Source organism: Haemaphysalis longicornis, unplaced genomic scaffold (assembly GCF_048455015.1).
Source record: "Haemaphysalis longicornis isolate Haplotype H1 unplaced genomic scaffold, Haemaphysalis longicornis Haplotype H1 scaffold_12, whole genome shotgun sequence".
Lineage (NCBI taxonomy): Eukaryota > Metazoa > Arthropoda > Arachnida > Ixodida > Ixodidae > Haemaphysalis > Haemaphysalis longicornis.
This window is the reverse complement of record NW_027526225.1, coordinates 22,561,497-22,820,541: the sequence shown is the minus strand read 5'-3', so window position 1 is coordinate 22,820,541 and position 259,045 is coordinate 22,561,497. Positions and strand designations below refer to the sequence as shown.

The window sequence follows — 259,045 nt, the reverse complement described above, 5'->3', positions numbered from 1 at the left end:
GGTTCCTCACTGCTGACGACAGCTTCTTTCTTTCGGGCGAGTAGCGTGGGCACTCGCATAAAACGTGGCGTATAGTCTCCGGCGTGCCGCACGTTTCGCCCTCCTCACTTGCTGCCATTAGCCAGAATCAAATGCACGGTTGTGACAGGCCAGTTCTTTCGCCCCTTTTCAGTCCTGCAGCATCGCGTATATTCCGCAACAGATGCCGTAAAGCGTACGACCTAGAGGAAGCTATCTACTGCTCTCGGATTTTCGAAGAGTACCTTCAGCTGTTCGCCTGCTGCACGGCAAGGGGCCGATGTAAAGCGGCTCTGTTAGCATTCTTGATACTGGTAATGAACTCGCCAGTTCGTAGTTCTATGCAGTGCTTGTCATGATTGTCACTTCTTTACGCCCCCAAGCGCCGGCACGCTCCTTCACACACGCGTGAGCGCATCTGCTCAAATTAAAGCTACTCTTCTTCGACCTGCTCATTACCACGTGACGTTGACCAGAACTAACACCTTCAATATTACTCAAAGCTTTTGCTCATGCTCGGTAATTCCATGTGCAGAATTTGTTATTGCTTTTTAAGCTTTTTTAACAATGTGTTTTATTGCCGGATACACGAAGATTTCGCTGACGCCATATCCGTCACGGAAGTGACGCCAGTACAACGAAGCAAGCGGCCTGTAAAGGGCGCACCCCTGCAAACAGGGTCTTCTTGCGGGGAGGCAACTTTTAGTACTAAAAAGACCGTTATACTTAGTGTTGTTCGTTCTCGGATTTTATAATTTAACACGAAAGTGTTTTATGCCGGGATACAGCAAGATTTCACTGACGTCATATCCTTCACGGAAATGACGCCAGTACACCTTTGCCGAAGCAACCCCCCAGCAGGACGTCGCTCGCCAAGCAAACGCGCACGACAGCCACCGACCCGCAAATCATGCTCAGCTGCAGATTTCGCTGCACATTTCACTTTCGTGTTTTATTGATTCCCATGACAGAGGAATCAACCAAAGTTTTTAGTTCCTTTCGACGCTACTATACCGGCTTGCGCTGCATTTGATCCCCGTTCCTCCACTGGATACGTATTTTTCTTGCCTGCCCTCGTTGTTATCTCTTTTTTTTTTTTTTTCTTGGTCCGTTGTGCCCAGTCTTTGCCGGTTAACCCTAGGGCTAGTGCACACCGTCTGTGGGTGCGACAGTGTGTTACGTAAGGGTTTGTTTAAAGACGCTAGTCTTTCTTGGGCTACTTAAACCCAGAAATTTTGGTCTGTCTGTCTCTCCGTCCGTCTGTCTGTCTGTAATTTGATTCAGCCACGCGGCCAAAGTAAAACGCTTACTACGCAATAGTCTGATATACTCACACCCAAATGTAAACGTCTAAGCCCGGTTTATATGTTCATACTTGTCAACTTTGTTGAACAAGAACAAGACATTACCCGAATATAAGACAGGAAATTAGTACACAAGGGATATTTACAGTGTTCCTTTAATAAAAAATTCATGGATGCTTGGTTTTTTCGATAGCAAATGATATTCTACATCGACTGCAGAAAAGCGCCGCCTCCTGGCGGCATACGAAAAATCACGCGGCAACAGCAACGAAAGGTTCCACTAGCTGGGTTCCACGTTCTGCTTTGAACGCACGTGGAGCACGGCCACGCGGTTCTATAAACCTTGCAGTGGGCCGCCTCCATTCACGCGCGTCTCCGCCGTACTGCCGCGCTGGCATCGAGGAACCTGGCATGTAGCAGTGGAACGCGGTAAATTCAAATCCCTTGAGCAAACCTTCAGTGTGTTTACCTTGAGATGAGCGCGACGGTGCAGGAACAGCATGAGAGGTGAGCGGGAAAGCGAAGAGGGGCATTTCCTTGGCAAATGTCAACAAAGACTATCGTCTTTTGACGACATTTGCAAAGAAAGGAGCAGATACGCGGCCAATTTTTTTTAAATTCGAATTCGTTACTTGGATGGCTGATGAAAGCATGCGCCCGAATGGCGTTCATTCAACGTGTACCCACCATGATAGCGTTCAAGAATAGCTTCCACAGCTGCTAACCCTCTACTAACGCGTTCCGCTGCGTTACACGCGTCTCATTGCGGGCGTACATCACAACGAATAAAATACAAAAAATATTCAGTGCTTTTTGTTCCCTGTAATAGATCAGAAAAAATAAACACGAATAAGCACTTGGCACGCACTGTTTCAAATAGTGCATCAGAAAAAAAAAAGACAGAAACACTTGGTGTGCGGTCAATTCCCATTGGCTTACGACAAGTTTCATAGCACGAGCATCAGCACTTCAGCTGCATGGATAGTGATTCTGTAAAAAAAATTTCTCACGTGTCTTTTCACTCTTCTGCAAATGTCGTCGAAAGACGATAGTCTTCTACCGGCCCCGCCACGTAAATGCCGATTTTCTCTTTCCCACCCACCCTTACGCCCTTCTCCTCCCGTATCGCTCCTCCCAGGATAAACACGGTGGAGGATGGCTCGAGCCGATTTATTTTTGCTGCGTTCCGCTGCTCGCGCCATCTAGTGGAACCTTGTATTACTCTTGAACTTGGAACACTACCAGAAGGGGGGGGGGGGGGGGGGGGGGCGTGAGCGCTTTTTCTATTTTGATGTCAAACCATTTTTTAGGGGCGAAGCCGATTAGGGTCTCAGGCTGTCGGCGTCTCATGTCGTCGTCGTAACCGCCATCTCATGTGGTAACGGTACTAAAACCTCGCGCTAGAACGTAACGCGTGCTAAAAAAACACCGGGACACTCGTTTACGCCTCGTGCTAGAACGCTTCGTACTTCAGACACGAGACTTTTACAGCAAAGCTGTATACCTCCACCCTCCAATGGTTTCATCTCGTCGGCAAAAACGCCAAGGCCTAAGAATACACTTATACACTGCATGTTTCGCCCCTCCCCAGGTTTCACGTTAGCGCTGATGGCCCAGGATTTTGTTTTTTCATGGCATGTTTTATTTTGCTATCGCTAAAATCCAGAAGCCTTTCATTTTTGAATAAAAGTACAAATGTTACTTACTTATTCATGTCTCGCTTCAAATATGCTTTATGCTTTATTTTTGCCCTACAGTATCGACAATATGAACATTGCAACTATAATTAGTAATCTATAAATGTTTTGCCCATATAAACGTCGCATTCAATATTTCCTTTACCTTTTTGCCGGAAGGCTTAATCGACGTACAGACAGACAAACTTACAGACAGACCAAAATTTTGGCGTGTAAGTAACGCAGGCCAAGCTATCGCTTTTAAAACTAGGTCCAGGGAGTCTGATGTTGAGGTTGTAGGCTACAGTCGACATCGGCAGAAGGCTCGGGGACAAACCTATCTAAAAGAAACCCCTTCGGAAGAGAATATGCCGAAAAACCCTGCGCCACTCTATTCTGCATCGTAATCTCAGTGAACATATCGTACGCGTTGATTTTTGTTGCGCACAGCTGAGCAAGACGGGCAGCCGCACGATAAAGGCAATTTCTTTTCATCAAGGTTCCCACCGCTTCGGTACGGCAGCCGTGGCTCAAAAAGATACCCTGAAGATAGCAGCAGCTCTCACCACAGGCGGTTATCAGCAAAATTTGCCTTTTGGCATGTAAGCCACCCCGGGAGAGCTATGGTGAAAGCACCGTGGACGTTGAAGAGGTTGACGTCAATTAGGGCTCCTTTACTGGAAAAACATTGTTTTTGAGCAAGAATGACGGTGCTTTCACGCACAGAATAACCCTGGCAAATCTGCTGTGTAGAAATTATTGCCTTCTCTGTGATCATTGGCACGTGCATAGACAAACTTCACAAAAAAGGAATCGTCTCGACGTAAACTAACAAACGGAAATGCTCGAAAACAGACAATGATAGTCGAGCCAGCTGATATGGAGCAGTGTGATTTACTTGTGCACTTCGAAGTTTGCATAGCAAAGAAGCGGGACTAGAGTTAAGCGTAAATTGTAGGTGCTGGCCGGCATTATAGTCACTGATCGATAAAATCGGCATTGACTGGTACGACCGCCACGTTTGATGCCAGCAGTCGCAGGTCGCACTGCAAGCGAAGTGAGGATGGTGAGGTAGGGGATTAAATTTAGCATCACCTTACGGAACGACCCGCCGCGGTGGCTCAGTGGCTAAGGTGTTGCGCTGCTGAGCACGAGGTCGCGGGTTCGATTCCCGGCCGCGGCGGCCGCTTTTCTGATGGAGGCGAAAAGCAAAAACGCCCGTGTGTACGAGATTTCGGCGCACGTTAAAGATCCCCAGGTGGTCAAAATTAATCCGGAGCCCTCCACTACGGCGCGCCTCATCGCCTGCGTTGCGTCGGCGCGTTAAACCCCACAATCAATCAAATCTTACGGAACGCGCCGACCCCACACAGAAATTTTACGGAGCCCAACCTTCCATGGTCGCCGGCTGATATATGGGCAGATCGCTATCAATAAGGGCGGTCGTGCTCCTTGCAAAACCCTGATACATCCAAAATTAAAATACGCATGCGGCATCCTCTAAAAACCACTACCATCCTCGACCCCGAATCGATTTGAAACCGCGCAGCTCGTTTTGTATTATATAACTGATCCCGTCATTGTAGTGCAACTGCCGCGAAGGAGACATTTAACTTACCCCGCCTGTCATTGCGGCGCAAATGTTCACGGCTTTCACTCTTTCACAAAATCTTTCACCGCAACCCGATTTTAAAACAACAGCTTTCCACAACGCCTCCCATATTTCGTTCTGTGTAGACCATGGCGTAAGAGCTGGCGTACAGTATATAGTCGAACTAATCTTTACCCTCACTCTTTCATTTCCCGAACAGGCAGAGACTGGAACCACCTTCCCTTCGCCATCGTCTCCATCACGGACATGAGAAACTTCGAGGCCATCACCCATCAAGAACCGCTTTAACTCTTTCGCTTGTCATTTTGTTGTTGTCAAACCTCGCTCCTTTTTGTAACCCCATCAAGGCCTTCAAGTAAATAAATGAAATGAAACATGCGTTCTGCGATATTTTTGTCTGTGGTTGTCGACGCTCCGCCGCCCTAATTCTGCTGCCTCCAGACGTCTAATTAAACTGCTTCGTGAGCTATCTACCTAGCTGTCCGTGAACTGGAACGCATCCTTAGGAAAAGCGCTAGTATGTGCGTCTCTATGGATATGTAACAATGGGTGCGTTCCAATTTCCCCTTTAGACTGCTTCGTTGCCGTCTTCACGGTCATTCCGCCATGTTAAGCCCTGTTCCAATCCGAACGAAGCAGTCAACGAGGACCGCTTCAAGGAGACGACATCGAAGTCAGCAACGATGCAGGCTACCTTCCTGTCTAAACTAAAAAGTGACGCCAGCGCCACATTTTTGCTTATTAATGTTGCAGCAAAAGCACTTCTTCTTTTATTAAAATATCTAGTATAATTCACTAGGGTTTAAGATGATTGTGTTTAATTTTTGAATCACGTAGTGTTTGCAATAATAACGGTAATGTTATTTACGAAACTTGCGGCTTGCGTTTTTCTTAACATGTCTTCTACGAGGTTATCGTCTGCGTTGGTGGTGCGTTCGGGACGGCTGCGCCATTCCAATTCTTATTCCTTTAGACGTCTAGTTAGACTGCTTCGTAAGCTGTCTACGAAGCTGTCCGCGAATTGGAACGCAGCCATTGTGTTAGATCTGACGGTGGTACGTTTGACAAACCTGGCCGCCTAGACACGCCCCCAGTGGCGGCATCTACCGGTTCGATTGGTGTACTCCTTCCATTCGTTTAAAGCGAAAGCTGTTTTAGTGAGACAGATGGCGTACTGTAAAAAAAAAAAAAACTACTGCATCTTTACATTGACCGGTTAATCGCCCGAAAAGCTCCGATAAGATCTCTGGCCACACGGGGCATGCGTGAAACCGGGCTTGTGTCAGAACGGTTACTTGAAAATCGCGAAGAAGGAATGGTTCTAGATAAGATAGTGGGCCTCCTCGATTTACCAGTCCTGGACGGTCCGCGGGCAGTCCGAGGACTGCTTTCGGCCGGGAGGTCCCATAGGAATACACGGGAAAATCGAGTGCCGGATCGCGTCTCGGGCAGTCCGCGGACGATCCGGGACTGATAGTCGAGGAGGCCCACTATTACACGCATCGATCGTAAAGCAGTAGTTCAAAGGTATACCTCTACATCATAAACTACGTATAGGTAGGTATTCGTTTATATCTTTTGTAGCTGCGTTTACTTATGCGCAAAGAATCGTCGATAGGGTTCGTTCGATTGGACGCGCTTTTATCTTTCGCGCTTATCTTACCTTTCTTTGGGAAGGGATGGTACAATTTTGAGCAACTGCTAATGTGGTCGTACGCCGTTCCGCCACGGAGAAGGATCCATAAGGACCTACTACTGCATCCATTTGACATACGGTTTGTCTGTAGAAAATGAGGAAGAGGTACCCTTTGTTGTGGCAATGTTGATTCACCAGTGCAATATGCGGAGTGTGCACATGGCCTGTCTCCACTACGGTGTAGACGCGAAGCCGACGCGACATTGCTTCCGAAAGAGCGTATCCAAATTTGTCGGAATGCAGAAAGCAAAGGTACCCGTCCCTGAGTGCCTCCCAAGGGCTGAACTTCAAACCACACTTAAACATTTTCAACGAAAAAGCCGTCCCACTAGAGGGTTGGTGGCATAGAAACAAGTTTCATCTGTACGTAGTGTTTGGCTCTGTGATGTTGAGTGCTAAGTGAGAAACGGGTAATAGAAATAAAATAAGATCGGGAATATTGATGCTAACGTCCTGGGTTCGAGCCCCAGTAGTCCTAATGTTTTTAAGACGATTGTCGTTCTTGAGCTACTTAAAACTGAAAATTTTGGTCTGTAGGTCTTCCTGCCTGTCTGCCCCAGGTTTCGGCCCCCCGACCAAGATAGAGAGAGAGAGAAAACTTTGATTGATTGATTGATTTGATTTGATTGTTGGGTTTAACTCGATGAGGCGCGCCGTAGTGAAGAGCTCCGGATTAATTTTGACCACCTCGGGATCTTCAACGTGCGGCGAAATCTCGAACACACGGGGGTTTTTGCTCTTCGCCTCCATCAGAAAAGCGGCCGCCGCGGCCGGGAATCGAACCCGCGACCTCGTGCTCAGCAGCGCAACGCCTTAGCCACTGAGCCACCGCAGCGGGTGAGAGAAACCTTTATTGGTCATCTTTGCTGAGCGCAACCACCCGAGAGGGAGGTGGCGGGCAGGCGCTTCGTCAGACGACAACCAGGATCCTCTGGTCTTTGGCGGCGTCTTTCGCCAGGTCGACGAAAAATAAAATAACTCTGGACCGAGAGGTTTACGTAGGCAAAACCTTTCCGAACCCCTACATTTGGTACCACACCTCCTACTATTCAACATTGGTGACCAAAAAAAAAAAAAAAAACCTTAGGCATATTCGGGGCAAAACATCAATACGTAATTCGTACTAGGCAGGAAGGAAGGAAGGAAGGAAGGAAGAATGTAGAAGAAAGGCAGGAAAGTTAACCTGGCTAGAGCCTAGTTTGCTATCCTGCACGTGGGAAAGGGGAAATGGGCAAAAAAGAGAGAGCAAAAAAAAGAGGAAGAGAGAGAGAGAGAGAAAAAAAATTTATTTCTCCAGCAGAGGCTGATGTGTGGGCGTCGCCCCGTGGAAGGCGTCCCTAGTCCGGGATGCCTTGACTTCGGCTGGCCGTCCGTGCTCGGGTCACCAACTTAAGCTGGATATCCGGGTCCGGGCTGGCCAGGGAAGCCCTCCACTGCTCGAAGGTTGGGTTGGAAAGGGGGGCAAGTCTGGAGTTCGTTGGCACTCCCATATGATGTGGTAGAGGGTGCCAGGCTGGGGACAGTAAGCGCAGAGGGAAGGTTGTTGGGTGGGGAAGGTGAGGTAGAGGCGGGTGGGATGTGGATACGTATTCGTTTGGAGCCGCCGCCAAGTTGTAGCGTCCTCTCTGGAGAGGCGCCAGTGTGGTGGTGGGAGACGACGGCGAGTTTGCCGGTAATGCGCGAGAATCTCCGTGTAGCCACTGAGTGGGTGGAGGAAAAGTTGGACCAGACACGTATGCCCAGCACTGAGGCACTGACAGTGATTGACACTGGAGGCTCTCAGTCTATAGCCTAGTGTTCAAGTTCGTCGCCCGTAGAAAACGTAACAGTTCCTTAGTCGCCTTCTGAGCGGATGACTGAGAAGACCAGTGGCACAGAATCTTTCCCTCCGAAAATGGCCGCCGAGAGTCCAGGTTCCTCAGCGCTGACGACAGCTTTTTTCTTTCAGCCGAGTAGCGTGGGCACTCGCATAAAACGTGGCGTATCGTCTCCGATGTGCCGCACGTTTCGCACTCCGCCCTTGCTGCCATTCCTATTAAGTACGAGTAAGCATTTGTGAATGCCACCTCCAGCCAGAGACGGCAAAGAAGAGTTGCGTCAGACCGTGGGAGGCCTAGTGGAAGGGGACGTTGCAGGTGCGGGTCAAAGGCACCAATGCGTGCGCATGTGGAATCTTCTGGAGACCATTGGGAGATAGCTGCTTCCCGGGCAAGAATGCGGAGGACCCTAGCTGCGTCCGTCCTAGACAATGGGATGAGTACAGTTGTCGCTGTTTGATGCGCCAGCCGGGCGGCAGCGTCCGAACTTTCGTTGCCGACAATGCCGCAGTGGCTAGGAAGCCACTGTAGGGTGACATCATGACCCGCCTGGGCAGCACGGTCGTATACCATTCTTATTTCTGTCAGGAGCTGTTCGTGAGGTCCCCGGCACAGCGCTGACTGGAGTGACTGAAGTGCAGGCTTCGAATCACAGAAGATAGCCCATCTGCGGCACGAACTTTGCTCGATGGTGTGAAGAGCGCTACGGATGGCCGTAAGTTCTGTAGCCGTGGATGTCGTAAGATTGGCTATCTTGAATTTGCTGCACAGTGACAGTCGTGGTATAACAACAGCTCCGGCAGTGTTGTTCTAATAACAAAAGACGCGCGGTTCATATTTGCAATAGGAAATAGAAAATACTCGTTGAAGAATATTTTTTGACTGAAAAATCCAAACAGAGCTCGCTTCCAAGCTTAGACCTCGAGGCGGCATCCCAAGTCCAACCGCGACGAGAGGTTTCAATATATGGCGCGCGATCAGTGTAACGCGGGAAAATTTAATCGACTTGAGAAAACCTCCACCGTGCTTTTCGGAAGGGGGGGGGGGGGGGGGGGTTGAGACGGGAGGAGAACAGCGTTAGAGGTGGGCGGGAGATCGAAGAGAAGCATTGACGTGGCAGAAGTGGCATACGAAATCTTTAGAGGACATTTGCAGCGAAGTAAGCGAATACGCTGCCGTTTTTCTCAAAAAAAAAAAAAAAACAGCGATTTTTTTTGTTTCGAAATGTTCTCTCGGGAAAATTAAACGCATTATTTAAAAATAAACAATAAGAGTGGTTTGGTATCGTTTGGGAATGTTCAGCCTACTTACATGCTTAATTAGTTGTGCGATTAGAAGCGCACGTCAGCTGCGTCTAGGCGGCTATGGGTTTGTCAAACACACTTGCGCGGGTGGGCGTTGTACCATATACCTATGCGGGCGCGCAGAATGTCCCTTGCGAAGTGCGTTACCACTGCGCGATCTCGGCGCCCTCTTTTAAAGGGAACAAAAACTGGCCTGGTGCGTACCACGTGACAGGGGAACGTGACGACGCAGGAGTAGAACGGGTGCAGGCGGAGGAGAGCCTTAACTTTGGAGAGGCTGCCTCGAGAATTCCGGCCGATCGGCCTGCAGACGGAGTAATTTGCGCCGAAATACGAAGAAACGGAAACGAAGAAAGAGATGTTTGCGCGATTTAGCAGGAAAGAAGTCAGTGATAACCACTAAGCTTTCGCCTTCAGAGAACTTAAGCGGACTCCCCCGAGAATTTTTTATTACCAGCACCGCCTTTTAATCTTGTTTTGATAACAAAAAAACAACTTGTGTTTTAATTAAGAAAACGCCAATTTAGGATCACTTACGTTCTTGTGTTTTGCCTTAAGTGTGCCAAAGGTTCCCTCAGTGCAAAGCAGATTTGACGTGTATGAACCATTTCAAGCCGTGTTAGCACCTGGTAAATGTTTAATGCGTATCCATGCTTTGTATTCATACACATTCAGAGATTTCCGTAATTTAAAGCGCAGTTCTTATTCAGTTAAATGACCGAAATTTTACATAAGTAAAGGGCGCTATGAAGCACCGAAATACGGTGCTGACTGATGTATAATACAGAGGAAGCAACGAGAGGCATTCGCATTTAAGCAAAAAGGCAATTTCGGAAAATATTTGCGGACAAAGACCAGCCACAAGTGTTTCCTGTGTTCAGAGGCTTCCCTACATGATTTTTAAACCAAGCGAATGCGCTACGAAATTTTGACTGTAAGGGGTTAATGCGTGCGAATAGAACAGAATATTGCTGAATACGAGTATTTTTACCCTCAAATGCGGAAGCTTTAAAAAATGAAATATTAATTGTTTTCTAGTTTAAATTTTCACAAAAAGCGAAAATTTACTTGGTCCGGTCTCTATTTACTTGAAGTTGTGCTCCTCCCTCACAACGTTCTCACTAATGCAATAAAGTTGTAAATCAGCAACCGTTTTTATGAAGGAACATCAATTCCCAAGCGCCTCCTGGAAGCAAAAATGCTCTCAGGCGTATGTCTCTATCGCTTTTGGCACTGAAAACAGTATTTTACTGAAAACACTCTCTTGTAGCCTATGCCGCAACGTCCCCCCTCGCAGGTTGCAAGGTATCAATAAATTCTTTGCGCCGCCCTTTCCAAGCTCTGAATTAAGAAAATATGCTATGATAGAGTTTAAACAACACTGTAATTTCTTATATTAATTCAAGTAAAACCAAGGACATTTTTATTTATGCGCATTAAAAATTATTGTTTATATATTTTTTTCCAACCTCAAAACATTTTCTCTACTGTGGCTGGCTTTCTTCCGCAGCTTGAAAGCCTAGTAAGAAAGCTAAAAAATGAACGCTTGTTCTGCAGTGAAGCCAATAACGCATATCTATCTTACGGCTCAAATTGTAAAGTTTAGGGAAAATGAGGGTCAGTTATTTGGAATTGCAAAAACCTGCCGCCGTTAGAACGAGTAGAAAACACTAGAGTAAAATATCACTCGTGTGGCAATGTTCGGCCTACCTATCGTTTTGTTCCATGGTCTAGTTGTGGTGGCTGAATCATATTAATTATTAATTAGCGCACAGTACCCTACGTCGAACTATAGAAATTTTGAACAAATTTTGAACACACGCCTTAACCAGACCATGCTGTGAAATTTCTTCTGAAGGGAGCGACAATGCTGAAAACATGGACTCTAGGCGCCATCTACGCGCCCATGCGAAAACGAAGTCTCTATATGGCAGCGCCATCTCTCCACCATCACCTCCACCTGCTGTTTCAAAACTACGGTTAAAAGCTGCTAGGGACATCTAGCGGCTCCTGAGGTAAGTGTAGCCAAACGCGGCTACTTCGTTTCGGATAAGTGAGGGAGCGCAATATGAGAACAGTAATGGCAGAATTGCTTTTTTTTTGTTGTTAAACACTGCCGCATTTTTATCACTAATGTTAGACATCCAATAGCCAGCTTGTGTAATTTATAATCTTAAAAATAAACACCACGCACGCTCTTCAAATACTTTTTAATCACCTCTGCATATGGCACGAAATTACAGAGATCGCCATCAAGAAACCGCGCCGCATTCGAATCGTAATTGAGTACTAACTCTTGTTGTAATTGAGAGATTTATAAGATATGCGCAAGAGCGCGACGCTGCTGTGCATCCATTTAGGCTGACCACGTAATTCTGTATTCTACTCTCTGGGAACAAATTCGACGCCCGATAAACTCACAAGTAAAACAAACATTGTAAACTGGAACAAATGGCAGTATTAAAGCAGCTGCACGATACTGCAAATGCGCTTTGGTGCCACGAAAGCAAGTTCCCGTAAAAAAATCTAGTGTGACGGAATTATATATATCTAGACGAATATTCAGCGCGAAATCGTTAAACACAGCGCCCTCATATTTTTATGCGCATTTCGTTCATTTTTCTCAGTCACCTGAATTTATGCTTCAGTGAAATTTGCCGGGCGTCAACAGAAATTTTCTTAAAAGGCGGTAAACCTCGTCTGGGATGCCTAGCAAGGCGAAGAAAGAACAAATAATTTTTTTCAAAGGAAAAAAAATATAGGCTAGAACAAAAATCAATGGTTTCAAGATTTTCTCAACAATGCGACAATCAATCAGCCTCTACACTCATTTCAACTGTGAAGCATAAGTTCTTGCAGGTCTCAACCTCATATACAAGGGAGAGAAGGGCGAACTTCCCTTTTCCTTTGCCACCCCTCTCCTCTTACGAACGAACATGAGAATAGGGTATGGAACGAGCAATCTAGGGCGTCCTGGATACATTTGGAACCCAATAGCACATCTCTTAACCCGCCAGCTCGTTTTTTCTTGAACATGGCTTCTGTCTGCAAACCCAGAAACATGTTTAGTTTGTCTGTAAAGAAAAAAAAGATGGGCTGCTGGAAACAAAACTACATAGCTCAAGCTTAACTAATACGGCCTTAACTGAACTGAACTGAACGACCCTTAGTCTGGCTGTACTTGCACTTGAAATGCCGAGAACCGTACGTACGAATGCATGCTAAGGTCCCCACTGGGAATTCCACGGGAGCAATCTTTGTTCTTGTTGCAAAATCTATTGGAAATACGGTGACAAGAGAGAGAGAGAGAGAGAGCAACATGGGCCTGCCCTACGGTGACAAAAGATCTCTTGTGTTCGGAATGTGAAAATGAAATGGGGATTTCATGCGTAGCCCCTACGGAAACTTCGCATTTTTCAGTCATTCTCTACCGCAGTCTCGCGTTCTTGGCGATTTTTAGATGTGTAACCTAGCTATTGAAAATACCGATTGCAATTGAGACTAACGTGCAACGCCGCCTCGGGTTCAATCTCGCGGCCGTTTGTTTTTTTTTTGCGTTTTTTTTTTTTTTTGGGGGGGGGGGGGCGGAGGCGAAAAACAGCAACGCCCGTGAGTCGACATTTTAAGCAAAACTTAATGACCTCAGGTGGTCTAAATTAACCTGTCGGCCTCCCCTACGATGTGCCTTACGATGTCCACACAGGTGCAGCTTCAGCGAATAAAACAGCCCCCCCCCCCCTCCCCCGCAAGAAAAAGAAAATTGTCTTGAACGATTAACACGGTTAACGTGATAAGGTCATTAAAATAAATGTTTCCAGGCGCTGCATTGCTGCGATAGGGGGAGCCTGCTTACAGGAGCGTATTTTACGTGGTGCGCTGTCACCGAGCCACAGCGCGACAATAATCCTTAGGTACGTATTTTCGATAGTGTTGAAGATCAGGTTTGTGCACTTTTAACAATGGATGCAGTGCAGATGCCTGTATTTGCACATTGACAACGTCAGAGGCGTGGCATAGAGTTCAACTGATTACAAAAAAGCGTATCCACCGATTGCGCGAGGTACTCCATCAGTGTATGATAAACAATAAACTGTGAAACGGAAAAGAAAATATGCCGGCACACACGCGCACACATGCATTCACGCACGCACGCACACAACACACATGTACACACCATTCAGAACCCCTGCAGTGACTAATGTCCCCTTTGATTTATCACAGGTTGAAAAGTACCTTCACCGTACAGAAACTCCATCGCTGATTACAATGCATTATTTCTCGGCTGTTCGCTCTATGGCCGATGGGTATTCGTTATAGCATCAGGTCACCAGCCAACTGATATTGGTAGCCAAAAGTATGCACTGCCAAGACTTTCCTATGAAGTGCCTGAGATTTTATTTATGCGAATGACTTAAATCGCCCATCGAGCGAAAAAACGGGGCGTATACGGCACGCTAAGTCTGCATCGGCGAAATGGCAGGCTAAGTGCAACAAGGTCGAGAACTGGGCTAGTTGGTATACATTCATGATTTACCAGCGCAAATTAAACGGGACGAGAGAGGAGTACACAACCCGAGCGCTCGTGTTGTGTACTCCTCTCTCGTCCCGTTTAATTTGCGCTGGTAAATCATGGCAGGCTAAGTCTGTATCGGCGAAATGGCAGGATAAGCCTTAAATGGGCTGCAACGCGTTCCACAGCCGGTGCTTTGCGTTACCAAAATACAGAGGAGCGCGTCGCTAGGCAACGCCTGGGCATGCGCAAAGTCCTGACTTCTGTGGATACCGTATTTGCACGGTTCTAACGCCCCCATGATTGTAAGGCACAGTAGAATTCATCACCCGGAAACCACAAAAATACCTTGGCACCGATTCTACCGCGCACACGAGAGAATGACGTTAACAGATGCCTCAAAATTGCACAAAACATTTTATTGAACACAAATATCCACATGCTGTGGGCAGCTAACGCCCTTCCAGAAAGCTCGCACTTAAAAATGTGGCCCCTTTATTTTGGTGAATCGCCCACACACGACTCCGGTTCGCCGTATGCACGGGATGCTCCCCGGTTCCCTAACGTTCCCGCCAAGAGGATTACTTTGCGTTTGAACGAAGCCTCCATCGAGCCGCTTCGTTTCGGTTTTGAGGTTTAGAGTTTTTTGTCCGGTTGTAAAGCGCAGGTATTTTTGAAAGCCTGTTTTCATGAAAATGAAGGAAGTTCACACTAACGCGCAAGACTTGAAGGGCGCGAAGCTGTACGCAACCTTCACGACCATCACGACGTTTTAAGTCCACGATTGCAGCCTATTCGCTACTTCTTCGCTGCCGCAACGACCATCACTGTTGCTATAACGGCGAAGAAGCAAATCGAAGAAGCAGAACGAACGAACGAAACGCGCACACTTAAAGGAGCCATGAAGACAAGAGGAGAGGAGGAGAAAAGCGAAAGGAAAGGCCGAGAGGTTATCCACGCTTAGAGCCCGGATTGCTAGACAAAATGCAAGTTGGGTTTATTAGAAAGACTGCTTAGTCCCGATAACAATGATACCAATATCATCGCAATCTTCGAACAAATAACGGAGATATTAAAGAAAACGTGTGAAGCAGTCGCGACCCCCTGCCAATTTCTCGCAACTTTTCTATGACGTCACGGAACCTTGTTTGTGCGATTGGCGACCGCCTAACTGACTTCTCGCGACGACACATGACTGGACGTCTGTAATGGGACCTCTAGTTCTATTTGACCGCATCACTTGAAAGCTAACGTGCAGTTAACGCACTGAAAATTATGTTTTATTGTTGGCCCGTATGACGTCATTCTTGCTCACAACACGTCACTGTGGCGCAAAATTTGAAAGTTTTTAAATACTTCTTGCTTTTTTTTCGTTAAAAAACATCTTTTGTGGCTGTAATGGAGCTTAATGATATACTGAATCCTATAGTTCTTTCAAATTAATCGAAGTTGTATTTTCTCTTCATGGCTCCCGCATGAGAGGCGCCCGCAGGTGCGACGGCTATCCTATCACGTGTTCTGTGTCGAGCAGGTGGAGTGATTCCTCTCCCCACCGTCACAGCCGAAGGAGTAAGCCGTTCGCGCCCCTCTGTACGAGATTTCGGTGCACGTTAAAAATCCCCAGGTGGTCAAAATTAGTTCGGAGCCCTCCACTACGGCGCGCCTCATCGCCTGCGTTGCGCCGCCGCGTTAAACCCTACAATCCATCAGTAAGCCGTTTGACCCCCGGGAACTAACTCACGGTCACAATATTTCCGCGAAAGCGTTTCCCAGTTTATTGAAGTGCAGAGCCCAAAGTCTTCTGTTCCTGAGTGGCTGCCAATGGTGGAACCCCTCGCCACGCTTACGAAATTTTAAAAACAACGCCAGCCCACCATGGCATGGCGGCCTTATTGTTGATTGTGTTTTTTTTTTTTTCATTGTACCTATGTGTTGTGTTGTAATGTCGAAGACTGGCAATAAAGAAGAAAAAACGGTCGTAGCCGAGTGGGTAAGACGACTGTCTCTAATTCCGTTGATCCACCCGATACAGGTTCGAATCGTGCCGCTACCAGGGATTTGTTTTCTTTTTCTGACACGCCGGAATCTACGAACTGCGAAACAGCTTCGTTGTTACAAGAAAGTGCGCATTATTATCATGCAAATGCGGTATTTGTGGAGAGTACGGCTTCAACGGAGGCGGCGTCGCGTAAACCGCAACACAGCGCTGCCCACACCCACGGCGCAGCAGTCACCAGTCAGCCAGGCCACTCACCTAGCGCGTACTAAGTACCACGCGCTATGCAGTCTGAAGTTGCAGACACATGTGCGACCGAGCGATCCGGTTTCTGACGCGGCGCGGCAAGATATCTCGCGCGGGAGCGGCCCATGCGGAGGTGTTCCGGCAGCCAAACCGGTTCCCGAAACTCCTGGGAGACACGTGCGCAGACGCGCCCTTTTCCGCTCGTGTGCTTCGCCTTTCAAGCATCTACATCGATTTCGGCCGACACCTAGGCAGTACATAAAAGTGTACATCCACGCCGATCAACGTCTGCAGGTATGTCGAAGTAAAAAATTCCCTCGCACTTCCCCGAGGGGGAGAGTGTGTAAGTGCGAATGCACGGTTGTTGATTGCGCGATTACGGTGGATATCGTGATCTTGGAGTGGAGAGGAGGCGCCCAACACCCGCAGTCACTGAGCGGAGGGAGGAGGAGGAGAGTAGCGCCCGCCGTCACGGCGAGGGCTACACGAGCGCCCTCACGCGTCGGAATGCGGAGCGCCCGCTACGCGAGCGAGAGCCAAGGAGGTTGTATAGAGGAGGCGCCCAACACCCGCAGTCACTGAGCGGAGAGAGGAGGAGGAGAGTAGCGCGCGCCCATCTCCCCCCGTTGCTAGGGAAGACGAGGAGGAAGACGAGGAGCGCGCGCACCCGCAGCTGTTGCTATGCGGACGACGGCGGCGGACGATTCAGGCTCGCTTAAGAAGTGCATTCGCACTTAAAACGCGAACACCGTGTTTGCAAAATTGCGACGCGCCCCCAATTGTAATGCGCAGGTTAATTTACGTAGGAAAATTTGAAAAGAAAACGTTCATTCACGCTGATTCTACCACGCAGATTTAGATTTAGAATTGAATTTTGGGTGGGGTTCGCGTTCATAATAATGGTGCCGGGCTCTTTGAAGCTGACTTAAACTTGGAGCCCAGTTGCAACACGCGCACAAATTCCAAGGCTTCCATTAGGGGAACAAAGGTGCGCGTTTGAATGGTGCAAATACGGTACATACTCTCGCATCGTAAACGTGAAACGCAAAAACTCGGCGGCGTTCAACTGGACATTCCGAAGCTCTTAGGTGTCCTTTGAACTTCAACCCGCTAAAATAGCCATTGCGACGAACACCTGGTTATAGACGGCCAAGCAACGTGAGCAGCATTTGCGCTATAAAGCAGAATCCAGGATCTCGGACCATCTTCGAATCCCGGGAGTCCCCCAGGACTCACCTCCGCCCCCCCCCCTTCCCCCGCTTTGTTCAAATGTACCGTAAACACTCGTTACAGTAGAACCCCGATAATACGAATTTCAAGGGAACGCGAGAAAGCGTCGTATGACAGGGGTGTCGTACAACCCGGGTACGGGTAAATGCCGGCCCAGTAGAGGTGGGCTAAGAACTTATGTAAACTGCTATATTTAGCGCGTTCTCACGAGATTTGCGAACCTTTAGCTGAAATCCCAAGTTTAAAAACTGCAAGGCCTAAGTTTTGCCCCCTCCCCTTTATGGCTTCCAGCTAGCCCGCCAAACAAGCGCCGCGTGCTACGCGATATAAGGCTGACGTGGTCAAGCGAATTGAGAAGGGAAAAGGTGAGTGTGAAACTGCTAAGGCCAAGCGAAACGAACTATAGTAAAAGGCGGAGATGAACAAAAAACGGCATTGCCGTACATGGCGGATACACCCTTTGTACGGTACCATGCCGTCGCTATCGGTCATAGGGCTCAACACATAGCTGTTTTCGTTTCCCACAAGACCGAGCTACGCGAAACAGATAATTCAACCTCCGCGTGTAAACCGTGTTGCGGCGAAAGTTATAGAGCGGTTTTGCTACACTGACTTGCTGTGACAGCCAGCGCATGACCCAAAATGGCGGTGCCAACGGGTACGTGTCTCCACCCATCGCCTCCGTAAGAATTTTATTTCATGTTCTTTATCGTGTTCGTCGACGGCTCAACGGGAGCTTCGAATTCACGGTCCACCTGCCACCGGAACTTCGACTTCTCGCGGTTGGTGCGCTGGCGTACTGCTGCCCCGTGGGGCCGTCGCACGTTAACTCCCGCTCACTAGTACCCGCCTGCTTGCTTGCATCTGTTCAGTAAGTGGTCTGGCCCGCCTGCGGACCTTTGAACATCAGGCAGCGTCAACGGTGGTTAAGAATAAAGAAGGTCAGGACGAAGTGGAGAAGCGGTGTAAAATATGGGAAAAGCGCCAGTTTACCCCCACCAATATCCGTCCTATGAAAGGGACCGGGTGCACAGAGCGTCGTATAATCAGGATTTTTAAGGCATTGTTTCTATGGCGAGTTTGCCGGGACCGAGGTGATCCGCCGTTAGAAGCGGGTCGTCGTAAGTACGGGGAATGTATCAGCGGGGGTTCCATTGTATAAGGAAATTCCTTTCTTCGAGACCCCGCCTAATTCGTAGTCCCCCCTGCAGTTCATAAAGAGCAAATAATCCCAGTTGTTAACGCCCTATCGCTTTTAACGAAGCCAATTTCCTGTTCCTCCGACTTCGCTATAAGGAGAATTTACTGCAACTTCCCTCGGTGAACCCTTCTGTACTTTGCCACAAGCATCAGCGTATCATACGCGTGGGCCCAATATGCCTCCGAGATGTTGCAGGTGGTCGGCGAGGATTATCATGAGAGCGGCGATAGAAGATTACCGCACTGAATCCACCCCCTTCCCTTTTCTAATCTAGAGCCATCCTATTCACGGTCCATTTATTCAGTCAATACGCCACAAGTACAGGAGGACGAGTACGAAGACATTGCATCGAAACCAAAGGGCTCAAGGAGGTAACGGGTGGCTCGGGTGGTCGCAATTTTCTGGGCGGCTAGATCCGAGCTCCCCAGGGCCTGCTCCCAGTGGAAATGGGTAGGGTGGGGGGGAAGAGGGCATTTGGACATTCACGTAAAGAGTGATAGTATCTAGTGCGTCGTATGAGGAGTAGCAGGAGGAGGGGAATTGATCTTGGTGGTAGTGCACGAGTTGTCTATAGGGAAAAGTGCGTGCATGCAGCAGGCGCCAAATGTACGCAACCTGCGGTGTCAGTGACGGATGAGGAGGCTGTAGTGTTGTGAAGGAAGGATGTAGAAGAAAGGCAGGAACGTTAACCTGGCTAGAGCCTAGTTTGCTATCCTTCACGTGGGAAAGAGAAAATGGCCAAAAAGAGATAGCAGAGAAGGGGGTAAAGTTGGAGGAGCCAGGTGCGCCCAGCGCTAAAGCACTAAACGTCAAAATTCAGTTATCGTCCCTGGAGCCTTTCAGTCTGTAGTCTGGCGTTTATGTTCGTCGCCCGCAGGACGCGCAAGAGTCCCTTAGTTGCCTTCTGAGCTGGTGACAGAGACGGTCAGTGACATAGAATCTTCTCCTTCGCAAATGGTAATCCAGGTTGCCTAGTGCTGACGACAGCTTCTTTCTTTCAGACGAGTAGCGTGGGCACTCGCACAAAACGTGGCGTATCGTCTATGGCCTCTGCCGCACCTTTCACACTCCTCACTTGCTGGCATTCTTATCGAGTGGGAGTAGCATTTGTGAATGTCACCCCCAGCCGGAGACGGCAAAGAATCCATGAATAAAAACAGCGCAAAGGAGGGCACACGAGTGGAAACAGACAGGGACGGGCGACTCGCCCAGCTTCGCACTCTCGCACGGCAAAGAAGACGGCGTCAGGCCGTGGGAGGCTTCGTGGAATGGGACGTTGCAGGTGCGGGTAAAGGGCACAGGAGACTTCTGTATACCATTGAGAGAGTGTTGCGCAATGTCTCGATAAGTAAGAAAGGCTGATCGGGTCAGCTCAGGGACGCCGTGCATAGGCGTAAAAGAAGGGGGAGCCTGGAGAACTAGAGGTCATGCATGTTGACGTGCCTCCTCGTTAGCGCCTGACCGGGTACGGGCCGGAGTCCATACTAGGGACACGGGTTGGTCGTTGGGGGATATGTTGAGAGAATTTTGAAGGCGGGTTTGGAATAATGCCTTTGGATAAGTTCGGCATCGCCGTCTGGGAATCTGATAGCACGAAGAAGGGGAGTTGTTCGCGGCGCGAGGACGACGACCGCCTCTTCAGCAGTGGTTTGTGATGGGGTGTGCACGGTGTCGGATGCCATTGGTAGCGTAGCGGACGAACCGGTGACGATGAAACCGAAAGCGAAACGGTTTGGATGCTCTGCCGCGTCGACGTACACTGTGTATTTAATGGGGGTATTCCTATTAGGGGCGAACGCGAGCGCGGGCAGGCGACGGCTCCGATGGGAGGTGGGGAAGACGCGACGAAATACGCGCAGCTGTTGAGTTTGAGGGTACGGGTTGGTCGTGAATTGGATGCATATGAGAGTGTTAGGGGTGGAAGGAGGGTGGAGGGTGGATCGCGGTGGAAGGAGGGTGACAAGCTGGGATATGTGGTGGAGCAAGTGGGGCCGGATAACCGCGCCAATTGTGAAACTGTCGAAGTTCCTTCTATGAGTGTGTTCTCATTGAATAAGTGCGTGGAAGCATGTGCACAGTTCGCCTTATATACAGCTGAAAAAACTACCACGCCTTGCGGCCGCTTTTCTGATGGAGGCGAAAAGCAAAAAACGCCCGTGCGGTCTATATTTGGGCGCACGTTAAAGATCTCCAGGTGGTCAAAATTAATCCGGAGCCCTCCACTACGGCGCGCCTCATCGCCTGCGTTGCGTCGGCGCGTTAAACCCCGCAATCAATTAATTTACCACAGCCGTCGTAAACCCAGCCATGCAGTTTTGTCAAACCTGCCATTACTACGCCCCTCAGAGGCCCCCGTCAACACTTGCTGAGCTCAAAGCGATTTTCGACGCCTTGACGGCTATAGAGCTGCTGAAGCCAGACCAATCACAACCTGTCAACATCTTTACAGATTCAATTCAAGCAGTCCGAGACCTCCTGAAAGTACTTCATGAAGTTCCCATGTCCCAAACCATCCATGCGAAGGCTGCGGCCCTTAGTTTCAGAGTGAAGATTACTTGGGCTCAGATGACGTCGACCCCTGGACAGCAACAGGCGGATGCGGCGACTCGTATACCTCCAACTACGCATCCACTGTCCTTATTTCCAGTTGACGCAATGTCAAATTTGGCCACCGACAAAGAAGTCCTATCGGCGCTCCACGCACGCACTTATTCCACCGTGTGGATCAAACCTCCCTGGTGGGCTCACCCGCCGTGAGGAGGTGGCGCTACGAAGGGTTCGCGTCGGGGCTGCTCTTACACCAGCTGTCACCCACACCTGGCCCCCGGATCTACGGGCTCCGTTTGGCCGGACATGTCCATTTTGCACCACGTCGGCATCGACCGCAGACATTCACCATCTACTGTGAACTTGTCGTGGCCGCCAACGTTCCCGACAGCAAGTACTACATAGTGTTAGACTCAACCCAGGCCGGCCTCCCGACTACAGACGCTGGCTCTTTGGACCATATCCCAGGAGCCTTTTAGACTTTCTTAGTGAAAACTTTCTGTTTACGTACATTTAAACACACTCACCTCCACCGTTTTATGCTGCAGAGCAAACGTTTGCAATTAAAAAAAATTAATCAACTACCACGCCTTCTTCTCCCCGCAGTGTTGAAGCGTTAGCCCCTCATTCACGCAGCCGTTTTTCACCCCGTCACATCACCATCTTCCGTCATGGGCGACGGTTTCTCGGGCGATTTCTCGCCGAAAACCGTGCGACGGTTACGGGAAGCCGAGCTGTACGTTTCCGTTCGGTCAGTGCGACGGGACCACGCCCTGTGCTAAACAAGCCAATCAGAAAATAAACGTTTACGGCTAAATTTAGCGAAAAGTGAGCACACGTAAAAATCTAAGCCATTTTCTTTACTTTTCAGATTAATCCCGCTCAATTCTAGGCTAACTGATCACTAAGCAAACGAATCTGTACACGGATGGAGAGCTCCAGTATGAACGCTACTCCGTTTACGTCTCTGTATCGGTTTCTTGACGTGACGGTGCCGTGACGGAGAAGGTGACGGCTGTGTGAATGAGGGCTAACACTGTTCTTTGGTGAGGGAGGAGTGATGTCTGCAAGAGCGGGACGGCGAGGGAATTATGTCGCTTGTCATGGCAAGCAATGTCCTTCCTAAGCGTAAGGAAAGGAACGGGAAGTGGGTATCGTGACTCCTCGGAAAGCTAATCGGCGCGTTTGACTACAGCAGCACTGAAACTACTTCGCCAAAAAAAGATCGCGACAGCAACTTGAAAAAAGCAGCGCAGCCTTTCGGCAGCTTTTCCAAGCAGTCGAAATTGCGGGGTCGTAACCTGCAGGCTTGCTCCACCGGTGCCGCGCTACTCGCGTTTTCGTCAGAACGTTCGGCCAAGCGCACGAAACCTCCGCGGCTCCGGAAATGACCGTACGGCTGTTTCTTTGTGTATTCCTCATTAGTAAGTTGCGTTTAACAGGTTTAACCTGTCCGGATTTCCAGCAGCCGGACATTGCAACACTTAATTTCTTCGCGACGTCGCCAGGTGGCGGCGCTAATCCGTCTCGGTCGAGCTCCTCCGGAACAACACACGCACAGCCAAAATGCGCTCGCACCGGCGAGCTTCAATGGCTACCCTTTCCACCCACTTCAAAAAGGCCTCCTCTCCCGCGTATCGATCGACGAAAGTGAGCCCGAAGAGCGCGCGCGCGCTCCCAGAGGAAAAAGCGCGTAGCTCCAAGCCACGCCGAATCAAAAGAGAACCGGCGCACGCCAGGCCCGACGTGGAACAGAACCGCGCGCGGAAGCGAAAAAGTGAACGAAGGGAAGGAAGAGGAGGAAAAGGGGGAGGGGGAGAGGCGAAGCGGGAGGATAGTGTCGTGACCAGGAGATTCCCCTCTCCCCCCTACTCCACCGCGTCTCATCATCCGAGCGCGCTGCGAACATCGGGAGGAGTCGACGCCGGGCACAACGTAGGCCGCCGCGCTGGCTCCCGGAGCCCCGTGGGCGCTCGAGTCGTCGCCGTCGGTCACACTCCGTCACCCTGTTCGCTATTCAATCAAAGCCACTTCAGCGGTGTTCTTCACAGAACCGAGCCTCCTTTCCACCTCATCCGTTCCTCCTCGCAAGCGACTCCTCTCGCGGAAGACTCGGCTTGACAGCGCCGCGGCGCCAGCGTGTGTAGCCGTCGCCCTCTCCCTCCTTTGTCAAAAGCCAGAGGTGTGGCGCACAAACATCGCGAGGAAGAGGTGATGGGAATGGGGAAGGTGTGGTCACTCGTATAGCCTCCAAAACGGAGTCTTGTAGAGGCCCGGGTGGAACGCGGGCTCCACGAAACGCACGGAGGACTCGGCGACGCTACTCGCGCGAGAGCGGAACCAACCCGAATCTTACGAAGCGCGGTTGGAGGAAAGAGAGAAGATGAAGCTTGGGAAACGTAGAGGGAAGAAGATTAATCAAAGGCCCGTGCGCGGGGGAGCAACAGGCTGACCCGTTTGGAGTTGGAGCCTTCGTATGGCTGTCGTGGTTCGTTTTGTGATTTAAAAAACACAGCCGTGGGGGAGTGAGGGACATTGAGGGAGTGGGACGTGCCCGATGTGTCGTCCGTCGAAGCCGGCTCTTTCGACGCTGACTCCGTCGGTGTCACCCGAGCGGCGGAGAGATGTCGTGAATTGGGAACTTGGCGCTTCGAGACGGTAAGGTGCGTCACTTTCGCCGGTTGAGTGAAATCGCGTGTAGTTAATTGATTGGTTGATTGATCGTGGGGTTTAACGCGCCGACGCAACGCAGGTGGTGAGGCGCGCCGTAGTGGAGGGCTCCGGATTAATTTTGACCGCCTGGGGACCTTTAACGTTGACATTCGTTTTTCATCGCCGTCTATTCTTGCACAGCTTAGCGGATATCTAGTTCAAAACTTCGAAGTCGTCCAAAGCATGCAAAATGTCATAATAATGAATTTCGGTGAATTGTTTCTGCATGCAGGACGGGGGTGTGATGTGTTTCGCATGAATGGTTCTACTCCATTTTGTCTGTAGTATTCACGACGGCCGGGTGTGTCGGCGAATAAATTGCGAATCTGAATACGGAAATTTCGGTTTTATTTCCAGAGTCTTCTTTCCGGGGAGTTTTGTGCATCCAGGAAAATTGATGGTGGTTTTGTATTTACCTGAAGCTCACGACCAAAATTGTCCTCAATAACAAGTGATCGGTCGTGCACGTTGGGCTCCCCTTTTTAAAAGCATTAAGACACCAGAGCACGCTCTTAACTGAGCTACATCCAAGAAAAATGCAAAATATTTTGCTTCACCACAACTAACGGAATAATGTGTTACCCTGGCTTATAAAATGTTGGGACGCAGTTTGAATAATGCGGCGACTACATGACTGCTGAACGGTGTTGAAATTTTTTTATTATAACTTGCTTTCGGGTGATATTCAGAATCTTTGCCGATTCCCCTCTATTGGTGTCCGCCAGCAGTTAGTTGAATTTATGACGAGCGACGCTGACGGGTATTTGCGTTAACTTTATTGCAGACAACGTTGTTTTATTCAGGTTCATCTTCACGAAGTTGGCTTTCTCTCAGTCACATGCATTTTACAGTGAAGCAAGCTTTACAGAAAGCTTTCTGATTGGCCGACGGGTGGGTTGATAGCATGGCAGAATCCTGATACAGCTTCCGCCCCACAAAGAGTACAAGCGTAAAATGTTTAAAGTAAAGGATCATTGTTTCTAACTGCGACCCACAGAAGTTAGGAACGCGTATCGGTGTATAAGATGTTTTAAAAATTCCTCGTGAACCTAAATCTGCTTACGTGCTCTGAAGGCGAAAGCATAGCGTTTATCAGACTTTTTTTTACTTTTACTTCGTGTGCGCGTCTCTTTCTTCGCCTTCGATTCTTCGTCTTTTCCAAAATGTCGAACCGGAACCAAACCGAACCAAAACCGAACCGGTATTTTTGTCGGAACTGACTCCGGACCAGAACCGTTACTTTTGAGCCAGCTCAACCCGACCAGAAAAACGAAATAACGGTTACGCTTCACGACGATGTCGACCATAGACTTTTTGTAACGGGAGGTCTGTGCCGTTCGCGCTCCACGCACCATCAACCTCGCAATGTCTTGAGCACTGTTCTCCTGCTGATGGATCAAAACGTTAAGCACGCTCTCTTTGTGGTCACAACATGGCGAAAGGCTTCAGCACCAACATCGGAATGGTCGATCAATCTTGGTGCAAGGCTGGGCAAAAGAGATCTCACACTCTAGGCAGCCTTCAAGAGGTTTGAAGCACCTAATTTACCGTTATTTCGCTGGGACTGTGCAGGGACAATCAGGCCGCGATATTGCTGCACTACACACCGGACAAAGTTCAAACCCCAAATATGTCTGCTTGTAGCGCCATGCCTAAAAATTGTTGAATTTTTGGCTGGTTGGTACATAACCGTAAGAATGAAAATAACAGCTCGACGCACGGGACACAGGAATAAATAGGCGCACGCTTGCGTTCACTATAGAAACCATGTTTTTTATTGGTTCGGGGCATCGGGTTTATGAAGCGAGGTGAAACCAATGCAACAAGAAAAGAAAAAAAAGGATGCAGGGTGGTCGCAGGAATAACTTTTTTAAAACACCCGACAGGGAGATAACAAAAGACACCTGCCAATACCAAACTTCGGGTTTCAGTTCTATATTCAAAAGATTGTATTCTTTCGAATTGATAGGTGTGCACATCGTTAGTCACTATAGACGTTCGAGTTGAGTGATTGTCACTAGAGCCTTTCCTACTATAGTATCTTGTGCAGGAAAAGCTACTCTTTACAGGCAGATGGCACGCCCTGTTGTGTGTGCGTGAATGCGCTTTACGTGGACGTTTTTTTCGTGGATTGTTATGATATTCTCTCAGCATTCCCTCTTGGTTGACATGATAGCAAACCCGATACCACAGTTTTTGGAGCCCGTGGTCGGCGCTGTTTCACTGCTGCGTCTCCTTACTCGCTTTGTTTGAGACAATCGATGTACGAGGAAAACAAAGGCCAACCTTCCCTTGATTCACAACCCAACCCACTCTACCACTAAGGACACCGGACCGGTCGCACTGGGTTGTTTGACGGCCACGTTTAAACCTCACGCCAACACAACGGACATGTCGTCAGTAAGGACATCAAACCTATAGCTGCGTGGGCCACCGCGTCCATGCATAAACCGGCCATCAGTCATGAGCGGGTGCTTAGAAGAGAAAGACATTGTCGAACATGTAGCTTTGAAAGCCCTTTAAGCTGAACAAGGGATTCTGGCCCACGTGAGTGTTCCAAGCAGGCCAGTTGCTGTTCATCAGGGAGGGATTCGCAACTACTCGACCAATTGGATGTTGAGGAGGCAACGTTGGCGGCAGCGGCTTTCCATTGTTTTCGCGCTCATTCACGCTTGTGTTCGGGCTGACGCTTCTTCAGTTTCCGCTCTTCTTCCTTCAAGCGAACGACATGCGTCCGTCCCATAGCGAGTTAACACCTCGAAAGCTTTGCCGTGTATTCTAGCGGACACACACATGGGTGTTCCTTTCGCTGCACAGTCCTAGTCATCTTACTGTCTGTAGAACACCCAGACCCAAACCGCTCGATTGCGGAGGACAGCTTACAGTGCGCATTGAGCCATGAGAGTCCCATGTTTAAATCTCCCACCACCACAACGGGTATGTCATCGGTAGTGGCATTAAACCCTGCTGTGCGTGCATGTCCTCTCCCTCCACCCCTAACCCGTGCACGCCTAAACCGGCAATCGAGAATGGGCGCATAATTAGGCGTGAAAAAACACCGGCGAAGGGAAAGAGAAAGACGTTATGTGCGGCCAGACTAAGATCTATTATTATTCTTGTGCCAGAAGAAATGAGACCAGCTGGTCAACGGGGCTGCCGACGCGACAACGTCGCGGGGAATGGCTTTCACGCCGGAGTTCCAAGGGGGCAAGTTGCTTTCAACCATGCAGGGACCCGCAGCTTGCGAGCGAGGTGCAATTTGAGGCGGCAATGGCCGCCGCTACATCTCGGCGGTGGCGGTGGCTTTCGGGTGTTTTTACACCCATTCGCGCTGCTGTTGATTCTCCGCAATAATGTGATAGCGGCGCTACGTCCACTGTCAGCCGACTGCGCAACTTGTGAGAAAGGCATCGGTGGTGGCGAGGAGAGTAACCGCCCTGATAACCGTTATAAAAGAGTGACCGGCGATGGCGAGGAGAAGCCCCGGAGCGGCGCCGAGTAAATCCGCTTCACCGGAATGAAAACATGGGGGTTGAGACATATACTGCTTCGCAGTAAGTAACTCAACCCTGAACCGGTTCGCGAACCGGTTCAGTGCATGATCTAGTCGAACAGGAACTGAACCGGAATGACTCCAACAGGCAGAATGGCCGCAATTCGCACGGCAACTTCCTACACAGTGAGAGCTCTCACCTGAGTGAACGGGCCGTCAGACACAGCTTTCACAGTTCACGCTTCAGACAAATTTTTCTTCTTTTCTGTGAGGTGCCGGGACATCGCTGTGGTTAGCGCAATCGGTCCCTCCTGTAACGAACCGTGTTCGAACCCCACACGAATCCACATGTGTTTTTATTTATTTCCTTTCTACAGCGGCGTCCATTTCGGTGCCATTCGTGTTGACGGGCAGCAACGACAACTACGGTCACCGTTCGCTTTTGATGGGGCATCTAAGACTTTCGCCTTAAAACCCAACATCCTTGCACAATCATAGGTGCCGGCAGTTGTGCTTGTAGGGAATGCGAAAATAAGAGGGCAAGATTAACGCGCCGAAGGTACACCAGTGTAGACAGCGTATCATGTTGAAGTGCGCCGGATTGGTGCGGAGTTATCGAGATAGCAAGAGCAAGAGTCGAAGTCACAAAAGAGGTGATTCAGGGCAATTTCTTTCCTAGTCGCGTGACTCTAGAGGATAATGAAGAAATATGGCTTGCTGGAAGAGTTGGTGCTCCAGTCTAGAAAAAATCCCGGGCCGTCTACACTAACGTGAAACCCGGGAAAGCGAGAAGCATGCAGAGTATAAGTGTTCTCTTGTCGCCTTGGCGTTTTTGCCAACGGAGATGAAATTGTTGGGGGGTAGGGGTATACAGCTTTGCTGTAAAAGTCTCCTGTCTTTGAAGCACGAAGCTCTCTAGCGCGCGGCGTAAACGAGTGTCCCGGTGTTTTTTTTAGTACATGTTACGTTCTAGCGCGCGGCGTAAACGAGTTTACCTGTGTTTCGGAACAGTGACTACATGAGACGACGATTACGACGATGACAGAAGACGCCAACAGCCCCAGCCTCAGGAGCTTCGCCCATAAAATTTGTGCCGCACACAGACAAGCGCGGAAAATAGAAGGGAGAGGAACGAATAATACAGGTGTGTTCAGTAGGATTCTAACTTTCACGGAGAAGGAAAAGTAGTCGTTCCCTTTCCGACGAAACACAATCGAACAAAGGAATTGAGGCTCGGCTGTTTAAATGCAGGAAACATTACTAGGTGCCTATAAAACTATTTCAGCTACCTATCTGCGCGTGCACGAAAAGGAAAGCTTTGCCTTATAAGGAGAAGGACCCTTATTTTACTCATAATTACGCTCCCCAAGTTGGTGCACAGCGTAGAGTCCCATCCACTGCATATTATGATCGCCCTTTTTATTAAGGCGAAATTCTTATCTGATAATGAGAGACGAGGCTCAGGAACGGCGTTTATTGAAACGTTCTAGCCGACGCTCTTCATGAATACTCTCCAGTGTTACCAAAACCCTCTCTCTCTCTCTCTCTCTCTCACTCTCTCTCTCTCTCTCTCTCTCTCTCTCTCTCTCTCTCTCTCTCTCTCTCTCTCTCTCTCTCTCTCTGCTATACCAACGAACTGTGAGTCAGCGTACTTCTCATTCACTCCTCGTGTCTTGTACTGTCTTTTGTGGCGAACGTATTTACTATGTCGTACCAACCAACTCCACAATAGAAACTACGCGGCTGAGAACCGCTACTCTGTGGATTGTAGCGGAGGCACTTAGAACCCTAGACAACCGCGGCTATTACAGGCCGATCAGCTTGCTGTCAGTCGTCTACAAGGTACTTACCAAGGTAATCGCTAACAAAATTTCTGCCACCTTAGATATCAGTCAACCTAAAGAAAAAGAAGAGTTTCGTAAAGGCTATTCAACAATGGACCATATTCAGACGATCAATCAGGTGATAGAGAAGTGCGCTGAGTATACTGAACCGCTATATATAGCCTTCATAGATCATGAGAAAGCATTTGACTCGGTCGAAACATCAGCAGTCATTTAGTAATTACGGAACCAGGGTGTAGACGAGCATTATGTAAGAATACTAGAGGATATCTACGATGGGTCCACAGCTACCATCATTCTCCATAAGGAGAGCAGTAAAATACTTATAAGGAACGGCGTCAGACAAGGAGACACAATCTCTCCAATGTTATTCACAGCATGTTTACAAGAAGTATTCAGAACATTTTGGGAACAGGTGGGAGTAAGGGTTATTGGAGAATACCTCAGCAACCTCAGATCTGTGATGACGTTGCCTGGCTAAGTAACTCGGTGGACGAATAGCAAAGCCTGCTTACCGCACTGGACAAACAGAGTAAAACCGTGGGCCTGAAAATTAATATGCAGAAAACTAAAGTAATGATCAATAACCTCGGGACAGCACAGCTGTTTGAGATAGGTGGCGAGGCAGTGGAAGTGGTAAGCGAATATATCCACTTAGGCCAAGTTGGGACCCCGGATCCCAACCATGAGGCAGAGATAATTATGAGGATAAGAATAGGGGGGGGGGGGGGGAGTGCATACGGCAGGCATTCTCAGATAATGAATGGCAGCCTACCATTGTCCCTGAAGAGGAAAGTGTATGACAGCTGCATATTACCGGTACTCACCTACGGGGCAGAAACTTGGAGGCTCACTAAGAGGGTTCAACTTAAACTGAGGACGACTCAGCGAGCAATGGAACAGAAGATGATAGGTGTAACATTAAGGGACAAGAAGAGAACGGAGTGGTTCAGGGAACAAACGCGTGTTAAGGACATATTAGTAGAAATTAAGAAGAAGAAATGTACGTGGGCAGGGCATGTAATGCGGAGGCAAGATAACCGTTGGTCATTAAGGGTAACAGAGTGGATCCTTAGAGAAGGCAAGCAGTGCAAGGGGTGGCAGAACGTTAGATGGGCAGATGAGATCAAGAAGTTTGTGGGGATAAGTTCGTCGCAGTTAGCACAGGACGGGGATAATTAGAGATCTACGGGAGAGGCCCTTGCGCTGCAGTGGGCGTAGATAGGCTGCTAGAAGTGGTGGTGGTGGTGGTGACAAACAGCAGGCCAACTAGGGTACTTAAAAATTCATATCAAACTCAACAGGGGCGTCAAATATGTGAAGCGAAAGCAAGAGATCAAACGATGCCAGCAGAATTCAAAGAAAGCGACACGCTTTCGATTGTCAGGTAAATGAGGCAGTTGCACGGATGATCTTTAATGCAAAAGATGGAAGATGTACGGGTGTTTTGTGCAGTTTCTGGCAGCAGCAGTCCCATCGACACTTTAAATGACCCTGGCACATTTAGGCGTTCCGACGGGCCGAAAAAGAAGAAGCAGGGAATATCGAGACAGCAAATATAGAAGGCTACCAGATAAGGAACCACAAAATAATCGTGCAAATGGAGAACGAAACTGACGGTGATAGGTATAACAGACGCAAAGGTGACCTGGACGCTGTTTTTCCCGAATAAGCAAAAACTGCAGAAGTCTCAGAGTAAGATTGCACCGGCTTTCGCCTTTTGGCTGAAATAAATGCGTTTAAATATAAGAGTTTGACGTTGTCCTGGACCCTTTAAATAAGCGCTAAAGTCGCTCAAAATACTCATTGTGTTACCCTTCCATAGCCGGTAGGTACAGAGGGAAAATATTTACTGGAGTAGCGTTGAAGACCGGGCGAGTCGGTACATGTTAAACTTCGCAGCGTTCTAAGAGCAGGAATACGGAAACTTTTATTGTAGCAACATAAAATATAAAGACAAGATGGTTACAAACTTTATGTCGCTTCAATAACATTGTTGTTAAAGTTCGGCGTTCGTCCTGTCGTTCCTTTTCCTCAGCCTTGTTCCGTACAGTTCTGCAAAGATGGAGAAAAAAAAAAAACTAACCAACCCCTTCCCTAAAACAAACAGAGGTGGGCATGAAGCTGGTCCCCAGTCTGCATAAACCAATCCAAAACTATATACCCCAAAATAACCTTTAACCAAACACAAGCCCATCCCTAATCAACCCAAACTCAACCGAATCAACCCCAACTCACCCCTAAGCCAACCCAAGCCAAACCCCACCAAACCGACTGGATGAGCTTGACCCCATCTTAAAGGGACCCTGAAACACTTTCGATAAACGCTTTCACTCTTTCCTTCGCGTCTGGAAGCACTGCGAAAGCTATAGTTATCGCGAGAACGGAGCGGCACTGCGTGATTTGCTCGTCGCACCAGATACGCCTTCCATTTCTGTTTTGTTTTTGTGGTTTTTTTAAGGTGCTATTGAAAAACGTTCATTGCTGCAACTGAAGGAAAACCGGCCAACAGCCGCTACATGGCCTTAGTGGCGTAATTCCAGCGGTCGAAGAACGTCAAGACAGGAAAAGAGAGAAAAACCTTTTGAGCGAGTTTACAAGTTACCTGATGGGCATAGAGCAGTAATTTTAGGCTGAAGTACTTTGCGACCCCGTCATCTAAGTACTGGTTGTGTTGGGTGACTACGTTCGTCAAGCATTTAAGATTTCAAAAAAAAGTTGAAAAGATGGCTGCAGGGTCTTTTTAAAAGAAAACCGTATTACACACACAAAAAAAAGAATCACCCCTAATCACATAAAGAATCACCTCATCACATACAGATTCACTTCTGCTGGCGTGTCTGCTGTCATGCTGCAGTTCTCGGCAACTTTCAAATCAGCCGCCCATTCCCCGGCATGCATCGCGGCCTATCAACACCAACGACCGTGCCAACGGCGCTGCGGTAAACAGGGAAACGAGTCATCAGCGTGCCCATTTCAAATGAGCCGCTCATCTCCCGGCGTGCAGCGCGGCCTAGCAACGGCGGCGTCCGTGGCAACTTCGCGGCGAAAGGATCACCTACAACGCTTTGCTCATGAATACAGCGTCGGAGGGCCGCAATCGGGTAGCCGTCGGCTTCATATATACGCGAGGGAGCGAAGTTCGATTCCGATCACGGGAAGTTTTTCTCTTCTTGAGGTGCTTGCTTTTTTCAAAGTAATCACGAGTTCCACGACACAAGTCAGACAATACAAGCTTCGCTTGAATGTGAGCCAGACTCGACTGCTGCTCCCGTCTGCTGCCAGGGGCGTGGCGATAAGGTGACAGAGTACAGGCCATGCGCATGCGTGGGCAGTATTTCTCGATGCCAGGTGCGTGTGAGAAGACTGCGCACTAATTTCCTTGCGTATTCCAGTCCCCACCTGCAAAACACTTAAAACGTGTCTGCCTCCGACTGTGTGATAACCTCGTTCCTTTCAGTCATCAGGTGGTCGTGACTGTGGAACACAGCGCGGGTCTTGTATGGCGAAGCAAGCCTACCCCTGCGTGGTTAACGCAACAATAATGGGACCTCGTTGTAAGAGCGGGTACATTTATCATCGACTACCTTCGCCATTTGCCATCACTTAGACACGCCGTCGCGCTCCTTGTCTTTCCGAAACAAGAGTGCCCTATAGATGAAATATTATGCCATCTAACAATTACTCACACCAACTATATGGTAAGAACAAACCCTAAAGGGCAATAAATACTTCTCCTTCACTTTTGAAGCAGCTACTATTCATCTCGAGTGCATGTCGAATCACTCAGATTATTCTGGTCGTCCATCAAAGCCAAAATCCTGTTATGCTTGATCCCGTTGTTTATTGAGACTGTTTCGTCTTTCTTTTAAATGCGGAGCATTTCTTAGGCTCGCCTGGTCCTCCGTCGTTGATGGCGGCGCCGTACACACGCTCACTGCGCATGCGCAACTCTCCTCCTTACACCCACAGCTCCGCGATACTACACTATAAAAAAAGAAATAGTTAGCGGCGCCCGGTTTCGATCCCACGACTCTCTGGCCACAACGGGAGGTACGCGGTGCTCTTCTCACTACGCTACAAATCCGGGACAGGAGCAAGTGCTACGAACGCGCCTTATGTCCTTGACTCATTCAAACTACGTCAAGGAGCTACTGATACAACGAAGGCACGCGAAGCTGAACGTCAACAGAAACGACGAACTGAAAACGTTAGAGGGGGATGCTGAATTTCCCGTGGGAAAGCTGTGGCGGGAAGCGCCACGCGCCTTGCAGCTCAACCAGCCCCGTCCGCAGCGCCTCTGATGCTGATTGTGGCAGGATGGCCCTAGGGATTGGCCAACCAAAGAATCCATCACGAGATAGGTTCGCGTTCAACCACCGTCGTCATCTTCCCGTAGGGGAACCGCCGAAGAAGAAGAAGAACGAGAAGACAAAGCTGCGAAGAGGAGGGCGTGTACATTGCTCTCAGCCGGTGCACCAATTTCAACAACCTTTACCTCACCAAAGCTGACGGAGACTACCGATTCTACCACAGAGACAACATCGACAAGAACATGATGGACGAGTTTCGGCGCCTCGAGAACCACCGCCTACTCACCGTAACACAACAGCACTTGCGTGCCTTTGCCAGCGGTGTGGACCCGGACGCGGAATTCCCTCTGGCGCTAGTAAAAACCAGATCACTTAACATAACGGCAACACAATGGAACCACACGGAACCGCCACGATGCTTCGCATCGTCATCAGGGTTCCCCACGGGAAGATGGTGTAATTTTTGTTCATCTAAATACTTCCGGCCACTACTTAGGCAAAGCTTTCAGCCTGTCTATCCACCCATATAGCTGACTATTTTCTGTTCCAACTGCTGATATAATGCTCTATGCGTTTTATGCGGACTGGAGACATTCTGAAACATTTCCTCCGTTCAACCCGGATTGTTGATTTGATTGATTGTGAGGTTTAACGCACCGAAGCTACACCTGGGCCATGAGGGGCGTTAATTTTCACCACCTGGAGATCTTTAAAGTGCGTTGAAATGTGGACACACGGCGTTTTCACATTTCGCCTCCAACAGAAAAGCAATCACCGTGACCGGGATCAAACCCGCGTCCTTGGGCTTAGCAGCACAACGCCTTAGGCTCTGTGCCCCCGCGGCGGGATGACCCGGAGTGTGCCGAGCCCTTAATCAGCACCGATATCATGTATACTTCGTCAGCTTAGCTCTCTCCCAGTCCTTGTAAACACTATTTTCTACCCTTCAACCTTTATCGTTCTGAGGGCTGGATCTCAAGATTTCTTAAACAAAACCTCATAATGAAGAACTACGTCGCTGGCTACGCATTACGGCCTTGTTTGCTGACCACGTCTCGTGCACGTTTGGCCAACTTTCCTGTCCCAGTGGAGAGTTATCTTTACTCTACCAATGTTGCGACTATGCATGAAACTTGCTGCACAGCCCAAGGCTGATTTTTCATTGACAGTCAGAGAGTGTGAAAGCTTCAATCGTGAACGGCTATTTGCCCGGCAAGCAAGCTTCGCTGCAAACATTACTGGCTTGTAAGAAAGCATACTTCAGTGAGGGCTGTACACGGGCTGACTTATTGGAGGGCGCAACTTTGCCTGGAGTATTGTAAGCAGGCGGAAAGAACCTGCTGCATAATAGGGAGGCTAATCTTCCAATGATGGAGTGACCGTAATCATGACCGCAGTCGCGTTGATGTGACTGCGGGCGCGCAGTGCTTCCGGCTTCGGTCACGGTCGCAATAACGTGGTCTGTCATGTCAAAACTCCCTGGAATTTGTTTATTTGTTTCTCTATCTCTACCGCATTATATGTAGCACCGGGATTTACAATAGATTCGGTGAAGTTAAAAATATGTAGTAAGTGTTATTTCATGTATTCTTTACCGTCAGTGTGGCGCTCATGAGACGTAACTACTACTAACGGATTCCGAAAATTCCGCAAAAGCAAAAAAATGTTCCATGGATTCTGATAATTGTAAGAATCCTGAAGCATTCTTACCTACCCCTTCGATATTCCCCCTTGCTTTTTAAGGTCGGCCTCCCTACTATACTCCTCTGCACTGCTGGGAAAACGTCTTGTCACGGGTAATACACGTTTAAGAAACTACTTCTTACACCGTGCATATACAAGCTGTATATAAAATTATGAGGGCCCCATGTATCCAGCGATATACATTGAGTCCTTTTAACACCGGCTTCATAAACAAATGAATTTCTAGCGGAGAGTCACTATTACTTCCTTATTCTTAACGCATCAGTCATTAGCATTTTGCTGTACTGTGATGACTGCTCGCGTCACCTTGGCCTTGCGTATTTATTTTGCAGATATAAAGCGTCACGCATTATTGCGCATAAAAAAATAGTAGTAACTTAGCTCGTCTGTGCCACGATATACGTAGCGTGAGCTAAGGTTCACCTGGTTATTCTTAGGTTTCCTGGTTCTCTAGGATTAGCTGATTATCATGCTTTCTGCTGCTAAAACGATTTCCAATCGAAAACAATTCAATCCAATCAAATCAAATCAAATCCGATCCAATCCAATCCAATCCAGTCCAATCTAGTCCAGTCGCGGCGGCGGCGGCTCCGGCGCGCCAGCTGTGCGCCGTGAGACGCCAGGAGTCACGCGAAACTGCTCAACCTCGGTCAGTGTAGCTCACGCTAAAAAATTTAACGTGATCACACAATGCTGTGCTCTAGCACTGATGCGAACCAAAAAAGACAGTGCCGCCGTTTCCCTAACAAAGGTGGCGTTTACCACACTGAACTACGAGCCAGGAAATGAAGCCTTCCACGAGTAGGAGTCGGCGGAATTATTTCAGACTCCGTTTGGCTCTGGCACGGCCACAGAGTTTCGTACTAATATATAGTAGAGGGAAAACTTGCGCCACTGTCTAGCGGAGCCGCGCTTCAGCGAGCGTGCAGTCATATACAGCTCAGGCACATTCCACTTGTCCTTGGCATGGCTCACGAACAGGCTCAAACGTTACCTCTGACTGCAAAAAAGAGACAATATTTTTAGAAGATTAACCAAATTTGTTTTGTTATTATAAAAATGAAGCTCCAAAAATATTTATATGCCAGGAATTATTTGGAAGCATCTGGCAAGAGAGAGAGAGAGAATAAACTTTAATTAATCCAGAAACTGCTTGAGAGAGGCGTCCTCATTCCAGGATGCCTTGAGCTCGGGCCGTGTCGACAGCCCTTTCGATCAGGCGCAGCTGATCTTCGAGGCCGGAGCTGGCCGAGGCTCTCTCCCAAAGCTCTGTGGAAAGGTGGATGTTAAGGGGGTCTAGGGCGGACTTGTCGCAGCCGCCTACTATGTATCTGAGAGTCCCGTGCTCTCCACAGAAGCGGCAAAGGGGAGAAACGTGTTTCCGGTCAAAGAGGTGTAGTCTGGTGGGATGCGGGAAGGTGTTGACCTGCAGGGCACGCAATAACCTTTCCTGATCTCTCGGTAGCGATTTGTGTGGCGAAGAGTAGGTTTTACGGGACAGCCTATAGTTTTGCGTGATTTCCTGGTAGGTGACAAGAGGTTGCATGCGCTCAGGCTCGGCTTCGGATTCACCAGCGCTGGCTCGGCGGGTCAAATCTCGAGCCACGAGGTTGGCGATCTCGTTGCCGGGGATTCCGCTATGAGCTGGTGCCCATACAATCCTCACTGGTCTCGTTGGTAGTCTCTGATTGATTAGTCGAAGTGTTGTGACGTGCAAGCGACCGTTGGCAAAGTTGCGGCACGCCTGCTGAGAGTCTGAGATTATAACTTTGACGTCGCTTTGGCTAATCCCAAGTGCTATCGCCGCTTCCTCGGCTTGGAGAGGGTTGTGTCCGGGAATTGAGATGCCGCACCTGTGCTGCTTATTTAAAACGACGGTGGCTGCCATGGCTTGTCTTTCGGGGTAACACGCTGCGTCTGTGTAGGCGGTAGATGGTGCATCTCCGTACAACCTAAATATTACCCGGGCTCGGGCTTCTCTGCGATCCTCGTGATGCACATGGTGCATATTGCGTGGTAAGACGGGCACTATGAAGTGTTTTCTAATGGAGTGGGGTGCGTTTCCAGTAAGGAGAGGTGGGTGGCTGATAACGATGGCCAATAACGATGGCCAACGGTGGCTGATAACGATGGCCAATTAGCCATAACGATCACTATGATCGTTATGGCTAATGGCCAATAACGATCATAGTGATCGCGATACCTCAACTCGTCGTAATAAATTTAAGCGCCTTCATATTTAACTTTAGCAGGAAGTATCTTGTGAGCCAGGTAAACCATAAAATTAACCAAACGTTGCCTACTATTAAACCGGTTAAAACGGGTCATTGGGATGACAGTTTTTTTATTATTATTTTACAGTCTATAGTAAGTCGCGAAGTATCCAACCCATAGCAGAAGTACGCATTTGTTGTATGCGTTTTTTTACGCCTTAGCGAACACCTCTGCTCTGGTGTCCGCCTGTCAATCAAAATCAATCGAAAAATGAATATTAGCTGAAGGGGCAGGGAAGCGAAGCATCCATACAGCTTCGCTATAAAAAAAATGGCCACGTATGTGCTCCTTTTGTTGCAAAAGTCGTCGAAAGATGATAGTCGTCTGCCACTCCTGCACAGAAATGTCTCTGTCCTCTTCCCCGTTCACCTCTCCAGATCTTCTGCTTCCGTCTCGTTCCTCCCAAGATAAGCAGGGTGAAGGTTTGCAAGTCAGTTCATTCCATTTAATTTTAGCGCGTTCTGCTGCTCGCACGTCATCTACTGGAACCTTTCGTTATATATGCACATTTATTCAGTTGGACTTCTCGGAATGCCGCTAGGTGGGCTAATGTCGCGCGCGAGCGCTTTTTGTATTTTCGGGTCGAAAAAAAAATTTACAGGGAATGTTTTTTTATTTACTATCGCAAAAATAAAGCATCCATGAACTTATACTTAAAAGAACACTGCAAATATCACTTTCGGATTAACGTTTTGCCTCAAATATGCGTAATGTTCTCTTTTAGCTCTACAATGTTGATAAGTATGAACGTTGTCAACAGATTTAGAAGTTTGGAAATGTTTTGGCTATATAAACGTCCCGTTCAAGAATTCTTTGAGTTTTTGCCCGGCCGGCTGAATCGACTTGTCGACAGACAGACAGACAGACAGACAGACAGACAGACAGACCTAAATTTTCGCGTTTAAGTAGCCCAACAAAGTCTATCGTCTTTAAAACGTATAAATGCAAGAATGCCACCACAGTACCATTTTGCGAATAAGGAAAATTTAGGCGAAGTTTTGGGATCCGGCATTGGTTGGTTAATGTCATCAAATAAACATGGGCTAAAAGTTGTCGACAATTCCAAGTAAAAATACAAGAATTGGTACCACGGGGACATGTAAGCTTGTTTTATTATGCGAGGCCTCGCCGTCCTGTTTTTGGGCTGCATTACCTCACGCGCCATATGCGGCACAAAAGTAAACCACGCAGCCCATTTTAACACGAAAGTGTTTTATTCCCGGATACACAAACATTTGAGGGATGTCATATCCGTCACGGAAGTGACGCCAGTACAACGAAGCAAGCGGCCTGTAAAGGGTGCGCCCCTGCGCACAGGGTCATCTTGCGAGGAAGCAACCTTTAGTACCAAAGAGTACGTTATACATAGGGTTGTTCGTTTTCGAGTTTTATATTTCAAGATGAAAGTGTTTTATTCCGCGATGCCCCAAGATTTCACTGACGTCATATCCGTCACGGAAATGACGCCAGTACACCTTTGCCGGAGTCACCAGCCAGCAGGACGTCGCTAGCCCAGCACACCCACAAGACAGTCGCCGACCCGCAAATCGTGCTCAGCTGCAGATTTCTCTGCACATTTCACCTTCGTGTTTTACTGATTCCTATGACAGAGGAATCAACCTCAGTTTTTTTTTTTTTTTTTTTTGTAACTTCACCGCTCTTGCACAGGGATTGCATTTCGAAAACCTGCTTTCACTGCGTTGATGTATGCGGGTTTTTTTTTAAATGCGAAATACTTACATACGCCATCAAACACAGGCAGTGACCGTAGTCGTCGCCGTTGTCCACCATCCCAAATGACACCAAAATGGCCGCCTCTCTAAAGAATGGACGAAGGACTAAAGCCTTAGATGATAACACAGGTTGCTGCTGTTAGGACACCAGCCCGCCGAAGGCGCAGTGTACTAGAAGATAGAGGTGTGTCGTGGGGGGAAAAACCAATGGAGAGCGTGGGTCCCTTTTGCGATGAAAAAATTGTATAGAACGCAAGCGTTGCCCGAAGAACTCCTGTTGCAGACAGCGCCACCTAAAAGTTTTTAATTCAAACTCAAAGGTTATTTGTAATTTTTAATACATATTTATGCCATAAGATAAAAGCATAAGACTATTTAGAGTAATAAATAAGTGCTTATTTAACAAACAAAACGTCTAAAGCTAACCGGTAAGCAGCGACCGCTAGGGGCGCTGCTTGGACCAGGAGTTCCTCAGCAGAAATTTTCATCGCAAAAGTGACCCCCCCCCCTCCCCCCAAACGACCCACTGTACTGGGGCGGTATTCTCGTGTTTTGTCCGTTTTGAGCAAGCCCTGATTGGCTAAAAGCGAACACCAGGATGTGACGTCATGCAATCACGGCGGAGCTAAGAGCCGCGGCTGCTCAGAGCAGACGATCGGGAGTAGACGATTTTTTGTTGCGTTGTTCTTGGTTCGCTGGCGGAACAATAAACTCATAAAAGATAGTTTAAAATAGGTTCAGTCGTTTAAAATGTGTTTAAAAGCACATTTGCGCAAAAGCCAACCCAAAGACCGCATACGACTGGAAGTACGTCACAACAAAACGGACGCAAAACGGACGTTTTTAAAACGGACAAACATGAGAATACCGCCACTGGATGGGACCCCCTGGCTGCGGATGACTGTGCAGGCCCTTTCCAAGCTGGAAAGTAGTGTCCCTGCTTGTGAACCGAGCCGTGCACTGTTGTATGGATTAGTTTCAGAACCGTTCACTCCGCCACCTCATGGTATAGGGTACAGGGCGCTTAGCAGTGCTTGCAGGTGGCTTGACATTCCGTAAGATAGATGAAATAGAGAAGGGTGCGGTGCGGATGTGTGTTTGTCTGGAGTCGTCTGAAGCTGATTGCCTCATCTCTTGTGAGTTGGGGGTGCGGATTGGGGAAAATTCGCCGCTTGTTCTGCTAGTCCGCGGAGATGTCGGTGTAGCGCATGAGCGGTCTAACAAGGCCGAGCATTCCAGAAGTTTGTACAGCCTGGGTGCCAGGAAACGAATCCCTTGAAGCCGATGATGGGGCTCACGCCGCTGCCTGCACTTATACACATGGGGCCGTTTTCTCGCGGGGCAATCAGCACCTCCCTCTTCCGCCTAACCCACAACCTCTCTAAGAAAGAAATAAATAGACACACTCAATTTTGTGTGTGATTCGAAACCGTATCGCGAGAGCGGGAGGCAAGCGCACTAACCACCGCGCTAAACCAGCGCCCTGCCAGAATGGAACAGTTTTCCTGATGCTGTCTCGAAAACGTGTAACGGCACGTGAGCAAAACAGGTGAGCAAAACAGCTCTGACTGTGCGGAAGGTCGCATGAATTGCGGCCAGTGCGCCTGTCGGAGTAATTCACGTCGAAGGACGAAGAGACGAAAGGGAAGAAAGAGAGGCGATCACGGTGTACCAGTACATCTTTGATATTCGCTAGGATTTAGCCTTCAAAGCACGCACGCATACTTAAGTTTCCCAGAAAGTTTCCGCTCGCGACATTTGGTAATAGTAGTGTCAGTATTAGTGCCATTTTCTGCAGTTGCACACCCATTGGTTCGGTTACACGATGGTATACTTACAACCTGCTCCCGCCACCCCGCCTCTTCCTTACTCATTTTTTTTTTTTTTTTTTTGCCACGGAGTCTCTATTTTAGAATGGTTTGCAACTTGGGCTGACGGCAGCGGTGTCCTGCGTGGGGCACATAACGCGTTTGAAGCATGGATATTAATAAATAGGCAGAACTGAAAAAAAAAAAAAAAAAAAAACATTTGATTGCTTTCCAACCGAAGTTTCGAACTCCCTGTGTAGCGTAGGCGTTATTTGACTCAGATGTGAATGGCCGCGTAATCTGAAGACCGTAAAACTCGTTCACCATTTTCAAGAGCTCTTTCGAAGTGGGAGGAAATAAACTAGTTGAGTCCAACGTGATCCGGACCGGACAAGCAGAAGCCCATGACATCCCGAACTAGGGGCACCCACCCTGGATGATTAACGCTAGAGCATCGAAGATCATTCTTCGCTCCTTTTCCTTTTTAGGAGGAGGAGGGGGTGCAATAAAAGTTTTTTTTGTCTCTCTCTCCAAAGGAGACGCCTGGGCAGGCCCGTGGTGTTTTAGACGACGCTCAAGGTGCCCTGACTACTGACGGCCTCTTCGGCCCTTTCGAAGGCCCAGTGTTGAATGGCAGTGTTTTCGCTGAGTGGCACGGTCTCCCAATGGCGCTCCTTTAAAGTATTTCCGCATAAAGGCTTCTTGCGAAAGCGCAAAAAAAGATGGAGACAAGACGTAAATTGGATAGCGGCTTTTTGCGTTTACGTCTCGTCCGAGTCTTTTCTCGCGCTATTGTAAAAATGATTTGCGAACACGCTCAAGCTTATAACTAAACACTAGATCAACGTGCAAGCGTATGACTAAACACTAGATCGTTTCTTCGCAGGCCGAAGGTGACTGCAAGGTACACATGCCGTGTCATAATTTATTATCGGGGTTATTAACGCGCGCCTAAAACAACAGCCAGTCTCAGTTACAGTAAATTCTATGGCATAAAGTGGTGACTAAACCACGCTAGTGATTTGAACGACTAACCCTATGTAGCACACCGAACGAGCTGCGCTAAGCTACAATTCATGTCCTCACCACGTACACCCACGATCACAAGTTTACGGGGCACGAGAGTGACTATTTTAGCGAATTTATTCGCCTCATAGCAACCCGTGTGTGAATGAATACTAGTTTAGAGACAAGATTAAATAACGTAAATCTTATTGCTATCGGGCAGCCATGGGAATGGGTAGCGGTACGTTTAATTAACAAAAAAAAAAGGTCCCGTGGTCTGTTCGGGTGATTACGAAAGGGGCCTGGGAAGCACGAGCTGCTTTAAAGAATTCTTCATGCGCACTGTGAACAGCCTCCTTTTTTGGTCGCCTTTCCATGATAGAAGTCGTACTGAATGATGGTAGATTAACTCAGAATTCGTAGCTCTCACGCTAGGCTTGGCAAGGCCTCTTTTAACAAAATGCATGACTATTTTATAAAGTGTTCACCACTCTAGCCGTACGCAAAGGTGGTATTCACTGAAAAGTTTAGCTGTCACTTTCTTCGCTTGGCAACACTAGAAACGGCCACGGACATGGCACGGCTTATGCCCCTGCGCCCGCACGCCGAAGAAGAAACCCCGGCGTGCGTCGTCTGTTCCGTTTCAACCCGATTCTCAACGGTGGTGTCAACGGAGGTGTTATTAATCGCACTAACATTGTACTCTAGGCATTACTTTGCATTCGGTGCGGTAGAGTTTGGAACGTCCGACACAAATGATGTGCTTATCACGGACAAGTACCGCCATCCCGCGTAGGCCGGCGCAATTGGAGATGACACACTCACATGGTTGCCTGCATGCGTGCCTCGTCAGTGAATACAAGCTATACGTTTACGATTGTGAGGGGTTTAAAATTTGGCCTGCCTCCATCCTCATACTTTTCGGGTAAAAAGCTTCACTCCTGAGCCAGGATCCCTACATGTCCCTGTCTTGAGCTTGACAACGGTATTGTATTTTCAGCTACGTACTCTCACGGTTCTCCCGTATTTTCCGTCTGAGTCGTCGCGTTTCTGACGAAATTTCTCTTCGGGACTTTTGCAGGTGCTCCCAAGTTGTCAGCGTGGAACTCAGCTGAGCGCGGGCCCCTTCTAGCGGCCCATAGGCCGTACAACCAATCGCCTGTCTTCAAGTGCCCGCTTCCATCCTGTCTCCTCACAGCAACCCCAGCACCGACAGGATAGACTGCTGCTGCCCTTTGTGAGTAAAGAACAATACAATCATTGAGGCGATGACCTTACATGGCCAGTTCTTCAACAAACGGGTGTCCGCCTCACTGCGATGGTATGAAAAATAGCTCAGGTTTAACACTTGTGAACCTGGTTGCCACGAGTGAAAGCAAAAAACTATGCACACAGTGTCACGTGAAAGTTTGCCATTGCTTGAAATCGCGCAGCCTATCGCCTAGCTGTATATCTACTGTATGATTGGATTCAGCCTTTCGCTACCGCTGCAAGAACACAGACGGCCCAGCCGGCGCGCCATCGGCGAGACTAAAGAACAAAGCGCAGGCGAAGCAACCGTTGAACCCTCCTCGCGTGGTCGCATGGTTCGCTTGCGTTGAAGCGTAGGCACATACGGCACAGCCGACGCAAAGCGATCAAGCGCAGGCAAAGCAGCTGTTCCCCTCGCCTAGTCACGTGGGTCGCTTGCGTTGAAGCGTAGACACGCAGGCACAGCCGACGCAGAGCGATCAAGCGCAGGAAAAAGCAGCTGTTTCCCCTCGCCTTGCCACGTGGTTCGCTTGCGTTGAACTGTAGGCACACATGACCCAGCCGACGCTGAGCGATCAAGCACAGGCGAAGCAGCCGTTAAACCCTCCTCGCCTATTCACGTGGTTCGCTTGCGTTGAAGCGTAGGCACAGACGGCCCAGCCGATACAGAGCGATCAAGCGCAGGCGAAGCAGCTGTTTCACCCTCGTCTAGTCACGTGGTACTGCAGAGGCGAGGCTCGGATCCAGCGAAGCAATAAGAAAGAAAGGTGCAGCTCTTGCGCCGGAGCTTTAAGGTCACTGCTACGCGACGAATGACCTTGAAATATGTAGCGTAGTGGAGCTTTCGCTCTAAAAGGGACTAGGGATAGACGACTGTGGGACACTGCTCGACCTTGCAGTGATTTAAAGAACTTCGGCGGAGCTTATCTCTTACACCTTCATCACGTGGTACCATTCTTCTATTGCAGGGTGGGTTTTTTTTTTTTAATTGGGCAGCCTAAATCAACATAGCTGAGAATATAGCAAAGGTATTGCCGATATTATCTACTCCTCGCCTATACGCCACCCAAGGTTCCCAAACCCCTGCCGCAGTAACTCGACAAAAAAGATGGTCCACGCTCGCTTAATGTTTAAGTTCGAATTCGTGGCCATTTTTGTGTCACACATTGCGGATTGCAGCACGCATTGTCCGAACTGAAAGAAACACGGGATTAAACGGCGTGCGCTTGGACCGATAAAAGTACCATAAGTACAGGAAACGTACACTGGGCCTACATAACGAGTAGACAACATAAATGTACGTTTGGAGGGCGGTTGCAAGGATGCATCTTGGAGTAGTGCCTTCAGCTCATTGAAATTGAAACTCGTTTGTTGAAAAAAAAAAAAACATTCAACACTGAGTTTCAGGGAATATTCGCAGAGCTCAACATGTAAGGCTCCGGAAAACAGTGTTCATAAAAGTTGCCAAGAAGGCATAAGTACATATTCCCCCGCACACACACAGTATGATATAAAGAAAACCTGATCATCTTCATAAGCGCTAAATTCTCGCCGTAGCTGTACCCCTCTTTTCTATCGCTCTTCTAACAGTTGATGTCTAGCGCATGTCCCGTGTTCTTCTCGTGCCCAGTTCTCTGGTGCACTAAGTAATAATGTTTCACAGCAGCAACCAACTAGCCCACATAGGCACCTTGACAAGACAGCTTCCTAGCTTTCTAGTGCTTATAAACTTCTCCTCACTTACCCTCATCTCGAGGGACAGCAATTGCTACTTTGTTCTCATCTATCAGTCGCCAGAAACCCAGTACTTTCCCCTCCCGTCTCCACCGCGGCATTCACCACTCCCTACTCGTTCATCGGATCACCCATCTAGTCTAATTTTCTCAACCTCTCAATCACTATCGGGCCTTCCGCAACGGAAATCAGGGGATTCCATCGCACACGCGCACGTACCGTTCCGACATTCCCCCACTCACAATTATCCGCCGTAACGGAAACGTTCTCGCGTACGCGTAGGCATTATTAGGGGGGGGAGGGGGTCGATAAAAGTACGCCAAAGTTAAGGCCGCCAGCGGATACACCGATGGCCAGAATCGCATTGACAACGTCGCCCTATACGTGTGAACCTTGGACTCCACAACCAATAGATAAGAAGACCACGTTAACTTGACGTTAAACATGTATACGCCTCTGTCCTTCTCATTTTCCTGAAGCTGCGCTTGGCGCTTAACTTAGAAAACTAACTCTTACGTTGTCTACTCCACTTCATGCGTGCTCATGTTGGTGCATCATCACCAGCCTATCTGCGCCCACTGCAGGGCAAAAGCCTCTCCCATTAATTTCCAATTACCCCGGTTCTGTTCTAACTGCGACCAATTTCTCCCCGCAAACTTCTTGATCTCATCTGTCCATCTAACTTTCGGCCACCCACTGCCACGCTTGCCTTCTCTAGGGATCCACTCTATTACCCTTAATGACCAGCGGTTATCTTGCCTTCGCATTACATGCCCTGCCCATTCCTTCTTCTTAATTTCTACTAATATGTGCTTAACAAGCGTTTGTTCCCTGACCCACTCCGCTCTCTTCTTATTCCTTAATGTTACACCTATCATCTTCCGTTCCATTGCTCGCCGAGTCGTCCTCGATTTAAGTTTAACCCCTTTAGTGAGCCTCCAAGTTTCTTCCCCGTTGGTGAGTACCGGTAAGATACAGCTGTCATACACTTTCTTCTTCAGGGACAATGGTAGGCTGCCATTCGTTATCTGAGAATGCCTTCCGAATGCACTCCACCCTATTCTTATCCTCCTAATTATCTCTGCCTCATGGTTGGGATCCGGGGTCACAACTTGGCCTAAGTGGATATATTCGCTAACCACTTCTACTGCCTCGCCACTCATCTCAAATCGCTGTGCTGTCCCGAGGTTATTGATCATTGCTTTAGTTTTCTGCATATTAAATTTCAGGCCCATGGTTCTACTCTGTTTGTCCAATGCGGTAAGCATGCTTTGCAATTCGTCCCCCGAGTTACTTAGCAAGGCAACGTCATCAGCAAATCTGAGGTTACTGAGGTATTCTCCATTAACCCTTACTCCCACCTGTTCCCAATCCAACGTTCTGAATACTTCTTGTAAACATGCTGTGAGGAGGAGGAGGAATGCCTTTAATGAATGAAGAGAAGTCAGCCTGGCAGCGAGCTTGGCTTGCTACTCCACATGAACATGGTGTGCGAAAGTGAAGGGAAACGAAGACACAAAAACTCATACAGACACTACGAAAGCAAATAAGCACACAAACTGACAAATGCAGGATCACGCACACGGCGCACAAACAGAAGTGAAGTTAAGGCACACATTCACAGAGTTTCGTTCAGGCCGGAGTCACGGAGAAATGACACCAAAGCCCGTGTACTCTGTGTTGCCGCGGCAGTTGAGTGCCAAGGACCAATGGCGTCACAAAGCTTCAATGGTGCATCAGCACGCAGTCCCAAAGTTGTCTTCCAGGTTAGCCGCGGGGTGTCATAACGGGGACACACACACAGAACATGTTCCATGTCCTCACGGACACTGCATACTTGACAGTGAGGGGAGGCAACTCGGCGTGTCTTGTGCAAGTAGTGGCTGGTAAAAGCGACGTTGAGGCGAATGCGGTGAACGACTGCTTCGTCGCGCTTTCCCAAGCCACACGGCATTCGGAAAGTGCAGGTGGGATCGATTCTGTATAGTGGCTGATAATTTTTTGTCCCGTCCGTCCATATGGAGAGTTGTGACTGCCGCGCCACGGAGTACGCAAGTGTCGCGGCGTCACGTCTAGAGAAAGGAATCGGGATGATGACACTAGGTTGGGTGTGGGCCGCGCAAGCTGTTTCGTCGGCCACCACATTCCCATTCACCCCACAATGTCCAGGTAGCCACTGTAACACTACCTCGTGAAGCATTCTGGCAGCCTGTGAATAACATTGGAGAGATTGTGTCTCCTTGTCTGACGCCCTTCCTTAGAGGTATTTTACTGCTCTCCTTATGGAGGATGATATTAGCTGTGGACCCATTGTAAATATCCTCTAGTATTTTTACATAATTCTCATCTACACCCTAGTTCCGTAAAGCCTGAATGATCGCTGAGGTTTCGACCGAGTCAAATGCTTTCTCATTATCTATGAAGGCTATGTATAGGAATTCAGCATACTCCGCGCACTTCTCTATCACCTCATTGATCGTGTGAATATGGTCCATTGTTGAATAGCCTTTACGAAACCCTGCTTGTTCTCTAGGTTGACTGAAATCTAAGGTTGCAAAAATTCGGTAAGCGATTACCTTTGTAACTACCTTGTAGACAACTGACAGTAAGCTGATCGGCCTGTAATTTTTCAAGTCCTTCATGTCACCTTTCTTATGGATTAGGTTGATGTTCGCGTTCTTCCAAGATTCTGGTACACTCGCGGTCATTAGGCATTGCGTGTAGAGGTTTGCCAGTTTTACTAGTACAATTCGCCCGCCATCCTTCAAGAGGTCTGCTGTTATCTGATCTTCACCAGGTGCTTTGCCCCCTTTCATTTTTTTCAAAGCCTTCCTTACTTCTTCTGTCGTTACTGGTGGGATGTCTATCTACTTTCTGTGTCGGCATTATCCTGGATGTCCCGGATACTGTACAGTTCTCTATAGAACTCCTCGGCTACTATGACTATTTTATGCCTATATGTAATGACATTGCCTTGCCTGTCTTTAAGTGCATACATCTGATTTTCCCCATGCCTAGACGTCTCTTCACTGCTTTCAGGTTGCCTCCGTTCTTTACAGCATATTCGATCGTCTCCATATTATAATTCTGTATGTCAGCTGCCTTACGCCTATTGATTAACTTCGAAAGTTCCGCTAGTTCTATTCTGTCAGCTGTGGTGGAGATTTCCATGCTTTGGCGTTTCCTAATTAGCTCTTTCGTCTCCTGGGAAAGTTTGCCAATATACTGTCTAGCCATCGTGCCCCCGACTTCTCCACACTTTGTGATAATGCATGTAAGATTGTCGCTGGCTTCCTGCGTCGTAAACTCTGCTTCCTTGGTGAGAGCTGAATATCGGTTCTGCAGCGCGATCCTGAATTCTTCAAATTCACGTCTTACTGTTAACTCAATGATCGGCTTCTTACGTACTAGCTTGTTACGGTCCCTCCTCAATTCTAGCCTAATTCGAGATCTTACCATTCGGTGGTCACTACACCTTACCTTTCCGAGCACTTCCACATCCTGCACGACGCCAGGGTTATCGCATAATATGAAGTCTATTTCATTTTTATGCTCCCCATTCGGGCTCCTCCACGTCAACTTCCGGCCCTCCAGTTTGCAGAAGAAGGTGTTCATGATGCGTAGCTTATTGCGTTCTGCGATCTCGACTAGTAGGTCCACCCTGCTATTTCTACAGCCGAGACTATAGTTCCGAACTGCCTTGTCTCCAGCCTGATTCTTGCCTACTTTATCATTGAGGTCTCCCGTAACTACGGTATACTGTGTTTTTACTTTAACCATTGCCGATTCCACATCTTCACAGACGCGTTCAACTAGCTGGTCGTCGTGGCTGGATGAGGGCGCGTAGCCCTGTACTACCTTGAGTTTGTACCTGTTATTAGGCCTAATTACAAGACCGGCTGTCCTTTCGTTAATGCTATAGTATTCGTCTATGTTGCGAGCTATGCTTTTATTGACTAGAGGTCCCACCCCCAGTTCTCTTCTGTCCCCTGGACCACGGCAACATAGGACGTGTCGATGTTTCAGCACCTTAAAGGCTTCACCGGTCCTCCTAACCTCACTAAGCCCTATGACATCCCATTTAATGCCCTCTAATTTCTCGAACAACACCTCTAGACTCGCTTCGCTGGATAAGGTTCTCGTGTTTAACGTTGCAGGTTCAGATTCCGATGGCGGCCTGTCCGGGTCCAGGGATTCTTAGCACCCTCTGCTGCGCCACAGGTCTGACCGCAGCTCTCGTCAGTTGCTTCGCAGCCACTGGAGACTGAGGGCCGTGGGTTAATTGGCGGATACATGGGAGGTTGTGGCCATTACACCAGGGTGGCCAATCCCGCTCTGGTGAGGGAGTGCGTTGCCGGCAATGGTCGCCGGGGTCAGGCCGCACCCCAAGCCTCGTTCTGCAATTCCATCAACACGCGGATTTTCTTTTTAATCGGGTGGGAATTGTCCGGCACCGAGATTCGAGCCACGGTCCTTCTGCACGCGAGGCGGATGCTCTGCCTCTACGCCGCCGCTGCACCCCCACGTTTCTACATACATAAACGTAAATAAAATGGTTCATTCATTCATTCATTCATTCATTCATTCATTCATTCGTTCGTTCGTTCGTTCGTTCGTTCGTTCGTTCATCCCTCTATCTGTTCATTCATTCATCCATCCCTCCAACTATTAATTAATTAATTCATTCATTCATTCATTCATCCCTTCACCTATTCATTCATTCATTCATTCATTCGTTCATTCATCTCTTTATCTGTTCATTCATTCATCCATCCCTCCAACTATTAATTAATTAATTAATTAATTCATTCATTCATTCATTCATTCATTCAAACTCGCACGCGCCGTCTCATCCTCATAGTCCCGCGACCCGCCTGACTTTGACCGACTAATATGACTTTTAAACTCCGCCGTTCCCTCCCCCGGGACGTCTACTCCGACAGGTGGCCTAGTATGCCAAGATCTTCGTCTTCAAAGACAGCGCCGCCCTGTCTGCGTTGAATGAGCAGAGGCGAGTAATCCACAGCGAGGCTAGTGCAAACACACCCGGCTCAGCGATCGCCGTAGAGGTTCACAAAGAACCCAGTCGACGACGGCGGGGCGTGCGCGGAACACGCCACGACCGTCTGCGACGTTGAGGAGGCGGAGGGGGCGATCGGCGGGCGCGAAATGAAGCCGTCTCACGCGACGCGGGTCCGAGTGCTCCTCGCCAAACTACCCGCGGCGCAGATCACCTCGCTTTTACTTCTTCGACGACAACTGGAGTTACGCTGCACGCAGTTAGCTTTCGGTCGTCGGAGAGTTGCGTAAGAGCAGATGTAGGTCAAACATGGCTGCGCAAGGCGGGACTGATTTCTTTTTCCCCTCTCGCTGTTTCTCGTCGAAATTGTCTCTTTCGATGTGGCTTAAAATGACGGCTGTGGGCGTGCCTTTACTTCGTGGACGGAGCGTGCGTCTTAATCGACTTGACGACCGCTCGTTGACATTGATCTAGTACGCCAAAGTACACGAGCCAAAGGTAACGGGTTACGTCGATGGATACGGCTCGGCCCGAGTGGCGCGCTGGTTATATCGCGGTGGACACGTACGCGACATTAGAGTTATTTGTTTAGGGCTGGAGCACAAGAGTGTTCGTAAATTAGTTGGGGCAGTCGGCACGCTATTATATTAAGAGCCGGCACAGGCGCCAGGAAGTGGTCAGGAAGGCATAGTACGGAACTGTTTAATTTGGACAAAAAAAGAAACTCTAATTTGTTAAGTCGCTCTTCTCCAGCATAAAGCCCCCTAGGCGGCGCAATTCTCAACATTTATGGCCTATCTGTGGTCAGGAGGTGATAGTGAGGTTAGAGAAAAGAATGAAAAACTGGTAAGCGGCATTAAGCGGGTCCTCGATAAGTTAAGACAATCGGGAGAGGTGATTCTAGTGGGAGACATGAATGCCACATTGAGGACCTGGACGGATACACAGACCGCACTGGCAAACTCGCACTAGCTATGTGTGGAGAACATAATCTCATTGAAGTAAATAGAGAGAATAAATGTGAGGGACAAATTACTTGGGAACGAGGGGAAAAGCAGTCCAGTATAGACTACAGCCTCCTATCAGAAGGTGTGTTTGAAAGGTTGACTCTAATGGAAATAGATGAAATAGCAGCCCACAGCTTAGGAAGTGACCATAAACGGATAACTTCGACTTCTGGAAAAATGAAACGTCAAAACCCCAAAAACGGTGGCTCACGACTTGAAATTAAACGATCAACAAATGGCCAATACAGTATGAGCTCGTTTATTCAAACTCGGTTAATTCGAACTCACATTTAATTCGAACTGACGCCCTGGTCCCGGCACAGCCCTGTATGTTTCATTGAGGGAAAACTCTCAATAATTTGAACGCGTCGGTATCCAGAATCGTTAATTCGAACTGGGGTCCTCTGGTTTTCAACGCTCCTCGCAGAAGTCGGATCAGAGCGATTACAGTGTGTTGCAAATAGAAACCAAACCAAGCCAGTTTCTTGCGTCACCTCTTTCGTTGCTTCGGCGCTTCGTCAGCGACTCCTGATCGACTGTTCCAGTCATGGCGAGTAGGGGGAAATACTTGGCGAAGAACTTAAAAACGAAAATGAAACAAAATCACCTGCCAGAAACGTATAGTAGTGCCTAATGTGGCACGATGTCCATTCATTCTAGCACCCGCCCGCTAATTCGAACTCCGCCTAATTCGAGCAATTTCATGGTTCCCTTGGAGCTCGAATTAACGAGCTTTTACTGTATTGCCACAAGCCTGGAGACGGAAAGCGAGAGACAGCCTACGAAAGATTAGGAATACCGCGAACTGATTGGTTTCATTCTAGGAAATATAAGGAACGCAAAAGCACGCGCCTACTGGAACGGAAAAAGAAAGGCTAGAAGATGGTAGAACAAGAAAATCAAGAAAGCTATAACACAAAGACAGCAAGCATCAAGAGTGCACAGGGAGGCCAAGCGAGTGGGAATGCAAGCAGAGGAAATAGCTTTCAAGTGGAATTGGTACCGCTAAGGAAGCTGGAAGTACAAAACCTTGCACAGCAAAAAACGAGAAAGTGAGCAATGGGTCTCGAATATACGGGCAAAGGATAAAGGCGTGTCGAGAAAGTTTTAGAACCATGTAAAGGAACTAAGTAAAAAGACCGATAAAGTACAACGTCATGTCATAAACGGTGAAGGTCAGGTAGCGAAAGGGGAAGAGGCGGTATTTCACATTCGCTCAATGATACAAGAGAAGTTCAGAAGAACGGAGAGAGGACTACAGCATTTAGAGAGTGCGGACATGAGGTGGGTACAGGTAAAGAGCTAAAGTTGGAGAAATTAAACCGGAAAAAAGCCGAACAACATGTTCCTGCTGATACGGCAGCAGGGTTGGATGAAATTCCTATACGGCTGATCAACCTACTGGGCCCAAAAAGCAAAGCACAACTTATTTGAGCAATCTAAAAAGCGATAAACACTAAGCAAGTACCAGACAATTGGCGTAAGAGCAGGGTGAAGATGATATATAAAGGTAAAGGAGACAGGGCTGATGCCAACTCGTACAGGCCTACTACAGTTACCTCAGTGGCATACAGCCTGGAAATGCAAGCCATAAAAGCGGAAATACAGGCGTGGATAGAGGGGAACGGCGTACTGGGTGAACTACAAAATGGATTCAGACGAGACAGGCGCTTAGAGGACAATTTTTGTTGTCCTAACCCAATGCATAGAGGTGTCATTGGCTCAGAAGCGACCACTGTGGATAGCGTTTCTCGGTATAAAGGGAGCCTACGACAGCGTAGATAGAGAACTTTTATGGAGCATACTTGAGCGGGAGGGATAAGGCCAGGACTTTATACAGCTGTTGCAGGGAATTTATAATGAGAGCGATGTGCAAAATACTTGGGAAGACTTAAAGTACACCGAACCGGTTGTCACAAATAGAGGTTTAAAGCAGGGTTGTCCTCTGTCGCCATTGCTGTTCATGCTGTACATGACTAGACTAGAAATAAAGCTTAGGGACAGTAAATCAAGTTTCAATCTGTGTTGTGGCCACAGAGGACAGAAAGTGGAACAACATATTTCGCGACCGATATATGCAGATTACATAGTACTACTAGCAGATAGCAAACAGTGTCTGCAACAGCTCACAGATATATGCGGGGAAGAAGCCACTGAATTAGGGTCAGAGTTTAGCGCAGCTAAACTCTGACCCTAATTCAGTGGCTGAAGTCGGAAGTTCTGGTTTTTAATGACGACGCCCGTAACGAATTGGTATTCGTTCACCAAGCAACGATACCGTGGGTAACGAAATACAAATATCTGGGCACGTGGATAAACGAAGGTCAGGCCTATCTAAAAACTTATGATGTACATTTAAGAATGAAAGGAAAAAGAAACACCTCTATCGTGAAGCACAGAGCACTATGGGGGTATAACAAATATGAAGCAGTGAGAGAAATCTGGAAGGGTGTAATAGTACCGGCATTCGCCTTCTCAAACGCTGTAGTGTGTGTCAAATCAGAGGTTCAATCAGGGCCAGAGGTAAACCAGAGGGCGGTAGGTCTATTTGCATTAGGAGCACACAGTAAAACGACAAATGAGTCGGTCAGTGGCACCAAAATGCACAGTTCACACTTAAATTTGCAGCTTCCACTGTAGACAATGCGGTTCACTGAAAACAGTGCACGCTGCAGACAGTTCACATTCGAGACAATGGCGAAGTCGACCAGGCCGTTACACCAATTTGTAGAGACCGCTTTCTAGGGCGTACTCGGTGATTGTGTGGTGGGATTGCCACGGAACCGACTAACATGTTCCTGTTCAGTCGCAGGGGCGGGACCTAGAGTTAGAAGCTGGTGGCGATTACGGTCGAATAATGGACAACGCCAAATTAAGTGGTAAAGATTTGATGTGCCTTCACGTCTACAACGGGGCCCGCGGCGCAATTCGGATCCCGCTGGAGCTGCCCGTGTATAAATAATGTGGGGGGTGTACGTTGCATTCGCATGCACTTTTTTGGCGAATACTTTCCCCGGACGAGAGATGCGCTTGAGAGGGGCAAGGATGCCAACAGGAGTTTCTGCCTGTAAGCGCTTGCAGCTTTCCTTTTAAAGACGATAACTTTCTTGGGCTACTTAAACCCAGAAATTTTGGTCTATCTGTCTGTCTGTCTGTCTGTCTGTCTGTGACTCGATTCAGCCAGCCGGCCAAAGCGAAACTGAAACTGTGCAATCGTCTTAGAGCATACTGCCAAATCTAAACGTCTAAGTCCGATGGCAATGTTCATACCTGTCAACATTGTTGAACATTAACAAGACATTACGCAAATATAAGGTAGAAAATCAATACATGAGTGATATTTGCAGTGTTCCTTTATTAAATAATGTACGGATGCTTGGTTTTTGCGATAACAAATAAAATACTACATCAACTGCAGAAAACCGTCGCCCGCTGTTGCCCGCGCTACCTGGCGGCATTTAAAAAAAATCAAACGGGAACAGCAGCGAAAGGTTCCACTAGATGGGTTCCACGTTCCGCTTGGAACGCCCGTTCAATAGGGCAACGTGGTTCTATAACTGTTGTAGTAAGGTGCCTCGGTTCACGCATGTCTCTGCCGTACGGCAGGGCTGGCATCTAAACACCCGACTTCGAGCAGTGCAACGCGGTAAATTTAAATTGACTTGAGCAAACTTTTACCGTGTGATCTTGCGAGGAACTAGAAGGGAGAGGACCAGAATGAGAGGTGAGCGGGAAAGAGAATGGAGGCATTTACTTGCCAGGGGCGCCAGTCGACTATCGTCTTACGTCGACAATAAAGAAAAAGATACGAGGCCAATTTTTGAGGTGGCGAAGCTGGAGTTGCCAGTCAGCTTGGAGAGGGGGGACTGGCGTGGCGGGCACCGCGGGAGGGGATTGTAGCCTTTTCCTGGCAGCGTCGTGCGCCATACGGTTGCCTTCTGCGCATGTAGTATGTCCTGGAATCCAAACAATGCGAACTTTGAAGCCTTCAATTTGTAGGCCTCTTATCATGGTAAGGACGTTGGTTGCCGTATTGTTTGGTGAAAACGGATTATTTAACTCTCGGACAGCAACATAGGAATCCGTGATAATGAAAAATTTCTTCGTGGATAGATGGCCGGAATGTTCATAAATTTGCCGCGCGGCTTCCAGAATTCCTAGAAGTTCTACCTCTTCTACGAAATCGTATGTGTTGGAGATGGGCCTGGATCCATTCAATTCCGGCAGGTCCGCAAATGTCCACGCAATGGCCGCCGTCGTTGTATTCAAAGCCGCATCGGTGTAGATGTCAGCTCCGTCGCCTGCCAGACAATTGCAAATTCCAGACAAACGTGTTTGTTTCACGCACTTCTTGTACTGTGCTCTGCTCCGCACATCATCGTTCTTCGCCACAATCACCGATGCGCGCGCATTTGGAACGGCCGCCGAACGCTACTTTCGTTCCCAGTAAACTTTTTTTTTCTTGTTGTTTACACGCGTGCATTGTATATTTATCGAACATGTATTCTGTCTCCCTATCTTTTATACTGATTTCTCTTTGGTAGATGGGTTTATTTTTCGTGTGTTCGTATGTTCGTTTTGTATTTTCTTCTGCTTGTATTTTGGTCTCATACGCTGATGTTATTTGATAAGTGGTTTTTAATTGCATTGCATTAGTTCATATGCTCGCTTTGAATTTAATTCATTGTTTGAGCCAGTATATTGCTATTACCTTTGTATAATTTCTGGAAACATCATTATTTTCTATATGTAAACCGCATTTATAGTGTAACGTGACTAATCTCCCAGTGTACAGTTGTTTAGTAAACTTAACCACTCCCTTCTGTACCGACCTCTGGGCATTAAAGGTATTGAAATAAATAAATAAATAAATAAATAAATAAATAAATAAATAAATAAATAAATAAATAGATTGAAAGCGTAGTGATGTTTTTTTAGGGGCGAAGCCCCTTAGGGGCTCTGGCTGTCGGCGTCTCCTGACATCGTCGTCGTTTCATGTAGTCACGGTACTAAAACATCGGGACACTCGTTTCCCAACGTCTCGATCTAGAACGTTTCATCTCAGTGGACGAAAACGCGTACTAAAAGAACAAACCGGGACACACGTTTTCCAGCGCCTCGCTTTGTGCCTTTGTGCTTTGTGCTTTGTGCTTTGTGCTTTTGCAGGAAAGCTGTATCCCTCTACCCCCCAACGGTTTCATCTCCGTGGCCAAAACGCCAAGGCGCCAAGAATACACTTATACGCTACATGCTTCGCCCCTCCCGAGGTTTCACGTTAGGGGAGACGTCCCGGGATTTTTTTCTTTGTCCTCATTGTTTTTAAAAACCCCTTGCACCACATTAGCTGGTCTGTTAACTTGGCGGTGCCTTCATACCTCTGGAGAAATACTAATGTTTGAAAACAAGTGGGCCTGTATCGAATCGCAGTGTCGTCAATACAAGTACGCCCTTGGGGACGGCATCATTTGTCCAATAAAACACCAGCTGCCCAGAGTGTGAAAACTGACACAGTCATTTCGTACCGTTTCTTTTTTTTTTTTTTTCGCTGCGATTTGCGACTTCACAATCTGTCGCTTGTGAGACGGGACTGTCAAAGCTAATAGAGTAAAAACTCGTTAATTCGAACACGAAGAGGACCATAAAATGGTTCGAATTAAGCGGAGTTCAAATTGCCGGGCGGGATCTAGAATGAATAGACATCGCGCCACACTGCGCGGGCAGAACACAAAGGCGCCGCCGGAGCCCTCAGGCCGGCGGCGCGGCGCCCGCTGCGGAAGCGAAATAGCGCCACGCTGTTTTCTGTTTCGTTCTTTTGCATCTCAAGTAATTTGATTTGGTTTGGGTTTGCAACGCATTGTAATCATTCTAGGCGGACTTCTTCGGCGGGGAGCGATGGAAACCAGGGGATTCCTGTTCGAATTAACCGTTCTGGATATCGGCGCCTTCGAATTATCGAGAGCTTTCGCCCATTGAAATGTACAGAACTGTGCGGGGACCAGGGCGTCAGTTCTAATTAGCCCTAAGTTTGAATTATCCGAGTTCGAATTAACGAGCTTTTACTGTATAGAAAAGAAAAAAAAATTTCGGGCCGCTTAAGTGTGCTAAGAGAGAGAGAGAAATACTTTATTTATGGCCAGCAGGGAGTGGGAGGTCGGGATGCGCAGAGCCTCCACATCCCACCCACGTTCACTACGTCTTCGGGACTAGGCCCCGCCAGCGTCGGCGTGAGCGGTGCGCGAAAGGTACTCGGGAGTTCGTCCCTTTCCCCCCCGTCTGCGACTCGCTCCGCTTCTGCCTGGCGAGAGCAGCCTCGAGCTGCTGGACGGCTAGAGTTTGTGCGGCCAGGTCCGTCGAATATACGGCACTCGTTATGGTGTCCGGCAGCCGGCCGTAGAGGTCGGCAGCTTCCACGGGGTGCACTGCACAGTCCCACAGAATGTGGGCCAGAGTTGCGCGATGTTGCCCGCACACACTACACACGTCACTGGCGTACACGTCCGGGCAGACGTGACGCGCGAGCGCCGGCGTGATCACTGACTGTGTTTGTAGTTGGCGTAGTAGCACTGCCTGCTGTCGTGTTAGTTCCGGGTGGGGCGCCGGAGCGGTGCGCCGGCCGAGCCGGTACCACTCCAGCACCTCCCCGTACGTGAGGAGGGGCTCCGGGTCCCACTCCACGTCGTCGTTGTCGTCTTCGTCGTGGTCTTCGCGTTGGCCTCCCTCTGTCGCGGAGCTCGGCAGTGGGGAAGAGACCGCCGCCGCGCGGTTGGTCAGTCCTCGCGCGGCTGCGTCCGCCGTCTCGTTGCGGTTGGGGAGACCGTCGCCCACGTTGCCTCTGATGTTGGTGTGCGCCGGGAACCACCGAAGGTGGGTGGCCGGCACCGCTCCACTGATCACCGCACTGCACTTCACCGCACGCACGGCACTTTCACATACGTTGTTCTTAGCGTAGTTCGCGATGGCCGACCGGGAGTCACTAAGCACTGTGGTGCACTGGGGATCCGTCAGCGCCAGCGCGATCGCCGTCTCCTCCGCCTGGCTGGCGGACGGCACGCGGACGCTGCAGGCGCTGTATATTTCTCCCGTGTTAGCGCGGACCGCCACCGCTACGTAGGCGTCGGGTCGGTCGGTGTACCGGGCGGCGTCCACGTACAGGGCGCCCGTGTCGTTGGCGTGCGTTGCGGCGAGAGCGCGGGCCCTCGCCTCTCTGCGACCACGGTTGCGGTCGGGGTGGACGTTGCGGGGCAGCGGGAGGATCCGGAGTCGCCCCATCACCTCCGGCTGGAGCTGCTGCCGCTGCTGTTGCTGCGCTGTCATGGCGGCGAAAAGGAAAAACGCCCGTGTGTACGAGATTTCGGCGCACGTTAAAGATTCCCCGGTGGTCAAAATTAATCCGGAGCCCTCCACTAAGGCCCGCCTCATCGCCTGCGTCGCGTCGGCGCGTTAAACCCTACAATCAATCAATCAATCAATCAATCAATCAATCAATCAATCAATCAATCAATCAATCAATCAATCAATCAATCAATCAATCAATCAATCAATAAAGTCTGCTAACGCGCTTTGAAGGAGAAAGGCTGGCGGTACTTATCAAGTGCCTCTTTAATGCTGCATCGTGTTTGCGTCCCTCACTTAACCTTCGTATCGTCTTTTTTTGGCAATGATTTTGACTGGCTGCACCTCGTACCCCAGCTTTCCCATAATCAGAGTTCTCCGTGGCTGCCGCGCACCTGTTCTACTCATGGGCCATCACGTTCATCCGTCACGTGGTGTGACGTCAGCGGCGCAGGCACGAGACTAATTTTTTTCCACCGCTGGCAACCTGCTGATGTAGCGCGGTGGTAAGGCACTGGGATCCTACTCTGGAGACCACCCTCAATTCCCACACGTACTCAAACGTGTTTGAGTGCTTATAGCGGCGAGCGTGTTTTATGCCGGACAAATAACACATATTTTCTTACACAAAGGGGCGCTTAAAGGGACCCTGCAACAATTTTTAAATGCGGAGCATTTCTTAGGCTCGCCTGGTCCTGCGTCGTTGATGGCGGCGCCGTCCACATGCTCACTGCGCATGCGCAACTCTCCTCCTTACACCCACAGCTCCGCGATACTACACTATAAAAAAAGAAGTAGTTAGCGGCGCCCGGTTTCGATCCCACTACTCTCTGGCCGCAACGGGAGGTACGCGGTGCTCTTCCCACTAGGCTACAAATCCGGGGCAGGAGCAAGTGCTACGAACGCGCCTTATGTCCTTGACTCATTCAAACTACGTCAAGAAGCTACTGATACAACGAAGGCACGCGAAGCTGAACGTCAACGGAAACGACGAACTGAAAACTTTAGAGGGGGATGCTGAATTTCCCGTGGGAAAGCTGTGGCGGGAAGCGCCACGCGCCTTGCAGCTCAACCAGCCCCGTCCGCAGCGCCTCTGATGCTGATTGTGGCAGGATGACCCTAGGGATTGGCCAACCAAAGAATCCATCACGAGATAGGTTCGCGTTCAACCACCGTCGTCATCTTCCCGTAGGGAAACCGCCGAAGAAGAAGAAGAACGAGAAGACCATTCTTCCCCTAAAGACACTCCCCTTCTGCGGACGTTTCGGTCACTCCTGCCACCTCACTTCACTGAAATTCACCTTCTTTGGGTTCCTGGTCATGCAGGGATCACATTTAACGAGACTGCCGACTCTCTAGCAAGGATAGCACTTTCTGGGCCTGTAGTAGACGTCGTAGAGCCGACACATTCAATAACAGCACCTAGGTACTGTAGGATGCTGAAACTCCAAGTACAGCAAGAATCGGTTTTATTATGATTAAGGGATTTTAATCATCTTAAATTCTCATGGAAACCATAATGGTGCCCTTCACGCAACTTAGAGGTGGTTATTACAGCCTTACGTTGTCGAGTACCCAAGTTAAATAGGTATTTGCACAGGTCCCGTCTGGCGCCAACAGCTCTGTGCAGCTATTGCAACGAAGACGAGTCCGTCGAACACTACCTTTTGACATGCCGACATTTTTCCCGACTGAGACGTCAGTCCCTGGAGGTGCCGCTTTACAGCTTGGGGATATCCCTAACAGTGCCGGCTATTCTATCGTTCGGGGCATCCGAAACGGGGTTCTGCCGCCGGGATGTATGCTCTGCCCTCCTGCGCTACATTGAAAATTCAAAACGATTCTCTTAATGATTGCGATTGGTCACCCTCGCTTTGATTTTTCAGGATTTTTTTTTCTTTTTCTCAAAAATTTTTCCAACCGGTCTAAATTATCTTTCCTCAACGTATCGTGATTAGATAAGAATTCCATTCATTTAACCATCCTCTGTTGATTGGCCGATCCCCTGATTGGGTATGTGCCATACCTAAAGGCGCAACAACAACAACAACAAAGCTGCGAAGAGGAGGGCGTGTACATTGCTCTCAGCCGGTGCACCAATGTCAACAACCTTTACCTCACCAAACCTGACGGAGACTACCGATTCTACCACAGACAAAATCGACAAGAACATGATGGACGAGTTTCGGCGCCTCGAGAACCACCGCCTACTCACCGTAACACAACAGCACTTGCGTGCCTTTGCCACCGGTGTGGACCCGGACGCGGAATTCCCTCTGGTGCTAGTAAAAACCAGATCACTCAACATAACGGCAACACAATGGAACCACACGGAACCGCCACGATGCTTCGCATCCTCATCAGGGTTCCCCACGGGAAGGTGGTGTAATTGTTTTTTCCACTGTTTTTGAAATCTTAAATTCTTGCAGAACGTAGTCACCCAACACACCCAGTACTTAGATTAGGGGGTCGCCAAGTACTTCAGCCCAAAACTGCTGCTCTATGCCCATAAAATAACTTGGAAACTCGCTCAAAAGATGTTTGTTTCTTTCCCGGTCTTGACGTTCTTCGGCGGCCCGAATTACGTCACTGAGGCCATGTAGTGCCTGTTGGCCGGTTTTCCTTCAGCTGCAGCAATTAACGATTTTCGATAGCAACGTTAAAAATAAAGCCACAAAAACAAAGCAGAAACGGAAGGCGTATGTGGTGGGACGAGCAAATCACGCAATGCCGCTCCTTGCTGCCGATAACTGTAGCTTTCGCAGGGCTTTCAGACGCCAGGGAAAGAGTGAAAGCGTTTATCGAGAGTGTTGCAGGGTCCCTTTCAGGTTCTCTCCATGAAATGTTTTGTCACGAGTGGCACGATTCAGCCTTTGCCACAGCTTCCAAAAAAGGCACCCCGGACTATGAGGCGTGGAAAAGTTGATGTTCTTCCTTCCTTCGTACTTCGCAGGCAACCAGTGTAGCAGCTTCTGCATTATTTTTTCTTAGATTGGCCACCTTCTCATCGAACTTGCGGCAGAAGAGAGTTTTGTCGAGTGGGCGAACCGCGCGGTGGCCTCGCTGTGAACAAAGCCAGATGGCTCCACGGGAGCCTTACTGTTTGAGGCGGGGAAAGGATCGGAAGCACGCGATGTAGCAGACGACCGCGCGCACCCAGTTTACGGCGCTATAATTAGTCGCCGAGAAGCATAAGCAATGAGGGGCAGTCGCTGCCCCCGCTTGCATCGGAACGTACGCTCCGGTTGATGCGGAGAAAGCTCCGTGACCGGCGTACGTCGAGTTGCGCCCGACCAGGTATACTGCTGTGTTTTCGTTTATTCCATAGCCTCGAGGCTTAGTGGACACGAAGCGAGTTCGGACGATATCCAGGAAGCTAGATTGGCGTCCGGGATATAGTCTAGCAAGGAACGGTAGGCAGGACAATGGAGCCAGCGGTGATAATGAGTGTCTTGCCGCAAACTTAGGCCTGCCCCCATCAGGTGTTTTCTTCGAATGTCCTTGGTTCCAGGGCATGCCCATCATAGATGGAGAAGGTCCGCCGGAGTCGTTGCATGAGAGCAGGTTGGGCACTTCACCTGTCCACGGCAGTCTCCTTTCCATCCATGCGTGCGGGCAGGAGTAAGCGCTACCCCCAAGTGGATCCTTCCTTGGACAACCTCCTCCATCTTGGTATCTTCTGCGCGAGAAATTATGGTAGCACAAATTAAGGTGTAAAACGGGGTGGGCCGCACGTGTGGTTGGGAGGACCTGCCACATTTGGACCACCTGAAAAGCACAGTGGTTACGCGGGGATGGATTGACGTGTGGGGCGGGAAGAGAAATGGGAGGAGGCGCGGGATGAAAACAATGGATGCGGAAGATGCGGGGTTCGAGCGGTTAGTCTATGAGCAAAGCCTTCGTCTTTGCAGTGGACATCAACAGCACAGTGTTCCTTGCTTTCGCTGATGGTAGTGATGATAGTGATTATTATTATTATTATTATTATTATTATTATTATTATTATTATTATTATTATTATTATTATTATTATTATTATTATCTTGCCGGGCAAGATGGCGCCCAGTCAGGACATCTGTGTTCTATGCTCTTGTGCTTTTTTCGGGAAACAGAAGTTCTTTCGCTGTGCGTCGTGCCAAAAACGTGTGCACGCGAAGTGCGTTGTGTGGCCGGACGAGGAGCTGCAGCTTTTGAAGTCGGGTGCTCGGCGATTTAGGTGCAATTTGTGCGAAACCGCCGATGCGGCGCCTAAGCCTACCGAAGCTTTGTCGGCCAGCAACGACACCGGCCCGCCGTCCCGCACGCATTCTTCACCCTGCGCCCGCCGACAGTCGCCGGCCGCCTGGACCCCCGCGCCGCCGTCCCAACCGGTCGACCTACGGACCGAAGTTGCCTCTCTCCACGCCCTCCTCACCGACGCGCTGGAGGGAATCTCTTTTCTGAGCGACCAAGTGGCCCGGCTTCGTGAGGAAAACGAACAGGTCCGTCGTGAGAGCTTGCAGGGCTTTGCTCGGCAGGCCGATGTTGTTGTCTCCCTCCGGGAGGAAATTCGCTGCCTGCGTGGGGAACTCGCTCGACGGCCTGCTGCTCCGCGCACCCAGCCCTGCTCCCCGGAATCGAAGTCGCCATTCTCTGCGGTTGCGGCGGCTCCGACGCTGCCTGCCCCTGCCGCATCCCCCTCGCCGACATCAGCCACTGCCGGGGGTGTGCAGGGTAATGTAGTTGCATTTGTCCCTGCCCCGGTCGCTGGGATTGTACAGCCGAAGGGACGCCCAGCTCGCCTTCAACCGTCGTATGGCACTTCCGACCCAGGATCAATCACGGTGGTTCCACCGAAATTAACACACTCGGCTGACCAACAGCCGACACGTGACGTATCTCGGCGGCCACCCGCTATGTTCGTTTCTAGGCTGTCACCGGAGACTACTAGTGAAGCCTTGTCCTCCCACCTTACCAGTTTGAACGCCCCTCCTGTGACCTGCAAACGTCTAAAAACAAGGTTCACCAACTACGCGTCGTTTCATGTCGTGTTCTCCGATGAGTACTTCGAACGCTTACAAGACCCATCGTTGTGGCCGAACGGGTGCCTCTTTAAACGGTTTCTAGGCCCTCTTCATGAATCCATGCTACACACGTCTGAAACATCTAATAATAATCCACCCGGATGCGCCTGAACATTCTCTATCAAAACGTTCGTGGCCTACGGACAAAGGCTAGTGAGTTTTTTTATTCTGTATCTTCATCCAATTTTCATATTATTATTCTTACGGAAACCTGGCTTGAACCAGATATTGCCTCTGGGGACTATTTTACCGAAAATTTTAATGTTTACCGCAGTGACCGGGACTGTACAAAAGGTAAAAGTTTTGGTGGGGGTGTTCTTATAGCTGTGGATCGTTCTATTACTTCCGTGAGGCGCAGTGATATCGAAACTGTGGATGAATCTGTCTGGGTTGAATTATGCTGCCCAGGTAAGCGGAATATATTACTTTCTACATTTTACTTTTCTCCAAATCTTCATCCACATGAGTATGAGTCAGGCATTTCGGCCATCGAAAACGTCGTCACCTCAAATCCCCGTCATGACTTCTGTATCGCTGGCGATTTTAACGCACCTGGTATCGACTGGTTGGATGGTACCGTCCAGCATCAATACCACTATGCCATACGGAAAGGCACCTGCCTTCTTGACTTCATTTCTTTTACTGACCTCCAGCAAAAAAATGGTGTAAAAAACTTAAACGGAAACACGCTTGACCTCTGCTTTTCCAATCTTCATTCTCTCAGTGTTTCCAAGTCCGACTTTCATCTTGTGTGTCCTGACAAGTATCATCCCCCCTTGCATCTTTCTTTACCGTGTTCCCCTCAGTTCATTCGCTCCTGTCCATCTGCCCGTCCTGCCTTTAACTTTGCCGCTGGGGACTACGTAGGTTTTTATAATTATCTGTCGGAGTTTGACTGGTCTGAGGTTTTGAACGCTCGAAAAGTTGACGAGCAAGTCGAGCAATTTTCTTCTATTATGCAAGAAGGTATGCGCAGATTCATCCCGCGTAAGCGGCCCAGGAACTCTAAATTCCCCGCTTGGTTTTCAAGTGAGCTCCGCGTGGCCTTGAAACATAAGAAGCGTGCCCATCGGAAGGCACGGCGGACAAATAGTGAGTCATGGCAACAGCAATTTGTCTATTACAGGTCTTTGTGCAAAGTGCTCTATAAGCGGGATCGGTTACTGTACATCTCTGCTGTTGAAAATGATGCTACGCGGAGTTCCAGATGCTTCTGGCAGTACGTCCGTTTTCGCTCCGGCACGAAGAGCCGAGAACACATCAGCCTTCTCGATGAAAAGGGAAATGATATCGCTTCTGTTGCCGATGCATTTGCTGAGCACTTCAGTTCAGTATTTGGACCCAATACCCTCTCCCACGCCCGCGAACTGTCTTCTTCGAATTTCTGTATCACCCTTATATCCGAAGAAGACGTTCTCCAGGCACTCAAACAGCTAAAGCCATCTCTTTCTTCTGGTCTGGATGGAATTCCCTCCGCACTACTAAAAGCGTACGGGGTCATACTAGCTCCGATTCTCGCTTCTATATTTAACAACTGTATAAAATCATCTACGTTTCCGCGCCTTTGGAAAGTCGCGCGTATTGTTCCTGTGTTTAAGTCTGGTGTGAAAACAAAGGCAGAAAACTACAGGCCAATTTCTATCCTCTGCTCGGCAAGCAAACTGTTCGAATCAATTTTGCACGTAATTTTGTCTAGTAGTGTCAAAAACATCCTTCTTCCAGAACAACACGGTTTTTTATCTGGCCGTTCAACTACTACAAACCTTGTGTCTTTTATGTCCTTTGCCTCGGAAGCTGTGCATGGGCGGGGTCAGCTCGATACCGTGTACTGTGACCTCAGCAAAGCGTTTGACGTAGTTGACCATTCCTTGCTTCTGCGTAAAATGTCTACTTATAACATTCCTGTTTGCTTCGTGGAGTTACTCAGCAGCTATCTTAATAACAGGTCATGTTTTGTCTCTGTTAATGATAAAGAATCTGCTGCCTACTCTGCTTCCAGTGGTGTACCTCAGGGATCTGTTCTGGGGCCCCTTTTGTTTTCTTTGTTTGTTAATGACGTCTCAGCCTCTATAAATCATTCTTGTTTTCTGTTATATGCTGATGACATCAAAATATTTAAAGAAGTTACTAGCGCTGAAGATTGCATAGCTCTTCAATCTGATGTGGATGCTTTTAGCAACTGGTGCTCCGCGAACAAACTTGCTCTTAGTGGCACTAAAACGAAGGTTATGTCCTACACTCGTAAAACAAACCCCATACTTTATCCGTACGTTGTGAAAAGTGTGCCACTACCCCGTGTGTGTAAAATATCTGACCTTGGAGTGGTATTTGACAGTGCGCTAAACTTTTCTGCTCATGTGGATTCTATTTCTAAGCGCGCCCTTCGCCGCTTGGGGTTTGTCTGTCGAATATCAAGAGAATTCAGCAACCCTGTCTCACTACTAAAGCTTTATTTGTCTGTTGTCCGCCCTATTTTAGAATATGCCTCTGTTGTTTGGAACGGCACGTGCCAGTCGAACAGTAATATACTTGACAAAGTGCAAAATAAGTTCATATCTATCCACAAACATCGTTTCTCCCGCCACAGAGGCAATGGTTCAGACTTTTTTACTTCTAATCCTCTCCAAAGTTTGAAGTCCAGACGAACCAATGCTGACCTAATTTTTTTATTTAAACTTGTACACGGGATTATTTCTTGTTCGGAGTTGCTTGCAAATGTAAATCTTAGAGTACCGTCGAAACTTACCCGTAAGTCTCCTATACTTCATACCCGTAAGACATGCAATAGACACTGCCCATTGTACCGCCTTCAAGAAACATACAATCTCTACTCCCATAATATTGACCTGTTTCATACACCCCTTCGGTCTTACATGTGCGACCTTCTGACTTCTGTCTCTCCCCGACTTGGTTCCGACAAGTTTTAATTCTATTTTCATTGCCCTATTTTCGTTTATGTTGCTCGCCTTTGTTACTGTTCCTACTCATATATATCTATATCTGCCCGTCTGTATTGTCAAATTTTTATGACACTGTGTTTTATCGTTTCGCGATTGTTCAAACTTTAGTGTGCCGAAATCATTGATTTTGTTAAATGACCTTTATTCTTCATTATAGTTTTTTTTCTTCGCTTGTATTTTGTTGTTCTTCTCACGCGTGGATGTATTTGTGTCGTCGTCTGTCTTTTTCTTAAGTGCGCCAGCACAAAGGCTACGGCTGTACCTGGGCACTATAATAAAGAGATTGATTAAAGAGATTGATTGATTATTATTATTATTATTATTATTATATGACTGTTTTAGATGTTTTTTATCAGAATGTGCGAGGTCTTCGAACTAAGGCGACTGAATTTTTTGGTAATGTTCTGGCTTCTTGCTTTCCGCTAATACAGTTGAACACGGATATATCGAACACGGATATATCGAATTATTGTCTATATCGAACAATGCAAACATCCCCTTGAAAATCCCATGCAAAAGTATAGGGCTGTTGTGCGCGTGTATCGAACTCCTGATCACGGGCAAATTCGATATATCGAATTCCGCGCCGAAGGTGCCCCTGAAAGTTTGCTTCCTCTGATGGGGTGGAGTTGATGATAATGTTGACTCATCACAGGAGCTTCCTGGCTTGGTGAGAGAGAGGCGGCGTCCACGGCATTATGTCGCTTCGATGGCCTTCAACAGCTGTTTTCACGCTGGCACGAGGGGCAGCTCCATGGTAGCTAGAACGCGGATAGTGGTTGGAGCGAAAAGACATAAAGGAGCGAAAGAAATTGATCGGAGGCACTCTTTTTCTGTGATTGAGCTGTTTGGTGGCTCGTGCAGGGGGACCGATGCGGCGTTGTATGTTTGTTTTGTCCAAGGCATTCACTTCGGAGCAACGAAGGCAGGAATTCGTCGGGCGCAGGCTGCTGAAAAGATGTTGGTTGAAAAGGCGTTCGGAATTCCTCGCAGTAGTTTTGAGGGCGATGCGCGCATCAACGTTGACATAAAGGCGAATGCAGCACAACCCGCCCCGGCTATTCCGGAGCGTGTCGGGTTCAAAGCGACTTCGTTGCACGCCTACAGATCGGGGAGGTGTTCGGTTCAGATACTGAAGATAACGGCACTCAGTGCCTGACAACGTTCCCAACCGCCTACTGCAGCCGAGGTTCCGTCAGCGTTATTCGCCTCTGTTGTGGCACAGTGTACAGCGTTGATTTTCTCATTTGTGCGTGTTTGTAATCTTGAAGGCAATTTGGCGAACTTTACGACGCAGAAGAAAAAACAAGTGAAGCTCAAAGTCATTTCAATGATAAATAAAGTGCGGTGCTCATCATGCTGCGGTTCGGATTTTCCGTGCTTTGAGGGTCAAAACGGTAAACTACCATTTTCCACGACTTCATAAAACTCTCAGTGATGTGCGGATTTGTCAGATAATCTTCAGATAGGCGTATTTTATATATCGAATTATCGATATATCGAATTCTTTCGCGATCCCCTTTGAGTTCGATAAATCCGTGTTCGACTGTAGCTATATCTGAAACTTGGTTATGCCCTGATATTCTTTCCAGTGATTATTTTCCTCAAAATTACTATGTATATCGCAATGATAGAGCTTTAACGGGATGCAAACAAAAAGGGGGCGGGGTCCTTCTCGCCGTTAACAAATCTCTCCCGTGTGTGCTACGTAGTGATATTGATAACGCAGATGAGTCATTATGGGTCGAAATTAATTGCTCTAAAACTGAAAAACTTTTCGTTGGTGTTTTTTACATTCCTCCTGATGTAGCTCCTGACGCGTTCAATAAGTTAATCTCCTCCATTGAACAGGTGCTTATCACTCATTGCAACCGTAAGGTCCTCCTCCTTGGAGATTTTAATGCTCCTGGCGTTCAGTGGAGTCAGCTAACCTGTTCTCACTATAACCACTACATTGAACAGAAGGGTTATAGGTTACTCGATTTTTTGGCTTTTACTTCTATGGCGCAGTGTAATCGCATAAAAAATTGCAGCGGAAATATTCTGGACCTGTGCTTTTCGAACTTCGATGTTGTTAGTGTGTCGCGCTCTGATTGTTCTTTAGTAATACCCGACAGATTTCATCCTTCTCTTTATATTTCCTGTTGCCTCCCCTCATCGCTCCACCATTCTGTAAATTCCAACAACACGCAACCTCGTTACGCTTTCGCCCGGAGAGATTATGTTGGGCTGTATGGCTACTTTTCCGCTGCCCCTTGGTCGACCGTCATTGACCACACTGATGCCAATGAACAAGTCGACCGTTTCACTGAGATTGTGCTTTCGGGTATGAAGGAATACATCCCGCAATATTTACCGAAGAAGTTCAAGTTTCCACACTGGTTTTATTATGAATTTCGGGATGTCCTGAAACTCAAGGAACGTGCGCACAGAAAGATGAAGCGCTCTGGTGCCAACCAGCTCGCTCAGGAATTCCGGCGCCTACGTGCCCTATGTAAAATATTGCACAAACGTGATCATACTTCGTACCTGGCGTCGGTAGAAACTAAAGCAACTCATCAACCGGGAGCCTTCTGGAAGTACATCCATTCTAGGTCTAGTACACCTAAAGATTCTATTCGTCTACTAGACTCCAACGGCGATGAGGTTGCCAAGGTGGCCGACTGTTTTGCTCGTCAATTTTCTTCTTTTTTGGGGATTAGCGGTGGTAGTGATAACAGCAGCGTCCCTTGTCACCAGGGCGGAAACTCCGGTTGTTTGCAACTGGACGAGAACATCATTCGGACCAGCATCAAGCGGCTCAGGCCCTCGCTTTCGTGTGGGCCTGATGGTATTCCTGCTGCAATTCTAAAAAACATATGCAAATATATTTGTTCCTGTGTTCACTTCAATATTTAATAACTGTCTCCGGTCTGGCACGTTCCCTCGCTCATGGAAAATCTCTCGCGTATTCCCTGTTTTCAAGTCAGGCCTAAAAACTGATGCTATAAACTATAGGCCTGTCTCGCTGCTTTGTTCTGCCTCTAAAATTTTCGAGCTATCTCTTCATACGGTCTTGTCTTTCTCATTTAAACACGTCCTCATTCCTAATCAACATGGATTTATGCGTGGTCGTTCAACTTCCACGAACCTTGTATGCTTCATGGAGCAGGCTGTCCCAGCAATCGTTGGTAGAAGCCAGCTGGATGTGGTTTACTGTGACATGAGCAAAGACTTTGATGTTGTCAACTACTCGTTATTGCTTGCCAAGCTCACTCTGTTAGATGTACACGCTTCTTTGGTGGGTCTTATACGTTGCTATCTCAAGGAGCGATATTGCTATGTAATTGTTAACGGTCAAACATCATTTAGGTACAAAGCAACCAGTGGTGTACCCCAGGGCTCCGTTCTGGGCCCCCTTCTTTTTTTCCATTTTCATTAACGATGTTGCTTCTGCCATTCAAAACTCTTCTTTTTTGTTGTATGCAGATGATATAAAAATCTTTAGAGAAGTGCGTAGTGTTCAGGACTGTAATTCTCTTCAGGCTGATATTGTGTCATTCCATCGTTGGTGCACCAACAACGACCTTATTTTGAACCCTTCAAAAACTAAAGTGGTTTCCTATAGTAGAAAAACTCAACAGCTGCAATACTCTTATAGAATTGCAGGCACTGCATTGCCGAGGGTGACCGAAATTCGGGACTTGGGAGTACTGTTTGATTCTTCTCTGACTTTCTCTTCTCACATTACACAAATTACCTGGCGCCCTCTTCGGTGTCTGGGTGCTGTTTGCAGGTATTCTAGAGAGTTTAAAGGTCCGCTTCCTTTCCTAAAGTTGTATTCGGCTCTCTGCTTACCTCTTCTCGAATACGGGTCTGTTGTTTGGAATGGAACTTGCAAGTCCAATAGTGACCGTATCGAAAGGGTTCAAAATAAGTTCCTTTCTATCTTTAAGCACCGCTTCCGTCATGTGCAAGAAGACGCAAACGGCATCATGTCTTTTTTGAAAAGCTTTCCTTCCTTTGGTGTCGACGAATGCGAGCTGATATTATCTTTCTCTATAAACTTCTTCATGGTAATATTTTGTGTGACGATTTGGTTACACTTATCAATGTCAATTTACCAAATAAACTTTTGAGGAAATTTCCAGCTTTCAGACCAGCTGCTTTAAATAGCCGACGCTCGTCCATCAGCCGAATACAATGTTCATATAATGAATATTCCGTTCGTCTTGATATATTCCAGAGCTCTTTTACTATGTTCTCTAATGAGTTGAAAACTGTTGTAGCTTAAGTCCTTTATGTCATTCCAAATTTATGTACCGTATTTGTTATATGCAAACTGTATTCTTGCTTGTTTTTCAGTTTTCCTCGTTTTGTGGTGCTTGAATATCTGTACGTTTTAGTGTCAGTATTGGTAGAAACTTTTTCTCTCTCTTATTTTTTTTGTGGAACTTATTAACATGTTTGTTAAAAAACCTTGGATTTATACGTATACTCTATGTCATGTTCATCCAATATTTGCTTGTATAGTTCCTAAATTTCAACTCTATTGCACGTTTCGCTGGCCGAGTGTCATGGCTTGCAACGCCAAGCCTGTCTTTTCCTTTTTGACTTTCTGTTCTTTTTTTTTCTCTTTTTCCTTTTTTTTGCTTTCTAAGATTTCTGTAACTATCTTTACTTTATTGTTTATGTCATACAGGTTGTTTTTGTGTGTTGTCTCGACTTAATTTTAGTGTTTGTTTTTTCGTTTTGTATGGTGTAAGTACCAGCACCAAGACCCTAGGGTTGTTCCTGGGCACCGAAAATAAAGGTTGATTGATTGATTGATTGATTGATTGATTGATTGATTGATTGATTGATTGATTGATTGATTGATTGATTGATTGATTGATTGATTGATTGATTGATTGATTGATTGATTATTTACATTTCATACTTCCCACAAGACTGGCCGATTCCCCGCGAGTTGTTCCTGTGTTTTTAGCGCGCGATTTGGGTGTATTGATGGACGCAAAACTACTCTTGAACTCGCACGTGAACCATCTGACGAACTCCTGTATCCGAACACTTGGCATGATTTCCCGAGCCACCAGTGAATTCACGAACCCATCATGCTTCGCATCCATTTACCGCGCCCTAATTTTGCCGAAGCTAGACTTTGCAAGCGCAATCTGGAATTGTTTAAGTCCTTCGTCGTCTCTTCGACTAGAAAGGATTCCGAAGCGCTTCACCAGAACCGTATTTTATCGATACTCACCAGTGAGCAACTATCTGCACGTTGAGGTTCTCAAGCTCCTGAACCTTGATGAGCTATGTATCAGGCGTTCCAGGCGTGACCTGATTTTTCTTTTCAAGTGCATTCATTCTAAGTTTGACTGCCCTTGCCTTGTGAGCTCTGTTCTCCTGCGAGTGCCAAGCAGGCCACTGCGGCCGCATGGCTGCTTTCATGTTGACAAAATTCTGAGCTTGGTACCAGCTAACCGATGCCAACATGCCTTTAGCTGTCTTTTTTTATCTGCCATTGACATTTTTTGCAACGACATGGTTCTTTTTAAACGCTCTTTGAAAAATTTTCCATCTTGAATGCACATGTTCTATAGCGCGGTCGCACATGCACTTCTCCCTCTGTTCTTGCGTGTCGGAGCATGGTCTTGCAGTGGCGGTATGGCATATCCCAGCCATCGCAGTGTAGCTCGTCCAGTTGGTGTTAGGCGTAAGCGTTCCAGTTGAGAGCTATGATGCGCCTCCTGTATTTCCTCCCATGTGTTGGAGCGGGTTCCACACCAACTCAGACAAGACATCAGGGTAGCCCCCATCCCAAGAAACATGCACCCACTACACAACAAAGCTCGACGCATAGCAAGAGTACGAGCCACGAATAATAAATACGGCGACAATCCAACAACAAGGTATACGGACGCGTCTCCGTACAGAAACAAGCGAGCCCACGTCGTGTGTGTCACCAATGCAGCAGGGCAAGCAACAACCGCCCTCACCGTCCGCACAACATCAATGGAAGCTGCTGAAGAAGCCGCTATTGCCCTGGCCATCACGACGGGAAAAGATGCAATTACAATTTCGACGGATTCGCACGCGGCGTGCCGCAGTTACCAACGAGGCCGCATCAGCAAAACGGCACTTAAAATTTTTAAGAATACTGCCCACATACCTGAAACGCGGCTCATCTGGATACCTGGTCACGAATCTCTCGAAGGTAATGAGGTGGCTCATGGCGCTGCCCGCGTGCTTATACACCGGGCAAACACCGTGCTTATATAAAGGGACAAACGCCGCTTGCGGCCCCCAAAGCAAAACCGCTTGTCAGGTACGCTGACATTCTCATTTACTACTGTCAAAGCCGAAGAAACTTCCCGACTCCGCATTCCCAGTTAACAAGAGCAGAATCCACCACCCTTCGAAGACTGCAGACAAATACGTACCCCCACAGAACCCTACTCCATGCGATTTACCCCACCCAATACCCGTCTACCTGTAATTTTTTCCCAACGCCCGGTACACTGTACCACCAGATTTGGGAGTGCCAGAAAACCCCAGGCCTTGCCCCAATAACCTCCCCCTCCTACAAGCAGTGGGTGAACCGCCTGACGAGCCCGGACCTTGGGATCCAGCGTGAACTGGTGAAGAGGGCCTGGACCGCCAGCCGAGCTCAGGGTATCCCGGAATAGGGAAGCCCCCACCGGGCGGGTACCCTAACATCTGCACCAGCTTGGCCAATAAAGATTTATTCATCATCATCATCATCATCATCGTAGGGCTTTCGATCCCTTAGTGTTGTGTACCGGATATCGAAGGAGTTCAAAAAAACGAGTTCTCTTTTCAAGCTCAACACTACTATTTGTCGCCCGCAGGTTGAGTATGCTTGTGTTGTTTGGAATTGCACGTGTAAAACCAACTATATGCTCATTGAAAGGGTTAAAAATAAGTTTATTTCTATCTTTAACCATCGCTTCGCCGTTTATAAGAACTCTGGTTTCTCTTCTGCATTGACGCTAAAAAGATTAAAATCATCATTTTCGTGCGGTCCTGATGGTATTCCTTCTTCAGTACTGAAAGCATTTGGTGATATCCTTGTTCCAGTCTTGACGTGTATATCGTAAACTTCTCTCAAGACTGGCAGGTTCCCCGCTCGTTGGAAAACTGCGCGGGTTGTTCCTGTATTTAAGTCAGTGTAAAAATTAGACCCCACATACTACCGCCCTATTTCTATTCTGTGTGCTTCGTCTAAGCTCTTTGAGTCTGTGCTACGTATATAACTGACGTTCAGTATAAACGTCATATTAATACCTGAACAGCATGGATTTATCGCGGGGTGATCAACAACTACAAATCTTGTCAACTTTATGCCGCACACTTCTGAAGCCATGCAGGGGAAAAGCCAACTTGATGTCGTCTTGGTATGAGCAAGGTTTTTAATGTCGCCTGCCACAAGCTGTTATTCAAAACACTGTCTCAATTTGGTATACACCCATCCCTCATACCCCTTGTATGCAATTGTTTGTGATAGGTCATGTTTCGTGCGTGTAAATGAACAGTCTTCTGCTTCCTATGAGGCCGCCAGCGATGTCCCTCAGGGCTCAATTCTTCGGCCACCTCTCTCCTCAATTTTTATAAATACTTTTTCACCAGTATTTAATGATGGTAACTTCCTTTAATATGCCGATGATGTCAAAATATTTAAATGTTTCTAACACCGCCAGCTGTTCGCCCTCCAGAGAGCGGTCTCGTCCTTCTCGCACTGCTGCTCAAGGAACAAACTCCTCATCAACACATGTAAAACTAAAATAATGACATACACACGAAAAACTGATATCTTTTTATCCTACAGCATTAATGCTGAAGTGCTACCTTGTGTGGCGGAGGTTAATGACTTCGGTGTCAATCTTAACAGCAATCTCAGCTTCTCGTCGCATATCCGGTTAATTACTCGTAGGGCTCTTTGATCCCGCGGTGTAGTGTGCCCGATAACGAAATAGTTTAAAGAACAGAATTCTCATTTCAAGCTATACACTACTAGTTGTCTCCCGCAGCTTGAGTATGCTTGTGTTGTTTAAAATAGCACGTGCAAAACAAACTGTATGCTTATTGACAGGGTCCAAAATAAGTATACAGTCGAACACGGATATATCGAACTCCAAGGGGATCGCGAAATAATTCGATATATCGATAATTCGATATATAAAATACTCCTATCTGAAGATTATCTGACAACTCCGCACATCACTGACAGTTTTATGAAGTCGTGGAAAACGGTAGTTTACCGTTTTGACCCTCAAAGCACGGAAAATCCGAACCGCAGCGTGATGAACGCCAAACTTTATTTATCTTTGAAATGTCTTTGAGCTTCGCTTGTTTATTCTTCTGCATCGTAAAGTTCGCCAAATTGTCTTCAAGATTACAAACACGCACAACTAAGAAAAATCAACCCTGTACACTGTGCCACAACAGAGGCGAATAACGCTGACGTAACCTCGGCTGCAGTAGGCAGTTGGGAACGTTGTCAGGCACTGAGTGCCGTTATCTTTAGTGTCCGAACCGAACACCTCCCCCATCTGGAGGCGTGCAACGACGTCGCTTTTCACCCGACACGCTCCGGAATAGCCGAGGCGGGTTGGGCGGCATTCGCCTTTACGTCAACGTTGATGCGTACATACATCGCCCTCAAAACTACTGTGAGGAATTCCGGACGCCTTTTCAACCAACATCTTTTCAGCAGCCTGCACCCGACGGATTCCCGCCTTCGTTGCTTCGAAATGAATCCCTTGGACAAAACAAACATACAACGCCGCATCGGTCCCCCTGCACGAGCCACCAAACAGCTCAATCACAGAAAAAGAGTGCCTCCGGTCAATTTATTTTGCTCCTTTATGTCCTTTCGCCCCAACCACTATCCGCGTTCTAGCTATCATGGAGCTGCCCCTCGTTCTAGCGTGAAAACAGCTGTTGAAGGCCATCGAAGTGACATAATGCCGCGGACGCCGCCTCTGTCTCACCAAGCCAGGCAGCTCCTGCGATGAGTCCACATTATCATCAACTCCACCCCATCAGAGGAAGCAAACTTTTAGGGGTACCTTCTATGCGGAATTCGATATATCGAATTTGCCCGTGATTAGGAGTTCGATACACGCGCACAACAGCCCTATACTTTTGCATGGAATTTTCAAGGGGATGTTCGCACTGTTCGATATAGACAATAATTCGATATATCCGTGTTCGAAATATCCGTGTTCAACTGTATCTCTATCTTTAGCCATCGCTTCGCAGGTAATAATCACTCTGAATCATCTTCTGCGTTTATGCTACCAGGATTAATCTTCAAGCGGAATAAGGCGCATCTACTTCAACTATTAAAATTATTCACGGCTCAGTGTCAAGTGCTGCTACAACATATTCCACTCCATGGGCCACAGAAGTTGACCAGGAAACACGATGCTTTTCATAACCCGAAATGTCTACGTGGCTTGTGTCCTCTGTTCCGAATGCAGTGTTTGTACAACCGGTACTCTGAATACCTAGATATATTTAATAATTCCCCCACCCTCTTTCGCAAGCATGTCCGTAAGTATGTCCGTGATGTACGACTGACCTTTATGCTGTCATTTCCAATCCAACGATTCATCTAAATGAAAGTAAGGTTGAATTTTTACACTGCTCTCTATCGTAAAGGCAAAACGCGCATCATCCACAAAGTTTGTTCGTGCCTGTCACGTTCGGAAATAACGCGATGGATTGTGACGTATATATGATGTGTCGTCACGCGGTTTTTGGGTTAAGGTATTTAAATGTATGTCTGTTCTAATGAAAAATCAGTTGCGAGTCAGCGCTGTGGTTTGTCGTCTCCTTTCTTACTGTCTTTGTGTAAATGCGCTACCATGAAGTTGTTCCAAGAGCTGTTTAGGCAGCGCATTGTCCATCCGCCACACAAAAAAGAACCTCTAAGTGTGAAGGAAATTGGCAACGAGGCAAGGAGCCCACAAGCAGGTGCTGGGAGGGCACGCCTCAAGAAAAAATTAGCAGTGGCTTAGTTCGGCTATACCAGGATATACGTAGCTTGAGCTACGGTTCAACTGGTTATTCTTTGCTTTCCTGGTTGTCTAGGATTAGCTTTATTATCATGCTTACTGCTGCTAAAACGATTTCCAATCTAATACAATTTAATCCAATTAAATCCAATCCAGTCGTGGCGGGGGCGGCTCCGGCGCGCCATCTGTGCGCCGTGAGACGTCACCGCTCATCGCGTATACGCAGCGTGGCTCTCCAGGAACCACTCTATGCATGCGCGAGGAGCGGTAACGTCTCTTTGCTCAGCCTCAGCCAGTGTAGTAGCTTACGCTACAAAAAAATGTGGTTAAAGAGGTCCCGGGAATCGAGCCCGGGACCATAACACCGTGAAACCGCCAACCTAACCATAGCTGGGCCACCCAAAAGGCTCGAGGCGTACGGGGTCAGCAGACGCGGGGAACAACAATATGTGCAGCCAATTGGAAGGGAGAAAGACGCTTCCCGCGTCCGGAATCGAACCTTGGTCCCTCGCGTTATGAAACCGTCGTCTATTCGAATGAGCTATCATCGCATTCCGGGCGCACAGCATTTCCTTTCGGTTCGTAGCGCGGGCGTTGGCTTTGGGCTTGGCCGCCGGTTCTAGCGCGTGCTAACGCGGTCCGCTTTGGGAGAGATGTGAAAGGCTGCGGTCAAAACGATCCGGGCCTGCCAGTCATGCAGAACTTTCAGCGGCGAGTTGGGAAATCCACGTGATGTGCAACAGCCGGGTCTCCGACGAAGAGAGAGGGGCCGCCAGCTCAGCTGTTTCTCCAGCCTTGCACCACTAGTGAAGGCTGCAACAATCTTTCATTTACTTTTGCAGCGAAGACATTTTCTGCACAGAGCAACAACAACAACACCAACAACAACGTGTTGTTCCCCGCACGGTAGGGCACTTCAGGGGCCATTAAGACAAAATACAACTTTGTTCATTTGAAATAACAAGCCCTCAGTAACTCACTCTGCTCTATTCGGGCCACGAAGGACGTTTTTTAACCAGAAAAACATGATAAACTTCACGATACTTCCAAATTTCGCGCTGCAGTGACGTAATATGGGCAGGAGTGACGTAACATGAGCGAGTATTAAAACGTAGTTATCCGCGTGTTAATTCTCTGCGTTAGCGTTCAAGTAGTACAATTAAACAAAACTGGGGGTACCTCTGCAATCGCCCAGTCGTGTTTCTTGGGGGTTGCTTTGGTCAGCAAGACTCTGTGACGTCATAGAGCAAGAGACTATGACGTCGTAGACAAGTCGACGAGAGGTAGCTGGGAAGTCGTCACGGCTTCATATGTTCTCCTTATTATCTCGGCTACTTGAAGTTTGCGTTGAACTTGGTGTCATTGTTATCGACACAATGCAGTCTTTGATTGATTGATTGACTGATTGATTGATTGATTGATTGATTGATTGATTGATTGATTGATTGATTGATTGATTGATTGATTGATTGATTGATTGATTGATTGATTGATTGATTGATTGATTGATTGATTGATTGATTGATTGATTGATTGATTGATTGATTGATTGTGGGGTTTAACGCTCCGAACCAACATAGACGCGCCGGAGTGGAGGGCTGCGGATTAATTTTGACCACCTGGGGATCTTTAACGCGCCGAGAAATCCTGACGCAAGGGCGTTTTCGCTTTTCGCCTCCATCAGAAAAGCGGCCGCCGCGGCCGGGAATCGAACCCGCGTCCCCGTGCTCAGCAGCACAACGCCTTAGCCACTGAGACACCGCGGCGGGTGACAATGCATTCTTTCTAATAAACCAAACTTGTATTTTGTCTTCATGGACTATATTAAATAAGATGTGTGGCATAGACCCCCTCCTGGAGCACACGCCAATTTTGGCGAAGAAACAAAAAGAAGGTTCGTACACTTTCGCCGTCTCGTGGGGGGACGCAACTTGCTCCACTTCTCGCCCGAGCTCGACGCCTAACCTTTCGCCGACATGGAACAACAAGGGGCGCTGGCCCAGAGGTAGAACCCCGGCGTAACACCGGTGAACCGTGGCCGCAAACCCATTAACCGCGGAACACCTCCCTTGACACGTCCAACGTCCCCGCAGATCCGAGCCCTGTCCGCAGGAAAGAGAGGAAACAACAACGAGAAAAATGATGGCAAGCACGATGAGGGGGAAAAGGTGCAACCCTCACGGGGTTGTCGCGTAGAAGCAAAATTGAACATGGCCCATCGTTCCGGTTCGCGACCCGTTTTCTAAAAGGCCACCAAGCGAGTATCGCTCGCTAGGACAATTTCACTTTTGCGTGGAAAGACGCTTTTGAGCGAACTGCGCCGTTTGCCGCTGCGGCAAGTTTCTTCTTTTCCCGAATTTCGCTCGAAGTTTTCTCCATTCTTTTTTTGCGTGTGCATGCTTGCACTCGTCGGACATGTGTTAGTGGCGCCAAGTAGAGCGACGGCGCAAAGGCACGTTGCACGCACACGAGTAGTGTTACTAAGGGGAAAACATTATGTTCCCTGTGAGGAGAAAAAAAAAACAGAGTTGTGATCAGCGGGTGAACCCCGAATTCCCCGCGACTTCAAATAAAACGAAAAACTATGGTTGATTCCTCTGTCCAAGAATCAATAAAACACGAAAGTGAAATGTGCGGCGAAATCTGCAGCTGAGCATGATTTGCGGGTCGTCGGCTGTCTTGTGAGTGTGCTTGGCGAGCGACGTCCTCCTTCCGGGTTACTTCGGCAAAGGTGTACTGGCGTCATTTCCGTGACGGATATGACGTCAGTAAAATCTTGGGGTATCGCGGCATAAAACACTTTCGTGTTAAAATATAAAACCCGAAAACGAACAACCCTAAGTATAACGTACTCTTTAGTACTAAATGTTGCTTCCCGCAAGAAGACCCTGTGTGCAGGGGTGTACCCTTTACAGACCACTTGCTTCGTTGTACTGGCGTCACTTCCGTGACGAATATTACGTCAGTGAAATCTTCATGTATCCGGGTCCCGGGAATAAAACACTGCCGTGTTAAAACTCCCGTTGCGGGAAGGGGAATCGAATCCAGTCACGCAAAGTCAAGGGCAGCTGACTTAACCACTGATCAACAACTGACTTTTTCGTCCTGGAGCATATATACACCCGTTATCCATAACACGTCCGTTTCGCAGCTTAAAAGAGAAGCTGACATCATTTGCGCACATTATTGGTATGCTCTCCAACAGCGCTGGTGGATGCAGTGTCAGCTCTCTTTTAAGATTATACGACGCTCTGTGTGAAGGACTCCTCCGCTACAGCCTCCCAGCACTGACTCCACTCTCGAAAGGGAACCGTACAGGGCTAGAAGGCCTACAGGCCAAAATACTACGAATCTGTCTTGGGGTTCCGAAGACCACATCCACTGTGGGAACCATGACAGAAAGTAGACGTCTTCCGTTTCCTACTCTGCAGGCACAGGAGCTATGTCGAACGCAACTGCGCATTGTAACCAGACAGCGTGGGCACCCACTAGCAGCGGTCTATGTGTCCAGGGCGCAGGAGGTCCTACCACCACATTTCCAGGCCCCAGCCCCTTTTCTTCACCCACCGTGGATGCTCCCTCCCATGAAGATCACGACCACTGTTCCTGGCTTCAAGCGAAAAGCACCCATGCCGGCCCCAGCTTTGACATTTTTTGCCTTGGAGCTCATTAATACTTACTATAGAGCCCATACGCATGTGTACACGGATGGATCAGTGACGGGTACCTCTTCGGCGGTTGGGATTTGGATTCCCTCGTCGCGAACCACCATTAGCGTCCCACTTAGCCACAAGACGTCAACGATGGCTACCGAGCTCGCTGGGCTGCGGGCTGCTTTTCACTACATCCTAAAGCAGCCACCCACTCAATGGGCTTTTTTCACTGATTCTGGGTCCGCTCTTGTATGCTTAAAATCACTACCGAAAGATCAGATGGCATGGGAGATACATCATATGCACCTCCAAGCAACACAACAACGGCACAGCATCGAACTGCAATGGCTTCCTGCTCACTGCGGAGTCGCCGGAAATGTTGCAGCTGATACTGCAGCCTCATCGGCCCACAGCCTGTGTTCCACCGCTGCCCGTTCTTTTTACAAGAAAGGATGCGGCGACCCTCGCACATTCGATTGACTGGAGAACACAGCGGTGCATTTGGACCGACAAGAAACGTCAGTACACGCCTCTACATATCACTGACCCTAAATGCAGCTTTAAACTGCCTCCTGGGCTCAACAAGCGGGGTGAAGCGGTAGTGCACCGCCTTCGTCTCAACGTGGCGTGCACACGGCATTTCCTCTGCAAAACTCAACAGGATATTTCGCCACTCTGTCCAACATGCCATGTAACAGAAGACATCAAACATGTCATCTGTACTTGTCGAAACTTCAGTGCCAAGGCAGACTCTCCAAACATCTCTGTGTATACCACACCACGCAGGCCTTGAACTAAGGGCAGTTATGGGCCCTTGGTCGGACCCACGCCAGGCCGTACGGGCTACCAAAGCTCTGCTGGTGTTCTTGCGTAGTACTGGCCTGGAACAAGTGCTGTGATGAACTTAACTTCCAAACTCTGAGTATGTGCTTGAACACTTGTATGCATTACCTCGTTATTTATTTATTTATTTATTTATTTATTTATTTATTTATTTATTTATTTATTTATTTATTTATTTATTTATTTATTTATTTATTTATTTATTTATTTATTTATTTATTTATTTATTTATTTATTTATTTATTTATTTATTTATTTATTTATTTATTTATTTATTTATTTATTTATTTATTTATTTATTTATTTATTTATTTATTTATTTATTTATTTATTTATTTATTTATTTATTTATTTATTTATTTATTTATTTATTTATTTATTTATTTATTTCAGTTCACAGACTCTCATGTTTTCGTTCCCTCATATGGCGTAGCATGCTAAGCGATATGGCTCGGCTAACCTCGCTTTTGCCATTAAATGCATTCTCTCTCTCTCTCTCTCTCTCTCTCTCTCTCTCTCCGTTTGCACGGATGGGTCCGTGACTTCGGCCTCTTAGGCAATCGGCGTATGGATTGTGTCAGTGGGATGGCCCATTAAAGAGAAGCTCAGCCACAGAACATCCTCCAACGCCACTGAGCTAGCAGCTGTTAGAGCAGCACTCCTTCACATAAGCGGAAGACCTGCTCGGCGGTGGGCAAGTCTATCCGATAAAGCCTTGCAGCTACTAACTAAGCCTCCTCGTTGCCGCAACCAACTTGTCTGGGATTTTAATAAAATATACACGACTGCGGTGCGCGAAGGGCATGAAATTTGCCTTCGGTCGCTACCAGGTCATTCTGGTATAACGGACAACATCGTATCTCATACGGCCGGCAGAGAAGCCCTACACCTAAACTACACCGTTGGAATGCCGTTCTCCAACGAGCATAGGAAAGCAGCTGCATCTGGCCTAGGATGAATACTCCAGCTGCTGGCTTGGAAGGATCCTCCGAGAAGGCATGCGCCTCACCATGTGATAGACCCCAAGTACGATTTCCGGCATCCACGGAGTTTGCCCAGCGCACTGAAGTCGTGCTACACCGGCTGCGATTTAACGTTGCCTACACCCGAAGCTCTTCGTTTAAGCTAGGCTGGGTAGAGTCGCCATTGTGTCCAGTGTGCTCTACTGTTGAAAATATCAGGCACACTTTATGACATGCTAGTCAGCGGTTAACAGCTTCGAAAGCAATTGTTCGACTCCGGCGTGGAAGTGCTCTAGAACTCCCACACTTCCTTGCCCCTGGCGAAATCATGGCAAGGCAGTGCTAGGGACAAAAACTCTGTTCGCTTTTCTAGCGGAAACAGGGCTGAAAGAGGTCATGTGAATCCTTTGAATATATCATTTACACATTTTATATATCTGTATATCTCCCTACCCCCATTTTTCTTTTTTTTATTTCTTCTCTTTCTCTGTCTCTATTTCCCCCTATCATCTCCCTGTATTCACCCCCATCTGAAATAGCAAGCCCTACCGCTAGCGGGGTGGCCTCTTCAGCTTTTATTAAAGGTGCTCTCTCTCTCTCTCTCTCTCTCTCTCTCTCTCTCTCTCTCTCTCTCTCTCTCTCTCTCTCTCTCTCTCTCTCTCTCTCTCTCTCTCTCTCTCTCTCTCTCTCTCTCTCTCTCTCTCTCTCTCTCTCTCTCACACACACACACACACACACACACACACACACACACACAAAATCCACCACTGCGACGCAAAGTTAAATAAGACCGCCGATTCGCTCCGACTGCGGTTGGTAGGTTCGATATTCTCACCGTGGTCAAGTATTGGCGACATGGCCTCGGCTACACTTCAAGCGAATGTGAGTGGTGGCTAGTGGGCACTCAAGTGTCAAGACCAAGGCGATTCGAAAGGCGGCCTTTTCTTCCGCACTTGGAGGGAAAGTACGCTATGACAGCTAAGTGCCGCGTGCATGAATGAATCCATCCTTTTTCGGCATGCTTTTAAGTGCAGAGCATTTTATGGGCTCGCCTTGTCGTCTTAGCTCGCTAACGGTCGATGCTACTATAGTGAACTAGAATACTTGGGTAGTGGAAAAAGCGCCGCCTTCTCCCCATAGCGCCCTTGAAGCCTAACATGTTAACCGCCACGCGTGGCGCTGGTGTGCCCCGCCCAGGAGATCCCGAGGCGGCGCGCCTTGCCGCTATGCTGCTGTTGAGTGGTTCACGCTCGGTTTTGGTGTTTCTTAAGCCGCTGCACATGATATTTCCGTGTGTATAATTGCAAGAGCAGCCCATCTCGCACTACACTGATCTTTAAATGTTCTTGGTTCTTTTTTTGTTTGTAATTTAGAGAGGACATATGCTTGCGGCGGTCTCTTATTTCCGAAGGGCCATAGCCCATGCGGTTTGAAAGGATAGTGCAATAGCGTGTTGTGGGATTATACCTCTAATAAATTTATGTGATTGCTACAAAGATTTTACACTTGCGATTTGTTTTACCCTGCTTTTATTTGTTGAATTCTAACTGTTTCATAATATCTTGCGTCTGCAAGACGTGGGCAGCACTTTTAACGAACTTGTGCATTCGTAATATGGTAATTGTTTTATGTTGATGAATGACCAGCGTACCACTGAACTGTACAGTTTTAAAATGATCCCGTTAAAAAGTGCGCCAAATGGTGCTTTTTTTGAGAATTACAGTCTTGAATGTTGATCGTTTTCGCTGCCTTGAGTGAAGTTATTATTAAAAGCATATCGTGTGTATTGTGTGGATTAGTGCACTGAAATGGCCCGGGCAAGGTGGGACGCATTTTCTCCGGACCGAGCGGGGCTCGGCCTTCAACAATATTTTTGTCGTGCCGTGCTGGCCCGGGCGCATGTATGCAGTGCCTGAAGCCCGGCAGTAATGCGCCGCAAATTCGTGATTGTTGATACCAAAAAGTTAGCTCATTGAATTAGGTTAAATGAAAAAAAAAATCGAAGCGCGAGGTCACTGGAGCTCTGTTAAATATATTTCGTCAATATTCTTCAAAATTCATTTTTCTGTGTCCGGATATATATTTACAAAGCTCGATCCAAGTTTAAAAATTGTAAGTCCAATATACTCGCTCTATGGTTATGTTTTCAGGTTGAAAAGGGGAAATTTTTTTTTGGACTCGTGTTTATAGTCTTTCGAACGCGGGCCGATATTTCAAAACAGTACGAGGGGCTCAGGTTTATTTTATTACATTTTGCCGGGTACAGGCGGGGCTCGGGCTTATATTTAAAAATTTGTCGGGTTCGGGCCAGGCCTAGGAATCGTGGCTTGCGCAGTGCTCTAGCGTGATCAAATTAAAAAAAAAAAACGGAAATGTGCGTAAGTCGGCCTGCCTAACGCACCATGCTGTTTCCGCGGCTGACAAAATGCTACAGAAACATTAGCAAACAATGAAGAAACAGTATCCACACGCTAGCCTCGATCACTAAAGCACGACACACGCGGTCTGCTTGTTTGGAAAAATGGGTTGAAAAAACGAACAAATAGCACATGCGCACGGCATAGCTGCACTTTTCCCATAAAAACCTCGCTACCTTACTAATAGCATTTGGAAAGCTATTGCAACGCGCATTCGCCGCACAAGGGATGAATTTACACTGCAATAGAATTGGTGCCCCTCGAATACAATCGAAAATGAACGCTTCGGGTTGCGTTTTTTATTTGCTTCCGTTCTCCGTTGTTTTGTGTGTTTTCTCACACGCGCTGCGTTCGCGCGCAGTACCGGGACTCGTTTGGCGTTGCTCGCGCGCTCCGGCGAGTTAACGCTTTCGTGTGGTACTGATTCGTACCTGTTCTTGCTTCAAGCGCACCGAGCTTCTATTTCGCACTTGCATTTCGACTCACATGTGGTTTCGTTTTTGCTTTTCTCTTCGTGTTCCTATAGTCTGCTATAGTTAAGCACTCCACACGTTCGTTGGACATGCGTGGGTGAGCGCACACATGTGGTAATTATTTACAGTATGGCAAGCGAGCAATAAACAGATGACACAATGACATAATCTCCCCACTGTTGAGTCGGTGCACATGATCCTTATAGGAAAACAACACCAGCTAGCCGCTGCACATGATCTTGGTTTGGGAAATTGTAGAAGGAGCCTAGCAGGAACCACCCTTGTTTAAATGTTCTTGGTTCTTTGTTGTAATTGTTTATAACGTGGATGTAAATAATTAAATGTAAATAAGGTGTAATCATTTTATGTTTATCGATGTACAGTGTGCGAAACAGTATGCAGTTTTAAAATGATCGCGCAGTAAACTGATGCTGTGTGGCTTGGTGGTTTTCTGAGAATTGCGGTCGCGAATCTTGTATTTGCACGCTTTTCCTTGACTTGACTGAAGTTTTAAGACATCTGTCATGTGTGCTTCGTGGGTACAATCTGAAAAAAAAAAAAAAACGTAAATGTTTGCGCACGCACGACGCTGTTTGCTCGGTATGCAGAACTTGATAGAAAAATCAGCAAAAAATGAAGAAAGAAAGCAGAAACATTGACCTTAAGCAGAAAGCCTTAAGCACCCCGCTCATTCCTTAGTTGACACAACACGATAGAAAAACCCTCAAACAACGATGAAAAAAAGTATCTGCACGCTAGCCTAGATTGAGCACGTCGTGCGCGGTCTGCTGGGTCGGCCAAATGTGATGAAAAAGGGAGAAAACAGTAAATACATAACGTAGGTACCTTTTCCATAAAAACCTTGGTACATTAATAGCATTCTCGACGATTTTGACACGAAAAAGGATCTGTAGCTCCTCGGAGACTGCCCGACGCACGCCTGCCCGCCGCTTCCCGAGAGAGAAGTGTTTATTAACATGAAAATATTTACAGGGCGAAGTTTTGCCTCTCGGTAGAGGGCACAGGTCTCGCCGGGGGAAGAAGGAGTGAGAGGGAATTAAGTATGATAACAGGCTATGTACAGACTATGTATAAAAGGCTATGTACAGACTATATACATACGCTCTCAGGTTACCTGCAGCCTATTTACACACACACACGCACTCACACATACACAGCCACGCACACAAGAGGGCTAACAGGGGGTGGATGGCCGGTGGCTTCTGGCGAAAAAGCGTTCGGGTGGGGCACGCGAGCGCCACCTCGTGGGGTTGACACTAAGTGCCTCACTCGGAGGCGGCCGCTTTTTCTACTACCCAAGTATTCCAGTTCACTATATATTCTAGTTCACTATAGATGCGACTGCCGAAATCAGGCGGCGCAACGAGATAACGGTCCCAAGTAGAGCCCTCTGTCCCGGCAGTCACGCTGAGACATCAAAAACCACGCGGTTAACCGTTCGAACCTCGTAAACCGCTGGCGCTTCTCATACATCTCCCCTTGTTTAGCGCAAAGAGAGCTGCAGGTACATTTCAGGCGACATCTGTGCATATAACCGGCAGCCCCCTCGTTCATTTAGTTAGGAACGCCCGTTGGGTTGGATTTTACGATAGTAAGCGAAAAAAACGTCCGCGCAAGAAAGAAATGGCGTGTTCGAAATGATGCAGAAAGGCTCCAGCCGCGCAAGAAAAAAAAATGGAGCGTTCGAAATGACGCAAAACGGCTCCAGCATACAGAATTAAACCAAGCTCAAAAAGAACGGAACCCTCGCTGGTGCAGTTTCAGGCAGGGGGCGCGCGAGCACTGCGAAGGCGGGAAATTTGAAATGCATTGGGTGACAGCAGTGAGAGGAACGGCGCTGCAGCCCATTATGGCGAATCACTGCTCTGTACCTCAGACAGCTTTCACATTGAGCGGAACGGTTTTAATTTTTCAGTATCAAACTCGCCCAATTCCCCCCCCCCCCTTTTCCGCAACTTCTTTCGGCAGCGACAGACAGACAGACAGACAGACAGACAGACAGACAGACAAATAACTTTTATTTTGGTCCTGAGGAACTACGTTGGGGCTGTAGTTGCGGGCCGTTCCTACGGAGGGACAGGAAGGCCGTGGCCCTTCGCCCTTTCGCAGGCCCTCTGGACGGCCAGGAGTTGGGCGGAGAGGTCGCCGCTTTTGAGGGCTTCCTCCCAATACTCTTTTTTATTACACACAGCGTCGCGTATTGCAGGGTATTGCCAGAGCATGTGATCTAATGAACAATACCCCTCTCCGCAGTCAGGACAGTGCGGGTGAATGTTGGGCGCAAAATGACTGAACCTACCCCGCGAAGGGAAGGACCCCGTCTGGAGAATTCTCAAGACCGACGACTCAGACCGAGTAAGCGTTGGGTGAGGGGGTGGGTAGATCCCCCGAGAGAAAAGATAGTGACTTACGACCTCGTGAAATGTTAGAAGGGGATCCCTGAACCAACCATTTGATTGTGTGATGTCCAGCGGCCCCCTCACGACCAAGGATTGCAGCAGCCTCCCGCGAGATCGATCCCGAGGCAAAAGCTCGAACCGCAGCCCGCGAGTCCGAAAAGATATTCGGACGCGGTGGGTCCTTCATGGCCAAGGTGATGGCGACCTGCTCGGCCACCGCCACGGAGACCTTCCTGACGGAGGCAGAGTTGAGCATACCGCCCCGGTGGTCTACGGCGACCACCACAAAGCAATTCGAGCGGCCGTACTGAGCCGCGTCTACAAAAATCGCGAGCTCAGGACTACCCGCGACAGAGTTCAATAGAGATCACGCCCGAGCTTTGCGGCGCCCTACATTGTATTGTGGATGTACATTTCTTGGAAAGGGGTCTACCCTAAATGTATCCCTTACGGACGGCGAAATCGACACTTTACGTTCATTTACCGTCATTGGGCCACAGCCAATTGATTCCAGGATGCGCCTGTCACCTCGTGACGACGAGAGACGCACCACCTGGGCCGTCTGTTGAGCCTCTATTACCTCCGAGAGGGTGTTGTGAATGCCCAGTGGCATGAGTTTTTCCGTGCTAGTGCTGACAGGCAAACCTAGCGCACGCTTAATGCTCGTACGCATGAGTGTGTTGATTCTGGCCTCCTCAGATTTTGACCGTTCGAGCGCCGAGGCGACATAATTGATGTGGCTCATGAGAAACGCATGAGAGAGCCGAAGGAGATTGCTCTCCATCAACCCTCCTTTGCGGTTCGAGACCCTGAGAATAAGCTTGATCATGCTCTCCGTCTTGGAGGTAATGCGGGCTATGGTCTGTGTATTACGACCCTTGGATTCTAACAGAAGTCCGAGGACCCCTATGAAATCGACCGGAGGTATCGTTCGCCCGTCCTGTGTGTGCAAGGTAATAGGGACCCGCTCCAGGGGAGTAAGGCCTCTAACACCTTTCCGAATTGGCCTGTAAAGCAAAAGCTCAGACTTGGCCGGTGAAAGGCTGAGGCCTGATCCAGCTAAAAAGTCTTCTGTGATGTCCAAGGCGCTCTGGAGCGCCTGCTCCACCCCGCGGTCAGACCCGCCCACACACCACACGGTAATGTCGTCCGCTTATAGCGCATGGTTGGTGCCGCGCACGGTGGCAAGGCGCTCCGAGAGGTCCTTCATGGCGACATTAAACAGGAGAGGAGAAATAACAGCCCCTTGTGGGGTGCCCCTCGCGCCCAAGGTGAAGTGTCCGGATTTAATCTGACCAATTTTAATTGTAGCTCTGCGATCCCTAAGGATGGAGCTCACATATGCGTGGAAACGATGACCCAGTCCCATGTCCGAAACGGCCTCGAGTATGAACTTGTGCGGTACAGTGCGGAATGTTGGCAAACACTTTGGCGAGATCCAGGGCTAGGATACCCCTAATGTCCCTTGTATAGTCAGTCATCTATGATTTGACGTTTGATTAGGAGCATTACATCCTGCGTGGACAATGCAGGCCTAAAGCCCACCATGTTGTGGGGAAACCATTCTTTTTCTTCGATGTACCGCGACACCCAATTGTGAATAGCGTGCTGGTCCACCTTGCCCACGCAGGACGTGAGCGAGATAGGCCTCAAATTCCCGGTTTTGGGATGAGCACCACTGAGGCGGTCTTCCAGGATTCGGGGACGAGTCCCGTTTCCCAGATCTTGTTCATCTCCTCGGTTAGCTTACCGGTGGACTTGCGTTACGTAAGATCCAAGTTACGTAAAAGCTTGTTGGAGTTACCGTCCGGCCCCGGGGCAGAGCGTCCGTTGATCTCGAGGAGGACCTCCCAGATTTCAGATTTTGAGAACGGGGCGTCCAGTTCCTCCACCGCAGCCTCCCGGTAACGAGGATAATCCGCGTCCTCCGAGAGGCCCAGTGGAAGGTATCTGTCCGCCAGCTCTTGAAGGAGGGCCGCTTCCGACATTCCGTTTCTTTTTTGGCTCTGAACAAGCCTGTCAATAGCCAATCTTTGATTGCATTTAGTCTGCGAGTCGTCAAGCAGTTGCTTCAGGACGTTCCACTTTCCCCCCACACGCATCTTCCCGTCAACCGAGGAACAAATCTCGTTCCACTTTTGTTTCGACAGTTCTCCAGAGTAAGCCTCAATCTCACCATTAAGCTCCGCGATCCTCTTTCGAAGCCTGCGATTCAGTCTCTGCGTCTTCCGACTGGCAAGGATGGAATTTTTAGCCTCTAAGAGGTGCGCAAGATGCGCGTCCATCCTATCCACCTTCAGATCCCTTTTGACAACCTTGGTCACAGCTCTGGCCTCCTCCTTAAGCCTTAAGAAGAGGCTGTCAAGGCAGTCATACCCCTCCTGGTCCTCCTTCCGCAATTTCCGGAAGGCATCCCAGTCAGTTACTTTAAGCTCCTTGGGTGGAGCCGCATTTACTTCTAGGGTGATTGAGATAATAAAATGATCGCTGCCTAGATTTTCCTGCAAATTCTGCCACTTGGCACCAGTGACGTTCTTGACGAATGCCAAATCCGGAGTTGTATCGCGTTGGACCGACGATCCCGTGCGCGTTGGGTAATGCGGGTCCGTGAGAAGTTGCAAAGAGTAGTCCGTGACCGCGTGTAGCAGGTTAACACCCTTAGCGGATTGCCTGGTGTAGCCCAAAGTGTCGTGCGGAGCTTTAAAATCGCCTGCCACCACGAGTGGGGAACCCTTTGCCAGCGCAACCGCCTTTGCCAAAATCGATGCATATGCCTGCCGCTGGTCCGCCGGCGAGCTGTATATGTTTAAAATAAATACACTATTCTTGAGCCAGTTGTTGGGGATGATTTCTACCATAATCACCTCCGCCCTGGTTTTGCCCATCTAAAATTTGTATACCTGGTAAGAGCATTTCCTTGCGACCAAGGTTGCCGAACCTCGCTTACCCTCTTCGCGCTCCGACATGAGCCGGTAGCCTGTGAAGCACAGCGCCTCTCCGAGAGTTTCCTGTAGTAGAATTACGTGAGGTTTGGCCTCCGGTGATGCGATAAACTGCGCCATGGGTGTTGTCCTGGTTTAGCCACTCGCTGGGAGCATTTGCGGCTACCGCGCCTGCAGGCGACTGCGCCCTACTCGGGCCTTTCGATGGCTTGCGTGGTGGAGCCAACGCCGCCTGTGTGCTCTCCACTGCAGACATCATTTTAAGGAGTGCTGTGGTGCTTTCCACCAGCTGTTTGATCGACTTGGATGCTTTCTAATTCTTTGTTACCGGACTCGGTTTCCAAAGAGTCCCATTCCCCTTGCGTGGCCGGGGCCCTACGTTTACCCGAGCGCGCCTGAGCCTCAACCGAAAGAGGCATCTGCTGTTCCACCTGCGGAAACTGCAACTTTCGGAAAGACTCAAGGTCAGCCCTCATTTTCTGGAGCTCCGCTTTTAAGCGGGCATTCTCTTGGACGAGTTTAGCTACCCTGGGGTCTTCTTCCCTATGCTCTGGCAATGCTACCTGCGTTTGCTTTGGTGGTGCCTCTGGCTTCGGATTGGCTCCATTCGCCCAGGTAAGTCCATTCTGGATCCGCCCCCGGGAGCGAGAGCGCCCCCTGGATCGGGAGTGCCTCCTGGAGAGGCTGCGCCGACGGCCAGCTGGCGTGACGGAGCGCCCCCGCCCGGGAACACTTGCCACGCTGGTGTCACGTGAACGGCCCTCCTGGGCCAGCTGTTGCTGAATATTCCTGGCGCCCTTCAGGCGCCGTCTTCTGCGTCGAACGACGTACGGAACTTGAAAGCGTTGTTTGCACAGTCTGTCCGCCGTGGGATGCGGGCCCCCACAAAGAGCACATTTCGGTGAACACGGGTGGTCCTCAGTAGGAGTAACGAGTCCACACCCCCTGCACACCTTCTTGCTGGGACTGGGGCACACGTCGGCCCTGTGGCCGAGGCCCCCACAACCGTAGCACACGTCAGTTTGTCGCCTGTAGAGCGTGCAGCGCAGCATGCCGACACCACACATTACGTAGTTTGGCCCCTTCATACCGTCGAAGAGTACTACTTCCTTCGCTTAGCCTCTAGAGCCTTCGGATTCCGTTTGTTGACGATAATTGACTAGAGCTGAGCGTCACTGATATCGGCGTCCACTCGGGGGCCGCCATGTAAGCAGCCACCGTGTACGATCCTTCGCCTAGCTGAATCTGCTGGGTCCCTGCGTAGGCCTGCGCGTTCCTCTTCTTCGGCGTTGAAACGACGAGAATGTTCTGAGCAACGTTAGGGCAGACGATGTCACCTTCGGTCTCCGCCGGGGCCAGAGCCGCCGCCATGGCCAGAGCTTGTGCGATCCGAATTTGACTGACTTTTTTAATGTCTAGGCGATCCCTCGACCTGACGATGGTGCGTATGTAATCCCTCGACAGGCGAGGGAGCCTCGATGCGGCTGCGAGGCGCTTAGCCACGCCCTGCGGGGCAGCCGTGCGGCGGCCAGCGTTCACGCCTTCGTGCGGTACACTGCCCGGCGCGGCCTACGCGCGCACCTTCTTACTTCTGCACACCGCTATAGTCCAGCCAGGGCTATTCGCTTCTTCGCGGGAGATTACTTCTCCCTCCACCGTCTCAACTTCAGGCATGGCGCCTTACTTCACCGGGTTAGGCCTGAGCCTACCCGTTCCTCGCCGCCGGCGTCGTCTAGCCCGTTAGGGTTAGCAGAGTCGCGGCGTGGTCCGACAGAAAAGTTCAAACAGTTCGGCAAATGGACCACTCCCCGAAAAAAGTCCGGTATCAGCGTATTCCTCAGAAAAAGCGGCGTCGATTGATGCACAATTTAGCCACAGGAACCACAAATTTCCGACCAAAGACATTTACAGAAGCGGGAGCTGTTATTTCCACCCCCGCACTGGTCGGAGCCCCCAAGCGGCCTCTCGGCGGCGACACATAACAAGGGTCTCCAGCGGCCGCAGTGTCCACTCTGCCGCTTGATGACGTCACAGACGGTGCTCATGTCTCGTGTGTCTTAAAGGTTTCCTTTGCGCCATATAATGCCGACGCGTATGAAGTGCGCCATTAGTGCTAGTAGCTGATAAACGGGTCGCCTATATGTACTTGTGATTCGTTACCTCAAAAGCGTACTTTAACCGGTCGTACCTTTCAGGCAAGAAAACTGAGCAGTGATGAAGCATACAGGGGTGCAATTCTTATTTTTCTCCATTACACGTCCGTTTCAAAAGGTTCGTTGCGAGCGGGCCCTGATTGGCTGAAAGCAAACGATCAGGTCAGACTCAACAAACCCATTGGTCAGAGGCTTCGCAAGTGCATCTACGTCACGACTGAAACGGAAGGAAATGGGCATTTTTTAAAACGGGCCGCCCCAGAAATAAAGCTTCGTACCAGAGGTACTGGATTTAGGAGTTGTGAAGCTTACCATAGGCCCCATGTATCAAAAAGTGGTCCCACGATTGGCCCACTGTTTTAAATTTTCCCGTACAGTGGCACCATCTGAAACTATACAACGTGGTTCACCACTCCACGAGCTGAAAAAAAAATGGTATTTGGGTGCTTACGTAAATTTGTTGTGTGAATAAGCCCAAGGTGTTCAATCACGAAAGTGTTTTATATGCATTCGAACCAAGAGTAGTAAAAAAATGAGCCCGTGTTTTCAACAAGATGCGTTGCCGCCTGCGCGGTGTCGTCTGCTGCGCGTCACAGGTGGTCTTCCGGCGGCAAAAAAGAAAAAAGAATTAGAAATTCGCTTCCAAGGCTTGACGCAAGCTTTAAAATCATTATTTAGAGCCACATGATCAGATACTGGTTTAGTTTTGGCGTACAGTGAGATGTAGGCCGGGCGACAACTGCAAATTTAGTACTTCACAGGTCGGACCAGTGTTGTGCCGGAGTGCCCGCAGAAGTGCCAATCGCTCGAGGCAGTTGCACAGACGTAGAAACAATCGCAACAAAAACCCGCAGTTGAGGAAGCAATGAATAACCTAGGAAAGTACAAAAATAAAGAATTATTCACCTTCAAAACCAAATTTAACGTTAAATTGTCATTTTGAATAATTAGCTTGTCTTTTGGATAGTGCGTGCGGTGGCCGCAGCGCCGCCACCGTACGCACGATCCAAAGCAGGGGGAGGGGGGGGGGGCGTTTTTTGAGGCGGAGTGTCGCAACTGCCCACATCGAAGAGCTCTTGCTTCGCCCTACAAACCGCTCCGGTTGATCTCTCTCTCTCTCTCTCTCTCTCTCCGGACTCCAACACATATCCGGCGCATGCCCACGCAATAGATTGACCAAGAACGTTGAGGCGTACCGGTTGCGAAGCATACTATATATGAAAGGGGGGGAATCTGGTGTCAACAAAACATCCACGGCCGTCTCAGCCTGGGATCTACTGCTGCTTTTCCATTTTCCCCCGCTGGGGACGTCCACACCGTGGTGACTCTTCTTTGTCCTGTGGTCTGGCGTTACCCGAAACGCTGGGCCTTGAAACGGTATGCGAGCTATTTCGGCCAAGTTTTTTATTCCAGTCTTCATTATACATCCCTTTCGCGGACATCGCACGGGGAGAGGTGTATAATGAGGACCACGGGATATTGTGACCCACTCTGTGAGCGCGCCAAACAAAAAGCGCCCCCACGCACACTGCTAATGGATTGAACCTCCTGAACGTGAGACACAAGCCATTAGCAGCGTAGGCGGGAGAAAAAAGGCGACTCAATTCGTGCGAGGCAGAGCGCTGTATACCCCTTTCTATTATTGGCGCATTTGCGTTGCCCTCTCATATGCAACCCGATGACAAGCGCATAGACGAGCATGCTGATCTCAAGCCAGAGTTCCGTTTCGCAAAACAGGGAATACGATATCAAGTCTTCGCATCTTTGAAAACATATTTTAAGGACTGAAATTCTGGTAGTACGAGCCGAAGGCTACACGCGCCGCAATGGGAGGCTAATGATTCATTTGAACCTCGCGGGCTTTTTTTAGGGCGAGGCCGTTGAATGCGGCACTGTGCACAAGGTCGGCGTTCTTGTTGTTGCCCGGTGAAGCAAATGGCCGCTGCTGGGAAGAGCATAAAACACACTTGGGTTCATGCGGGAATCGAACCCGGGTGTCCTGCAGAGTAGGAGCCTATTGCGTTACCGCAGCGCTATTTCAGCCTGTTGCGAGCGGCGGAAGAAGAGATAGCCTGGCGCATGCGCTGATGACGTCACCCGCGCTACAGGTGAGCAGAACGGCACGTGAGCAGAACAGGTACCCCCCAGTCACGGAGAACCCCGATTCTGCGGGAACTGTGTGGCCGGCCGTGATATGTGGCCGGTCTGTCTGTCGAAGTAGCACACTTTTGATTGATTGATTGATTGATTGATTGATTGATTGATTGATTGATTTTGATGTTTAGCGAGCCGACGCTACGCAGGAGATGAGGCGCGCCGTAGTGGAGGGCTTCGGATTAACTTTGACCACCAGGGGATCACTAACGTGCGCTGAAATCTCGAGCACACGGCTGTTTTCGCGTTTCGCCTCCACCAGAAAAGCGGCCGCCGCGGCCGGAAATCGAGCCCGCGTTCTTGGGCTCAGAAGCACAACGTCATAGCCACTCAGCCACCGCGGCGGGTAAATTTCAAAAATTGCGGAGGATGGCTAAATGTTTATTTCACGAGCTTTGCTGTTTGGGCACCCGCCCAGTGGTAGGGGGAGGGGGGGGGGGGCGTACTTACTGCGGGAAACCGTGGCTTCGGCTGTCCGTCCAGACCCTCTTCACCAGTATGCGCCGGATCCCAGGGTCCGGACTTTTCAGGCAGGCAACCCACTGCTCGTAAGATGAGGACGGGTTGGGGGTAGGCTGGGGTTTGTCCGCACTCCCATACTTGATGGTATAAGGTGCCGGGTAAGGGACAGAAAGTACAGGGGGCCGGCGGGTATATATGGTGGTGTAGATGGCACGAAGAAGGGTGTGATGGGGATATAGGAGTAGGTCTGTAGTCTCCGCAGGCTGATGTCTTCTTGTCTAGATAACTGTGGACATGGAGCCGGGAATATTCTTCTGCTTTAGTGGTAGTGGGCCAGGATTTCTCCACACATAACCAGAAGTTACGGCTTCGGAGCAGCAGGCAATGTTTGTCCCTCGCAGATAACGGTGCATACGCGCTCGGGAGCGGCATGGGCCGCCTCATTACCGGCGAAGAATGCATGTCCAAGGTACCCAGACGATTTGTATCTCGAATATCTGAAATTTTGCTTATACGAGCAGAAGGTGCTCGCAGTGGTAGGACACGGATTAAATTCAACAAGCCCAGCATCTTTACCGTCCGCGATAACTTTGGACACACGTAATTTTTTTGTTTATTAGAAAAATGGGCTACGTACGTGGCCGTACGTCGAACCCGTGCATGGTGGCGCAACGCATAGCCATTCAGCCGCCACGGTTTGTGTGAGCGGATATATAAATTTGGCACACTTAGTGCGGCAAATCGTGTCACAGCAAATTTGCCTGTCATATGTTTCCTTTTCGTGTAATCTTATAACCTTCGACGAAGCTTTGAACGCCAAGGTCCCGCTTGTTTTGCATTTATCTTCAATCCGGAGCTACAACTGGCTGTGAGGGGCGCGCCCAGTATTGTAGAGTCGGTGATTAATAGTTGATTGATTAACACTAAAGCTTACGTAGTATTACTCTAAGGAAACGCTTTTTTTATTTCTAAACCACACAATCGTTGTAGCTCCAGTATTTGTAAGAAGGTCGCATTCTATTATCTGAATTTCTTTAGCACCACAAGATCGCAGACAGCCATTACGCGTTCCTTTGCAATAAACCAAAATAATTTCCTTATACAACGAAGGCTTGGACGACTTAGCACACTATGAAAAAGCAACAACGCAAAAGAAATGAAACCGGAGAAAAATTAAGAAAATCAACTACTCCTTTGTAGTTGAAGCTTTCCAAAATCAAGACCAACACCAAACGAACTAACCCAGAAAGAAGCCAGCGGACCCACATCACATTTCCTTACCATACACATAAGTTATTTTTTAACGGGACGTTTTACTGCACTGCGATTGCGCTCTCTAGCGGTTTACTGATATGGGCATTCAATGGCTTTCTTTAGCGTTCAACCATCGTCGTTGTTAAGCAGAGGGGTGCATGGCAGGAACCCCCGACTGCAGAGGCTTCCTGCCCACGTCGGTATACCGGGGAACGAGGCTGCAGACGATTTAGCCAAAGCAGCCCACCACTCTCCAACGGCCCCAGTTTCCGCGTCCCTGGTGCGCTATGATGTTGCCAGGGACGTCATCAGGCGTGAGGTGACCGCCCGCCACCCCTGCAAACGAGTGGCCACCGGCGAGGCCCCGCGGCTCCTTCCCACCAGAGGGATAACCCAGACTGAGCGGTCCCTCCTCCTCCGGCTCCGCACCGGCTGCTACAACACAGCAGCACGCCTCCACAGGCAGGGCCGCAAGGCCACACCCACCTGTGCCCACTGCCCCGACCCCGAGACACTGGATCACGTCCTCTGCTCCTGCCCTGCGTACGCTGGTGCCCGGAACAAACTGGTGTCTGGGTACCGGTGGCTGGGGCTACCATCAAGCACCGCAGAGGACATCCTGCGTCCTCGGGGACCCTTCATGCTGCACCGGGAGGCCTTCAGGCTGCTCCTCTCGTACCTCGACGAGACAGGCCTCAACACCCGCCCACGAACTGTTAAAACCAGATCCCACCGGCCATCCACCCCCTGTTAGCCCTCTTGTGTGCGTGGCTGTGTATGTGTGAGTGCGTGTGTGTGTAAATAGGCTGTAGGTAACCTGAGAGCGTATGTATATAGTCTGTACATAGCCTTTTATGCATAGTCTGTACATAGCCTGTTATCATACTTAATTAACAATTCCCTCTCACTCCTTCTTCCCCCGGCGAGACCTGTGCCCTCTACCGAGAGGCAAAACTTCGCCCTGTAAATATCTTCATATTAATAAACACTTTCTCTCTCATGGTTTTTTCTAGTCCGATTAATTAATTAATTAATTAATTAATTAATTAATTAATTAATTAATTAATTAATTAATTTTGATTACTGATTGATTGATTGATTGATTGATTGATTGATTGATTGATTGATTGATTGATTGATTGATTGATTGATTGATTGATTGAAGATGCTTGCTGCTTCACAAATACAGCAGTGTAGTGACTATGACCAGAAGGAGGGGGGAAAAAGTCCCGGGCCATCTCCACTAACGTGAAACCTGGGAAAGGGCGAAGCATGCAGTGCGCGCCGGTGTTTTCCCAGCAAAACCACTGCTAATGGGGAAATGTCCATCGCAGAAAAGAGCGTTTCTGGAGCCAACGCACTCCGTTGCCTCTCTTTTGCCACGCGGCGCGCGCTGATTGAGTGCCGGAAAAGCGGCGGTGGGAGGAGCAATGGCGCGCTTGCTGAGGCGGTGGCGCCCTCTCTTGCATTGGACCGGATTTAAGCAACTAAGCGAGAGACAGACTGGCCGTAAGTTTTCTTCGTGTCACACGCCGAAGCATGGTAAGAAGTATACTTTACAGGAGAAAACCTGCCGTTTGAAACCAATTTCGAGACGGAATGACACCGACAGCCCGAGTCCCTAATGTGCTTCGCCCCTAAAACTTTATTCGTCTGAAGATCTGGTAGGTGGGCGGCTTAGTCCAGGACTCCGTGGGTCGTACCTGCCGTCTTCGCCCTTTCGGTCAGCCATAGCTGCCTATAGCGGTGGTCAGACCATATTACTTTGTAACGCATTTTCAGAGTTTGCACACGCAGTCAGGTTAGATAAAACCAAGCCAATATTCTACTTTCTCTATCTCTCCCTCACGCGGAAGTAAAAAAAGGTTAATCTCTCTTTTTTTTCTTTATGTACTACGTGTTTTATGTACTACGATTTATGTACTAGTACCATATGTACTACCTTTTATGTACGTTTTATGTACTTCCTTTATGTACTACGGTATACTACTCCCAGAGAAAAACAACATTAATGAAATATAACAAAAAAACACGTAAGCACGCTGTCATGTATCAAGGGCACCCCCTGAGAGGGAGGCATCAAAACCCCCCGAAAAATAGAAGAAAAGAACAGAGAAACTCCAATTTTAACGGCGCGCCCCGAGCGCACCAATCAGAGAACGCCAGTGCCTAAATCCCGAGGCAGCATGGTAAAATATGTCAGCGAACTGGTCATCCAATCAGAGAATGCCGCGCAGGAGACCAGTGGCGTGATGGCCATATATGGACACGAAAAGGCCAGAAGCCAATGAGAGTGCGCCACGAGAGAGCACAGAGGAGATAACAGCGGGGCGCACAAAGAGAAGCCAGAGGCCAGAAACCGAGAGGCAAGAAAACTAGAGGCAAGAAACCGGGAGGCGGCAGGAGCACGCGCGCTTCAAGGAACGAGTCAGGGGGACCCGGCCAGGCCATCGACCACGCCATCCGAGACTGGGCGGGAGCGGGCCGACTTCGCATCGGCACCGTCATCCTAGGTGCACCACGAACCTGTGTCGTCGTGGCCCCAGCGGCATCGGTCGGGTACCAGCGGCCAACGTCCAAGCTCCGTCGACGTTCGTCTCGACGGCGCCGAAAGGCTACGTTCGCGCCGAACCTACCAGGGACCTCCAGCGGCAGCGGCTACCAGGGGGTAGCCACCGAAGAAGCACGCCGCCCAAGAGATGACCGCGCGAGTCGAACTAGCCACCGAGGAAACAATTCAGAACGCGCGGAGCCCACGCCGTCCAAGGAGTGAGCGCGCTCATCGAACGCCGACACCGAAACGAGACGAGGACTGCTACCACCGAGTCGCGGCCACGCAAGGGTGCGACACGTCAGCGCCGACGACCGGGGTAGGCCAGTCCAGCAGGGACACAGGCATAGGACACAACTAGGGAGTTGTGGAGGAAAAGTCATTAACTAGGACTTGATGTAATGAGCGGATGTAAACAAACTGTGTAGGACTGTATTGTAGATACTTTTGGGGTTTGCTTTGAATTGTATTTCGGTATATTGAGTTTGAGGTTGGATTGTTCTCGGGTGTGTACAGTTGATTTCTTAGGTGGTTTCCTTTAGGGTTTTAAAAGTGTGCATTAAATGTGTGTTTTGTTAAACATGTCAACGGCTTTCCTTTGTCCATCTCTCTGAGCTGGTCAAGACAGCCTCACCATCCGTTCACGTGCCACACGCACCGCGAAAAAAGCTGATGGCATAAAAACCTAGCCATTCCGACACCAACAACCTTACCGTTTCTCGCGCCACGTCTGTGTCTCCCAATTTTCTCCGCTATTCAGATTTCTGGACATAGTAAACACCTCTTTTCTCTGATCTTTTGCGCACCGTTGATCAATATCGGCTCGAGTTCGCACTGATCGCGCACGCATGTAAGCCGGACTCCGTTCCCCTCGAGGAATGAATACGCGATAAGAGAAAGTGAGCGCGAAACCAAAAGCGAGGGCAGAGGGAAATGAAAATACGCTTTGTGATTGCGCGCGCGTGCGTCTGCGCCCCGGGCGTGATCACGGGAGCGCGAGAACGGGGCGGTATCGACGCCTTTTGAATAACACGGCTGTCTTTGAAACGCCGCCTGTATAACCTCACCGAATATCAAGCTGCAGCTGGCCCTGCGTTGTTGATGCCGTTTAGAAGCGGGCATTCGGCCGCACGCGTTTGGTCGCGGCCGCAGCTTCGGTGCTGATAGACTTCGGTGGTCTTCTCATCTGGGGGATGTTGTATGTTGTACTACGGTTCCGCCCCTGCCTTCTCTGTTCACTGCCAGCGTCGGCGTACTCCGCGAGCACGTACCGCCACAATGGTAGAGCGCATGTGTGCCCAGACGCGAAGGGGGCGAGGAAGGCGGGCAGCCCGGGAATCGAGAGTCGACCACCTCCGTCGTCGTCGCGCTGGGCTGAAGTGAGGAGAGTGGGGGTTTCAGTGTCGTTGGTTCGATTCTCAAGGCTGGGCTGCTGCTGTTGGACAAAAAATATTAGCAGTGGCTTAGCTCGGCTATGCCAGGATATACGTAGCGTGAGCTAAGGTTCAGCAATCCAATCCAATGCAGTCCAGTCCAGTCCAGTCCAGTCCAGTCCAGTCCAGTCCAGTCATAGAGTTTCATACTAATATATACTAGAGGGAAATCTGTCGCTGCAGTCGCGGTATAGTGAACTAGAATTCTAGTTCACTATAGTCGCGGGCCGCCGTGGGCGGCGCCATTGCCGCTAGCGACGTTCCTCGTCTACTTGGCTTAGCTAGCCATATGGCTTCTTTTTTTAAATGCAGCGCATTTCTTAGCCTCGCCTCTTCCTGCGTCGGACGGCGTCCACAGCTCCTCGTCCGCAGCAGGTGCGCCTCTCCTCCTTCCCTCCTCTCTCTCAACAGGAGCTGGCGCGCGCATGCGTCGTAGTCAGCCCGTTCGCTCCATCGCGGTCTCGGCGTAACAGGTGCGTGATAGCAGCGCGGTGGGGCGTGGAAGGGCGCGCGCTGCTTGCACATGCGCGCTCTCCCCTCCGTACTGCTCTCCCTCTACTGCGCGCGCTGCCGTCACGGCGAATACTGTGCAATCAACCTCGTCGGCAACGTCTACGCCAATTGTACCTCCCACGCCGCTGCGACAATTGCCGACAGCGGCGTCGACACCACTCTCTACACCAAGACCTACAAAGTCGGCCACGGGGTTACCGTCCTCGCGATCTACCTAGCGCCCAACCTCCCCCGAACGACGGTTACCGAGTTCGTCGATCGTGCGGTCGACTGCAGCGTGTACGAGCGCTTGGGAAGAGAGAAGTCCGAGTCGTCCGTTCCCCTCGTGCTCGTCGGAGACTTTAACGCCGACCTGCGCAAGGACGACTGGTTGATCGAGTACATGACCACCAACCACGGACTCTACTGCGTCTCAAACAACAACAGCAAGCAACCCACCACCATCCACGGCAGTTGCATCGACCTCGTCTTGGCGAGTTGTACCAACGCACAAACGCTGCTCAAAGACCACTTGGCGGTCCACTTCAGCGACCATAAAGCAGCCCTTCTCTCCGTACAATATAACGACGGAACCGACCAATAATAATAATAAATGACGCATTCAGCCCTATATAAACTCTCGTCTCGCTCTCCTCTCTCTACCCCAAAACAACACCAACGCAACTACGACCCAACTACCCACCCTAACGCGACTTTACTCTCCTCTCTCTACCCCAAACCAACACCAACGCAACTACGACCCAACTACCCACCCTAACGCGACTTTACGCGGAGTTAACGACCCCCAATGCTCGGCATTTACTCGTGTTCCCCTCCCGGGAAGGCGCGGGAATTTTTTTGTCTCGAAGCGAACATCAACAAAAAAGGGTAGCATTTTTCTGTTTTTCATCCTGCATGAAGCTTCTACATAATCACTGACAAATTGATCTTTTTGGAGGTTCAATTTTATAAAAACAAAACAAATTCGATAAACCTTCTGCAGTAATATTGTTGCTTTTTTTCAGCCAGAGCCAACTTTTCAGCCTGTTCATGGGCCATGCCAGGGACATGTGGAACGTGCCTTCCCTAAACTGACGGAACGCTCGCTGAAGCACGGCTCCCCTAGACAGTGGCGCCATATTTCCCTCTAGTGTATATTAGTATGAAACTCTGAGTCCACAGTCCAGTCCAATTCAATCCAATCCAATCCAATCCAGTCCAGTCCAGTCCAGTCCAGTCCAGTCCAGTCCAGTCCAGTCCAGTCCAGTCCAGTCCAGTCCGGTCCGGTCCGGTCCGGTCCGGTCCGGTCCAGTCCAGTCCAGTCACTGCTCCTCGCGCATGCCCAGCACGACTCTCCAGGAGCCACGCGAAACGGCTATCAAGCGGCTCCGGCGCAGCGTCAGACTTCGCTACTGCGCAGCGGAGGTGCACAGCTGGGCACGCGCCGGCGCCAGTTCGTCTGCCGCGGCTATGGCATCACTGCTCTGGAATGCGCAGACCGGCGATTGTGCAGACCCGATTCTCTACACACCCTTTCTCCAATTGGATGAGATTTCCAATCCAATCCAATCTAATACAATCCAATTTATTCCAATCCAATCTAATCCAATGCTCCTCGCGCTTGCGCAGCACGGCTCTTCAGGGTCCACGCAAAACTGCTCAACCTCGGCCAGTGTAGCTTACGCTACAAAAAAGGAACAATCAACGCCCGTATACAGCAAGGTTCAAGCTGCGTGTTCCCTAAATGTGTTCCTTATCGATGTGTTCCCAAAATGTGCTCCCCACGTAAGGATATCATCATCCTCTCCTTCGTCATCATTATCATCACTATCATTATCATCATTATCATCATCATTATCATCCTGTTTTATGTCCGCTGTAAGATAACCGCCTCCCCCGTTTGACTTCCAACTGACCCTATCCTGCACAGTCCGCATCCATTCTCTGCCACCAAGTTTCCTTATGCCATTCCTCCATCAAAAATAAGCGGTCTAATCTCACCCACTCATTAGTAGGCGGAACAAATCATATCCATTTCGGCGTTTCGCAGGCTGAAATGCAAAGCTGAGGGGCCCGAACCGCACCAATATATCAGTATTTGAGCGTTTTCGACTAGGTGGAAATATTTATCAAAATCAAAGCCCCTTTCTTAATAAGAGAAAGGTGGTTAAAACGCGAAGCTTTCTCCCACGCAACCCGAGTCAAAGTGAAAGTCAAAGTCCAAAATCCAAACTGCTTCAACGTGTCTCAATGGCGCAGTCGGATAGACGTCGGCTTCATAACTCAGTGAACCCAGGGTCCATTCCCGCAGCGGGAAGCGTTTTTAACGCGACTGTTTTACTCCCGGATGCACAAAGATTTTGCTGACGTCATTTCCGTCACCGAAGTGACGCCAGTACAACGAACCAAGCGGCTTGTAAAGGGTGCACCCCTGCATCCAGGGTTTTCTTGCGGGAAGCAACCTTTAGTACTAAAAAGTGCGCTATACTTATGGTTGTTCGTTTTCAGGTTTTATAGTTTAACACGAAAATGTTTTATGCCGCGATACTCCGATTTCACTGACGTCATATCCGTTACGATCCGTTACGGAAATGACGCCAGTTCACCTTTGCCGAAGCGACCCGCCAGCAAGACGTCGCTCGCCAAGCATACCCACAAGACAGCCGCCGACCCACAAATCATGCTCAGCTGCAGATTTCGCTGCACATTTCACTTTCGTGTTTTACCTATTCCTATGACAGAGGAATCAACCGCAGTTTTTTTTTCTCGAGGCGTAAACGTGCCTTCGCTTATCATCATCGTTGTTTTGTGAAAGTTGTTGTTTAAAGTTGGCTTTCCTGTGGTGCGTTTTGGCACGACGTCGAACACTATCAGTCAGGCATAGACAGCTTCGGTTTGAAATTCTGGTTACCATATTTACTGCTAGTGCGGAAGCGTGTCAATGACTACAAACACACAGGGAAGGGGGAATCAAATCATGACGTCTCTGCTACCCATGACATTACATTAGCGGAGCTGCTGAGCACGAGGACGTGGGTTCGATTACCGGCCGCGTCGGCCGCTTTTCTGATGGAGGCGAAAAGCAAAAGCGCCCATGTGTACGAGATTTCGGCGCACGTTAAAGAACCCCAGGTGGCCAAAATTAATCCGGAGCCCTCCACTACGGCGCGCCTCATCGCCTGCGTTGCGTCGGTGCGTTAAACCCGACAATCAATCAAAACATTAGCGGAGCGCAACAAATAAACGAAACAAGCCAGCGGACGAACTCAACTGCGCCCCGAAACCACTGCGCGTCAACACCGTTGCTAACGTAAACACGTGCATCATGGGGAGGGCGCACACCGCACACGCCACGTTGCCCCGGAGACGGCGAAAAACCGCGCGCATTAAGAACGAAAATGAAACGCACACGTGCCAACCTAAACAAACCGCCCACAACGCGACCACAGACCCTACTACACAAAGGAACAAAACTGAAAGTTAGAAGACCGCGCCGACGAAAGAAACAACAAAAGACAATAATAAAAGAGAGGGGACGAAACCGGCCGATAACAGAGCCACGTGCTGGCGTGTGTGCGCGCGCGCAGTGATGAAAAACAGCGGACAGGCCGGTAGTAGCCCGGTCTGTTTCGAAGCCACCGCTGCCGCGCCCTGCGCTGTCGACAGCAGCGCCTACCAGCCGGGAATCGAGCCAGGTCTGCGAGCCTGTGAATATCGTTCCGGCCGACCTCTCGCTCCGGTCGCGGGCACGATCACGGTCAAGACGGGGTAAACAGCCCGGCGGGCCGAGCGGCTGTGCACCAGCTCAGTGCTTGAACTGCGCGTATACGCCGTATACGCCAGGAGCGCCGCGGCAGCCGCTCTTGGAAGCGGGGCCACGCACGCGCGCGCGTTATTGTTTCCGGCTCGACTAAACAGTTGGGAGGTGAAGGGCCGTCGGGGATCTGAGAAAATGGCGTCGACCACGCGAGCGGCATTGAGCTGTTGTGGAGCAGTCGAACCCGTTCGTCTTAATTTTTAAATATGTTTAGCGCAAAAAAAAAAAAACGCATTGTGATGCCCGCAAGTGTGAGCCACTTCTGGGGGAGATTAAGATCCTGGGTAGGAGAAGAGATGCGACAGCACGGCAACTGCTGGAAGCTTTTTATATCAAGCAAAAAAGCGATAGTTGTATCAGTGATACGTCGGTGGTCCTTTTTAACTAGGAGAAATCTTTTTTCGAGCATTTCGGTTGGTGGACACATATGCGTACTTGTGATAACCTACTGTGGCGCATGCTGGGCATGCTCCACTTGTTTCTATACTTACCGGCTCCGGCTGTCATTAACGTTCAGTTGAAAGTTCACGCTTGTCCTGTCTCCTTTCTTGTGTACCGGCTTTGGTTTTTTGCGCTAAACAATTTAAGTATCATGAACAAACTAGAGCTCCAACAAGTTTTGTTAAATTACACGTTCGTCTTAAATTCCTCGCATCACCCCCTTTGGGTTGCCTCCACATTCAGAGCACATTGTTAATGATAAGTACACTATTGAAGAATACACGTTAACAACAGAATGTACTCATATTGAATGCACTATCTGAACCCCGACAGTAAAATAGTCAGTGCGCAGAAATGCGTAATAGTATACAAAATCAGCGAATATTTTTGACCTTCACTGCTGGACTCAGCCTTTACGAAGCCTCTTATACCCGTGCTAAACGGCCGTTTCAAAGGCCTTACGAAGGCAGTTGGACCAATTGTCTATCGAGTGCCCCATTACATATACATAGGACGTACTTGTGGGCGACCGTTAGTTGCCGTGTAGCACAGGCATTAAACAAACCTCAGGTCATCCAGAAGGCCAGAAAATGGAGATGACAGGTGTGATGCTCATCGATAACTAGTGCCCCGAATTAAGAAATTAACGCAGGTGAAAGACATCTCTGTTCGAATTGAGAGAACGACGTCCAGATGGACAAGACACGCCATGGGGAAGGCAAAGGACCGAGCGCACTTTGGGCCTCGCTGCCTCGGTGAGTAACAGCGGCAGAACAGTGTCTTGGAGACGTAAGGTGACAAAACTTTCAGGCAAGGAGTGCATTCGGCTGCAGCAGGCTACGCGTGGGATGATGGCGTTAACAATAAGGACGATGACCGCTGTTATTATCATTAATGATCGACTCTATTATTTTGATGGTACGAGTAGAATCGCAACCACAAAAGAGCGTTAATGAGCGCCAGTTGGTTTATTTTGTTTATACAAAAAGAAAACAGCGCGAAAGCAGGTCTAAGAGAGACGAGACACCACCCACCACTACATGCTGTCTCATCTGCCCTAGTTTTGTCTTTTGCGCTGTTTTCTTTTTTTCTTTTCGTCTTGCTCAAAACCAGCCGGTTAAGAACTTTTTGGCGTGCCCGCACTTGACTGCTTCAGATTTAATTACTTTGTTGTCACTTGTACGTTTTTCCTGGATATTTCGATCGGTGTGTACCGCAAATACCATGGATATTTCGATCTATGTGTACCACAATTACAAATAGTTAAATTTTATTGCCGTGCATGTACCTTTCTAATACCACCATAATTTATTAAAGCCGTTGTGTCCCTGAGATGTCATCATATGCCGGGGAAACCTGGGTTCGGTGGTATTCCGGGCACTCGTCTTCTTAACGATGATAGCCGCACCAAAAACCCCGATGGCAAAATCGCTAATCGTTACTTATTAGTCGCGCATGGAGAGGTAGCGGTCTGCGAGGGACGCCATAAGTGAGTGGTGGCGCGTGTCGGCGTCGAAACGTGACATTACGGCAAAATGCGGTGGTCAACTACGCTCCACTCTGTCTGGCAGGCACCCAAAGTGCTATAGGATAAAGGAGCATCCGATTCCGACGTCCGTGCCAGGCCACTGCGGTCCCTGCAAGCGTGCTCCACCCTGAACAGCGAGGCTAGCGGTGAAGCCACTCCTTGAAACCAAAAATTGGCCTCGCAACTGCTCCTTTCGTTGCAAATGTCGACAAAAGAGAAGACGATAGACTTTGTCCGCATTTGCCAAATAAATGCCTCCCTTCGCTTTCCCGCTCACCTTTCATGCAGTTCCTCTTCCACCGCGCTCCTCCCAAAATAAACACGCTAAAGGTTTGCTCCAGTCAATTTGAATTTACCGCGTTCCACTGCTGCAGGCCGCTTACCTCGACGCCAGCGCTGCCGTACGGAGGAGACGCGCGTGAATTGAGGCACCCTACTGCAACGTTTATAGAAACCCCTCTGCGCTACTACACGAGCGTTCCAAGCGTAACGTGGATCCTATCTAGTGGAACCTTTCGTTGCTGTTTCCGTTTCATTTCTTAGATGCCGCCGGGAGCGCTGGCAACAGCAGGCGACGGTTTTCTGCCGTTAATGTAGTATTTCATTTTCTATCGCAAAAATCAAGCATCCATGATTTTTTAGATGCGAAGCATCTCATGCTCGGGGCTGTGTCCCTCTCCCTCCCTTGTTGTTGTCCGCCGTCCGCACTCTACTGCGCATGCGCGTCTCTTCAGCCCCGTCAGAATTTGGGCTGACGTCAGCGCAGTCCACTATAAAAAGAAATAGTTAGGAGGCGCCCGGTTTCGACCCCACGACTCTCTGGCCACAACGGGAGGTACGCGGCGCTCTTCCCACTGCGCTACAAACCGACACGGGAGCATATGCTATGAACGTGCCTTATGTCCTTCACTCATTCAAACTACGTCGGGAAGCTACTGATACAACGAAGGCACGCGAAGCTGAACGTCAACGGAAACGACATACTGAAAACTTTAGAGGAGGATGTTGTATTTCCCGTGGGAAAGCTGTGGCGGGAAGCGCCACGCGCCTTGCAGCTCAACCACAGAAGAGGACGAAGAGGGCGGGCAGCGGGGTAGGAGCGTGAGCACGCAATAAAGAAAGACGAGAACCAGGAGGTGTTCGATCAGGTAACGCGGGTGTCAGTCTCTTTGCTGTCTCTACATTTCTCTACATTTCTCTGTCTCTACATGGGGGTTCACACTACGTTCCCATTCGTGCTCCAATAAATGAAACAACATAACAGCAACACAATAGAACCTACACGGAACCCCCATGATGCTTCGCATCCTCCTCATGGTTCCCCACGGGAAGATGGTGTAATTTTTTAATAAAGTAACGGTGTAAATGTCACTTATGTATTAATTTTCTGTATTATATTTGTGTAATGTCTTGTTTTTGTTCACCAATGTTGCCAAGTATGAGCATTAACACCGGACTTAGACGTTTAGATTTAGCTGTGAGTATATAAGACCATTGCGCAGATCTTGTTTTACTTTGGCCGGGTGGCTGAATTGAGTCACAGATAGACAGACAGACAGACAGCCAGACATACAGACAGTCCAAAATTTCTGGGTTTAAGTAGCCCAAGAAAGACTATCGTCTTTAAAAATGAAGTACGATATCACTGTTTACAATTGATCATGAAGTGTTTCACCATCCACGGCGAGCAGCCAGAGCCGCTTGAAAATCTTACCCCAGACGTGATAGCGAAGCCGGATATCGAGAAACCTGCACCCCTTACATAATACCGAGAGGAGAAGAGCCAGGGCCGAATTCCTGGAGACACTATGGGACAGCAACCGCACCACCTTATGCGTGGGCGCCGCCGGACCTCAAGAGGCAAAGACGGTAGCGGAAGTTACAACACCAGATTAATTAATTGTCAGAATGGGAAGGAAGGTCCACCAGCAGGCGTAGTTTGTCTCACCTAATGGTGATACCGGAACACCTGCTGGTGTGGGGATGGGGAACACAGGTATACAGGAAAGGGAGGAGAGAGAGAGAAGGGGAGGGCACATATATACATATATACAGGACTAATAAGGACATATATGTACAATATATAGAAGACTAAGTGCTAGAACACTAATGAAAAAAATAAATCCCCCCCCACACACACACGAAAAAAAAAAGAAACCATGGCCACAGTTCAGGCCAACTGGGGGGTAAAGCGGAGTGCCGGGAGGAATCCCGAGGCGTCTAGGTAGTCCTGGAATCCTACCCCCAGGGCCTCGTGGATTCCGTCCCGCTCTCTGGCACTCAGATGAAACAGCTGTAAACTCGGGTGATCTAAAGGCTGCTCTAAAAATATGACTCGCAAGAGGCCTGTAGACACTGTATACGAGGAAATGTATACAAATTCACTCACCAAATCTTTTGTAAACAGCCACCAGAAAAAGTGCTTATCATCTCGACGCCAGGACACACGGGTCAAAAGGTAATGAGGCTGTCGATGCCACAGCCCTATCGATGTCTTCTTATTACACCACCCTTGCACGAATCCCCATCCTTGGAGATGAAGACCGTAACCTACACCGAATATTTAAGCATATTAAGGCTCAACATGAAACATATCTCCCACCGTACAAAAGGCTCACTAATAAAGAAGAGTACATTCTAGGAGACTATACAGACAGATGCACTACCCACACTGGCTGAACTGCAATCCTGATAACCCACGCTATATTCTCCTTTTTGCTCACTTCCCGGAGAGGGAGGACGCGTACCAGACGGTCTGGACATGCCCTGTCTGCCAGCAATGACTCGTACACAGAGCCATACCCTCATTGGAGGACAGTGGAATCCTGGAATTAAAATAGCCACCTTCTTTTCTCCTCCTTCTCTTTGAAAATGAAGATATATTTAATCAATCTGGCGGCAAAAAAGGGAGAACTGGAAGCATAAAAAGAAGATAAAAGTCCAGATAGAAGCGCAAGACACTTTGCCGTTGTTAGGAGTCACTAAAGTCTACAAACCAAATGCACAAGGAGAGTCGTTAAGGAGACTGTCTTTAAGCTATCAGTAATCCCCTCTACCTCCGCACACGAAAATAAGGTACAAACTTACCTCACTGTACGTATGGCAGATCTCGGAATAGAACCACTCCGAAACATGAACTGAAAAAAACAAACAGGGTTCTATGTAAGCGCGCGAAAATAATTACTTGTTTTATTTCCTCCTTTCACGTAGATTAACCTTGAACATGCATATTTTATTTTTGTCGAATAGCTGAACCTTTTCCATTCTTTTCCGCCTTCGCACGTGCGTGCGTGCGTGCGTGCGTGCGCGTGTGCGTCTGAAATTTCTCTCTCTGTCCGCCCACCCACTTGCCCACTTTTAGGGGCGAAGCTCCTTAAGGCGTGGGTCTGTTCATCCTCGACATATGTATGTAGCCACCTCTAGTTTAGTTCTTGGATTGTTTACTAGATGGCGTGGCTACCTCTAGTTTAGTTCTTGGATTGTTTACTAGATGGCGGTACTTGTATATGATGAAAAGATGCGCTTGGATTGTTTACTAGATGGCGTGGCTACCTCTAGTTTAGTTCTTGGATTGTTTACTAGATGGCGGGGAGCGTTGTAATAAAATCCGTTCGCTGTTGGCGCGCGCTCGGAGTCGCCCGATGGATAAGGCTGCAGATGTGCGAGCCCGCGAGGCAGAAGCGCTCCGTGAAGCTGCGCGACGCCGCCGCCAAGATCCTGCCGTACGAGAGCGGGAGGCCGAAGCGTGTCGTCTGGCTGCGCGACGACGCCGCCAAGATCCCAGCGTTCGAGAACGAGAGGCCCAAGCGTCACGGCAACGGCGCGAGGACCCTGCCGTACGCGAAGCGGCACGGCTGCGGCGCGAAGAGGATCTCCAAAACGTCACAGAACGGGAAGCGGCGAGAAAGCGCGCGTATCGGCAGGCAGACCCCGATGCAGTGAGAGCTCGTGAGGCGTCTGCGAAACGCATCAGGCGAGCTCAGCCCCAAGGTGCCGACGCGCGGTTTAAGCGAGACTTTCTAGACGTTACGTTCGGACACAGATGTAGTGGGCGAACTTTCACTGAAGAGTCACGGTTTTACCGATGATTTCCCCTCGGGAGCTTCGCCCACTCATCATCATTCACCCCGTGGATATGCTGTGAATTTTTTTCGTCTGTCTGTCTGTCTGTCTGTCTGTCTGTCTGTCTGTCTGTCTGTCTGTCTGTCTGTCTTGGATCTCTCTCTCTATTCCCTACCCAGACTGCTCTCAGAAAGAACCATTCGTCAGATGAAGTAATCACCGCATCCTTGTGGTCTATTGATGGTGCTGCGGCCGTCCCGAGCAATTAGTGCCCAACCGCACGGCCGCGGTTACCCTGATTCCGGTAATGCATCACTACACCTGTCCGTTTACGGTGTGGGGGACGGCCACAATTACGCTTGACGTTCGCGTCCGGGACGGGAACGCCGGCAATTGCCTGCAGCGCACACCCACCGACCCTCGAACCAAATAAAGCAAGCTCCGGTGTCACCCGATCGAATAGGAATAAACGCGTCGCCAAACGACACTACGGCCACAAAGCTATCATATGTTACTTTTCTCTTTTTCAACGACACATTTACAATTGTCTTCCTTCTGCCACAGGACAGCTGGTTAGCGAGGGTAATGCGTGGACTTTACGTGCTAATTATTAGAAATCTTGATAGGTTTCATCGCCCAGTCGACCTTCAACATCCTTGAACTAACCATCGTGTAAAAAATATTTCCTTCAGAAGACAGAAAGCGTTCCGTAGCACGAGGCGTTCTATAGCACAACGTGTTTACCGCAAGCCTAACCGCGGCAGTAGCGAGAGGTGGCCGTCCAGGCAAGCACACTGCAGATAAAGGGAGCGGAAGAAAGCAACCGAACGCGTGAGCATGTATGAAGCGAAGCTAACTGGGCTGACTAATTAGTCACCCTAATTAAAGGGAGAAACGGGGATGGAGATGATAGTTCGTGTGGACGTCAACGTAAAGATTGCCGGTTAAATAGTCACGCCAGAAGAGGAAGAAAGATATGTCGACGGTGGACGTGATTGTGGAAAAAGAACGCGAAACGACGCAAATCGTGCGTCTGCCTTTAATGCATCGTCAATGTCGCTTTCGCCTTCACGTCGTCTGAGGGATAACATGAGAGACCGTGTGAAATTTTGTTGCTTGAATTAACGTTGGTAACACAGCTTCCACCTAGGGCGTGTTAATCCTTCGTGACCTTCACTGTCCACGCTACTGACGACTAAACAAGTGCCCCAGTGGGGCGATAGTGCTCACTGCTGTTAGAAAATTTGTCTGCCATTGAGATGTGTTCAAATCACGCTAACTGAGGAACTTCAAATACTTTGGCTGTCTCCGCTGCCTAGTCTCTGTTAGAAAAAAAAATAGCAGTGGCTTAGCTCGGCTATGCCACTGCTTTTATGTCTAAACATTTTATGTCTAAATTTGCCCGTCCATGCACCCTCTACGGAATGGCGCAGTCGGACAGACGTCGGCTACATAACCCGAGGGACCCGGGTTCGCTTCCGACCACGGGACGCGATTTACTATTTCCTCACTCCACACAGAATCGTCACCATCGTCCGACAAAGTTGGTTTCCTCCACTGCGTTTCGGGTGGACTACCGACGACATCAGTGGGGCTGTTCGATTCACAGCCCCGAACTCACCGCGGAGTGTCCACGGGTAGTCCGAGGATTCCCCGAAGTCATGGGGATACATTGGAAAATCGAATGCCGACCGGACTGCTTCTCGAGGAGTCCGTGGTGAGTACGGGACTGTACATCGAAGAGCTCCAGTGAGAGGCTGAAAGCTTCGATTTGATAAGAAAAGAAACAAATGACGCACGAAAGCATCCGGCGTCCGTCGGTATATGGTGCGAAGATGCCGTCGCAATTCGACCAAGCTGCCACTCTAGTGATTAATCGGGCCGCTTCATTCTTCTCGTAATAATTGCGTTCACAAATTCTACCACCGCCTGCCGCTATCCTGTGGTGTTTAGTACAAAGCCAAATGCATCGGCCGTCAGATAAATTTCTCTTCTCTAAGAGGCGAGAACTCGGCCTTGCTGTAAACATTATTACGATTAAGATGAACTGAGATAAAAATGAAGAGTGGAAAACGACGACCAGTCGTGAAAGGAAAAGGAAACTTGGACGTGTGTGATGTAAGGCGTATGGCCGTCAGTAAACAGTGCCCAGTTAAATTTCACATTTTGTTCGTTCTTACCGTACTTCGGATTAGTATATTAGAGCGAAAGCTCTCTTACTCCGGGCATGAGCCCAGAAAGCGGCTCGTTCCTGGCAGCGTCAATCTGACCTTCAAGCTCAGCCAAGGTCAAGCCAGCGCCTCGTGTGGTTGCGCAGTGAAATCTTCTCGTTCGTTCCAAATGCAGGGGTGCGAAGAGGGGAATAGGGGGAAAGAATAAAGGTGCGTGTAAACAAAAAAAAAGATACAGAAAGGCAGTGGCTGCAATAAAGATCACTGCGCGTTCGCGCCGGAATTCTCTTCCTCTACATGGTGCCATTCTGCATAGTGCGAATTTAGTTGCGAATTCGCAGATGCAGCGCCGTTCGTACGACAACACGACCTATCTTCGTAGCTTCTGCAGCAACAAAAATAAATAATTTTGCCGCTCTCGAATTCGCAAGTAAATTCGCACCATGTAGAACGGGCTTCAATTTAGTTTTCCGAATTACAATTTCATTTTTATTTGATTTCTTCTTTCGTTGTTATTGCTTATTCGCTCCCGCACCTGCTCCGTTCCCGCCGTCACGTCAGAACGGCCGGCTTCCCCATTGCTTGCGCTAGAGATGTCAGCAGCAACCTTGGGACCGTACTCTCGACGTCATAAATTCACGGTGAATTCGCCATGTGTTTTCGTAAGCAAGACGTAAGCAATCAGTGGTGTGATGCACGTATAGATATCTATGACGGCATGCACTGTAATTTGACGCCTAACTAATAAACATCAATAACAAGCTACCAAATATTGCACATGAAAGGTACAAAAACAGTTGGCGTGCACTGTAAAAATTAGGACGGCAGCTGAGGCTGGCGATAAAACACATTTCTTAGGATTAAAATTGGTGTCAACACCACAAGGCGATCAAGTAACGTTGATAGAGAAGCGAGCGAAAAGCGGGTGTTGAGCTAAATAACACACAATTTCCTTTACCGTATCTATCTATTTCTTTCAATCGCTTTTAGTAATATAGTTGAGCTCTCTGCTTCAGTGCAAGCTTTGTTGCGTTATCACCTTCCGGGCCGTCACCGCCGCCAGTTTATCGTCTACCACTATATCACAAGTTTATGGCGTGATCACAAAAAAGGCGGCCATGACCATTGGTTGAAGGACAGCGAAATGACTCGCCTGATAACGGCAGAGCGTACTGGTGACGCCGATTCACTCATTCGTCAAGCTCGAACTCAATAAGCGCAGTAATGAATAAAATAGACAGATTGTTATTTTTTCTTGAGTTCGATCAAATGACCCACCAGCTTACTAGGAGGAGTGTGGACAAATGCCTTGCGTTGGATTCCTTGTATCAGAGAGGCTTGCACTGCCCTCATATGTTACTGTTACGATAAACAAAAAATTGCTATTGTATTTCCAAACATAAAAGCAAAATGCGGGACGTTACTTTCCTGCTCCGTTATCGCTGACTTGAAAACAGTGAAAACTAATATTTCTTTCGCTAGAATACAGTTTTAAACCGCGCGTCCTGCGAAACTGCGCCTGCTGCATATTCACGGTGATTTCACGGCACCAAAGGTCGGTGAAATTTTTTGCCCTATTGTATACGGCGACAGTAGCTGCTATTTGCAAGCTGTTACGCAGCATCACGTCACTTTAACGCAGGCTGAAGTTGCCAATGTGTGACGTAAACGTTCTCGTCAACAGTTTATACTACGTCACGTCTTCTCAGCCAATCAGAAATAGGGTGTGACAACAAGCCGTATTGTTGTTGAATAGCAAAGACAGGTCTACGTTGTCATGTCCACTGCATTTCGTCTAGTTTTTCATACCGGCCAAGTCTTATGCACTTTCAGTAGAGAGAAGTGAGGCAAAGTTTACAAGTGGGGCCAGTAAACACCACGAAACGCCAAAATGTCGAAAGCACACACAACCGCTTTGTCAACTGGAAGCACGTAATCAGTACTGAAAGCCGATCAGGCAACGCTTCCGGCGAAATCACAATTCACTGTGAATTTACGGCGTCGAGAATAGGGCCCTTGGGAAACATCCTTAATTGTTAGTGCAGATAGAACCACCCGTCCACCCGAACGAAAACAGCATTGAACTTTCAATCTCACCCGTCGTAGAAATACTATTCGTCTCCCTCCCGTGTTTTAGTAGCAGTGAATTTCAGTCCTTTTCTGTTCAACTATTGCCCTATCGTCGTGCCTAATGCTCGAGCGCCACAGCGGCCAACGTAACGGTGTTTTGAATCCATCGCTTGATAAACGCTAAGCCTCAGTACCCAAATTTCGTGCTTCGTTGCATCTTCAAGGCCCTCTAGACCACTGTCAGATGTAACTGAAACGTCCCTTCGTGATTCCAAAGTTGGGAGTTTAACGCACCGGAGCTAAACCTGGGCTATGAGGCGCGCCTACGGATTAATTTAGACCACCTGGTGATCTTTAACGTGCATCGAAACCTCGACACAGGTGCTTTTTCGTTTTTTAACACGAAAGTGTTTTATTCCCGATACACAAAGATTTCGCTGACGTCATATCCGTCACGGAAATGTCGCCAGTACAACGGAGCAAGCGGCGTGTAAACGGTGCAACCCTGCACAGAGTGTCTTCTTGCGGGGAAGCAACCTTTAGTACTAAAGAGTACGTTGTATACTAGAGTTGTTCGTTTTCTGGTTTTAAATTTAACATGGAAGTGTTTTATGCCGGTATACACCAAGATGCCCCTGACGTCATAACGGTCAAAGAAATGGCGCCAGTACACCTTTTCCGAAGCGACCCGCCAGCAGGACGTCGCTCACCAAGCACACCCACAAGACAGCCGCCGATCCGCAAACCATGCTCAGATGCAGATTTCGATGCAAATTTCACTTTCGTGTTTTAGCGATTCCTATGACAGAGAAATCAACCAAAGTTTTTTTTTTTTTTTTTTGAAAGCAAACACAGAAAAACGGCCCCCGTGGCGAACCCGCGCCCTTGGGCTCAGCAGCCCAGCGCCTTAGCCACTGAGCCACCACGGCGCGTTTCTCCTCTTTGAGAGTCCCAATATTACGTCCTCAATGTTTATACTATGTGGCAGGTCGATGCACACTTCGAACGCAGGGGCAGGGAGCGTGACACGGATTCACCAGCAGTGCCCAATAAAATGTCACGCACGTGCGATATGTATCCTTTCAACTGCCACCAAAATAAGCACGTACGTGCGCTGGCGAACGGGAACCAAGGGGGCATACGCCGCCGCGCAGTCGTCACGCTACCCGCACTAATGGCCGGGAGCAGCACGGGCCAAATGTCGGCGCTGAGGCACGTAAACGTCGTCAGGATGCCGCCCCAAAAAACACGGAATGAACCCGACCCACGCGGCCGCAGAGAATGAATACCGAAGACAAAAAGAGAGACAGAGAGAGAACTGACGCCAACGTCCACGGGTTGTTTGAAAGAAGGATGAGTGACCGGTCGGGAAACCGTTGTACGCCTAGTGAATGGAGAGCGTCCCTGAAAGGCACGCCAGAAGAGTCACGAAATGTTACAGACCGTGTTTTCGTCTACCTTCGAAGTTCCTAGAGGGACCCCGCCACGAAGGTTCAGTAGCTAAGACACTGATCTGCTGAGAAAGGAGTGGCGAGCTTGGCCGTTCTGATTAAGCTTATGTGTGAAATGTGTAGACTCAACTTAACAGTAGAAACCGCCAACTTTTGCCTTCTTTTTTTCTCAGTCTGGCAAAAATATAGAGCTGCCTCCAACTCGCTCAACATGCAGCAGCCTTCAAATCAAATCAAATCAAATGAAGTTTATTATTTCAAAAGAATACAGGGGGATATGTTTTGCAGACAACGGTCCCAAAGTCCAGGGACTGCGACGGGACCCTAGATAAGTAAATGCAACGAATGCAGTCAATATGCAGGGTAGCAGTAGAGGTGAATGCAAAAAATAAAACACTCTTTAAATGTAATTTATACAAAAATGACTAAAAATTGATAAAGAAAATGCCAATAACATATACAAAAAAAACGTTGCAAGGGTACAGACGTTCACTTAATGTCAGCTAAACAAACAAATAAACAAAGTTCGTCGGCTGGGATGAAGGATGAACGATAAAAAATGATAGAAAGCAAGAACACCGAAAAAGACAGTCAGCAGTCGGGTAATTGACAACAAAAGAAAAAAACAGCAAAACAACAAAAACGAAAGGAAAGGAACCAAAAAAAAGTGGGTGGGGGGGGGGGGAGAGAAACCCTTATCACAATAAACTCACTAGTTCTTCTATTCACCAGTTCTATTCACGACGCTGTAAATTCACCGTGAACTGTGAATTCCCCGGAAGCTTTGTCTCATTGGCTTTCAGTATTTGTGACGGCCTTCCGGTTGACAGAGTGATTGCGTGTGTTTTCGCCATTTTGACGTTCCATGAAGTTTACTGGCTCCAGTTTAAAAGTTTGCTTATTTTAATCCACTAAAAGCACACAATTCTTGGCCGGCAATGAAAAACTAGACGAACTGCAGCGGACATGACGACGCAGGCCTGTCTTTGCTATTCAACAACAATACGGCTCGTATGTCACAACCTCTCTGTGATTGGCTGAGAAGATGTGACGTAATATAAACAGTTGGCGGGAACTTTCACGTCACACATTGGCAACTTCAGCCTGCGTGACAGTGATGTCATGTTACGTAACGGCTTGAAATGGCGGCTGCCGTCGCCGTGAAATAGGGCAAAAAATTTCACCTACCTTCGGCGCCGCGAAATGTCCGTGAATTTGCAGCAAGTGCAGTTTCGCAGGACGCGCGGGTAAAAACGGTGTTCTAGCGAAAGAAACAATCGTTTTCACTGTTTTTTAAGTCAGCGATAACGGAGCTTTATAAAAATAACGTCCCGTATTTCGCTTTTATGCTTGACAATAAAACAACAATTATTTGTTTGGCGTAACAGCAACATTACGAGAGCAGTACAAGAATCTCCATTATACAAGGAACCCAACTCTTGACATTTGTCCCCACTCCTTCTAGTAAGCTGGAGGGTCACATGATCGAATTCAAGAGAAAAGTAACAAAGAAATCGGACTGTTTCATAATTACTGTGCTGATTGAGTTCGAGCTTGACGAATAAGTGAATCGGCGGCCTCAGTACGCTCTGCCGTTATCAGGCGTAGCGTTTCGCTGTTCTTACCGCGTCATCCAACCGATGGCCACGGCCGTTCTTTTCTGTGATCACGCCATAAACTTGTAACATAGCAGCAGACGATAGCGTGGCGGCGATGACGGCAGGGAAGGGAATAACGCAACAAAGCTCGCATTAAAGCATGGAGCTCAACTATGTTACTCAAACGTTTGAAAGAAATAAATAGATGCGGTGAAGAAGAGTGTGTGTTCTTTAGCTCAACACCCGCGTTTCCCTCGTATTTGGATCAACATACACGTGACCCGATTATCGTGTTAACGCCAATTTTAACCAGAAAAAATGTCTTTACCTTGCCTACCTAAGCTGCCGTCCTAATTTTTACAATACATGCCAAGTGTTTTTATATCTTTTATGCGCAATATTTGATAGCTTGGTTGTGACCTTTGTGAGCTAAGCGTCAGATTTCACTGCATTTCGTCATTGCTATACGTGCATCACGCCACTGATTGCTTACGGTTAGCTTGCGCAAAAAATATGGCGAATTCACCGTGAATCGGGCCCCTGTTCTCTGACGGGAGTGTTGCCGGTCCCCCTACCGTCTTCAATAGGTTGGCAGGGCCGCGAAACATTAGTCATTCACAGGTGGTCCAAGTTATTCCGCAGCCCTTCATTACGAATCTCAGGTTTAGTAGCTTCGGCGCGTGAGAAACTCCCAATCTGAACTTTGCACACCATAACATTCTTCGTTTGGAGGGTTAACGTGTCAATATGGGCATTCACACCGTCACCCTACTGTTATCCCCGAACAGTCATTTTCACTGCGTTAGGAATTACGGGCATTTCTTATCGCACTATGCCCTGAGTTGGAAGAAAGGCCAGAAAAAAAAATGGCGGCGGCTTAGCTCAGTTAACTTTGGATATGCAAAGAAAAAGCTTGGCTTAGTCTGGTTGAGTCTTGGTTTCGCTCGGTTAAACCTTTGATTTAGCTGTATTGACGACCACGTCTCAAAGCTGTTCGGTTCCGTGCAACGCTCACAGAAGGAGGCCGGGCGAACGCACCGTTCCTCTTGGCCGGCCGCGAGACGAGTCACGTTGCCCGAAACGACCCAGCGCCGCATGCATGGGAGGCTGCGGAGGTGGTTGGCTGCCTCGGCCGCAGCGGCGGTGGCGCCCGCTGTCGGCGCCCGCAGCAGCGCCGACAGCGGTCCCGGCAAATCATGCGACGCGCTTCGAGGGGCGTGCCGCCGGGGGTGGGTCTCCGGTCAAAAGGTCACCTTGCGCGTCCGCCGCGAAATCGCTGGACGAAAGTAGTAAAACTTTGCTTTAAAATATACAAGATTTGTTTCTCGCTGCGTATACAGTGCCATTCGACGTCACTATAAGCACCCCACTAAAGTTACGTCCGGGCGCGTTATTTTGCGTAACGCAACGTCTTGCACTACTTCGCACTCCCAAAAGTTTTTAGATTGGCTACCTAAAATGCCAGACCTTCCTTAACGTAACGTAACCTAACGTGGCCTGACCTAACGTAATCTAACCCAATGTGACGTTATCTAATGAACGGAACCGATCGTTCAAAATGCTTGAAAACTAAATACTAACCTAAAAAAGAAAATAATTATCCACTTGACGAAAGCTAAAACAAAATCACACAAACGCCGGACTCGAACCCCGACCCTTTGGATAACGACGTTAAGGAGTCAGCGCTACACCATTATCCTAGATATCAGACGCTCCACACCGCACCAGCCCTGCAGCCTTCATATTTCAAGCATATTAAAATGTTCAAACTTGTCGTGCAAAAATCTTTGCAACAAACGAATCGTAAACAGAAAATCTAGTTCCCTTAGCTTAATTTTATCTGCTTGAACAACCTTCAAGGAACGTAAATCCGAAATGGCTGAGCTTGTAGATTTTTCCAGGCGTATTTGAAAATGTCGTTTTGGGGCGCACCTCAAGAGACCATGCGACACTGTCCGTAGACAGTGCACCTAGCAGTGACATCATGTTAAAAACATCCGAGAGTTCCACGCCCCTTTTGTATGTTACACTTTGTAAAGCTATAAACCCAATATTTTAAGCATTGAAGTCTGTCATTGTACGTTGCGTGTTCGCGGTATTTTCTTTCGTTCCCGTCTTTGCTCGCGGCATCGCTGATTCAAAGCTTTCTGCTCGTCGAAAAAACGCACGCGTTACGCGCGGCCATTCCATTTTGAAATTCGAAGTAACATGTGGCCGGGTTCGCCATTGCCACGTTGACATTGCTTCGCCCGAGCCACCGACCGCTCCTGTCCGCCGTTATGCCTTCATCTGTGTTTCCCCATAGCTCGTAGCGCGTCCGCTCTGCTAGGAGCGAGGTAAACCCAGCCACACTCCCTCTTCTTACTTCTAACTCCTCTTCAACATGATGCCTTCTGCATGTTTATTGGGTTGGTAAGGAAGGGTTTTCCGCGTACACAGGATCGCTTTCGCCTAGACGTATAAAGCTTCGCTTTAAAATACAAGTGTCGTCGGACGGCACTCTGGACGCCACGTTGTTTTCTTCCGTCAGCTCAGGGGACGCCGCTGTGTATACACCACCAGGGAATGGCATAATGGCGCAGGTTAATGCTACCCGAAAACGCTATGCCACGGGAATCGAGGCCTCATTCGTAACGTGGTTGTGCTGCGTCTTTTATTTGTATGGGTGTGTGATGGGGAGGGAGGCAGACCAACAGTGCAGGCGGCAGTACTGCGCCCTGGGACGATCGAAACGTTGCGTTCGCGAGGCAGCAGAAAGGCCACATTCGCAAACGCGCGCTTAATGGGTCCGCACAATGGCACAGCCTGTCCGGCTCGCCAGTCAGTCCCCCTCAGTGTCGCGCAGGGAAGCTCGACGCAGCGAACTTGTAATCCATCAAGAGGACTGCATGCGAACGAGGACCTACTCACTATTTCCGGAGGCGAGCTCTTTCCGCAGTTTCTTTCTCTTTTTTCCCCCCGCGTTGCCTTTTTTCAGAACATGCGGGCGGAAACAGGTCATAGATTTGTGCGGACGGTAGTCCGCTTTTCTAGTCACTACACCCTTTTTTGCTGAGGGTGGGGGGGGGGGGGGGGGGGGTAAAAACGAAGGTACACATCAGGAATGGTCACCTCAAGTTTAGAAGCAAGAAAGGGGGTTATTAAATAACTCGAAGTTACGTATGACGAACTGCTCCACATAATGTATTTACAACGCATGCAAACGGTAAATCTCAGTAGTGAACGTGTCGCAAAAGCAGCGGCGACAGTGGGGAGGGGGCCGGAGCCTCCCGCGACTACTTTCGAAACGTGCCGCCTGGGGGGGATTTCAGTGGCGCCCACTACAGGCAGCGCTCGAGGCGCATAATTCTCGGCAACTTTCAAATCAGCCGCCCGTCCCCCGGCATTCAACGCGCCTAAACGCCATCATCCGTGCCAACGGCGCTGCGGTAAACAGAGACACGAGTCTAAGGCGCACCCATTTCAAATCAGCCGCTCACTCGGCGTGCAGTGCGGCCTAGCAACTGCGGCGTCCGTGGCAACTAAGCAGCGAAAGGATCGCCTACAACGCTTTGCATATGAATGCCGTATCGGAATACCGCAACCGTGGCGGTGCCACCATGGGTGTAGACCTTCTTCTTAAAACTTTACGCTGGAGTCTTACCTGTAAAAACGTGGCAAAAACAGAAGGGGTTGTACGTTTCATGGGGCGTCGAATGCTATCCATGTAAAAAGCCCGAGACGGTAGAACATGTGTTTTTGGAGTGTTGGGACGGCGTCCTTTTTTTGGGACGTACTTCAGCGCGGCCTAAAAAAGGATTTCCCACTTGACGATCACGGCATCAGGTTTTTACCGATCGAGTGCGACAACGGTGTACTCTGCTACCTCGTTATGGTCCTGGCGCTGCGCGGAATATGAAAATCGCGTATGTCCATACGCCATCGTGGCGTTGACGCGAAGCGTGCTAAAGAATACTTCGCCGAGTCTATGAAGATATTAATTGGAGTTTGGAGGGCTCAGCCCGACTCTCCTGATTGGCTGCCCGTGACGGAAACGATCACAAACCTGAAGCAATTTTAACCGTCTCTCTGCTAGCAAGTTGTCGGCTAGCAGTTTTATCATAGTAGAGTTTGTTTCTGGTTTTGTTTGTGGGTGCATGGTTTTTGTCAAAGCAAGGCAATAAAGAAGAAAAACAAGGAATACCGCGCTTTAGAACGCGCACAGCGGAGCGCGGTTTCCTTGTTTTTCTTCTACATAGAGTTTTTGCAACATTTGTGTGGGGGTCCCAATGGGAACCTATGCGTAGGGACAATTTGTTTCTTCCATTAGTGTCTGGGGGTGCTGGGCTGATACATTTGTTTGTACACCAGCTTGTATCTCGGTTTTTCTTCTATAAGGTGACGCATCATCCACTTCTGCTCAACGTTATTCAACAGCGCATAAGTTTTCATTTACCGTTTTTGCTTGTCTCCACTGGTGAAGTCAGTACGAAGCCGCCATGGGGATTTTTAAAGGATGTGGTCGACACCTTCAATTTCCTTACTGCGAGGTTTTCCCTGCAATATCTGTTTACCCTTTCCATGAAGGCTTTGACGAACACTTTATTAGAGAGTCTGTTCCCAGTGCCGGTTTATCGCCAGCCTTACATTGGCCACCATAAGGACAGTGTTTTGAAGCGGGTCACACGTATGTGTCTTCGTCCAAATGCAAAAACGTTTTTCTTTAAGCTACATCAACACTCCCAGTGAAAACATGGTTGCGCGAGAAAGGAATGTCTATCCCTTGGTCTGACAATTGCCGTTTGTGCAATCAACCTGAAACCATTGATCATTGTTTTGTTTTGTGCCGGGATGCGGTGTTTTTCTGGGATGTGTTGCAACGAACTCTTAAAAAGGACATGGACATTACCCCTTATACAATTCGGTTCTTGCCTTTTAGAGATGTTACTGGAGTGCCCTATGATATATTTGTTGTGATCGGATTGTATAGCTTGTGGAAGTGCCGCATGACGGACAGGCACGCGGAACCCCCTCGCCCAACGAAGTCCATTTTTCGGGAGCAAGCTGCGTTGGTGCGGAGCATTTATGTGGCGCAAAGTGACCCACCAGAATGGCTGCATCTGTTGGACGCGTGCGTCTGCTTGCCAGAGTTTTAACGGACGGCTTATTTTAGCTGCAGTGATGTGCATCTTCTTGTATGACTCCTATCTTTTGTAGGCTGTATTAAGGGCAGTTTTCCATGCAGTGAAGAAAAAAAAAAAAAACAAGGAATACCACGCTCGGATACACGTCGGTTTCATAACGCGAGGGACCGAGGTTCGATTCCGACCACAGAAGCTTTTTTTTTTTTTTTTTTTTTTCTTGGGGCACTTGGTTTTCTGCAAAGTCAAGCCTCGCCTGAGAAAAGAATGAGGCAAGACAGTGTTTCCCGGTGGCGAGTCCGCTGCGCTTGCAGGTGGGGTTGTACCGTGAGGGCATAGAATAAAGAGTTATAGCAGGTCGGAGAGCCAGTCCAGGAGCCCAATTCTCGACGCCGTAAATTCACCGTGAACTGTGAATTCGCCGGAAGCTTTGTCTTATTGCATTGCTTTCAGTATTGGTCACGGGCTTCCGGTTGACAAAGTGATTGCGTGTGTTTTCGTCATTTTGATGTTTCATTACGTTTACTGGCACCAGTTTAAAAGTTTGCCTTATTTTAATCCACTAAAAGCACACAATTCTTGGCCGGCAATGATAAACTAGACGAAATGCAGCGGACATTACGACGCAGGCCTGTCTTTGCTATTGAACAACAATACGGCTCGTATGTCACAACCTCTCTGTGATTGGCTGAGAAGATGTGACGTAATATAAACAGTTGGCGGGAACTTTTACGTCACACATTGGCAACTTCAGCCTGCGTGACAGTGATGTGATGTTACGTAACGGCTTGAGATGGCGGCTGCCGTCGCCGTGAAATAGGGAAAAAAATTTCACCGACCTTCGGCGCCGAGAAATGTCCGTGAATTTGCAGCAGGCGAAGTTTCGCAGGACGCGCGGGTTAAAACGGTGTTCTAGCGAAAGAAACAATCGTGTTGACTGTTTTTAAGTCAGCGATAACGGAGCATAAAAATAACGTCCCGTATTATGCTTTTATGCTTGACAATAAAACAACAATTATTTGTTTGGCGTAACAACAACATTACAAGAGCAGTACAAGCCTCTCCATTATACAAGGAACCCAACTCATGACATTTGTCCCCACTCCTTCTAGTAATCTGGAGGGTCACATGATCGAATTCAAGAAAAAAGATGCCTCTGTCATAGGAATCGGTAAAACATGAAAGTGAAATGTGCAGCGAAATCTGCAGCTGACCATCATTTGCGGGTCGGCGGCTGTCTTGTGGGTGTGCTCGGCGAGCGACGTCCTGCTGGCGGGTCGCTCCGGCAAAGGTGTACTGGCGTCGTTACCGTGCCGCATATGACGTCAGTGAAACCATGGTGTATCCCGGCATAAAACACTTTCGTGTTAAAATATAAAATCCGTAAACGAACAGCCCTAAGTATAACGTACTCTTTGGTTATAATGGTCGATAATGGTTATAATGGTCTTTGGCTGAGTGAGTTCGGACATATGGTTATACAAGCTGGCTGGTGGCTCTGCCACTTATGCCTTTGCGGAAACTCCTCTGGTCACAGGATGAACGCGTTTCGCTATGTGATTGTAACACGACCGGCTTTATAGATACCGATCTGCCCATGCACGCCGATTCCGCATGCCATATTTGTTATTATTTTCATTCTTTTTTTTTACTTCTTTCCGATGCCACTACACCGGCTGGCGCTCTATTTAATTCCCATTTCTCCGCTGTATACGCATTAGCTCGGCTTCCCATTGTTGTTATTTCGTCTTTCTCTCGGTCCGTTGGGCTCAGTCTTTGCAGATCCACACTGGGGGAAGAGCACACCTTTTGCGGGAACAGTGATGTCCTGAAGTAAGAGTTCCACTTGGCTGGAATGGGAAAAGCACGAACCAGGCAGGTGTCCTCAGAACACGCACTCACCCGGATATCGTCAACAAAAAACCGTCCAGAGCTGATAACCCTTTGCTAACCCGTTCCATGCATTCCATGCGTTTGGTAGCGCCCGTACATCCGAAAGAATGAAACAAAAAAAAAATATTCAGCGCGTGTCGTTCTTTAGCATGCAACAGAAAAAAATGAACAGGAATAAGTACCTTGTGGGTACTGTTTCATATAGTGCATACCAAAAAGGGCCCATCTCCCCGCGAGGGGGGCTCGAGCAAATGCGTCGCATAGGGGGTGGGTGTATTGCGTTAACGTTTAGTGTTTGGGGAGTTGGTGGTAGTGAATGCATTGTATCAGCAGCTTCTTGACGTAGTTTGAATGAGTCAAGGATATAAGGCACGTTCGTAGCCTTCCATTCTGTGTCGGCTTTGTGGCGCAGCGGGTAGAGCACCATGTACCTCGCGTTCCGCCCACAGGTAATGGATGCGTTGTATCAGCAGCTTCTTGGCGTAGTTTGAATGAGTCAAGGATATAAGGCGCGTTCGTAGCCTTCCATTCTGTGTCGGCTTTGTGGCGCAGTGGGTAGAGCACCATGTACCTTGCGTTCCGCCCGCAGGGTCGTGGGATCGAAACCAGGCGCCGGTAAGTATTATTTTTTATATAGTGTAGGGGGAGGGGTGCGGACCTGTTGTTGAGAGCGAGGAGGGTAGCGTGATGCGGGAGAGAAGGAGTGGGGGAGAGGGCGCACCTGGAACGGCTGTTGCGGACGCCGAGGCACGCCGACAACGCCGGGTGACATCGTGAGTTAAAGAAATGCTCTGCATTTAAAAAAAAATTCCCTCGCACTTCCCCGAGGGGGAGAGTGCGTAAGTGCGAATGCACGGTTGTTGATTGCGCGATTACGGTGGATATCGTGATCTTGGAGTGGAGAGGAGGCGCCCAACACCCGCAGTCACTGAGCGGAGAGAGGAGGAGGAGAGTAGCGCCCGCCGTTACGGCGAGGGCTACACGAGCGCCCTCACGCGTCGGAATGCGGAGCGCCCGCTACGCGAGCGAGAGCTCTCCCGCCCGAAGTGGAGAGGAGGCGCCCAACACCCGCAGTCACTGAGCGGAGAGAGGAGGAGGAGAGTAGCGCGCGCCCATCTCCCCCCGTTGCTAGGGAAGACGAGGAGGAAGACGAGGAGCGCGCGCACCCGCAGCTGTTGCTATGCGGACGACGGCGGCGGACGATTCAGGCTTGCTTAAGAAGTGCATTCGCACTTTAAAAAGTTGGATGGCGATTACGATACTCCCTAATGCGATATTTGGGCGCAGCAGCAGTGCGCTGAGGCAGCACTCACTCACTCGTGGGTTCTTTCGACGGCAGCGATGATGAGCCTTTGCATCGACGGCGCGAAGTGCGTCTCAGGGTATCTTCTCAGCAATAAATTTGTGCTCAGGGGTGGAGACGATTTATAGGCCTCTAATTATAAGCCACCTTTTTCACACTGTCTGTCGCACAGGGAAGTACGTCCGTCTACGGAGGGAATGTGATTATACGAAACGTCTATAACTCATCTTTCATTGAAACCATCCCAAAATAAATTATACGACAATTAGTCGCTAAGACGGCTCTATCATTACGCGAAATTTCATTTACGTTTAAAAATTTATTGATTGACCGCAGGGTTTAACGCGCCGACGCAACGCAGGCGATGAGGCGCGCCGTTGTGGAGGGCTCCGGATTAGTTTCGACCACGTGGGGATCTTTAACGTGCGCCAAAATCTCGTACACACGGGCGTTTTTTGCTTTTCGAAGCAGAGTGACGTTTAAAAATTACTACTGTGACGTTGTAAAGAATGGGGAATTCCAGTCTGCTGTCAATTCATGGACTTCTACGGGAGGGAAACGGACAGCCCATGCTGGTTAAACACTCTAGTCCGTCCGAGTTTATTTCATGCAGTTAACCAAGAATTATGCTCAATCGCAACTTGCGGACAAACGTGTATTGTTATATGCACACCTTGGACTGCGCCCCGGTAAAAGCATATTGTCACTCCCGTTGAGGCTCGCAACCACAGCTTCGTTGGTCATCCTTCTGCACAGAGCAGAAGGACACCGAATTTCTTTTAAAGCGGAACTTGCTTAGTGGGACCGATGGCGTCCTGTCAAAAATTTAATGCATTTCCCCATAGAACGGTTGGTCGACCGAAAGCTCCCATAAAAAAAAAAACCCAAAGAGGCCAAAGGGCCCTAATATTTTGATATGGCATCCTAAATTGCTCCTTGTGTAAATGTCTTCCTTGCAGTGCATATGTGTATATAAGTGAAGCCGACTTTTAGAAGTTGGTGTAAGCTTGGTTTTTGCAAGCTGGCTTCGCCACACCACATGTTCTGCCGAAAAGCATAGCCATCCACGAAAGGGGAGTGATTACAGAAAACGGCTCTAACTCTTGTGTTATCAAAAGTATCCGGAAACAAATTACATGATAATTATCCACTTAGACGACTCTACATGAGTGAAACCGAGCTTACATTGGGTTGAAACGGTCAATTGAAAATCGTGAAAAAGGAACGGTTCTGGATAAGAATGCATGCATCGATCACGAAGCAAGAGCATAATAGGGTATATATCATAAATCGCGTATTGGCACACATTTGGTTTGTTCGTAAATGCGTTTTTAGTGTGCAATAAATCGTCGCTTTCAAACTTCTCTCAACTTTTTTTCGGAAGGGATGGTAGAGTTTTTATAAATTACCTTTTTCGACTGATTCTTTTCGTTTTTTTTTTACCTTTTTCGACTGATTCTTTTCGTTTTTTAGTAAGATGACTAATCGTAAAACAAAATTGTGTTTGACAGTTCGAAAATTCACTGCGAGCTATGTATTTCGGTGGCTGAAGCCTGCAACGGGGACCGCGAATCAATGCCCCAGCCAGAATTAGGTTCTCATGCATTACTCCGTCTAAGGTCCGGTCACAGACCATGTACATTTCAAGCAGATAACCCTGTTTAAAATGCACAAGCGAAAAGAGGCTTCCCAGTATATAAAAAAAAGCAACGTCTTGCTGGCGGGTCGCTTCGCAAATTTGTACTGGCGTCATTTCCGTGACGGATATGACGTCAGTGAAATCTTGGTGTATCCCGGCATAAAACATAGGAATCGGTAAAACACGAAAGTGAAATGTGCAGCGAAATAAACATGATTTGTGGGTAGAAGCGTTCATCTTCATAGAAGCGTTCAACTGGCTGGTCATCGTGGCTGGAAGTAGGCGCGTAGCCCTGTACCACCTTGAATTTTGACCTCTTATTCAGCCTAATGGACGTGCCCATTTTTCAGCACCGTAAAGGCTTCACCGGTCCTCCTAACTTCACTAAGTGTTGAGAATACGGCCTCCCGAAGCCTCCTTACGCGGTTTCTCGGAAGTCCGATTCCACCTTCGCACCCACGTTTTTGATGTGCAATTGTGGGTCCATGTTTCTCGGTATATGCTTGATAATTCGGGATTTTTTGGACAGGCGTTTTCTCCCTCACTTCAAAGTGCACCGCCGAAGTCTCTTCTTTTGATGGACGGAAGACGAATACGGATGGGGAGAATAGGGAGGGAGAGGAGGGGGGGGGGGGGGGGTCGGCGCCGGGCTATTTCGCCGGCGCCCTGGGCGACCGCCCTGGTCGCCCCGCCCACCCCTAAGACCGGCACTGTGCTGAAAGATCCTGCAATACTTTTGCACCGTACTTTTAAGCGCCGGGCAGACTCACGGTAAAGGAAATATCACCATAGAGTTTCATACTAATATATACTAGAGGGAAATCTGCCGCTGCAGTCGCGGGTCGCCGTGGGCGGCGCCATTGCCGCTAGGGACGTTCCTCGCCTACTTGGCTTAGCTAGCCATATGGCTTCTTTTTTGTCTCGAAGCCAAAAACAACAAAAAAGGGCATAAAGTTAATAATAAAAAGGGTGACATTTTTTTCTTGTTCATCGTGCATGAAGCTTCTACGTAATCCCTGGCAAATTAATCTTTTTTGGGGTTCAATTTTATAATAGCAAAACAAATTGGGTGAACCTCGTACAGTAATATTATTGCTTGTTTGCAGCCAGAGGCAACGGCCAGAGGCAACTTTTCAGCCTGTTCATGAGCCATGCCAAGAACAAGTGGAACGTTACTGCCCGGTACATGACGGAACGCTCGCCAAAGCGCGGCTTGCCTAGACAGTGGCGACAGATTTCCCTGTAGTGTATATTAGCATAAAACTATGAATATCATCACCACGTTCCGATCACTCCGGTACGGGGGCAGTGGCTCAAACAGATATCGCAAAGATAACTGTGATTCTCACCGCATGCACTGACCTGGGACGGCTGCCATACCAAACGCTGCCATTTGTTCTTTCTAAGCCACCCCGACGCAGCTCCTACAAACGTGGTGCTTTAGTTATGGTGAAAACTCCGCAGCCGCTGAAAAGGTTGCCGTGGATTAGTGCTTCATCCTCCGGAAAAAACATTACGTTCTCCCGCAAGAATCACGGCGCTTCCACGCACAAAATGGCCCTGTTTAGGTGTTGGTACAAATTAAAGCCTTTCCTGTGCACTTTACGTGCATAGACGAGATTCACTTCAGAAGAAACCTCCTCAACGTAAAGTGAAAGTCGACAAAGTTTCCGCATGTTTATGTGAACGAAAATGCTCTAAAATAAAGAATGCTAGTCGAGCAGGCGCATATGGTAGTAGTGTGATTTACATGTGTACGTTGGTTGGCGTTTGCATGGCTAAGAAACGGTGCTAGATTTAACCGTGAAGTCTCGTTTCTGGCCCGTATTATAGGTAGTGATCGGTACAATCGGCATCTATTAGTACGACCGCTACTTTTTATGCAAGCAGTCGCAGGTCCCACTGCGAGCGAAGCCAAGCCGACGAGTTCGGAGATTAAACAGCCCCACCTGGCGGAGTGCGTCGTCCCTACACGGCAATTTTAACACGAAAGTGTTTTATTCCCGGATACACGAAGATTTCTCTGACGTTATATCCGTCACGGAAGTGACGCCAGTACAACGAAGCAAGCGGCCTGTAAAGGTGCACCTCTGCACACCGGGACTTCTAGCGGGGAAGCAACCTTTAGCACTCAAGAGTACGTTATACTTAGGGTTGTTCGTTTTCTGGTTTTATATTTTAACACGACAGTGTTTATGCCGCGATACACCAATATTTCCCTGGCGTCATATCCGTCACGGAAATGACGCAAGTACACCTTTGCCGAAGCGACCTGCCAGCAGGACGTCGCTCGCCAAGCACACACACAAGACAGCCGCTGACCCGCAAATCATGCTCAGCTGCAAATTTCGCTGCGCATTTCACTTTCATGTTTTACCGATTCCTATGACAGCGGAATCAACCACAGTTTTTCGGCTCGCTGGCTGCCTTTGTCGCCGGCTGCGATGGGCAGGTCGTTATCTATAAAGCCGATCTTGAATTGCAATACCATGGCACATCATGTTCCGGACCCTGGGTGCCCGTTATAACACGAGAGCAAAGTACTTGTCCAGGTGGTGTGGTAGGTGGGTCACGTCACAGTCCTTCCACAGTGGTCATGTGATCGTCTATATGATGACGTCACCTTGTGCGGACGATGAGACCTCTGGAGCAGTTGCTACAACCACGTGCAACCACTCACGCGGTAAAAAAAAAACTGTAGTTGATTGCTTTGTCATAGGAATCGGTAAAACACGAAAGTGAAATGTGCAGCGAAATTTGCAGATGAGCATGACTTGCGGGTCGGCGTCTGTCGTGTGGGTGTGCTTGGCGAGCGACGTCCTGCTGGCGGGTCGCTTCGGCAAAGGTGTACTGGCGTCATTTCTGCGACGGATATGACGTCAGGGAAATATTCGTGTATCCCGGCATAAAACACTATTGTGTTAAAATATAAAATTCGAAACGAACAACCCTAAGCATCACGTACTCTTTATTACAAAAGGTTGCTTGCCCGCAAGAATACCCTGCGTGCAGGAGTGCACCTTTTACAGACCACTTGCTTCGTTGTAGTGGCGTCACTTCAGTGACGGATATGACGTCAGAAGAATCTTCGTGTAGCCAGGAATTATTATTATTATAATTCTTTATTCGGAAGGGTGTTAAAAAAAGTCGAGGCCCTCCAGTCTGGTTACGCGCTTTGAAGGCGAACTTCTTCAACCATTTTCTTGACTGCACATCAATGGCGCTTTTTCGCAGAGTGGGGCGTTATGCACTTCACGCCCTCCCCCCTCCTTCCAACCGAATATTACAACCATTCACATTACAATTGTTTATGCAAAAGTGGTAACTTTCGTCGTGACGTCGTCCATCTTAAAAGACTTGACTCCACGTATAGGACCCGCCGGGGTGGCTCCGTGGCTAAGGCGTTGTGCTGCTGACCCCGAGGACGCGGGTTCGATCCATGCCGCGGCGGCCGCTTTTCAGGTGAAGGGGATATAAGCGAAAACACTTGTGTGCCGCCATTTCGGCGCGCGTTGAACATCCTCAGGGGGTCAAAATCAACCCGCACTGCTCCACTACTGCCATAGCCCGGTTGTTGCTTTGGCGCGTTCAACCCCGAAATTTGAATGTGGCGCCACGTCTAGGGAGGTTGGAAGTTCATGTGGACTAACGTACACCGCATCTATACATCTTGTCATTCTTTAAGTGTTCATAACATATTGGCATGTTCTATACTCTGGTGCGCATGCGCTGTTAGGTCGTCCTGTTGAGAGTGCCAATTATTTCGGCGCTAGCAGAGCCCAATGACAAAATGGCCGCTCCCAGGATAAAGCAACTGAAAAAAATATATCGAAGTTTTTATCCTCGAAACATCGACGAACAGCTGGGAATGTTCTATATTCTGCTGCGCATGCGCATTTAGATCATTCTGTCGACATCATCATCATCATCATCATCAACCTGCTCAGGTCCACTGCAGGACGAAGGCCTCTCTTATCGACCTCCAACCGCTCCTGTCCTGCGCTGCTTTAATCCATAGTTTACCCCCGAAGTTCCGTATTTCATTCCTCCATCGAGTCACTGGCCTTCCCCTTCTTCTGTGCCCATCTCTTGGTATCCATTCTGTTACTCTAATTGTCCACCGTTTGTCGGTTCGTCTCACTACATGACGAGCACAATTCCCTTTCTTTTTCTTTATTTGAACTATGATATCGTCCACTCTAGACTGTTCTCGAGCTCGTTTCTTCTCCCCGAGTGTTATTTCTAACATTATTCGCTCCATGCCCCGTTGTGCCGACCTAAGTTTGCTTTCCAGTTGTTTAGTAAGGCGCCAAGTTTCAGCTCCGTATGCCATCACCGGCAGTATGCACCGGTCGTAGATTCTCTTTTTGAGTGACAGAGGTAGCTTACTTTTCATTATTTGGGAGTACTTGCCAAGTGCTCCCTAACCCATACCTATTCTGCACCGAATTTGTCTCTCGTGGTTGGGGGCAGCAGTAACCATCTGTCCGAGGTAGTTATATTCTTTTACTTCTTCTAGCGTTTCGTTTCCTAAGCTGAAGGAGACGTTCTTGGAATACTTATTCCTCATTACATTCGATTTATTCATATTTATTTTTAGCCCGACAGCCGTGTTTTCTGATTGTAGTTCCTCAAGCATTGTTTGCATGTGTTCTGCAGTCTCACTCATCAAGACTATGTCGTCCGCAGACCTCCAATGGCTCACGTATTCCCCGTTTGTCCTTAATCCTATGTTTTCCCAGTCAAGCTTTCCAAATACCCCTCAAGATATGCTGTGAATAGTTTTGGAGAGATGGTATCTTCCTGTCTTACTCCCTTACTGTGCCACATAAATTGGTGGCAGCGCAGCCAAACGATAAAATGGAAAGACCATAGAAACTTCGTTCTTTAAATATTGACAGCATCTTGGCATGTTGTGGACTGTGCTGCGCAAGCGCAGTTGAATTATCCTGTCAACTGAATCAATTAAAGCGATGCAAGCGCACCACAACAATAAAACTGCTGCTCCTGAAACGAATAAGTTGGAAGGGGCTGTACGAAAAGCAGTAATCGGTCAGGGGTTAAAACAACGGCTGTAAAGCAACCGACAACCAAGGCAGCCGCCGCGCTGCGGCCATGTGATTACCGGACTGCATTGCGAAAAAGAGGCACGCGGCTTCACGGTTGACGAACGTGCCGGTGCACCGAGAGGAGGTCATCGCTTAAACGAGCTTTCTAATTTTCAGTGAGCAAAGGCAGCGCTGTAACCGCGGCGCGTGGCGGGAAAAGTAGTAACAGAAAGAGAACGAAAGGAGAAGCAAGAAAACAGGGTTACAAAAGCCCGAAGCGTGGCCGCACCACGGTAGGTAGGCTACGCGAAGGCACGAAGCGATTGCGCGCGCGCCTATGCGGCTGCTACGCCCGGGTGGCTTGTAAAACAGCGCCCGCGTGACCGCATCACGGCGTCCCTTTCGCCCAAGCGTGTAAAATTGGCACTGGAACCTCGTCGGCTGTGCGCCTCCTCATTCCACCTTCATTTTTACTTCCTTCGTACATTGGGGATAGACATGGAAAGCTGCGTTCGTGCCAAGGCTAAGCATGTCGCTTTTAGGTTTTGTTTATGTGTGCCTGCGTTTGCGAGGTCCAGATATGCAACGGCGTAGTGGAGGAGTACGATGTTGAGTAACGTGCCTTCTCCACACAGCAACCTCCTTAACACATTCGCCCCGTGCGTTCGTGTGTGTGTGTGCGTGTGCGTGTGCGTGTGCGTGTGCGTGCGCGTGCGTGTGTTGTGTGTGCGTGCGCGTGCGTGCGCGTGCGTGTGTTGTGTGTGTGTGTGTGTGTGTGTGTGCGTGCGTGTGCGTCTGTGCGTGCGTACGTGCGTGTGTTGTATGTGTACGTGTGTATGTGTGTGCGTGTGTGTATATGGGTGCGTTTGCGTTCGTGTGTGTGCGCGCGCGTGTGTGTCCGTGCCTGTGCGTACGTGCGCGCTCGCGCGCTATAATGATGCTGCTAAGCAATCATAACTCTTCGTGATAAAATAAATACTTTACGCCTATTTTAGATAGAAGGCTGCCCTATTCCAGAATTTGAATGAATGAATGAATTAATGAATGAAAAGACGGGCTGAACACTGGTCGATAAATATTCAAGTCAAATGCCTTCCTATACGCACGTAAAAGGTGAGCAAGAAAGTAAAATGTTTTTTTTTCTTTTTCACTCATTACATTCGTTGTGTTTATAAATCAACGTTATCGACTTATACGAGTAGTTCCTCTGGGGGGCCAGGCACAAATGGAGGCGCTGTTTTTGTAAAACGGAGGCTTGTGCTTTTTGGTACAACATTAGACAAGAAAAAACAGCGCGAGAAAACAGAACACGGCGAAGACAACACAAGATCTGTTCTCAAATAGCCATGCTGGAGGGTGTTTACTAGAATTATTTTCGGCTCGTGAGTTACCGTCTTCTGGAAATTATCCAGTGTCCCCAAATCGCAGCCTTTAAATTCATGTTTCAGCCGCGAGGCTAAATGAAGTACCATGAATCGAGGGCCGGTTAGAGGGAGCCCTAACCATTTCGGCCCTGCTTTTTTTATTTCAGCAAAACAGTGTTTTCTGTGTGTTTTCCTAAATTTTAGGGTCCCATAAGCCCACAGACAAAAATAGAGCTGAAAGTACAAATATTAACTGATTTATTAATGAGTCAGTTAATTAGGACATCTGGCAATTGAAAATGTTATGTTGAGCAGATACAATCCAATCCAGATACATCACTTCTGCATATTTGCATAAGCCTTATGACTACATGAATCTACAAACAAAAAGAAGAGCTTCGTAGTGCGCATATTTCGATATTTACAAGCTTGGGAATGACCGCCATTTGTTTTTTTAGCCGCAAGGTCATAATTTTGTCTTCACCGCAGCTTCTCTTTCTTCTTTGTAACGTACAGCTTCACTAAAATGAAACCACAGTGATATCTATCGCAACAGACATCATTGAAGAACAACTCCTCAGAAAACTAGCTGTTTTCGTTTCGTTCCCTATGAAGGAGCGAGGAAGCGCGACGTAGAGAGCTCGTTTGATGCCTTCTCTTGGTTGCATTGCTTTGTCTTTGATGAGTTGTGGAGGAGGAGATGGATATTGTATTCTGCCTAATCTTTGATGTTCCAATATGTCCCTGCTGCGTCGTGGGAACACCGACGGGGAGTAGCTTTAGCTTCTGTGACGGCGGAGAAGAGATTGAAAAAAAAATCTCGCTGGTTCAAATGTCGCTGGTTCAACTAATCTCGCCGGAGTTCAATTTACCACCGCCACTGTTTATTATTGGCGCTTTTTCGAGACTTCTTTGCTGAGATTTATGGGAAACCGCGTTTCATTAATATTAACCGCCATACAGAGCGGCCGGCTACGGCGTTGTTCGGGCTTTGGCGTTCCCCAAGGTTGTAAAGCGTATATACTATATTTCAAATTTAGGCATTGATTGCTGAGTGGCTAAGCCGCGGCACTGCTTCCCTGGGATAGTGTCTACGGTTTGATTGGCTCCCGCATTTTATTTCAGAGCGGGATGAAGCAGTGATTATGCCACATCCTTAAGAGTAATCCATGGCGTGTCGTTAGCTGTATACGTTAACCTCAGGGGTTACACTCGTATTAGCGTGTGTGCGAATTACACTTGTGACAGCCAAACATATTCTTTTTTTCTTTTCAGATTCTTTCAAAAGAGGAATTCGTTCGGGATTTTTCCTTTGTTGTTGGAGGTTCAATACAGAGAGATTCAAATATAGTGTATACGCTTTACGTCCTTGGGGAACTCCAAAGCCCGAACAACGCCGTAGCCGGCCGCTCTGTATGGCGGTTAATATTAATGAAACGCGGTTGCCCATAAATCTCAGTAAAAGAGGCTTGAAAAAGCACCAATATTGAACAGTGGCGGTGGTGAATTGAGCCCTGGCGAGATTCGTCAGCTAGCGTGACTAGCTGCGACCGCAGCCGGCACGTGGGAAAAAAATGGGTGGGTGACCAGAGCTTCTCATGCTACAGAGAGGGAAAACAAGAACGGAAGCTCGATCTATCGGTGTACATGCGCGTAATATGCTGCGGGATCGATTACGCTTGTGCGGAAATCGGGAAATAGCTTTCCCCGCCGGAGGGACCTTAGCAAGCGGACCCGTGTTTCCACGCAACGCTCGTGTCTGCCCTACACGAGAAAGTTTGTCCAGCCGTGTACCGCGGTTAAACTCTACTCCGGACCTAACTGCGTGCACCGAGCTATTCCATCACGCCTGTGCGAGCTTTTGCTGAATGAATGAATGAATGAATGAAATGAGCGAAGGCCAGCGCAAGCTCTGCTTGTATACTCTTGACGCGCTGGCAGCTTGTCGCCCGCGAAGATTACGTGCTGTCGTTGTTGTTTTCCTTATGTGCTGGCAGATGTCTGCGACAGACACCGTTTAACTGTAAGATGCGTTTATGTTAATTACAATGAATTGGACCCATTGCGGCGTTATGCAATAAAAATGAAACGTGTAATCTAAAGGGACTCGCGGTGATCATCGTCATCGTCGTCATTGTGAATAACAATAACAATAACAATAACAAGTCATTGTCAATAACAAGTCAATACTGTCTGCGCGGATACTGGTACTGCTGCTGATGATGATAACTTTATTTTGCCCAAAACTGGGTGAAAGGAGGAAGGGGAAGTGGGAGCATGCGTGGATTTCTCCCCCTCAGATGGCGGCCTGCAACCCTTGGGCGCTAGCGGCATATTCGGCCAGTTGGGCGACTTTGATCTCTGTGCGATTTCAGGCTTCGGGCTCGCCTACGAAACCTTGCTCACGATTTCCATTCGTGGGAGTCTTGGGCTAGTAAACTGGGCTTCACGGGCCAGTTTATTATCCCCGCTTTGTTTGCTTCACGGTTTCCCTTAGTTTGAAAAAACACTAGCGCCAGCTATGTGCCTTCCGTAATAGAAAGCCTGAAGAAGAAGAATATCAATAAAAACTTTTTTGGAAGACTACTACCGGTGACAGGGTCTATGCGTGCCAACACAGCTTAGCGCGCAGCTAGCCTTGTGCAAATTTAAGGGTAAGCACAAGTCACAGTAATGTACGAACGAAATGCGAACACCAAAATATGAACCAGAACACGTACAACTGAAACGTACTGTACGTGGGCGTACAGTAACAGCGTGCTATAGGTGGTATTCACTGAAAAGTTTAGCGGTCAATTTCTTCGCTAGGCAACACTGGAAACGGCCACGGTAATGGTGAGGCTTGTGCCACTGCGGCCGCACGCCGCAGAAGAAAAAAACACCGTCGTGCGTCGTCTGCTCTGTTTGGACCCGATTCTCAACGGTGGTGTCGACAGAGACGTTATTAATCGCACTCACATTGCAGTCGAGGCATTACTTTGCGTTCCGTGGGGTAGAGTTTGGGACGTCCAACACACATCAGTGCTTAGCACGGACAAGTACTGCCATCCCGCGGAGCCCTACGTAACCAGTGACGGCACACTCACATGGTTGCCTGCATTCGTGCTTCGCCAGTGAATAGAACCATTTGGTATATTTGTAAAGCTGCATTTGCCAAATTTGTTACTGTAATTGAAACGCACGTCAATTTGACTTTCATGGAAAAAAATGGCGCTATTTGCGTGTTCCGGTTCATATTTTCATGATCGCGTTTTAATTGTTCATGACTGTACACAAAAGAAAATTACAGCGTTGTTCTACTTTAAAAAAAAATGTCGGTTTTGTTTTTACGTCAACAGAGAGAGATGAGATAAAAGCACAACAAAAACAAAAGAAGAAGAATAATGTTCTGCCCCGCGCTGTCTCGAGCGGCGCCAAACACAACAAAACATAACATAACAAAGGCGCTGTCTGGGTTAAAATAGTGTCGAGAAGAGATGCCATTAACCAGAACAAACAAAAACTAAATACGATTCCACCTCTAACGGCCCCGAGCGCGGCCAAATGCAACAAAAACTAAACATAAACAACGTTCGGCTCGTTTAAACCGCACAGATCCGGTAAAGTGCGCTCAGCCAATGGAAAAGAAAGCACAACAGAGACGACTCAACTACCGATTCTACTTCCGTCTATGACCACTCTCCACTAAGAAGATAATATCCTGCACCCCCCCCCCCCCCCCGCCGATATTTTTTTTTTTTTTTTGCAAATAGTTTATGGCAAAATTCAGTTTTCATTCGCATACGACTTCGGTTTGCTTACGGAAATGTCCAAGTACAATACCGAAAATTCGAATTGGTGATGGTTTGTTGGGCAAGTGTAGCACGCTCTTACCCAAAACCGATGGAGAGTTAAGCGCTGGACACATGTACGATTTGTACACGCGATTCGCATGCGACTGATCGTTACGACTGTCACCACGACTAGTCGTAAGCGTGAATTTGAGACACATGACCCGATGCGTGCATGCGATGCGTCGTCGGCGTCGCTCCGCCCACCGTTTTTGCTCCATGGTCAACTACGACTATCGCTGAGCTGAATTTGTAGATTCCGCTTGTTTAATCGCAAAAAATGGATAAAGCAGGCAATCTTGAAGCGTTTCCTGCCTTCGGAAACAGTTCGCGCACACGCCGGCCGCGCCTGCCAGCTCGGACACTCAGCGGCTCGAACCGGCGCAGACCACGGTAGCAACCGCTTGTCGCTGCTCTTCTGAATCAATCTGATCGTTAAAATGAAGTTCCACATGCGAGAAAGTAGGTGTTAGTGTGGTGAAAAATTGTGCTTGGGATTGTTATCAGGGCTTATTTTAAAAGCGGCGATCAAATATCTGCCGCGATGCAAGCGTATACGCTGACCGGCCCCCGCGGCGCGCGGCGGGCGGTGCGCCGACCGGTCGAGAGAAGGCAATACCTGCGCGGAAGCATCGAAACAGGCTACGCAGATGTTCAACTACGACGATCGCTGAGCTGAATTTGTAGATTCCGCGCGTTTGTTGGCAAGAAATTGATAAAGCAGGCAATCGCGAAGTGTTTTCTGCCTTCGGAAACAGTCCGCGCACACGCCGGTCGCGCCTGCCAGCTCGGCACACTCAGCGGCTCGAACCGGCGCAGACCACGGTAGCAACCGCGCTTGTCGCTGCTCTTCTGAATCAATCTGATCGCTAAAAAGTTCCACATGCGAGAAAGTAGGTGTTAGTGTGGTGAAAAATTGTGCTTGGGATTGTTATCAGGGCTTATTTTAAAAGCGGCGATCAGATATCTGCCGCGATGCAAACGTATACGCTGACCGGCCCCCGCGGCGCGCGGCGGACGGTGCGCCGACCGGTCGAGAGATGGCAATACCTGCGCGGAAACATCGAAACAGGCTACGCAGATGTTCAACCACGACGATCGCTGAGCTGAATTTGTAGATTCCGCGCGTTTGTTCGCAAGAAATTGATAAAGCAGGCAATCGCGAAGTGTTTTCTGCCTTCGCAAACAGTCCGCGCACACGCCGGTCGCGCCTGCATGCCAACTCGGCACACTCAGCGGCTCGAACCGGCGCAGACCACGGTAGCAACCGCGCTTGTCGCTGCTCTTCTGATCGCTAAAAAGAAGTAGCTTATGCGAGAAAAGGGATGATAGTGTGGTGAAAAGTTGTGTTACGGATTGTCATTCGCAGTTACACAGATAGCGGCAATCAAATATCCGCCAGGATGCTAAACCTAAAGTTTCCAACACCCGAGCCGACCAGAGCAACGCACGCCGGTTGCGGGGGGTTGGGGCTCAGCGGGCTCTCATTGGCTGTGGCCTCACGACGATTGCAACGATGGCACGACTGCATCTGGCTTGCCAGACGCACGTCGTGAGCCTCCTCCGACCTGCGATCGACGCCAAAACGGGTCCTAACGATCAATCGTAACGATCAGTCGCATGCGAATCGCGTGTACCAGTCGTACATGTGTCCAGCGCTTTAATTAATGCAAGTAAAACGTTAGTGTAAACCAACCGACAAGGAAAGAAGACGATTCAGACACCATCCTTAACTTAGTGTTTAAAATCGGAGGCCTTAATTTCTCAAGGCCTCAACGATACCTATGAGGAGGGGGGTAGTGATCCGACTCGTCGCACCTGTCCTCCCTAATCTCAGGAGCGAATCATCCCTCGATTAGGTAGGAGCGTGTCGTTAAGACGATACCGGTTTGCCGTGAGGTACGCGCATACTTAGCGAAGCTAACCAGCGGGACCCAAGTTGGTTTGGATTGGATCCATACACTCTGAGATCGCGGCTAAACCAATAACACACATGCGCTAAAAACTCTTTGTTGCTGTGTAATCAAGACATGGTATCATATGACACGTTGGCGCAGTTGGCGCAGCATGGTGCCGATCAGTACAACTGGAGCGCAATGGCACGAACGGTGTATTTCAAGCTTCATTGCCTGTATACGGTGCGGGAAAATCTTTGCTTGAAGCGTTACCCTCGTCACTGGACGCCACCATGAGTTCCCCAGACCCCTCCCTATAAGAACTCTGCCGCCTAGCGGAGGACATTGCATTGCGCCCGTAAAGGCTAGCGCAGGGACCCTTGCATGGCTGGTGCATGGTTTTAAAAATCTCTCTCTCTCTCTCTCTCTCTCTCTCTCTCTCTCTCTCTTGCTTGAAGCCAGGCGTACATACGTACATCGTACTACGAGGAGACAACTGCTTCGTCTCATAGTTTCGTAATGAGGCCCCTCTCCCCTTGGGCGCAGGATGCCAGCGGCGCGGGTGTCCCCGGCGGACGAGACGTCGGCGGCCTGGTCCGCCGCCGACCGCCGGGAACCCGCGGCCGCCGACGGCCCCGGACCTCCCACCGCCCCGCCCGCAAGCGACGACCACCCGCCGCCCTCCAACCACCACAACCACACCCGCCACGGCAACCCGCGCTTGGCGCCGCTCGACGGAGCCAAGACGCCGTGTCCCGTCACGCCAAAGGATGTGGCCATCACGCCTACGACAACGGCCTCCACGCCAGGTGGGTACCACTGGCACCGTCGCGATGCAACGCGCTGACGTGACTATCGTACTGCCATGTATATCAATTAGTCATATTTAAGCTATATGAAATAAAACGGCTTTATTTTGTAAAAGTAAATATTATTTGATTTAAAATAGTTGTGAACAAAAGTTGCGGGTCGACAACTTGAACGGCCCTAAAATCAACATGCGCATACGGCAGGGCAGCGACCAGCCTAACAAATGAACAAACAAAACGAAAGAAACAAACAGGAGAGAAGATAACGAAAGAAAGCAGGAAACAGCAAAAGAAGTAAATAGAACGATAAAGACAGAAAGAAAGAAAAAAAGAACGGGAGGAACGAGGGAAGCAAGAGAAGTGATTACAACCTTCTAATCCAATGGTTTCATCTTATTCACGTACAACCCACAACGCCACGATTTTCGTAATTGGCACAGTGTTTAAAATAACGCTCATAGCTCGACTTTCAAACAAAAACTCAGGTGGTAGTCGCAGCCTGACTCGTGCGCCACTTTCGCGCCCTCCTTTGTTCACGTTAGGTTGGCACTTTAATCCGTACGGTTTACAACGAATCTGCTAACCAGCGCAGTCCAAGCTCCTGGTCGATAAAACGCCGCTCGGAGGAGCTGCAAATAACGGCATTCCTTTCTCCCCACCCGCATTCGCACGGGACGTTGTTCCGGAGCTCGATTCCGCAGCGGACAAGCTGACGCAGAGGCTGTTGTTCCGCGCCGTGCAGACTGGAGTCCGGCGACCACGGTGCCCTCTGGCGGAGGAGCGTCGGCGTACGAGCGGCTGCTGGACGCGCTGAGCCACGATAGCCGGTGGCAGAAGGACGTGGCCCTGGGCAGGAGGGTCGGATTCTACCGGTTCCGCGGAGAGCTCGGCACCGGGAACTTCTCGCAGGTCAAGGTGGCCGTCCACTGTCTTGTCAAAGGTGAGTAGGCGCGGGATGGGCTGTGGCTCTAATACGGCCCCGAACAGCCTCGTTTTGCGTGGCCCCGTGGTTCTATGTTAAAGGAGTACTGACACGAAATTTTTATGTTACGTTTTTTTCGCTGCTATGCGTGCCTACCAGCCCACTAATCATAGAATGACAAATTAGACGGTCGAGCGCAGCGTAAACATTCATTTACGGCGTCGTTTATTCGTGCCAGTTTCGGTTTCGACTGAAAAACACGGAGCGGCCGCCATGACAGCATGTATAACATGACGTCACCATTCTTGCCGTATCGCTGCCTCTCTGGAAGCGCGCGCGAGCGAGCGCACGCGCGCGCCCAGACCGGCCGAGGTTTTCGCCGTCCCCACAGGCCCGGGCAGCATGACGTCAGTCCCAAAACCATGACGTGTACACACGCCCGAGCAGCGCGCGCCAACCACAGCCAGCGCGTCGGCTTCGTCACGGGAGCCCCGACGTCGGCAGTTTGGGGCACGTAGCAGATGATGTCACGTCGGCCCGCTCTGGGCTTTCTCGTGCGGGCGAAGATTAAAATGGATTTTAAATATGTTTCGCTGAACGGTTGCTGTTGAAACTTGCTGGGAGATATCTCCTGATAAAAAGGAAGCGTTTTACATAGTTATCTCAGCTTTGAAATTTCGTGTCAGTACTCCTTTAACAACGTCCTAGCAACGGTGGCTCTGGCAGTGACCTAACAAGAAGCCTTTTGGCACATAACGGTATTTTTAGGCTGAAGACACTGTTAGTCTCCGATTTCGCAGGAAATTTGTGAAGCCTGTTGCGTGAAGCTTCATTCGTGGATGAGGAGGAATAATTAAGGCTCTCGGCCTATTTGGAAGGAACGCTGGTAGGGTGGAAGTGGGGCCCTGTGGTGGTCGACTAAAACAAGCGTGAAGACTCCCGTATTTTTCGGTATATGCCTCGCTTTCACCAAAGTTTTATGCGCAGCAGAGGAAGAAAGAAGCGAGGGGCGACGTAAGTAGGCAGCGGCGCGGCGATACGTCACATATGGTAGGCGAGCGCCGTCAACCGGTACCCGCAGCTCGACGTAGAATGAGTACGACGTTGCTTGGTACGTCATTAGGCTTGGCGTTGAGGTTACCTAAAGTTAAGCCTGTTCATCGGACGTTAGGCCTAATGGAACGCTTTGAGGTTTAACGTCGCCAAACGGTACCCATAAAGTACTCATTGAGTGTATAAATTATATCAGACACGGAAATCCGGTCTCGGTACAATACCCGGTAGCCGTCCGATACCACTGCGCTTGCGCAGGTTCTCCGCTCTGCCATAACTCTCTATTGTACTTCATGCTGCGGGTGCCGGTTGACGTCGCAAGACATCAAAGCGTAAGGTTAGGCCTAAGATATTAAACAGCGGCTAACACACGAACGTTGCTGCTGTTAGTATAGCAAAGCGTTACGTATTCACACAGTACCCCATGATCCGCCCCACCATGGTTTACGTGGATGCAGCTACCTACCGACGACAGGATACACACGCTGCCGCACTAATTAGCCTTCCCCTTCCCTTCACCAACGCCCCTTAGTTCGCACCAGCCGACCTGCTGACGCAAAAGAGGCAGCAGTCGCGTTAGCCCTTAGACAGAGGCCATCCCCTTCCATTATCATCTCGGATTAGAATACGGCCATTCGGGATTACGCTAGGGGCATGATCTCGCCCCTCGCACTAGGAATTCTCCTCAAAAATCCTCCTACCGCCCCATCGAGCTGATCCGGGCTCTGGCCCACACGGGCGTTGGGGAAACGAGGCAGCACATATATATAGGCCGCTCGAGAGCTCACCGTCCGAGCAGCCCCGATAGCCTCGAACCCTTTCACGGAGCCCTACCAGCTCGAGACCGTCTCACATTCTTCCACTACATTACGGCACATTACCACCTCTCACGCCTCCAGCTCTCTCTCGCACACCAGGATTTATCCAACACCGAATAGCGGATATGGCAACTGGTGCGCACCCATGCCCTCCCTTGTCGCTACCGCCTGCACCGTAGTTATCCTTGAATGTATACCCCTCCACCGATCGCCTTGCCTGTGGAGCTGTCCAAACGTTGGAACATCTCCTTCGGAACTGCCCCCCAACCCCCATACCCCCTTACCAGACGGTGGGAGCAGGGCTGAGGCGCTGGGCAGTTCCGTCGCGACTATCCAACGGTCTGTAGACACGGGGATGTCTGCTGTGGTCACCGGTACGCCGGTCACCACGAACTAAGAGACCTTTAAAGGCTCAATAAAACGTTTGTCTCCCTCTTTTTCTCTCTCACCGCATACCTCATTGATTGATCATAACGTTTAACGCGCCGACCCTACACAGGCGATGAGGCATCAGTTTTGACCACCCGGGGATCTTTAACGTGCGCCGAAACCTCGAACACATGGGCGTTTTTGCTTTTCACATCCATCAGAAAAGCGGCCGCCGTGGCCGGGAATCCAACCCGCGTCCTTCTCACTGCATACCTGCAACCGTGTATTGAACTGCAGCTTACTGACGACTAGTTACTCGAAATTTGCCGAGTTTTCTATGAAGCTTTCTTGTCCAGAATACTAAAAAACGCAAAATCTTGCTTCGTGCGCGATGTCCTGCTTGAAAAGTGCTTCCACCAGGTTTCAGACGGGATTTCGCGGACGGCAACTTTAAAAGTAGCCTTTTGAAAGTTTTCGCGCGCTGCTAGCACTTGATGTAAACGCTTGTTGCTGTATTCAAAATGCTGCATTTATAAAATTATTATGATACCTTGTTCATGCTGTCTTGTTACGCAGTTTGTGTTCCGAACTTATGAGACTTACGGTGCGATGAGACTTACGATGAGACTTACCTCTATCGTCTCTGAAGGACATATTTGTCTGGTTTCCCGAGGTAGCAGTCAGGCTGACATCGCTCAGCGTTTATCGAGGAAAGGCAAAACAAGGGTGAAGGAGAGAAGACAAAGGGAAGGCATTTATTTGGGCGTGCGGGTTACTAGCAGCGGCGGTTTCATACACGTCGCTGTTCCTGTCACAGTATAGTGAAAGTCAGTGCGCTTTGTCGGATGAGTGGGCGAGATCAGGATGTCCCGCTTTTCGGGTGCAAAGATACGATTTGGGTTTACCGATGCAGTTAGGAGACTCGAAACATTCAAGCGTGGAAACGCCCTCTACAAGAATTATCAGGAAGAGGTAACCGGCAATGTTCCGATTGGGTGCGCCGCTACCCTGTTCGTGCGTGCTGCAAGCGTCGTGTAGTGCACCTGTGCCTTGCGGAAAGCTCGCCTTCCTCGGAAAAACGCTGGACACAGGCCCTGCCAGCTATGACTCATACCGCGGCAGCTGCAAAATACGAAACAAGCAGGGGCGTAGCCAGGGGGGGGGGGGGTTAGGCATACAGGGCCCGTGCCCCCCCCCCCCCGAAATGTTTCGTGCCAGGCTGGGGTGCAGTTTAAGTAGCCTGAAGAACCGCCTGAAGTCGCCTGCAGGCGCGGAACCTGCAGTTTTAAAGACATTCTTGCTCATATAAAGCTGAAAACAAGGACTACGTCAACGTCTTATCCCTGTGCCCGCTCCATATGCTGTACATGTCAACATATACAGCCCGGGTGCGTTTCGCAACGGATACACCGAGCACCGCCGCGAACCTGCCGCGAGCTGATCGAAGAAGTCCCGCTGTTTCGCTGGCGGAACAGCACGGCCGGGAAATGGCGGAACAGCAGGAAAGCCTCATATAGGCATACATGTGGTCTGGACTTTAGCGTGTCATTCCTTGTCTTTACACTGGTACAAAGTGTAATAATATGACAGAGCATTCCACTGTATTTTGTTCAGTCAACTATCAATGTTTGATATGTTTATTTTTCTACCGAAATCGCATTTCATTGACTATTGCAGTTCCATAATTTCTGCGATATGAAAAGCATTTCTCTGCCCATCTCGTATTTCCTCCACGTCAACAAAACTGTACAAATCTCTTTATTGCGAAGCTTTATCTTTTTGGCCCTATTTCATTGTTTTAGAATCTTGGTTAGAACCAGCATTCTGTATTTGCTTGACCGGAATTTTACTGATGCCTTGTCTGTTCCATTTAACGGATAGAAATACAATGAAATTTAAAAAAAACGTGCATCAAGCTCAACATTCACCAGCAGCGCAACAAGGTGTTCCGCTAAGCGTAAGGTAACTATTAACAAAAAGGCGATTACTTAAGAACGAAGACGCACGTTTGCTAGCTTCACCGCCATAATGTACGAATTGCCGCACGTACAGTCCACTGCGATTCGAAGGTCATTGCGGGAAAGCTACGCTTTCAAATGAAGCTGACAGAACACCAGCTTTAGCAAATCTTCCGTGCCAGTTTCTTTACCGTTGGCGTAGATCAAAGGCAACTAAGTCTGTGCTTGATAACAACGAATGTAAAGCTTGAAACCCAAAGGGTGGCAAGTCAGTCGTGCGGGCCATTGTTGTAGCATGGAACAACCAACAAGGGAGAGAAGAGTGCGAAATCTTGATTTTCATGGTTGCAAAATGAAACCGTAGGACGGTGTCACGTGTGGCCGCTCTATGCTGGCGCGATAACCTTCAAATCATGCCCGACTGCACTTTATAGCTGTTAAGAAAACTTATTAGTTCCCTTCCGAAAGGAAAATCTAAAACACGCGAATCTTGATAGTAAGTCACCCAGTAATGGCCTCCACTTCCGCCTGACGAACTTCTGGGACTGCGCGCCACTCACGAACGCACTCATGATCACGCTCACGAGCGCGTGCTCGCATAACCGCCTGCTCTACGTATGAACGAATCACCCGTGGCCTACCCTAGACCGGCGAACGGGAATTTAGTCCATTATCATCATCATCTAAGCTCCTTAAGGTGGGGTTTACTGTTAGTGTTCAGCATACACAAGTCGCATGTCAAAGATAGTTATTTCAAGCTTCGTTTGAAAAACAACGCGCAAGAAGCCTTGCCTATCTGTTTTCCCGTCCCATCTTCTGGTCGACCGCCCCCCCCCCCCGAAAAAAATTCCTGGCTACGTGCCTGGAAACAAGCCGTTTTTCGTGTTGAGACGTGCCCCGGAAGACGGACGCTGCTCGCCGAGATCTCCTCTCTCCCCTCTCAGGATCAACGTGCGCCACTACTACCGGTTCTCGCGAATTCGGAAAAGAGCACTGTGTGTGTTTATACTGTTTTCGGGCAGTGTGCACACGACTGGGAAAGCCCCACAGCCGTTAAGGCTTCTGCGTATAAAACCCACCCTGTCGGTGGATAGATTTATTCTTTTCGGCGCAGCTAATCCATGCTCTGCTCGAGTCCTGTACTGTAACCTCGCCCGGAAGGGTATTGTTCCTGTATTGCTTCTGCTCATCTCTCGCCATACTGTAAACCAGTGAAGTTTGCCTTTGGCTTCTTGTCGTCATCACCAAGGCAGCCACTTTTGCTGGACGCTCAACCACCACGCTACCACGCATGACGGAGGCGACGGAGCCCGGTTCGGAGACGCCTTGCCGAATGTAACAATGCGGGAACGGTTGACGATCTGAATTACGGCGTGGATGGTAACTAAATGAAGCAGGTGAAGCACGTCGGTGCCGACACCGACGTGCTTCACCTGGATCCCTGGGACTTTTTGAAGCGAAAGCTTTCTTAGTGGAACCGATGGCGTTCTGTCAAAAGACTAATGCATTTCCTCATATAATGGTTGGTCGACCGGAAAGCTTTGATAAGGTCTCTCGACACACGGGGCACGCGTGAAACCGGGCTTCCATTGTGTCAAAACGGTTACTTGAAAATTGCGAAAAAAGCAACGGTTTAGGTAAGACAATACATGCATCGATCATGAACACGGAGTACAATGGTATACTTTTATCTCACAAACCACGTGTCGGTATACATTTAGATCGCTCGGATACATAGATGCGTTTACTTAGTGCTCGAGAAATCGTCGCATGGGTTCGTTCTTCGTTTACGACGATTTTGGTCTTTGAAGCTTTGACGATCGATTGGGCGCACTTACAGCGATGGTTTTGACACTTTTAGGGTACGAGCTTCTCTCAACTTTCTTTAGGAAGGAATGGCGTCTTTATTTGCCGATTCACTAGGGCACTCCTTTCTGCTGTTTAGTCTTCCCTCTAAACTGTCCCGGCAGCAGTTTTGCATCCGGTCGTGTTTCGGCCACGCTTACCGTGAGCGAGGACGGCGCAAAAAGCTATGCTATCACTACTGTTTCCTTACGTGAAGCGGACGTTTTTATTACAGATGTATATGGACCGTGGTTCTGCGCAGTTTGGTTAAAAAATGAGTACCACACTCACAATACGACGTACCATTGGGCATGCGCCGACCACCCAAATCCCCTCCCTTCCCCCACTCAAGAACAGTGGGGGTGCGGGCTGACCAGCTCTCAGCTCGAGGCTGAGGGACGCCTCATCTCCCTGGCTAAAGCACCAGCGGTTCCTCGCGGATGTCTGAACTGAGAGGACGGCACCCGACTTCATTTTATTTTATTTTTGTCGGCTCAAAGAAATGTTTCTACAACGACAACTGTACATAAAGCTTCACTGCAAGCATGTTCATAACACACAAAAAAAAAAACTGTGGTTGATTCCTCTGTCATAGGCATCGGTAAAGCACGAAAGTGAAATGTGCAGCGAAATCTGCAGCTGAGCATGATTTACGAGTCGGCGGCTGTCCTGTTGGTGTGCTTGGCGAGCGTCGTCCTACTGGCGGGACGCTTCGGCAAAGGTGGCGTCATTTCCGTGACGGATATTACGTCAGTGAAATTTGGTGTACCCCGGCATAAAACACTTTCGCGTTAAATTTAAAACCCGAAAACGAACAACCATAAGCATAGCGTACTCTTTAGTGCTAAAGTTTGCTTCCCCGCAAGAAGACCCTGTGTGCAAGGGTGCACCCTTTACAGGCCGCTTGCTTCGTTGTACTGGCGTCACTTCCGTGACGGGTATGGCATCATGGAAATCTTTAACTTTCGTGTTAAAAAGCCATCTTCGCGGGGAAGAACATAACGAAGACGCAAAGTGTAAACAAACCAATTGTTTTGAGGCTGACATCTCAGTGTCCAAAAACTAGCAAAGATGTGAATGTTTCGCTGTTGTGTTCATTGTGGCCCCTGCCCACCGTCGTATTCTTTTTAAAGGCGTTGTCAAATCACCAGGGCTCCGATCAAAAGGAGCATCCTTTGTATGAACAAGAAATATGAACTGACATGCGCGCGGACCCTGCCCGTTCTTTTGCGTGACCGCTGGTCTTGTTTGGGAGAACAAGGAAGGTCATAACGGTTTATAAGTAACAAACTAGTCAAGAAACTCAGGTTTTGTAACAACGTTTGCGCTTCACTTATACAAGCAAAAAAGTTGAGGGGTCATCCTGTCTAACAAAACTGAATTACTAGCGCAGCTGTGAGCTTCTTAACTGCTCGTTTCATACCCTCCGTCTCCCGTTACTTACCGCAATTGCAGGATTCTAACGCACCCCCAACTGTAATGCGCAGGTAAGTTTACAGAGGAAAATAAAAAAACTGGTTGATTCCTCTGACATAGGAATCGGTAAAACACAAAAGTGAAATGTGCAGCGAAACCTGCCGCTGAGCATGATTTGCGGGTCGGCGGCTCTCCTGTAGGTGTGCTTGGCGAGCGAGGTCCTGCTGGCGGGTCGCTTCGGCAAAGGTGCACTGGTGTCATTTCCGTGACGGATATGACGTCAGGGAAATCTTGGTGTACCGCGCCATAAAACACTTTCGCGTTAAAATATAAAACCCGAAAACGCACAACCTTAAGTATAACGTACTCTTTAGTAGTAAAGGTTGCTTCCCCACAAGAAGACCCTGTGTGCAGGGGTGCACCCTTTACAGGCCGCTTGCTCCGTTGTACAGCCGTCATTTCCGTAACGGATATGACGTCAGTGCCTTTCCGTATCCCGGAATGAAACACTTTCGTGTTAAAATAATTTGATGTCCATTCTACCACGCAAATGTAACATATGCAACCACGTACCTGGGCATTTTACTTGAAGCATGCAACTGCGCTACCAAAAATCATTTGTAATTCATAAACCTACTTATACAAGCTCCTGCTGGCAACAAAACTGGGGCGGGAAACATTGAAAGTGTTTGCGATTTTAAGTTCTTTGACCGACATAATTTCAGTCCTGACATGTTCATTGCAGCAGCGCAAAAAATGTGCATCAGATGGCTAAGGTCCTTGAGGAATGGGTGTGCCAAAATTTACTCACGCAATGTTGACGGATTGTGTTTAATTAGATGGAACTGAATTTTAGAAGGAGTTTGTACCCATAACCATGCCGCTGGCCGCTTTGAGGCTTATTTGGGTTTTGAATCCGACTGTAACGCGCAGACAAATTTAAAGGCTGCTTTTAGCAAAAAAGGGTGCGCGTTAGAATTGTGAAAATACGGTATTTCGCGCTAAACTTAGCCGGCCGTTCCCACGTGATCAGTGTGTGGCTGTGCACGTGATCTTCAAACTTTCGTGTTTCAGATGTTCACGTGGTCTTCTTTCGGCGGGAAAATGGGGGGAAGGTTGCCTATTTGACTTTGAGCGGCACGTGAGCAGCTGTTTCGTGTTCATTCTCTTATTGGCCTTTTTTGTTTGTTTGTTGCTCCCCAAAGTCACGTGAGAGACTATGCCATGTTCACTCTCTTCGCTTCTACCTCATTTTTGCTTCCGTCTCCTTTCTGCACACGTACGCCACTAAACGTCTCGAGCAACGCTTCGCTGTAAAAATCTCTGCGCAGAGAAAGTGGCCGTGAAGATCCTGGACAAGAGCAAGATGGACGCCAAGACGCAACGCATGCTGTCGCGCGAGATCGCCAGCATGGAGGCGCTGCACCACCCGCACGTGATCCGGCTGTACGAGGTGATCGAGACCCTCAGCCGGGTGCACCTGGCGCTCGAGTTCGCTCCCGGAGGGGAGCTCTTCCAGAAGATCACCAGCGACGGTCGTTACGCCGAGGACGACGCCCGGGTGGTCTTCGCCCAAGTGGTCTCGGCCGTCAACCACATGGCGAGTGATATTCAGCGCGCTATCGATCGTCCAATGAATAAAGCAATTGAAAAATAGACACGAGTTCCTTGGCTAATATCGGGAGGGCGTTACTCGGTTAGTACTCCAGCAATTGCGCACGTAAAATCACAACCTTTGGAACCCTGTTAGGGCCCCTTTAAAAGAACACTAAAGACTTAATTAAGTTTTGTTGTAAGTTGTAAATGTTTATGAAAAGGCGGTACCTTTTTTTCGCGCTTTTCGCAATTTCCCAGTTGACGTCTGGTAATTTCCAATACAACAAAATAGGAACAACGAATTTCGAATAAGCCAGAAATCACGCTTTTTTTCGCAAAAATAATTAACTCCGAATCACATCCACCGAACTTTACCGAACACAAGTGCCGAAAACAGAAAAATCTTGGTAATGTTCTCCGATGGTATGATCGTTACTACTGTCAGCAAAGCAAGAATTTTGATTAGTTGGTTGTGCATCTCTACTCCTTATACCACTTTGAACCTACGACACAAAGGAACAATACGCATGGTCCACGTGTCTCTGGTTCCACACCGTCCTCGCACGTGTTGTTCCTTAATATGGAGGAAAGAAAGCTCATCCATACGAAAATGTGGCGGAAGTGGCTTCATTTTAACAGAGAACCAATTATGGTGTTGCATCAATTCTTTACAACTACACCGGCTAAATGTGGCTAAATTAATGCCATGGACAATTTTAGCTGTGCTTCGCAGAGTTATAGGTATAAACGGAACTGACGGCAGAGAAGGCGAGGCGCAGCAAAGGAGAATGGGAAAGGGTAGTGGACATCCTGGCATGGGGGGGGGGGGGGGGGGGGAGCAGCTTCACAAAAATTGACGTCAGTGCCTGTTCTGAGTATTCTTTACTCCTTATTCCTCGTGTTCTGTGTTCAAAGTAGCACGTAAGGGAAGAAGACAGCGAAGAGTAGAATTTCTGGGTATTTTTTTTTCCAATTTATCAATCCTAAATGCTTTGCAACCTTGCGATATACAATGCCCCGTAATTAGATAAGATCCAGGCTTTTTTTTCTCCAACCTCTGTTGTTTGCCAGATCCCCTGTCGTATATCCCAAGGAATCATCACCATTATCAACATGAGCGATGAACGACGCGTCTCCGAAGTTTTTTTATGCCCTCTCCGAAACCGGTCTGGCAGCCTTCAAGCGGGTTTTTGACGGCTCCCGGACCGGTTTCCGGGGAGAGAGAGAACTGTTGCGGAAACGCGTCGTTCTTCGCTCGTGTGTTCGGCCCTTTACGACGGCCCGACTGACGCCCCACCCCGTCGTCCCTTCCGCACCCCCAGCACGAGCGCAACATCGTGCACCGGGACATCAAGGCGGAGAACGTGTTCATCGCGGGCCACAACCTGGTCAAGGTGGGCGACTTCGGCTTCAGCACGCAGCTGCGCTCCCGCCAGGAGGCCCTGAGCACCTTCTGCGGATCGCCGCCGTATGCGGCGCCCGAGCTGTTCCGCGACCAGAGCTACGCGGGGCCCTGCGTGGACGTGTGGGCGCTGGGCGTGCTGCTGTATTTCGTGGTCACCGCCTGCATGCCGTTCCGCGCGCAGACAGTGGCCGCGCTCAAGAAGCTCATCCTCGAGGGCCAGTACTCGCTGCCCGAGTACCTGTCCGACCCCTGCAAGAGGCTCATCATGTCCATACTTCAGGCCAGTGGCGGATCCGCCTCCTTTTTTCCATCGCGCTAGCCGCGGGAAATTTAAAAACGCGAACGTCGAACGCGAGCGATACTTAATACACAGATGCTGACAGTAGTAAAGGGGTACAGGCTACACATCCCAATACAAACAGTTCTTTTCCTCTCTGGCGATCCCATGTTTTCTGTCCAGCGTGTTTTTAAATATTTAGCAGAGGTAAACTTTTTGGACCTAATTTCATACCACGCATAATCACAACCTGGCCTTCTACACCAGCCATCCTCATTGTCTTTTTCAGATTTCACTTTCGTTCTTGTTCAGTGATTTCAGTGTTCAGATCTTCATCCTTCAATCACTGTTTTGGCACTCTTTGCCTGGCCTTGCGCCATAAACATCCAATCATCATCAACGGTAGTAAAGGCATCAACGTTGGAGAGTGCCAAATACGTTCAAATTAAGCGGAAGAAGGGGTGTTGGGCAGGACACGTCATCTGCATGATAAGTACAACAGATGCACAATCCTTTGAACGGAAGGGCTACGAATAAACCGCAAACAAAATAGTGGGAGACCAACGAGTTGATGGAGGGCTGAACTACGGAAATCCCGAAGCAAATGGGCTTGACAAACAATAGCGATAAAAATTGCTGTAAATCTTTGGGAGATGCCTTCCTCCTGCAGTGGTCACAAACAGGCTGACTATGATGATTATGATAGTGGTGGTGGTGGCGGCGGCGGCGAGTATCGTGAAAATCTATGGACGGTCAACCAGGCAAAGCAAGCCGTCTTAAACCGAAGTGTGTACGAGCGTGTTGATATATATTTTTTTTCCCATATCTTAACGCTCTAAACTGCCAGAGCACAGAAAGAAGGCGATGAATAGACAAAATATTAAAATGATGAAGTAGCCGAACAACTCTCTTTGTCTATGTGCGTGTCTGTCTCTGCTATTTCCTATGCATGAAAAGAGAGAGACGCGACATGTCGCTTGTCGCAAATGTCTATCTACGGCTTGTAAAGCGTGCACCACCCTACGCACAAGTGCAAAGCAGTGAAGCTCCCCAGAGCGTAGTGAGCAATATATCAATGAAAACGAGGTCTATTACAGGCACTACAAAAAAAAAAGCCGTTATTCAAGCAAAGAAAATATTATATAGACCAATTAGATTATTTTACCGTAGAGAACAGCATAAAATATGCATTAAAAGGGGAAATTAAATCCGTTTATAGAACGTGTCATCAAGTATCGTCGTAGGATGTCTGACAGTTCAGATTCGACAGTGTCTTATTGACGCATTTTATCTATTAAATGGAGTTTATCCATAACGTTTGAGGATGCGGGCTAAATTCACCGTTGACCCACCACCACCCGAAAAGACTCGCATCCGAAAAAAAAAAAAAGAAAAACTCGACGCTTATTAATAGGGTTACCAGCGCGCGCAGACGGGGACACAGGAGGAAGAAACGGCAGGACAAGGCGCATGCTTAGCCAGGCTTTTATCCGAGGAGACCTCTCGCTCCGACGCGAGTGCATTGCTACCGCCCTACGAACATTCGCTTGCGTTGCTTCCTGCAAACACTTTTGTTCACAACACGGAACTCTAGCTCATATTATAATACAGTGTGTGTGCAATCCCAAACTTCCACCTCTCCGATCACCTCTTCCCACCCCTGAGCTGTGGGAGAACCTGGTGACCAGCGACCGTCTGGACGTCCAGCAGCTCCTGGCATCCAGAGCGAAGGCTCTCTGCTCACTTGATGGATTCCCTAGGGAACCACTCCCACTTTAGAAAGCTCAAATCTCTCTCTGTCTCACAGCACACCGACAACACGCATTTTTGGATAATTATGCAAGAATATAGACGGGCTCATATTTCGGTTCAACCCAGCCATGATCAGAGACTTGCAGCATTACAAGTGCTTGAAAACGCCGCGCCATACGAACTCTAAATACGAACACAGCTACTGGTCATACAAACACGCAGAAACAATGAACAGTAGTGCTTGCGGAATAGGCGAAGCTTTGAAAGCTCATTTAAAAACACCAAATGTGCAGATTGTTTTAACTGCATTGCTGTTCCCCGACAAGTGCTTAACATTCCCTGTATGCCTATCCCATTTGGTCTAGTAACCCTCTTCCTCGCCGCGGCCAGCGCTCAAACTCTTACTCGCCTACACGAGCACTGAGCAAGATTGAAGAACTACAATTCGCTGAATATCGCAGGTGTCGCCAATGGACCGGCCGACGGTAGCGGACGTCGGCTGCTCCGACTGGCTCCAGGGGCAGCGGCTTCCCGAGGGCTACCCTCGCTACAACATGTTTCCGACGCTCGACCCGGACGCCACGGTGTCCGAGGAAGAGCTCGAGGCCCGCGCCCACCTCCGCGAGCTGGGAATTGGAGACGAGCTCATGCGGGACAGCGCCGACAAGGGCGCGCGCAGCGCGATCACGGGAGCCTACCGCATCGTGCTGCATAGGATACAGAGCACGCCGGCGCCCCTGGACAACGTGGACAGCGAGTCGGCGGGAACGGCCACCGGAACTCCGTCCCCGGGAACGCACAAGGCCGACCGGATCTGCCTCGGCACCAACAGGCTGTTCTCCGTCAAGAACCGAAAGTCCAAAGCGTGTGCCCTGCTGTGATATACCGTGTGCCACATCGCCCGGACGAATATCATGGACTGCTGTGTTCTGCAGTGATGCACGCCGTCACGCGAGGCGGACTGTCGAGACACCAGACAACCTTGCCACTCCCCCATAAGTGTGTGCAGAGGAATCACTCCACTTGTCGTTGACCATGCCTCCATTTCGTTAAATACTGATTATGTTACTTTCCAGTCCCCTAACACGCTGCGATGTTTGTTGTGCTCCCGCCGATTTATCGAGCTGCTCTGCCGAGATCGGCCTCCTGACGCAATCCCCTAGCCAAGAACCGGCGGTAGCTGACGCATCTCCCGATGTACAGCTCAACTGAACACCCCATGCCTCTTGCAGGACAGATGGCCATAGTTGGGCCAATTGACCTTTTTCCAGTACTGGTCCTCCTAGCGGCCACCACGGCGAACTACAAACAGGCAGTTAGACACGCCCCCCCGAAGTCTCGCTGTCGGAAAACCCGTGCACACATTATCATCCCTTAGTTCCTTCTGCACCCTCCCGTCACCCGTACCTTTCACATGAATGCCATGGTAGCTGGTTCACATTGCCGTGCTAATCCGCAGTTGCCAAAGCGGCTGTTTCTTTACTTTTTTTAACAGTGGTAAGCTTGAGTTCCATCCGTGCCTGGCATCGCCCAAAACTCAACACAGCAAAATGGAGGAGAGAAATGCTAGGCAAAGAGGTGTGAGGGGAATTGGCGAAGCAAGGAGCCAACGATCACGTGCGGGGACTGCGCATCGTGGCGCAGATGTTCGGGTGGGGAGGCGCGCGTTGGCGATTGGCTGCACCTATAGTGATGACGTAAGCTTTGACGTGCTGCTGTTCTTCTAGTTGAGAGACAGCAAGCGCTTTCCGGCATCAGTGTCCGGTCTACCGATAAGATGGGCAGAGCTAAGAAAGGCCAAGTTAAAGCTAGTGGAGACCACCAGCTCCGCTGTTTCTTCAGTCTTCGCATTTCAATTGCGAAAGTGGACTTCTTTCTTTTTTTCATCTTTGTTACTCCCGCACTGGTAGCAATGTGCTGGCAGCGCGGTCAGCCTCAAACGTCTTTTTTTTTTGCGTGTGTGCACGTACGAACTCCCCACAAGCGGTCGTAAAAGAGGAAACAGAAACGTGCAGTGCTAGAAAGCATAGCCGCTCTCCCAGCAGCGAGCTCAGGGTGCGTTCTTTTGTTTATATTGCTCAAGGCGAGCGCTGAAACTGGCGGACTGGGAGCCCGCGCATGTGCAGATCACTACTGGAAAAAGGTTTATTTGGCGGTCTTCAGGCCACTACCAAAGAAAAAATCGCGCTGTTACAACAGCTACTAATAGATGGCACCACGCCCCAGACGGCTCGCTTCACGTTAATTTTTGTACTGTATTTATTGATCGACGAAATTCGGTTCACAAAATGATATTTTTAACTCTCTACCACAGCTCGCGTTGTACGTCCACAACTGTCTAACTTGCGGTTTGCCTTTATCAGTGTTTGCTGCTCGTGCAGTTTGGTACGTATCTGTGAGGTCACTTGGGTGGTGCGGGATATATCCAGGGGTGTTGTCGTCCAGGTTTTTGCATTGACACCTTAAACGCAGTTTGCATAAAGTTAGACATTTGTTGCTCTGACATTGCGGTATTTTTAAATGGTCAAACTTGCCGTTGCGATGATTATTTTAACAATTACTTAGAGCCTCTGTAAAGATAACGTACAACTTCGCTGCATTCGAAAGATCTTAATGGATGATTCTCCCCACCTTAAGATGCAAGGTATGCAGTGTATACAACAGATCACAGCGACAGAAATATATACAGCAGCAGTCATTAAAGGGGCTTCCGGTTTCCGTTGGCAAGTTCACCAGTCATTGATGGACATGAACACTGCTGTCTGCTAATGTTCTCAGGCTGCTTTGGTCAGTTTGCAATCAGGTGCCAGAGCTCCGTAGCATCTGGCAAAAACGCGATAGTGGCCGCAGTTGATGCCTCATTATGAACCACAAAGACAAAATAAACTGCTCCCATCTCACAGGACTACAACAAAACGCTTCAGCACGTGTGCATGTCCTACCCTTACTACTTGCATCGCTCAGCTCAGCGCTCGCGTTCTTCTAGATTTTGAAAATTCGCACTACTCTGCTTTTTCCCAAGACGTCACATCTATTGAGCTCGATTTCCCTCTTCCCTGCCTCCTCTTGACTGGAAGAACAGCCTACGAGTCGCAGAAACATTAGCAGTTCTGTCTTCCAAACACGATTCTAGGATTTTTTTTTTTTCGATGGTAAGTTGGAAAGAATGTGTCATAAAGATGATGAAGAAGGGGCCATGAAAACGATATAGAAGTTTGGTTCATTAGCAAGGCTGCATCGATGTCAATTTTAACCCGAATTTCCTACAACTAAGCAAGATATTAGCAAAACAGACAAAGAAGAGGTGAATGACTGGTGAAAAGAAAGAACGTCCTTAGGGCTGGTGTTCAGCAGAGTGAAATACCAAAGGTTATTTCATTTAAGATTGTAATTTTGTATTCACGGCCATTATAACAGCGCAAACTAGATGTAGACACCCCAAGTAATTGAGCAATTCCAAACCACTTCGTTGAATGACAAAGATGGTTGAAACACGAAGATTTCTTCCATCGCTAACCAAGTCAAATCAAAGTCCGGTCTCATGAGGGGTTCGTTCGTTGTCGTCCGAGTTTGGACTTTGATGATGATGATGCCCTTGAAGTGTTGGCACGTACCCACTTGGGGAGGACTACTGGCCAGGGATAAAATGTTGACTGCACCCGGGGTGCACAAACCCATTGTGCACATTGGCTTCACTGCAGGGCATTTTGGGCATAACGATATGGATTTTTGACTTTGACAACATTGGCTTTAGACCAGAGAAGCCTTCGCGTTTCAACCATCTTTTACTTCACCCATGATCATCATCATCATCAGAGAAAGCTGGCTTTTCTGCAGTGTGTTTTGGCAGGACATCGAATGCTATCAGTGGAACAAAGAAGGCTACGCTTTAAAAACTGGTTGTGTATGTCTCTCCTAACCGTGTCCAGCACGCGCCATTACAGAAGTAGTTCCTAGCCATTTTTTTTCTGTTTGGTACGAGCGCGAGAACAAAACTACAGATGAAAATGCGCTGCACGTACCCCGCTTCCAACTATGCCCAGTTAGTGCCATTACAGCGGTCTTGGTTAGATCTTTCTTTTCTTTCCCTGGTTGGTTCGAGTGAGAGAACAAAGTTAATCTGCAAGACGTCTCCAAGAAACGGCTTCACATAATGATGACACTTACCAAAAGCGCCAGCCTTCAAGTGCTTAAAGACCTGCAAGCAAATTGCAGTCGTTGCCGCCATCTTCAGAACACTATCTGTCACGCGAGCCCTAGAGTGAGATAAGAAAGAGGCGCCAAACTGTGGCCACTCTGGCCTCCCGCAACGTAGCTTCCCTGTAGCCGTGGGATGAAAAGGAACCAGAGGTGCCCCGTCGGATGGCACAGCATCACCCAAAGCACATGGATAAAGCGGAAATTACAATTGCCTTCTGAATTGCACCACCTGTAACGGACCAGTCACGGGGATGCACGCTGTTGGCGGAAACCAGAGCCCACTAAAATGGAGACTGGGCTGTGTCTCAAGCTTCCGTACACTGGATAGCCTGCATAGTTATGCCCCTCCCCCTTTTAAAGCGAAGCAATTTAGTGTCCTCACATATGCCATTGAACTCCTATACATCTAGTAGGACGGCAGACCTTCTTTGCCAGTGATAATGAATGATGGTGAAGTGAAAGGAAAAAACGCTTCCCGTGGCCATAATCGAACCTGGGTTCTTCGCGTTATGAAGCCAGCGTCTATCCGATTGCTCATTTCGACTTTTTTTTCTTTACTGCATTTTGAACAAACAGTCCCGTCAGCATCGGTTTAAAACCCGCCTACCAAACTTTGGTGGGCGAAAACTATCAAACATTGAAAGAAGACAATTTTTCCAAAATGGGTAACCACGCAAGCTCCGGGCACTGCATGTAAATTACTTCCTTCAGCATACGGGCATTCTGAGCAAAGTACTCACTGACAGTCTTCGCGTCAGCATCAGAGTGGCGCACCGCCGCACAGCTCGGCCAGATTTGGTCGAAGCGAACGCCAAGCAGCAGGTACCATTTCGTGCCGTACACCCAAACCCGAACGTCAGGCCTACGGAGTGCACACCTGAGAGTTGCTGTGGGTATTCTAGAAAAGTGCACATACTCGCAGTGTGGGATTGGCCAACCAAAGAATCCATCACGACAAAGCTTTGCGTTGAACCACCGTTGTCTCTAGAAGGAGGGGTGATTGTATGTTCCTTTGGGCAGCTGTGCCGCAGCGGCCACAAAATGTAAGCATTGGCTACCATTATCTACGCGTGACACACTTAGCCTGTTCGATTCCCCGCCCTACCCCCATTTAGCCACAGAAGAAAAAGGTTAAAGTTGAAAGCTTCCACGTTGTACCTGCAAGAAGGAACAGCTTGCTGCGTTTGAATGGGGCACCCCAGGTGATTTTAAGCATCTGCAATCTTATCCCGTGATGCACTGATACAATGCCTGTTACGCTTTTAGAAATTCCCCCCAGTCCTACACAGTGAAAAAAAAAAGCTAACTCAGTTGTGCAGGCGTTTCTCACAATACCTCATTACAGAAAACCGAAATCAAATTCCCATGTTGGAGAAGTTTGCTACTGCTGCAACTGCTACGACTGCTTAGCCATTGAAAACTATACTGCGAGTTCCTTCAATTTTATTTGCTACATGCCTAGTTGTTACATTTTTTACGCGATGCCTGATGAAGACTACTGAACGAAAATGCAATTTCGCCAAGCACAGTTTATGTTTTCAGAAAAGTGATATGGCAAAGGGTGCGCAAGATAAGTACAGCCTCTGTCAAAAGTTTCTATGCCATGCCAAAAGTTATAGGCCACAGAGAATTCAGAGCACAAGCTTACCTCTCCAATGGGATTCAAATGTTTTATACCAGAAAGCCGGCGAAAGGGCCTTACTTTCTTACTGTCATAAAACAGTTGCATTACACTGGAAGATAGCTAAGCTTCTGCTCCCGATCGCTTGTGGCGCCTGCTTAGCATGGAAAATTTTGACAAAGACTGCATGTCGTATGTCAGCTGTACCAAACTCCAGGAGCCTTTCAAGGTTGAAGGAGTTCTGAAGTAGCCAGCAGTCATATCTGCACCCAGAACGGGTAGGCAGGGGAAGATAAGATCATTATGTACTGTTTCATAAGCTTCGCACAGTGCTGAGGACAGCAAGCATCAGCCAATGGGGAATGCGAGCACAGCAGTAACAGCCAATGAAGGAAGCAATGCACTGATAACAATCCTTCCCAGGGTAGCTACGCCTACGTCACCTCCACCCATCAAAACGAAGCAGACGACAGGCCTTGGTACTACTTTCTTCCTCATACTGTTGTCCACGCTTCTTCCAACCTCGCAGCTTCCACAGCGCTGCACGGAGTTCGTGAAAACAGACAGCACAGCTCCTCGCCACAGATTTAAGGCCGAGCAGAGCACAGATGTGGTTTCCTTCAAGTGTTTCTTTCAACTACTTGTCACACTGTGATCGCGTGTTAAAGAGACCCCATGCCCCACCCATGTTCCCACCGTGCTGTGTCGTGCCGCTAGCGTGCTAAAGAGTTTCTACGTCAAGTTGTTCACCCTACAAGTTGTTGATTTTTGTTCCGGTTCTTTGTGTCACCTTACAAATGTTGGCTGTTAGTGAACGTCTAGTGTGCATGCGTCTTCACTGTTGTCTATTCTATAGGCCCACTGAGCTTACCACAACGCCGGGTCGGCAAGATGTAGATACTGTGTAAAGATGTTGCTGCCACAGTCACCATACAGATCTCCACATTACTTGGAAAAAGAAGTTCGCACACGTCACAGTTCTCCTCCTCCAAAAACTTTTTTGCACAGAACTTGTATACGATGCGAGACGTGGAGTGCACATCAAGATTATATAAACGCATCATAACTTCCACACTCGTCTCGCATACTTACCGGGAAACAGCATGTGCCAAACGCTGACGCTTCTCTTTCAGCTTGCCGCAACAGCGTCTCTTCGTCCACGCAGTGCTCCGGTGGCCAACGAATTTTTGTAGAAAATGGGCGGCCGGCTGAAGTGATTCCTGCCGCAGTTAGAACTGCGCATTGTGCGGAAGATACGCACCGCTGGTTCCCAATGTTACTACCACACGTGCAACCACGTTTAATACACCTGACGCTTGCAAGCCACTTGTTAGCGCAACACCCCCTCCGTGCATCCAACAATATGTGCGAATTTATTGCTCTTGCGAGAATAAATGCATCAACTTCAAACACAAAAGTCAAGGTGTCGTGGTGCAGCACTCCTAGACTTTCTGAGGTATCGCGTTGGACAATGTAAGCTGGAACACCCGGAAAACAACCAAACAATATTCATTGCACAGCTTAGCTGTAACATTGTAAATGATGACATAGTAAAGCGCGTGAACTAAACCATGGCCAATGACTGCCTGTAGGTTTGCACTTCACTTATGTGCTGTGTAATGCTATTACAGCAAGGCAGCTCTCGATAGTCTGCCAGATGTTCCAGCTTAAACTGTCCTCGGCTGGACAAGTTGGGTTCTTTTAAGTCCCCAAACCCCCCTTATCAAGGTTGAAGTTGAGTTGGAGGGTTGCTTGCAATGAATTCTGGCTAGCATAGTGCAGATTGCTTTCACAGCTATTCACTAGCGACTGCTCCACTCGAGAACAGGCCTAAACTCTAGATTAGAGTAAAGGGCTCTTCTGCACCGCTCATCAAAATGGAAGTTAAGCTAATTTCAGAACATCCTCCTGAACACTAGCTAAGCTCCAGCCTTCTCTGCGATTCTCCTACAATAAAACAAGCCCAAAGACGTTAAATCTAAGCAAATCTGGGATGGAAAGGAGCCAGGTCTGAAATTTAAAGGTTCAAGAAAACCTTTATCTACCAATCACTACGATGGCATCCTAGCAGCGCTTAGAATAAATTCTGCAACAGACATGAGTAGCCAAAGCAAGGTGAGTGCTTGGGTACTTTTTGCAAAAGATATGCCACGCAGCTGAACTAACATGTAATTGTTTTAAAACAGAAAGATGGGCCCACAACCACAGACCCACTATCGAGTTATTTGAAAGGTCAGGTAATAGTTCATGACTGCTGTACTATGCAACTCATCACTAGACTAACTTCCTTTCATGGCAAAGCCCCCCATGCACGAAATTTTTAGGCACGTAATTGCAAAATCTGCCTCTTTACGGTGAAGTGTGAGCATGCTGCCCTCTATGCAGAGCCATCCAAAGTGGTCAAAATGGTGAAAGGTACATCTAAAGTGCAAAAATGAGTAAATCAGGAGCATGTTTAAGTGGTTCCTCCTCCAATAAACGCCCAACAAATTACAATTTTGGTCGACGGCCAAGTTTCCTCGGTCATAAATCAATCGGAGCTGACACTACTAACAGCTTAGGGTAACCTCAGGTCCCCTCAGACACTTGCTTAGCATCCGCTCGAGTAAAGGACACACACACACGCACACACGCAAAGTGAGATGACAGGCACACGTGTGTAATGGCTATCGCTTGCGTCGGAACAGCAGCTTCTCCTTGCCCTTGGCCTTCTCGGGGGGCACGGTCTGGAAGATGTCGTCCAGTGGGTTGGATGGTGCTGGCCCCTCGGCAATGCGGTGTTTCAGGTTGGCCTTGGCTTCCTTGCGCTCCTTGTACTTGCCCGCGGCTGCCAGCTTCAGGGACCGGCGGTGCTGCAAACACCATAAACAACAAAGCACGATCACCTTTTGCACACACGTTCTTCTCAATCCCCAACCCTCCCCCTGTCACCCCAGCAGATCTCAACCGTGGACCCACTTCCCGCCAAGTGTTGCATACAAAATATGGGTGCGTACAATGTCAAACCACTTTCCCTCCTCACACACGAAAGATGTCCTTCGTAGTCGTTTTATGCGTGTTTTACGAGTGCTTTGGCGTTTCCGAATTTAGGTATCAACACACCCGTTGACCAGTGGATTTCGAAATCCGTGAAATTCCGGCAGCCAGGCCAACAGGCTCAGCTCTCACTTTATGCCTGACTCAAGATGATTTGTATTTGCAGCGACTCTCCAACATGCAACAATTCTTTAGGAGAAGTTGATCAGTGAAACAGCACTCGTTCACAGCGCTTATCTCTGTAGCGATTCTCCAGCTACCCCACTTTTCCTGCTTCAGGAGCTTGTCTCTAAGAAGCTCATTCCACGGTGCCGTAGAATAGGAGCACAGCAAAAGTACAAAGGCTCATGCGTGTGATTTTGTGATGTGCTTCATCGCGTTGCAGGAGGATGAAACTGTTGAAAAACAAGAGTCATCCTGAACATTTGTTGGCCTTAAATACCTACCTGCTTCAGTTGGAACAGAGTCTTGAGAAATGATGTGCATACTTTTATTGTTTGTTTTGTTTTTAGCAGTGGAAAAGTCTAAACTCTTCTTATACCAGGACTCATCCATGATTCTACTGAAGTCTGTAGTAAGAGTATTTCGATGGTTCCTACTCTTTTTACAGCAGACTGAAATTGCGATCACCATTATGGTCTGTTGTAACGAGGTTATACTGTATTACAGTTAATAAGCTCTGTGTTTTTTGCGTATCCGTGCTTCAAATACCATTCAAAAACACCTGCTTGTAGTGTTGCACACCTTTCACTATTGGTGTGCAAAACTTGTGAAAAACGTGTTTTAATGGCGCGAAGTCGAGGGCAAAGAGCACACACATAAAAAAGTAACTTCTTGTATGGTGTGGAGTGGACATAAAATCAGATAATTAGACTAAAATCAGAGTCCCTCAATGCTTCTCTGGTCATGAAACTCCCGGCCAAGTTTCGTACGGGGACAAAGGCTACCGGGCGCCACCGCAGGTCGGAGGGCATCGGGCGGCCGCCGCTGCTCTGTAGCCGAACCGGCAGGCAGTAAAGTAGCAGCATGCCCGTTCGCACCAAATTTTTTCGCCACTCACAAAATGACAAGTCCATTTGAGCGGCCCACGACACATAAAGCGAAAGCGCACTGCTGATAAGGCGGCGAGCGTCTGTTTTATCTTACTCCGTGGTCCGTTCCCTGCCGAACGCGCTCTGACGACACCACCGACTGCCCTCCGATCAACACCAGCGCCGCAGCGCGGCCTCCCTGGGCTGCGTATGAAGCTCTCCCATTGCATGACGGCAAAGTTTCATGACCAGAAAGGCGTTGAAGGACTCTGCTAAAAGTAACTGTGTTTAAAATACAAATAAAATGATTGGTGTATGAGGCCAGGTCGTGATTATGTGATATAAAATAAGCCATAAAAATTTATTCTTCATTAAATACTCAAAATTGCACCAAAAAGGAATCAAAGAATTGGCAGCTAGAAAGAATACAGTTGAACCTCGATATAACGAACCTCGATTTAACGAAATTCGCGATATAACGAATTTTTTCAAGTTTTCTAGCAAAATTTTGCTAAATGCATGTATTTTTGTCTCGATTTTACGAAGTAATTTTGTGCGGCGCTTTCGATTTAACGAAGTCACGGCAAGAAAGGAAGAACGAAATTCCGGTCGAGGCACGTTTTATTTTGCCTCTCAGGCCCTACATTGAAAAAATTCAGTACTCAAATTGACTCTTGAAGGCTAAAATGAAAGAAAAGCGGTGAAATCTACGGTTAACAACAATTAAAAGCGAAGAACAAAGCTGCACAAACCGCTAGCGGTCATAGACGGTTTAATAGTGCAGCCACTATTTTGACGTCTCCATCGTTGCCTACGCCAGCGCCCTCTATGCTTAGGCTACTGAAGCCTACTTCAACCTTTTTTTTTTTCTACGCGTCATTGCTCATGGTGCTGCTGCCCTAGGTTGTGCTCGCTGATAACCAAATTAATATTTTGTTCGTGCATCGTTAGGTGAGTCTTGTAAGCAGAATGAGCACTCCAAGAGAAAGAAAAGTGTTCCGAACAAGAGCCTGAGGAAGTTCGGTGAAACTGACAGCCACCGAAGTGTGATGGATGCCGTCGATGTTCTGCGGAGGCACGCAGGTGCACATGAATGTTTAAGACCTTGTTAGCGCTGTCAGCATACGAGCGTCACGTAAAGCCCGCCCTGGTCAAGAAACGCCAAGCACTGCTTACGGACTTCTTCACTACGGCTTGAACATCGAGTGCTGGTGGCAATAAATTGCTCTCTTTGAACGTGGTCATCTTCGTTTCACCAGCGTTCATTAGACAGCTGCGGTGCGGAGAAATCAGTTTCGTAAGGGCTCAGTGGGCATAAAAGTAATTGCTTAATCGAATTTGGCCGGAAGATTTTTAATGTAAGCTTTCCGCTTTCCGGAGCACGTAAGCGCTGCTCCACACAAGCGGTCCGCGTGTACTCCGCTCAACTCGCAATCATGGCTTTATCTCGAGTGTTGTGGTTGCATCACGCGCCCATACTGCAGAGCCTTTGTACATTAAAAAAGTCTTTCGAAAGTTTCACAGCAGCCTTCCGCTGTTGGCCCGCCGCGCCTAAGCCTACCACTGAATGGACGAAAAGAGGCGTAACTTCGAACGAGCACCTCGGCGGGGTGAAGTTCACGGGACATGGACGCGGGTTCAATTGACTAACAGCGGCATTTAGTAGTGACCGAAATGAAAAAAGAAAAAGTGGAAACCTAGTCTGCTATCATATTTAATGAGGCGTTGCGAAAAAAGCACCGGTTTTACGATGACACATGAACTACCGTCGGCTATCCGAATTCCGTTGTCCAAGTGTTGAAACTCTTAATTCACACAATTTTCGCGGCCAGTTTTAGTACAAATTTCGCTTTAATTGGAGAGGTAACTACATAGCAGTTGTTGCCTGGCGAGGGCCGAAGTGTTAAAACCCCAATAACTGGTTAAATGAACTGTAAAATCGAAACCTCGATTTTACGAAATTCTCGATTTAACGAAATTTGCGGCCCCAAGTACGACTTCGTTATATCGAGGTTTAACTGTAGTGGATGTAGTGGGAAAAACAATGTACTCCTCCATCTAACGACTATAGTAGAACACAAAGCTTCCTCATGGGGAATTCCTTGGTTGTCGACAGAATTTGACTTTGACATGCAGACAGTTTAGACTGACTCGCATGCAGTTTGGGCTTTTGATCGCAGTGGCTTTCACTTTGGCCCTCCCCCATTTGATGTCGCACGGAGAAAGCTCCCCGTTCAGCCATCGTCGTCAATAGACGGAGGAGTGCATGATTTTTCTGTCTAATTTTGGCTGTCCATGCACCCCTCTCCAAACCCATAGTCCCGCTTACCGCACTGGGGGTCACATAGTTGGGGTTGCTGTAGATCACTGCTCCACCAAAGCTGCCCTCGAAGACCTTGATCGGGTTCAGCACAAAGCGGGGCCCTGTGCAGCGTGACAGAGAAAGGTGGGAGAAAGACTTTTACCGAAATGCAATAACAGGAAGTCACGCAGCAGCTCAACCGGATGTTCCCAGCTGATTCCAATCATCATCCACTTGCGGGCGAGCATCTTGCGTGTAATATCTCGCATCTCAGCTCAGTTGGAATGCACTGCATCTGAACGGCCACTGCCCCCCGTTCCGCTTGCTGCATGGAGGAGGAGCTGTTGGGCTGGCGCATCATCAGGCGTGCAAGCTTTCTTAGTCGGACTGATGGCATTCTGTCAAAAAGCTAATGCATTTCCCGCAAAACCGGTTGGTCGACTGAACAGCTCTGATAAGATCACTGGACACATGGTGCGTGCATGAAACCAGGCTTCCATTGGGTCAAACAAAACGGCTACTTGAAAATCGCGACAAGGAACGGTTGTAGTACAATGGTACACCTTTATCCCATAAACCACATATCGGTACCACATTTGTAGAGTTCGTCGATGCGTTTACTTAGTGCACGAAAAGTCGTCACATGGGCTTGTTCGTCGTTTGCAGTGTGGGCCTTTGAAGGTTTGACCATCAATTAGACACTCTTTCAGCGAAGGTTACACCCGCTTTCAGCTTTCGCGCTTCTCTCAACTTTCTTCAGAAAGGGATTGTAAATTTTTTTGCATTTTCCTACAGTGTAGCCTCAGTGAGAGCAGTGATGTTACACGCAGGACGTGACATCGCTTTCTGGCCTTATTTCACATCACATTGCAGTCTGATGTCATGCTCTGTTAAGACACAATGCTTGGACAACAGATCAGCTTTGACAGATCAGGACGACAGATCAGCTTCGATTTCATGGCCACGTTATTGCTGGCAATTAAGCAAGATCTCAACAGCATTTAGGCGCGATTGGGGGGAGCAGGGTTACACTGGCTGCTGCCGAGCTGGTTCCCGCACTGATGACTGCACAGTGACTTCACTGCGGCAGACCCCGTGGCCCAACCTGATCGCTCGCACTCAGTGGCAAACTGTGCTCCACGAAGCACCTGGCAAGCCCAACACTGCCTTCCCTGCTGTTGAAGAAGAAATTATCCACGGTCGCCTGCTTCTCAGCAGTGCCAACGAAGTTCCAGCACTTGGTCATCGTCAAAAAATGCAGTTTTACGTCGCCTATACCGCCGTGTGCCACACTCTTGCCGCACAAAACCCCAACTGCTCGCCCTTCCAGGGTGGCATGAAAACTGAAAATTCTGAAGTATCAGACCTTAAGAAACACTGTACATACTACTTATTGGGCTTTGACAACGCCATGGTGTTGGCAGATCAAAGGCCTGCATACCACTACACGATCTTCTGCACTCAAATGGTTCGGATACAACTTCTGCTGACTTGGGCTGCCTACCTAACTCCTGATAGCAGTTGCTATGTAGCAGCATCGCTTCACTCGATTTCTTTCTTTATTTTTCCACCGCAAGATTGCGGCAGTTTTCCAAATTTATGGGCCCGACCATACAATCAGGACGACACTTTCGCTGAAAGCTCAACGAAAAGTGCGAGCTTTCCGCTGCACGTAAAAATGTCCTACTTTGCACAGATGACGTTGAACACCCAATCTAGCGATCGCGCTTGTTCATTTAGTGTGCTCAAAATGCCCTTCAGGGCCCCTTGAAACAGATTGTACCATCAGTTGCACTGCGTTTGCCTGGTAATTTTCAAGAGTTGAGTTGGCGCCTTAAAAACCGAAGGTACTCAGCAGAAGTTCTTGCATATATTTACTTTGCATTTCCTTATACCTCACTGCACCGCATGTTTCAGAAAAACATTGAGACAAGCTCCAATCTCGTTTCCCCATTCAAGATTTGCAATGTCACAAATTATAGCGGAGGAAAGTCTATCTATGAGACGGCGGTACCTCTGATCACACTTCTAACATTTTCTGCGTTAATAAGCAAGCAACTTTTGCTACCGCAGTAGGTATAATTGCCTTCACGGCACTCAATCCACCGATAAGAGTTCAACTTATTTGTACACACACCTTCGAAAGACTTAATTCCATCATTTTTGTTCAACATGAAACACTGATTCCATAGTTGGTTATTCTACAATGAAAGGTGCCATTTAAAATAACCCACTTTTCCACCCCATAATTAGCAATAAGACTGGAAACCAATAGGCTAGGATTGAATACAATCCAGCCCAACCTCACATTTACAACAGAACAAGGGGGTGGGGCTTGGCCGTTTTCGAAGCAAGAAAGCTCCATCGTAGCAGAACTACTACACTGTTTCAAGAGACACCCAAAGATGAGACGGTGCGAGCCTCCGCTGCTTCTCTCACATCTCACACAGCAAATTTCAAAGAACTCCCACTAACACCAACAGCACCGGTGCAAAAAGGACTAATGAGGAATCTATTACGGCTGCATTTTTAGTACTGGCTCTGTGAAAAAAGAAATGCGGCTTTCTTAAGAAGAATTGCACATACTAATCTAACATTCACAGAAACGTGTTTCGGGGGTAGTGGAAAATTCACAGTTAAACGCTGTGTCTTGTAAAACATCATTTTATATGCAGCGCCTGTCCCATCGGTATTCTACTCTCACGCTCGGGGATTATTTTCGCGCCAGGAAAATACGCACAAGTTATCCCAGTACCAACTTGCTCAGCTTTCCACTCTAATTGTCATTCTTTCTAGATCCGCTCACCGGTTCCACTTTCACGCAGTAGCTCTCAATACACACTCTCTCAGATTTCACTATTTTTCGAAGCTGGAGAGAAAATTGCAGCAAGGGAGACAGCGGCGTCAGTGCCTACCGATCTCGACCAGGGCTCCCGTCTCCTCGGCTATCTGGTAGTTCCGGAACCATATCCGGTGGTCCAGCAGTGAGAAGGTGAACACGTGGTCTATGAACGGCTGGCTCTTGGGGTGGTGCCTTGGGGTGCAGAACACCTACGGCAGTGGAAAAAACAAAAGTGGAGAGAGTGCGAGACCCATGTGCACAGTCGATCAAAAGAAGACTGGAATTGGTCTCTCTAAGTTGTGCAGCCTCTTAAAACTGAAAAGACATGGCCAGAAAGACTGTAGTCACTTTTGAGCAATGTTTCACTTGCCTATCCACCTCAAAAAGCAGCAATCAACAGTCACCCTAAAGTGCGCACTGCCTTTATTAATGACAAATATTTTACTTCAGTCGCAATGAGAGTTCAAAGTCCTTGAACACCTCAGTAACCACGAGTGTGGCAAAATTACAATGAACCTCACTGTTCCTTTCCTCCGATGTCACTTCGAAAATTCCCTCTATTTGTTCAATCACGGATGGTGCAGCGTTTACTGCTTGCACAATTGTTACTGACAAACAGGAATGCTCATATGCTTGACAAAATTTAAACTTCTCACTTTTTGCAGCCTCTCCTTTATCGTTACTATACGATAACCTGTTTTCAATGAAACAGCTGCTGTAGCCCGCTGAGCCTTGTTCGTGTACCAACGTTCCCATAACAAGTTTATTTTTTTTAATCACATGCTCATAAATGTGTGTAAAGCTGCGTTCGGACTTTGCACAAGTTTCTCACTTTGCCAGCTGGATTTTTTGTCTCTTTGATGGATAGCAGGACAGTGAGGAGTACTAAACCCCTTCCATCATTAACCCTCTCACTGAACGAAATGAAATGAACCAAAGTTTGTCCCTGTCATACTGTTGCCTGAGACAGCAATTGAACAAGTTTTACACCATTGGTCAGCTGCGTTTTTGTTCTTTTAGTGGACAGCATGCTATAGTCCCAAGTACTGACACCCCATTGCTTGCTTCTCCCTTGAAAAAAAAAAAAAAAAAATGAAGCGAAGTTTATTTCGGTTATACTCTCACCTGAGACAGCAGCTCTTTCATCACCTTTGCGAAGGGGCTCTCATCGAAGGACTGCAACAATAGATAAAAAGCGACTCACTAAATAAAAACACACAAAACAATAGAACAGCAGTGCTGAGGATTTAGCGTTTCAGTTCAAGTTTTTTCTTTCCTCCCTCAACCTAAATATTTTATAGCCTTGTGTCAAAGAATTTGATTGGTTGATTGATTGATTGCAGGGTTTAACACTCCGACACAACACAGATGACGAAGCACACCGTACTGGAGGGCTCCAGACTAATTTTGACCACCTGGGGATCTCCAATGTGCACCGAAATCTTGTCCACACAAGCATTTTTGCTTTTCGCCTCCATCAGAAAAGCGGCTGCCGTGTCCGGGAATCGAACTTACGTCCTCGTGCTCAGCAGCGCAACGCCATAGCCACCGAGCCACCGCGGTGGGTCCGCAGAATTGCACAGAGGCCTCTGTTGCGACCTATCTGGTCAGTGATTACTAAATACCAGTTTTTCTGTTCTGCAATTTCTGTGACTGCCTGCAAACTTCAAATTAAGGCTTTAACTACACGCCGAAGAGAGTCAGCTTGGCTACTACACCAGAGCAGTGGACTTACGATTAATCGTGGCCATCTGAAGCTCTGCAGAAGCTAGCGACTTCTCCTTCATGCGTGCCTTTCATTTCATAAAGGGGCACTGACACAAAATTTTGAAGGCGAGATAACGTCGGAGATAGATTGGTGGGAACACATATACATTATCTGCAAAATATCAGCGGCGAATACAGCCTAGAACATATTTAAAATCAATTTTGAAGTGTGCTAAACGCAACCGAGCAGCCAGCAGAGGACCACGCGCAATTGTAAATAAACAACATCCAAACACGTCACGAGTTTGTGTTTGCCGCTTCCGCACTACCGGCGTTTTACGCGGGCTCGCCCGGCTCGCCGCTCCAATCGGAGGGCCCGAGGGCGGAGCTTCTGCTCTCGAGAACGAACGACCCGATCGTTGGCGGCGGAGGCGCCGTGATTTCGTCAGCTAATCGGGCAGCTGGCCGCGACCAAAGTTCTACAGCGATTCCAGGCACTCTCTTTCTATTACTGTTTATTACCATTGGATGCGAAAACGCGCAGGAGGCACGAAAAGCTCACTGAGCTAGCCGCACGGTCGCTGTGCAGGCGGCGGCCACGGCCGCGAAGTGGCCCAGGCCGGCGCAGGTAGCTCGAGTGATAGCTTGTTACCGACTTACCGCTGCACGAAATTGTCCCCAAGTCCCGACCATAGTGGCTTACATGAGAAAGGAGTTAACGATGCGATGGCGGGTTGCATTAAAAATTGTCATCTGCACCGCTTACGAGAGCGGCACTCGAATATCCGCCGCAGTGCTGCGCCGAACACATCTGTAGGCGGACCTGTAGGCAGACCGGCCGGCTGCTCCCAGCGCGCGTCTTGCCACCCACCGTCTCGAGCGTCGCGCGTCGTTCTTTAGCCGCGGTAGCATTTGCACTCGCAGCGCCTGCGTCACATCCACGGTCGCTTTTTAATTAAGCGCCTCACGAGATCAGTACGTGGGGGCATTCGCAGAAACTGCCATCGATGCGGATTCGACAGTGCTACGGCGGCTCTGCTCTGTGATATCCCTCCGACGGTCACGTGGTCAGCTTTGTTCACACAAAATCCACAAAATCCATCGTTTCGCGGCACTCGCTGGAACCGAAACTGCGACTGGCCGCATTTAAAATACCTCTAATTAAACAACCGTCGCACGCTGAAGCAAATGAGGTTTCTACAGGTTATAAGTAGGTCACTAGCTACTTATCGCAACGAAAAAAACAAGATGCTAAATTTTTGTGTCAGTGCCCCTATAAGTAGTGCTGTTTCATCCAGGCACAGTCACAGCAATGAAAATTTGCACAGCAGTGCGCACCATGCCCACGTCACTTGACGGGCACCAGCACAGAGTGGCGTTCCTGCTGCCAAAAAGACTCACCTTGTCGAAGGAGAGAAGGGGGCGCGAGCCCTTCAGGCAGTTTCCCGTCATCTTCAGCTCTTCCATGGTGTGCACTGCCGCAAAAGGGAAGCAAGGCTTGTCAGCAGAGCCCACCGAAAATATTGAGGGTGCGGCTCCCTCTTTTGAGGGTGCCGCACCCTCAGTGTACAATGGGGGTTCGTGTGGGGCGAGAACTGTGAAACCTAACTAGCCCTCGTGTATTGTATAATAAACACATTTTCATTTTGCCAAAGAACCGACACATATTTGGGGGCACTTTCAATGCACGCTTGTTTTTGCAACCTCCCCCTTCGCTCTGATATGAGCCTTGTGCCTCAGACTTTCTTACGCTCTCACAATGATCTGGCTGTCTGCAGAAAGTTTACGCCTTAATGGCCGAACACGGCAATGACAACACCATTTTGACTACTGCTAATGCGCAAACACCACTATGTACAAAACACATCACAGCTAGAAAGCACAATTTTGGGAGCTTAACTGCGTCTCAACCTATCAAACTCTACTACAGCTGCAGGGTTACAAATGCCTAAGTCACAGGTGAACCGTTGTTTCATGATTGGACACTCAAGTGCAAGAGGCTCACGAGGCATTCGGACAGCAAGCACCAAGTGCCATGCTCCGCACTAGCAATGGAAGAGCTCTCTGACCATGTAGCAACTAGCCAGTGTGGCATGAATTTTGCACAACCCATCTTCACACTGCCCCTTTTGTTCATCAAAAATGAAAATTCCAGTTATCATGCAAAAATTAAAAATATATACACAAAAAGCTGGTCATGCGCGGATAAACTGAAATTCAAAATTTTGATGACTGACATAGGGTGTGGAGTGTTTGATGCACGCAAATACGGCAACATCGCCTGACACACATTTCGCACATCTGCTGTAGTTCGCGAGTTACAAAATGGTGGCAGCGGACATCCAATCAATGTGCACAACTTTGTTCAGCTTACCGTTCTCAACCAGAAACTTGACAGAAGGTCCATTGGGCACATTGGACAGCCTGCAATAGGGAAGGTTGGGAAGTTAAAGGAGCATCTTCACCTTAAAGCGGCCCTGCAGACAAGATATTAGTTTGTTTAATTCGAAAGATTTCATGTTTTATAGTTCCCTCAGTGCTTGGTCCAGCAGCAAACAATGCTTTAGTCACTGAGAAATTAAACATTTTAAGCCCAAATTTCAATTCTCACGCTAAATCGTGCGCTTTCGTGACGTCGACAATTACATATCCAGAGCAGGGCCTTAAAACTAAGGATAGCCTGACGACCAGGGCTGCTACCATCTCACAGAGGGCCGTTTGGTTATCTTGTTTACCGCCCACTTTCATAGATGGCACTGTAATACTAGCTGACATGAAGTGCCAGTGTTCGCACCTCTATACCTGCCGTAATTTTATTATGGTTCACACAAATCATTTCCTCAAACGTGCGCTATGACTCGACAAACATGGTCATGTATGTGACCGTGCCATTTATGGCAGTTGGCCCGTGTTGTGTCAGACAAGTCCAATGCATCCGACGGCTGCGTTAGGCAGTGTCAGCCAGCAAAGCGCCGCACTGACTGCTTCAACGTTTACGTGTTTGTTTGTAACGTTAATTGTTCACCCCACAATTCTTACTGCTATAAAAAGAATGTGCCTTAAATTTAAGCGCAAATAGCTCATTCGGCAAGCTTATAAGCCGTGCCTAATTTGCGTTTTCTTCTGCTGGCCTCAGCCAACCGCACAGCTGGGCATATGACATCGTAGGTTCTGTTGCGGGAAATGAGCTAGTGGGTCGCATGGCCATTCCCCTTTTTCCCTAATTATTTAGCTTATTTGAGCGAAGTTTACATTAAAAGCAATGCCAGTATGATTCCAATGACGCAATTTTTCGAACGAACCAAACTTGTGTTTTGTCTGCATGGCCCCTTTAAGCAGTACACTAGCTAGCATATATATCCAGGTTATTTACCACATGTAAAGATCCTTCCTCTTCTTGTTCTCGAAGTAGATGCACTTGTTGCAATTCTTCATCTCACAGATCTGTAGTGAAATTTCAAGACATTTTTAGAGCGAGGCGTACCTCTAACGGTAACCTTTAGAGAAGACGTACAAAGCATGACAAAACACTGGAACTTATCGAGCTACAGCACGATCTTAACACCATTATAACTTCCCCACTTGCCTCATTTATGACTAGGAGAGGGTCTTTCTTCTCCATCTTGGACTCTGTGGACATCAGGAAGGAAGAGAAGGATTATGTTGACAAGCAAGAATCATTCTGTGCATTTTTGTTTCTGCAAAGCACATCGTTGAAAAAGCCATCACAGGCACCAGACCTACAACACCTCAATGGCTTAGGTCAGTGACCATGTATTTCATTCAGCTGACAGCACTTTCAGGGAGCTTATTTCTTTGCAGCTACGAAAGATTAAACAAAAAGTCCAAAGCAACCATTCAAGAAGTCACAGAAGCAAGTATTCGCACCGCCTGCAAAATTTTGTCTCTAAGAGTTAGTGTTGACCGAAAAGAAGCACCCCATGATTTCATCACGCTTCACCTAATTTCGAGACCCACGCTAGAGACACGTTCTACCTAATTTGTTAACATGAGGTGTGCGCACCAAGTTAGCCCAGTGTGACTCTTCTCGTTGCCTTGTCAAATACAAGGGGACGCTTCTCTGAACAACCACACACCACGAAATCTCCATTAGCATAAATTGTTCCCCACATCAAGCTCATACCACAGCAAACACTGCGAGTTGGCCACGAATTAGTAAAACCTCTGTGACACATTGGTTCCTTGCTTATTTCTTCATTTCCAGTCTTGCCCAGTCACAAGATTCGTTTCTCACATATTCTTACACCCGACAAATTTCCCGTGAAATGGTCAGCCGTCATTTCTTTCAACGTGACCAAGGCTCGTTCGTTTTTTTGCCGTCCCAACTGCCAGACAACTTCCTGTGTAGCCAGGCTCCTTATGAAGGCCTATGAAGTCCTTACGAATAGCCGACTAAATTGTAATTTGCATAGAATAACTTGATTGCCTTCATTTGATGATGTTGGGGTTTTTTTGCACAACGGTGTCAAAGTCAAAGAGCACCAGTACAATGATGCTGGCTACTCTCAGTAAAAACAATGAAATACAATGTACGTGAAACGAGGTATTTAAAATTGCCGCTTAAAAAATACATTATTAAAACTGGTGTAGAGGACCAAGTAAAAACAAATATCGTTATGACATTAATTCACTTGACGCTGCGGTCCTTTTGCTGGCAAGGCCAGACCCTTTCGGGCACAAGCGTGAGGTAATGGCCGTGTTCATGGACGATATGAGACGTATTTTAAAAATTTTACATCTGAGAGATACTTTAAAACTTGGTTAAGAGAGAAAATTGGCTCGTCCGATAACAGTAATAGTTGCTGTGGTATCACCCATGTGTATAGTTCTGGGCAGTGGTGCTTCCTTTGTTGTTCTGGTCGTTTGCATTCAATTAACACATGGAGGACTAAGAGCAACCCTTTACGTTGCGAGCAGTGGGGCTGTTCTACACCTTTTCAAAGGTGCGCATGCGTATGCCTTATCTGAAGTCTAATAGCTCTGTAACACGAGTGCCATGCAGCAAGTCTATGACATTGTAATACAGGCATCATTAGCAAATGAAAAAGAAAATAAAGAACTGCTTGTCTGTTTTCCTTTTTTTTGTTCGTTAGTCTTTGACCAGTAAGCGATAACAATGCCAGCTGCCGATTTCTCTGCTGGAGAGGCAGCGCGATAGTCATCCCCATGTAAGTTAGTAAATGTGTTAACACGTAACAGTGTCCCCACAAAACATTTGTTCTCCCCTTGAAATGAAACTACCATACAGGTTAAAAAAATATCACCCAGACGTGGCATTCTGTTGTGCACCTATCTTCTGTAACACAATGATCAGCACCACCAGTTACCTATCAAAGAAAAAACTAGGCTCTTGCTTGGCACGACACTCTCTACATAGGCATATTTTTTTCAACAGAGGTGCAGAACATTAACAAGAAAAAACAATAACAAGTTAATCACTATACTTAACACTCAGACGTCACAAAATTTTACTGCACTTCGCAGTAAACGAAAGTTGTAAAGACCAGCTTAAAAAACAGAACAAAGCGTAATATTCTTTGTCACTGCGGCCTTGTCATCAACTAACATCGCATGTTTCGTCTCGACGCCAAGAGATGTTACCAGAAAGACGGTCCTCAAGAGTCCCCAATGCAGTGCAAAATGTCACAGCAAGTTCGGAGACAAACTTTTTTGTTTGTTTAAATTTCCATGAAGTTATGCACTAGGCTGTACTACATTGGGCAAATTTGGCTCGCACGAACTCGGCACTGATCCCGAGCCAGGCAAAGCGTAGGAGAATGCCCCATCTATGCTCTGAAACAGACGCCAGCAATGCCCGTCACACGTTAAAGGAATGGGCACTGGTACTGGTCGGTAGCTGCAACCAGTCTCAGGGCTAGACTTGCAAGTTGCCAATTAACATTAGCGTGGACTGAGCTGACACCTCGTTACCAGATCAACCTGGCACACAGCAAGCCGTAGAAATAGTTAATACCTCCGTAAAGATGTTTAGCCCTACTGGGAAACGTTTGAACAGCGGTAACTTCTGTTTGTTTACAAGCACGAGGGTTTTTTTTTTTTTTTTTCTGATGCTGTTGACAAACCTACCAGGCTTGGAATGCGGAAGCAAGGCGCGAAGGTTCAGCATCAAGTGTCGGTCCCTGAACGTGATTCCTCTGGATGCGAAGATCATGACACGCTGCTTGTTGATCCATTTTGTCTGAATACGACAGGGGAAAAAAACACACCGCAGTTAGAAAGAGAGAAAAGCAAACAGAGTATGAGTAAACATTTGGCTAGCAGTAAGGTGCGTTAACTGCAGTGAGACATAAAAACGGCTAGAGTAAATATTAGGCTCTAGCATTAAAATTCAGATTTCCCTCGCGGCATGGCGGGTGACAAGCTCTCACGGACATGGAAACCCCCTCGTTCGTATTAAAGCTTCATTTTCAACGCTATTGCATTCCCTCGAGTAGCACTGCGCCATACCTTCTTTTCCGGTGGTTCATCCGATCTTCTCGTAACAGGAGGTAGCCTTTCTTGAACTTCAGTAGTTTCGTCGGCATCCTGGACCGCACGTGAACGTTTCCTGTGCCTCGCCATGTTTATTTTCTGCGATCCTGCTTTCCAATAAAAAAAGCAAAACACAAAATGCAAAAATACAATTATTTCGTTTTTGGAGGCCCGGAAGCATTTGCTTATTAAATGTTATTTTAAAAATAATGCCTTGTTGCGTTAAAGAAAGTTAATGATGAAACGGCTTTGCGTGCAACGAATCAGAATGACCCGCTTTGTCTAACTCCTTTTTTTTTCTTGTTTCGATTTTCTTGTTTACGCGGAGGCTCAGCGGTGGGTGCAAAAGCATCGCGCACGGCGCATCACTAGAGGCATACGCAAGCGAATGTTCTTCGCTTGTGGCGCAAAGACGTTCGGTCTTCGAATCCGCTTCTAGACTCAAGCTGCGTGCCGGGAACTGTCTGACGCGCAGCCGACCATGGACTCGGGCCACAACGCCAAAGGTCCCGGTAAAAGCAGCGGCATCACTCCGCCTCCCGGAGGCTCCGCTGTTACACCGGTTCGACAGTCGACGAGAGCTGGGCAGACGGCGACAGAGTGCACCCCCGAGAGAGCCAGTTCGTCCCTACACGACAACGGTATGACAGGTCAGCCCGCACGTTTAATTTGCCACGGCCTGGGCAAGTTGGCGGAGATTTGACCGGTTTTTCTGTTAACGCCTCCGGTCTTGGTGAGGGGGAACAGTTCCCGCTGGTTGAAGACGCTTCGCTGTATGTTAACGATCCCAGGTTTGCAGCGTGAGTTCGGCGGCGATTGTAGCTGTTTCCGTGACCGCAGTACGGTAGCGTGTGTAATGCCGGTAGTTTCCCAAGGGCTGCTCTTGGGTAGTAGCTCTGGAACGTGACATCGGCCCCCCTCGTGAACGGCGACCTGTTCGTCGTTTTCCCGCACGCCTTCGAAAACTGGTCGTTGGGTGAAGGCCGATGTGGTTGGCTTCAACGCGCAAGTTGACTCTCGGAGGGCATTTAATGTAGATCGCTGGCACGCATTAGCGGCCAATTGTGTGCGCGCGCGATGGTTTTTGAGAGCAGCCTCCTGGCACTTTTGTTAGCGCGTAGCCAACCGTACGTTATAGCGTGGTGCGATCAGCGCGCGCAACTTCCCATCTGGAACGAAATTTCAGCACGCGCTCGCTACGGGGATGGTACCGCGTGCTCGAACCGTGCTTTTGAGTGCGGCGTACGAACCCCGTGCGGCGTACGAACCCCGTTTCGTTCTGAGCGTGGTTGCCGTCGCCTCGAGTGTAGCGTCGGCGCTATCATCATCACAGGTGACGTTTCATAATGACGAGCGCTTTTATTCGGTTTCAGCCGTGGTCAATGACCTGCTTGCTCACCGTTTCAGATAGTTTATAGCAAAACTGGGGGGTTTATTGGAACGCCTGATTTGGCGGCTCTGGTTTATTGGGCTTCAGCCTTGGTCAGTGACCTGCTAGCGCACCATTTCTACTAACTTAAAAAAAGCTGTATTTTAAACAAAATGCCCAATGTTACGGTTCTCACTGATTGAAGCGAGATAAAAACGATTGTGTCGGTAGCTGCACATTTTTGTCCAGGGATGGCTTCAGTGGGCTAGGCTTGTACTTTTTGAGGTGGCTTTAGGAGCCTCGACACAGACTGTAGTGTTTGGAGTCGCCTTTGAGGGGATCCGTAGCTACCATCACATTGGCTTGGGCCACTTTTGTTGCTTGCAGATAACAGCATGGCGTCATTTGTCTCCAAGAGTACGCTGTCACCAGAAGCTCCCGTTTTCGTGCCACGCCACTTCAAGATGCCCCCAACAGAGGCCCCCAACGAGCCTTACCCGTCGTCGCCCGTAAGTCTTTAGGGAGCCACCCTTGTATTCGAGTTCAGCACCCTATCATCGTGGGCGAGTGCTGAATATGCCGCATGCCATTCGTTGGTCATTGTGTCAATTACTGTTTAACTTCTCGGTGGTTTTTTGCCTTATGAAAGGCTCGGTTTTGTTCAGTGTGGTTTTGTTGTCACTGACTGGTTTACGGGGAAGTTTGGTTCTGCAAGTCCCTTCTGGAAAGGATTCGTTGGGGCTTACAAGTTTGAGCTGATTGGTTCAGCGGCCATTGGATAGTGCTCGCATAGGGCTTGAATTGGTCTCCCATCCCGTGCATGTTAGAGTGGTATCTGTATAGCTTTAAGGGCCTTATGCGAACTGAAAGACTTCTTTGAAGAGGCTGATAACCATGATGATAACCAGTCATTAACCACACCACAAAGTTCGCATTTCACGGGGCCTACTGAGAAGTTTACGGGGCTAGTCACTCTAGCACTCTTCGATGTTTTAGACATTTTAAGTGATGTTGCATGCATCAGTGGTGCCTTAGTGCGTGTACTGAAGTTTTGCATGTTTATCTTCAAACGTCGGGGCCTAAAGGATGCTTGAAACGTGCTGAGGTTGCATTCATAGGTTGCGATTAATCTGATGTAGCATTATACAAGCTGATAAAGGTGAACACGGGATTGGTAAAAGCTCCTTCTAGTGACAAGAGGGAAAGTGCGAAAAGAAAAAAAAATGTATGTGATTCAGCGTTTGGAAGTCATTAGGTTGCTGCGTGTTTGCAGGAACCTACTGACTGTGGCAGGGAATAGGGTTCGAGTTCCAGGCGAGCTTGAAATTTAGCCAGGGCAATAAAATTTCACTTTGCGAGCAATTATTTCCATGCTCTGTCATCTACACGAAGATGAAGCAGCAATTTCTCAAAACCTCGCATCCTACTCCCATTCTCAAAAAGGACACTGAAGTGAATTTCTTGAATCCTATTTGTAACTGCATTGTGTAGCAGTTCAACGTGTCACGGGAATCTGGGTTAAACATTAGACTTCATTTATAATCTACATTGTGTCATGAACTTGCCGCAGTGGTGATGTGTTTTTCGAGTGTCCTTTGATGGTGTCTGAGCCTTCTCAGTGTTAGCATTAACGCATACCATAATTAATATTATTAATTTTCAAGTTTGTTTTCTTCCAGGTGCACTTTATATAGAACGCGCAACTTTGAAAATTCGTTTTGCCGCATTGCAAAGGTGTTCTCACCAACAGAGTCCACTGAAACCATGGGAGAAGGAGAGTTGAAAAAAGTAAAAAGGGAGGCTTTTTTTTATATATATATATATAACCATATAGAAGGATAGACTGTACAGCTTTTTCAAATTTTTGAGGCCTGGAGCCTATAGCTGCACTCTTCGGGTGGCCGACTTCTGAGGTTAGTATGTACAGCTACAAGCTGGCAGCATTAGAGCTAACTGTAGTAGTTTTCGACTACATGCACTCATACCTAAGGTCCTTGCCCCACCCACAGGAGGAGTTGCTGACGGTCGCGACGAAAAACGCAACGTCCATTGCCTTTCACGGGGGTGGTTTGACAATGTGTATGTTCTGTGTTTCATAAAAGCTGGCCCTTGGCGTATTGACGTTGCTTTTATGCTGCGTCTGACGCCATTCTCCTCCTCCCAACAGCCATCGGACCCCAACCAGGACGCAATAATGGAACTGATGAGTTTCATTGAAGATGTCACACTGAGCCCGGCTGAGTTTGACGCAAAGATCGGAGACATCACAGGAGCCCTAAGCACCATCACGGACGCCAATGGGCTCGCACAAGTAGTTGACACCATCTTCCAACAGGCAAGTAGGCAGCTTTGTCTCTGGACCTGCCGCGGTGGCCCAGTGGCTACGGCATTGTGCTGCGGAGCCAGAGGAAGCGGTTTGGATCCCAACTGCGGTGGCTGCTTTTCTGATGGAGGCGAAAAGCAAAAACACCCGTTCGTCAAGATTTCGATGCATGTTCGGAGCCCTCCACTATGGCGCACTTCATAGCCCTGGTGTAGCTTTGGTGTGTTAAACCCCAGAATCAGTGAGCTTTGTCTCTGGGAGCCTCCTTGGATTTGGCGTAGAGCTGTGGTTCTCAGACACCCTTCTTGAGCTGGCAGCGGTAATTTCTAATCGTGCCTCAGATGACACGATTTTCTGTGTCAGGAATTACGCGGAAACTGTGCCGTGCTCGTGTGCCTCACTCATCGCATGTGCGCGGTGTTTCGTGGACGGTATTCATCCTTTCTAGACGCTGTTGACGTTGGTACTGCTTTTTCTTTTTGTAGCTGCTTGTGTTCATGCTCCTCTTGCTGCACATCCTTCGGAAACATGCACACTAATAGAGATTATCGTATCCGCTTACACTGTCATCGAAGGATATATCGTGGGAAGACATGCGAGGCTAGTGCGATGCCATCGTGTCTGCTCCATTTGCATGCACACGGCATACACAAGCCACTGAGCAGGGCTCTCCAATCACGAAGACATGGCTACCTCACTGTATACCAAGATGTGTGTACCGGTTGACAATGTTGGACCTCAAAGCGTAACGTTAGGACTACCATCATGATGGGGCACACCCACATTCCCCCCTCGCACAGCCGTTCCAGCAGTTCGTCTGGCTCTTTAAAAGAATGCTGTCACGTAATCTTCATGTTTTTTTTTTGTTGTTGTTGTTGTTGTTGTTTTGTTTTTTTCTTTGCTACGGGTGCCTACCAGCCCAGTAATCAGAGAATGGCACATAAGATGGTTGACCGCAGTGTAAATACAGTAAAAGCTCGTTAATTTGAGCTCGAAGGGGAACATAAAATTGTCAGAATTAAGCGGAGTTCGAATTGGCAGGTGGGCACTAGAATGATTGCACATCGCGTCACACTGTGCGGGCAGAACACAAAGAAGCCACCTCTGGACTCGTTATTGCGAATTAGGTGCTACTACACGTTTTTGGTGTGTGATTTTGTAAACGCTTCGTAAATAATAATGGCATGTGCCGACGCACTGGCGCCTAGAACCACTAGATGAGGCTTCAGAGTATCGGCACTCTTTTCTGTCATTGTTGTATGCCGCCGACAGCGGCCATTGGTCGAACCGCGTCACGTGACATTTGTTTACCCGGGAAAGACCCACGGGCGCTGACATTTTGGTGCCACTGTGTTGCCGCACGCGCGCGCTCTTCGATAAGTCGTGATTTTCGGGGTGCAGTGCAGCTTTATGACATGTTGAGAGTGAGTTGTCAAGCCCCCAGACAGAGTAGCGCTGTTGTGCTGCTCTGCACTGGGCTGTTTCAACCGGTGGGAAGGTGGAAAACACCTGCATTGCTTCCCGCTAGGAAAGAACGATAGTGGCCTAGCGTAACCTATAGCCACTTAAAAAAGCGTAGATTAATTAGTGGCTCTAGCGTAACCTAGAGCCACTAAATAGGCTGCGCGGGCGTAGCCGAGCCTGACCTTATCTTTCTCTGTCTCTAAATCTTTGAAAAGTAAACACACTTGTCATGGTTGCCAAGCAGCGCCCGGACCAATTCTGCCCGTCAATGTCAGCCGCAATAGGGCGCATAAAGCTGGCCACCCTGTCGTCAGGCACCAAAATGGCTGCCGCTGTGCGTCGGTGTTGTTACTCTCAAGCGTAGCTTATTTAGTGGCTCCACCGGCGCGGTGCCAGCTGTTTCATGGGCGTAGTGTGCGTGCCGCGCTGTAGTTTTTCTGTTTCGTTGTTTTGCATCTCTAGTAAGTTTGGTTTGGATTTGAGACCCGTTGTAATCACTCTGGGCCCACTTCTGCCAGAAGCGATGGAAACCAGGGGATCCCAGTTCGAATTCATCGTTTTGGATACCGATGCATTTGATTTATCAGGGTTTTTTTCCCCCCATTGAAATATACAGGGCCGTGCCGGACCGGGGCGTGAGTTCAAATTAACCGAGTTCGAATTAACGAGCTTTGAGTGTTTGAAATGGGAACTCAAAATGGTTCCTTGTTACTGGTGCCACCAAGGTTTAATGAGCTGTAAAATTGGTTCCAAGCGGTGCATCAAAAAACTTCTTCGATTATTGCATTCACCGGGTTCATAGTATTGGAAAATACAAAGATTGCAGTTTTATGGCTAACACTGTTTTGTCCATTGTTCTTCCAAACTGGCTAATTATCTCTAATTTTCTTGGGAACTAATTGACTGACTCCAAAAAATAATGGCATGTTTGAAATCAGTGGAAGAAAAGCAGCAAGACTGACAAGTTTCACAAAGTTTACTTGAAAATTAGAAGGAGCTGACCAAAAATATGCTGAAAAAGTAATTTTCAGTATTAATTTTATTTGCAGTCTATAGGTACCAAGGAATGTACCTGCAAAATTTTATTGTTGTACCATAAATATTTCAACACTTTCGCCCTTTGAAGTTGCCTAAGTCACCATTTTCACCTATGTTTCCAAACTTCGTGTCTTGTTTTCCCAGGACCAATTTCTTCTCAATGAGGTCAACTTTTGGGTAGAATATCGTGGGATGTACTGGTCAGATTTGTATCATTTTTGCTGCATTCAAAAGCTTATGAATGGAACAGTGCAATAAGACCACAAAAATATGAAATTTCTGTTTTCAAGCACAAGATTTTATTCCGTCCATTTTACGAAAACATTGTTAATTAATAACTTGACATTTAACAAGTTTACAGTGTTTGCAGAAACAATGCTAAAATTACTTCTGTGGTATAGTTGCACCCTCTGGTCCTTTTAGAGCACAAAGGGATAAAAAGTACTCTAGTATTTTATAGGTAAATAATGGGAAAATTGCCCGAAATGGAAAGGCATAGCATATTGCATAACTCTTACCTTACACCCCATAGACGAAAACTGACTGCATATTTGTGCTTACGGTGTCAAGATACACTCAGTGTGTAAATATCAAACACATAGGTTAAGAAATACGAAAATATGCTCCAGACCAGTGTCCCCCCTTAAAGGAGCCATGAAGAGAAAACACAAGTTTGGTTCATTCGAAAGATTGCCTCCGACATACTAAGTATCTGTTTCATGGACCGGCCCGTGTGACACCATTGCTCACGTCACCAAATGTGCAATTTTAGCGGGAGATTTAAAATTTTGGCTTAAATTGCCTTATTTCTCAGTGAATAAAGCATCATTTGCTTCCGGGAAAGCGCTTGGGGTACTATGAAACACCTAATCTTTCGAATAAAACAAACTTTTGTTTTCTCTTCATGGCTCCTTTAAAGGCACGCCGTGAAGACAAAATACAAGTTTATTTTTTGAAGGAGCTAGCCCTTGATAACTTGCTCAGCTCCATCTCAATCAAGAAATACATTTTTTTTTTTTTACTGAAAGATGGCGCAAGAAATATTGAAAACTGTCAAATTTCGTGCTGCAGTGATGTAATATGGGCCACCAATAAAAACGTATTTATCAGTGTGTCAGCTGCATGTTAGCATTCGAGTGATACAATAAAACCGAACAAGAGGCCCCTCTACAATCACCCAGCCGTGTTTCTTGGTAGTGGCTTTGGTTGGTGTCTGCCATTCACACAAAAAAAGGTCCTGTGCGTAAAAAGAACCAGCAAAAAAGGACACAAGAAATAAGAGCACAAACACGCTACCCGTGCTTGTGCTCCCACTTCTCGTGCTCTGTGTCCTTTTTCGCTGGTTCTTTTTGCGCACAGTATGAACCAACTTGGCTAGCATTTTGCTCTCTCGAAGGTCCTGTGACATCATGGAGAAATTGCCAGAAAGTGGGCTGGGGCTCACCGCTGCCTCATAAGTCTCGCTTAAAGGGGCCATGCAGACAAAACGTTCATTCAAAAGATTGCCTCATTAGAATCATACTGACACCACTTTGAACGTAAAGTTCGCTCAAATAAGCTATATGATTAGGGAAAAGGGGAATGGCCATGCGACCCACTAGCTCATTTCCCGCACTAAAACACATCATATGCCCAGCAGTGCGATTGGCTGAGGGTGGCAAAAGCAAACGCAAGTTAGGAAGGGCCTATAAGCTTGCGGAACGACTATTTGCGCTTGAATGTAATGCATATTCGTTTTAAATCATGTAGAATGGTGGGGTAAACAAAGGAAGTAACGAAAGTACACACAAACAGAAAAGCCCCAGTGCGTACAGCTGTTGGTACTGTGCGCACTAGGCTTTTTATAGCTGCACAGCAGTCCGGCACTTTGGAGTTGTCTTACACGACACTGGCCAAATGGTGTAAGCGACGTGGTCTTACGTGACCCTGTTTGTTTAGCATACCCCATGTTTCACGAAACGATTACTTTCTGCCATAACAAATACAATCAGAAACAAAGCAAAGGCAGACAGTGGTCCTGCGCAGTACGGTGGCGCCATCTAGGAGGACTGACGTTAAACAAGGCAGTCCGCTCACGGCCGGACTGGAGCAGCGGCGAGCGCGCACTTTCATACGGCCTGCGCACCCAAGAAGGAACCAATACAGCAGATTCTTTACAGTGGGGGCGCTTCGAACCAACCCTCTGCCCTTCCAACCCGCCTTTCTGTTAGTCGACGCATCGCTTCTGGCCGAGCGCAGCTGTGTGTTTTTGACAGTGCGCTTCGCTGCCGGCGGGCCGCTCAGCCCGACCGGAGCGTGAATAGCAGAATCACGTTTAGCTAAGCGATAACCCTATCTCCCTCGACGGGAAATCATTCGCGTCACTGGTCGTGCCCTGTGCGTGTGCAAACCAAGACATCATCCGAAAGGAAAAATAAAAAAATAAGAAATGATATTTCAGTCACGGAAAGTGCCGTGTTTATTTGCCTGTCTCAACATTTTCATATAATACAGTCGCTGATAAGATATGAAGACCTCGCATATTTTTCGTCATGCGCCCCGCGTTGAAATGTTTCTTTCAAATGTTTGATTCGGTGCTTCCGAATGATAATGTTAGGCTGTTTGACCCTAATAGACAGAAAATTCAGAAGGGTGTAAGGAATCAACTATTTTAAGAACGCCCATGTAAATTAACACTGGCAGGTATCACCTGTAGCCACGGCAGGGCTAGGGCAGAGGCAAATCCGCGCGCACCGCTCCTCTACCCCGCCCGTGCTGTGGGTCAACTGGCGAGGGTTAATTTTAGGGACCTTAGCGAGGGTTGGTCCGAAGCGCCACGAACTAGCGGCGGTGAAAGGTGGGAACTATACCCGAAGCGCAGGCCGTATGAATCTGCGCGCTCGCCGCTCCTCCAGTCCGCCCGTGGTCCGCTGCAGAGTAACCAGCGCACTGACGTTTGCTTGTTACGTCATCGCAGACGTGAAACACGATTTGGAGGGAGAATCAAAATTTTAACTCAAAAGTGATTAATTTGTCAGTGAATAAAGCATTGTTTGCTGCAGGAGGAGTGCTGGGGGCCCTCTAAAAGACCAAATCTTTCGTATAGAACAAACTTGTATTTTGTCGCCCCTTTAATATAGTACCCCGATTTTTTGTTTGAAGTTTGCAATAAAAGTGGTATGTGGTATCATTGTTACGGGAATGAAGAAGTCTTTTCAATGAACCAAGCTTGTATTTTGTCCACATGGCCCCCTTTAAGCAACGCTGCTTCTTTTGGCCCTAATCTTGATTTTGCACAATTACCGCCGTCTTCCCCGAAATCCTGTTTAGATTGGCTTTGAGGTTCACCTCGAAGTCCGAAAGGCAATCCGAAATTTGGCTTGCAGAAGGGATCTGGTGTCGCAGTGGGGATCTTATGGGGACCTTATAAGGATCTGTCGAGCATCACAGTATGGCAGCTCCCATTGGAAATAAAGAGTAAGGCCCCGTTTCTTGTCCACCATATCTGGGAAGATCCCGAAAATAGAGTAAATTCCCTGCGCTCGAATGCTCCAGAAAGTAACCAAGGCACCACACTAAAGTCACCACACTAGAGTCACCACAAAAGCCTCTAAAAGTTGCCAGTTTGGAAAGAAATCACTAAACTGGCAACCTTGCCAGTGAGCTCGGTATCAGTATCTTGCATTACAAATATCTTGCACTGTTTGCTGCTGCTGTGAATATGGTGTGATTTGCACTGGATTTCAGGCAAGCTGTCTATGGCTAGGATCCACGATCTAAAGGCGTTTTCGGAAAAACTCAATGTGGGGAAGCCAGCTTACAAAAATACCTAGTAAAATAGCAAACACATCAGAGTTTGCTCATTCATAGTTAACAAAAAGCTGCCGTTTATTGCCAAAGCAAGCGCGTATGGCCACTCGCAGTGGAGCAGAACTTGCTGTGTATTCTTCTGAGGCAGCAATAAGGGCATGATTAACCTTTTTCACCATTCAACCTGCTGTTATTTATTTATTTATTTATTTATTTATCATGGTACCCACAGCGCCAGTTTGGCATTACAGGGGGGGGGGGGGAAGAAGTACATATATATCATAGAGAAAGAAAGCAGTTCATACTGAACACATGAAAATAACAATTGCAGTTCAAAACAAAACAAACAGAACACAGGACACCGAGAAATGTGTGCAATCGGTGGGCTACCCGCCGCAGTGGCTCAGTGGCTAAGGCTCTGTGCTGCTGAGCACGAGGATGCGGGTTCGATTCCCGGCCGCGGCGACCGCTTTTCTGACGGAGGCAAAAAAAGCAAAAACGCCCGTGTGCTCGAGGTTGCGGCGCGCATTAAAGATCCCCGGGTAATAAAAATTAATCCGGAGCCCTCCGCTACAGCGCGCCTCATCGCCTGCATTGCGTCGGCGCGTTAAAACCCTAAAATCAAGCAGTCAATTGGTGGGCTGACCCAAAAAGCTGTAATTCTACTAACCTTCACTCCCTTTGTGCTTTTTGAAGGAAGTACTAACACTATTATTTGCTGTTTGAATTGGACTTGCGTTCAAAATGATGATGTTTGTTAGCAACCTCTGCTGAAATAGTCGGTAAGGAGGCTCTCGTTGTGCACGCCAAGGGGCAGAGATATCGTATTGGCAGAGCAATAGGCGCAATAACTCTAGTGCAATAGCTTGAGTTGTTTGTTTTGCTTGGCTCTTGATACGACCCGCTTTCGCAAACAAAATGTGGTTTTTGCGGCAGTGAAATAACAAACTGCGGCTGCGTGTCGCTTGCTTTGCCCCAAATGTTGTCGAACAACAATAGTCTTCTGGCAATAGTCCCCTTGCCATGCCTGAATGAAAATTGACGTTTGCTCAGCCCAGGCGAAAAAAACAATTGGAGGACCATTTGGACCTGCCGAAAACACAATTGGTTCAAATGGAACCATTTGAAAATGCGAATGGTTCCATTTGGCCCAATCGTGTTTTCGACAATTGGGCCTCCAATCGTTTTTTCTTTTTTCGCCTGGGAGGTAGATTAAATTTTCCCCCATTTGCATGGCTCATGTGCCATCCATTAGAGCCTTTTGTTTCTGCTGTTCCCTGAAGGACTCGTGATGTTTTTTTGTTGTTGTTATAGTTTTTGCATTTAACTCTCCTTTCTTTGGCGCCATTTCTAATGCACTTTGTTTTACTTGCCACTGCAAGAACCAATCCCGCGTATTTTTAACTAAAACAATGCTGCTACTGTCAGCTGTGTATCTATATTTTGCCTTGTGTTTTCTTTTTGGTGAAGATATCTACATGTGTGCTTCATGCCAAAAATTGTTTTAGTTTTTTTTTATTGAGCCTTCTTTTAACTTTTGGTCAGTGGCAACATCAAGTGACAGACAAACAAAAAATTTTGCCTTTAAGTAGGCCAAGAAAGGCTGCTGTCTTAAAATGCAGGCAAATGCATGCTCTTGTGCACCCACTGCGGTACGAACTCTGTAAGGCGTGTCTTACTACAGACGTGCTTTGGTATTCAATAAACAGTGTGGTTCCCGATCGCACACGATTGGGTGTGCCAAGTGATGCTTTGGAGATGTTGTTCACACAATTCTTTGACACATGGTGTTGGTAACGCTTGCAACATTTGAAAATAAAGGAAGAACAGGCAGCCTGTCTGCCCAGGCAGTCAAGCCTAATGCTTGGCAAAAGTTTGATCATTATCTACCGCGTGCGTGTGCATTCCAAACAAAAGAATTTCCTTTTGTTAAGTACGAAAATTTCAGTTAGGGTAAGTGAATGCATTAAACTGTCAGCACCTATCTTTAAACTAAAGTTGCCGCAATATGTCAGTGCACTGTTTATGTTTTGATCAGGCTCTAACCACAAGTTTATCATCCTTCATTCACCCGGCAAAATTCAAACACGGATCATGCAGCGATAATTTCACGCTTTGGGGTTGCCACGCGCTTGAAAAATTCTTGCGACAGCATGGGGAATGGGGAACACGTTGAGCTCTTGTCCTCTGTGATTTGTTGCACCCCGATTTTTGGTTAACCTTAGAGTGCGGGTGGCCAGTAAACGGCGTTGGCTGTTGAGCAGGGAATGCAACCTTCTTTGCTCTGTCCCCTCGCAACAGGGCGTGAAAGAACCGAACTTCAGGTATAGCGGTGCCCGCCTGTGCAACCACCTGAGTAAACGCCTTCACATTCGAGGAGTCGGGGAAGAGGAATTCACCAGCATCCTCATCGACCGGTGAGCTGCGCTGCTCTGGAGCACTACATTCATCCCGCCGCCAACTTTCGTTGACGTTCCAGTGTTCAAATTTGTTCAAGCTTTTTTTTTTTTTTTTTTGCTGGAATATCCAGCCTGCTTTGAAGTGAGAGAGGCTTGTGTGCGGGGCTGGGTAATCGCGGTAAAATTCAATGACCAAATTAAAACACATCTAAAGGAAATAAAATCAAGAAGAAAAGAAAGACACTGCACTAGATAAAGTCAAAGCCTCTAAAAGCACAAAAGATTCAAAAAATGCTTGTTTGTCTTTGTTCACAAACTACAAACCAAGTTAAAATGCACAGCACAAAATTTTAACACAGTCTGAAACCTCTTGTCTATTCGATAGGCGCTTGTGAACCCATGTCTTCAAATAGATTTTGGCTTGGGTGGGGCAGCTAATGCTCAAGGAGGGGGAGGGGGTCTATTTTATTAAAGCAAAAAAAAAAAAAGAATGCCGGGGTTTTTTTTTCGTTGCTGGTTAATACTCGGATGTAGCAGGAAACGTTCAGTCTAACGGAGGCACTGTGTTTTTATGCTGTCAACTTTAAAAGTGCTTAGAAGAATAAAAGCGACAAGATGTTCCAATTATTACTGCATGCATGGCAAAGCGCAGTCTTGAATCAATTGAGTGTCTCACAGAAGCTACTTCAATAGCGGTATCCCGCCTTTGTAAGCCTTGGAGCCATTCGTCGGCCTAGCATGCTTGGTGCTGGGTGTTAGCTAGCCAAAGGTGTCTCTGTCAGCTCTTGGCACAGCTTAAAGGTTTAGAAGCATGTGTTATTTTCAAAAGCAGGGCTGTCTAATCCTGAACTTGGTCTGTTGGCGTTAGCAAAAAAAAGTAACAAGAAAAGGTCCCCTGGCACGAGCCGCCCGGCAGGACCTCCGCACAGTGGCTTAAATATATATATACAACATATAAAAAATGAGTGCACGTGAGCGTGCACCTTGTGTGGAGTGCCCAACATCGCCTTTGGCGCAGTGAAACCATGGCACCGGTCGCTACAGGGCTTTCCCTTGCCCCACAAGTGGAGGGGGTGGTGCTGTAGTGTTGCCCACATGATATTTTTCATTGGTTGAGCCTGGAAATTCCGGCGCAGGGTCGTTGAGACGGAAGCCCTTGGTGTGTCGGAGGGCGGTGACATAAGCGGGCTTGACTGCGGCGGCGACAACATCTTAGCAGGCTTTAATGTTGAGGGTGACAGTCTTGGATTGCCATTCACTGTACGAGGAACGTGCATAGACTTGCTTTTTCTGCTCCCTCGCTCCTGGTATCTACTGTCAGTGTGGAGGGAAGCTCGGTCAACCCCCCTTGCACCACAAGTGCAAGCTCTACCAACTCGCTTCTTACCTGAACTGGGGGGGTTTCACTGCTAAAGGCACCTGTACTCGAGCTGTCAGGATCTGTAGAATACAGTCACCATGTGCAGAGGCCTCGCTCCTGTGTGCATGCATGTGTGAGGTGACCATAGCGCCGAACTGGTGCTACATACAACCTCTGTCCGTTCTGCGCTCCCCCCGCCTGGTCAGGTGTCACAATGAGTGCGCGAAGCGGACCGAGATGTCGGCCGGCGACCCTGGAGACCCCTACCTGCGGGGGCTGTTGCTCTTCGTTGCGGAGCTCCTCTCACAGATGGCTGTAAGTGTGCCGGCCTGCTTTCACTCTTTCACTCTGGCGCCATAGGTAATCGGATGCCGGCTTCCGATGATTTCAAATCTCCCGCAAAATCTAAAACCCGTGCTCCACAGACAACTATTGCCATCTGGTGTGTTCATTGGCAACTTCTCTTTCAGTTTTGGTTTCGTTTGTTCATGTGTCGCGTGGGGTGGCGGTGTAGCAAGAGAAATTTTAACCGAAGGTAGAGGGGATTAGGAGGAAAATGGCGTCGGGTTTGCGCCGCGCTCCGCACAGTCGGACTGCTGTAACAAGCACTTCGGCAGCTCCTGCTGTCAATTTTTCTGATTCCAGCAGCAGTGATGGGTCAAGCAACGATGTGGGATATTTAGATTTCAGTTTGGACGACGAAGCTCCGGTTCAGGTGCCTCGCACTTCAACAAGCGCTGGCAAGTAGTGTCGTTGTGACTCCGCGCTGTATTTATAAACAAAATGTGCTTCTTATCAGATGACTGCGGTTTTACTTTTGTGTTTAGAGTCTCGACAACATACGGCCAGGATATTTTGCCAAACGCACCGCACCGTATCGCGCTATCACCTTCAAGATAACCTGGCGCTCGTGTCAGATTAGCGCTGCAGGGTTCAGGTGCGACGCTTCTCGAGAGCGCTGGATTTTTTTTCTTGTTTTTTACCACCCAACTGATAAGGATTTTGTGCGAGTACACAAAAGAGTATGCTTGGATGCGCATTTTACAGAGACTCGCTCACCCTTCAGTGCCTTCGCGGCGTGGCACAGCCGTCAGTTTCGCTAGGTTGATGGGCCCTCAAAAATCCAAAACTTGGCGTACACTGTTGATTTATATATTGAATCATAGCCAAGGAACGCAGGAACCATTTGTATATCTTAAAATTCCTGAAATAATTTTTAGTCTCGGTAAAATTGCCGATTTGTGTTTTTCGTATACTTTTCTTGGGGGCTTTTTTTCTGATTACTTGACAAATAAACTGTAAGTAATTGTACCTTTAACAAAACTGCTGCTTTGTGTTTGGAAGAGCAATCTATGAGCTACGATTTCATGCATAGCAAGGCTAAGTGTGTCCAGTAGCTCAAGAGAAAAAAAACGTTTTGTGGAAGCACTCAAAATCGGCCGTTTTTCACCGTAACGAAAGAGTTAATGGGCGCCTTTACTGCTTGTAGAAGGAGCTGGGGCCGTAGGCTCTGTGCTCGTTTGCTGAGACAGCATTTTGGTGGTAAGGCAAGCTTTAGAGAATACGTGCACCTGTGTGTATGTACACCCAAGAGCAAAAGTTTACGGACCATGAAAGCAGCAATTTTGGGTTGCTTCTCTGCGGCATGGCAGCCCAGAGTACTACTATGTGCGGTATTTTTCATTACTTCAGTAACTGTACAACATCTCGCATGCACACAGCAGTTGGTTGGGCTGCTACTGGAAGAGACATAAACTAAAATTTCCGTTTTCCTGGTCCGTGAACTTTTGATCGTGGCTGTGCAATGATGGCTGCTTGAAGTCTGTACGATCCAGTTTGGACTGTGGTATGCAGCGTTACATTTGAAGAAGTGCTTTTCCTACTGTGTTAGCGTGCAGGCCATCCCTAAGAGCCATGGTGCTCGGACTGAACCACCATTCATGAGTGGTGTCTGTGCGCCACTAGTGCGGTGTAAGCCACGGGGACCGTAGTTTGGGTTCACGGGTGAAAGCATTCAGACGTGCCACGGGGACCCTGGTTTGGGTTCACGGGCCAAGGCATTCAGACATGCCACGGGGACCCTAGTTTGGGTTCACGGGCGAAGGCATTCAGACGTGCCAGGGGTGCCTGGTTTGGGTTCACGGGCGAAGGCATTCAGACGTGCCACGGGGACCCTGGTTTGGGTTTACGGGCGAAGGCATTCAGATGTGCCAGAGGTGCCTGGTTTGGGTTCATGGGCGAAGGCATTCAGACGTGCCCCGCTTTGTCTCTCCTTGGCCATCGCAACACTACTAATACTGTTGAGATGGTCTTGATTTGGGGAGGGGGAATCGAAAGAAAATTTGGAGGGTGAGCCAATCAGTCAGTGAGTGAGAAGTTCGTTTTGTTAACCTGTCTCGAAGATGCGCTTTCTTCGAGAACAGAGGCATGACATTCTGGTGCTCTGGGACAAAGAAGGTCGACCCTGTGCCAGTGCCTGCCAATGATGTCCTTGTCATCAGGAACCAGTATGCAGGGCATAACTATATTTACTTGAGGGCCTGTCACAATCTGGGTAACAGTCGACGTTTTGCAACTGCGCTCTTTTCCTCATCTTCCGCCTGTCTCGGAGTGTCATTCTGGCGTGTGGTTGGCAGAAACGTCCACAAGCGAGCTGCGTTTGCTCCACCTCCACCATCTTTTCCAGTTCCTCCGGGAGGACAACTCGTACAAGGTGAAGAACTTGGCCAACTGCATCCCCATGATGATGCACACCCTGCTGCAGACGCTCACCAAGGACAACGTCAAGTGCACCACACAAGTCCTCAAGGTGAGCGGCGTCCCCAAGGTGCCACTTGTGCACCTTCACCCCTCTTTACTTGAAGTGCCGCTGTGAAGATCGGTGAGAGGTTCAAGTTCAGCCAGGACGAATATGTTTGCACACAGGACTTCTGGCGCCATGGTACATTCAGAGGAGAGCTCGAAATTCTCGTCGTACGGTGAGAGTTAGAAACAGGCACGGAATTAGTATGGGCTGGGATACATTTGAGAGGCACTGCTGAAAGATTGGGTTACAGTTAGATTGATTGATTGATTGTGGGGGTTTAACGCGCCGACGCAACGCAGGCGATGAGGCGAGCCGTAGTGGAGGGCTCCGGATTAATTTTGACCACCTGGGGATCTTTAACGTGCGCCGAAATCTCGTACACACGGGCGTTTTTGCTTTTCGCCTCCATCAGAAAAGCGGCCGCCGCGGCAGGGGTTACAGTTAGAGGCTACAATAACAGAATTGTTGGGCAGGGCGCAAAAGTTTGCCTTTTGGGTGTTTTGGTCTCGCGAACGTGAGCCCAGAAAGTATGCGCATGTCCTCATGAAGTTCTGAACTTCACCTCTGCTTTGTCTCATCTTGCAGCAGCTTGTGCACTCGGCCTTTGCTGTTGAAGGGAACACAAGAATGAATTACAAATGTGGTTTGTTCGAAAGATCGCCTCGTTGAAGTAACCAAGTTACAGGCTACCGTATAATGCGGAATATAGGTCGAGCCGGAATATAGGTCAACTTCCTTACCTTGCGCACAGGTTTGCTCCGGTAGGCCAGTTGCGTGTGGCCGCTCACTCACTTCAGCCTGGCCACAATGGCCGCGCTCCTCTCAATTCCGGATTCAAAGTCTCCAATATTTTATGGCTGCTTGTGCCGCAGATATGTGCATTTGATGAGCTGTCATATTTTGTATCTTGTAGTCTTTTTAGACAGACTATACGGAAACAATGTTTTCAAGAGGTTGAAATTTTGCGTGCAGTTGGCCCTTACCACTTTCGTGACTGTGCCCATTCCCATCGATAGTATGTGATCGAATATGAATTCAAATTTTGGCACTGTCTGAGAGCGCTTCGGGACCGCTAACGCCATCCAAATGGTGAAGGAGGAGGTATTTTATCAGTTTCGCCTTGTTTCTTCACCGCAGCGATATGTGAAGCGCGCCTAGTGGAGCTCAACTAGTTTTCCTGGCTGGCCGTAGAAAAAGCGTAGAGTGTCACTTCCTCTTCATTGCTGTTCGTGCGATCCGCCAGCAGGAACAGCGTCACCTGCGACGAAGTTGTTTTTAAACATTTCTAACTAATTAAACAACGCACTTCACGGGGCTACCAGTTATGTCCCAGTTGGTTTGGTGGTACGTACTGTACGTTCAAAGTAAATTTGGCAAAGGTGGAATATGAGTGCAGTTGGCCTCTAAGTTTCAAGGAACGAGGTCTTCCAAGCATTATACCAGGAGCTGCCCCTTCGGCTTATGCCAGTGGCGTACACTTCTTTTGGCGATGCCGAGATGGCGCCAGGCTGACATGTTGCCGTTGGGTGTAGCGTACTCCCTAACTTTTTTAGAATGCTGCGGGGAATGCCTAAACTCATTTTGAGCAAGAAGAAAATAGCACGCACACGTTCACTGACAGCGTGTGAAGCAACAAAACAAAGATGGCGGCGCGTCTGGTTGATGATGGCGGCAATGGTGCTTTTATGGTTTGGATGGGCTCTATGGGCTGCCCAGTGACAGCTATATAGGTCGAGGGGATTTAAAAAAAAATCTCGACCTGTATTCCGCCTTATGCGGCGTATAATGAGGGAGACAGGGTAACAGGCATGCAACTCACCGGCTACTTTCCCGCACTAGGGTTTATGACACATTACGGAACACTTGTGTGATTTGCCGATTCTTAGAATCAAACTTTCAGAACAAGCTTCGAGATTTAGTGGGTATGCTTTTTGTAGCAGTAATAATGGTTCGGTAAGCAACAGAAGGCAAGCACTTCACGCATGGCCACCTCTGCATCAGCATACAAAAAATCACTCAAGTTCATACTCTTGGGCACAATGATTGATTTAGAGTGTGAAAGAGCCGTGTCCCTAAATGGTTATTTTAATTAAAGTTTCAATAAATGCATGCAATGCTGTCCCATATGGCGCAGAGCATATTTTTCCTGGTGTGCTAGACTCCAAGGTGCTGGCGAGTAGTAGCTCTCGTAGGGTGCAAAGCTGAGAGTGTCCGTTTGCTTTCCCCCCGCGCACAGCTTACGGGCAGCATCTTAGAAGACCTGGATTGTGACGCCATCACACCGCGTCGTGGCATTCTAGACAGTGTGTTCGAGAAACTGAGCGAGATCGTGAAGAAGGAGGACCTTGATGCGTGAGTGCCCCAGGGTCTTTCTCTTTCCCTCGCGCTATTCACTTTTAGTGATTACAGTTGTGGTAAAACTTCAGTGAAACCGATTTCTGGACTCCGGAACGGTCTGAAATTCCTTCCATCTGCAACCAGATGTTCTGTCTTGATAAATTGGCCGGGGTATGATATCAGTAGATAAAAAAAAAAGGAAAGAACTGTAGGAGCAATGAAAGCTTACAGTCAAGGAGCCAGCACTTTTGGTGCGCATTTTTATGGGCGTCTTCACTGGACCGAGCTTTTGGGGTGCAGAAACAACGTCTAAATGTGGCTGTGTTGTTGCGGGATGAGATAATTGATGCTGCCGTCGAGGATAACAGAAATATCAGCAGCCTTGAAGGAAGATTTCCAATCATAGAAATAACCAAATTGAGTCTGCGTGGAAGCAATTGCAGTAAGCATCATGTTGGCGTCGCCTACATCATGGGGCTTCTATGTTATAGTTATTGATGCAATTATTACTAATTACAGTTAACCACTGATTGAGGTTCATGATGGCCATAGTTACTGTGTGTTTGCTTGTTGGTCTTCATGTAGCGCCCTTACTTGTCCATTTTGCAGCACCGCTGCCCTCATGATCCGTAATGTCCTGGAGCTCCGCAAGAAAGACTGGGGCCGAACGTCTTCCCATTCCAGCTCGCCCTCTGCTGGGCCTGCTGAGGACGTGAGTTGCCTCGCGCAATCAGACAAAGTTGTTCCTCTGGTTTACATCTCAACGTCATCGTTAGTCCACCTGACTGCTGTGTGGCTTGGAGGAGGTGTCACTAAAAAGCATTGTCGATTTCAAAGCCTCATTAACCCTCCAACTACGCTCGTTTCACATTGCTGTTGCGATGGTGGTAGTTATTGTGATACTTACCCAATTTCAGCGCACCCCCAGGTTCTAAGCTGCTTTCAATTTTTTACTACAGGAAAAGCAAAAGAAGTGCGTGCTCAAATTTGCAGCTTTGGATGGTGTACTGGCGTTTTCATTGCAGGTCGCTAATTGTTGCACTTTTTATCCTGGCGAGTTCGCGAGTCAGTCCACTCTTTTCACAAAGTTTGCCAGCTCGCCTTCGAGGGCCAAAATCGTGACCACCGTGACAGCCTCCTCTTGTTGGCATGTTCTTCAAAATTTTCTTCTTCTGCTCGCTCCAGTCGTAAACTCGCGTACAGTAGCTCTGTTGCTCCTTTCCTTTCGAATAAATTGTAATGGTGGGAATGAGGCACTTAGGCTGCCTCTGTTGCCATTCTCCTTCTAAAATTTGGGCGCAACCCCAAACTGCACACATTGACACATCGCCCAGTGAGTTTTCTAGCTTCGCAACCAATCGAAGATGGTGGCTTGGGTAAAAGCTAGCTTTTGATGTACGTAGACATATTCTAAATAATTGGCAATGTTCAAACAGCCATTGCAGTCGGTTGTGAGCCCTAAAGTGTGCGCTTCGTTAAACTGAGTCAGCTGAGTAAAGGTGCACGTCTGGATTCTTTCGCAGCAGTTAGTTTCGGTGTACCTCTTCCTTACAGCGTCCTTGATATTGGATGGTGTAAGTGTCCTTGAGCATGTCATGTTGTCCTGACACTACGTGCGCCGTCCAGAATAAATCAAGCGAGACGTTGGCCCCCATCAAAAGACTGAGGGCAGAATGTTAGGGTGTGACCTGTTTCCTTAGCAGGTTTAGTAGTGCCCCCCAGTATGTTGCTCTAAGTAAAGTCTTTAGGCAGTGCAATGCACCGAACTGCCCTATCGCCTGCGTGCCTGCCTGCTTCAAATGTCTCCCTATGCCTGATTTCAGCACCTAATCGCTAACGACTTTTGGGCCAATCTGCATTTCTCGTTGTAGTCTGAACGCTGTTATGTAGCCACGCTTTTGCCTCTAGATGCTTGGTCTCCTATTCCTTGCACTGCAGAATGCTTGATGAGCTGGCACTCCTTTGTTCATGCTTTCTTGCTTTATGTCTCGATATCTGAGATGTGCACTTTTTTTTGCGGCACAATTGAGACTCGTTGCAACAGAACGGCATGCGGCGATAACCTGTGCCTAATTTTGTTTTGCCCATGGAAACGAGTGCAGAGATGTCTGGTTTGAAGGACTGGATAAGATCGAAGTAGAGTTAATTAACCAAAGCATGGAGTTGTGCATAGAGTTGTTCAAATGCCTCGTAGTGCCCATGCATTGCTGCGAGTTTAATTTAAATGTCTGCATAATCGACAGCACTGCCAGAATGAATAAGAGCATGTTGCACTGTTCGTTCTTGGTTTGTGTTATGTTAGGAATGCGATTTGTTGAGTGAAAAATGCTTGTGAACATGTTGCAGCAAGCCTGCGCTGTATGCTATGAAGCTGGTAGAGAATGTGTGACCATCTGCATGCTACACACTGCACCCATGAGCTGCAGATTTTGTTTGTGTCGAAGAAAGGGCTCGGTGAACTTTGAAAATGTGGCAAAATCCCCCAGGGAAAGGCAGTTTAGTGCAGTGTTATTTGCGTGTAATCGCACACTCGACAACGCTAGCAGAAACAACTGATGATATTCGGCTAAAAGAAAAAAAAAAGCGAAGAGAAACAAACAAGCGGACAGAGCTTATGTAGTTCAGGTGCCACCTCTGCACTCTGTGGTGGTGCGGCTTTTCTTTTTCTTTCCTCTGAAAGCCTGCGATGCACATTCTCAAAGCTCCATTGGGCCTTTTCTTTTCGTCAGCCTTGCCTACCTTCACGCCCTCTTCTGTTAACTTATTGCCTGCACAACCTGCTTGTGTGTCTGTTGTTGCTTCTTTGCAGTACTTTCCCTGATTGTGTGCGAGGTCGCAGCCGGTGCCGCTTGTTTCTTCCTCTTGGGGCTTTTGTAGCTTTCCCTCCTCCTCCTCCTCCTCCTCCCTCCCTTCGTACGTTCACCATCCTCTTCACACTCTTTTTTTTCTCCCCACGTGTCTCGGGATTATATTTCCCGATGCAAGGGAACGCACAAGTTGACGGAGCTGAAAACAATCGCGAGTTTGTTCAAAGTTTTGCCCGTTTTAGAACTGTCAGTTTTGGGGGCACATCAAAGGGGCCGTGATGACGAAATGCAACCTTTTTCTGTCCGAAAGAATCAGCCTTTGGTAACTCGCACAGCTTCATTACAGTCACGAAAAGCTCTTTTTTAACCAAAAAAGCGCAAGAAATACCCGCCGCAGTGGCTCAGTGGCTAAGGCATTGTGCTGCTGAGCACGAGGTCGTGGGTTCGATTCCTGGCCGCGGCGGCCGCTTTTCTGATGGAGGCAAAAAGCAAAAATGCCCGTGTGTACAAGATTTTGGCGCATGTTAGAGATCCCCAGGTGGTCAAAATTAATCCGGAGCCCTCCACTACGGTGCGCCTCATTGCCTGCATTGCGTCGGCGCATTAAACCCTACAATCAATCAATAAAACGAGCAAGAAATGTTGAGAAGCTCAATTAAATGCAGAGCATTTCAGTAACTCATGATGTCACCCGCGTTGTCCCGTCGTAGTCCGCACCGTCGTTGTCCGCACCCCTCCCCCTACACTATAAAAAAGAAAATACTATCCGGTGCCAGGTTTCAATCCCTCGATCCTGCGGGCGGAACGCAATGTACATGGTGCTCTACCCATTGCGCCACAGAGCCGACACAGAATGGGACGCTACGAACGCGCCTTATATCGTTGACTCATTCAAATTATTGCTGACGAGCGCTCTCTCGTCAGCAGTTGCCGCAAGTGTAACAACATTAACGTAACGCAAACTACTTAACGTCGTGCGCCCCCGGAAATGCTCTGCAGTTGATCGTGCCCCTCGCGAGGGGGATGTTTGACGCTACCTCTTGCAAGACCGAGTGCAACCGCCGAGAACAAGGTCCCACGAGCGGCGCGCGCGCCGTGGACTGGTGGCGCCATCTGTCAGCTGCGACGCGAACTACCATCAAGGCAGTCAGAAAACCGAACGCGCGAAATACAAACTGGGCTTTAACAAAAGAACGCTGTTTTTTTGCGCTACCGTAACGTTGACAGTGGCGCAGTAGAGGGAAACACTGTGAACGTAGTTATCAAGTGGGGCCCAGATTTACAGTATCTAGCTAACCGTGGATAGTCCGCCAGTGGTGCAAACATTCCCCATGCCTTAGAAATGTATGTGAAAAGTGAATGCTCTTAGGGAGTCTGCAGTGAGTCTGGGAGTAATAATCCAAGAGCCCTAGTGAGCTAACTGCTCGTTAGCATTCAAGTGATGTGGTCAAACCGAACTAGAAGCCCCACTGCTAGCTGCACAGACAAGATCCTGTTTCATCGTAAAGACCTTACCCGAAAGTGGCTGAGGAGTTGCCACTGGTTCACCTGTCTTTTCTTTCCTTTTAACCCAGATAATTTGTAAGTTTGCAATCGAACTGGTATATCACGGCTATAGCAACACAGCAATTAGCGAAGCAATTGGGTTTTGTCATCATGGCCCCTGACTCGCCTGTTAACATTCCTGTGGAACTTTCTGCTTCATGACCCACGGGCTTGAAAACCATCATGCACCAATACGAAAGGTTCTACAAATACATGTCAGTGTTCACCACGGCCTAGTTTGTTCATTTTAGAAATGCGTCACTTGTGTGCTGAAGTAAAAAAAAAAATGAGTCTGTCATGTAAACCGCTAGTGCCATCTAATTAAAACTAAACTAAATAAACTAGATAAACTAAAATGCATTTTTATTTATTTTTTATTTCAATAAAGATATGCTATATTTCTAAAAAGAAGCAAACTAGGCCTTAGGAACGTTGTCATGGACTTGTAAAACCTTTTGTATTAGTACACGATGATTTTTAGGTCCGTGGATCACGAAGTAGATCAGGTGAGTTCCCTCGAAGGGGCTGTTCTGTCTCAAGGGTAGAGCAAACGGGCACAGTTCTGAGACGGGTGCTTTTGGGATGTTACACTTCGCACCCTGGGCTTTCTGCCTGTCACTTGTTCGTTCTCTTGCGGCGCAGGTTTTTCTCTTTTTAACGTAGCCAACCTTTCCCGAGGCATTTGTTACAGTTAATTTCAAATGCTTTCGTTTGGAGTGAACTGTCGCCTTGCTCAATACCATGCTGATGCTATTGTAACACCTCCCGCTTAACTCAGTCTGTGTGTAATTGCCAAGGATTTGCATTTTATACTGCAATTAGCATTTAACAGTTGCCATCAACGCAATTCCGTGACACACTTTTTTGTTTGTTTGCGTTTAACAAAGCTGTCTGTTAATCAGGGGTGAGACAACTGTGCATATTGTGTAGATTTGATACAAATTTGTTTTCCTGCGCCAGGCTGCTCCAAAAGCTTGAAAATTGGTAAAATTGCGCCAAACTGCTCCAAAATAGTCTGAGAGCCGATTTTAACGCTCCCATCAGTTTCAGTGGGGGGAAAAATGCTTACTGACCACATAATTTTCTATTACCCCCAAGGTGATGCTCTGTAAAAATTAATTGATTGATCGTTCAATAAAAACCCGCATAAAATGGTCCCCGAAATAGTTTTTTTCGGAAGTCAATGTCGGGTTGCACATGTTATAGTCTGTACGTTTTTAAAGCTTTCCCAGGGAAAATCATTGCAAAGTCCTGTATAAAAATACTAATGTTTACTGAGGTGACAAAACGGTAATTTTCTGAGTGCCGTATCTCCGGAATGACATTACGTACGTATACGGGGCGCCGCCATCTTGGTATGGTGAAGATCGGAAAACATGGCCAGTGGGCGAAGCAGTTGCTCGTAGTTCAGGCGAGTTCACTCTAGTTCAGGCAGACCGCTCTTCGCAGATTTCTACCATGCTTTTGGTTATGGGGGTGGCTAGGTTTACATTTAGTTGTTTGACCTGTTACGGGAAGTTGCGCCGCTCAAAAGGTGGAGTTTAAAAAACAACGCGGTGCCTGCGAATTCGCCGTGTTTCGTGTGAGGCGCGGCGCGCGCTGGAAGTGAAATTTCGGACTCATTGCGTTGTTATAAAATGCCGAGTTATTGCTGCCTTTGACAGCGAGCTTGCGAGCGGCGGGATTGGGACAGTCGACACTTCAAAAGGGGCGGTGCAGGCTACATAAACAGTGTCCGATACCGGGACGGGCTGTTATTGCATGCTAGTAATAATGGTTCATCTATCTGAAGTGAAATGTAATGCCAAAAGGGAGGTGGCTAAACATATCAACGTTACTCAAATTACAATCGATTGTTGGGGTGCGACGACTGTCACCTCGCTTTTCGCAACTTTTGCCGTTGCTCTACACTTGTGCTTAAAACCGAGTCTGTGATTACAAAAATAATAATTTCGGCATTCCCGTGATAATAAAAATTCCTTACGATAGCTTAGTTTTTCATCTCGATATTTTTAATGGAACTACATGCTATCTATACATAGAGCCTAAGAATTTAAAAATGGTTTGTAAAAAGGTAGTCCATTTGGTACCTCGTGATACTCTGGTAAAAAAACTTTATTCAGAGGCTGTTTCAGTGTTATATACGTTCAAAACCGATTAAAAAGTGCTCCCCCCCCCAAGTTGCCAAAAATTTGATTTTTTGGGCACGTAAGGAGACATAATAAATGTCATTAACTGCTCCAAACCAAGGTTCTTCTGCTCCAAAATCGAGATTTCGCTGCTCCAAAAACTGCTCCCAAACTTGATTCAGCTGTCTCACCCCTGGTTAACGGATGTGGACTCCAAATAGAAACATTTAAAGGCATTAAGACTCAAGGAATAAGCTGCTCAACTGAAATGAAATTAAATGAAAAAAAAGAAACTCGAGGTTAGAGCGTGGACTGTAGCCACTTGTGCTTAAACCCTTGTGGACGGGTGTCAAGGAATCTTTTACAAGACTTGTGTGATTAAAAAAATGGGCAGGCCCGCTGAATGTTCCCAGAACATCTACAGCTACTTGCTTGTCAGGCATTACATCGTGCCCAGAGGTGTGGCTTCGGTTGGTGTAAATGCTAGCAACACCACATTGTGGTCAGGAATAAAGTGTTTGGGCTTGGAGTCGTTAATATACAGTGCTTAAAGTTGGAGTGTATTGATTAAACTTAATTGGAGCAAATGCTTCACATTTGCTCCAATTAAGTTTGATTATGACATATCAGATTAAGCCTATGTGTAGTGTAATGAACTGGGAGTTGTATTTGAAAGCTCCAGAGCCCTTACGGCAATAACAATTTCAGAGCTCGAATAAGCATGTTGGCATTAAATAAAAGCTACATAATGGTAGTTTTGTTTGCATATGCAGTAATAAGCTTATTGCACTCGGTAATAATTCCTGAGGTTACTGCTTGTATGTTAATTGATACAGTGTAATCAACTTGATAAGCATAATTGATAAACGAATACATGGTTTTAGTGAGTTAGAAGGTTTGTCTGGCATGAACTTGTTTCAGGGCTATAAAGCTAGCACTCCTTTAAGAGTATTTTCAGACGAAAAACTTTGCGGCTGTTCCTAAAGTTCTGTTCCCAGTGTTTTTTAAACTCCTTGAATCAAAGCAGCTGTGTGAAATTCAAAATGCTAAGACCTTGACAGCCTCTCGAAAAAAAAAAAAAAAAAACAAGGCTCACACTGCGGGAACTCGCTCATTGTGTGCCGCCCTCTTGTGCGCAGAGCCTTCCCATCCTGTGTGGTCCCGACGGCGTGCCAATTTCCAGAGAAGAGGAACACTTTGTCAACGACCTGCTCCTTAAAGAACAGATGGGCAACCTCAGTGTCTCAGAGTGAGTGCTCCGGCTTTTTGGCTCGTACGAGGAGGGGGGGGGGGGGGGGGGTGCAGGCAGGTAACAGAAACCTAACAGTCTATTTCCAAAGTCCCAAGGTAGTTGTCGATCCTTTTTTATGAAATTACCTTTACAGTGTAGCCTGTCAGCTTAAGTGTAAGTCTGAAGCGTGGTCATGAAATTCTTTGAGCAATGGTATTCCTCAAATTTTACTGTTTTTTGAAAACTTCCATTCTAGGGTGTGTGTTAAATGTAACACTCATGCTGTTTATAAAATTGCCCATACTACTCGGCTAAAACGTGTAAAGGGGACTATGAAAACAGCCATGCAACTTTGCTTCGTTCAAGGAAAGTTTTTTGAATGAAGCAAAGTTGTCTGCATTGTCTTCATGGTCCCAGTATGTGTTACAAGTGAGTGATACGATGGTAAGCCATGGCGAAGTGACAGGCATGCGAAGCTTGTTTATGCTTTCATCTCAATTTTAAACAAAGGTATCTGTTGGAAATGAGCAAGCCAGCAAACCCTCATGGCACTTAGATTCAGTCTATTCTTGATGTGGGCTGGCGACTCTACTAATCTGTCTAGCAAAAAATTGACGTTGCCCTTTTTTCTTCCCTTTTAATAAAGCGAAGCTTTCTGTGCCTCACTGATGGTGTCCAGTGTCGCACCAGCACGCTGCAGGAAAGCCAACTTTACGTGATGGGTTTCAGAAAATGATGGTAATGATAAGCAAAGGCACTTCAAGCACATCAATAAAAACTTCCTGTGGCGGAATTGACCCTGGGTTTCTCGTGTTATGCAGCCGACGTCTATTTGACTGTGCCATTCCGGCATGGTCAAAGTAGTTTGGATTTTGAACTCCCCAGGTCGCATGGGAGAAAGCTTCACGTTTTACCCATCTTTCTCTTTAAGGAATCTGTTTTGATTTCATCTTTTTCTTCTGGTCACCAGCCCTGAAACCTGTCACAATTTGAGTAACGCAAGCTGGTTGCCAGGTGCAGGGTTTTTCTTAGTAAATACATTGAAAGTCATGCTTCTTTTTTTTTTTTTTTTTTAACTTCCCCAGCAATTCTCAATATCTGCACCAGAGTGGCATAGCGTACGTCTTATCTTTTGAGTGTATGTTTAGCAGAGTTGTAGGGCGGGATTGTCTGTGCCTATAATGAGTGCCTGCAGTCAACAACAGATACTGGGAGGAGGTGTGCATTTGTTTAGGATCTGCTGGGCAGGGGTGGAAGTGCTGCGCCATTTGCTTCGTGCTATGCCAATCCACTTTTCCTCGGCCATCTTGCTCCAAAACGCGTTACTGCGCCGAAACTGCTCTGAAGCAGTGTCTGCCACAAAATGCCTGTCACTTTACACAGGAAGCAGTAAAGACGCACTTGTTGACATGTCATTCACGATGGGGCTTGCTCAGGCAGACTCTGTAAAGATTCGCGCTTTGTCACAATTTCTTGCTGTCTATGTAGTGGCGCAGCTTGGCAGGACTTTGGAGTGCACGTAACGCGCAAATTTCGCCCCAAAATGCAGCTTCTCTGCATTGTAATGCATGCTTTGTCACCAGCCACCATCGCAATGCTTCTGCTTAATGTAAAAAGCAAATGTAACTATGCCATGTTATCATATCGCGAGTGCGCTTGCCGTTCTGGTTATGTGGTGGTGCCAAATCGAACAGGGTGAGATGACAGGCGCTGTCGTGTTACAAGTGAGGCGGAGCTTCGGGTAGCTTATAGCGTTACAGCAAATAATGAGCTTGGGAGTTGAAACGTAAAGTAGTCAGCTCGAAAGATCAGTCTTGCCGTACAGTTTTGTTTTCTTGTTTTTTATTATTATTATTATCATTATTATTTAAATTTCTTTTCCAGTCTCCCTTCTCCTTTGCGTAAACATTGTGTTCATGCGATATTGAAAAAAAAAAAGCTTATAAAAGAGTGGTAGGGTGAATATCGCTAAACACGATGTAGTTGGTGGGGTTTTTTTTTTCCCCTTCCACATAGATGGAAGCAGTAGAAGCCTGTTCTATGTGGACAACAGTGCGGGTATTACGCTAGTTGTTTCTCTCTCTCTCTCTCTAGCCACATTAAGCATGCAATGCATTGTTCATCTCTAGCCCCCTCTTGGTTTCAGTGACATTGTGATAAGACTACCAAGTTTTTAGATGTGACTGCATCTCATTCACTCGCCTTGTCCATGCAGCATCGGCGTTGTTGTCGTCCGCCCCTCCCCCATTCTCCTCGCCGCGCGAGCTGTGCTCTCCGCTGCTCACCCCCCCTCCTCTCCGATGCCCCTCTCTCGTCCACACCCCTCCCTCTACACTATAAAAAAAATAATAGCTAGCGGCACCCGGTTTCGATCCCACAACCCTGTGGGTGGAATGCGAGGTACATGGTGCTCTTCCCACTGCACCACAAAACCGAGACAGGATGAAATGCTACAAACGCGCCTTATATCCTTGACTCGTTCAAACTACGTCAAGAAGCTACTGATACAACGCATGATGGGGCAATGATTAACACTTGCAATAAAAGAAAAGAAGCTCCCACTTACAGCAACAATGATGGAGTAAAGGTCGTTGCGACAGCAAAGCCCCAAGCATACCACTTAGAGAGATTGACCAAGATTGGCCAATAAAACATAATAATAATCATAAAACATAATAATAATCATACGCGTTCCCGACACGTTTCACGTGATTTCAGAATCAATCCAACGGAAACACCAAGTGAACCCCACGATGCGTCGCATCTACACAGGGTTCCCCTGGTGGGGAGGTGGGCGCAAGTTTTTGTTATCTGCATCGAGTCTTGCTAGGTAGAGAATGAAGGAAAACTTTTATCTCTAGGTACAAAAAGGAACATTTCGTTTATCTCTGGGACTTTTTTGGTTATTTCTCATGTCAGCAGTGACGCAAAAACGTCACCTGAATTTAATTTCCTGAAGTCCAGTCAGGTGTTGCTATTCAACGCATTGCTTATCTCTAGTTTTCTCTTATACCTGTGCTACACGAGCGTTTCGAAGGCCTTCGGGTCGAATGTCATTTGACTCAAATGACACCTCTGAGCTGCTACACAACGTTTTTCAAAGGCATTTGGTTAAAATGGCATTTGAGTCAAAGGAGCACGACAACTGACCTTTGAGAGTCTCAAAGGCCTTTGAAACACGAACAGTCATACCCTCGGGCTCAGTTTCTGCAAGCCCTAATAACAAAAACAATTATTTACGAGTAAAACTTTGTGTTTGAAGTGCAAGATCTTCATAATCTTTCACTTGTTCACTTGTTTTTTGTTCTCTGTCACTCGCTCTACAATTACGAGGTGACTTGGTACTCTCAACACCGGCGGTGCGAAAAAAGACGAAAAGAAACTGGCTGCCTTGTGCATGTTTTGTGCGCGCTTGTAGATCGTTATCACTTTGATCACTAATAATTGCTTTCTTGCCCATTTTAACTCTAAAATTACATTTTCGCTAAGAGCGGAACATGGCAGCAGTGGTCACACCAAAACATGGCGGGCGAATGCGGAAACTTTCAACTGCCTTTGAAAATGGTCGTGTAGATCGACAGAACTCGTTCCAGTTCGAATGACATTTGAAATTTCGAAGGTCATTCAACTGAAATGTCCTTCCAAACGCTCGTGTAGCACAGGTATTAGTTGATGCTTGCATCAGCATTAATGTTTTAATTGTGCAGACTTCTTATTGTTTAAAAGTGTGATTGGTTTGGCATTAAATGTAGAGAAAAGAACTGAAGTAGCGTAGAAAGCCAGGCTAGTTGGTACAGATTCATCTTCGCAGCGCACAAATGACAGGACAAAGGGGGAGGAAAACACTGGACAAGCGCTGAGAAAAACCATTTGATATTTTGTTGTTTGTGTGTACCAGAAATATTTTTAAAAATGAGAATGAAGTTTCACCCTAGAAATTTGCTCCCAAACAGACTTGCACTGCTCCCAAACTCACTTTTTCAGCTCCAAAGCTGTTCCAAAAGGCTCAAGCCTGCTTTTCACCTGTGAGTGGGGAAACTTAGTCAGCCTAGCATTCAAGAGAAAGGATGAGAGTAAAAAAACACAGGAGAGGCACTAACCCTCTACTGGGATTTCTGAAGGAAAATTTGTTGCGTGTACAGTCTCTGTCAAAATTTTCTAGGCAAAGCCGGAAATGCGCGGGCCGCGAAAAATTCAGTGTGCATGCTTACATCCTGAGCGAGGCAGGAAAGCTAGCGAAAGCGCCTTTGTTTCGTGCCGTCATAAAATAATTTTCTCACATTTAAAGTTAAAGCTTATTCTTTGAATTGTTTGTGGCCCAGTAGGCTTAGGTTTGACCCAGAAAGGGTGTACATAAAAACAACAAAAAAAATAGTTTTTTTTTTTTTCTCTCTCGTGTGCTGGACCTTATTATGTTGCCATGCTTAGTAAAGAAAGGAAATTTCCTTGTTGAAAGCATGAATTTCCCAAAAGCTTTGTAGCTGGAGCCAAGTGATCCTTTCCCACGGCCCCAACTTCATGTTACAGTGGTGGTGTAAGACAGAAAGTTTTTCTTTGAACTGCAAATGCACCGTGTACGAAATCCACCTCCGCAGTTTAACTTACCCTCTAATCATTCAAATTTCATTTCATGAAAGCGGTAGAAATGTGTTCCACCAAGCAGCAAAATGCTATCACATTCAAAACTTCGATTGCAGCACATACCCAAGTATACGAATCCCCCACTGCAGTACCGCTTTGTCTGACCTGAGTGACCCCACGAATGCTGTCGCATACAGTAGAACCCCGATTATACGACTTTCTCGGGGCCGTGAAAAAGCATTGTACAATGTGGGCATCGTAAAATCTGAACAACAATAATTGCTCCTATAAATACAGTTTTGCGCAATGGGCTTTCAAAAAACTTCAATGGAAACTACAAACTAATGTTCCGCAGGGCTTGGGAAGCCCAGACCACGAAAAAAGTAAATGCGAAAAGAAAAAATGAAGGAAGCTCACACTAACGCGCGAGACTTGAAGGTAGCGAAACTTTATGCAACCTTCATGAAGGTTTAAGGGGACACGCGGGTCGAAAAAACGCGATTTTTTCGAAATATACCGATTTTTTGTTTTCCCTTGCATTAGCATCTTTGACTATCCTTCTTTCATGGGTAAAAAAATGAAAACGAAATACGAACGAGAACTTAGTGAAAAATGTGTCTGAATGACTCGCGGTGACCCAAGAAATCGCGCAATCAAGCCAAATTTCGGCCAGGTTTGAGAATTTATTCCGCACGGCAGCGTGGCTCGCCGCCATTTTGGTCACTTGAGAGAGGTAGATCAAGCCTTCTTCTCTCGATTGAGCCGCTCGCCAGCTTCGTATCTCCGCGTAAAAAAAATAAAAAAAATGTTTCTTCCCGCTTGTTTTGCGAGCTCCCAATGGGCATTTAAATCACGTGACGCGAAAGCGGGACCGCCATTGGCTCTTGCCGCTTGTGAGCCGCCATCGCCCGCATCGTTCCGTTCGCTACTTCGCGCTATCTTTTCTATTTCCTTATCGTGTGTTTTTAATCGTGAACGGTGAAGAGAAGCGTGACTTTTGTCGCCGGAAGCAGCGTACTTCATGCCGGTACAAAGGAAAGCGCAAGCGGCGCAGCATTGTGACGACCACGGCCAATGCCGGCACGACCGGCACCGTGAGGCCTAACGGCGCCGGGCCTTCAAGCGTTGCAAGCGCGGCTCTACCAGGCGGGGCTGATTTTATCAGCGAAGATATCGGCTTTATAAGCGCATCGGAGAAGTCGGCAGCCTTCCAAGGTGAGGAGACAGCCAGCCACGGGAGCGGTGCAGTTATCTGTGGAGTCGGCGCTCTGACTGACCTTGAGTGCCGCCGTGTGCGCGACGTGCGGGAAGTGCGAACTCGTCGTAGTTGAGGTTGCGAACAAGCGGAAGGGCCTCGCATCGGTACTGGAACTGAAGTGCAAAAACGAGAAGTGCCCTGCGGGAGTGGCTGCGGGAGTGATTTCTTCTGTTTACTCGTCGCAGCGCGCTGCCGCCGTGGATCGCGGAGGCCGCAAACCGGAACTCTGCAGTTTCGCCGTCAATGTGAAAGCGGTACTCGCTGCACGCGCGGTTGGCATCGGACACGATCAGCTGTGCAGGTTTTGTGCCATTCTTGGTCTACCAAAACCACAGCATCAAAAGACGTTCTACAACACTGCCAAGAAAGTTCATGTTGCGGCCAGAAAAGGCGTCTCAGACAACCTTGCTGAAGCAAGGCAAGTAACTGCGTTGCAAGCTGGTCAGACTGACCTCAGTGTGATTTTTGATGGTACTTGGCAGAAGCAAAGACACGAGCCACAACAGTGTTGGCACTGCCACTTCTCTTGACACTGGTCTCTGCCTGGATTTTGAGGTGCTGTCAAACTACTTGTACTTGTAGCCGCCACCAAAAGCTTGATGAGCAAGAGGAGGAAGTGTGGCAAGCCTTTCATGCCTCTTGTGTGTGAAAAAAATGTTGACTGCTCATCCCATGCCATGGAGACGGAAGCAGCACTGCGCATCTGGCACAGGACGCTATCGTACAACCTGCAGTTCACTGTAGTGGAGACTGCCACTGCCCTCGCAGGGTTGTGGTTCAACAGAGGCCACACTAGTTTTGAGCAAGTTCTCCAAGAACTGGGAATCTTCCCTTCAGAAGAACTGGTCAGATCTTCCCTTCAGAAGAACTGGTCAGACTAAGCAATGCAAGTGACCAGCGGAGGATCAGGCAGATGTGTGCAAATCTGACTGCTAAGGCTAGCCCCATTGCCGCAGCCTGGTGAAACAATCCCATACCAAGGACTACCCCAGCAAAAACCGTGAGGGTGCAACTTATGCAGCAGGAGCATTCTAGTTTTAGTACCTCAATGTGGACATTTCAGACTGTATCCCCACCAAATTTCATGTTGTTCGAGCAAGAATTTCTGAGTCTGCCAAAGAAATAAACTTTCAATTGCGTTTTTCTCAGCTTGTTGTTTTTGTCAGTTTTCTGAGTTTGTGCACACTTATTTTCCCACTTAAAGTTGTCGTATCAGGATGAAATTTTGCACAGATGTTCATTATAACAAGTAGAGTGCACAAATCTTGTTCATTATGCAATTTGTGTCCTTAGATATTTCTGACGGTCATAAAACAAAAATATACAGAACAAAAAAAGGCACACTACCAGTCATTTTTTTTTTCGTGGTGAGGAAAATGATGATGAGGCTTTTTCAGGTAGATTTGTGCACTCTGCAGTTCATAAGGAACCACCTAGGCTATTTTAAAAGTTTCAAAAAAAATTTTTACTATAAAAAAAAGTGTGCACAAAAAAGCCATTTTTCTGAAAGTCATGCTGCGTAACATTTTATCCGGAGCAGCTATTCAAAATCTGATTACATATATGACCAGAGGAGCTCAATCTCTATAAGCTGTGAAAATTTCAGCCTCCTAACTTCATTATTAAAAAAAAAGTTGTTTGGAGGAGCACGTCCCCTTAAGTCCACGATTGCAGCCGATTTTCTTGTTCTTCGCTGCCACAACCTTTACTCGATGATTGTTGCTATAAGTGTAGGCTTCTTTCATTTTTTTGGAAGTGATAATCATTGCACATCACCTTTGAGGGGCGTACGCTATGGCGTGTCTTTCTCGTTCTGAGAAAGTGTTGCCACGATTACAACAAATGTTGTTCTCTCTCTCTCTCTCTCTCTCTCTCTCTCTCTCTCTCTCTCTCTCTCTCTCTCTCTCTCTCTCTCTCTCTCTCTCTCTCTCTCTCTCTCTCTCTCTCTCTCTCTCTCTCTTAATATTGGCCAGACTCCCTAAGTGGGTATGCTTGGCATGCTTGGCTTGACAAACTTCGCGTGGGTCGTCGAGTAATGTGGGTCAGGCGTGGAATTTCGTCTGGCAACCTTTTAATTGCATTGTTGCTACGGCGACTTCACCACGACTCGGCTAGTCCGTCTTAAAACCCGGGTGCGTATAACCGGGCTTCCACTGTGTTTATACCCAAGCACTAGCAGGCGGCACAGGTGATTTTATTAGCGTGCTTATTGCTGCCGCGCACTCTTTGAACTGATACAATTTGCAGTGGCAGCGCTTCAACGATTGCCGCAACTGTGCTCAGTGCTACCGTGCACTTTTTGAACTGTTACATGTGCAGTGGCGGCAGTTACTCCAACGACTGCTGCAACGACGAGATGGACGAGGAGATTGCGGCCGCCTACGAAGAATTCCTCAAGGAGTCTGGACAATGAAGCTTTTTGTATCTCAGCGAGGGAAGCTGTCGGAGGGGGAAGGGGGGTGACATTGGGGTGTGCTTTCTTTGAGTGTTTGTCTTTCAGTGCATTTGTTTGTTTTGTTTTTTTCCTGTGTGCGTAAGGAGCAGCGGAGAAGTGTGTAGCAGCTCCTTGCTGTGTCTCTTGTTTTTCTTCCTTTCTTACTTTTTTTTTTTAAAGAAAGCGTGGCCTTTTCAGTTACCTCCGGTTATATATGTATATGTTCCCTCGTATGTCATTTGCGCAGGCCATATCTTTTGTGACACAGTTCAGGCCATCGAATGGAATGCAACAACCGTGTACATTCTTGACGCACAAAGTGCTGTATTCATTTGTCTCCCTCCTGTGACAAGAATTTTCATTGAATAATAAACAAAAAATTTTGATAGACGCTTGTCGCGCCGTTGTTTATTTTTACGGGGAATTGTCAAAATTGTCATGCATATCATTTTCTGAAGGCATTTTCTTTCTTGCAAAATCGGTAATTGTAAGCTTTTGGCGAAAAAATTCCCCGCATTTCCCCGAGGGGAAGAATGTGAAAGTGCGAATGCAGGAGTTGAGTTTGCGCGGTTCGGTAATGTTCGCGAAAGAGAGATCACACACACACACACAACTACAAAGAAAGAAAGATGCATTTATTCACAGACACCTATTTGTGTTGTCGTTGTACTTGATTGCTAGAGCGGATCTCAGCTTTGAAATTTCGTGTCAGTACTCCTTTAAGCGGGTGCATTAGCCCTTCTCACGCCCGATTCCTGGCCAATCCCCCATGTGGGTATGTGCCATGCACAGACACCTATTTGTGTTGTCGTTGTACTTGATTGCTAGAGCGGATCTCAGCTTTGAAATTTCGTGTCAGTACTCCTTTAAGCGGGTGCATTAGCCCTTCTCACGCCCGATTCCTGGCCAATCCCCCACGTGGGTATGTGCCATGTCAGCGGCCAGGCAGCGCGCGCCCATCTCCCCCCGTTGCCAAGGAAGACTAGGAGATTCCTGGCCAATCCCCCACGTGGGTATGTGCCATCTCAGCGGCCAGGCAGCGCGCGCCCATCTCCCCCCGTTGCCAAGGAAGACTAGGAGATTCCTGGCCAATCCCCCACGTGGGTATGTGCCATGTCAGCGGCCAGGCAGCGCGCGCCCATCTCCCCCCGTTGCCAAGGAAGACTAGGAGATTCCTGGCCAATCCCCCACGTGGGTATGTGCCATGTCAGCGGCCAGGCAGCGCGCGCCCATCTCCCCCTGTTGCCAAGGAAGACGAGGAGCGCGCGCACCCGCAGCTGTTGCTATGTGGACGGACGGCGGTCACCGGAATTCAGGGTCGCTTATAAAGTGCATTCGCACTTAAAATGCGCGTAGGTTTCATTTGAAGGAAGTGTGACATTCTTTTCACTATGGAGGTGGGTGGTTTTGCTGGGCATGTTTGTTCTGAAAAGAGCAGTGAAGGAAAAAATCGTGCTTGATTCGTCCCCTGGAAAGACGGTGAGTGCATGATGTGCGGAAAGGAGCCTACCCAAGTCATCAAGCAAGCCACTTTTTGCCGTAGGTTTGTAGGCAAGAGCCCAGACAACTCCCAAGGTCTGTCTAGCAACTTGCTGAGCTATCAGCCGATCCCCCTTGAGTTCCACTTTTTTTTTTACTGCAGAAGAGTCTTTGGATTAGTTTAGCATTGTCCTGCATTTTTGCCACCTGGGGGTTCCAGCTGCAATACCAATTCTAGGAACAGTTATAAATTATTTTTTTACCGTAACATTCACCGTAAAATAAGAGGTCAATTTTTTTGCTGATATCTGCTAAGACTGTCCACATGTGCACGCATAGATTTTGTGATGGCTTAGATTCAGATAAAAGAATTTCGTGCATAAAAGTGCTGTACAATCATTGTACAAAAAAGTGCCAAATCAAAATAGCTCTAAATGCAATGAAACATCAACGAAACTTCGATGTTCTTTACTGGGGGCTGCTTCTCTGAGTCACAGTGGTGTAGGGGATCTCCAGGTGAATGACTGCTACAGTGAAATTCTTTCTGGGGAAGGGGAGGAGAAGGGGGGGGGGGGGGGGGGGGGGGGGGGGGGCAGGTAGTGTTGGCGATTTCTCTGGGGCTTATTTTGAATGCAGGGTGCCATTCTGTCCTTTGTAGGAAACAGGCTTGCGACACGGGCTTGAGTTAATCACCTTGCCTGACAGTGTCTGTTAAAGGTGTGTTACTGCATGGTATTCTCTCACAAATGGTCACAATGTCCAACTTTTAGCCTTTACTTCATGCAAAAGCACTTTTCTAAAGGTGAACGGCTTTCCAGAAACAATATCTGCTAGTAAAAGCAGGCAAGTAATTACAGCGTAGTGGTAAATTGTACTTAGGGAGGATGTGGTGATAAGTTGATCTCTATTGGTAAGCTACAGGGGTAATGCTACTACACTACTCACAGCAGCAATAATTCTTTAACTTTAACAAGTTGAGAAAAGTAGAAAAATACCAAAACTAAACAGGCATTACTGCCTTGCACATTTTTCTGCATTGCAATTTGTTATGTCGCAAATCATTCGAACTTGTTTGTAAAATAAATCTAACTGGCAATTCTAGAATACGCGTATAAGTGACAAGTTTTCATTTATTAAACTACTGGACGGGGTATGCCACTACTACTACAGCCGATAAGCCGCGTTTGTTTTTATTTCAGGTAAGTGTTTTGCCTTGGTGTGCAAGTTTAGGGCGAACAGTTTATGCAGGTGAGCTTGCAAATAGCCCCCTCATAGTGCTGAAATGCATGTGCATACGTTTATACGTACACACAATAGCAGGAGATGCAAGTCGCAGGTGAATCGCACAACGGACCACAGTTTCATTACGAAACACTGCAATGGACCATGGGGCCAAGTTTTTGCTCTTGGCCAATTGAGGTGTTTTCTTAGGAGTTATCTCTGGAGTGGTGACATGTATGTGCGTTGCAAAAAGAAATTGCAAAGATGCAGAGAATGCTATCCAGCCGTAATTACTTTTTTCTAAAGAAAATGCTGCTGTCAAACGAAAGAGCTGTAAAACATGTGGTCTTTCAGTTGGACGTAAAAGCTTTTGGTGACCCTTTTACGGTTAATCTTTCGGTAAAACAATGGTGGTACAAATGAAATCTGATTTGGGTTTTGTACCATATGCTTGCAATAAGAACAAGATGGACTTTCCAGGTGTGGATGCATTTTAGAAGTTAATTTCCCAGGTGTGGATACATTCTAGAAGATAATTTCTTTCAAGTTCCTGTTTGTCTTGAAGTTAATTTCTGTAAGTGCCTGTTTGTGTTGAGTAACTTAACATCGCATTTTTATACTGTAATTTTGTCCCATAGTGTGGTCTATAACTGGGCCATTGTTGTTTTTATTGTTTACTTGATGAGCTGCTCTTTTTAAGCCTTGGTCAATGTCTCAATCGGCAGTGTCTACTGCACGGACATCTTCAAGGGGAAACGGGTGCGGCGAATTAAGACGTCTGGCTGCTCTATCAATCGTAGATTTGTGTAACATGACGAATGCAACGATTACGAACATTATAGTTGCCACTGTCAAAAGTTTTGGCATCAACGTTGTTAAATTAAGCATTATATTAAGCATTACATAGGCAATCCAATTATTGTACCATGAAAACTTGCATATCCGAGGTTAGCTTTATAATGAACGTTGTGACCCTATAATTTGAGTAATACAGTGTCCAATGCACATGCTGACACGTTAATACATCAACGGGCGATGAAATTGAAATGTTAAGACGACAGTGAATGTCGTTGACAGCGACTTTCGCGCGTTCCCGGCCCGCGCGGATCGTACAGCGCCGGCCAACTTTTACAACCGCCTGTACGTGCGACAGGGTGCGGTTGGCAGTGCCCGTCCGCTCCTGCGTGCTGTTCGGCGTGGGCGACAGTGTGGTTAGCGCACAGCGCCAGTTGGCTACGGTTGGCGAGCAGGCGAAAGGCGCGCTGGGAGTGGCGCAGTCGGCGACGACCGGCCGAAACCGAAATCCCGCATCGGGCGGCACGCTCTCAAAACCGGAGGGGCCAGTGTTCCCGAAGGGCGCAGTAAATACGCGCTGCCGCAGCAGCAGCGAGCTGCCCGGCCCCGCCGCCAGACAGGAACGAGAGAGCAGCGAAGCACAAGCAGAAAGCCAAACACGCATGTAGCAAACAAAAACGTGTCCGGCCCTCCCCTCTTCCCGCGAGATGAATTCGGCCCGCCGTGCGCATGCGCGCGGGACGCGAAAGCAGACTTAAAAAGCATCAATATGGCGGCCTGTTCAACGGCAGGTGTGAGAAGTGTCGGCCTGAACTCCGGAATAGCCATGAAGGACTGCTACTCGCAGATTAAAGGAGGCGAGAAAATATGCAGCGGAGACGCCAACTGCCCTTTCATCAACGGCAACGACTCGGGCCAGGGCGAGGAGCGATGGCTACAGTCCCTCCGCCAGTTCCACAACGGCCGGAATCTCCAAATGGTTCATCTTTCGCCGTCAGTCACCGAAAAGGCGAGTCTCTGGTGTCCCCGTATGCACGCCCCGCTCGCGTGACACGCCGGGGTCAGCGTGCGGTCCGAGTTTGAACCCTGGCGCTCGTCTCGGAGCGCTGTTGGCGATCGTAAACAAACAGGGCTTGGCGCGCCCGCAATGACGGCGGCGGCGGGCTCCCGCTTCTTCGTCCACAAAGCCAGCACAGCGCCGCATTTTCTTTGTTTTCCCCCTCCCTCGGCCTTATCTTGCCGCGGTCGGGCCGCGACACGAAGCCCGCGACCAGTGTGTTGATTACCGCTGCTCGAAAGCAGCGTCTTTGAACATGTCATGCGCACCGTTGTGTTTGCTTGGCTGCTGCCGACACCTTTTATTCCGATTTTCCTTGCGCGCTCGTTATTTTCGTCGTGAATTCTTTTCATCGCGGTGCCCGGGGAGGAGAGTAGCGCGCCGGTGAGGGGATGGGGGCGAGGGTGCGCGCAGGCAGCGGCGGAGGGGCGGTGGCGTGCGAGTGTATCGATTTTTTTTGTACCGCATCCCATGGTGGTATTTTTCCTGCGCAGCGCGCCTTTTCTCCCGCCCCTTCTTTATTTTCTTCGATCGCCTGCTCGCTTTTATTTGACCCGGGCTGCGCGGTGCCCCTTTTGCTGCAGTGTGCCTCTTATTTACAAGTATAAAAAGATGTGCGGGACTATTTTTTCTCCCTGTGTTGTCTTTGGGCGGCGCGCATGGGCTTCGGCCGCATGCGCCCTTTGACGCGGGTTCTTCCGCGCCCGAACGGACGCGTGGTCGTTCTAGCTTGGGACGCGGCGACCGCGGTCGCCAGTCCAAGAATATAAAACCATCTTGGATCGGAGCCATCGTAGAAATCAGGACGGAACGGCGGCGCGTGCTGTCACCGTTGCCGCTACGCCAAGTAGATGGGAATGACCTTACGCGGAAACGACCGCGGACGTATTGAGCGTTTCCTTCCTGGTCGGCTTTGTTTGTCAATAAAGACTTTTGTGCCGTGGATCTCCCACTGCTAGCCCCTTGAGCATTGACGCGCATTCGCTTTCGACGAAATTCGATGGAAAGAAAAGGAAAGCGTACCTATGGTTGGTTTTGGGAGTAAATTTCACGGTGTGGCATTGCGGAAGTCGGGATCGGTAGAGTAGGCAGATACGCTGGCACGGCCTGGACGCATAACGCTGTCCTTGGAAATACTAAAGCAACATTTGAACCGCGATAAAGGGTGTTTCGTAGGCCCACACACGAGATAGTTGTAAGTCAATGAACGCTAGCCCTTGTTGCGACGCCGGAAACTGACCTGGTTTTTTTCTTGTTTTCCTTATCAGCAGCAACTTTCACAGTGCCTTATCTCTGCCTACCTTGCGTAGTGGAAATGCCGCTATGAGGATTAAAAGCAGTGTTGCGTTAGTCATTTCGGCGTCGTTGTGAGGCGTGCAAACAGATAATCTTCGGTTCTCCATTGAGTGGTGACCAGCGAAAGGATTTTATGACGCCGAGGGAAACAGCCTCGAAAACTGCGTCAGGATTCTAATGTGGACTTTTTAGGAGGCGCTTGGTTTGTTTAGCGAACAGAATTAATGTGAAAGCTAATTTGCAGTTAAATCTTGTGTCGATCCTTCTAGCGCGAGTATGAAAACAGTCTTGTCTGTTCACCTGACCATTATAGACCAGAAGAATTAATACACATTCATTGCTCTATGTTGTGTCCATTTGTAACAAGCAAAGCTTCGCTGCTAGCTGTGCTGCTATAAACAGTTCTGTTGCGTATCCAAGGCAATAAACTCACCCCACCCTCCATTTTCTCCTATTTTTGCCTTTGGGGGATAAATGTGCACGTTGTGAATGTTAAAATTAAAAATGTTGGCATCTCTGCTGCATGTTGGAGACAATGTCTTTTAAGGTGTTCTGTCTACTTGAGCCACATGGTGATTAGTAGCATTGGTCAACAGCTGCTTAGAAAACACTGCTAATTGTTTTGTTTTTCTTTTCCTCTTACTTTACAGTCTTGAATTGGCGTAAACTTCATTTTGGTGCAGGTCGAAGCCATATACAGCAGTGGAGTGGAAAATAATGGCCAAATTGGGTGTGTTTATGCTCAACTGGCGATGCTACCCTTGTTGCAAGCTTTGCCACGCTACATTCAAGCAGTTTATTGATTAATAAGAATGCTGAATGGCTGAAGAACGCGAATTCAAAGAACATTATTCGCAACGTTCGTGCATTCAGAGTATTTTATTGCTGTCATGCCTTTCTGTTCATGGAAAGGGAAATGGGCGTCAAGAAATATGGGGCAGTGTAATTATCCAGGCTATGGAATGCCAATGGCAATCCTGAATGTTGGTTTCTGTTGGTAATTCGGAGTAATGGTGTCATTTTAGTTTTCTTTCGTGAAATGTTACCAGTAAGGATACGTGCACCTAGAAGTTGCAAGCAAATTTTTTTCTTTAGGAAGGGGCAAGGTTCTTAGCATGGTGGGCATCTTAAGACAAAACAGCAAGGGAAAATAGAAGGGGTCTATCTACTGGCATGGCAGTGAGTCCTAAGGAAAGAAAAACTGCAAAAAGCACAAAACCAGGGAAATGCTGCAGAAAGAGAGGGAGGCTGGGAGTGACATTAAAGGGGCATTGCTTGTGTTTCAAGCTGAAATAGAATGACATGGGTGGCATTACTGGATTGTACATGTCACTTCCTCTTATTAATGGCAGTCTTGGTTCCTTTTAAGGCTGACCTTAAAGTGCACTTATCGCAACATACACATCAAACTGAACATAGGGAGGGCAAGAAATTGCACTTTTATCGACTGCGAAAATCTAGAACTTCTGCGAGATTGACCTAGCGAACACAAGTAACTATGAAATCTGGCTCGAAGCTCAAGCCTTGCTGTGCAGTGTACCTTTTTGAGTGGGTGTTATGTCGTACTATAAAGAGCTTGACATGCTGCCACACTTCTGCGACCCTGAGGACGAAAAAGTACTTTTTGCGGTCAAGAAATCCATCAGGCAAGCTCTGGGGAGGCCCTTCATAGTAGCCTTCAGGTTTTGGACAACTGAAATTCAGGGCACCCACGGGTAGCGAAGCTACTCTAGAAGCATAGAACCAATAAAGGCAATGATGGCAAAAGAAACTGGTTAAAAGGAAGGTGTCGAAACTAGTTTGAGACTGTGTTCATCCGCTTACGGGCTGGGACCGGTGCAACTGCCATTGCTGTTGGCCTGATAGATTTCACCATGATTGTTTTTTTTTAATACATGTATCACATGTATTCTCACTGGCCTCAGTTCTCGCAACTCCCTCAGTGAAACTTTTGAGAGATCTCTCTCGAGTTGATGTAAAACAAAAATAATGCTCACATCAGTGCTCTCTTTGCTGAATATGCTAACACCAGCCCGCTTTTATGGAAGCATGTGTGACAATGTTTTAGGCTCGGTATGCACCACAGGGCATTCTCTTACGAGTCTATCACTAGCTGCTGATAAACAAATGAAACAACAAACTTGCATTGCCATAGCGCACACAATCGAATGAGCATTTCTTGTCCACTGTATGTAACACAGAGTATTCTTTCGCAAGTCTGGCACAGATTGCGAGTCACCAAATGAAACATTTAACATATGTCCCTTGTGTTCTGGTAGTGATAGTGAGCTAGTTCTCATCTCCACAGCGTGCTCTACAGCCATTCATATTTGTTAAAATTGTCCAATCACAGCCCATGCTATTTGGGAAGGCAGATAGGAATCTAGGTGTTACTGATTGTTGTTCAATACATGCAACTTGTTAGAAATGTAACATTGCTGCTTGAGCTTACAACCATTAATAATCAGGCAAATATACAGATTGGACTGATGCAATGTTTATTTGAGGACAAAAATGCACACTAATAGGAAACTACATGAGCAGATATAAGTGGGACAGACAGTGCCTGAAAAATCTTTATACGTAATTGGCTCTTCTGTCCTGATATGCCCGTATTTTTACTAATAAAGTCATGTTAAATAATTATGTGCAATTATGTCGGTCTAACTAAAACAGATTGGGATCTTCACGACAAGAAGGCAGTGCTGTAGGTACTGTAGCTTGGCAAAAACATCTTTGGGCACTATGTTTGTGATCCCTGCATAGTGCTTTGTCAATAGCAGTCATGTCAATCATTTGCATTGTAGCTGATTACGGTAATACAGTTCGATACAAAAAAATTGGCGCAGCTTGGACCGGTGTTGCAAGGCTAGAGAAACAGCAGAGCTGTTGCACACCGCACATTTATTTCCAAACTTGCCGCTGAAAGATCTGCAAGGCTGGCATGTCCAGATGGTTACGTCCGCAGGCCTTCACATCTGTCCCAAAGTGGGCCGCGTTAGCACAAGCTAGAACCTGCGGCCATGTTCAAAGCTGACGCCCTTGCTACGAACCCAAAGGAAATGCTGTACGCCCGGAATGCGATGATAGCTCAGTCGGATAGACGTCTGTTTCATATCGCGAGGAACCCAGGTTCGATTCCGACTACAATAAGCTTTTTTTTTTCCCCCTCCCGAACTGGCTGGACATGTTCCCCGCCTGCTAGCCCCTGTACACTTAGGGCCTTCCGGGTGGCCCAGTGGTTATGTGGCCAGTTTTACGGCATGAAGGTCCGGGTTTGATTCCCGGAACCTCCCTAACAACATTTTCTGCTTGAGATTTCGAGGTGTTTTGTTGTGACTGACATAAAAGGCTCGGCCTAAGCAGCTCTGCTGTTATAAAATTTGCTTGATTTCGCGTTGTCAGTTAGGTTCCCCACTCGCTGAAACCTGAAACCCGTTGGAGATCTCTCCAAAACTTTCGCCCGCGTTTTTTGAACACACGTGGCAACCGGAATAGCAGTGGGCATGGTTGTTGTGACGTGGTCAGAAAAGACAACACCCGGCCTAATGCACTGTAATCCTCCTGTAGAGGTCTCGGTATTCAACCTTTTTCGGGTCTAATATAGCCAGTTGAAATGCTTGCTGTCCAAGAAGATTGAAATTGTGGAATTGCTGAGAAGAGGACTGGCCGAATCTCCAAGCATAACCATGCGTAAACTTATCCTAACCAAAAGTAAGTTAGGTGGGGCCGCCAGCGTTGCTGTTTGCCCCGTCTTCGCACCACTAGTTCGAAGCTGCCCCCCCACCACCTTCCATTTTTTTTGTAGCAGTAAAGTCGAAGTTTAGCACCAACAATGAACTGAGCCACTGTTACTGTCACAGCAGCAGAAGCTTGGCCTGGTAACCGAAAGAAACTGCTGCACTGTCACAAATGTGCTTGAGCCTTCTGAAATGGTTTCTGGGACGGGAAACATGGTTTGAACAGCCTTCGGTCATGGTGTTGTGAAAGCATGGTGTCAGCTTCACAGCTGGCATCGGTTATGGCTGCAGCCGGGTCATGGCAACCCTGGCTGATGAAGGAATGAAGACACGCCACATCTAAAGGCATTCCAGTGAATGCAGTCCTGTTGCAGTTCACTGCTTCCAAATTCCACCAGCTGGACCTGGAAACAAACCAAAAAGAGAACAAACGGGATTGTGTTTCAGGTTTTTCGAATGTGAAAAGAAAGCTTGGCGAGCTGGTAATACTGTGTTTGAGGTAAACAGGCAGCATTGTTTGCACTTTGCAAGGGGGAGATGCTAGATAACTAGGTGACAACAAGCACAACAGGGGCCTGGCTGCACGATGTTTGGGCGAGAAGGCGAGCGCAAAACAATATTGACTTTTACCATCAGTAATGTCAGGTTATCAAAGTTTCTTGCATTTTAGCGCGAAGACAAAATTGCTCAAGATATTTGAAATTGAGTGATCCGGCTGTTTACTGCATGTGGCTGCTTTAAGTTTGCCAGTCAGGTGCGAAATAATGCCGTATTGTGCCCTGACCGGTTTGCAGGGAGTTCGGAGTCTGTTGAGGCTTGTAATCAACGGCCGTTTATTTGATATTTAAGAACAACAATGCAAGTTGCTCCTGCACCTTAGCACTGCAGCCAGCTGTTCCTTAATTTGCATGGCAGAAAGAGTGTGTTAGGGCGAGTATTTTGAGCGTGACGCGAGTCGTTGCCGGGATTTTCCGGACATCGTCTGCTTCTAAATTCCTGCGGAAATGAACAAAGTAGGTGAGACAAAGCAGACTGTGTCACGCATTAATCGTTATCTCCTTTCAAAATGCACTGGTGGGTTGACATCTGGGTCGGTAGCTTTGGCGGAGTGATACACTACATGAGTTATTGCTGTTCTTACTTGCACCCACGTATAGTCACTGGACGGAGTGCCAGGTTTGAACCAAATGAAAAAAAAAAAAAGAATGGAACATATACTTAAGTAAAGACAAAAATTAAGGATAGCCTCATCCAAAAAAAAATGACAGGTGTTTTTCATTAGGGCTGTAAAGAAAGAAAGGCCATAGGTTCGAATGGAAGAAATTGTGCTTCTGTTTTACTATGATTTAGTTTTGTCAGAGTTGTAACAAAGTATGAACGACAAGTTCACGCCCTGCCCTCAACCCTGCCCAGTCATCCTCCTGTCGTGTGCTGAATGTTAGTTTTGTTACTGAACAGCTCCTCTGCGCTCTTGCAGGATATCATTGATTTCTTCCAACAAACCGGGACCCTGGTGAAGAAGGTAGAAATAAACAGGAGGACGCATATAGGTGAGTCACCTTTTCGAGCTCTGCTTGTGTGTTTGCTAACACCCCTGATGCTGTCAAATAGGCGTTTCCACTGTTACCCATTTTTGTTTCAAGAACGTTATTGAATTCTGGGTGCATCACTTGGAGAGAGTCCGCTGAGCATTTGAAATGCTCGAAGTTCAAGCAGTGTTTAGTCCTGAAGATTTTGTGTGAGTGTGTGGTCTTACTGTCAAGTAGCGAGAGATAGCCCACCCAAAAACGGCAGCACTTCTAGTTTAGTCAGAAATTTAGAAATGTTGAAGGTGTTATACACATCAAAATTGCAATGCATTCGTGGAGCCCATCAAGGCCTGACCTTCCATGGGCGTAATATTGTGAAAGCACGGGAGCTGGTGGGAGGAGTTTGAGCTCTGCTTTTAGCGGCGGCATAAAATCTTGTTCCCCGAAGCCCCATTATATTTTATCTTAAGAATACAGCGCAACAGAAACAAAGACTTAAGCTGAGGCACGCAGGACGGGCGCTGACTTTCAACTGAACTTTTATTACAGAAACAAGCCATATTTATACACGCGCATGCACACACCTACGATGAAAACATTCCACCCGATAAGTAATCTACATATCAACTGTGCCTCAGCTTTAAGTCTTTGTTTCTGTTGCGCTGTATTGTTAAGATGAATCACCAACTCGCCCAATACTATACTCGGCCCGTTGTATTGTTTCGTGATCTTGCGAGGCTGTTGCAAGGGGCTGCCTGCAGAGGACGCGTGCTTGGAGCGGCCTGTTGCGATGCCAGGTAGCTCAATCGTTGTTGCCAGCCAACTGTAAGCTGGACGCCTACCAAGGCAGGGTTTGAGTGCAAGCGGCTTGTCTCACAGAAGTCTGGTCGTGCACCTGTCGTCCCGACGTGAACAATGCCGCTTCGGTTGTCGGGGTCTCGTTGTCGGGGAACAATGGCCGCGGCAGCTTGCAGCTGGATCTGGGAGGCGTAGTAACCACGGAGACGCGCGTGCCATGGAAAACGTCTCACGAGAGTCGAGGTGAACTCAAGAGTTGCGTAAACAAAGTTGTAGGCCCTTTGACGATAGACGGATAAAGGTCGTAGTGTAAACATTAGTTTGGCCGGCATATTTTTGCGTCAAACATTGAATGAACTTCAATTGTGTCGAGCACTTGCCCCCGCCGTGATTGTCATGCGTTCTGCACTCGTCTTGCGAAATACTTGCTAGGGGTTTTTATTGTGATGCAGGCATTATGCATAATCTGCTGTGCAATGGCCTCACCTCAAAATCATATATAATAATTAGCCTTTTTTTTTTTTTTCTTTGGATGTATGTGGAGTCATGACGCAGGTTTTTCTCCTTTTTTTCTTTTTTATTTTTTTTATTTTTATTTTTTTATTATTATTATTTTTTTTTTTACGCTTGCTTTGTTGTCTGCTCCAGGCGTGTTGTAGCTTGATGCGCCACTAAACCAGCCAAGTGCTCGGTGCTTTAATGGAGTGAGGTGTGTTGCTGGCCATTCATTGCAGGGGACTGTTATTTTATTAATCTTGTTTGGTACCCCTGCCGAAGCAAGCTTGTTCACATTCGGGACATCTCTCTCTCTCTCTCTCTCTCTCTCTCTCTCTCTCTCTCTCTCTCTCTCTCTCTCTCTCTCTCTCTCTCTCTCTCTCTCTCTCTCTCTCTCTCTCTCTCTCTCTCTCTCCTCTCTCTCTCTCTCTCTCTCTCTCTCTCTCTCTCTCTCTCTCTCTCTCTCTCTCTCTCTCTCTCTCTCTCTCTCTCTTTTTCAAGAAATTTTTGGCAGAGCAACTTGGAAAAAGGGCGGCATAAACATGATTCGTTTGGGTTGGCATATTGTTTCTGAAATGTAGCTTTGAAGATATGGGATGACCTGTATGTGAGATTTGCTTAATTAAGAGGCTCATGCTAATAATGGGCCTGCGCTGGTGCTGCATTTCCAGTTTGCTTCTTTTTTTTTTTTTTTAGTTTGCCAACATTGACACCTGGCTTCAACAAACTTATTTCTGCTGCTATATTAATCCATGTACTACAGCATCAGCATTGCTATTTTCAGTCCAGTTCAGTTCAGTTCAGTTTTACTTACTTAAGGGGGTCATGCAGGCAAAATACAAGTTTGTTGTATTCCAAAGATTTAGTGTTTTATAGTGCCCTCAGGCAGCAAACGATGCTTTATTCACCGAGAGGTGAGACATTTTAACCCAAATTTTGAATTCTCCCACTAAATCGTGTTTTCGTGACTTTGACTGTGACATATCCAGAGCAGGGCCTGAAAACTAAAAGATGGCCTGCTGACCAGGGCTGCTACCATCTCACAGACGGCCGCTCGGTAATCTAGTTTATCGCTCACTTTAATAGATGGCACTGCAATGCTGCTGAAGTACCAGTGTTCGCGCTTTGCTTCTGGCCGGACTTGTTTACCTGCTGTATTTTTATTAGGTTTCGTACTAATTGTTTTCTAAAACGTAAGCTATGTCTCGACAAACATGGTCATGTAAGTGACCGTGCCGCTTATGTCAGTTGGTCAGTGTTGTTTCGGGCAAGTCCTGCGCGTCCTACGGTTGCGTTAGGCAGTGTCAGCCGGTAAAGTGCTGCACTAACTGCTTTGATGTTTACGTGTTCATTCGTCACTTTAATTGCTCACCTTACAGTTCTTACTGCTCCAAAAAAAAATGTTCCCTACATTTAAGCGCAAATCATTCATTCGGCAAGCTGTAAGCCCTGCCTAATTTGCGTTTGCTTTTGCCTGCCTCAGCCAATCGCACAGCAGGGCTCATGACATCAAGGTTCTGTTGCGGGAAATGAACTAGTTGGTCTCATGTCCATTTCCCTTTTTTCCTAGTTATGTAACCTATTTGAACGAAGTTTATGTTACGATTCTAGTGAGACAATCTTTCAAATGAACCAAACTTTTGTTTTGTCTGCATGGCCCCTTTAAAGGCTCCCAGCAGGGAGTACTACTTAAGGGGTGGGTCAGAAATACATCAAGCGTGAACAAGTTAACAATTTGAAAAGTAAGCATTGAGTTCTGAAAACTTGATGAGAGAAAATAAAAACGTGACATCTGGGGACGGCCATTAAAGTCGTGAGCTCTGACGAAAGAAAGAAGTGGCAAAAGTAGTAGTATGAACACAAGGGCGGGCGACCTGTAAAAGCTGCGATAAGATGCTTGTGCGGGGGAACAGTGTAAGGCGGATGACGGAGCGAGCCACGGTAATATTTATGAAACACGCAGTGACTGGCAAAGCAGTGGCGTAAAAGAGGGCTAGGAAGAATGGATTTTAATTAGGAATTTAACAATTCACATTTTAGGGCTGAATTTTAACAATATCCTGCCTTAGTGTCTATAAAGGCGCCGAACATTGAAACACTTGTCCACGAGTCATGTAAACTAAAACTTGTGCTAGGCATGCTGCGTTTTTCTGGGACGGCGGCTCATTTGCTTGGCCTGACCGTTGTTTCCCCCTTGGCGTTGCAGCGCGCATGAAGGTGGACAGCTCGTACGAGTTTGATCCGCTGATCCGGCCGTGGAACTTCCCGCGCACCCTGCTGGGCACGGACGCCAAGCTGAAGATGGGCAGCAGCGACAGCTTCCTGTGCGTGACCAACCTGCCGACCCAGTGGGCGGTGAAGCAGTTCCAGGAGCTGTGCGAGAAGTTTGGGCCCGTGGTGCGCTGCTTCCTCATCTACCATCACGCCACGGACGAGAGCCTGGGCTTCGGCCTGGTCGAGTACTGCAGCCGCGCGGTGGCGTGCCAGGCCAAGAACCTGCTGCACAAGAAGCAGGTGGGCCAGGGGGAGATCCACTGCGACTGGCTCGAGCACAACCTGGTGAACTACGCCGACCTGTACCCCCGCTGCCTGTACGTGGGCAACCTGCCCACCACCTTCTGCGACATCTACGCCTTCCGGCAGCTCTTCACCTCCGTGGCCAGCCCCACCTACTGCCAGCTGTCCATCGTAAACGGCGTGCCACAGGGCTTCGGCGTAGTGGAATTCCGTCTGCACGAGGACGCGCGCAAGACCAAGGAGCTGCTCCACGGCCACTGCCTCAACGGCAGCCGGCTCAACATCCTCTTCACCTCCCCGGGCGTCAGCGCCTACAAGCTCTACAACCGCATTATCGAGGAACAGGCGAGTGCTGTTTTGGGGGGCGCGCGCCCTTCCTCCCTGGCCGACCCTCGGCTCAGCCGCGCTCCCTTGTAGTCTTGGTTCAGCCTTGCTCACTTGTTGTTTGCTGACCCTCGGAAACCGCGCTCGCTTGCAGGTGGCTGGCCTTAGCAATCTTGCTCACTTGTCTGCTGACTCTTGGTTCAGCCTTGCTCACTTGTTGTTTGCTGACCCTTGGAAACCGCGCTCGCTTGCAGGTGGCTGGCCTTGGCAATCTTGCTCACTTGTCTGCTGACTCTTGGTTCAGCCTTGCTCACTTGTTGTTTGCTGACCCTCGGAAACCGCGCTCGCTTGCAGGTGGCTGGCCTTAGCAATCTTGCTCACTTGTCTGCTGACTCTTGGTTCAGCCTTGCTCACTTGTTGTTTGCTGACCCTTGGAAACCGCACTTGCTTGTTATTAATTAGCCGACCCTCGGTTCAACCGTGCTTACTTTTTGTTGGCCAACCCTCACTTACCTGTGCTCACTTGTCGACCGACCTTGGCAACTGCGCCCGCTTGTTGGCTGACCCTAAGAAGCTGTGTTTGCTTGTTATCACCCAACCCTTGGTTCAACCACACTCGCGTGTTGTCGCCGACCTTTAGAAACTGCGCTTGCTTGTTGAAGGATGATCTTCAGCAACAGCACTTGCTTATTGTAGGCGAACCCTTGGCACCGTGCATACTGGCATTCCTCAAGCACTGTGCATGCTTATTATTGGCTGAACCTGAACAGTGTGCATGCTTGTTATTATTGGTTGACTCTTGGCACCATGCATGCTTATTATTGACCAACCCACGTGGCACTGGGCTCGCCTGTTGTCGGTTGACCATCGACACAGTGGGTGTACAAGTGTAGTGCTTGCTTATTTATACTCGTGGGTTGACACATGACGCAGCGCATGAATGTGTAGAGCTAACACCGGGAGGTGTGGAGGTATGGACATGAAAATTAATATCACTGGCAAGCAGATACTAGCTAGCCAATGGGAGTTTTTTTTTTTTTTTTTTTTTTTTTTTTCCTTCAAGCCTTATGCGAGCGCTGGAAAGAAAGTGAAGAGGAGGGTTAACTAGAAGTTAGTCTCCATCAAATTTAATACTTGCATTGAATGCCGTTTTTATGTACAGTGTAGACCATTTATAACGTAACCGCTTATAGTGCGGGACCGGATATAACACGGGTTTTTGCGACCACCGGTTTGCCTCCCATAGAACTCAATGCATAAGCATACCGCTTAAGATGCGGTTGGCCGAAGCACAATACCGTTTATAGTGCGGTTTTTCGGCGGGTCTGCTGATCGACCGGCGCAGCTGAGGCATCGTTTTAGGGTAGCAAAAGAAAAAAGAAAGGATGAAATCGGCCATCTGACGCAGCGTGCACCCCTTGCCCTCCTCTAACGTGGACACCCCCCCCCCAAAAAAAAAAAAAAAAAGGCACCCTATAGTTCGCGCGTACCTGACTGATAACCACAACTGACCTTGCTTGATGCACCTCGGACGATAGCGGCAGACAAGATCCGCGCGCGGCAAGTTGATTTTATTAATCGTGAACCGCATGGCCCGTTTTCGCGCACGAATCATGCACATCAGCGTCGGGCGTTTTTTTTTTTTTTTTTTTTTTTTTTCGTGCTCGTATCGACGATTTCGCGCTCGCGGTGGCTTCTTCGCGTGGCAGTGGGAGGAGCCTGACGACTTGCACCAATGGGGAGACGCGTACCTAATGGCGGGAGATTCGAAGCGCTCCGAGCCGGCTAGCCGCGCCAGAGATGTTTAGGTTTACCACCGCGGTATTTTTTGATGAGCGCTTTCACAAGCAGCGTGGATGGCAGTTTATATTCCACTTTTCGCCCACATTATTAGCTCTTTTCTTGCATGAGCATCTTCGCTTGCGCCCCGTGCGGCATTTCAGCGAGCGGTTAGAACTGGAACTGCCTGCACCGCTTCACGGCCAGTGCCGACGCCATGTTGCCGCCTCTTACCGCGCCGCCCACACCACGCCAGTTGTATCCGCGCTTGCGAGCACTGCACGTTTTCGCGATACCAAATCTACCACTCGGTTCACGCTTTAGAACGTTGTTGCAGATAAGCCACCGCTCTTTCCCTTTCCGAACATTCGAGCCGCGCGAAGCCGAAGATTTCCACCACCAGTACGTTGCGCTGATAAGCAGCCGCCTTCGGCATCGTGAACACAAGGCGGGGTAAAAAAAAAATCCCGCTGGCGTTCTTATCACGTCTTGCGGCATTTGTTCATAGACGCTAAAAACGCAGCCATGGTCTTTCAAAACAAACACAACGGAAGTTAAAGCCGCACTCGCCGTTTTGAGACTGCGCTTTTGCCCTGCAGCAGCGGCTGATGTTAAAAATAATACGAAATATAGACCGTGCCTTCGTTTTTAAGCGCTGTGCGTTTGAGTGATGATAAATATAGGTTGACTTGAGCGATAGGTGGCGATGTGGTTGAATTCGCGCGTGTTTTGGTTATAGTGCGGTACCGCTTATAGTGCGGATTTTTGCGGCTCCCGCGACATACGTTATAAGCGGTCTACACTGTACAAGCATGACCAACATCTTGCAATGCAGACAGGCAATGCTGCTTCAAACTTATGAATAGGCCCGAATAGAAGGGCTTGGAGAACAGAGGTTGCAGTTCCATTTTTCTGTGTGTGTGTGGTGGGGGGGGGGGTTAAAGGCATTGCAGCGTAAAGTATTGTGCTGTCGCTGAATGCTTTGCACCTAGGCGGGAACTAAGCTGAAGCAACGAAAAGGTTGTCTATTCACTTGGTTGGCTGGCCGAGGGCAAAAATCTTTAGGTCGAACCGTGGGACAGTATGGCTAGTGAAAAAGAGGTCGACCAACCAGGGCAGCAAGTTGGGTTAATGATCATCCGCTCATTTTCTCTGTGTCTTGCAGGCCAAGAAGCTGGAAAAGAACAATGGTATCATTCAGACGCCTCAACTCTCGCCCGCTCTGCTCGCCCAATTTTCGGTTGTGCAGAACTCTAAGGGTAAGTTCCCATCAATGGGGCAAACTTTTAAAATGCTTTGCAGTCGTGTCGGCATTTAAATTCTACGCCCAACACACCATGGCCAGGTGGGAAAGAAGCAGTCGGGGGTGTTATACCCTTCTTCCACTGGCAGGCTTGACATCCGAGCCAAATGATAGTCGAAGTTTCGAGCGAAATTTGCGCCAAAGTTCTACAATTTTCCACTGAAATTTCCAGCGGCTTTTTCATTCAGTCGCCTATCTTGCTAGGTTTCATTTTATAACGTAGAGGTTGGCTCTTTTCCTGTGGCTTTGGCCAGTTTTGTGGTGCGGCCGCACTGTTTCTCGCTGTTCTCGAGCTGCTGTGCCTGTGGAGCGCAGCGCATCGTTGACCCATGATTTGAGGGAAGAAAAAGTAAAAGCAGAGACCTGTAATTGTTGGGAACTCATGTGTTGCTGATTTGCTCTGAAATATTTGTTTTTGAATCGGTACATGAAAGCGCTGCGCAAGAAAAAAAAAACAGTGTTACCGATGGCACTTGAAGGGGGTGAATGCCTTTCAGGGTGGCCTGTTGGATCGGACAGCATTCCAGGGGGCTGCCAGTGGAGGAAGCTGTGAAGCAGTGTAGCATTGGCAGTTTAGTGAAGTGGCTTTCAGCACTGCGAGTGCTCTTGTGCACATGCATGGATGCTTGTAGCTTTTTATAAAAATGCACTGTTGTGCATAGGGCTGCTGCACGTGGAGAAACAATTACCGTATTTACTCGCATAATGAACACACACACACACACACACACACACACACACACCCACACCCCTTTCTTCTTGGGAATTCACTTTTTTGTCACCTGGCTTGCATAACAAATGCAGCGTAAATATGTTTTTATCTCGGCGTGGTTACAGATGCCGCAGATGATCACAGTAACTTGATATTGCACCACAGTACGTGCAGAAACGCTAAAAACGCATTCGAACAAGAAGAAATCGCAACAGTAGCCGGAGACGTGAGCGCGAATGCCGTGGCTCACAATTTAAAAATGGCGTGCTTGCGGAGCTCCACCTGCTGAACACAAAACAAACCTTCTCGCGTACAGCGCCATGAAAGCGCTGCGGTGTGCGAATAAAGCACAAAATGTACTCCGCACTCTTTCCCCACTCTGTGCTGTTCCGTGATTTCGCCGTTATGCGAAATCACGGAACAGCACAGGTTTTGTCCATCACGGAACCGTGGTTTTGTCGTTCAGCTGTGTTCCGGCCTTTTTTTATGCTCCTGGTGCGCGGCGTGGGGTGGGCCAGTACATGAGCTACACAACCGGTTTTGAACTGAAGGTGGGGGGGCATGCAGTGAAGCGCACGGGAACCGTGGGAATGGGTGGCACACTTCACTTCAGTGTTGACCCCAGTGTGTGTACGCTTCTGGCAGAAACAAGGGGTTTGGGCGATGAACAGGGATCGCAGTGTGGTTTTTGTGGGCTCAAAGGAGGGAGTGTGGAAAAGAAAGTTTTGCAGTGCCTTGACAGCACAGAATACGATGTGCTGTTGTAGGCCAAGGATGAACGTGGAACCGCAAGTGAATTTCCTGAGCAGGACAGCTCCTATGGCGAGTGGGGGGCCACTGGCATGTTGTGAATAAACAAAAGCAACTTCCATCGCATAATTACCAGTGTGTATTTAGTAGAAAGGTATTCGACAGCGTTTCTCTTATATTTATTGCATGAAATTTCAACTTTTAAAAATCGGTCGGAACTTTTTCCCGCAAAATAAATCCTTCCTTCAAATTCATGCCGAATTTTCTGAAAGAAAAGTGGGTTCATTACGCGAGCAAATACGGTAACTGCCTAGCTCTCTTAAGGAAAGCGGCATGCATTGCCACATGTGTATGGGTAGTTAACTTTTCCCCTTTCCTATGCTCTTTCAGTTGCAAAAACTTTCCAGAAAGCCATCAACCTCAAGGGCAAAGGGAAGAACGCGTCTCAGGTGAGTCTCTCTCTCTCTCGCTTGCTCGCTCTGTGCGTGTGTGTGGTGTGTGTGTGTGTGTGTGTGTGTGTGTGTGTGTTGTAACTTGAGTGCCGTTCAACGGTACTAAAGTGGCGTCCACTTGTGTTTTGGGAAAAAATGCTGCGTCTGCCACCACTTCATTCTCCCTAACGTAACATAATGTTAACTAACCCTAACACTACCTTATAAACAGAAGGAAGTCATTTAAAATGCCGAAAACTAACCTTAGCCATGAAAATTATAATTTCTAATGATGTAGATAAAAATTTAAATGATGCAAGAGCTAGACTTGAACCAGTGCTCTTGATAGCAGGCAGCTGAGATGGAACTTTTACACCACAGGAAGAGACACTGAGCCATGTTCCAGCCTGGTCTTCCAAAATTCAAAATTCGTTGAACGGCCTTCCAGACACTGTATTTCTTAATTTCATTTTTTTTTTTTCAATTGTTTTCTTGTATCGTTAGTTTTACTGTGACCGGCCTTGTTCAGTACACTCATGTTTGCTTATCCAGTGCCAGTTTTACTGTTTTCTTGCTTTACCAGAGAATCTCCTTTCCTCGATGCTTCTGGTGCTGGGCTTGCTACTGCTGTTTCAGGGCATTATCTCTGTACTGGTTATCACAAATGGGCCGCCAACTGTGTGGGTCCCACGTTGGGGGGTTTAATGTGCAGGCACGTGCACATTATAAGAGTGTAATAGTAGAAAAATTGCCATAATCTGATGTGGAAAAACTTCCACTGGCAGGTTTCGACGACTGCGGCAAGCAACCATGCACTCATCGCACTACAGAACTTCTTCAACCAGCAGATTTGCACACAACAGGCCTTGGTAAGTGTTTAGTCTTGTCCCCTCATGTTTAGTTTATCTTTGACGGATTGCAGTAGGGAAGAACACTGTGTATCATTTGCGGCCGCTGCATGAACTACTGTAATGTTGTCGCCAAGGTTTGCGACGTATTTCGGCCTTCAAAGGTTAACACTGACTTTTTCTTGTGTTCCCAGGTGGGTTGTACACGTGTTAGGTAGGATAGCGGTCGACTAAATGTAGTCCTCACGGCACGCCAGAACATTATCGGCAAACTGGTGGGGGGGTTTGGTGCGAGAGAACGTGATCTTTCGAATGCACTTTTATATTTAAAAAATAGGCTGGAAAAACACCCAGAATGTGGCGTATGCATACTACAGTTTTGTACAGTAAAGTAATTGGACAACGTTCACTCACTTCCGTGCCCCTCTTGTGGGGCTACGCGGCCCACTTGCTCCCGTTGCACTCGCCTGGCTGCTGCAGTGCCTTAGCTTGTTGCTCGTGCATCGAATGGTCCCCCTCAAGATGTAGTTGGGCCCTGGTTGTCGGTATCTTAGACTGTACTATTTCACCTGCCAGTTATCTCCCTCCTTGTGTGTAGGGCGATCGGGCCTTATCCAAAACCCAACCACCGCGGGTACGATCGTCCGGTGTTGTCGGACCCACCAAGGTGCTGTGCTGCTAAAATCAGGGTACAGGTGTGATCTCGGCCATGGTTGCCACTTTTCAGATGCAGTAGGCGGAAAGTGAAAACGCTTGTGTGTCGAGATATTGGCGGACGTTGGAGATACCTGGTTGTTCAAAATGAACCCGTAGCCGTCCGCTGTGGCGCTCCTCGTAGCCACACAGGTGTAGCGTTAGGACCCCCCGGGAGGAGAGAGTTTGATGGAGTTGCCCCCCGTGTGTCCTTTGCCCAGGGCCAGATGGCGCTGGGCCTGCCGGCGCCCCCGTCGGAGGGAGGTCAGTACGAGGGTGGCCAGCCCGGCTCGGCGGCCTCGAGCAGCAGCGGGGGCGGGGAGGAGAAGGCCAAGCAGGTGGCGGAGGACGGCGGGTCACCCGAGGAGCGCCACAAGCGCAAGGGCGCCGAGCCCGTCTACCAGCCCCAGTGTCCACTTAATTATTCCACCATGGATAATTCTAGTAAGCACCCCAGCTGGGCCTCCTTCGAGGCGGCGGGGGCCGCCTGCCAGCGACAGCAGCAGGGCACCTACCCGCCACAGCAGCCCCAGCAGCAGCAACCCCAGCAGCAGCAGCAGGTAACCACCCCCCGTGCGACACGGTTTCTCCCCTTTAGTGAGTTCTCCCCACCGGCCGAGCGCGTGGTGAAGCCGTCTCTGTCGCTCGCTCTTTGGTTGGATCGTTAGCTTTGTTAGTAGTGCAACGGCGTTGAGCGAGCGCATCGTTCAGTTTGTTGAGGATTCTCTCTGAAATCGTGCAAGATGTGAAACAGTGAGAAGTTGGGCGTTTTACGGAGCTGTTTTTCCCTCCCTCTCTGTGCAGGTTGAGGCGAACAACGAAGCCATCAACATGTCGAGCGAGAGCCGCGACCAGCAGACTCCGCCCGGCGCGTCTTGCAGCTGGCAGTCGGCCTGGGCAGGAGGGCAGCAGTCCCAGGAGCAGTCGGGCCAGCCCATCATGCAGCAGGGCTCCTCCTACGACAAACAGGTGAGCCCACTCGCTGCTGCTGCCTTCTTCGGAAGCCGAAAGGCGCCACCGTTTGTCGGGGTGGGGGAAGTTGGCCCCGGGTGTTTTTTCAAGAATTTTAGGGGCCATAAAGACAGTGTACATTAAAGGGGCCCTGCAACACTTGACAAACAGGTAATTCCACTCGCTGCTGCCTTCTTCCGAACGGAGATACACCCCTGATTGTCGGGATCAGGGAATTTGTCATGTGCGTTTGTTCAAGAATTTTAGGGGCCATGAAGACAGTGTACATTAAAGGGGCCCTGCAACACTTGACAAACAGGCAATTCCACTCGCTGCTGCCTTCTTCCGAACGGAGATACACCCCCGATTGTCGGGATCAGGGAATTTGTCATGTGCGTTTGTTCAAGAATTTTAGGGGCCATGAAGACAGTGTACATTAAAGGGACACTGAAGTGACATGTAAACATTGCGGGATTACTAGCGCAAATTGTAGTCCGGAGTCCCCAGGCCATGTTTCGACCACTCTAGGCGCGTTTACGCGATTTTATTTAGTAGAAAAACTAATTCGAAAATGCTGTCCTCCTCTCTTTACGCTCGCCCATTTTCTGTGGCGTTTTCGTGTGACGTCAGGAGGGGATGAGCTGGCAATTGGCTGCGCTACTGCACGGCTCCCCGGCCGACAGAGTCAGTCGGCCCAGCGTTTCGTCCACCGGCCGCCGGCAGGTCGTCGCAATCAAGGAGGTTAAAAAAAAATTGCTTGGTCGCAATTCGTTTGCTTAGTTGAAACGAAGCTAGGACACGTTTGTGAATGGAAGAATGTGCCTTTCTTTACTTGGTTTGTTTGTACACTGTATCTAGCTCCAAGTCAAGTTCGCTTCACACAAGTGCTGCACAAGCGCACATGCGACGCTTCGCTGACTGGTACGCCAGTAGGAAAATATAAGGCCTCTTGAAGGCGGGAGAAGAGTCAGCGAAGTCAATATAGGTACTAAGGAAATAAAATCAACTGATATTTTTACCGTACAGCGTAAAACTAGGGCGCGGGAAGCACTTTTTTGCGCTGGGCGAACAAGCACAGCGGTCAGCAGCACGACTATGCATCTGCGAACACTTTTCCGTCTACGAAATGCAATTGCTAGACGTGAGCTACTGTGGAAACTCGGGCGACGCTTACTGCACGATCGCAGTACAACAAATAGTCACCTAAGCTGCTTGAAATGCCAAAACTAAATAAAAGTGTAAACCGGTTGTACAATATATACCCTATATTAGCAAGACCTTCACGTCCCGCTCCGTGGCTCAGTAGTCTGGGGCGCAGGGTATGTCACCGCAAATGTTTTGCAAATCACGAGTTCGAATCCCCGCGGGTACGTGCTTTTTTTTTTTTTTTTTTTGTAAGTTAACTTTTTTGTTTTCCGCCGATGTTTTCTATATTGAGTTCACCTTTTTTTGGGCCGCAACGTTCATGGCTACACGAACTAGTTCACAAAACGCGCGCAGGCTGGCACATGCATGGCGCGCTAGCGAGTTCTCGTTGGCGTGCTGTTGCCATAAGCACCGACTGCTTGCAGGCAGTGGGCACAGGCCAGAATGAACAGACCCTTGGCCTGGTGCGAACACGCTTTTTACGATACAGGCATGAGGGAGGCAAGCTCCAATTATGGGGGAAAAGCGCATGACATTTGGGCGTCTACGGGTACGCGGAGGGCGTTCATGCACTGCGTAGGCTTCGGCTAGTGAATGCTACGATTCCAAGCCGTCCTAGGAGGCTTATCTTTATGCATTTTTACAGCTGACAACATGGCAGAATCGCGGTACGAAGATTACTTAGTCATTGAGAATGCCCATCCAACAACGCCACCGGTTGTGTTTTACAGAACCGAAACCGAAACTTGTTTGGTTGCTCACCTTGGGCATCGTCCAATCACGGTGCCCGCTCCTCCTAACGTCACAGCTTTAGTTGGTGCGGCCGCCGCAAACCGCACATGGTAGTTTTTCTTCTTTCGCGCTTTGTAAAATAATTACCGATTTGTCAATCGTAAAAACAATGAAAAGTGTGCTAATTTGAGCCAGTCTACACAGTGCAAGCAAAAACGGGAGCTTGACAAATTCACTTCAGTGTCCCTTTAAAGGGGCCCTGCAACACTTGACAAACAGGTAATTCCACTCGCTGCTGCCTTCTTCCAAGTGGAGATACACCCCCGATTGTTGGGATTGGGGAATTTGAGATGGACATTTCTTCAAGAATTTTGTAAGGGGCCATGAAGGCAATGTACGTGAAAGGGGCCCTGCAACACTTCTGATAAACACCGCCATTCTTTCCTTTGTGCCTGGAAACCCTGTAAGAGGTGTACAGTAAAATCTCGATGATACGAATCTCACGGCACCACGAAAAATATTCGTATCATTCGAAATTCGTATGAACCAACACAGACCAGAAAATTGAGCACTAAAAAAAGTTTTCGTTTATTTCTTTTCTTACTTTCGCGTGAAGAAATCTGTGATGTTTTTCTGCTTTTTTTAAACCTCCATGTCGCTGAATGGTCCTTTCTGGACTTTTCCTCACTCACGGTGCCTGTAAAGCGTGCACCGCATGGCGCATTTTTGCACGCGATTCGTGCGCGTCGGCGTTGCGCATGGGATTTTTCATGCCCGCGTCGACGATTACGCGCGTGTGGCAGCTCCTGCCTCGCTCAGAAAATGACGCGCATCACGCACAACAGTGGAAGGAGCGTGCCAGCCGAGAAAGCTGGCTGGCTCCACCGGACATGTTTAGGCTTATCACCCCGGCAAATATTTTACTGGCGCTTTCACTAGCGGCGTGGATGATGTTTTATAGCACCGTTTTCGTCCACATTATTAGCTCATTTACTGTGCAAGAAACTTCGTTTGTGCTTCTTTGAGCGGCACTTTAAATAAAGAGTGGTTGAAAACGGTCGCTCGAGCGCCCCGCACCACTTCGCGACCGAAGCCGCCGCCTTGTTGCCGCGGCCGGCCATGCCCCGCGCAGCGTGCGAGTGGTTTCGCGGCGACGTCAGCGCGCCTGCGGAGTGCGCATCGTGTCTTTGCAAGCTGAAAACAACAGCACGGCCGTTCCTGGAGAAAGCGCGACAAAGAGGGGAGCGATCCCGTACGTCGCAGTCATTTGCTCGCTGGCTTGTTCGTATCCGCCGGGCCGCGCAGGTCCGTTCGTAAGAGCCGAAAATTTTCCCGTTGAAAACAATGCAATTTCGCAGGGACTTATCAGAAATTCGTATCACCCAGATTCGTATCATCGAGATTCCACTGTAGTTATCGCCTGCACATAGCAGCACTGCTTGATTTGCCCATTGCTGCAGATTCGCCTTGCTGTTCGAGTGAACATGTCGACGAGCGGCCTGGAGTGTTGGCGCGGGTTTGCACGCGTGTTGGTACAGAAATATCGAGAGCATGCGGCGGAACGAACAGTGCAGAGTCGCGCCGCATGCTTCTTCTAGTTGCGTGGTGCGTTTGGTGCAGCGGTTGCAGATATTTACCTTCGTGTCTTATGTTTTTAAAATTGGCTACCGAAGGTGTTTTTTACTGCAGCCGAGGGGGGGTGCTGGCTAATAGCCACAGCAATGTTCGAATGGCATAATTGGAGTGCTCAAAGCAATGCCGGGATTGGGGAAGAGCGGAAGATTTTTTGATCGAGTGGTCAGTTATCTGATGGGCGTAGAGGAATAATTTTGGGCTGAGGTACTTCGTAACTACCTATTTTAAGTACTCAGTACACATGTTGACTGCATGCAAAACGCGTTTCCGGTTTAGAAAAAAGTTTTTAAAAAATGTGGCAGGGTCCCTTTAATTTGAAGAACTACTAGCCTTTGGTTGCTCATTTTGCTCTGCTCCAGGCGCAAAACATGTCCATAATTTCCAGTTTCCACCGTCTTGTTATAATGGGTTACTGTAGTGTCACTAGATAAGGTATCAGAGGCACGCAAGTCAGCAATGGCAGCCATTTTTGGTGTTGTGAGATTGCTGCTTCGAAGGCCGCACCACTAACTCTTTGTTAAAAACCCTGCCGAATATGCAGCAATACGACATCTTCGGACACACTTCTGCTGCTGAAATGCTGCTACACCCGTTATCTTTGATTCGTGTTCGGAACGACGTCAGTCGCTCGCGGCCACAGAGCAGGGAGGTCAAGCTGAGTCTACCAGAGTTGGCTGATCAATAAGCATTAACAACAAAAAAGCGGTGCCTATGAACCGTCGCAGTGTAAACAAATTCCACCTGATGCGAACTGAGCAGCGATCATGGCGGCGGCATGGAACAACGTTGGAAAAGAGTGCCAATACTCTGGAACAATGTTAGCCGATACTCCGTAACCTGATATAGTGACACTAAGCTGCTAGTTTGAATGCTGGCTAGGAGCACTACTTGCTTGGCCATTACAGGAGTCTGAAGTAATTATCCGTTGTCCCACCCCTTGCAGGAGTCTGAGATGTCCCCGTCGGACCGCAAGCGCAAGGTACATCAGCTGATGCCCTCGCCTGAGCCGTCTCCGGAGCACGGCTACATCGGCCAGCACGCGCAGGCGCTCGGCGGCCACTACGCCGACTCGTACTTCCGCTACAAGAAGATGAAGGTGGGCACTTAAGGCCCGCCCACCTCCCCCCCTCGAGCCCCGCCGTGCCTCCCACCCTCTCTCGGCCCCTCCAACTCCACGGGCCTCTCGTGAAGGAGACCAGCCCACCGGCCATTGACCGGTGGCCGAGCGAAACATCCTCGTTGCGACAGGATTTTTTTCTCCCCGAGCGTTGTTCCGGCTAGTGTTCCAGATAAACTTTTTTTTCTGCCGCGATTTTTTAATTTACTCAGCATCTTATTGGATAGTGTTCCAGGTTGACATTTTTTGCACACACACTTTTGTCAGTTTTTCCCAAACATGTTCCAGCTAGTGTTCTGGATATACCTTTTTGCAGCTACGCTTTTCCATGTTTCCCCTGGCGGCGTTCCAGCTAGTGTTCCGGATAAACCTTTTTGCAGCTACACTTTTGTTTCCCCTAGCATCGTTCCAGCTAGTGTTCCAGATAAACATCTTTTTGCGCGCACCTTTTTCTTCTTGGTCTTCTCTGATGACAAAATTATCTACAGGATTTTAGTTTGCTCCTCCCAATGTTTGCTGTATTCTCCTCGATACTTCTTCCATTTCGACCTCCTCCCACACATGTATGATTGCCCATTGACACTTGCTTGCACATCTTACGAAATCTGTTGATTTTGGACCCTGGTTTGCCTTTCCCGAATGCAACACTTCTGCATCACTTCCTTCGCATCGCGGGAACTCTGATGGCGCTGGAGAGGACGAGACTATAAGAGCAGGGCAAGCGGGTCTTGTGGTGGCGGGTAGGTCACTTGGGAAAGGGGTTGCCACGCAAGGGGCGACGTCTTCAACGACGATGGCAGAACAAAGAAAAAAAGATCATGCTTCCTTTTTCCGGCCTTCCTCACAAGTTTACAAGGCGTGTGACGGCCGGAACTTGACAAAACAGAAACAAAGTGCGACTTTCCACGTGTGGCTCAGTGGGCGGCAGTAAACCGCCGCAAGGAGGAGCCAAGCTGATGCACTCTCTCACACACGCGCAACAAAACGCAGTGGGCAGAAGCGCTTCCAACGGCCGACGTCCCTTTTACGCCGGCGTCGGCCACTTCCCAGTTTTCACGCAGGGAGTGTGCGTTCTTTGGGAGGGAAAGCGTGCCCTGTTGCCTAGCCTTTTTCTGGCGTTCGAAGAGCGAGGTTTCGGGTTGATTCGTCCTTTTGTTGCCTTTGGTTTTACCATTGCACTGAGGCACCCCTCTCCCCGTCGTTCCATTCTTCGCGCACCGCCGGTTTTGACTGCGATGCTGCGTCAAGGGTTTCGTTAGTTTTGGAGTAGTTTGAAAAGCGAGCGCGTCATCAACCTGCGAGCGTCGTAGAAGTTGTGTTGGTTTCACTTCCTCGTGGGGGGAGGGCACTCAGCTGAGGAGGAGAAGATGGGGCGATAGGCGTCTGAAAGAGAGAACGTTGTGGAGACCCTCCTTTTTCTGCAAACTAGCCATCAAAGTGTTTTTTCGCTCGACGAGAGCGGTAGCAGCAGCAGCAACAGTTGGACGAACCTATGCAGACGACACTTCCAGAGGCAGGCCTGCCGTTTCATTGTCTATGTCTCTCTCACTCTCTCTCTCGTACACAAACACAACATTTATTTCACGGTGTCACATCGCTGATGTACCAAGCGACAACTGACCCCGTCACCCACTAGCGCTTTTTTTTCTCCCCCTTCATGGATTAGGAGAGAGTAGAAGTTCAGGTGAGGAGGAGTTGCGAGCCGTCACCTCGATTTCCCCCCTTCGAACTCAACACACACGCAGACATGCCCCTCTGCTTTCTGGCGCTTTATGCACACTGCTTTTGCAGCATCCTCGACTTTATAGCCTAGCGACCTGTAACAAAGGAGAGATGACCGGCAGAGGCATCATTCTCTTCGTTTTTTTGTTCTTTTCCGGACCCTCTCCGTCTTGCGCGCGCGTATTCTTCTGTTTGTGTAGAGTGATGCAACTGCATTTTGTCGTTCGCGCGTTTTTCTCCAAGAGGGGGTTCGTCCTGTGCTTGGCGCAGTCCCAAGAGTAACGTTCACAACGCGAAAGGCTGGAAAGCTCCGGCCAGTGCGGAGTTTTGGTTTGTGTGTGTGGGTGTTGTTGTTACTACGGATGTCCCGTTCCCCTGCCGTCGGTTTGACTTTACGTTCTTTGGCGTAGTCTGTCTGAGTTGTCTCTTGCGTCTTTTCTTTTCTAGCAAGCTCTGAGCGTGGGGAGTCCTGTACTCTTCTTGTGGAGTGATTCCTGGCGCTTTTTTTTTTTTTTTTTTTTCTCCGTTAGGACGCATTTTCCCAGTCGTTTTTGTTTGTGACGTGGTGTTTGTCCTTGTGGCTTGTACAGAGGAGGTGACAGTGGTGAATTGTGGATTCTGTTTCGTGCCGGCAACCCATGCGGCAGTGACGGTGGTTCCTTTTTTGTTCGTGTACTTTTGTGCATTTAGTGCGTCGTTCTTTTTTGCCGCTGTGATGGGTTTCATCGTGTGCGTGTTCTGTGTGTGAGCAAGGGGCTCTGGTCACTTTTACTCCGCTGTTGTTTATGGAGCCCTCCCCCACGTCTCGGCAGTGTAGTCCTAGCAGGCCGTCGGCCCGATTGGCCGTGCATGGTGTAAGACTTATAATACCTCGCATTGTTACTCCTTACCTTTTTTTATTGCCATTATGTTTGGTTTTGTACGTGTGTGTGTGTGTGTGTGTGTGTGTGTGTGTGTGTGTGTGTGTGTGTGTGTGTGTGTGTGTGTGTTCGTAGGAGTGCGTGTTAAAGCTTTCAGTGTGTAGCTAAAGATCAAACCCATTTTTTTATTTTTTCCGTTGTCATCTTTGTGGCCAGCTTTTTTCTTTGTTAATCTTTGTTTTTGTAAGTGGATGTTCATTGTGTCTTTGTACTTTTTTGCCGTCAGTTCTCTATCTATCCCTGCCGTGTCCCGTCGCATCTTGGGTTGATTGCGTAGTGGGCCTTCTTGTGTTGGCCGTTTATTGAATGAAGCCTGGTGAATCGTTGCACTATTTCCCTAGCCCCTACATCAGTGCTTCGATTTCAGTGTGCGATAAGGAAGCACTACAAATATATACCCCCATTTGCCGAAAAACACGAGGAAACGTTGCTTTGTGTATGCATGCATGTTCGTGGAACGTTTTTTAATAAAACAACCCCGCATTTCTTTTAATTCCTCGGTTGGCATCAAAAGCGGTCGTGCGTTCCTTGTGGCAGTTTTTCTGTTTACCTTGCTTTGTTTTTTTAGTTGAAGGCGTTACCACACTGCACACAAACTTGCACATAATCACCGCATGTAGCTTGAACGCTTTGGTTCTGTCTGTGTTGTACATAATCCATTTGGCCCACCCCTTTCTCCCCCCCACCCTTTCTCGAGTCTTCCGGTCTGCGGGATCGGGTGACCAAGGACGGGAGGTGTTGTATCACTGAGACGTGCTTTTTAGCGGCGCCTGTGTGACGTACGTTTCTCGCCAACCCCGTCGTCGGTGCGGCCAGTATTTCGTGTTTGGAAACTAGATTGCCCTCGCCCTCTCCCCCAACCCTCCGCACAGTATACTAGCTCTCGTAGCTCGTCCACAATAACGGTTAGCACTGTATCTCTCGACTGTGTCTGTAGTAGCGACGCACTTGTGGCTTTTGGCGGAACACTGTGTCCTTGCTCCCTTTTCGAGTCCCTGCCTCGTCCCACCCAGGGCAGCCACCACCATTGTCCTGGCGTGGGTGCTGTATTTATGCTCTGCACGTGCCCGCACTAACTATTCAACGCTTGGTCCAATCAGGGTTTTTAAGTAGTGCCATATATATACGGTTGCACGCTACCAAGTATCCGAGTTGCCGCAGAGTTATCAAGCGCAGACGCATGTTGGTTGGTTAGTGTTCCACTCGTGTCGCGATGTTTACGATGCTGTTGTTTCCTTTCCGTGCATAGACGCTCGTCTCTCCTTGTTTTTCTCTTTGTACTTTTTGTCGCGTTTGGTGCTCTCGTCGTAAGCGGGGCACCATTGAAACAAGTATGCATGCTGCTCGAGTAACAAATTATTTTGCGGAGTCCTGCGTTTCCGTGTTCTCTTGTTTTCCCTAACGTTTCTCGCCGCCGCTAGTCGTGTTCCCTGCCCTTCCCGTCCCCTCGACTACTATGTGCAACGTATACTCATTTGTATCCATTCAGTGTATATAATTATCAGTCAATGTTACGTTTCGAGGAAATAAACGATTCAGTACCCCCACGGCTGGAGTTTCTGTCTTTTTCTGTTTCTGCTTTTGTGCTTGTATTTTTATGCGAAGTTGTTTCAAATGGAGTTACGACGTAGCTTTGCGGTAAATGACATGTGGTTGAGATTTGTCAGTCACAATTTCAACACCAGTTGAGTTTTAACCAATTGTATAAATGTACATTGGCTAATTAAGTGCAGTGAAGAGATTTTGCGACAGAGCTCCTCGTGTAATATATAGTTTGCTAATATGCTGGTTTTGTTGGGAGCGTGTTCTTTTTGTAGTTACGAGATTGCTTACTAGAGAGACTTGAAGGTGGATTGAGTGACAAGCGTCACAGCAGCAATACAGCACTTGTTGCACCAGAGTGGAGTTATGGAAAGGTAGTTTTGTTTTTAGTTTTTGTGTATGAGTGCATAGGGGACATACTACTCCAGCGCATCAAAATAAGCTTGAAGTACTTGCACGAAAGTGCTATTCGGAGACGATTCAATGTGTGTCATTTGTAAGCAAGACTATGCTTTTGTAAACATTTCCTCACATTCAGGACTATTTCAAATGTCAACGTGCCCAGCTGGGGTGTTTAAGTGGTTACTGTTCTCTTTGCCATGTTTGCCACAGCCCAGTATGTCATGTTTATTAATGGCCCTGCCTTACGATGCTGGGCACTAGTTGCAAGTTCTGGCTTCAATCTGGGCACCATCCAGACCACCAGGCAGTCTTCAATGCCTGCGTTTAGGGACGTTGCCATCAGTGTTTTAGGGGCAAAGCACCTTAGGTGCTCGGGCTGTCAGCGTCTTCTGTAATCATGGTACTAAAACACCGGTACACTCGGGGGCGGATCTGCGTTTTTTCTGAGGCAGGGGTCAGCTGCTATCAGTGATGATGATGATAAGAACGGCGAGGATAATAACCTTTTTTATTCACCGCAATTTCGTTAAGCCAAAGCACAAAAAAATAGAAAAAAAAGAAAACGACGTTTTCTAGGCATCTTCTAGACATCTTCATAACTAGACATCTTGGGAGTGTAAATTCAAACATTATGGGGGGGTCAGGACACCCGGACCCCCCCTCTGGATCCGCCAATGGGTACACTCGTTTTTCAACCCCTCGCGCTAGAATGTAACGCATACGAAAAGGAAAGTGTGTAATGGATAAAACTGGTTCAAAGTAGACTAACATGATTTGAAGATTTGTGGAACGCTCCCTGTCCGCTTCAGTGATCATCAAACACAAGCATAAGCTGTTTGTAGGCGGGTTATAATTATTATTGCACTCAAATACCCACCGGAACTCAATGCTAGGCCTGATCGGGTCCGGTGGTCGGTCGTAGCAAGAAAAGGCATACTTACCTGGTGCTGGGGCCTTGTTGATCACTGAGGATGAGCCCCCAGGGCGAGGCGCGGACATTTCACTGCGCTCACGTTGACGCCTTCCAATACCTCAAACTGGGGCAGATGGGGCATGCAAATTGCTTACATCCAGTTCAACGCAAGAGAGGGCGCCACCGCCTCAGCAAGCGCGCGATTGCTCCTCCCACCAGGGCTTCTCCAGCGTCCAATCGGCCCACGCCACGTGGCAAAAGAGAATGTTTGGATACACGTATACATTGCATGCTTCACCCCTCCCCAGGTTTCACGTTAGTGGAGACGGCTCTTTTTTTTTTTTTTTTTCACCCATCTTCAGTTGTCCAGCTGTGCATGTTAAAGGGGCCATAAAGACAAGTCTGCTTCATTAGAAAGACTGACTTGTCGCGATAACAGTAATACCAATTTTATCACAAACTTGAAACAAACAATCGAGAAATAAACGAAAAGACACGAAGCACTGGCGACTCCCCAGCCACTTTCGGGCAGGTGATCTTTTTATGTCAGAGAATCTTGGTGCAGTTGGTGGCCTCCAATCAAAGCCACTGCCAAGAAATATGATAGGGCAATTGGGCCTCCAATATCATTTTATCACTAACATGCCAACTTGTTACTGATAATAGTGATGTTTTAGTGCTGGCCTCTATTACATCCCTCCTGCCCATAATATTCTGTTGCTGAATCGTAGAATGGGGAAGTTTTTCAAGATTTTTTGCGTTTTTCTGTTGAAAAAAGAAATCTGCAGAAACTCAGAGAATTGTCTACTAATGTGTAGCATTCTTATGGCGCTTGTCTAGAGTGAGTTCTTTACAGCCAAATTTTCTGGTTTTTCTCAATTTTGTTTGACCAGTTATCTCTATGCTATTATAACGATTACGGATGGAACTACCGCCAAATCTTTATTTTTGTGGAAATTTAGGCATTACGCAGTTCAACACTTATCACTATTTTTTCCATTTTTCTTATTTTTAAAAATTCTGATGAACCAATTATACCTTCATTTATGCTATTATAGCGAATACGGGTGGAACGTCCGCCAAATCCGCATTTTTGTGGAATGCAGGGCGTTACTGGGTCCTGGCGGTGGGGGTACTTGGCAAATAATGCTACGCATTAAAAGCCACCTTTTGTGGCTGAAATGGGGCTGAGTGAGTTGCCAAAGGCTAGTTATTTCAAGTTGAACAAAGTTGCATTTCATCCTCAAGGCCCCTTTAAGCCCTTAAAATTTTAATTGTGAAAGCGTTTTTCGATGAGGTAGCCAAAAGCGTGCACCAAACTGGTGTCCACAAAAGCCATGTCATGGAGACACGTGACCTCTCCCGACTGCCGGTAGAACTGACACCGACGCCAGCACATGCCGGTGCAACAAGGTGAGATTAATTCCTATTGTCTCTTAGTTGCTAAGGCGCGTTGTGCTGCTGAGCACAAGGACGCGAGTTCTATTCCCGGCCGCAGCGGCCGCTTTTTAGATGCGAAGCAGCTTATGGTCGCGCCTGTTCCCTCCGCCGTTGTGCGGCGTCCACACCCCGCTGCACATGCGCATCCTCCTCTCCGCTCTTTGTCTCCTCTCCTCTCCGGGACTGCGCAACGAATGGCAACACCTGCGCTCCGCGCGCGATTATGCGAAGCAACTTAGGGTTAGAGGCGCGACGGTAGCCGCTGCATACTCCGCTGGGGGCGCCACTGCAGCTCCGCGGTATAAATGACGCGCGCGCGCGCTCCGCTCCTCTCGGAGAGTTTTAGCCGGTAACGCCACTTGCGCCAGTGTCAGCGCCGCGGAGAAGAGGGCTCGAGCCGCTGCCACGAAACGGCAGCGGCGATAGGCCGATCCCGAACTTCGGGCTCGCGAAGCCGAAAGGAAACGTCACGAAATGGGAACTTGCGTTGACCCCATATCCCAGGCAGCACAGAATGTCTAGAAAACGTCGTATTCATGGATTAAACGTCAGAAAGAGATTTTAGACAGGAGAAGACGGCTTCTAGAAGTCAATAATTCCAAGGATAAGATCCCTCCGAAAACTACGCCTTTAAAACGTATTTTTTACAACTGCTTTTAGCAGTTGTTCCTATGGCTTTCTTGTAGCCGTCCGTAAAATCACATGCCAATACTTTTGTCGGGGTATATAGTGCTTATTCCAAGGAGAAAAGTGTCTTCATGCTACGTATGGCTTTTTATTTGTTTAGAAAAAGTTTTTAACGTTGCTGGCGCCAGGTGAGCACTGGCATTCTGCCTAGTCAATTTCTTGTACCCTCTTTACAATGTGATCTTTTTTAAATACACTCAGTTTAATTGTTTCACTTTCCTAAGTGGCTGTCATTTTTTGCAGAACCAGTTGTCCTTGCATATTATTGTTTAAGCTTGAAAAGCAAATGCATAAAGTTGTGAACTTGATGGTAAAATTTTCTGGGATTGACCGTTTTTTTTGTACAATGTTTTATTTGTGTTGCATTCTTGCTTTCAAATAACCATACGCAAATGTACAAAGCTGTGGACGTGATAGTGCAAGTTTCTTGCATTGATTCTTTTCATTTTGTTTTCAATGTTTTGTGTGCGCTCCATTCTTGCTTTAAAAATAAGAAAGTGTGGAAAGTTGTGGACCTGCTGGTACAAGTTTCTTGAATTGATTTTTTGTTCAATGTTTTATTTGCACTGAATTCTCCCGTTAAAATAACCAATGTAGTGTTTTTGTATAATGATGCTTCTGGCACGTGCAAGGAAGATTTTTCCACTGAATTGTGTGTTTTGAATGGTAATGGTATTTTTGAGCTCAGTACTTTCCCCCTTTGCTCGGTCTCAAATAAAATGTTTTCTAAAACCAAAGGCATTTTTATTGCAAATGCGTGCAGCAAACCGGCCGCATTCACGCCTAGCATCACCTCCGGGGGAAGGGGGAGGGGAAGATATAGTAGGGGAGCGGGTTAAAGCCGTATTTTATACGCATAACATGCGGCTCTAAATATCCCAAGAAGCGGATTCTTACCGTCTTTCCAAAGCCCTTTTCTAGACCGTAATTATCGAGACGTCTTTAAACCATCTAAAATGCCGATTGAAAAGCCACATTGACGGACTTTTACAGCTCTTGCAAAATCCCACTTTTAGACCGATTTCCAAAGACGTTTTAAAGCGGGTAAATAAGTTGTCTAGAAATAGTAATACCCGCTGGACATTATACGTGATTTAAGACCTCTCTAAAACGCCGCGAAAGCGTTATCGGATTGTCTGGGATGTTTACAAGCCGTTTCTTTCGTCCTGAAAAACCCTGATAGTAGACGTCCTTAAGCTCTTTTGTGCTACTTCGGATGGCTGCTTCGCATACTACTCGGGGTTCCCCTACGGGAAGATGCTGAAATTTTTTGATGGAGGCGAAAAGCGAAAAAACGCCCGTGCGTACGAGATTTCGGCGCACGTGAAAGATCCCCAGCCGGTCAAAATTAATTCCGAGCCCTCCACGTATGGCGCTCTTTATAACCTGTGTAGTTTCGGCGCGTTAAACCCCACAATCAATCAGTAATTCCTATTGTCCGTGGCGGCCTTCAATAGCTCATGCATCAAAAATAAAACTCGGGAGTGCTCTATTCGCTGCGACACGTTCCATAGCGTGCGCATCAACGGCACATGGCCACCCACGTATACTGTCTACAAAAGGCGAGAGGGAGAAGTGCATTCTCGCCCGCAGTCTGAGTTGGCTTATGAGGCAGTGTTACAGCTAGTATACATGTGCTTATGCAGCGAGTCCAATGCCAAGGTTTTAGGCTTAGCGTCGACATCGGGAGAGATTCATTGACGAACCTAGTGAAAAACGCGTGTGCTTTAGTGCATCCCATAAGAATATGTATCCTCGCGACGTTTTCAACTGCTTGGTGAACCTTCTTTGAAAGAAGGTTCACCAAACAATGTGAGAGGGCCCCTTCGAATGATGGAAATTGTGCGACCACCCATACATACCCTTGGGCAGTAGCGGTCCCAGAGATTGGTTTTAGGGGGGGGGGGGGGCGAATTTTTTTTTTTTTTTTTTTTTGGGGGGGGGGGGCGAATAAGAACCGCTTCTTTCCTTGCGCCAGTTCTGCGGAGGAGGTGACAACAATGCCGGCGTGTGCGCGTATGTGGTGTAACCCGCTTGCGCACAAATCACTTTGCGACACAGTGGTTTTTGACTCCCCGTAGGCGGTGCACCGGCTGACTCGAGCCCGTATTGCTGACGGTCGCAACACGTTTGCGACCTCGCACAAGTGGGATTTAACCTCGCGCATGTGGAATACTTCGAAGAAAAATAGCAAAAAATAAGAAGCTGAGGACCTCTTTGGGGGGGGGGGGAAGGCGATCGCCCCCTTCGCCCCCCCCCCCTTGGGACCGCCACTGCCCTTGGGTGTGCCACAAGGCCAACTGCGCCCGTTCAGCTATCCGCCAATGCTGGAGCTGGCCAGTTGGTCCTTCCATTTGGTAAGGGGTTGGGGGTAAGAGGCAGGGTAATTGCTGGATGGTTGATCTGTGATGCTCTTCCGCATTCAGTGATTGGCAATTCAGGCCCGGGTTATCCACCCAAGACGTCCTGCTCAAATTATCTCGAGACATGATAATATACACTCCCAAGCGCGGCATAGCAGCAATATTGGCTCTGTAACTCACAAAAGCCCCAGATCGAGTTTTTCGCGCCGCCTGTGCGGCCTGGGATCGATGGCTTCTGGGGAACACACCTACAACTATGTGCGTACATTGCTCAGACGCGCAGGGTGTTTCTCCAAGTAGCAGTTCTCAAATAAGAAGTTCTCACTCTCCCTTGCATTGGGACTCTGCAAGGGGCAGTATTATCGCCCCTCCTATTTAATCTGGCCATTCTTATAATACTGCCATACAACATGAAATAATACTACAGCCTGTATGTAGTCTATAACGCTATGGACAACTGGCGGTAATGACGCACACACTGGGGACACCTTGCAGCAAGGGTTCCAAGCTATTGCTGACGAAGCTAGCTCTTCTGACGGGTCTTGCATGCATGCTCGCCCGCGATTGCTCCTTCTACCGTCTAAATTCGGATCGCGAAGCCCCACAAACATCGAAGTTTTCATAGATGGTCACCTGATCCCAGAGGTGCGTACCATTTACAGTTCTAGGGCTGGTAATACAACACAACCGAGGCAACACGCAATACCTCTAGAAATTAGGTTCCCACGTAAATCAAACAACTGGGCGTGTGCTCAAGGGCTACGACTCGTACAGTCATTTGTCATCAGCCGGATTGCATATTCCCTCCTCTACTTTCGGGGTACCCATGCGGACCTTGCCAAAGTTAACAATTCCATTACGGAGGCCTACAGGGCAGCAGTCCCCCAGAACGCACCCACTGCCAGACCATTACGGAGGCCTACAGGGCAGCAGTCCCCAGAACGCACCCACTGCCAGACCTGAACGACCATAAAGATCCACAATACGGTTCATCAGCTTCTTATTGAATCACAACACATCAACCCGCTTCGCCGACTTTCCACGGTCCACTGCTTCTACTGGTGAGCACATACTAAACCGTCCCTCCCCGAAGTCCCCACCCACAGGCCACCCATGCCTGTCTCCGCGTTCGTCCCCTTCCACGGAATATGCACCCCGAGTACCACAGAGCTCGCAGAGGAGCAGCGCGCTGCGCGATGCCTTGCGAAGAAATTGCCCATCCGCCCAGGCATCATGTATGTTGACGCGGAAGAACATCATCACGATGGCTACGTCCTCGCAAAAACAGCCCGCAAAGCTACCGTTACCTCTCACCTTGCGTACCCCCTCCGCAGCGGCGAAGGAGGAGGCTGCAGTAGCACTCGTGTTAACAGCCCGACTTACTACAACAATTATCATCACAGATTCCAAAACGGCCATTCGAAATTTTGCCCGTGGGTCGGGTTCCCTCGCAGTATTCCAGGTCCTTTTCAAAAATCCCCGACCTGTCTGGTCGAACTCTTGGAGCCTGGCGCACACTGGTCTGGGAGGGAACGGGGCGACCCATAAGACTTACTATCTGTGTCGTGGCTAGCCTTACCCCCTATCCACTAGGGACCGACTAATTCTTTGTCGAGCATTACGCCTCGCCCGCCGCCATTATCTCCTTTCCCATCCAGGGCTCCCATCAGGAACGCCTCTGACGCCTCCTGCAAACCAATACCGTCTTTTGCCTGCAGCATACACCAGATTTATCCCGCTCAGTGATCCTTGCCGAGTCGCATCCTTTGGGGCGTCGCCGTCCCGTCCACAGTTGTCCACTCTATGTGTGCATGGGATCCCTTTCTGCATGTAAATCCCTTCCCGCAGGGTGCGCTGGGCAGCTCGGACCTGCAAGTCCAAGCACTCCGAGTCACTAGGAGGAGGATAAACATCTTTATTGTTAGCAATATTTGCATGGACTCTTAAGGAGGTGAAGTCCTCTGTCCAGCACCCCATATGCTTTGCCAGCCGCTACAGCCCGTTGCACCCGCCGAAGCTGGTCGGGCAGGCATGGGCTGGACAGGGCGCGCCTCTAGAACTCGGCAGAATTGAACGGATTCGGTGTGGGGAGAGGGTACCGGGGGGGGCATCCACCAACCACGTGGAAACGAGTGCAGTCTACTCCACAGAAGGGGCAGCTAGGGAAGGTTATTTGTCGGAGTAGTGGCAGAGAGAGAGAGAGAGAGAGAAACATTTTATTGAGCCGGTGAAGTGGGAGTGGTTCCTTATTCCAGGAAGCCATGCGATGAGCCGGCAGCCTTCGCTCTGGAGGCCAAACGTGTCTGGACGTCCAGATCGCTGCTGGTCACAAGGTTCTCCCACAGCTCAGGGATTGGAAGGGGGGATGGAAGAGGGGGGAGGTTGGGGTTGTGCTTGCACTCTAAAATGATGTGGGGAAGAGTACCGGGTTGTAAGCAGAACTTGCATGTGGCCGGGAATTGCGTGGGAAACATGCGATGGAGGCGGACTGGGTGAGGGAACGTATTGCTCTGCAGTCGGCGAAGTAGGGATTCTTCTTCTTTTGAGAGTTTAGGATGCGGAGGAGGGAATTGCTGTCGCTCGAACCGGTAATATTGAGTGATGTCCTGAAAAGTCAGTAGAGGGACGGACGGTTCGGTATCCTCAGTAGCCTGGAGGGACAGGGCGCAGGCTTGCTGGTGAGCAAAGTTATTGCCCGTCAGTGAGGAATGGCCAGGAGTCCAAACGAGGGTGACTTTCCGGCAGGGTTGATGCAAAGACAGTAGTTTTAAGGTTGAGTGGGCCACCCTTCCGGCTAGAAAGCTTCTGCAGGCTGCTTGAGAATCTGTGATGATTACGGGGTTCTTCGTATGAATGAGGGCTAATGCGATGGCGAACTCTTCGGCAACCGATATTGACGATGTCTCGATTGTTGCTGAAGCTACGAGGGCGGTCTTGGTGGTGACTACGGCTACTTGATTCTGTCCGTTGGGGTAGGTGCTAGCGTCCGTGTAAGAGACATCTGCACGCTTTCCATAGATGGTCTCGTGCACTTGACTTCGCGCTTTTCGGCGTCCGGGCTGTAGGTCCGGGTGCATATTTTTTGGCAAGGGGCGAACCCGGATAACACTTCTCCAGTTATGAGGGAGGGGCTGAGAGGCAGTGGATTGGCATGGGACGTGAAGACTTTTCAGGAGGGCTAAGCCCGCAGGTGTTTGGGTGAGACGGAGACGTTGACTAGATAAATGGCCTTCAATAAGTTCTGACACCGTGTTGTGGAGGCCCAGTTGTAAAAGACGGGCCGTGGAGGTGTTCATAGGAAGATTTAGCGCTTGTTTGAATGCTTTTCGTATAAGCCGGTCAATGGTGTCCGTGTCACTTTTGGTGAGGATAAGGTACGGTGCGACATACGTGACACGTGAAATAAGGAGAGACTGGACCAGTCGGACCATGTCTTTTTCCTTCATGCCACGGTGGCGGTTAGAAACACGTCGAAGCATGTGGGAGACTTGGTTAAAAGCCTTGGAGAGCTTAGATAAAGTTTCATTGTTGCGTGTATTGGCCTGGATGGTGAGGCCTAAAATCTTAAGGGAGGAGCCGGGCCGTACAGTATGGCCGTCGAGGTGGATGCAGACTGGTTCTTTCTGTAGAGCAGATGGATGTTTACGGATTATGACAAGCTCAGATTTTTGGGGGGAGCATTGAAGTCCCACGGAGGAGGCATAGTTGTGAACGACGTCGGTAGCCTGTTGAAGGTAGTCTTGGATGTTTCCCATGGAGTCTGTGTCTGTCCATATGGTGATGTCGTCTGCGTAAAGTGCGTGATGTATGTGAGGGATGGCGTCAAGTTTCTGGGGCAAATCCAGGAGGGCGAGATTGAAAAGGAGTGGAGAAAGAACTGAACCTTGAGGTGTTCCCTGGTCCCCCAAAGCAATAGGCTGGGATTTAATGTCACCTACACGAATAATAGCTTGCCGATGAGTAAGAAAATCTGCAATGTATGAGTACGTACGGTGGCCGCAGCCTGTTTGATTGAGGCGGGATAAAATGGAGGAATGCCAAACATGATCAAATGCCCCTTTTAAGTCCAAGGCAAGAATGGCCCGAGGGGAGCAACGAGTCGCTGGAGCAAGGACTTCTTCTTTAATTCGAAGGAGAATATCTTGTGTGCTGAGATGCTTCCTGAAGCCATACATGGTGTCGGGTATAAGGCCTTTTTCTTCAAGGTAGGGTTGGAGGCGCTTCAGTATCATTCTTTCCACTAACTTGCCCACGCAGGAGGTCAGAGAGATTGGTCTTAGGTTATCAAGATGAGGGGACTTATTTGGCTTGGGGATGAATCGTATTTCAGCCGTCTTCCACTGGGGAGGTAGGTGACCGGAGCTCCAGTGCGAATTGATGTGGTATAGAAGGTGATCCAGCGAGCCGCCGTCCAGGTTGGCAAGAAGCCGGTAAGTGGCTTGGTCTGGTCCCGGGGCGCTATTTTTATTGCATTCGAACAAAGCTGCTTCCATTTCGTAAAGTTGAAAGTCCTTATCCAAGTCACTATTTGTCGATCCCGTGTAAGGAGGTGGGTTGAAGTGGCGAGAGGTGTTCAAATATTTAGCCGTGAGTTTTTGGATGAGATCTTGGGGAGATCCGTTGAAGGAGCTTAGGGTCCGGGTCATATTGCGTTGGGTCTCACTCTTGCTTGAGAGCGGGTCAATGAGGTGCCTAAGGAAATACCACGTTTTTCGAGTGGTAAGGGTACCCTGGAGGCTGTCACATAATTGAAGCCAATTCTCTTTGCATAGGGAAATGGCGTATTCAGTGGCTTCTTTATTAAGCGCTGCAATTCTGAGCCGGAGCTTGCGGTTCCGTCTTTGCCGTTTCCATCGCTTTGTGAGGCTCCTACGGGCCTCCCAGAGGTGGAGAAGTTTAGCATCCACGCTGGGGGTCTGGAAGGAAGTGATTATGGATTTTGTGTTTACCCTGACTGTTTCAATAATGTCATCGATCCAGTCGGATAGAGGTTGGTTAGGGTCTATAGGGCGAGAGGAATTGGCCTTGCGGAACGCATCCCAGTTAGTGAGACGGGCGACTCCTGTCTTTACGTTGTAATCGAGATTACGAATTGTTAGTTCGATAATATCATGGTCGGATCCAAGGTTCTCGCCAGTGGATGACCATAACACATCCAGGGTGCCCAGTAATAAAGACAGGTCTGGGGAAGTGTCCCTGGCTGTGCTGGTTCCCATTCGTGTTGTTGAGCCGGGATGGTTTAGAAGCAGGAGGTGAAAATCATCAATCGCTTGCGCCAGAAGAGTGCCTCGTTTCGTTTTGTAAGGATAACCCCATTGAGGATGAGCAGCGTTAAAATCCCCAAGAATAAGGAGCGGTTTCGTTCCAGCTATATTAATAGCGTCACGAATTGTTGATAAAATGTCGGGAACCTTCTGGGTTGGGCGGCAATAGATATTGAGGATGTAAAGGCTTAGCTTGTTCTTAGGAGATGGAGATAGGAGCTCGGTGAGGATGTGATTGCATCCCCTCTGTGGGGTGACATGATTAACAGCAGATATAGTGCTACGAATAAGCGTGAGCGTTGAGTAGTTGTCTGAGGAACCGTAGGCGATGTATCCAGGGAGTTTCATATGACTGTTCGTTTCCTGCAGGGCAATGACCGCTGGTTTCGAATCAAGGGTGGTGAGGAATTGAGTAAGGGATGCAGCTTTTTGTTTGATGCCTCTGCAATTCCATTGGAGGATCGTCGTAGAAGTTGAATTAAGTTGCTTCCGGTTCATCAGGTAACGAGGCAGAGATGGTGTTGTCTGTGTTTCGGGCGTATGGGACGGCACGGGTGTGGTTCCTTAAGGAGCCTTTTGAAGCTCTGTCTTGTCGGATGGGGCCGAGGTCATTGCTGTGGTCGAGGGAAGTGGGTGAAGTGTTCACAGAGATTGCTTCCTGCCTGAATGTGTGATACTCCGTGCGGAGGGACTGAATATCTTGTTGTAGTTTCTGGTTTTCTTGCCGAATATTCTGGAGGTCTTGGTTTATGGAAGCAAGCTGCTTAGCTAGGTTAGTAAACATTTCTTCGATCTGCGGTGGGGGCGACGGCGGCTGGGTCTGTTTCTGCGGCGTCCAATTAGGCAGTTCGGGTGTCTGAGCGGGGGGGTTAGGTTTTTTGCGTTTTTCGCCGGCTGTAGATTGGTTGTGCTCTAGTGCATCGAGACGAGCATTGAGTGATGCTATTAGAGCATTTTGTTGTTCCAGAATTCGGGTAAGATGCTTACATTCCATGCAGGGAGTTGTATTCTGGGACTGTTGTGGGGGCGGGGGCGGAAGGGAATTAGTTTGAGCTGCCGGAGAGACCCTTTGGGCCCAGCTTACTTGTTTTGGCTGGATGTCGGGTGACAGCTGTGGATCCTGCGGATCCTGGGACTGCGTTGGTGGTTTGCTTCGAGAATGGCTGCGTTTTCTTGACGAAGGAGTCATTGAACGGTCCCGTCCACGCCCACGAACCGGTATGGAGACCCGGGCTGTTTCAGGAGTGCTTGCCCGGGCTTGTCTGAGCCGCCTTTGCCGGAGAATAAACGGTTCGACATAACGCTTTGAGCAGCCTGGTGCTCCCGAAAGGTGGGAACCACCGCAGAGGTCGCAGGTGGGCGAGCACGTGTGGTTTAGTTGAGGTTGCTTGATCCCACATTCATGGCAGACCGGAGTGGTAGGGTTCGGGCAAGCCGTGGACCTGTGACCTACGGTATGACATGTAGCACACACGGGAACGGTTTTCTTGTAGATTGAGCATGGATATTCTGCGCCGTAAAGTCGGACTGTGTAAGGTACCTTGGGTCCCGCGAAAGTCAGAACTACTGTAGATGACGTGCCAAGTCTTCTAGCTGTGTACACTTCATCCGTAGTCTGATCAATGTTGTTGAGAATGTCTGCTTCAGACAGTCTAGCTGGGACACCACTGATGACGCCTTTAACAGAGTCGTCGGGTGCCAGGCCGTAAAGTTGGACGGGGTACTGCTTGTTATGAAGTGTTACGTATTGGACTTGACCCAGAGCTCGTGCGGCCTCGGAGGATGGAGTACTGACAGCGGCCGTGTTTTGTGTTACATCAACTCTGAGGCGCAGATTTGCTTGACGCCACGTGACCTTGATGGCGTTCAGTAGCGCCAGGGACAGCTCAGCGTACTCAATGTTGCCGAGCGCCAGCCCGCCCTGGGGACGCAATACTAGTTTAAAGTCGTCCCTCGGCAGGGGCTTAGGCCTGAGGAATGGTTTACTTGCGGGCGGCAAGACTTGCTTGGCTTGTTGTGGAGTCGTGGTTGTGGCAGTGTTGGCCGCGGCGGCACTGCGCTGTCGGCGACGTTGGGCTCGCGAGACTACTTCAACGAAGTCTTGATGGTGATCTTGATTTACGGCACAGTGATCTTCTGTGATAATCGAGTCCATTTCGGTGTCTGCTGAGGGGTTGGATAATGGCTGCTGGTCTTGATTTGCAGTCGAGTGACCTTCTTGTATGACATCAGCATCCATATCTGCATCCGAGGAGGTCTTGTTTGAAGGCCCAGTGGCGGCACTCGAGGTGCTCGAGGTGTCTTGCATGACGGGTTCCTTGGCTGCGCCTAGCGCTCGGCGACAGGCATGGTGCGGGAGTCGTGAACAAAAGTAAATCACGAAATATTTCACCCACGGGGTCGAGGCGGGTGCTCCGGTGATCGGTAGAGCTTGTAGAATTCAGTATCACGGGATAAAGGGTGGAACAAAACGAAATTTAACACATGCTGCGTGAAATTCTGCGGAGCCGATGAAGGACACGTCTGATCAGCGCAGCACTTCTTCAGACCCTTTTAGGGTGGGTAAAGATGCTCATTTACAAGGCACGGAACTGGTGTGCCTGCTCGATAGATAGGTGTCGCTGCGGTAGGGGAAGGGTACGTCGTGCCAGACGTAGATGTTGGGTATAGACTAGTTTCTGTGTGTGTCAGGAAGGCGGTAGGGGTGCCACCGTCGCCGCCAGACTTAGACCGGCGGCCACCACGCACCACGAACCCACAAGACCCCCAATCTATCTTTCTCTCTCTTCTTTGTGCATTTCAACGTGGGCGACCACGCGAATGGTTGCAACAACATAAACATTTTCATCCGTTAATCTGTAATAAGATCAGGACATGTTTTGGGCTGTATTGCGCATGCGCAGTTATATTTTCTTGTCGACTGCGCCAATCATAGAGCCGCTAGCACAGCCCACTGATAAAATGACAGCTCCCAGGGCGAATAAGTTAGAGGTCTATAGACGCTCTTTTTTTGTTTTGTTTCGGGCCCAATTGTGCTGCGGCTCCCGTCAAGAAAAAAGCACGGGCCGCTGCGCTAGAAACGCAGTATGCATGATGCAGATCACACCGCCTACTCGGCGGACTGTACGACAGATATGAGGTGAGATAAGGGCGGCCGTCACCCCGGGCTCATTACAAGCCTGACGCTTCATTCGTTTAATAACCGGCGGTCTCCCTCACCCAGACAACGCCCACAGTTATTAAATGCAGAGCATTTCAGAAACTCACGATGTCACCCGCGTTGTCCCGTCGTAGTCCGCACCGTCGTTGTCCGCACCCCTCCCCCTACACTATATAAAAGAAAATACTATCCGGCGCCTGGTTTCGATCCCTCGACCCTGCGGGCGGAACGCAATGTACATGGTGCTCTACCCACTGCGCCACAAAGCCGACACAGAATGGGAGGCTACGGACGCGCCTTATATCCTTGACTCATTCAAATTACCACTGACGAGCGCTCTCTCGTCACCAGTTGCCACAAGTGCAACAACATTAACGTAACGCAAACCAGGCGCGTAGCCAGGATTTTTATTCGGGGGGGGCTAAGGTTGTTCTCGATCGCCCCCCCCCCCCCCCCCCCCCACCGAAAGAAAAAAAACAACGCGGCAGTTTGCAAGCGCCCTTAAAGGCTACGAAGATAAAATACATGTTGGGTTCATTAAAAAGACTATCGTTCATTAAAAAGACTGTCTTGTCCCAATAACAACGATACCAGTTCTATCTCAAACTAATCAAAGGAATAATCGAAATAATAAATTAAACATTGGGCGTTCTGCTGCAGAGCAAGAGGACGCGGGTTCGATTCCCGGGCGCAGCGGCCGCTTTTCTGATGAAGGTGAAAAGCAAAAACGCCCGTATGTACAAGATTTCGGCGCACGTTAAAGATCCCCAGGTGGTCAAAATTAATCAGGAGCCCCTCCACTACGGCGCGTTAAACCCTACAATCCATCAATCAGTCAATTAAACATTTGAAGCAGTGGCGAATCCCCGCCCACTTCCCGGCGGCGATTTCACTATGACATCACAGTACCTTGTATGTACGATTGGCCCAACGACCTAAGTCACCGCCAAGGAACATTGCGCGATTGTAGAGGGGCCTCCATTGATCTTATCATTTGAATTCTAACGTGCAGTTAACATACTCATAACTACGTTTTAGTGCTGGCGTATATACATCACTCCTGCCCATATT

At 48.3% G+C, this 259,045-nt stretch overlaps 4 protein-coding genes across 8 annotated transcripts; 3 read left to right on the top strand and 1 right to left on the bottom strand.

The window, feature by feature from the left end:
• Positions 1–22,854: 22,854 nt before the first annotated feature.
• LOC144162488 (serine/threonine-protein kinase NIM1) lies at positions 22,855–161,173 on the top strand. 2 transcript variants are annotated; one of them, XM_077693043.1, is made up of 7 exons: positions 22,855–23,815; positions 43,125–43,280; positions 140,418–140,680; positions 141,423–141,620; positions 150,393–150,661; positions 151,980–152,342; positions 154,553–161,173. In XM_077693043.1, the coding sequence occupies exons 3-7, from the start codon at positions 140,419–140,421 to the stop codon at positions 154,970–154,972; spliced, it is 1,512 nt and encodes a 503-aa protein (XP_077549169.1). In that variant the 5' UTR covers positions 22,855–23,815; positions 43,125–43,280; position 140,418; the 3' UTR covers positions 154,973–161,173. The 2 variants fall into 2 exon arrangements, with proteins under 2 accessions (XP_077549169.1, XP_077549168.1); XM_077693042.1 differs by having other exon boundaries at positions 22,855–23,820.
• Positions 161,174–161,262: 89 nt separating this feature from the next.
• Positions 161,263–177,475, bottom strand: LOC144162491 (ribosome biogenesis protein BRX1 homolog). The gene is made up of 10 exons (XM_077693047.1): positions 177,320–177,475; positions 176,939–177,050; positions 174,417–174,460; positions 174,204–174,274; positions 173,205–173,254; positions 172,232–172,305; positions 170,249–170,299; positions 169,197–169,332; positions 166,309–166,403; positions 161,263–162,764 (listed from the first exon to the last, which is right to left on the bottom strand). Exons 1-10 carry the CDS (start codon positions 177,431–177,433, stop codon positions 162,579–162,581), a joined length of 933 nt encoding a protein of 310 aa, XP_077549173.1. The 5' UTR covers positions 177,434–177,475; the 3' UTR covers positions 161,263–162,578.
• A 165-nt stretch (positions 177,476–177,640) lies between these two features.
• On the top strand, positions 177,641–212,603 carry Paip1 (Poly(A) binding protein interacting protein 1). 3 transcript variants are annotated; one of them, XM_077693045.1, is made up of 10 exons: positions 177,641–177,984; positions 179,100–179,221; positions 180,880–181,047; positions 189,628–189,743; positions 191,292–191,400; positions 193,772–193,894; positions 196,128–196,243; positions 196,838–196,940; positions 203,849–203,958; positions 212,099–212,603. In XM_077693045.1, the coding sequence occupies exons 1-10, from the start codon at positions 177,825–177,827 to the stop codon at positions 212,190–212,192; spliced, it is 1,221 nt and encodes a 406-aa protein (XP_077549171.1). In that variant the 5' UTR covers positions 177,641–177,824; the 3' UTR covers positions 212,193–212,603. The 3 variants fall into 3 exon arrangements, with proteins under 3 accessions (XP_077549171.1, XP_077549170.1, XP_077549172.1); XM_077693044.1 differs by having other exon boundaries at positions 177,641–177,993; XM_077693046.1 differs by lacking the exons at positions 203,849–203,958; positions 212,099–212,603 and adding an exon at positions 199,038–199,064 and having other exon boundaries at positions 177,641–177,993.
• A 3,587-nt stretch (positions 212,604–216,190) lies between these two features.
• On the top strand, positions 216,191–243,750 carry LOC144162487 (ribonucleoprotein PTB-binding 1-like). Of its 2 annotated transcripts, XM_077693040.1 has the most exons (9): positions 216,202–216,717; positions 223,279–223,351; positions 226,830–227,485; positions 230,409–230,502; positions 232,399–232,457; positions 233,225–233,308; positions 234,202–234,540; positions 234,785–234,949; positions 239,388–243,750. In XM_077693040.1, the coding sequence occupies exons 1-9, from the start codon at positions 216,478–216,480 to the stop codon at positions 239,550–239,552; spliced, it is 1,875 nt and encodes a 624-aa protein (XP_077549166.1). In that variant the 5' UTR covers positions 216,202–216,477; the 3' UTR covers positions 239,553–243,750. The 2 variants fall into 2 exon arrangements, with proteins under 2 accessions (XP_077549167.1, XP_077549166.1); XM_077693041.1 differs by lacking the exon at positions 234,202–234,540 and having other exon boundaries at positions 216,191–216,717.
• The last annotated feature ends 15,295 nt before the right edge of the window (positions 243,751–259,045 follow it).

Bases quoted from the DNA above. Each gene is read 5' to 3' on its own strand.
- LOC144162488 (XM_077693043.1), top strand. From the start codon at position 140,419: ATGCCAGCGGCGCGGGTGTCCCCGGCGGACGAGACGTCGGCGGCCTGG. The intron at 140,681-141,422 runs GTGGGTACCACT...CGCGCCGTGCAG, and splicing joins GACAACGGCCTCCACGCCAG to ACTGGAGTCCGGCGACCACG. The intron at 141,621-150,392 runs GTGAGTAGGCGC...ATCTCTGCGCAG, and splicing joins CGTCCACTGTCTTGTCAAAG to AGAAAGTGGCCGTGAAGATC.
- LOC144162491 (XM_077693047.1), bottom strand. From the start codon at position 177,433: ATGGCGAGGCACAGGAAACGTTCACGTGCGGTCCAGGATGCCGACGAA. The intron at 169,333-170,248 runs GTGAGAGTATAA...CCACTGCCGTAG, and splicing joins TGAAAGAGCTGCTGTCTCAG to GTGTTCTGCACCCCAAGGCA. The intron at 162,765-166,308 runs GTAAGCGGGACT...TGGTGTTTGCAG, and splicing joins ACTATGTGACCCCCAGTGCG to CACCGCCGGTCCCTGAAGCT.
- Paip1 (XM_077693044.1), top strand. From the start codon at position 177,825: ATGGACTCGGGCCACAACGCCAAAGGTCCCGGTAAAAGCAGCGGCATC. The intron at 179,222-180,879 runs GTAAGTCTTTAG...TCCTCCCAACAG, and splicing joins AGCCTTACCCGTCGTCGCCC to CCATCGGACCCCAACCAGGA. The intron at 181,048-189,627 runs GCAAGTAGGCAG...CCCTCGCAACAG, and splicing joins TTGACACCATCTTCCAACAG to GGCGTGAAAGAACCGAACTT.
- LOC144162487 (XM_077693040.1), top strand. From the start codon at position 216,478: ATGGCGGCCTGTTCAACGGCAGGTGTGAGAAGTGTCGGCCTGAACTCC. The intron at 223,352-226,829 runs GTGAGTCACCTT...TTGGCGTTGCAG, and splicing joins AAACAGGAGGACGCATATAG to CGCGCATGAAGGTGGACAGC. The intron at 234,541-234,784 runs GTAACCACCCCC...CTCTCTGTGCAG, and splicing joins AACCCCAGCAGCAGCAGCAG to GTTGAGGCGAACAACGAAGC.